Below are 247,504 nucleotides of genomic sequence, written 5' to 3'. Positions count from 1 at the left end.
GACTTGAGTGAAAACTATCTACAGTATTCTCCTGCTGGCCCAGGGTGAGAACTTGAGTACATAACAGAGCTATGGTATTTCCTGCAAAAATAAAGTAGGCTTCTAGTCCTTTGTGTCAGTAAAGGGCTGGTTTAAATAGGAGCATACGAATCTGCCTTATACAAAGTCAGACCACTGGTCCAGACAGCTCAGTATTTTCTACACTGACTGACAGCAGCTTCTCCAATATTTCAAGCAGGGAATATATTCTCAGCCTTAACAGGAGATGCTGGGGATTGAACCCAGGGCCTTCTGCAGTCAAAGCAAATGCTTTTAACTTTTTCCAGACACAGAAAAAGACATTTTTTTGTTCTGACAGCCTTTCCCAGCTGGGTAAAGGGCCTTTACCCAAAATGTTCACTTTTTAGTCTTGTTCTCAATGCATTTGTTGTTCTTAATTGTCATATGTAAAAATTGCCTTGAGACAGTGGTTTAGAAGGCAACTAATAAATCAATGAGAACAATAATATTGTCTGCACTGATAGGCAGCAGCTTTCCAGGGTTTCTGGAAAGGGTCTTTCTCAACCTTCCATGGAAATTGAACCGGGAACTTCCTCCTAGTCCTGATTAACTGCAATTGTAGACTGGGGAGTGAGCCGTGAGACTAGTTTCCCTCCTTTCTTGCAGAAGTGCCAAATGCTTTATTGCAAAAGTACCAATGAATGTTCAGAAGTAATGACCGTCCCTGGCAGTGTTTTGCCCCCAAAATGGTTGAAGTAGCAGAGCAGCTGTCTTCAACAGATGTGCCTCCTTTTTCCACAAGAGGGCAGAGTGGCTGAACATAATTGCAATGGTTCTCCCAAGTATTGAAACATCTTGCTGGAGAAAGGGATTTTTTAATACAGTATATATATAACAAAGGTAGATCTTAATTTAACCCTTGACTCATACAAAAGGGTGTGGGCCCTCCCAGTTCTCACCTGGGAGCTTCCCTTTCTTCTCCCAGCGCCCCCCCCCCCATACTGAGAAAGGAAGTTTTAAAAGAAGGTTGATGTTCTTGCAACAAACCTCTTCCCAGGTGCAGCCATGGTTTACCTGCTACAGTCAACAAAGCAGCTAAGTTTGTTTTGGACACACTGGGGCTGCAGCCACCTAAGTCCTACTCAGAATTGACCCATTGGCAGTACTGGACCTAGGTTAATTAAACTATGGAACTCGCTTGCACAGGAGGCAGTGGTGGCCACTAACTTGGATGCATTTAAAAGATAGACAAATTCATAGAGGGCATAGCTATCAGCCATGGTGACTATGTTCCACCTCATTGCAGGGAATTGCAAGTGGCCCCGTCATCAAGCTTACGAGCACATTTGGGTTTTCAAGCCAGAGCCTCTCTGGTCGCTTTTCTCCCCAAGACCATTCTCCTGAGCCACACTCTACATTTTCCCCATGGGGTGCGGGTAAAATTCAGATCCATTAGTATTAATCTGAGCCTTGAAAAGCCCATAGCTGTAAGAGGGGATATATGCATCACTCTTCCAACTTTCTATGTACTTTTCAAGGGAGAAAATTCTAACTATCCTCACCACACATGACCAAAAGGACATGGAATGACCCTTCCGATGTGAAGGAAATAAGCAGCTATCTTCTCTTTAAAAGACATCTGAAGGCAGCCCTGTTTAGGGAAGTTTGTAATATTTAATGCTGTGTTGTTTTTAACACTCGATTGGAAGCCGCCCAGAGTGGCTGGGGAAACTCAGCCAGATGGGTGGGGTATAAATAATAAATTATTATATTATTATTATATGGAGTAGGGGATCTCAACTCAAGAAGCTTCCATGGGCACCACCAAGGAGAGATGTCATGTGCCTCATTGCACCCACTGCATTTTTTTCATTTGCTGGAAAACACTACTAAAAGCTGCTTGGTAAATTCACTTGGTCCTAGATCTCTGGTCCTCATCAAGTGGGTTGCAACAGCACTATGATCATGCAAATGTATCATAACACATTAAGAAATTGGTCCCCAAAGGCATGTTTGGGTTAAATGTGGGTCCTGGGTCTGTGAAGGTTAAAGATACTGTTTCAGTCACAGGAATTTCTGCACATAGACCACCAGAGGGCACTAAGAATCCATCCAATTAACTTTTGCCTTAATTCACAGTGCCAGAGTTTCATCAGCTGTGTAACTATTTCTGTTTGCAATTTTATCTGCTGCAGCATTTAACTGACGGTATTGCTCAGGGGCTGTTGTTTTAATATTTAAATGTCATTTCTGTGTCAAATTTATATTTAATGCACCTTGGGAGCATAATGCTGCAAGGTGGTTCAGAAACCTAAATAAAATTGTTGGGAACAGCAGCTGTGTTTTGCTAGAGATGTACAGTACCAGCATTTAGCTTTGGGGTGGATGTCTGCAAGCCAGGGCTTGGAGGTGCAGGCACACAGAAAAGGTCTGGGTCAGTGACTCTTCATAAAGCCAGTGCATAAAGTGAGGGGCTGTTTTTGTTTTTTTTAAAAAAGATGCTAAAACTGCAAGCCTGGTAATAAGAGCCATCAAGATGCAATTTTTCACTCCCAGTGTGGGAATACCTAAAAAAAAGGGACTGCTATTCCTGCCCCCAACACATCTAAAGGTAAAGGTACCCCTGGCCGTTAGGTCCAGTCGCGGACTCTGGGAGGTCCAGTCGCGGACTCTGGGAGGTCCAGTCGCGGACTCTGGGGTTGCGGCTCTCATCTCGCTTTATTGGCCAAGGGGGCTGGCGTACAGCTTCCGGGTCATGTGGCCAGCATGACTAAGCCGCTTCTGGCGAACCAGAGCAGCGCATGGAAGCACCGTTTACCTTCCCGTCGGAGCGGTACCTATTTATCTACTTGCACTTTGACATGCTTTCGAACTGCTAGGTTGGCAGGAGCAGGGACCGAGCATCAGGAACTCACCCCATCACGGGGATTCGAACCGCCGACCTTCTGATCAGCAGGCCCTAGGCTCTGTGGTTTAGACCACAGCGCCACCCGCATCCAACACATCTAGTGGCTTCTAAATACCATATTTCTCAAGACTAGGGCAGAGAGTCAAGACAATGAGGTCCTGATGGCCAACTTGAACATGGTGGAACAAATCATCCTTTTTTGAGAGCAGATATTAATTGCAAGTTTAAGCCATCCAACTTTCACTTTCATCCCAATCATAATTTAATTGGATTGTATCAAACATACTACCCAGTGCATGCCAAGTGGCTGGAAGTTTTGTTGATGTATGAAATGTACTATAATTTTATTGCTGAACAGTGTGACCTGGAGACAGAAGGGCAGTTACTAATGTTTTAAACTTTGAGAAAATCAGTGTAGAAATGGGGAATTTGTGGGCTTCCAGACAATGGCCACTAGCTGTACTTGCTGGGAGCTGGAGCCCCTAAAACATACGGAAGGACAAATGGGTGCTACCTATGCCACCTTTTTGGAAGACGGGGGATAAAAACCAAGGATAATGAAGATAACTTCAAGTACAGTGGTACTTCGGGTTACGTACGCTTCAGGTTACAGACTCCGCTAACCCAGAAATAATGCTTCAGGTTAAGAACTTTGCTTCAGGATGAGAACAGAAATCGTGCTCTGGTGGCGCGGCAGCAGCAGGAGGCCCCATTAGCTAAAGTGGTGCTTCAGGTTAAGAACAGTTTCAGTTTAAGAACGGACCTCCGGAACGAATTAAGTACCTAACCCAAGGTACCACTGTATAATCTTCTCCACTTCCTCACACACTTTTGGGAGATGGCAAGACAAATGGTCAGAGTAGCTGATAGGGGTCAAAGCAGGTATGCCCCATAACAGCCCTGGGACCAGCTCAGCCTACAGGTTGTTAGTCAAGAAGTGGCAAATGGGCTGTTTGCTGAAGAATGAAGTGAGCTGTAGGCCACATTCACACCATGCACTATGCCACTTTGAACAGTCATGGCTTCCCCCAAAGGATTCTGGGAGCTGTGATTTGTTAGGGTGTCTCCTCATAACCCTGAACAATGACCGCTCCCAAAATTTGGGGGGGGGGGGAAGCCATGACTGTTTAAAGTGGTATCAATGTATGCGTGGTCCTAAACCACGTAAGAGGACAGCCACAATTTTGCGATTGCCAATAGCCACCATTTTCTCTTCTGATACTGCCAAGACTTCTCTCTCACATGCAAACACAGCCATCTCTCTCAAGGCTGCTCTCCCCACTATCTCACACCTCAAAATTATCTGGTCCCCAGACACTTTTCCATTAAGAACTCCACACCACACAGACGTTTCTCTGTTTTTATTTACCTCACATGAGAACTACTATTTTCTGTTTTGCAGGTACCTCAGGCTGCACTGCAAGTTACACAGCTTCCACACACTAAGAGGAGTGGGGTGGGGGGCTTTAGGGATGGGGTGGGGAGGGAAGCGGAGGAGAAAGAAACACTTGTTACCCTCCGTCATGAATAGGGCTACCCCCAAAAAATATGGCAGCAGCTTTAGAATTTTCATGCCAGCATCACCGGGACTCTTAAATCTTTCTCCTTAAGTTTCATTATGATGAATGAAACACTCTCTAGGGAAGATCGGGGTGGGGTGTTGGGAGTTGTCTGTTCACAAAAGCAGCCAAGAGCTTTAAGAAGCAACAGATCAGAGCTGGGGAAGCGAGAGGAGGAAGATGAAACGCACTAGATGAATTGTAGCCTAGGATGAGAGGACCTGCAAAAAGTTTGTCTTTCCCCCTACACATCAGCTGCCCTTAGTTTTTCTTTATTTTGTTTCTAAATTTAGGTGACTAGTGCTTTCAACTGCAACTGGGGGGGGGGGGTCGGGGAAAGAGGGGAGCCTCGTCGGAGCCAAAAGCGGGTTTAGTTGACGCGAGGGTTCCTGAAGTTTCTGCCGGCAAAGCGGGACTTGTTCCCCAGCTCCTCTTCAATCCTGAGGGGAAATGGCGGTGGGGGGAGTAAAAAAAAAAGGGGGGAAAGACAAGCGTGAGGAGCAATAATTTCCAGGAGAAAGGATGTGTCCATAATCTGCTTTTTTAAAAGAAAAGATCTGTACTGATCAAGTCAAAAGTCTTGTGGCACTTAGGCGACATTCACACCCTATATTTCAAGAACTATGTTATCACTTTAAAGCCAGGGGTGCCAACTTGAATAAAACATTGGGGGGGGAGGGGAGGCAAGCCCCATCCCGCATCATCGATCACAAGGTGTGGCGCACGAACATCAAATGAATGACAATATTCATCAACTTTGGGAGACCCCGACCCCTCAAATATTTTGGCGCCTAGGAGTTGCTCCAGTGCACTTTGCACTGTGATGGCTTCCCCCAAAGAATTCTGGGAGCTTCAGTTTGCGGAGTTCAGAGTGCTGAGAGGAACTGGGGAAAACCCCTGTCCCCCTGACAGAGCTACAATTGCCTGTGAAGAGGGATTGTGTGTTAAACCACTCTGGAAATTTGTAAATGTGAAGGGACATGAGGATCTCCTGAAGACTCTCAGCACCCTAAACAAACTGCAACTCTAACAAGCATGCTGTTAAGATATAACAGGTGGTGTTTTAAGTTATTTCCCTTCATAACATTTACATACTGCTTAATTGGAAACCACCACCCCAACCCTCTGTAAGTTTACAAACAATTCCGTTATCAATAAAAGTATCAATGATCAAAAATCCAGTTAAAAATCACAATTAAAACCTTCTTTAAAAACTAGCTGATTAAAAAACCTACAAACATTCTACATGTCTGAAGAGGCTTCCCTAAGCCAAAATATTTTTAGGAGCCATCAAAAACAACACAGTAAAAAGCCCCTGCCTGGTGTCAACAGGCAGGGAGTTCTGAAAGTGTGGGTGCTGCCACACTAAAAGTTTGATTTCTTCCAAGTTAACACTCCAGTATTTGTTCCAAATTTCATTGTTTCAACCACTGTCGATATTCCTGTATTTTTTTTTTGTATTTTCTGTTCTGTAAATCATTTCCAGACATGAAATTTCATGTGAACTGTATGAACACACAGTCTCCTGTGCAGCGCATGCCATAAAACAGGGTCAACAGATATGATCTACCTCCCTCAACACACTTCAATATACATCTAAACAAGCCCAAATTCCTCAACTTAATCCTTACCTCAGAAGCTGGTTATATTTGGCTAGACGTTCAGACCGACAGGGAGCACCAGTCTTGATCTGTGGAGACAGAAATTAAGCAAGAAACAATAAACACGAAGCATAATAGAATTATCCCTCCCCGCTTCCAATCCTATCCTCCTGCCTGCCTAATGAGCATACAAGGCAGCAAATGATTACCCCACCTGCTCCCTTCCAACACTACAATTCCACAATTTTACAAATGCTGTGTTTTCTGTGGGCTGGGATTTTACATTAAGCTGCCTAGAGTCAACTTATCTCAATACTGTTATGGTGGATAAAATTTGACACAATTTTGTTGAATTTATTCCGTGTATATATTTATGGGCTTTATCTATCCAAACCCTACCCAAAGTAGACACACTGAAATTAATGGATCTAAGTCAGTCATGCCCTTATTCAGCAGTTTAAAAATGGAAATGATGATACTAATACAGTCATACCTCGGGTTACAGACGCTTCAGTTTGCGTTTTTTCGGGTTACGGACCCGCCGAAACCCAGAAGTATCAGAACGGGTTACCTCTGGGTTTCAGCGGTCACACATGCGCAGAAGCACTGAATCGCAACCCACGTGTGTGCAGACTGTGAACGTGCATCCCGCACGGATCATGTTCGCAACCAGAGCATCCACTGTACTTAAAAACAGACTTCTAAGCCTATGTAAGCCTGCCTTCTCTACATGCCTAGACGTGTGGCCTCCCCAACTGTTGCTGAACTCCAATAATCCATGACCTTTAGCCAATGCCAGCTAGGACTCCATCCCATCATGTTCCAGAAGGGGTACAGGTTCCGCTTCCCACCTTGCCCTGAAACTGAAAAGCAAAAGCAGCCACCACAGCAAGGAAACACTCACCTGTCCAGTGCACAGCCCAACCACCAGGTCAGCAATGAAGGTGTCTTCAGTCTCTCCAGAGCGATGGCTCACCATCACACCCCAGCCATTGGACTGGGCGAGCTTGCAGCTGCAACAGGAAGACAAGAGATGCTAGAAATTGATTCATTTTACAAGCAGGCTACTGAGGCTACATACAAGAGCCAACTGAGTCGCTCCCCTCGCTTGGCACCAGCCATTTCAAGATTGCCTTATGTGCATCTGCACTTCTGCCTTTACAAGGGGACTGGGTGAATTCAGAGAAGACATGGAGCAGACAGGTAATAGCTTTACACCAGTCCAGACTATTAGCAGCAGTTGCCCTTGACCCCCAGCTGTTTGCAGATCTGCACATAGTCCCTTTCAACTAGATCTACTATGTCCTGTGTATGCACAAGCGTTCCAATATCTTCTTTCAGAGTGACTTAAGTTGTTTTCCTGGAGGTTCCATTGTGCGTAACAGAACCAGCAAGCACCTTGTGTTTTCAGTGTTCCTCAATGCTTAGCTTTGGAGCATACAGATCAACTCATCGGTGATCTTCCCATGCGTCTTCTCCAGTGACCCTAGCAGAGAGCCAATCCTTAGTGGATGATTCACCTTCCTTCAACTCCAATTGGCTCTAATCAGCACAAAGCATGAGAAGGCTCCTCCTCTCCGTGGCTAAAAAGCTCCCAGTTTTAAATGCTGATGGGGAGGGCTCTGGGACAAACCATTACACTGCTGAGCAAGCCTGTAAAGCAGGGGTAGGCAACCTAAGGCCCGTGGGCCGGATGCGGCCCAATCGCCTTCTCAATCCGGCCCGCGGACGGTCTGGGAATCAGTGTGTTTTTACTTGAGTAGAATGTATGCTTTTATTTAAAATGCATCTCTGGGTTATTTATGGGCCATAGGAATTCGTTCATATATATTTTCCAAAATATAGTCTGGCCCACCACATGGTCTGAGGGATGGTGGACCTGTCACGGGACTGCCAAGGAACACCTTTCGAGTCGGGGGGAGGAGAAGAGTCTGAGCAGGAACAATCAGAAGGAGACAGAGAGGAAGTGACGGAAGGGGAAGAGGGAGAGAGCTGGGAGGCTGGAAGGCTCTCCAATGTGGAAGCAGAGCCCCAGCACCACACAGGGAGTTCAGGAACAGACAGAGAGCCTATGCCTGTGCCTTTGGCACAGGGAAGGAGAGGGTTAAAGTGCAGGGATCAGAGACGTCCCATGAAGCTCCCCCGCCTTTTCTGTTGGAGGAGAAGCAGGAGAAGACCACTCCCCGAATCTGAACAGGACAATTCGGATGCATGATTGTACTGTGCTGCTTGTACGTATGTAAAATAAAGAACTGTAAATATCTCTCTGAGTGAGCAGAGGGTGCTTATTGCGAGGAGCATACACAAACCATCACAGGATCATCCCACGGATGAAAAAGGTTGCTGCCCCCTGCTGTAAAGTATCTGCCCGCTCCTGCTCTCCACTTATTCCACTTCCTGCTCAACCACCATTTCCTCCCCTGTGAAAAGCAAGGGAAAAACTTACGCCTGGAGCGACTCTGTGACAGAGCCAATCTGGTTGACTTTCAGCAGCAGGCAGTTGCAGGACTTCTCTTCCACGGCTTTGGCAATGCGCTTTGGGTTGGTAACCGTCAGGTCATCACCAACAACTTGGATTCCTGCGCTGGCGGTGAACTTCTTCCAAGCGGCCCAGTCGTCTTGGTCAAATGGGTCTTCAATGGAAACCACTGGCCATTGGGGTGGGGGCAAGAGAAGGACAATGTTACTCAGGCGGGTGGTTTACCAGTTAGGTAAAAGTAAAGGGACCCCTGACCATTAGATCCAGTCGTGACCGACTCTGGGGTTGCGGCGCTCATCTCGCTTTATTGGCCGAGGGAGCCAGTGTACAGCTCCCGGGTCATGTGGCCAGCCGCTTCTGGCGAACTAGAGCAGTGCATGGAAACGCCGTTTACCTTCCCACCGGAGCGGTACCTATTTATCTACTTGCACTTTGACGTGCTTTCAAACTGCTAGGTGGGCAGGAGCAGGGACCGAGCAACAGGAGCTCACTCCGTCGCGGGGATTTGAACCACAAGGCCTAGGCTCAGTGGTTTAACCCACAGCGCCACCTGCGTCCCTTGGTTTACCAGTTACATACCCAGCAAATGTGTGGCCTTTCTCATGTGCTTGGTGTCGCACAGTCCTCCCTGTCACTGCTCAAGGTGACAATGGTTCTCCACCTTCTTGTGCCTCCTACTCTGCCCACCAACAGCGTGTGGCCTTCAGAAGGAATATGGCCCTTGCACTCACATGGGTAATTCTTGACAAAGCCCTTATAGAGGTCAGCCAGCTGGTCAGGAGTGATGTATCTGCTGGGATCATCAGGGGACTTGAAGTCCAGGTCGTATTTCCCATCGCGATAGAATTCGGAAGCCGCCACGTCCATCCCAATGACAATCTTGTCAGTGTAGCCAGCCTTGCTGATGGCAGTCTTGAGCAGTTCCAGAGCTGAGGAGGAGGACAGCAACAGAATTGGGGGTTTTTGAACAGAAAGGATCATCATCCAAGGTTTGTATTCAGTTCATTTTATGATCCAAGCGCCGCCATTTTATCTCGTGCATTGCTTTGAGTAAAGGGTACCAAAAACAAGACATAAATTTACTTGTTCTGCACATACAGAAAAGACAACTTTTGAAATCGTAAGCATTTGCTCTAAAATGGGAAAGCTCTCATGAGTCGATATCTCCTTTCTCCACAAGTGTCATCAAAGAAGGGCCCCAATGGCCAGAACACGACACCCAGTTTAGCACATCCAAAACAGGGCCTGATGAAAGATCCTTTGGGATTAGAAAAGGGGGTACATTGGCCCTAAAGAGCATTTTGCTAGTGGCAAAGCAATCCCAAACTATGGAACTCATTCCCACAGGAGACAGTGATGGCCACCAACTTTTGATGGCTTGAAGACTGCTCTTGCAGGCTTCCAAAAGACATCTGGTTGGCCACTGTGAGGATAGGATGTTGGACTTGATGGACCAGTGGCCTGATTCAGCAGGTTCTTATGTCTCGGTGAGGCGGGGGAAAGAGAATGGGGGAATCCTTCCAAAACCCACTCAAGGTGGTTCCAGTTACACATCTCCCTGCTCTCCCCAGCAACAGCAAGTCTATTTCAGACAGGGAAGACCCAGCTACTGAGGCCCTCAGCTGCCAACTTGGCTGGGAGAAGCAGGAAGTGCTACTTGTAGCCCCCAAAGAGGCCCACAGCAGCCACCAGAGCCTGTCTTCCTGTACAGTAAATAGCCTGGAGTGACACAGCATGGCCGGGTGGTATTACAAATAAAACGTGTAAGCAGCCATCAGCGAGTTTTCCGCATTGCTCGAAAGCAATTCTCGCCTACCTCCTGGGGGGATTCACGCTGCCTCAGCAGCTGTGTGACACCGGAGAGACAGAGAGAGAAGGGTCACAGAGTTCCATTCCTCCTGGCTGCAGGGAGGTTCACTCACTGCCAGCTGCCCCACCAAGTATCAGGCCAAGAAAGGCCCACCTAATGCAGCACCCTGCTCTCAGAGTGGCTAACCAGATGCCCTTCTAACTCTACAGTTCTAGGATTCTATGCTCCAAAAGGAATACCATAAGGAGGGCCTGAGTGTGACAGCAACTCTCCCCACTTCCATTGGCCCCACTCGGTTCTAGTTATTATGAGGGAGGGGAAAAAATATTTATCTAATTTCTTCGGGCTATGTGTAATTTTATACAACTCTCTCATGCCACCTATTTCGCTTGCCTTTTCTCTAAACAGAAAAGCTCCAATGCTGGAACCTTTCCTTGTCCAGAAAGGTTTTGTGCATCCGATCCTTCGCAAAGCAGCTATGCCCAAACGCAGAAATCCAGATGGATTTAACGCTAAAGTGCTTAACAGTAGAGTGATCACTGCACATTGTGCTCTATGAGGGAGAAAAGCTTTCCTCTATCCACTTTCTGAACACTGCATAATTTTACAAACCACTACAGTGGTACCCCGTGTTACGTACTTAATCTGTTCCGGAGGTCCGTTTGTAAACCGAAACCGCTCGTAACATGAGGCACGCGTTCACTAATGGAGCCTCCTGCTGCTCCCGGCGCGCGACTTCCACTCGCTTCCCGGGGCAAAGGTCGCAACCGGGGGCATCTACTTCCAGGTTAGCGGACCTCATAACCCGAAGCATATGTAACACAAGGTACCACTGTATCATAAGTCTCCCCTTACTTGCCTTTTCTCCAGATTAAAAAGCCCCCAATGTTGTGGAACATTTCCTCGTAGGGAAAGACACACCTGTAGCCTGCACACTCTCCTTTTCTCTAACCAGTTGTGGGGGGGGGCACCTTTGGCCCCTCCAGATGTTTCTGAACTACAATTCTGAACTGGCCAATGGCCAGGGATGATGAGCGTTGCAGTTCAGCAACATCTGGAGGGACAAAGCTGCCCCACATCTGCTCTAAACCAAAAATGCCCCCCCCAACCTCCCACCCTAAATGGGATACTGTCTTTCTTACTGCACTGACACCTGCAACCTTGCCTTTTCTGTGAACTAGAAAGCCCCAGATGTTGTAACCATCCTTGCAGGGAAGGACATAGCTGTAGGTTGTCTGCATGGACTCTACACACCAACTCAATAAGGTAGCGAAGAGCCGATCAATCCATTACCTTCTTTGTTCTCCAAGATGTTGGGTGCAAAGCCACCCTCATCACCCACGTTGGTAGCATCTTTCCCATACTTCTCCTTAATGACGTTCTTCAGGTTGTGGTACACCTCGGCGCCAATGCGCATGGCTTCCTTGAAGCTCTCGGCCCCAACAGGGAGGATCATGAACTCCTGCATGGCCAGCTTGTTACCAGCGTGGGAACCGCCATTGATCACATTGAAGGCCTGGAAGGTGGGCAAGACGAAAGGGGGAAAGAAAACCCAAGAGGTTAATGCTCCAGAAATGCAATCTCTCCCAAAGAAAGCCCTATTTACATTGTTCGCTCATTATTATTATTATCATCATTATTTTTTATTTCTATCCTGCTTTTTCTCCTTGGATTCAAGGCAGCTTCCAACTTTTAAAAACATCATTATAAATTACAAAGTAAAAAACACAAACGAGTTAAAAAACCAATAATTAAAATACATCAAACATGCATTTAGAACCAGCAATTAAAACATAGTTTGCTTTGACAGCTGCCCAGTGATCAACATCATCTGCACCTTAGTTTTCAAGGGCCTGTCTGAACAGGAAGGTGCGAGATGGGCGGGGTGTGAATAATAAATTATTATACGATTATTATTATATTATCTCTCTTAGGAGGGAATTCACACAATACAGGAGCCATCACAGAAATGGCTCCCTCTTGGGTTGCCACCAACTGTGCTTTTGATGTTTACAGCATCATACCACTCATGGCTTTCCCCTATAATTATAATAATAAATTGGTATTTGTACCCTGCCCTCCCCGGCCAGAGCCGGGCTCAGACCAGCTAACATCATAAATACAATATGCATGAAAACAATCAATTGATTAACTTAAAGAATCCATGGAACTGTGGCTTGCTCAAGCTGCTGAGAGTCGTTTTCCTCCCGGAGTTACAATCCTCAGAGTGGTTCTACCACCAACCCCTATTCCCAAGGAACTCTTGGGAACTGTAGCTCAGCAAGAGGAGTAGGGTTTCCCTGAACAATTCTCAGTACCCTTAGGAAACCAGTTCCCTGGATTATTTCAGGGGAAAGCCATCTGGTTGGCCACTGTGAGAAACAGGATGTTGGATTAGATGGGCTGATCCAGCAGTCAGGTTCTTAACAAGAGGAGAGCCACTGAACTCTGAAAATCCAACATGTTTGCTGTTTTTCCACCCTTAATTCACAAAAGCCACTGCCCCTCCATATGGCTAGGTGGGAGGAAGAGAGCTGTTTTGTCTGCACCAGATCTTGCCTCCTTTGCAGAATGGCAACAAAGGAAAACTTACAGGGACTGGCAGAATGACGTCCTGGTTCCCAGCCAGATCAGCAATGTGGCGGTACAAGGGGACCCCCTTCTCAGCAGCACCAGCCTTGCAGACAGCCAGGGAGACGCCCAGAATTGCATTTGCACCAAACTTGGCTAAGATAGTAAGAAAAAGAGGTTACTTGAGAGACTGCATGGTTCCTTACATGTCCAGCAAGTCTCTGCAGTCTGCAGAAGAGAGTCTCCTGTAAGTTCCAAGATCTCAGAAGCCCACTCCACAATGACTTGGAGCAGGGCCTTCAGTGTGGCTACCCCATTCTGTGGAACAGCATTTCTTTCAAGATACACCCAGCACCCATGATAGCACCCACTCTCTGCACTTTCTAGAAACAACTGGAAACACTTTTGTTCCAAGACGCTTTCCAAGCTGCTGTGTCTACTTGGCATAGTCTAAAAGACTGCTTTCTGGACTGTTTTTATTGCACTGTATTTTATACATTGCCTTGAACTGCATATGTTGAGGGTGATTTAATAAATGCTATATTATTTAAAAAAAATTAATAAAAATAAAATGTTTAACAACAAAACTGCGAGAGAAAATGTATCATTTGTTTACAAAATTTAAAATCAAGTCAATTTGAAACACTGGTTTTATCTGCGGTATGAAATTGTGTTTGTTTTCATCCAGGTTTTAGGAAATTTTATTGAATGCTGCTCCTATTTTTTTTTTTTTTTTTGGTCGTTTTAATGTAAACCTCTTGCAGATTTTCAATCATAGGAAAGTGCAAATAAACAAACACCTGGCTCAGTCCACTATGTTTTCCTTTCCTTACATTTAGTAGGAGATGGATGATTATAGTAAAACAATGCAAGAGGAATATTTCCAAACCTAGACTCCTTTCTAGCAAAAGCGCTTTCTCTCCAATAAAATGTGCATAGGAATCTTAGGAAACAGTCTTGTGATGCATCAGACCATTAAGCGCATCCATCTCAGCCTCGCCTACCCTGATGGGCAGCAGCTCTCCAGAGTTCCCAGAAAGGGAACATTCCTAGCCCTACCTGGAGATGTTGGCAATTGAATCTGGGGTTCTGCATGCAAAGCAGCTGCTCCACCACTGAGCTCTGGTTGTTCTCAACTTGGGTGTGGTTAGCTGCAGCACTTATGAAGGAACTGTGACTTCTTTTATTGTGCTATAAATCTTTCAGGCAGCAGAGAGGCTGAGAAGCACCTGAAGAGCACCTCTCAGACTCACTAGCACAAGAGTTTACTTGCTCTTGGACCCAACCCAGAGCATTCATGGCTGCAAAATCACAAGCGTACACTTGTCCAACCATTCCACTTACATTTGTTCTCTGACCCGTCCATATCCAGCATCAGCTTGTCGATCTTCTCCTGCTCCACAACACTGATGTTCTGCAGGGAAGAGGAGAAAAGGTAAGGCAACCAAAACAACCCACTGGGAAGGAAACCTCATCCTGACTTAGTCATAACTAATCTCCCAGCGGACACTTGCCATTGGTTAGGGATAGATGATCCAAACAACACACCAAGGAGAGGCAACCCCTTCACTTCATTTTAGCACACTTCACCTCAATTAAGAATTGAAAATTGCCAGCTAAATAGAAAAACAGCCTAGGCGGGAGATGATATACAATGAGTTAAAGAAGATGTTAAAATATAGTTTTGTAAAAAAACCAGAAACTTTCCTTCTAGGAATAACGAGAAATGAAATTAACAAAAAGGACTGTAAACTCTTTCAGTACGCGATAACAGCAGCGAGAATATTAATAGCCCAAAAATGGAAGCAGGAAGAACTACCGACTCTGGAGGAATGGAGAATGAAGCTAACGGACTATGCAGAACTGGATAAGTTAACTGGGAAAATTAGATATCAACGAGATCACAAGTTCATTGAGGACTGGAAAAAAATTTCGGAGTATTTGAAGAGTGTATGTGATGAGCAACAATGCTAGTGGGTTTTAAAGAAGCTTTGTGAAAAAGTAAGGAATATTGCAAAAATGCAAATAAGGCTATTAAGATATTTTTTTTAAAAAAGGCAATACTAAATTTGAGGAATGCATAGACAAAATTTTAAATACGGATGATTGTCAGAGAAGTTGAGGGAAGTCCTAAAACTGAAAATATGTTAATTGGGAATTTGTATGATTGGAGATATTTGTGCAAAACTTAATAAAAATTTATTTTAAAAAAAGAAAAACAGCCTAGGCAGTTCATGTGTTTTTTTTTTTTTTTTAAAAAAAACAACAGCTTGATCGGTAATGTCTGAAGATCAAGCTGCTCTCAAAGGCAAAGGACCCAATTAACAAACAGGGCGGCAACACTGATTTAAACCAAGTAAAACCCCTTTTGACTAAATAGATCCACACAGGCCATCGGGGAAGACTGGGGTGGGGGCAGAGACGTTAAGCTCCCTTATGGACCACCAACCTGAACACCCCCCAAATTAGCTTGCCAGGAGGGAGAGCTACAAAATAAATCTGGTGCACTGGGAAACATTCTTAAGGCAGGACTCGGGAACTGCAAGCAGTTTTCCATCCGTAACATTATTTCATGCCGTTTTAGAATTCCCACAGCGCTTCTCAAACATGCTTTCGTGTTCATGCATCCAAAAGAGGGCCATTCGCTGTCGACGGTAAGGAGCTTAGTATTATGCTGGCTTTCTCACCCATAAAAAGAACGTTAAAGAGACTAGGAATGGCTACACTTGCACTAGAGGGGGTTAGTGAAATAAGGAAGGCTCCTACCTTGTTAACCAGTGCAGGGGCAATTGTTTTATTGACGTGCTCAACAGCTTTTGAGACACCTGGAAGGAACAAGCAAATCAATCACTAATCCAACCCACCAAAGGCAAAAGCAGGCATTAGTAGAGGATCACTTGCCGTTACAGCCCCAACCACCTAGCCCTCAAGACAAGATATATATTAAAGGGGTGCAGCACACTAGTCCTTTTTTAAAAAACAGACAAAATTATGTCACTGAGCCATCGTCTAGGAATGCCTGCCGGAAGGTTAGTCCCATAGACCATGCACAGAGGAGGAGCCTGCCTGGAGTCAGGCCAGGTTGCAAGCACACATCCTTTACCTGAGTACACAGTGCCGGCGCCAGGAATTCGTTAACATATTTAACTGCTCGGGAGACGCCTGGTGGGAACCGAGTGGACGAGGAGGGAAGAGAGAGACGGGAGAAAGGAGAAAGAAGGGAGAGAGAAAGATGAACGCCCACAAGAGACCACAAAAGCAGCAGCAGCAGCATGCAAGGGGGGGGGGCAGGGATTCACAGCAAAAATGACCAGAGGACCCATAATCAGGAGCGGGGAGCAGGAAAGAGGAAGAGGCTTTAAGGTCCATGCAAACCTGACAAAACCAGGAAGGCTTCGTTTAACAGTAGCTCATGTCAGGCATCACCATCCACCTGTGGTCTGCGCCAACTATAGATTAAGCAGCTCAAACCGTGGCCAAAAGAGCAGCAGCCAAAGCATGGCTTATGGATACTTCCCTGCTTTCTTTTCTTGTCCTTCCAGCTGAGGCTCTGGCTCCATGATGCAAACAGCCTCTGGAGACCGAGCAATGGCTGCAACCACAGGGTCTATGTGCCGGTTCAGACATTGAAATCAATGGACCCCTAAGCTACTCATGGCTACTAATTTTCAATGGTTCTACTCTGAATAAAAGTTAGTTGAATGCAACCCAGTAGTTTTAAATCAGTACTAGATTTATATATAATTACACCCACAGAATTATTATTTTTTAAATGTAACTTGCTTTTACTGGTGTATTTTTAAATAAATGTCTTGGATTATCTTTTGTGAACCACTTGGAAGTGTTTGAGAAAGTGGAATATAACTTTAGTTAGCAAACCCTCCTTAAGCCTTACGGGCTGTTGTATCAGATGTTAGTCCTGGTCAAAGCTGACATATTACGGGCACGAACTTAGGTTCATTTATTTAAATGGATCTACTCTGAGCAAAATGTAGCTGGATACAAACCCATTGCTTTTAAGTACATTTGCCAGCATTCATTCCACAGGCACCAGGCTGACCGCTCTGTGGAAACCTAGGGAGACTCTCTGCACGAGCCAGCAGGTGACATGTTAACTCCCTTTTCAACTTTCTTCCATTTCTCTATTTGTGTCCATTTTAGATTACAAATTCGTTTGGGGACAGGGACCGGCTTAATTGAAGGCTGTGTTGCTGGATTTAAGCCACTCCCCTCCTGCACCTGCTACCTTTTCCCACCAAGGACAGGTGAGTGAATGTGTGGGGGCTCCTCCCTCAAAGCCAAGAATGATGGGAACAGCAGTCCAAATAACCTGGAGAGTTTAGGCACAGCTGTATGGATTATAAACCAAGCCATTTCAGTCAGAACGTTGACACCTCTTTGCCACATCACCAAAACTATTTTTGCATGCAGGGAGGAAGGCAGCAAAGCTTGAATGCACCAACTTTGCAAAGCCGTGGGAAAGGGTCCCTTATGCATTGCCCTTTGCAGAATCTCGGCCGTAGCTGGGAGACACAAACCGGGAGCGGGGGGCGAAAAGAGCAGTAGAAGGAGCAACTGTGGAACAGCACCCAGAAGCACCAAGTTGGGAGAGCAAAAGAGAAAAAACAACTAGTGCATTCACCACACCAGGAAAGCTTTACCTTTCCCCAGGAAACGAGTCTTGTCATTGTCGCGCAGTTCCAGGGCTTCATAGATCCCAGTCGAAGCTCCGCTTGGAACAGCAGCTCTGAAGAGACCTGGAGAAGAAGGAAAAAACAGTATTGGTCCTGGCAAGCTCTGGGATGAAAGAGAAACATTTGCACAGAACCATCTCCCAGTGGAGACTGGCAAGGAACATAGAGATGAAAGAGGAAGTGGGGGAAAGCGTCACTCTGCCAACTTCCTCTTCCAGCTCCACTGTGACCACCTAAAACTGCGATGGGGCAGGGCGGCCGCTGGGGTTGCCTGCAGCCTAGTGGGGCCTGAGCTCCTGCCTGATAGCTCAGCAGCAGATTAAAGGCAGGAAGACCTCAAATCACGTGGGTGGAGGCTTTGTAGCTCGGCATTCCTTTCAACCTTCGCAGGCAGGTGGTGGTGTCCCCCTGCCCATGGTGGGAGGGGCATGAAGCAAAGTGGGCGGGGCAAAGGATGCCAGTTTTACCTTTGTACTGTAGGCTGGCTTCCACACACCCCTTCTCTATTCTCTTCAGGCAAGCAAGAGGCATCAAAGCTCAAGGACCTTTTCAGCCACGCAAAAACACTCAGGGAGCGTGAGAAGCAAGGCATGGCTTGGAGACAGTCTCGAGGGTCAGGCAGAGAGGACTGAAGGGCTGCATTTGGGCCTCTGGGGCTGAGATCCCCTGCCCCTGACATAGCTGTGCCTCAAAGGTTGGTTGCCACTTTAATGAACACTCAGATAAAGCTTTTTACAGACGGACAGTGTTCGTTCATTCAGAGCAGGCCAGATTAGTGCACACCTCGAGTCCCTGGGAGAGGGTGGGATTCAAAGGGCCGCTGTGTGTCTCCAGACCTGGCACCCGGCCACCTATTCTGTGCCTTCCTCTAGCGCAGGCTGTGCCCACCCAATTATGCGTCCTCCTTCTGTGTCCCTTTATTTACCTTCCCCTTTATTTAGACACAAGACACACACAATGCTTTGTGGCTAGGTCTGGTGTCCCAACAGGAAGCAGCAACTATTTCTCTGTCGCCCTCCAGATGCCTCCTTCCTGTGTAGCCTAATGATAGCTCCTGTTTTGGAAGGATCTCATTTGGAATCCCTGACAGGGCTCGCTTGCAATTCTGCTGTAATTGGGGTTGCCCTTTTTTAAAAAGAGAAAAGAAAGAAAAACTCCGCTCCGCCGCTTCTTGCGCTGAGAGGCCTCTGTCGGTTCACATCTCCCTCCCTTTCTCTCTGCTGGCCACTGTGCCTTTTGTTATTGCTGCTCCAAGGACACTTCCTTTGTGCAAAGCACAAACTGAGCACAGACAATAGCATTTGCAGGCTAGGCAGGGAGGGCGGCCTCCCTCTGGTCAAAATCAAGAGAGGGTCGCCCTAATGAGCCTCCGTTGGGCGGGGAGAGTTGGCATCTCAAGGCTGGAGAGCTCTGGCTTGTAAAAGAGGAAAATGGGCACTTGTCCAGCCAACATGGGGGCTTTATCCCCAAACAAGCACTAAGAAATGACATCTGCACTATAAATTTAAAGCAGTCATGGCATCTCCCATAGAATCCTGGAAAGTGGTGTTTGGTAAGGGTGCTGAGAGTTGTTAGGAGACCCCTATTCCCCTCGTGAGGGACGTGGGTGGCGCTGTGGGTTAAACCACAGAGCCTAGGACTTGCTGATCAGAAGGTCGGCGGTTCGAATCTCCACGACGGGGTGAGCTCCCGTCGTTTGGTCCCAGCTCCTGCCAACCTAGCAGTTTGAAAGCACGTCAAAGTGCAAGTAGATAAATAGGCACCACTCCGGCGGGAAGGTAAACGGCGTTTCCTTTACCTTTTATTCCTCTCATAGAGCTACAACTCTCAGTGTGTTTTTAAAATCTGTCCTTTTCAGGGAACTCTAGGAACTGTAGCTCTGTTGTGGCTGGTAGCCTTATCCTCTATGAATTTATTTACCGTATTTTTTGCTCTATAAGACTCACTTTTTCCCTCCTAAAAAGTAAGGGGAAATGTGTGTGCGTCTTATGGAGCGAATGCAGGCTGTGCAGCTATCCCAGAAGCCAGAACAGCAAGAGGAATTGCTACTTTCACTGCGCAGCGATCCCTCTTGCTGTTCTCGCTTCTGAGATTCAGAATATTTTTCTTGTTTTCCTTCTCCAAAAACTAGGTGCGTCTTGTGGTCTGGTGCATCTTATAGAGCGAAAAATACGGTAATCCTCTTTTAAAGCCATCTAAGGAGAGTAGATTTGGGGTCACCAACCATACAACATAAATAGAAAACTGCACACACATTTTACTTTTCCAAGGGATCTGGGAAAAGGTCAGGTGCAGAAAAATTAATCTGAGCTTTGAAAAGCACATAGGAGATGAACTGAGGAAGTTGGAAAGAGGCACTCTTCCAAATTAGTTCCATGCACTTTTCAAGGGAGAAAAAAATAAACCACCTTCACATCCTCCTGGACCAGAGGGGCAGTGAATGGGCTCAAAGGCTTTGTGGGCGCCAGGGAAAGACCTCAAGAACACCATGGCACCCACAGCTGTCCTGGATTCACTATGCTAGCTAACACTTGGAGAAGAAAACATTCCCCTAAATTTTAAGGCCCAATGGATGGAGGCAAAAATTCTGGGAAAGCCCCAATTCACACTGCCATCTCACTGCAAAATGGCAAAACAAAAGGCCATCTGCAAGGAGAAAAGTAGCAACTGTGCAAAGGGCTAGGTCTGAACATTTCGCCCTTGCTGTGCTCATTTTCTGCTTGCAGGGAGGTGTGGGAAATGGGAAACCTCAGCTGCAGGCCAAAATGGTACAGCCCTCTACCGCTTTGTTCCGCCACATGCCTAGACTCAGCCAATCAGAAAAGAGAACGCAAGTTATACCGGCCCACACTGCACTCAGCCAACCCTCCAACCTGGCTCAGAACATTTATCCTTGAGCCGTTTCGAGGGATCATTCTCCCCCCACTTCACATACACTCAACTGCCCTGCCTTCTCGGTTATCTTCAGTGTATCGGGTTGCCACAGAGGCCACCAAAATGCAAGGCCAGAAGCAGCTGGCTGCAGTCCACCAAGGACGGCTACAGTAAGATGTCATCCTACACTCATAGCAGCTGGAAGTTTTATTTTTATCTGCAAGCTTTAAAATGCTGTTTGCTGGGTGGTGGAGATTTTGACACATTCGACTGTCCCGCCCCTCACCCTCCCTCCACACACACCAAGTTTTCCTGTATGGGCTTCAAACTACACCACAAAACCTTGCTGTATAACAGATGGTGGGAGAGAGAATGAAGGGGAAGAATGATCAATGGCTTGACTCAGAAATAAGGCAGCTCCTTATGTTCTCCAGAATCAAACCTGAAATGGAGGCAGAGACTTTACCCCCATCCCTCTTCTATGTCCCCTGAATGAACCATGGAGGTCAACCACAAATAATGTGTTTAGAGGAAAACAAGAGGCTCATTTTTCCAGTTTGGTGGCTTCAATAATAATAATAATAATAATAATAATAATTTATTTATAGCCCGCCCTCTGCAGCCGAAGCTGGGCTCAGAACAGCTAACAGTAAAAGTAACACAGTTTACATAAAATCACAATCAATTAATTGAAATACATTCTAAAATCAATTCATTCTAAAATCAATTCAGAATCAAATTAATGGCAACCATTGGGGTAGAGTTCTATGAGGATTACCAAAGGAGGGGGTCAGACTGTGACTTGGCCAAAGGCCTGGTGGAACAGCTCTGTCTTGCAGGCCCTGCGAAAAGATGTCAAGTCCTGCAGGGCCCTAGTCTTTTGTGACAGAGCGTTCCACCAGATCGGGGCCACAGCTGGAAAAGCCCTGGCTCTGGTTGAAGCCAGCCTAACCTCCCTGTGGCCCGGGACCTCCAAGATGTTTTTGTTTGAAGACTGTAAGGTCTTCTGTGGGACATAGCAATCCAACATTTGTCAAGAACGGAAAGTGTATTCTTAAATAATCATACATAAAGGTACATAGGAATCTGCTTTACAGAGTAATGCCCATCGAGCTCAGTACTGTCTACACCAGGGTTTCCGCAAACTTGGGTCTCCAGCTGTTTTTGGACTACAGCTCTGATCATCCCTAGCTAGCAAGACCAGTGGTCAGGAATGATGGGAATTGTAGTCCAAAAACAGCTGGAGACCCAAGTTTGGGAAACCCTGGTTCTACACTGACCAGCAGCGGCTCTGAAGTTGTATCCCAGGCCTACCTGGAGATGCAAAGGATTGAACCTGGGACCTTCTGCGTGCAAAGCAGGTGTTCTCCACTGAGCTATCACTCTTCCCTGTAGAGAACCCACTTAGATCAGACCTAAAGTGCCATCTAACCAAGGACCCACTGCTAAGAGGTCTCAAGGGGGATAGCAGCCATTCAGAGTTAGCTTACCTTTGCTGGTGTGCAGGTCTACCTCAACAGTGGGGTTCCCACGGGAGTCAAAGATTTCGCGAGCATGGATCTTGAGAATGGACATTTTGTTTGTCTGAGGAGGAGGAAGAGGGAGAAAACAGTATTTTTAAACTTAAAAAAAAAACAAAAACCAAATACACAGCACAATGGCCACCAGTGTCCTTGGTGGTCCAAGATTCCCAAGCAACATAGGAAGCTGTCTTTAATAAATAAATAATAATAATAATAATAATTTATACCCCGCCCATCTGGCTGGGCTTCCCCAGCCACTCTTACACATAGTTAGACTATTGTTCCACCAAGGGCCACACCGGCACTATTTAAAGCACTATGAGGCCGGCTTAAACAGTTACTAAACATTCTTTAAACAACAAATTTTGGGAGCTGTAGTTTGTTCATGGGTGTTGAGTTGTTAGGAGGTGCCAGAGCTACAGTTTCCCAAATGGTTTGAGAATCAGTCCCTCTCACATAGGGAACTCTGGGAATTGTAGCGCTGTGAGGGGAATAACTCTCAGCACCCTTAACCTCCCAGAATTCCTCAGGGGAAGCAGTATCATAGTGCTTGAATGTATGGTGTGAATATGACCTAACGCATGTCTATACAAACATTATGTACTATCTCTTAACAGGTAAATAAAATAATTGATAGGTGTTTTTTTTTAAAAAAAGAGTATGACCTAACGCAAAACTTTCTGCACATGAAAAACCGCGGCCTGCCCCCAAACCAGTGTGGTGTCGCTGTTAAGAATGCTGGACTAACATTCAATTGGGCTATATGGTTGCCTGCCTACTGCCAGTGTTATTATTCATTAGAAGGTCAATTCCTTTCAGAGAAGAATGAGAACATGGGAAGACTTGAATTTTGTGGAAACTGGGGGTTTGTTTGTTTTTAATGGAGCATGCAAGTCTGGAATCAGTTGCAGAAGCTGTTCGGGGCAAAACAGCCTCTGCATCATCTACACTCCCTCTAAGACTAATGCTCTTTGCAAGAGAATTAGGTTGAGGACCATCACTGCAGCCTGTGGCAGTGAGTTCCAGAGTTTAACTCTGCACTGTTGTGAAGAAGTACTTTCTTCCATCTGCCCAGAGTCTCCCAACATTCAGCTTCACTGAACGACAATACTGGGCTCCAGTAGTATGAGCGAGGAGAAAACCATCTCTGTGTTAGATTTCTTCAGGCTGTGTGAGCTTTTAAACGCCTCTCCCACACTCACTCACCTTTTCTCTAAACTGAAAAAATCCCAAGCACTATAATAATCCTTTCATCGTATGGGAGTTGCACCAAATCCCTTGATCAGACAGCCTTGATATATTTGATCTTTTGCAAACCAGCTATTCCCCGAGGCAAAAAGCCAGATGGATCCTTGCAAAGTCTGTGTTTAATGGCTAAGCTGATACTCTCCACTTTCTCTTTTGAAAAGTATCTGGATTTTTTTTTTGCAGGAAGCCTCTTATATGCAAAAGCTACTGCCTAATAACTTGCCTCGTTGTTGTTTTTTAAAAAGAAGCAGAAGCAGCTAATGCAAAAGGTTGTTTAGTCTTCTGCCCAGCAGAGGATACTCACTGCATGCCGGCCCAGCTGCCTAACCAGGCTACGAAGATGAGGCGGCATTATTATTGCTCAGAAGTCCTTGAACAAGCGACCTCCCTCTAAGCCCCGCCCCTTCCTGCACAGCCTGGCGTAGATCATTGCAGCACTGCAGCTATTCAGAACTGCATCCAGCTAGTTCTCTGTTTAACCCTCTGTCTGCAGTCTTCCTGTTCTGCCTCTCTGGACCTGGGCTGGTGGGTATTTACAGACTGGAACGGAGAAAGTCGATGCACCCATTATCTACCAAGAAGTCTGGACCGTTTAAAAAAATCTTTTTTAAAAAAGATTAAAAAGTCACAACAGTTGCAGCACTAACTCTGCAAATATCCCACAATCGCTGGGTTGCGCTGTTAGGCATGGAATGCAGTGTCCTCCAGAGGACCTCAGCTTTCAAAGGGGATGGGGGATCAAGCGGCTAGTCCTCAAGAGCATAAGGACAGGTGGCGAAGCTTCTGCACTTTAGACAGGCGTGCAGAAGCTACTACTGCTGGAATTCCCTCATCTGTACACCTATTAAAGGGGCAGGAGCCCTAGATTTCCCTTTTCCCCACCTCACTACTCTTGCTGACTACAAAAACTCTGGAAACTGTGAAGAATGAAGGGGGAAGAGCCATAGCTCAGTGGTAGCGCATTTGCTTTGCATGTCAAAGAGAACCCTTATTTGAAATCCTAGAGAGCTGCTGCCAGCCCGTGTAGACAAACTTCAGCTAGGTGGACCAGTGGGTTGACTCAGTATAACGCTGCTCCCTGCGTTTCCAACAGGTAGGAGGCAAGCAGATTTGGGAAGCATCACAGCTCAAGTAACAGAACATGCAGAAGGGTCCTGGGTTCAATTTCCCAGGATCTCCAAGGGAGGCTGGAAGTGTCTGAAAACCTGGAGAGCCACTGAGCCGGTGGTCTGATTCAGTACAAGGCAGCTTCCTATAGTGTCCTTGCCACACCCAAAGGAAATACTTTTCAGACGAACATGCATCAACCTGCACAATTAACACAAGTCACACAAATCAGAGCTCTCTCCCCACCCCGCTGCCCCAAAGCACACACAACTCTGCCCTTAGCAAGAGGACAAATTGACCAAACTTAAAGTAGGTGGAAATTATTAAGCTCCAATTGATTCCAGCTAACACAGCCAATAATAGCCAGGTATGATCTACTCCAACATCACCTTGAGGGCAGCAGGTTCCCCATTCCTAACTGAGGCCCCTGATAAGTTTCATGGCACGTGGTTCAAGCCACATAAAACTGACTCTTCCATTTGTGTCTGAATCTGCGGGTTTGGAAGTCAGTGAGCATCATTTCCTGCCTGCCTGGAGATGTCTAATTCTGCCCTGTGACTCAGCATTTCATGTAACTGAATTAAAAAAAAAAAAAAGAGGAGGAGACTGAGCTCAGGAATGAGGATGGCTCAATGTCTGTCCTTCTCCACCCTATCCAGCCACATGTCCCTAGATTCCTCAAGGAAACCAGATTTGACCTCCACACAGTGTGCCCTTTGGAACAAACTATTGACCTTTTTTTGCCAAAGCTGCCGATTAGAATCCAGAGAGGAAGGAAAACTAAGCTTGGGTTTAATTAGTTTTTTTTAAAAAAAACCAAATGTTTTAAGGACTTCTTTCCACCTCTTCCTCTTCATCTGGCTCGCTTCCATGCTTCTCCCTCTACCTGGAACAGCCTTATTAATCCATTCAAGATGCCACCCTGAACTGAGGCCTTTTTTCATGTTCCCACTCCACAAGAGGTCTGGAGGGTGGCAACACAAGAACAGGCCTACTCTGTGGTGGCTCCCTGTTTGTGGAATGCTCTCCCTAGGAAGGCTCACCTGGCACCTTAGTTACATATTTAAGAGTCTGGATAGCAAAAAGGTATCTCTTCAGCCAGAGCTTTGGCTGATTAACATTCTATGGCCTTTTAAATGTGTTTGTGGGAGAGTGGTTATTGGTTTAAGTTTTATTATATATTTTGTGTTCTCATTTTGTACTTTTTTGTAGTGAACCGCCCTGTGATCTCCCAATGACGGGTGGCTTACACCATCATCATCATCATCATTATTATTAGAGTCCTCTGTGAGCTAAGAGCTTTTGGAAGCTTATTTGCAAAGCCTGCAAAGGAGCTCTGGGAAGGGCTGTGTTACTCTTCCATGTGGTTATAAAACAGTCACCACTTAGAAGAGCTAAGCAGTAAGGAACAGCATCCCCCAAACTCTGCTTTATTCGCTTTAGTTTTCAAAATGCAAGAGATGCACTTTTCTGGGAGATATTTAAGAATGGGCAAAAAGTCATGCTCGGGTATAGGAAGATTTTAAAAACGAAGGTGCTCTAGGCAGCTGATGTAAGAATCTAACATTCAATATTTGGGAAAGGAGAGATGAAGGACTGCTGCTTTTGCAAGAGAGGGTCAAAGCAGAGATGGGACTGTGCAACATCCACTATTAATCATTACTCAAACAGTACAGGTTTCGTCATTAGATAACAGAAGAGTCTTGCAGCAATCCTAGGCTGCAATGCTAACCATGTTCACTCAGAGGCAAGTGCAGTTAGGATTGCAGCCTAAGTTCAAGTTCACACAATACATTTAAAGCATATAATTTCCCCCAAAGAATTGTGGGAATTGTAGTTTGTTAAAGGGAACTGTAGCTCTGGTGGCTGACCTACAGCTCCCAGGATTCTTTTGAGGGAAGCAATGCACTCCAAATGCAGTTCTGTTAAGTTCTGCTCAGAGTAGACCCATATAAATGAAAGGAGCCATGTAGTCAGGTCCACCAACTTCAGTGGGTCTACTCTGAGTAGGACTAGCACCAGATGGGGCCTTAGAAGAAAATGTAATTGACCTCAGGCATGTCTTCCAGACACCACAAAGCTGTTGCACTTGCAGCAAAACCAAGACATTTCTCCCTCTGGAAATGGTTAAACAAGCTTCTTAGAAACTCAAAGGGCTGCTCCCAGGAGGAAGACTGCATCAAAAACCTATCCCTGCACCAAGCGAAAGTCCATCTGGTGCAATCGATCCATGACGCAGATCCTCCTACTCATTGTAGTTAAGGAGGAAGAGGAGGGGCAGTTAAGTTGGGTGTGAATCATGAGGCTTAAAAAAAAGAAAGAGAGTCTTCCTTCCTTCCTTCGGTTTTTAGCACATGGCTGCAACATTCTGTGTAACCCAGCAACTGCCACCCTCATAAATCAATGCTCAGCTTTGCACGGCGGAATGTGGCATGCAAGGCATGATAGCCTAGAGACATGAAGCCTCCTGCTGCCACACATGTCTCCTAACCCAGCTGCTAGACTGCTGCCTCCTCCCAATCTTGGAATTCTACAGGATGGTATTTTAGTTACGTTCACATTTTTATGTAACCAGGGAACTTCACAGACAGGGTTACAGAATTGGAGGGCCTCTGTTACGTGGCTGGTCCCTAGGAAGGCATCAAAGTTCTAAGAGCAGGAGGAGGAGGAAGTGTTTGGTAGTGTGTTAGGTAAGGCACTCCTTTTTCCTTCCTGCTCAAGAAAGGTTTAAAAAACACACACCAGTGGGCTGCTGAGTGCTCCTTGCGGTGTTTCACATAGGCCTGATTGAGTGAAAGCGAGGCCAGCAAGGTGGATAGGGAGGAGAGAGATAAGGAGCTGATCACAGCATGGTGCATGCTGTAGAATCATGCTCTGGCCATACATCTCTCACCCCCAGACCACGCAAAGCACTGCAGGTAACAGGTTTCCATCGTGGTTTGCCATAAAACTAGCCCCATCTTCAAATCAATATAACTTTTGGAGGGTGGCGGCTAGTTTTATGGGCCTCTAGAGTACTTAGAGAGGGTTTTCCTAGCTTCCTTTCCTTGGCAGGGTCAATCACGCCAGGATGAACCCTTTGTGGGAGGAAGTAGGAAGGTGAGGAAAAAGGATACCCAAGATCATCCCTTGCACAGCTACTCTGCGACTTATGCGTCTAGAGGTTGCATGCACACCATACATTTATAGCACCCCCCACAATAAATCCCAGCAACCTTAAACTACAGTTCCAATGTTTCTTTTTTTTTAGGGAGGGGGGGGTGTACTTGAAATGTATGGCCTCTCTTCCACATCCCATTTTCTCCAAGAGAATAACACCGTTTACCTCACTTTACAGACAGTTGCAGAATCCAGGCCCTTATGGGGCTAGTCCGTAGGAAGGCAGGCACCCACCTCACCCTGGACCTATACGAGCCAGCAACTTTTATCTGATCTTGAAACTGCTTTGATTTCAAGAGAGAGAGAGATGGGGGGCTGGTTTTAGAGGCCTATAATGGGATTTAACCGGAGGACCTAGGTAACCTTCCTAGTGAAATGATACTAACTTCGGACAATGATTTTATTTTGGGGGGGGGTGCCCGAGCTCGGTCCTTTGTTCGCCCTGCTAAAGGAAGTCCTGACTTCACAGAACCAGTTGGAACGGCCCCCCCCACCCCGTATATTTGCAATGGAGACTCCCTCACCTCTTTCCTTTTCTGCAAAAGCTTCCCCGTTGCAACATTTTTGCAAGCGTATCCTTTTTCCCTAAAGCAACAAGCTTTCTCCCTGCTAAGGAAGGAGAGATTTTAGGTCCCCCCCCGCCACTTACCTGTGACTAAGCTGGAGCGCTAACAGCACCTGCAAAATAATAATAACAATACTAGCAGTATATAATAATTTTCCTTACAAAAAAAGAACGACAACAGACGGGTAATTGGAACCAGCACCGCTTTCAGCTCGCGCTCCCGGGCAACTGGGGAAGATCCGCCCGGCTCGCGCTGAACTATAGTCCCGTCCATGCAGATTAGGGGCACCCTTCCCGGCTTCTCATTGGCTGGCCTGGCCCCTTTGCCTCTTCCTGATTTGTCGGGAGGGGCCTCTCGCCAGCTCAGCCTCCTGGCGCGTGCGCTACGTGCCCGAGCGGGCCCTTTTGCTGAGGCTGCTCGCCTCCATAGATGGCTCTTCTTTTTTTTTTTAAGTGATGGAAAATCCCCATTTTGCTAAGCGCGGAAAAAGGGGGGTGTTCTGAAGCAGAACCTCCTCGTGGTTCTTCTCCCCACCCTCCATGCAACAGTTGCAAAGCGGCACAATTCGCCGGTAGCCATAATAAAAGCTAGGTTTTATTATTTTCTCTCCAAAATTTTATGCTACATAAAGCAAATTTTGTATATACATATATACACATCAAAATTTAAAACCGGATAAATCATTTTTATCATTCAGAATGAAATATACTGAAATCAAACTTTTAAAGACAAAAATGTTAGCTTTTTTTTTTAATTACATAAACCACATTTTTGGATATCTGCATCAGTTAGAAAGCAAGGAATTCTTTAATTTCTTTAGGTCCAAACTTTGCAACATGCATCCCAACTGCCTAAAGTTTTTGTTTCTCACAGGTTTTTTGTGAGGAGAAAAAGGGGGGGGGGGAGCAGGGAAAGAACCTTTGAAAAAAAACAAAAATTATCACTAAAGTAATTTTTCGGGTTTCATGCATGTGGGCACAGATGCTCAAGCCTATTAACTGGATTACAAAAGGTGGCCATTATACAAGAATGTCACCATCAGTCTCAAGTCCTTTCATCGGTTGGTTCAAGTTTATCTGAGCACGTGTAGAGTTCCTTTGTTAAAAAAAGGAACATTCTCTGCATGTGCTCAGAGGTAAGCTTTAAACTACCTTAATCATATGGCCCACAACAATAAACAAGATCTGATTAATCTAATGATATACAGTGGTACGTCAGGTTACATACGCTTCAGGTTACTCTGCTAACCCAGAAATATTACCTCGGGTTAAGAACTTTGCTTCAGGATGAGAACAGAAATTGTGCTCCAGCAGCGTGGCGGTAGCAGGAGGTCCCATTAGCTAAAGTGGTGCTTCAGGTTAAGAACAGTTTCAGGTTAAGAACAGATAATAATAATACAGATAATAATAGGGTGGGGCAAATGGCTCTCTGGAATCGCCTCAGGCCTCACTCCCTGTCACAGGCCACATCTTCTTTGAGTGCTTTTGTCTGGATGGAAAGCTGGAAAGTGCCTCTTTGCTTTCCTAAAAACAGTATGGAAAGACATAGTGTTGTGGGAACATCTGACTTTTGCATGCTGGCTGGCTGCACAAAGGTAAGAATGATATCTTTTGCTGGTGGCCCCACCTTCCTGGCAATATTGCCCACAAGAGAATGTGACCCTGGAGCTGAGTATGGCTCCCCATGCCCTGAACTATGAGAACAATAATAAGAACCCTGCTGGATGGGGTCAAAGGACCATTGAGTTCAGAATCATGTTTCCCAGGCGCTGTGGTCTAAACCACAGAGCCTAGGGCTTGCCGATCAGAAGGTCGGCGGTTCGAATCCCCATGACGGGGTGAGTTCTCATTGCTCGGTCCCAGTTCCTGCCAACTTAGCAGTTCGAAAGGACGTCAAAGTGCAAGTAGATAAATAGGTACCACTCTGGCGGGAAGGCAAACGGCGTTTCCGTGCGCTGCGCTGCTTCGCCAGAAGTGGCTTAGTCATGCTGGCTACATGACCCGGAAAAACTGTGGACAAATGCCGGCTTCCTAGGCCAGTAAAGCGAGATGAGCACTACAACCTCAGAGTCGTTCACGACTGGACTTAACTGTCAGGGGTCCCTTACCTTTTTTTACCTTTACCTCCAGCAGACCCTTCAAGCAGGGCATGAGAAGCAACAGACCTCCCTTGTTTGTTCCCAGCATTCAGATGTACACTGCCTCTGAACATGGAGGCTCCATTTAGGCATATAGCTATGGACAGACCTGCCATCACGGTCACCACACCAAGTGGCAGTGAGTTCCATAAGACAACCCCTTTCTCTTTAACTGACTTGCCAGTCAAGTACATGGTTCTCCCCTCTCTCCATTTTGCCCTCACAACAGCCCTGTGGGGTAGGTTAGAGCCTGAGATTTGACGACTAGGCCAAGGTGAGCTTCATGGCTGAGCAGGGATTTGAACTCTGGTCTCCAGTGTCACAGCCCAACACTCCAACCACTAGGCCACCCAAATTGCAGATGAGATAGTGGGAGAGACTTCCTCTGTAGGCAGCAGTTGCAAACAGGTGGGTTCTGCATGTTTCACAGACATAGCTCTGTAACTTATACAGCCCATTCAGATAACTTTTGCATAAATTATCCCAGGAAACTTTACAACCGTGCTGTAGGGTAAGTTGCTATGATATGATATTTTATTACTCGCTCACTCGCTCCTTCCCTCCTAATATTGTGATTAAGTACAGAGATGAGGACTAAGGGACCGGTTGCTTACCACTTCCTGCCAACCTAACAGTTTGAAAGCACATCAAAGTGCAAGTAGATAAATAGGTACCACTCTGGCGGGAAGGTAAACGGGAAGCCTGATGTCCTCCAGATGTTGTTGGACTACAGCTCCCATCATCCCCGAGCCTTGCCCATGCTGTCTGGGGTCTGATTATATTGAGTATAACATCTGGAGCAACATCTGGAGGGCCACAGCTTCCCCATCCCCAAACTAGACAGTCATTTGCCTTTCCCCCCAACAGAGCTACGCTTCTCAGGGTTCCCGGATTGATTGCTAAAAGCACTTTGAGAATTGTAGCTCTATGAGGGGATCGGGGCCGCCTAACAACTCTCAGCACCCTTAACAAATTACAGATCCCAGAATTCTTTGGGGAAAGTCAAGACTGTTTAAAGTGGAATAAGAATGCTTTAGATGAATAGAGTGAATGGGGCCTTAGGATCATTCAAAGTGTTGGTGTTGACCTTTAAAGCCCTAAACGGCCTCGGCCCAGTATACCTGAAGGAGCGTCTCCACCCGCATCGTTCTGCCCAGACGCTGAGGTCCAGCACCGAGGGCCTTCTGGCAGTTCCCTCATTGTGAGAAGCAAAGCTACAGGGAACCAGGCAGAAGACCTTCTCAGTAGTGGCACCCGCCCTGTGGAATGCCCTCCCATCAGATGTCAAAGACATAAACAACTACCTGACATTCAGAAGACATCTTAAGGCAGCCCTGTTCAAGGAAGTTTTTAATGTATGACATATTAGTTTATTTTTGGTCTTTGTGGAGGCTGCCCAGAGTGGCTGGGGAGGCCCAGCTAGATAGACGGGGTACCCAAAAAAAATTATTATTATTATTATTATTAGGATCAGAGCTGGAATAGATTTTGGTGGTCCTCTACAAGCTCTACTCAGTACAAGAATTACAATGCGCATAACAACCATCTACACAGCAAATTTTAATTTTTACATGCCTTTCCCCCCTTCTTCTTATAAGACTTAAGAATTTCTGGATCACTCAATAAACCCCTTGCTTATCAAACTTTAAATAAATGCACACAGAGAGTTATTGTCTGGGATGCTGTTTCCCATTAAGGCGCACCTTTTCCGGTGGAGATGTTGACCCCAGCCCCTTCTAACACTGCGAAACCACACCAGCTCTTCCTTCTGCAAAAGCAGATCCCTGTGCTGTCTTTCTGTTCACTTAACGCCTCCTGTTCCCACCTCACCCCCATCGTGAGAAAGAATTCAGTTGTTTTCAAAACGAGCGTGCAAAGCGCCCGATTCCATCGACAGCACATCCAGATTCTCACGGAAAAGCAAACCGCATAGTTATCCCAGAGGTGGGAAGCAAAGAAATAATATTTTTTCAAATGCCTACAGAGCAGAAAATCAGTGAATGAGCAGTGATATCCCCCTCTCCCCGCCGTAGAAGCCTTATCTCCCTAGTCTATGGCTCCTGCCAAACTGTACAATACTATGTTATTAATTATCATTTTTTTAAAAAAAGAAATAAGCTGATGCAAGGAAAAATAATACCAACACCTGAATTATGCCAGGATTTTCAGCATGGATGCCTCCCTGATAGAGGCTCCAGCTACAGTATAGTACAGTACTGTAACTTTGTCCTGGGCACACAATCTGTTGAATGTAATAATTCCGAGCGAGTGAGTCCGGGGGATTGTTTGGTTCATTGCAGGAGCCATGAAACTTCTATCACTATAAATGTGTTTGTGTTTAAGATGTTACAAGATGGGGCTTGAGGGGAGGGGTTTGTATGGTTGACAGCTGCAGTGAACTACCTGCTGCACCTCTGGATTAATTAAAAGGGATCCCTGACCATTAGGTCCAGTCGTGACCGACTCTGGGGTTGCAGCGCTCATCTCGCTTTATTGGCCGAGGGAGCTGGCGGTCATGTGGCCAGCATGACTAAGCCGCTTCTGGCGAACCAGAGCAGCGCACAGAAACACTGTTTACCTTCCCACCGAAGTGGTACCTATTTATCTACTTGCACTTTGATGTGCTTTTGAACTGCTAGGTTGGCAAGAGCAGGGACCGAGCAACGGGAGCTCACCCCGTCGCAGGGATTTGAACCGCCAACCTTCTGATCGGCAAGTCCTAGGCTTGTGGTTTAACCCACAGCGCCACCCACGTCCCTCTGGATTAATTACCGTATTTTTCACACTATAAGACGCACCAGACCATAAGACGCACCTAGTTTTTGGAGGAGGAAAACAAGAAAAAAAATACTCTGAATCTCAGAAGCCAGAACAACAAGAGGGATCGCTGCGCAGTGAAAGCAGCGATCCCACTTGCTGTTCTGGCTTCTGGGATAGCTGTGCAGCCTGCATTTGCTCCATAAGCTGCACACACATTTCCCCTTACTTTTTAGGAGGGAAAAAGTGAGTCTTATAGAGCAAAAAATACGGTACTTCCTGTTTGTAAGTCTTCCCTTGAAAAACTGGGACTTTCTGTAGTTATTTGGTGGGTATATAAATGCACTCTGCACATGCTCAGGAACACTTCCGGAGGCTGAATGTGAGGAGTAGGGGAAATAAACTTGTGGAACTCAGGAATATGCCTGATTTGGAAGTAGCAATGGACAAACCCGGCAGGAATAGGTGCCTCCCAATTACTTTAATCACACTTAGCAAACTACAACTCCCAGAATTCTTTGGGGGAAGCCATAACTGTTCACCGCAGTATCATAGTGCTGTATGGCACAAATGCGGCTTAAGGAGGAGGAAACCGGCAAGCCTCCGTGATCTGGTTGTAGGTAAGAGGACAGGCAAGTGGGGCCTGACATTGGGCAGTGGTGGGGCAGTGCCCCACTTGCCCTGACGCACCACCCTCCACTGTTACTGCAACGTAATCTGGTAGTGTTGAATGAGCAAAGCTCATGGACTGGAATATAATGGTAAATAAGGAACAAAGAAAGGAGACGGGGAGGTTTAATAGTAGAACCCAACTGCCTCTTGTGATGTCACAAGCAGATCTACATATGGCGGAGAGAATTTTCACAGCGATCATGGATGGAATGGGGGCAAAGGTACCCAGATCTCTAAGGCCAGGACCATTTGCAGATCTCATAGCAATTACATCACTGCGCATTGGTCAGGTGAGTTAAACTGCATGTATGTGAAAGACTATGAACATAGCGACCGCTTTCCAATCCGTGTGGAACTGTGCATCATAATTAATTATTTCGCTGAATTTTCCATTCATGCGTAAGGACACAATTTTACAGATCTTTCCAATAAAGGAAGCATCTAGATGAGGGTTTCCCAAAGTTTTGACCCCTTTGTGGCGCGGGAGGGTGGTGTCAATGGGGCTGTGCAGGAGGTGAATACAGACCTAGAGATTCTTTTAGAGGGGAAGCCATGTGTTTTAAGTCCTTTAAATGTATTGAGTCGATGTGACTTAAAATCAGGCCTCATTGTCCTTTCTTCACAGGCAGAGGTCACCCTTTCCCCACACTTCTTCATAACTCTCCTTGCTTTCTCCTTGTGAGGACCCTGAGGGCCCATTCTATGACAGGAGCGTCCTATTTGAGTGTTCAGATGTGTGCCCCATTCATTTATAAAGTGGGAGGTTGAGTGGTCCAGGTCTATTTTACGCACCGAAAAGAAATGGGTGTGACATGAGGAGAGCTAAACTCTCCCTTTCTCCATATTCCAAGCACTTTTCTTCACAGTCTGCTTCATTTCCATCCAGGGTGGGTGTGGTGGGTATACCAGCAGTGATGATGAAATGTGATGAAGTAATGTAATTGTTTCACCTAAGCTCACCTCGGAAGTTTGTGGCGGGGAGGATTTGAACTCGCAACTTCCTGGTTCATCTTAGCCATAGTGTCGCACCAACTCTAACTGTAGACTGCCTTGTTTGATAATTATATTTCAAAATCAAGTCCGATCCACAGAGTGGGGAGAATATATTTCATTCAAGAGCCATGAAGCGTCTCTTCAGTATTGTCATTCAGGGCCTGGTTTTTTACAATTTTGAAGCTCTCCAATGCAGAAAGAATCCTGACACCCTTTCCTCACACTTCCTGACACCTCTCCTTGCTTTTTTCCTTCTGAGGAACTGGGCCCAAGAGCTACATACGAAAGGAATGCTCGTATCTGACTGTTCAGATGTGTCCCATTTATTTATGAAGTGGGGGGTTGGGCAGGCGGGGACGGGGGTCTATCCATTACTCCCAAAAGGTGTTAAAAAACCCCCAAAACCCTTCTTTAAGGGAAAGAATGGGCTTTAAAAGCATAGTGTCAAAGGGACCGATTCACACTGAGCTGTTCCCGAGGTACATCTTGATTGCACAACAATTCAATTTTTCAATGTGTTATTTTGCTGTCGTTAATTACTCTTTGGGCTTTTATAAGCTAAAGGAAGGAAGGCTATCGCAGAGGAAACCAATGCATAATAGAGTAGCTGCAATGTTTTGCTTGCAAACCGCACAGGTTATTGGGATCACCTGATGTCACTGATGTCAGGTGACTGAGGGGTGGGCAGCGCCGCTCGCCTGTAAAACTTGGCTTGTGGAAGTGGAGAGATAAGGCCCCAGCAGCCGCAGCAATAGGATGAGTGGACAGGGCAGTGATACTTGAGGTGAGGACTGGGGCCTGGCCACTTTGTCCCTATGCTCCTCTATGTTTTTAAATGGTGCCCCATTTAAAAAGAGGTGGTCCCCTCACTCTGCCTCATTTAAAATATATATATATATATTAAAATATTTCTAGGTTGCTTTTCTGGGCAAAAGCCCATCCCAAGTGACAGACTAGCTTAAAGCAAGTAAGCTGAAGGGTTGGTCCTGTATTGTCTACACAGTGGTGGCCAAACTTGGCCCTCTGGCTGTTTTGGGACTACAACTCTCATCATCCCTAGCTAACAGGACCAGTGGTCAGGGATGATGGGAATTGTAGTCCCAAAACAGCTGGAGGGCCAAGTTTGGCCGCCACTGGTCTACACAGACTGGCAGCAGCTCTCTGGGGTTTTAGACAGGGACATTCCCAGTCCTACCTGGAGATGCCAGGGATTGAACCTGGAACCTTCTACAGATGCTTTATCGCTGAGCTACGGACTTTCCTATACCCTACTCTTCCCCCCCCCCGCCCAGGCCACCACAAGTTAGCCTATCTGCAAATAAACAACTGCTAAGCCTCTACAAATTATTATTTATAATTCCTTGTTTGATTGCTGTTGGTGGCACAGAAGAACATCTGCTCTCCCACCTTCTCCTTCTCCTCGCATTGGTGTTGTAAAATTGTACTCTCTTCGTCATTCCCCTCAGCCAGACAAAAAAACCAAACAAACCCCAAAGTGTCTGGCTAGCATTTTGGAAGATGGAAAAATGCCCCATAAGGCCTATGTTATTGTGGGCATGCATGAAGAACTCTCTACCCAACGAAAGCAGCATTGTGTTTGACCACTGGATGTCACAACTCCTCAATGCACAATGCAGCTGAAAAGCCAGAGGAATCAAGCCGAGTGTGGGAGCGGTTCTACGCAAGCATTTCCAGAAAGAGAAGGGGGGGGGAATGTTGTTTTTTCTCCCTGCCATAGAATCGTGGAATTGGAAGGAACCCTGAGGGTCATCTAGTCCAACCCCCTGCAATGCAGGAATCTCAACTTCAGCGTCCATGACAGGTGGCCATCCAACCTCTGCTTACAAAAAAAGGAAGGAGAGTTCACCACCTATTGTGGGAGACAATTTCACTGACAAACTGCTGTTACTGTCAAAATGTTCTTCCTGATGTTTAGGCGGAATCCAGTGGCGTAGCGTGGGGGGTGTAGGGGGGGGCCGGCTGCACCGGGCGCAACATCTGGGGGCGCGCGCTCGCACTCGCAGCTCTCTGCCCCTACCTGGCTCACTCACTCTCTCTCACTGCAGTGCTGGCTGTGCAAATCCGATCCGAGCTGCCGGGTCGCCGCCCACTGTGGAGGGGAGGGTGCCAGGCGTGCGGTGCGGTGCGGTGCGGAGAGAGAGCGAGGGACTATCTGGGGGAGGGACAGTGCAGCGGGGGGGGGGGGGGCGCAAATTACTTGCCTTGCCCCGGGTGCTGACAACCCACGCTACGCCACTGGCGGAATCTCCTTTCTGGTAACTTGAATTCAGAGCAGGAGAAAAACAAGTGTGCTCCATCCTCTGTGTAACATTGGCATCCACCTGTCTTTCATCATCATCACTTTTAATTTGTATACCGTCTTTCCATCTTACAATACTCAAGGCGGTTTACAAGCTGAAGAAACAAAGAATGTACACCTTATAACGAACTAATGCAATACAAAAAATGTGATAATAAAACATAGCTTTAAAATAAGCAACCTACATCAAATAAAGTAACATTCAACATTCATTAGAATAATATAGAATAATAATATCGGCATATAAAAGTTAAACAGAAATCCACTCTTAACAATTACAATTACAAATGATTTCTAAACTATAATCAGTAAACAACAGCATGCCACTGTGCATAAAATAATACAATACAAATTGATAAGCAGAGACTGGAGGGTGGGGCAAGGCAGGTGGAAGGAGGCCTTGCCTGATGAAGCCTCTCCCGTCCCCCCTCTTTGGAGACAATGGAGGAGTGCACCTTTGGGGAGGAGGTCAAGCTGTTGGAAGGTTGCAGCGCCTGCTGTGGCTGTAGAGACCGATGTGGAAGAGACATGTTTTGTTGCAGCTGGGGCAGAGGAAGGCGCCCGGTTGTGCTGCTGCAGATGCACCATGGCATTCCTTCTCTCTGCACTCTTCCCAGTGGTCATTTCTCCTCTGGTCACTGCTATGGATACACAAATTGCCTGCCTGTCTCCAGGCACTGCGGTCAGCTGCAAGCGATTCCCATGTGGCAGGGTTGATGTTACCAGCATTCCTGTTCCTTCTGCAGACATATTTGTAGCACAGAGTTGGTCTGCCCACTGGCCTGGTGCCAGAAGCCAGCTCTCTATAGAGTATGTCCTTGGGAATCCTGGCACCTTCCATTCTGTGGACATGACCAAGACAGCACAGATGTTGCTGAGACAGGAGTGAGAACGTGCTGGGAATGTGGGCTTGGGAGAGCACCTCTTTGTTTGGAATTGTGTCCTGCCCTGTGGTACCACAAATCTTCCTGACCAACAGCACATGTGGAAGATGTTGGGGCATTGCTCCTAATGGCTGTAAGTTGCCTACGACTTACTTCCACAAAGCAATGTGCTAAACACAGGCCTGGTAGACCTTCGCCTTGGTATTGAACATTGGCATCACATTCTCCCACACCCTTTTGGAGAGGCAAGCCGTTGCCATAGCTACCTTGCCAATACGCTTGTCCAGCTCACCATTGATGGAGAGGTTGCTGGTTATGGTGGAACCCGGTAGACAAAATTGTCTACCACCCCAAGTGTGTGGTCACACTTTTTTTTTAAAAAAAGAAAGTAAATATTTTATTATTGGTCACAGAATGCACTGTTGAGTCTAGAAGGTAAGAGCCAATCTGCATTCAGTTGAAGCAAACTCACTACGAGTCGCAGTATGGCAGCTTGTATTCTTCTGGTCCATCAAGCTTCAGTGATACTTCCTCCAGGGATCATGCTTTGTACGGTCGAAGCTCCAGATGTAGCTGAAAGCCACATAAGCAGTTAGCATCACGGCCATGCCACCGATACCTGCTTTCTTCATATAACTGCCCCACTTCTACATCCAGCAGCCTCACATCTTTTACTGGAACGGGTCAGTTCGCCATCTTGAAGCTGCTGCAGTGTCTCCCTGCTCCTCCGCTCGCAAAGGCTGCCGGGAGAAGGTTGCGCGCGCGGGGGCTCCGTGGTCACGCTTTTTAAAATAAGTTAAGTTGGCAAGCCCAGTCGCAGCTGACCAAGGTGCAACAACAAACTAGACCTTAAGGGGAGGGACTCCATAGCACAATGATCTGCATGTGGAAGATCCCAGTTTGAAACACTTGCATCTAAATTTAAAAGGATTTGGTAGCTGGGGATGAGGAAGATATGTAACAGATACTCTGGCAATCCACCACCAGCCAAAATAGATGCAACTTGGCAAGATGGAGAAAGCCTTTGTTGTAAATGCCTGTGCAAGCCTGAGAGGTAAACAGAACTCTTGGCGCAGTGATAAGGTACCCAGCTGCCAAAGGATTCTGTGGGACCTGAAAGGCTGTACAGAGTCTTACACTTCATATTGGTCCAGTCCAGGGCCTGAGTTTGGATAGGACAGCTGGGCTAAGGCTAGCTTCTGAGTCAAGACTGAGACGAGATTTGAATTCAGGGTTTGAGGGCTCATCAACTTACAGTGTTAACTGATGCATTTTGAATAGGGCAGATGGAACTCAGGGAGGAGAGAAACAGATAATGCTTTACTAGTTAAACCAAATGCAAACAAGGAGAAATAAAAAGAGAGGTTTTGCCTTTCTGTGTGACCACTCCCATTCCCACCATGGCAGCATTACACAAAACCTGAAGCTTGCTTGGGAACTCACTGCCTGCAAATGCTTAATTTTTTTTAAAAAAAAGCTTCCCGCCATCTCATTCATTATTATTCCGCATGATGCATGCAAGATCAGATGGTGTTATTCCTTCCCGGCTTCCCCCACCTCCCCTTTCCTGGAGGAGTCATTGCTTTTGACATCTGCATTGGTCTGTGCAACGCAGAGCTAATCAAACATGGCCCACAGTGCCTTGCGTAATCCTTGTATATCCAGGGCTGGGTAAATAGTCATTGAGGGAGCGGGTGGCGCTGTGGTCTAAACCACTGAGCCTCTTGGGCTTGCTGATCAGAAGGTCAGCGGTTCAAACATAGCTGTCAGCTTTTCCCTTTTCTTGCGAGGAATCCTATTCGGAATAAGGGAATTTCCCTTTAAAAAGGGGAAACATTGACAGCTATAGGTTCAAATCTGTGCGACAGGGTGAGCTCCCATTGCTGTGTCCCAGCTTCTGCCAACCTAGCAGTTCTCATGCACACCAGTGCAAGTAGATAAATAGGTACCGCTGCGGCAGGAAGGTAAACGGCATTTCCATGCACTGCTCTGGTTCGCCAGAAGCGGCTTAGTCATGCTGGCCACATGACCCGGAAGCTGTCTGTGGACAAACGCCGGCTCTCTCGGCCAATAAAGCAAGATGAGCACGCAACCCCAGAGTCGGTCACGACTGGACCTAATGGTCAGGGGTCCCTTTACCTTTTCTTATTTCTCAGCACACGCAAAGTGTTTTCCTGTTGCGATGGGGTCCACAGCTTCTGTTTTAAACCAATAAAGGGACAGCTAGTGCAATCATTAGCACTGGGCTAAATTCAGGGAGAACTGGGTTTTGATCCCCACTCAGTTACAATGCTTACGGAGTGAACTTTGGCCAGGTGTCACCTCTCTCACGCTATCCCGCCTCGCAAGGTTGTTTTGAAGGTAAATGATGGGAACGAGGGTGCCTTGGCTAGTGCAGTCAACCTGGTGTCCTCCAGATGTAGAGTACAGCTTATGAAGGACAGGAGAAAAACAAGACCCAGCACCCAAACTAGACCCCTCTCCCCAAAAACTGAGAGGAAAATCTGACCCATTATGATCTGGAGCCAACCTGACCTGATCTGAACCTTGAACCAAACTTGCGCAGTCTCCTCCACCCTCCTTGCCACCAGATCTCCCCATCCTGCTTTGATAGATCCAGATACCTCAACTCACTCCAGCCAAATCCTGGGTCGACCTGAATCATCCGGATTCATTTTGGGGTCAGGGATTCGGATGGAGCCTGGGCACAGGCCTGGGCACTGCCTCCTCAGTAGCATATTATTCTGGGATGGTGTTCTTGCACTTCCAGGTCTGGGAGCCCAAGCTGGTACTACAAACTTGCTACATTCTGGTGCCGAGTCTGACGTTTTCTCCTTGGGGATCCATCTGTGTGCCTGAAGTCTTGCTTATGAAATTTGCATCGCACCTGAGGCCCTGAACGGCCACCCACCCGGATGCTGACCAAACACAAACCTGCTTTCCTTCAGTACGGTGGCTACACCACATGCCTTTATACCAGGGGTCAGCAAGGTTTACCGGCCATGGACCGGATCACTCCCACAGAGATTGTCCGTGGGCCAGACTGGTGCAGCACGACGCCGGAAATCGTGTCTGCACATGTCTGCAGCGTTGGCAATTACTTCTGCGCATGCCCAGACACTGAAAATCGCACCTGCACAGAAGCGATTTTTGGCATCTGGACATGCGCAGATGTGATTTCTGGTATCTGCACATGTGCAGACGTGATTTCTAGTGCCGCTCAGCGAGTCCTCACACCGTGCTACACCGGTTTAGTGCAGCGCACGGAGGACTCACCAAGTGGGCGGCTCGGTTCGGGGGTGGTTTGTGGGCCGGTAAAATGGTCTTCGTGGGCCGCATCCTGCCCATGGACCACACGTTGCCGACCCCTGCTTTATACTATAGACCCAGTGCATTAGTAGGGAGACTATTCCAGCTCGAGGGCCACATTCCCTTCTGTGAAAACTCCCAGGGTCCACATGCTAGGGGTGGGAGGGGCTGGATGCAAAGGTGGCCAGAGCAACAAATGTAAATGTAAACATTATTTTTGTACAGTAGACTATTTTCTACACCCACACCCACCCACCCACCCACACCCTCTGTCCTCCATTCAGGCTAATGAGGCATGGTCAGAGTTCAAGGGCACTTTGCAGCCAGGCAAAAACACTCAATCTTGGAGTGAATTGGACAATGTTGCATTTTTTTCGGGGTGGGGAAATACCTATGACTCCCTGTTTGAATGTTGATTCCTTAGTTTGGGGGTGGCGGTGTAAAACGTAGGGTTCACAGTACAAAAGGGTGCAAAAATGTTTCAAAACTTTGGCACCTGTTTGGAGTCATCGGGCAATGCTGGAGTTGGGGGTATGTGATACCTATGGCCCCAAATTACTCAGTTTTTTGGGGGTGCAAAACGTGGGGTTTTTGGTGCAAAATGGCTGCAAAGCTTTGGCACCAGTTTGGAGGGGATCCCACCCAGATTTCGGGGAATGAAGCCCAGAGCCGGGCCGGTGGAGGGTCTGGCTCTGGGAAGTGGGTGTGTTTTGTGTATCCTGAGGTTCAGGCAGAGAGACTTGGAGGGCTGCCTTTGGCCCCCGGGCTGGAGGTTCCCTACCCCCCTCCCTGCCCTAATGCATGCTGGGAAGCATTAAACATTAATGCTTCCAGGACGCTGCTGTACAGAAGGCCAATAACGGCGGCTCCCGAGAGGGGAGACCGCGAGCTTTGCAAAAGTACAGAACGTTACATTGCCGTGGTGCCATTGACCTTGTGCTCTTTGCTGTTTTGCCATCCCATTAGAGTGCCTGGCAGCTCTTCTCCCAGGTGGGTCAATAAGATATCATTAGGAGATGTAAGCTTGGGGCAGGTTGATATCTGTTATTGTTCTGGCAGGGAGCAGGGAAAGGTGGGGTGGGAGGGGGAAAGGCTGGCTTGAAAGTAAATTGTTATTTACTCTTTCCAGAATAAATAAGAGAAGAAGACGGGCTGGTTCCTCGCTGGCACCTGCTTTCAGACTTGGGAGAGCCATGAGGACTAGTGACTGGGTGTTCCCCTTCTTCCTTTTGCAGCTCAGCTCTTCTCACGTCCTGCACTGGACCTACAAAGGTAATAAGGAGACAGGATTGGGACGGGGTGCGAGGAGTAGGCGGTCGGCGTTGCGTTTAACATTCTCCCTTCTGTTGCTGGAAACCTGCAGGGTTGACACCCCGGTTGAAACGAAAGGCTTAGATTGAAACTGAGCTATAAGCTAGGCATATTTGCTCAGACATAAATCCAATTGGCTTCCAGCAAGATTTCCTTCTGAGCAAATAGGATCAGGATTGCAGCATCAGTGCCGTAGCGCTATGCATGTAGGCTTCAAAATAATGCCAAGTCTGTGCATGTGACGGAATGATGGGGTTGAAAGGCAGTGTGGCGTAGTGGCTAGTGCGTCAGACGAGTGATTGGGGAGATGCAAGCATATATTTAAAGCACATTCCCTCTCCCCCAAGAATCCCGGGAACTGTAGTTTATCCCTCACAGAGCTGCTGCTGTTAGCTCTCACAACAGACTACATATCCCAGAGTTCTTTGGTGTGCACATGGTTACAGATTCAAATCCCCCTTTTGAGCTCTGAAGTGGTGACTTGGAGAAGTTTACAACATCTCTGCTAGCTTGACTCACAGAGTTGTTGCGAGGATTTATTTATTTTTAAGTTCCCTGGGAGAAACATAGGGTATCAAAGGACTAAATATAAATTGAGGGGGTGGTGTGGGTTGTACCATTACAGTGGGAGATATACAAGTTATTGCTGTTTTTAATGTTGTTCTGTGTAAAGGGAATTTCATGCCTGCAGAAAAATATTTTTTGTTTGTGGGGAAGGGTAATAAAACGAAGCAAGAACTTAACACCTCTTATGCTATGTTAGGGTTGCCATATTTCAAAAAGTGAGAATCTGGACACAAGAGTTGTTGAGCTTTTTTGAACTATTTTTAAAGGAAATTTGCCCAAAAAACAACACTTCCAACCAGTGTTCAAAACTCCCATCGTTCTAGGCACATTTTGCAACAGGGAATTTCATTGGCGTGAGCATTTTCTGAGCTTTGGCCGCAGTGCTACGCCTATGATTTCAGATTAAAACCGCAGAGTGCAAGGAAAGGAGGACCTTTTTCTGCCTCCCCACTTCCAGCTACTCTCTGAAGACTGGAGAACAGACTCTCTTAAGAATATTAGGGGGATGGGCAGGGGAAGGACTAGACCCTGTGAAAAATGAACATAATATTTTAGCTGCAGTTCATTCATTTTCAGCTTTGTATTGTTATTTTAAAAAGTGTGCCTAGACATTCTGTTGTTGCGCCCATAACCTAGGTTTAAGGTGCCATTTAGCTCCTAGCTTTCATATCTCAGTTTCTAACACTGCTTCCGACATGGGTTGCCATACCCCTGGGTTTTCCCGGGCATGTTTACAGATTTTCAGAAATTCTGCCTAGACTCTATTTCCGATGGACGAATCCTGGATATGTCCTGGAAATTCCGGATGTATGGCAGCCCTAGCTATGTACATAATCTATATACAGTGGTACCTCGGGTTAAGTACTTAATTCGTTCCGGAGGTCTGTACTTAATCTGAAACTGTTCTTAACCTGAAGCACCACTTTAGCTAATGGGGCCTCCTGCTGCTGCCGCGCCACCGGAGCACGATTTCTGTTCTCATCCTGAAGCACAATTCTTAACCTGAAGCACTATTTCTGGGTTAGCGGAGTCTGTAACCTGAAGCGTATGTAACCTGAAGCGTATGTAGCCCGAGGTACCACTGTACTGTATATATATATAAAAGCAATTACAGTGGTACCTCGGGATGCGAACAGGATCCGTTCCGGAGCCCCGTTTGCATCCTGAACAGAACGCAAGCTGCAGCGGCACGTCTGCGTGTGCAGCGTTTCACTGCTTCCGCGCATGCGCGTGACATCATTTTGAGTGTCTGCGCATGCATGAGCGGCGAAACCCGGAAGTCACGCGCTCCGTTACTTCCAGGTTGCCGCGGAGCGCAACTCAAACGCGCTCAACCCGAAGCACATTCAACTCGAGGTATGACTGTATCAGCAATGCAGATATATTGTCAGAAAACAGTAGGGAGAATCTATCCCTGGATTACAGGCTGCTCCCCACAAAACAGGAACAGAGGAAGTGGAGTCAGACCAGACCACTGGTCTACCAAGCTCAGTAGCACCTACACAGACTGGCAGTAATGCTGCAAGACTGTGCACAAGGATCATAGAATAATAGAATAATAGAGTTGGAAGAGACCACAAGGGCTATCGAGTGCAACCCCCTGCCAAGCAGGAACCACCATCAGAGCACTCCTGACATATGGTTGTCAAGCCTCTGCTTAAAGACCTCCAAAGAAGGAGACTCCACCATACTCCTTGGCAGCAAATTCCACTGTCGAACAGCTCTTACTATCAGGAAGTTCTTCCTAATGTTTAGGTGGAATCTTCTTTCTTGTAGTTTAGATCCATTGCTCCGTGTCCACTTCTCTGGAGCAGCAGAAAACAACCTTTCTCCCTCCTCTATGTGACATCCTTTTATATATTTGAACATGGCTATCATATCACCCCTTAACCTCCTCTTCTCCAGGCTAAACATGCCCAGCTCCCTTAGCCGTTCCTCATAAGGCATCGTTTCCAGGCCTTTGACCATTTTGGTTGCCCTCCTCTGGACACGTTCCAGTTTGTCAGTATCCCTCTTGAACTGTGGTGCCCAGAACTGGACACAGTACTCCAGGTGAGGTCTGACCAGAGCAGAATACAGTGGCACTATTACTTCCCTTGATCTAGATGCTATACGCCTATTGATGCAGCCCAGAATTGCATTGGCTTTTTTAGCTGCCGCGTCACACTGTTGGCTCATGTCAAGTTTGTGGTCAACCAAGACTCCTAGATCCATTTCACATGTACTGCTCTCAAGCCAGGTGTCACCCATCTTGATCTTTCCCTTCCTGGAGATGCCAGCGGTTGAACCTGGAACCCGTCTGCAGGCAAAGCAGATTCTCTAACTGCTCAGCTCCAGACTCCAGTCCTCCATTCATATGACCAAATCGATCAAGGATTGGAATGAGCAGTTGGCTCAGGCTCAACTAGGGAGCATTATGGTTGACCTGGGCACTAACGGGAGCTCTCTTCACTGTGACTCTCAACTCAGGGATAGCCATCCTGGTGCCCTCTACATGTTGCAGACCACAACTCCCATCATCCTGACGTTTGGCCCTGGGGGCTAGGGGTTGAGGGGAGTTGCAGTAGAATGTCACCTGGAAAGCCTCAGGTTCCTGTCCCTGTTTTGAACAGTCTTAATAGCAGCCAGAACAGCCACTCATGCAGAGACACAGCAGGGAGTTTCCTTACTGGAAGGTGCTCCCAGGAGCCTTGAGTCCAGGCATGGGGAAGCTGTGTCTCTCTCCCCCCCCCCCCCATATTGCTGGACTACAGCCTCCACCATCCTTGTCCATTAGCCATTCTTTCGGAGGCTGCTGCAAAAAGGCCAATGCGTCTGTTTTCGTCTCTGCCGCACTTTCCTTTGGAAAGCGGTGAGTGTGGCGGAACGGATCAATGCCTCTGACCGCCAACAAGAGAACTGACAAAGATGAGAGGAAAGGTTTCCGTATCGATTGCAAACAAAGCAGAGAGGTTTCAGAGGCAACCTTGAGGCCCCTACCAGGCCGTAAGAGCTAAATATACTGATAAGAGAGACATAGGGAGAGAGAGAGAGGAAAGAGCCTTGTCTATTTGCATGAGCTGCTTTGAAGATTTGCACATTAAAAGAATATTGGAGCTTTTACAGGCAAGCCCCACCACACTACCTAAACAGTTGTTTACAAGCTGCGGTTGGCTGCCCTGCCTTGACTTGCTGTGATGTCATGGAATGTATTTTATTAATTAAACCACAGCAACAGCAACGTCTTTAGAGTGTTTATACACCAACTTCAGGGAATAGCACCCTAAGAAAGTGGCAGGCAGCAAGAAGAGATTCACTTAGATGCGTCTGAGTGGTCAGACCATAAGAGCAGAACTTCTTAGGGAAGCATTGCCCCACACCATAGATTTAAAGCACATTTAAACCACATGGCTCCCCCTCACAGAGCTACAATTCCCAGAACCCTTGGCAAACTATAGTTCCCATGTTGTTTTTGAAGAGGGGAAGCCATGTGCTTTAAATATACAGTATAGTGGTACCTTGGGTTACATACGCTTCAGGTTACAGACTCCACTAACCCAGAAATAGTACCTTGGGTTAAGAACTTTGCTCCAGGATGAGAACAGAAATCATGCTCCGGCGGTGCAGCAGCAGCGGGAGGCCCCATTAGCTAAAGTGGTGCTTCAGGTTAACAACAGTTTCAGGTTAAGAACGGACCTCCGGAACGAATTAAGTTCTTAACCTGAGGTACCACTGTATGGTGTACTTTCAGCCTAATATTTAACAGGAGGGAATTCCAAAAGGCTGGAGCCACCACACAGAAGGCCCTATTCCTGTATCATATGGACCTCCTGCAGGTGGCCCTCTCTTGTAGACTGCGAGTGATCAACTGGGTATATAAGAGGAGAGACATGATAGTTCAGGTATCCTGATCTCAAGCTGCCTAGGGCTGTGTGCCTCAGAAGCTGCACCTTGAACTTCTACCCAAGGCAATTTCTTCCTTGCGAGCTCAGTTTAACAGCCTCTCCTCTTTCTCTTCCTCTCTTCCCTCCTCTCTGATGTTGCTTCCGAAGGGGAACTGGATGAAGTGCACTGGGGAAATCACTTCCCAGACTGCCTCGGAAAGCGTCAGTCCCCTATTGATATTCGGAAGAGGTCTGTCCAATACTCTCCGGAACTGGAAGCGCTGGAGCTCCATGGCTATGCTGGGCCCCTGCAAGGAACCTTCACCATGACTAACAACGGGCATTCAGGTGAATATGAGCAACAGGTAAACAAGGTGGTGAATCTGTTGAATGGCTGTGGGGAAGGGAGGACCATGGCTCCGTGGATGAGCATTCAAGATGTCCCAGGTTCAATCCCCAATAGCAACTCCAGGTACAGCTGGGAATGTCCCCTGCCTGAAACCCTGGCCAGCTGCTGCCAGTCAGTGTAGACCATATTGAGCTAGATGGAGCAAGTGTCTGACTTGGTATAAGGCAGCTCCCTGTGTTCCTGGGAATGTGTTTACCTGCCATGTCAAGTCCCGATTCACTTCCCAAATGCAGAATAACAATTCAAGACAAGGGTTATTTTCTAGATAAGCAAGCCCTTAAGGCTGTTAAATCAACCCGTCGGTTGATAACAACAAGACATTTCAACAGTTCTTATTCTTTAACAAGGGACATTTATTATGAGAGTGTAAAGTAACTGAGCATCATTATTCTTTGTATTACTACTGTGGGGTTGTAGCTTGCCTAAGACCATGAAAACATAGCATTTCCCAATCTCCGTCTTAACCATGGTTATGAGATCAAGAGAACTCTGGAAGCATGTAGCCTCCCTCAGCCTCTTTCCCCTCTCCTCTGCCATGCAAATGCTACACTCCCTTCCCTAATCAGCATGAACCATGGTGTAGCTGGTTTCCCCAAATTTAAGGCAACCATGGTTAGCTTCAAACCCATTTGAAAACCAGATGACCCTGGAACCATGGTTATCTTTAATCCCATTTAAAACCAGGGTTAGCTTGAAACTAATCTGAAACCAAAGCTAGCTTTAAACCCACTTGAAACCAGGGCTTTAAATCTGTTTGCAACTAAGGTTAAAAGCCGGATATAAGTGCCAAATAGCCCGTTTTAAGCGTGGTGTGAATTTTGGTGTGATACATAACATCAACCCTGCAATGTCTTTCAGATACCTAGTGATGGTTGAAGTCAGAGTTGTTGTTTTTTTTACATTTTCAGCTGACTGTCATTCACAAAAGCTTCTTTTTTTAATTGAACAAGCTGCCTCTCCTGATCTCGTTTATTTCAACTTCTTGCTTTGTCATCTCTTTCTTTTTTCTTTTTTTTTTAATCTATTCTGCTAATTTTGTGCTGATTTTCTCAAACTGGAGGCGGGCGATCCAGTCAGCACCATGTACACAATCGAGAATGTAGGAGATGTTTGCATTTGTTCATGAGACATTAAAAAATAAAAGGACAAAAGAACAGCTTCCAAAGTTATATGCTGGCTAATCCTTCCCGTGCACTATGGGGATATTTCTAGAATTTATTTCTGACAATGCATAACATGATGAGCAGCGGAGCTGAAAGATAAAACTCACTGTGTGTGTGTTTTTTTATACCAGTATAATGTGAATTTGAAAAGCAGGGAGAATGTAGGAACACAGGAAGCTGCCTTATGCCATGTCAGACCATTGGTCAATCTTGCTCAATGTTGTCTACACTGACTGGCAGCAGCTCTTCAGGGTCTCACGCAGGGGACATTCCTAGTGCTACCTGGAGATTCTTGGGAATCCTGGGAACTGTAGTTTATTCCTTTGGGGTTATTCCTTCAAATGGCCATTGTAGTGGTTAGCAGCATACTACTCCTAAAAGCCTGGAGGTTCTATTTAGCTGTGGGCAATAGCTACCAAGACTGCATAGCCACCATACATTTAAAGCACATGGTTTATTCAAAGAATCGTGGGAATGGCGTTTCCGTGTGCTGCTCTGGTTCGCCAGAAGCGGCTTAGTCATGCTGGCACTTGACTCGGAAGCTGTCTGCGGACAAACGCTGGCTCCCTCGGCCTGTAGAGCAAGATGAGTACCGCAACCCCAGAGTTGTCTGCGACTGGACCTAACGGTCAGGGGTAAAAGGTAAAGGTAAAGGTACCCCTGCCCGTACGGGCCAGTCGTGTCCGACTCTAGGGTTGTGCGCTCATCTCACTTAAGAGGCCGGGAGCCAGCGCTGTCCGAAGATACTTCTGGGTCACGTGGCCAGCGTGACGAAGCTGCTCTGGCGAGCCAGCACCAGCGCACCACATGGAAACGCCGTTTACCTTCCCGCTATAAAGTGGTACCTATTTATCTACTTGCACTTAGGGGTGCTTTTGAACTGCTAGGTGGGCAGGAGCTGGGACCGGAAGACGGGAGCTCACCCCTCCGCGGGGATTCGAACCGCCGACCATACGATCGGCAAGTCCTAGGCACTGAGGTTTTACCCACAGCGCCACCATTCATACCATACCTTTAAAGCACTGTGATACCAATAATTCTGGGAGTTCTAGCTTGCTAAGGGTGCTGTTAGGAGGAGAGGACCCCTACTGACCTCTCAGAGCGACAATTCCCAGAGTTCCCTGGGAAGAGGGGGTCATTTGTTAACCCACTCTGGGAACTGTTGCTCTGTGAGTGGAATAGGGGGGTCTCAGGAGCCCTTAGCAAACTACAGTTCCCAGGGTTCTTTGAGGGAAGCCACAGCTATTTAAAGTGGTATTATCCTCCAATTCTCTCTATATCCCTTTTGTGTAGTGCTTTGGGTGTCAGACTAGGACCTGGGAAACCAGGGTTCAAATCTCCACTCTGTCATGAAACTTGAGTAAGTCATTGCCTCCCAGCCTAACCTACCTCACAGGGTTGTCGTGTGGATGAAATGAGGAGGAGGGGAGGACCTTGGAGAGAAAGGTGAGGCAGGAATGCAGTCAAAAGCAAAAACAAGAAACCATGGATGGCTGACAGATTTGGGGGGTGGGGGTGGGGAAGCAGTGGAGCATTGAGACAAACTGTCTCCGGGGAAAGGAATCTCTAATTGCATTGCCCCAAGAGATCATTGTTGAGGCTGCCTGCTTATTATACACGGCGGTGTATGACCAGCCTCTCATTAGGGGGTTTCAGCACCACAGTATTATCAGCCTTTGCTCTCTGAACATTAGTTGTTGCTTTTTTGTGAACGGCTGTTTTTGTCGAGTTCCCTTCCCCTGGACCCCTTCCGTCTCTTTAGCGCTCTGTATTTTGCATCCAGGCTCATTAACAGCACCATTGTTGCTGGTCAGCCTGAACCAATTTTTGTCAGGAGCGCATCGGCTGCCCAGGGCTTTGGCAAAACCTGGCGATTTCCTTCGGCGTGGAGGGAGAACAGCCTCTCAGTCACAGAACCATAGAACTGCTGAGTTGGTAGGAACCCAACGGGTCATCCAGTCCAAACCCTTTCGGTTTATTTTTGGGGGTATTTATCCTTTACTCTGTGCATGCACAGGGGGAATGAAGACACTGCTTCTCATGCCGGCCTCTGCAATCTCCCTGCCATCCTTCTCTGCTTTGTTGTTGTTTAGTCGTTTAGTTGTGTCCGACTCTTCGTGACCCCATGGACCAGAGCACGCCAGGCACTCCTGTCTTCCACTGCCTCCCAACATCAGGGTCTTTTCCAGGGAGTCTTCTCTTCTCATGAGGTGGCCAAAGTATTGGAGACTGTCCTTCCAGTGAGCACTCAGGGCTGATTTCCTTCAGAATGGATAGGTCTGATCTTCTTGCAGTCCATGGGACTCTCAAGAGTCTCCTCCAGCACCATAATTCAAAAGCATCAATTCTTCGGTGATCAGCCTTCTTTATGGTCCATACATCACTGCTGGGAAAACCATAGCTTTAACTATATGGACCTTTGTTGGCAAAGTGATGTCTCTGCTTTTTAAGATGCTGTCCAGGTTTGCACTCTAGCCACTTTTGAGTCCCAGGAACTGGTCTTACTGCCTGCAACAGAGCAGACAGAACATTGCCATCATGACTAGCACCTTATGCCCTAATCCCCCTAATCCCCCTCTTAAGCCATTGAAGGAGAGCAAGTTGATTTAGATTAGAACATGGGTAGGCAAACTAAGGCCTGGGGGCCAGATCCGGCCCAATTGCCTTCCAAATCCAGCCCACGGACGGTCCGGGAATCAGCGCGTTTTTACATGAGTAGAATGTTTCCTTTTATTTAAAGTGCATCTCTGGGTTATTTTGGGGGCCTGCCAGGTGTTTTTACTTGAGTAGAATGTGTGCTTTTATTTAAAATGCATCTCTGGGTTATTTGTGGGGCACAGGAATTCGTTCATTATTTTTTTTCAAAATATAGTCCGGCCCCCCACGAGGTCTGAGGGACAGTGGACCGGCCCCCTGCTGAAAAAGTTGGCTGACCTGACCCCTGACTTAGAACATAAGAAGAACCCTGCTGGGTCAGGTCGAAGGCTCATCTAGTCCGGCATCCTGTTCTGACAGAGCCAGCCAGGCCAAAATTGTTCTTTGCCAGCCACTGGTACACAGAGACACCTGCCTCTGACAGTGGAGGGAGGCTGTGCAGTCTTCCCTTATTCGTTTGTTTGCATTCCTAACCACGAAAAGAAGTCAGGTTTGCTCTTTCCAAAGTGTATTTGCTGGGGTGTAAAAAAACAAAAACGCGGTCCTGGTTGTCAGTGGACCTTCCTCCCAGTTTGGCCCAATGACCTTCTTTGCAATTCTGTTTTGCTTTCCCCCCACGTTCCCCTCCCCATGTCAACCAGGGTGCTCAGAAAAAGTAAACAGGGAACAACCCCAATTATGAAACTACGGTTCAATGCATGATTACACAATTAAACCATTTTTTTGGGTTTGTATATCATTATGGCACTTGCTGCAGGCTGTGTTTGTGGGTGTATTTTTTACTTTAACTTCGGTTTTTGTTTTGATCCCATCCCTCACAAAGGGTATAATCTGCAGAAAGAAACATGTTTTCGGTTGGCTTGCCCTCCGGAGAGCTCCTGAACAAAAGCACTCATCTCCTTCTGAATTCCAAAGCAGGATGGGAATCAGATCCGCTAATGTTCCTTGCAAAGGAATGAAATGTTCTATTCACAGTTTGGCAGGGGGTTTTGTAGAGAGGAGGAAGAGTCAATTGTTTCCTGCTTTCTCCCCCCCCCCCTCTCATTCATTCCGGATTAGACTAAAGTAACGACCAAGTTGGGACGTGGGTGTCGCTGTGGGTAAAACCTCAGTGCCTAGGGCTTGCCGATCGCATGGTCGGCGGTTCGAATCCCCACGGCGGGGTGCGCTCCCATCGTTTCGTCCCAGCGCCTGCCAACCTAGCAGTTCGAAAGCACCTCCGGGTGCAAGTAGATAAATAGGACCGCTTACCAGCGGGAAGGTAAACGGCGTTCCGTGTGCTGCGCTGGCTCGCCAGATGCAGCTTGTCACGCTGGCCACGTGACCTGGAAGTGTCTGCGGACAGCGCTGGCCCCCGGCCTATAGAGTGAGATGAGCGCACAACCCTAGAGTCTGTCAAGACTGGCCCGTACGGGCAGGGGTACCTTTACCTTTAACGACCAAGTTAATATTGTTCTAAATAACAATATTTGTGTTTGTTAGTTGTTTGGGACCAGTTTACCTGTGAGATATTGCCATAGATGTCAACTTTTCCCTTTTCTTGCGAGGAATCCTATTCGGAATAAGGGGATTTCCCTTTAAAAAAAGGGAAACGTTGACTGTGGATATTACCTGACCCCATGTATGCACTCTTGACATCTTCCATCTACAGAAATGGCACTGCTCCAGGTGCCACAGAATATTCATTCCACATTTGTGAAAAATTGATCTTTTAGTGTCTCAGCACTTACACTTTGGAACTCCCTGCCTCTTTTTTTTAAAAAATTTATTAAAGATTTTCTTGTTTTACAGAAGTGTAATGTCTCTCATATTTTTTCCATGTAACATTTTTACAAATCTGTTTCATTTGTTGAGACATTAGGGGGAGAAAAAAAAAAGAAGGGGTGGAAGGAGGGAAGATGGGTGGGGGTGGGGTCGGGTGGAACGTGTCCAGAGGAGGGCAACCAGAATGGTCAAAGGCCTGGAAACGATGCCTTATGAGGATCGGCTAAGGGAGCTGGGCATGTTTAGCCTGGAGAAGAGGAGGTTAAGGGGTGATATGATAGCCATGTTCAAATATATGAAGGGATGTCACATAGAGGAGGGAGAAAGGTTGTTTTCTGCTGCTCCAGAGAAGCGGACACGGAGCAATGGATCCAAACTACAAGAAAGAAGATTCCACCTAAACATTAGGAAGAACTTCCTGACAGTAAGAGCTGTTCGACAGTGGAATTTGCTGCCAAGGAGTGTGGTGGAGTCTCCTTCTTTGGAGGTCTTTAAGCAGAGGCTTGACAACCATATGTCAGGAGTGCTCTGATGGTGTTTCCTGCTTGGCAGGGGGTTGGACTCGATGGCCCTTGTGGTCTCTTCCAACTCTATGATTCTATGATTCTATGTAGGGTTTGGTGTCAGCGTTGATTGTGCTGTTGACTTGTGTTCCTTTGCTGGTGAGAGAGGTTGGGGTTGGCTTAGACTCCCTTCCTCTTGATATCAGGCAGGCCCCTTCACTGTGCTCTTTTAATTGCCTGCTGAACATTTTTTTTTTTTTTTTAGAGAAACCTGCCCAGAAATGTTGAACATTCACGGGTGTCTTAATCATGTTTTCAGCTCGTTCTTTGTTTTAATTCTTTTTGAAATGTTTTAAATAGTTGCTTTTGACTGTTTTATTTACTGATCACTTGACTGTTTTATTCTTTTTGTTAACCCTGTTGAAGTTGCTTTTTACAATATATAAATTTTATGAGATAAATAAGTAAGAAAAAGAAATGTCCCAAAGCAGCTGAATTAAAAAATAAGATACAAGCAAATCAAAAGCCAAATGTAAAAGGGTATACATTATAAAATTCCTAAAATAAGAAAGAGAAGCTGAAAGATGAGCCACCTTAACCACTAAAAGCCTGGGTAAATGAAAATTCCTTAGGCTGGCATCTAAAAACCGAGGATGATGTTTCCAAACCTGTTTCTATCCTGTATTACAGACATGCAAATGCAGCCATCACTTGTTGTAAACAAAAATCTGCCCTTCACCCTCAAAACCAGAAAGGAAAATTATTACTCCTAGGTGGTGGTTGTTGTGTGTGTGTTTTTTAAAATACCAATGTATCTTGGATTCATCAAGGAGGCATGTTTTAAAATCTAAGAGGCTCAAAGCAGGCTGTTTTCTGGCTCTCCTTCTGCTTCTGCCATTGCCTAAGCAGCTGTGATGCCATGGAACATTCATAAACATTCCAACAGTTCTGGGGAGAACTGGCCAGCAAGGGAACCTTCACAAGTGCAACTTTTTAAAAGGAAAAGAAAAGTTACCAAGGGCTGTGTTTATATATGTTACTACAACATTCTTTTACGTTGCTCTTGCATGTTGCGAACGAGGAACAAAATCAAAGTGGATCAATCAATCAATCAATCAATACTCATGCGGTTATTGCAGCCTTGCTGTAACAGAGTTGTTCTCCACCTGACCTCACTTCCTGCTTTCACTCTGCCCCCCAGTCCAGATAGACCTTCCTCCAACCATGACCATCACCAAAGGGCTACCTGGGACCTTCACGGCTGTCCAGTTCCATTTCCATTGGGGAGGAATGGATCTTGAGACCAGTGGCTCGGAACACACAGTGGATGGGATGAGGTACATTGCCGAGGTACATTTAATTGCTTGTTTGGTTATAAACACCCCTTTATATCCCAGCTTTCCTTTCAGGGAGCTCAAGTGTGGTGTAGTGGTTAAGAGCGGTAGACTCGTAATCTGGTGAACTGGGTCCGCGTCTCCGCTTCTCCACATGCAGCTGCTGGGTGACCTTGGGCCAGTCACACTTCTCTGAAGTCTCTCAGCCTCACTCACCTCACAGAGTGTTTGTTGTGGGGGAGGAAGGGAAAGGAGATTGTTAGCCGCTTTCAGACTCCCTAGGGTAGTGATAAAGCGGGATATCAAATCCAAACTCTTCTTCTTCTTCTTCAAGGTGGTGTGCTAGGTTCTCCAGTGGGCTTTAAGTCTGAGCCGAGGCTTGAATCCTCGTCTCCCAAGTCGTGGTCTGACGCTCTTAACCACAACACTGAGCTGGCAGAAGCTCTCCTAGCTTTGGAAAGACACCTCGCTGGGCAGCTTTTAGAGGGCTACATGCTGGCGTTGGGCATAGCCGGAGGCGAAAATGGGCAGACAAGCTTTTCCTCTATCTGAGCTGTGTTCTGGTCATAGGTGGGGATTGCCTATTCTGACACATGCCTGTTTGAGCACTCGGTTCGAAGGCACGAGATCGAATCCTAGCATTGTAATGTCTTTAGCTTCCTCAGGAAAAATGTTGAGGGGTTGTTTTCCTTTGCCTCCATGCAGAGGAAAAAGGGAAAAAACCAAACACCTGTACTCACAAACCCATAGGAAAAGCAGAAGGTACTTTATACCAGGTCAAGACTATTTCCGGTTGAGCCTGGTATTGCCGACTGATTGGTAGCAACTCTCTAGCAGTGTGGGATTTGAGCACATGGTCAGTAAGCCAGAGCATAGGGCCTCAGATCACGAGGGGCCTCCGAATACAAAAATAAAAATCACCAAATGTTATGGTTCTGCTGCAGACCGCAAACCAGCGATCCAAGGCCACACCCATGCATACATTTAAAGCACACTTATGCCACATGCAACAATCATGGTTTCCCCCAAATAATTATGGGAACTGTAATGTTTTGAGAATTGTAGCTCTGTGAGGGGCCATTATTATTATTATTATTATTATTATTATTATTATTATTATTATTATTATTAGTTCTATGGGCCCTTTTAGATTTGACTTATGTTAGGGCCTCAACATGTCTTCACCTGGCCTGCTCTTCAAGTGTCAGGAACAGAAAGTTTCAACATCACTTCCTATTACTGGAATAAATTGAAGGGAAACCTGCAGCCTCTGAATTAACACCCTCTGAATTAACAATTCTTCAAGAGGTTTAGCACCATCACCTTTGGTTTTAATCAGGAGAATAGGCTGCTTTGTTTTGCTTGTTAATCGCTCTGCAAATGCGAATTCACTTACCAACGCCAAGATGTCTGTGTTATCAGGGCAACCTTTTGTGGGTGTGAATGGCCTGTTAAGAGTGCAATTAGCACAGACTCGCCTTCTCTGCAATTCTTTTCCTTCTAACCCCCATTGATTACAATTGCCACCAGCCATGGATCAGGCATCCAACAGAGTGGATTATTATCCGGGAAACCTCATGCTATCATAAATTGGTCATTCTGTGAAGAGGCAGGAAAAAGCTTTGCTTTTCCTGCAGGAGAATAACACAGCTACCCCCCCTTTTTTATGTAATTGTTGCTTAAAAACAAAATCAAATTAGAGAGACACAAAGGTATCATGATTTTGGTTTCACAGACAAACTATAGGATTGAAGAATGGCTTGGGACAACTTTATTTCTCCATAGACTATCAGGATCAAATGTAGAAATATATTTTTAAAAGTAAAAAAAATTGTCCAGTAGCACCTCGTGCGTGCACACGAAACTCATACCAAGAACAAACTTAGTTGGTCTCTAAGGTGTTACTGGACATTTTAAATATATTTTTATATTTTATATATTTATATATTTTAATATATTTTAAATATATTTTTAAATATATTTCTACTGCGTCAGACCAACACGGCTACTTACCTGAATCTAGGATCAAATGTGTATGTGCAAGGCATGTGCTCTACCACTCAGCTAAAGGCCTTGCCTGGCTTTTTAACCACTGACATCCTCATCCTTTCCCCAGCTGCATATCGTCCATTACAACTCAGCCAAGTACGCAAGCATCGAGCAAGCGAAGCTTCAACCGGATGGCTTGGCAGTTCTGGCGTTTCTCTTCTCGGTAGGTGGCTAATCCAGGTGGAATCTATTTAAATTGAAGATGCATTTGGGGAAAGTTTCAGATTCCTGAAAGTCAGTTGCCCCAGTTTCTGAGATCTAGAATTGGCGGAAAGTTTGTTTGTTTTTCTTCTTCTGGCGAGAATGCTTTGCATGCTGTTGCAAACAATTTGGATTTTAAAAAGAGAGAAACCACGAGGGGGCGCCAAACAAAAAGAAATGCGAAAGAATGTTATCTCTGTGGCTTTTCCCTGTGTCAAAATGTAGGTAAAGCAAGCACCCCCAACCTGCGGCCCTCCAGATGTTTTGACCTACAACTCCCATGATCCCTAGCTAACAGGACCAGTGGTCAGGGATGATGGGAATTGTAGTCCAAAACATCTGGAGGGCCAAAGGTTGGGGATGCTTGTGGTAAAGCATATTATCAATGGGTGGAGAGAGAAAACATAGAAAGCTGCCCTATGTTGATCCATCTAGCTGAATATTGCCCTCTCAGACTGTCAGTGGTTCTCCATGATTTAAGGGAGGTGATATTCCCAGTCATATCTGGAGATGTCAAGTATTGAATTTAGGGTCTTCTGCATGCAAAGCAGTTGCTATAACCACTGAGCTATAATAATAATAATATAATATAATATAATATAATATAATATAATATAATAATATATTTATACCCTGCCCTCCCTGGCCAAGACTGGGCTCAGGGCAGCTAACGCTGAATATAAATACAGTAAAAACATTAAAAAACCAAACCAAAGCCATAAGGGGGGGAAACGTCAAATATTCACCAGGGCCAACTATCCATGCTGGTCCTACATGGGCCAGCAGAAAGAGCCAAGGGAAAATTTATATACAAATCCCTTATAAGGGGTTCCATCAGAAAAATATAAACATTCCCCACATTCATTTCCCATTTGAACATGCCCCATTTTAAATACAGTGGTACCTCGGGTTAAGAACTTAATTCGTTCTGGAGGTCCGTTCTTAAGCTGAAACTGTTCTTAACCTGAGTACCACTTTAGGTAATGGGGCCTCCCGCTGCCGCCGCACCACCACTATACAATTTCTGTTCTCAACCTGAAGCAAAGTTCTTAACCCGAGGTACTATTTCTGGGTTAGCGGAGTCTGTAACCTGAAGTGTCTGTACCTGAGGTAGCACTGTACTACCCTTCTTTCTTGCAGGATGGCAACCTAGAAAACACTTACTATAGCGACTTCATTGCCAACTTGGCCAAAATCAAGTTTGCAGGTATGTTTCCCTTTAAACCTTGGCATGGTATTTCTTCGTCAGGCAAGATGAAGGTGGTTGATTTCGATTCTTTACCACCCTGGTTTTGAGCAGTGGGATATTGCTGCAGTGCTAGCTAGCTGCTGAAAGCTGTCACCCAGTATTTGATCTGCTTTGGATGTTGTATAAAATTGCTAAGCTTTTATGTGTGTGTATTATTTTTTTTTAGGGCAGTCAACTACACTCAACACTCTGGATCTCCTGTCCATGCTTCCAGAAAACCTTGCCAATTTCTATAGATACCAGGGCTCTCTGACCACACCTCCCTGCACAGAGAACGTGATTTGGACTATATTTGATTCACCCATCAAGCTGTCTCACACGCAGGTAAGAAAGCACTGGTCTGCGTTGTTCTGTCTGTTCCTTTTTTTTATTGTTGAATTTATCAGTCACTTTTCAGAATTAAACCCCTGAAGTGATTTACAGCAAGGTTTTAATAAAGGTAAAGGTAGGTAAAGGTACCCCTGCCCGTACGGGGCAGTCTTGCCAGACTCTAGGGTTGTGCGCTCATCTCACTCTAAAGGCTGGGGGCCAGCGCTGTCAGCAGACACTTCCGGGTCACGTGGCCAGCATGACGAAGCTGCTCCAGCGAGCCAGCACCAGCGCAGCACACGGAAACGCCGTTTACCTTCCCGCTGGTAAGCGGTCCCTATTTATCTACTTGCACCTGAGGGTGCTTTTGATCTGCTACGTTATAATACAGTAATATAAATGTATAAAACATATTAAAACCATAGGCTATGTAAACAGCATACATTTGAAAAACATTTATGCCACATTGTGCACTCCAAAGGATTTTGGGAACTATAGGTGGTTAAAGATGCTGAGGATTTTATCACTGAGAGGGAGCAAACTACAGTGGTACCTCGGGTTAAGTACTTAATTTGTTCTGGAGGTCCGTTCTTAACCTGAAACTGTTCTTAACCTGAAGCACCACTTTAGCTAATGGGGCCTCCCACTGCCGCTGCGCTGCCGGAGCACAATTTCTGTTCTCATCCTGAAGCAAAGTTCTTAACCCGAGGTACTATTTCTGGGTTAGCGGAGTCTGTAACCTGAAGCGTATGTAACCCGAGGTACCACTGTAAATGGTCCGAGCCCCATGTTGGGCAAAATATTATTGCATTGCAGGGGGTTGGACTCGATGACCCTTAGGGTCCCTTCCAGCTCTATGATTCCACATTTCCCAAGATTCTTTGGGGGGAGCCACATGCTTCAAAAGCTAAAACATCAATTCACTGGGGCAACCAAAACACCTGGGAAATCAAGAATGTACCTTATTTTCCCGTGTATAACACACCCTTGTGTATAAGGAACTCCAAATTTGGGCTGCTCCAAATTAAGAAAATAGGGGGAGATTGCCCAGAACTGCTGAGCTTTTTTTTTGGTGGGGGAGGCAGAGTTGTTGAGATTTTTTAAACGGGGGAATGCTAAAATCGCTCACCCAAATGACCTACCACGCCACTTGCGCGTGTCGCAAAAGCCAGCATTAGTCTGTCCCCTCGCCGGCAGAAGCTGCCAATTGCCCGCCCAATTCATGCAGCGACAGCCAATCAACACCAGCCCTTGACGTAGCCACCAATAACACGCCCAATAGCCGCCGACAATCTCTGGCTCGCGGCAGCAACCAATCCCATGTCCCCCCATGCATTATCTGTATATAAGATGACCCCAAATTTTTAACATAACTTTTTAATAAGAAACATCGTCTTATACACGGAAAAGTATGGTATTTGCCTGGCACGGGAATGCTGTCAAAACAGTTGGTGTCAGGAGCTTGTCCTACTCAAGAGTAGGACCCTGGCAGAGACACATGCCCGACTGGCATGTTCCCTCGCTCCTGGTCGATTGTTCGGGAGTTTCATAAGTTTTCTTCTGCCTGAACATCACAGTGACCGATGCCAACAGACATTGGCACACTTAGGGTCTTCGCAGCTTGCATTACAGACCTCAGCAACTGCGCATTTTGGCTAATCTACTTTATTTACCTATAAACACACACAGAGCACTGCAACATGGCTCTCTCTCTCTCTCTAGCATCAGACAGCAAAGAGAATGAACAAAGGACAATAGTCCCACTTCACGGAACACAGTAACACAAACATCCTGTTTCCATCACGTTCCACTCTGTGGAGTCAAAACATACACCGTCATGTGATAGACAAAAATCCCATGACTGCAATCATGGAGCAGGAATTCTAACAGTCGGGTGGGCCTTCCTGGGATAACCATCCCACAGGGAGCTATTCCACCCTCTGGAGTTAATGCACAAGGCCCAGATTATCTCAAGGCCCAGGCAAGTTCATATGAGGAAAGATGTTCCTTTAGGTAAAGGGGTCCCAATTATTATTTATTACTCTATATGAGTAGATTAGTGAGCCCCAGCAAACAGCTTGCTCCATCTCCTACTTCAAAACCAAGCAATGTTAAAGACAAACCAGCAAAGATGCTGCAGCAGAATGTTAAACTATACCACACAAGGAGCCAGTGTGGTCTAGTGGTTAAGAGCGGTGGACTCGTAATCTGGTGAATCGGGTTCAGTTCCCTGCTCCTCTACATGCAGCTGCTGGGTGACCTTGGGCCAGTCACACTTCTTTGAAGTCTCTCAGCCCCACTCACCCCACAGAGTGTTTGTTGTGGGGGAGGAAGGGAAAGGAGAATGTTAGCCGCTTTGAGACTCCTTCGGGTAGTGATAAAGCGGGATATCAAATCCAAACACTTAAATGTTGCAGCCTGTCTACCTCCTGTTCCCAAGAGGAATGGCTCTAGGTCAGGTCTGCAGCAAGCCTTGGAATGGGAAGCAGCCTTGCAGTTCTGTTTCCAAAGGTAGGACAGAGGTGGAATGTCAAGGAAGAGGAGATTCCTGTTTTTCTTGAACATATTGCTTGGCTTTTTTGGTAGGTTAAGCTGCTGGAGAATGCCTTATTGGACTGGGAGAACAATACCCTGAGGAACGATTACCGCCACGTCCAGCCCCTCAATGACCGGATAGTCCAATCGTCTTTCCAAGCCAAGGTTACCAAAGGTACAAGTGGGTAGCTTAAGGCCAGCAGGGAGGCAGGCGATAGGAGTGGAGGACCCTAGGCCTTAAAAGCATGAGAAGAGCCTGCTGGATCAGGCCAAAGGCTCATATAGCAGCACCCTGTTCTCACAGTGGCCAACCACATGCCCCAGTGGCAAGCACCCAAGCAAGACCCGAGCACAAGAGCCTTCTCCCCTAGCATAAGCCTTGTTAAGTTGTGGGTGAACATATCAGACGACACAGCGATTCTTCAAACAGCTCTTGTTTATTCACAGGCCAGAACAGAACTGAACTGAAGGGTTCAGCCAGCCTGCTTATATAGAGCTCCACTAGAACGCAACAGTAACCATTTTCTGTAACTATCCAATCACTGAACATCACTTTCAATCCCTTATTTACATATGTGGACCTGAGTGAAAACTATCTACAGTATCCCCCTGCTGGCCCAGGGTGAGAACTTCAGTACATAACAAGCCTGCCTTATGTTAATGCAGAAAGCACCACTGAGACAACAGCCGTACCTTGGAAGTCGAACAGAATCCGTTCCGGAAGTCCGTTGGACTTCCAAAACCTTCGGAAAGCAAAGTGTGGCTTCCGATTGGCTGCAGGAAGATCCCCGTCTGATGTTTGGCTTCCAAAAATAGTGCGCAAACCGGAACAGTCACTTCCGGGTTTACGGCGCCTGGGAGCCAAAAACGTCTGAGAACTAAGCTGTTCATATAATAATTTAAAAAATTATTTATACCCTGCCCTCCCCAGCCAAGACGGCTAACAACTAAGGTACGACTGTATATCAAAATAAGAAGAGGATTAAGCCTAACTATCATTATCCTTCCATCGCTCCAGAAATGTGTCACCCGTCAACTGTCTCTTCCACCCTTGATGAAATACGGACTCAGCTGCAGGCGATGAAGAAGCATGTTCTGGCTATCATGGGGAAACCTGGTAAGAGAATAAGACTTCTTTCCCTCCCCACGCCCTGATTATTTATGGCACGTTTTCTGTTCTTAAATTTTGCAAGTTGCTAGGAGACTTCTTATTTATTGGATTTAGGCCCTAACCTTCCTCTCCAAGGAGCCCAGGGTGCCAAACAGATTTACAAACAAAACCATAGCAAACACATTCTAAAACAGGTTAAAACACTTAAAAATGATTGAAACAATTGAAAACATCTTTTAAAAAACCCCAGTTGCGATTAAAAACATTATTCTATCCAGTGATCTTTGGGTCGCCGGGAATTGCATCCCTCAGCTACTAAATGCCTGGGTGGACAGGAATGTTTTCTTTAAAAAAAAAAAATTATTCAGTATTACAATATACACTTGAATTTAAACATTAATAATTATAAGCATATAGGATTGCCTGAACCCTTAGATTTCCCTCCACCCCTCCATGGTTTCCATTGTCAAACTTTTTCTACTGCATCTTATAGTTTGTCCATTTATCTTAAAAATCCATTTTTAAGAGAGGTTCTGATTGGTTCTTCCAGGTCACATCCCAGTCCACGCCCAAGCCCTTTACTTCTCCCGCGACAACACGGCCAGCTACGCCGAGGTGCGCCCCCTGCAGGCCATGATGCTCAAAACCTTCACGCTTTGCTTCTGGGCCCAGAACTTGAACGAAGGGCGGCAAACGGTCTTCTTCTACTCCACCCCGGAGAGGGACAACGAGCTGGTGGTCACCGTGGGCATCGGCGTGGGTGTGTCCATTGGGGGCACCTCGGTGCAGTTTGACTTGCACCGCAAGTCTGAGGAGTGGGTCCACCACTGCATCACCTGGGCTTCCGACTCGGGCACCGTCAACCTGTGGGTCAACGGAGCCAAGGGCACGGTCAAGGACGTCCAGAGAGGCTACGTGATCCAGAGCGGCGGGAAGGCACTCCTTGGGAAGTACAAGAACCCTGTGATGGACATCTTTGCCAACCCGTTTTCTGGTTGGATGAGCCACGTCAACCTCTGGAGCAGCCTCTTAGACAACGACGACGTCCAGGAGCTCACCCTGTGCAAACATGACAACCAGAAGGGGGATATCATATCTTGGGGGGAAACACCTATGACCTTGTGGGGGGGAGTGGTGGTGGATGCTGATACCAGCTGCGGGTGATTCCTGCTGATCAGGCATGAATCCATGCTGAGAGGTAAAAAAAAAAACCCTGATTGGTTGGGACGCAAATGTAGTATTTACTCCCCACCTTTCCTTCAAGATATTCAGATTATAGACTGATTCTCCTTCCATACCGAGAGCTTCTCTAGGTCTTCTAAGGACTGGGCCAGATCCATGGGGGGAGAGGAGGGGATATTCTCATTGCAGGAAAATCTCGCCTTGCGATGAGGAGAATGCCCCATATTTCTTTCATGTTTATTACCGATTATGTCAGCATGGAATGGAAACGAACACAAACCGCAGGAGAGGGCGAGAGGCGGATAGAAAAAGAAAACCTCATTCTGGTTGTACTCGATTTTTTGTTGTTGTTTGTGAGATCATGTAGAATTGTCTGCGTTTCGGATGCTTCTCCCTGCATAGCATGATAATCCCTGTAGAGAGGAACCCTGGGAGGAGTGAAAGCAAATCACCTGTTTGTGCCACACAGAGTCCTCCTTATCAAGGCAGTGATGAGAGATAGACAAAGCCTTAGATTAGCTGGCAGGTTTAGCCCTGTGTGGCTAATGTGAGGGGTGGGAAGGAGACCCCCACCCTCTTTCCATCCCCATCAAGTCTGGGTCACATCCTCACCATTCACTGAAAGCTGCCCTTACGCCACTCTCTTCCCCCAGAGAATCTTTGGAGCTGTAGTTTAAGGGTGCTGGGAACAATAGCTCTGCAAGGGGTTTCCTAACCACTCTCGGCACCCTTAACAAACTACTGTTCCCAGGATTACTTTGGGGGAAGCCATGCCTTGTTAAAAAGCGGTGTAAGAGTGCGTTAAATGTATAGTGTGTGATGATGACTATCTGCCTAAACATTTTGCATGATTCAGAGCCATCCTAGATCCCTGCTTGGGTGTTCTCTTAAGTCCTGAAAACATATCCTCCAGGAGACAGGCTTTCATATCTGCATGGGTGTCATTGATGCCACATCTGTACTTCATAGGATCCTGGGGTGGGTGTGTGTGTGTGTGTTGGTGACATTGTTTGTTCCAGCTTTCAAAATACGCAACTGAATCTTATTTCATGCATGGATAGACGTATATACTTCCTGATATATGGTTACTGCCATTTTGTTTCGGAAGGGAAGATTAGCCTGCAGGCGTGATCCTGAGGAAAACCACATTTGAATTTAAATCAGAGGGGTTTACAGACCTCCAAGCATTGATTGGATAAATCATCTGGGTATGATCAGAGTACTGATCTTAGGTTTATGATAACAGGAGGACACAGGCCTCTCTTTGAAGCAGAATTATTTGCAAAACCCCTTAGGGCTTAACCTCAATCAACTCCACCTGGGAAACTGGAGTGGGGATTAAACCACTGCTGTGTGCATTTCATGGCAAAACAAACATGTTTGGGGTTTTTTGTTTTCTTCTTTGGCTCGTAGAGGCAGTACAACCATGTTATAATGATAATAAAGTATGTACCAGTTAAACCTGGCTTGTCATTCCTGAGTTTTAGCAACACTAAACATCCTTGTGTTTTTTTTTCAGGCTTTATAAGATGGCTTTTATTTTATATTTTTTGCTCTATTTACAAAAATAGACAATGATCTTTTGTACAAAATGTATCCCCCTTCCAGGGAGATGCGAAATAACAATCAATCAGCAAACAACACACACGATATCCACTCCTTTTACAAAATTGTCTTTTTAAACACTCTTCCCCTTTGTTCATAGACAAATACTGTTTTGTTGTTTTCTGGGGCAGGTGAGAAACTCATCATACACCTTGAAACCAAGGACGCTTCCAGACTGTCTCTATTTTCAAGAGGGATTCAATCATATCCTGGCAAATTCAGGTTGCACCATTATAGTTGCTTGGGAGTGTCTGTAGAACAAATCCACTTCTCTTTTTGTAGTAAGGAAAGTGATGGAGGAAATGATCTGGAACACTTTGGATTAATACTTGCTGTGATGCAAATTCATTTAACCTCTTACAAACGTATTAAAATGGATGCTTAACAATAGGCAATCTGGAGGCACTTGAAGATCAATCATATATTGTGATTAAACTTGTGTGTCTTGTTATATGAAGTCCAAACAAGCAACAATTAAAAATGGATGGGAGGGGGCAGACAGTGAGTAAACAGAAACCCATAATAAAACTGGGAGATTTAGGTTGAAGCTCAAAACTTACTGGGCAGCAAGATCAACTGAACGTGCTGGGACTCAAAATTCTTGAAAAAACAAGCAATTGATTGCATTGCCTATTCCTTAGGACAGCTCGGGTCAATTATGAGAGCCCACCTTGATCGTTGAGACCAGCTGAGCATCCCAATAAATGGAGTGTGCAGCTGAGATCATAGCTGCATCTAGAGAGCCGCAGATTTTATCCCAGGCAGCTTCAGATAAGGCTGGGAAAGAGCCTTCTATGGAACCCCAGAGAGCCATAGCTCAGTGGTAAAGCATCTGCCTTGCACACAGAAGGTCCCAGGTTCAATCCCCCAGCATCTCCTAGTAAAGCTGAGAATATATCCCCTGCCTGAAAGCCGAGAGTCACTGCCAGTCAGTGTAGGGAGCACTGAGCTACATGGACCAACAATCTGCCTTGTTTTAAAGCAATTAATCCTTTGTTCTGGGTTTTTTTTTTAAGTCTTTAGTACTGGGCCAGGAAAAGGGACCCACTCAGGCAGGCCTAATTCACACACAGATGGTTAACCTGGCTCTGCCACTTCAGGTTGCATGTGGAAAGCTAGCATGTCAAGGGCAAGGCTAGGTTAACACTATTCTAATAATCTGAGTTTTCTATGTGAAAGGGGTTATGGTTTGTTTCCATATATACACACCACCCAGGAGAATCAAGCCTGTTCGGTGTGAGAGAAATTGTTAGTTCTGTTGATAGAAAAACCTGTGTTTATCAGTTCTCTCCCATTTCCTTCCTTGGCCCAGAGGTGGCTGGTTCCCGTTGGAACTGGTAGGGTGTAAGACAGGGAGCTCACCAGCAGATGGAGCCAGAGTAAATGACAGACCGAGCCGTCTGACTAGTTTTGTCCCCATCTTCCTCCATTCGGTTCTATAAGGGCAATACTGAAACTAAAGGGAAAGGAGCTACACTTTCTGTTGAGTAATAAAGCAGGCAGGTGGATTGTGGCTTAGGGCAAACGAATGCTTGTGGGGCAGTGCCCCATTTGCCCTTAATGAACCAGCCTCCACTGACTTGGCCAGTATCCCTTGGCTGAGATAACCCACTGCCCGGCGTAGAGCAGCAAAACACAGATTTAAACCAGAATGTGTGCTAAAGGTAAAGGGCCCCTGACAGTTAAGTCCAGTCACGAACGACTCTGGGGTTGCGGAGCTCATCTCACTTTACAGGCCGAGGGAGCTAGCATTTCTCCAATCCGCAGACAGTTTTTCCGGGTTGTGTGGCCAGCATGACTAAGCCGCTTCTGGCGCAACCAGAGCAGCGCATGGAAACACTGTTTACCTTACCTTACCTATTTATCTACTTGCACTTTGATGTGCCTTCGAATTGCTAGCTTGGCAGGAGCTGGGACCGAGCAACAGGAGCTCACCCCATCGCGGGGATTCGAACCGCCAACCTTCTGATCGGCAAGCCCTAGGCTCAGTGGTTTAGACCACAGCGCCACCCGCGTCCCTTAGAATGTGTGTTATACATCCCTTAATCCTAAAAACCTGCTTTCCCCTCTAAAATAACCCCAGTTCAATACTAAAATAACCCTAATTTAAAAATTCAAATGTGTATTATTATATTCCTCACTTCATTCAAGGGATACTGCCTTGTAGACTTATTTGCCTGTTCAGCTAAGGCTGAATCAAAATTAGAGCTCCATTAGTGCTTTAATGAGAATCAAAATGATTAAAATTAGTGTTTTAGTTATAACCATTATAGCCTGGCAATTGATACCAATGCAGCAGGGGAAGAGCTGAGGTTAAAAACTGTGTTGTAACAGACTCCTTTCACTTCCTTAACGAGCAGAGATAGGTGCCAAAACATCTTGACCCCGCTGCAAACACACACACACACACTCTCCAGCAAGGAATTCAGAATTATTCTGGGTCCCCTGTGTCATTTGAGACCTCGTTAGGAACCCCATCAAGTTGGGCGTGGGGGCTTTTTAAGGCTAGAAATGCCAGTGCAGGCATTGGACAGATAGAGTTTCACTTTTTTCCATTGGCAGGGCTTCCTGCAATGAAACAGGGACTCTGTCACATGCCCACCCCCATGCAGAGTTAAAATAAGGGCTGCAGCAGATGAAAGGACTCTGGGTTTGTGTTGCACTAGGGCTGATTGGGGGGTGGGTAGGTTTGGTGAAGCCCTTTTTGGCTGGGTCTTTTACCTGCCTGCACCTGATGTCCTACAAGATCTCAGGATTGTATCCAACCGAATTATGCTCAATGCAGACCCACTGGAATGCATGAATCTAAGGTAATCATGTTCATTCTCTTTGATGGGTCCAGTAAGGCAGCTTGGCTGAAATGGTCTTGTGGGTCAATGGCGGAGGGGCTGGGGAGCACAATTAGGTCCCCCACTGCTGTGATAGGGGGTGTCAAAGCCTCAGCCAAAGTCCCTGATTTCCACATAACATGGAAAATTGTTAAACACAGTTGGATGCTCTTGAGGCCCCTTCCAGCTCTGTGAGACTTTCCCGTGCAGCCTCACTTGATTATTCTTCATATCTTTTACAAGGCGCTGAATTTTGGCACGTCCTCCGCCTTTGGCAAAGAGGAATTGCATGCTAGGTGTCTAAAATCAGATTATCTTGAGTCACCTCGGAGTACATCCCCAGGTCTGTGCTTCAGTTTGTGGGATGTGAAGGCAGAAGAATTGTCTGTTCACCTTACCCCAGCGTAAGCAGCATGGCTTCGTGAGGAGAAAATGCTTCCCACCGCGCTGAAATGCAGAGAGGAAACGCTACATTTTTAAGAGGATTTTGGGTCCAGCCATACAGTGAATCTCAGGTCAGACGGATTCACAGCAGCCTAACAACCAAACACACATCTGCCTGCAGATCACTTTGCCAACATCCTCCAAACTCAGTTGCCGTCTTTAGAAACGCTTCCGAATTGGCAAGAAGTTCCCCATCTTGGTTCTTCAGAAATATGTCTTGAACAGGTGAATTGGCAAAGTCTTTGATGCTAGAGAAAGGGCAGTATCTTTTTGGGTGGGCAGGTGCTGGTGGGAGTTTTTGTCCATGTGAGAAGGATGTAGCAAGGAGGGTACTGGAGGGCACAGCTACACGGGGTTATTTACACCTCGCCCACAACAATGCGGGGAGGGGAAGGAAATTCGAAGCATGGCATGTGCCACCAAGACGGCTGGAGGAGAGTTGGGCTTCAGCCACTCCTGGGCGAGGGACCAGAGGCGTCTTAAAGGGCGCTGTTCCTCTGCGCCTCGGCTTTCTTGCTGTAAGGCTGTGAGACAGCGGCGAAATCCTTCAGCTCCTCTTTGTCCGCCTCCTCTTCCGTGCCGTTCCTCTTCGCCATGATCTGGTTGATTTCCATGAAAGTTTTGTTCTTGGTTTCGGGGACTACCAGGAAGATGTAAATGACGGTGAGCAGGCAGATGCCGCAGAAAATGAGGAAGGAATAGGCCCCGAGCCCTTGCTATATATAGGAAAAATAAGTGAGAACAGGAGAGGGAGAGAGAGATGAGATGACAATGATGAGTTACTGGAAACTGATTTTGTTTTTCATACTCTTTACGCCTGAAGAACCATCACCAGGTTCAAAATGCATTGGGATGTTGGCTCGATTTAGGACCACGCTGAGTTGTATGCAGTGCTTGTCTTGCTCAGAGTAGTCCCATTCAGATTAATGGACACAACAAACTTGGGTCTGTTCATTTCAGTGGGTCTACATTGAGTTGACAACCCTCTATTGAAGAGAAGCAAATCTCTGTCGTGTAACCCCTCCCAGCAGTGGCCCCTGGCAGTGGCGTAGCGTGGGTTGTCAGCACCCGGGGCAAGGCAAGTAATTTGCGCCCCCTAACCCGTGGATTTGCGCCCCCTAACCCGTGGATTTGTGCCCCCTAACCCCCAGACGTTGCTCCCGGTGCGGCCGGCCCCCCCTGCACCCCCCACGCTACGCCACTGGCCCCTGCAAAGTTGCACCAAAAGGAACATGGCCCCCGAGCTGCAAAATATTCCCTTCCCCTCTTGTAACCCAAAGCAGAAAAACTTTACCGTTTGATTCTGCTAGGGTGGGCCTTGGCGAATGTCTACCATTGTCAAAGGCTAGCACTCGCCATGAGCTACCCGACAGGAAGCATTTAGGGACTTGGAGTAGGGAATTTCGGCAGCATGGCTGGAGTGCCTAGAGCGGCAACCTCAGGGCAATTTGCATAGAAAAGAGTTGGCCTGCACTGCAGCGCCACCACACTAGATGGCCAAAGGGCGGTATTACAGCTTCCAAGCCATCAGGGATCCAGTGATAACAAGGAGCCAGGAGGGTCCCAATCTGATCCTGACAAAAGTGGAGGCCTCTGGGCTGGCTAAATCAGAGTAATGCTCTGAAGGCTGTCCCAAAGAAAAACATATTCGCTGCCCCTATATAAAACTGAATCGCCTTAAGCAGAATTGTTACGAATCCGCAGCTTCCTTACATCCATGTATTGGAAGACCAGACCCACTGTGAAGTTTGAAAGCCAGTGAACAGAGCCTCCAACCATGAATGCAGCTGGGCGAGACGACTGGAGGAACATCTCAATTATCATCACACTCGGAATCGGGCCTGGGAGAAGGAAGAAAGGGATAATTATTTATTATCATGTGTAAGGACGTAAGAAAGGCCTGCTGGATCAAGCCAGTGGCCCAGGTGGTCCAGCATCCTGTTCTCACAGTGGCCAACCTGTGGGAAACCCGCAAGCAGGATTCAAACACAAGAGACCTCTCCCCTCCCATGGTCTCCAGCAGCTGGTATTTAGAAACTTGACTGCCTCCAACTGTAGAGGCAGGGCATAGTCATCATGGCTAGTAGCCATCAATAGCTATCTCCTCCAGGAATTTGTCTCAAAGCCATCCAAGTTGGTGGCTATCACTGCCTCCTTTGGAAGGGAGCTCCATAGTTCAACAATGTGAAGAAGGACTTCCTTTTATCTGTCTTGAATCGTCCAAAATTCAGTTCCCTTAATTGTCTTGGTGACCCTTTTCTGAACCTTTTCCAACTCTACAATATCCTTTTTGAGGCGAGGTTGCACCATAGATTTGTACAAGGGCGTTACGATATTGCTTTACATTCGTGAATTGCTTCCAATGAAGCACTTCAAAGCAATTTCACAATAAACAGGAAGCTGCCTTTTACTGAATCGGAACATTGGTCCACCTAGCTCTGAACTGTCTACACCAAACTTTTGTCAAAGAGGGCCAGATCTGATGAAGTGAAGGGCCATGAGGGCTGACCAAAGGACCAACCAAAGTTGTTGACTTTTTTTTAGTTTTGAAGTTGTTGAGCATTCACCCCAGGAAATAAACTGCCACAGGGGCAGGATTAAACTGACCGGTGGGCAGGATTAGGCCCCCAAAACGGACTTTGGACATACAACAACAACAACAACAACAACAATTTATTTGTACCCCGCCCATCTGGCTGGGTTTTCTCAGCCACTCTGGGCGGCTTCCAACAAAGATGAAAAATGCACTAAAATGTCACATATTAAAAACTTCCCTGAACAGGGCTGCCTTCAGATGTCTTCTGAATGTCATACCTGGGCTACACTGACTGGCAGCGGCTCTCCAGGGCTTCAGGCAGAGGTGATGATGACGACTCTGCTGGGGATTGAACCTGGGACCTTCTGCATGCAAAGCAGATGCTCTACCACGAAGCTACAGCCCTTCCCTTAAGATACAGGGACACAGGAAGCTGCCTTATACCGAGTCAGACCATTGGTGCATCTAGCTCAGTGTTATCTACACTGCCTGGCAGGAGCTCCAGACAGGAGTTTCCCCCAGCCTGAGGTGCAAAGGATTGAGTGAGCAAGGGAAATGATTATTAAAGAGAATGATTCACACCAGCAATGATACCATAGAGATGTAAGGAAACCATTCATTTTTCTGAGCATACTTACTGGCTCCGATAGCGTGTCCGATGACATAGGCGATAACGCAGGCTATACTCAAGTAGGGCATCCCGTTGATGTGCTGTTGAGGAATTGAGTTGCTGTTTAGAGCCATTAGAGGCGTCAACAGGGAAACAAGAAGGGCGATCAAACACCAGTGGAGGTTGGTGCCTGTTGGCCGGAAGGCAGGGAGCCCAACAGTAGGGGGAGCCAGAGCTCAACGACTGGCTGACCCAGAAGCAGTAACAGGCAGAGCTAACTACCGTATTTTTCGCTCTATAAGGCACACCAGACCACAAGACGCACCTAGTTTTTGGAGGAGGAAAACAAGAAAAAAAATATTCTGAATCTCAGAAGCCAGAACAGCAAGAGGGATCGCTACACAGTGAAAACAGCAATCCCTCTTGCTGTTCTGGCTTCTGGGATAGCTGTGCAGCCTGCATTTGCTCCATATGACGCACACACATTTCCCCTTACTTTTTAGGAGGAAAAAAGTGAGTCTTATAGAGCAAAAAATACGGTACTTGTCCCCACATCCTCCTCTTTCCTACTGATTTCTAGAAGGGCAATGCTGGGACTAGGGGGCAGGAAGGTGACAGGCAGGGCCAACCTTTTTGGCTGATGAGTGGAGTACAAACGCTCTAGATAATAATACACAGGACCTCAATATCTTAAGGCTTGCCTCTCTGCATACAAACTGACCCGGATCCTGTGTTTGTCATTTGAGGCCCTTCTCTATGTCCCCCATCCCATAGAGGTTCGAAGGCTGGCAACAAGAGAACGGGCCTTTTCTGTGGTGGCCCCCAACTCTGGAATGCTCTCCTCATACAGGCTTGCCTGGTGTCATCATTGCATGTCTTTAGGCGCCCGGCAAAAACATTCCTCTTTACCCAGGTCTATGGCTATTAAATAATCTATGCCTGTGAAAGGGTGGAGGAGGGGACTGTTATTATGCTTCACGGTGGTTGGTACTTGCATGTTTTAGATGCAGAAAATCTTGATGAGCATAGCTGCCCCTCGCCCCAGGCAAAGATGCTCACTAAACGCACCTTGAGGTTCAGAGCCACCGTTAGCACAGCACAGGCAACACAGCAGATCCCAAAACCGGCCAGAAGCAGAATTCTCCGCCCCAGGGACTCGACGATAAGGACCTAGAAGATAGGGAGGAAGAGAGCAGCCTGTAAATTGGTGTGCAAGGGATTCATTCGGGGGCCTTTCGGTGGTGGCACCACAGCTATGGAATTCTTACACCAGGAGATTAAAGACAAGCTCCCTACATTCTCATTTTTTGAGTCCAACGGGGCTTTTCGTGTTGGATCGCTACAGTTTTCACACACTGCTATTTTACAAACTACTTTATGCAGCTGTAGGGAGTATTGATCCTCTTAACTGCTGCTAGCAGTGAACACTATTAGTTCATATGTACATATTTTACTGCTTTAAATGGGTTTATTTTTATTTATTTATTCCTAAAAGTGAATTTGAAATGAAATGATTTATTTCATAAAATTCTGACTGTAAAAATCCTCCAAGCAGGACAAAACAATAAAATTATTGGTAAGAACGATGAAAACAACTATTTAAAATGTTCAAAAAATCAAAACCAGCAAAAAACCTAAAAAACACACCAGCGTTCTAAATATCTGGGTAAGCTTGACGAAACAAAAATGTTTTTAATAGGTGCGAAAAAGAGCACATGCATAATTATCAATAGCCGGGGTGTTCCAGTGTGAGGTGCTAATAAACAAGTTTTCACTACTTGTTTTTCAACCTGTTCTTTAAGTGATCATTTTAGTAGCATGAATATAACAAAAGCAGCTTAATCCCCACTGCAGGAATATTTACTATTTTGCTTAGATAAAAGGAGAGTATTAAAATTTTAAAAGCATTCATGCATGCATGCATGAATTAATTAATTAGTAAGGTTTAATTAAAAGCTTATCAGAGGAGCAGTTTGAAGGAGCTGCCACCTTGAAACCCCTTTCTTGATAATGTTAATATTTCTTGCTTCCAGGTTGTTTCCATCAATATAAACTTTGTTAAATAAAAAAATAAAATAATAATAATAATAATAATAATAATAATAATAATAATAATAATAATAAATCAATATGGTAAGCTGTACCGCTAACACCGTCATCACGACGTTGACGGCCCCTGTCCCCACGGTCACGAACTGCACGTCTTTTTCCTCCACACCTGAGCTCCTATAGATACTGTCAGCGTAGTAGTAGACCTGGAGTTGGATGAAAGACAAACAAGCAACCGAAATTCAGTCATGGCCACAAAAAGGAAAGCGTTGAACGCCAGAAGAGTGCCGAGATGGATCGGCCCAATGGAATCACAGAATGGTAAGAGTCGGAATGGGACCCCCAGGGGTCATCCAGTCCAACCCCCTGCAATGCAGGAATAGTCCAGCGTCCTGTTCTCACCGTAGCTGAACACGTGGCTGTGGAAAACCTGCAAGCAGGACTTGAGCAGAAGAAGAGCTCTCTGCTCCCCTCCAGTTTTCAGCAACTGCTATTCAGAGGCATCACTGCTAGCCTTAACCTCTGTAAATTTGTCCGATTCTCTTGCAAGAAGCGAATGGTGAGTAAGAACATAGGTAGAGCCCTCCTGGATCAAACCATGAGTCTAGTCCAGCACCCTGGGGCCAATTGGATGCCCCTATGGGAATAATAATAATAATAATAATAATAATAATAATAATATAATAATAAATTTTATTTATACCCTGCCCTTCCCCTGTTCAAAAACCGGGCTCAGGGCGGCTAACAACAAATTTAAAACACTTAATTGTAAAAGCAGCATAACACACAGTATAAAATACAGGCTGTGCCTGATCCAACAGGCTCCTTATGTTCTTAAGCATCCATCGTTAGGCATGATGGGAATCCGGATGCTAGGCTTAGATAGGCCTCTTTGGTCTGTTCTGGTAAGGTACCGTATTTTTCGCTCTATAGGACGCACCAGATGATAGGATGCACCTAGTTTGGCGGGGAGGAAACAAGAAAAGAAAAATACTGAATCCCAGAAGCCAGAACAGCAAGAGGGATCTGGCTTCTGGGATAGCCACTTGCTGTTCTGGCTTCTGGGATAGCCGCTTCGCGAGGCTATCCAAAAGCCAGAATAGCTAGAGGGAGCGCTGCGCAGCTCTCCCGGCTTCAGCAAAAGGAACCCGAAGCCTTTGGAGTGCAGTGCGAGGTCCCGCTGCGCTCCAAAGGCTTCAGTCAGCTATCCCTGAAGACTGGAGAGTGAGAGGGGTCGGTGCGCACCAACCCCTCTCGCTCTCCAGGCTTCAGCGAAAGCAACGCAAAGCCTCTGGAGTGCAGAGAGAGCACTTCCTCTGCGCTTTGGTGGCTTCGCGTTGCTTTCGCTGAAGCCAAGGAGCCCGCATTCGCTCCATAGGACGCACAAACATTTCCCCTTAATTTTTGGAGGGGGAAAAGTGCGTCCTATAGAGCGAAAAATACGGTACCTCTGCAAAGGAAGAAGCGTGATGCATAGCCCAGAGTCAGGAGACATGGCGAAGTTGCTCTTAGATCCCCTTCTAGTGAGGCCCATCACACCCAATGATGGTCAAGTGTTACTTGGGATGCTGGTTTACTTACTGCGTTAATCCCGGAGAGCTGCTGCCCCGCCATCATCACGATGATGGAGATGAGCTGCCAGCGGAGGCCTCGGTAGGTGAAGAGGGTCAGCACGGACATCCGCCCCTCGGCTTTCTCCGCCTGGTCCTCCAGGCGCATCTCCTCCATCTCCTCCTCTACGTCATCCCAGCCCCTCAGCTTCTTCAGGGCTGGATGGGAAGAAGGAAGGAAGGTCACCAAGGTGGCAGGAACCTGGCAGAAAAGACTGGAGGTGCTTTGCCTGCAGCCCACGCCACTCACAAGGTTGTTCATTCATGAACAGCAGCGGTTCCTAAACCTTCATGGGTCCTTGGTTCCATAGACCCAACCCCAGTGCCATCCTGCCCAGCTGCTCTATAAAAGGCATTACAGTGGTACCTCGGGTTACATACGCTTCAGGTTACAGACTCCGCTAACCCAGAAAAATTACCTTGGGTTAAGAACTTTGCTTCAGGATGAGAACAGAAATCGTGCTCTGGCGGCGCGGCAGCAGCAGGAGGCCCCATTAGCTAAAGTGATGCTTTAGGTTAAGAACAGTTTCAGGTTAAGAACGGACCTCCAGAACAAATTAAGTACTTAACCCGAGGTACCACTGTATTCAGAATAGCGGTCTGCACAACCCACTAAGGAAGACAGTAACACAATAACATTTAAAACAGTAACGATCAATAAAACAGTAACGATCGATAAAATATTTGAGGGAGTCGGGCACCCCCGAAGTTGACAGGCGTTGACATTCAAATGATGTGCGTGAACCACGTCTTGTGATTATGTAGGGCAGGGCTTACCTGCCCCCCTCTCCAATATTTTATCCAAGTTGGCACCCCTGGTAATGATTAATCGCACATTTATTCACAATCCAATTAAAACTAGTTCAATTAATTCAACAAAAATAGATGGACTTGATCCAGCAATTCAAAGACTGTTGGTAAGTTACACCGCCAGCACCCTCCGGGCAATCCCACTTCTCCCCTGGGGGGGGTAATGCCCCCTTTGGAAAACCACTGTCAATCCATTCTCTAGACGTTTTGGGCTACAACTCCCATCAGCCCCTGCAGGCATTGACAGGAGCTGGAGTTCAGCGTCATTGGGAGGGACCACAGGTATTCAGAGGCTGTGTCACACCTGAGCTCAGGCCACAGGAGATAGCTTTGGTTTGACCAGCAAGAAGCTGCCCCTTAAGTTATGAGTTTGGACTTTTTACAGATATCCTACCACTCTCGGAGACAGGATAACCGAGCAAGGAGTTGTTTGTATGCCTCCATAGCAGTTTGCAGGTAGTAAAATACACACTTGTTAGATGTAGTTTCATATTGCTCTCCTCTACCCAGCCTCCCTCCCAGTGGTGGATTTTTGTTGTTGTTTAGTCGTGTCCGACTCTTCATGACCCCATGGACCAGAGCACGCCAGGCACGCCTGTCTTCCACTGCCTCCCGCAGTTTGGTCACACTCATGTTTGTAGCTTCAAGAACACTGTCCAACCATCTCGTCCTTTGTCGTCCCCTTCTCCTTGTGCCCTCTATCTTTCCCAACATCAGGGTCTTTTCCAGGGAGTCTTCTCTTCTCATGAGGTGGCCAAAGTATTGGAGCCTCAGCTTCATGATCTGTCCTTCCAGTGAGCACTCAGGGCTGATTTCCTTCAGAATGATCTTTTTGCCATCCATGGGACTCTCAAGAGTCTCCTCCAGCACCATAATTCAAAAGCATCAATTCTTCGGCAATCAGCCTTCTTTATGGGCCAGCTCTCACTTCCATCACTACTGGGAAAACCATATCTTTAACTATATAGACCTTTGTTGGCAAGGTGATGTCTCTGCTTTTTAAGATGCTCTCGAGGTTTGTCATTGCTTTTCTCCCAAGAAGCAGGCGTCCTTTACTTTCACGACTGCTTTATGTATAAGCTAAACAAGCTATAGCTTAGGGCCCCACTCTCTTGGGGGCGCCAAAAAAAAATTAAAGGAAAAAAACAACTGGATGTGCATTTCCAAAATATAAGACAAAAAACAAATAAAATAAAACCTACATACAGCAACAGTGCTTTGTAGGCTCCTATGATGTAAGTAATGGGCCCCGCCTGCTAGCCTGCTCCCTAGAATATCACTGGTTTGCTCATTTCTCTATATAGGGTGCCTACATTCTGCATGGACTGGTTGCATGGCAGCATGCGCAAATGGCTTTAGATATCTATTAGGTCCATAAATTACCATATAGCACATATCCAACACAAAAAACAGTGGCAATTTTTTTGTTGGCAAAGGACAGCTGGAAATATAAAGGTCCCCATTTACTTTCAGTAGCTTAAGACCTCCCTCCATTTTAGATTGCATCTTATAAGTAGGTGTTTTACCTGCTTTGGCACTCGCTTCATCTCCCTTCTGGATCAGCAGGTACCTGGGACTTTCAGGGAAAAAGGGAAGCAGGAAAAGCTGCAGTACTGCAGGGATCCCAGTTAGACCCAACAGAATTGGCCAGCCTGCAACATGAGAAAAAAGAGAAATGTTGCTATGCCTGCAACAGAATAAGACACATGAGGAGAGCTTGCTGGATCAGGCCAAAGGTAAAAAGGTAAAAAAACAAGCAAACAAAGGACCCCCGGACAGTTAAGTCCAGTCAAAGGTGACTATGAGGTTGTGGCACTCATCTCGCTTTCAGGCTGAGGGAACCAGCGTTTGTCCACAGACAGCTTTCCGGGTCCTGTGGCCAGCAGGACTAAACCGCTTCTGGCTCAATGGGACACCGTGACAGAAACCAGAGTGCACGGAAACGCCGTTTACCTTCCCGCTGCAGCGGTACCTATTTATCTACTTGCACTGGTGTGCTTTTGAACTGCTAGGTTGGCAGGAGCTGGGAAAGAGCAACGGCAGCTCATCCCATCGCGTGGATTCGAACCGCCGACCTTCTGATCGGCAAGCCCAAGAGGCTCAGTGGTTTAGACCACAGCACCACCCGCATCATCCTGTCCTCACAGCGGCCAAACCAGATGCCCATTATGGGAAGCCCTTTGCGATTCCCAGCAACTGGGATTCAGAAGCATTACTGCTTTGGGCAAATGGAGGAAGAACATAACCATTGTGGCTATTAGCAGTCTAGAGACTTGACCTCCTGGCATGTGTCTAATCCTCTCTCAAAGCCATTCCGATTGGTGGTCACTGCTGCCTCCTGCAGAAGCCAATTCCACAGTTTAACTACGTGCTGCGTAAGTCAGTCATCTATTTTTATTCCCATTTATTTATTAGACTTCTATACCACCCTTCGTCATAATATCTCAGGGTAGTTCACAAGATAATAATAGCAGCCTGTTGGACACAGGAAGCTCTCTTACACTGAGTCAGGTCATAGGTCCATTGAGGTCAGTATTGCCTACACTGACAGGCAGTAACTGCAGGGCTTTGGGCATTTAGAGGCATGCTGCTTGTGTTGGTGGAAGCAGAACGCAAGTCATTGTGTCTAGTAGCTGTTTGCAGCTTTGCCCTCCACAAATTTATTCATTCCCCCCACATTCTGCAACTATTTTCACTCTGCTTTTCCTCCGCCCTCCCTATCCCTTTCCTCTTTTGTGTCATGTCTTTTAGATTGCAATTCTGGGAACTAGGTAGCTTGTCTTGTTCTTGTTTTTTTTAATGCAAGCAGTTCTGGGAGCCTCTTTGGCTGAAGAGCAGGAGGTTTTTTTATTTTAAAAAAGCCTCTCTAAACAGATACCGTATTTTTCACTCTATAAGATGCACCAGACCACAAGACGCACCTAGTTTTTGGAGGAGGAAAACAAGAAAAAATATATTTTGAATCTCAGAAGCCAGAACAGCAAAAGGGATGGCTGCGCAGTGAGAGCAGCAATCCCTCTTGCTGTTCTGGCTTCTGGGATAGCTGTGCAGCCTGCATTCGCTCCATAAGACGCACACACATTTCGCCTTTTTAGGAGGGGAAAAGTGAGTCTTATAGAGCAAAAAATACGGTAAATAAAATGTTATCGGAGCAGGAAACTCGACGCATTCCTCATTTACCTTCTGTGCTTCCGAGGATCATCCGCATGCCCAGAATCTGAGCAGCGAGGATCCCGATGGTGATGAAGAGCTGCGGGACCACTCCCACGGCCCCCCTTAGGTTTTTGGGAGACAGCTCTCCCAGGTACATGGGGACAACGTTGGAAGACAAGCCTGGTGGAAAAGACAGCAAGACAAATGCAGATGAATCTGGGAACGACAAGAAAAGGGTGCAGCGTATCCGAACCCACCCCAGAGGAAAGGTCTGATTAGAGGTCCCAGAAAGGCAGGCCTTCTTAAGAAGGTAACTTGAGACAGGTGCTCAGGTGCTCTGCTGCGCTCACCTGCACAGATGCCAATGATGATCCGACAGACGATGATCACTTCGAAAGTCTTGGCCACCTTGGAGGCTCCCATGAGAATTGCAGGGATGATGGAGAAGATATTGTTGATCAGTAAGGTGCCCTTTCTGGGGAGGGAGGGAGGGAAGTGTGGGTTAACCAGTCTCATATAACCAACATGCTTAAGTTAATGGTTAATGCCATAGTAGAGCAAGCTGTCCTGCCAGGCTTAGCCTAGTCACTTCCCCTCACCTGGAGAGGAAATACCGTATTTCTCGCTCTATAAGACGCACTTTTCCCCTCCTAAAAAGTAAGGGGAAATGTATGTGCGTCTTATGGAGCGAATGCAGGCTGCGCAGCTATCGCTGAAGCCAGGAGAGCTAGAGGGATCGGTACGCACCAATCTCTCTTGCTCTCCTGGCTTCAGGGATAGCTGCGCGAAGCCTCTTCAGGGCAATGGGAGGAACACTCCCCCTGCCCCAAAGAGGCTTGGCACGGCTATCCCAGAAGCCAGAACAGCAAGAGGGATCGCTGCTTTCACTGCGCAGCAATCCCTCTTGCTGGAGAAGCGCTGCACAGCTTTCCCTCTCTGTGCAGCGCCTCTTTAGTGCTGAAGAGGTGCTGCGCAGAGAGGGAGAGCTGTGCAGCGCCCCTTCAGCGAAGCGGGAGGAGAAACGGAGCCCCTTCCATTTCTCCTCCAGCTTTGCTGGAGAAGCGCTGCGCAGAAAGGGAGAGAATCTTTTTTTTCTTGTTCTCCTCCTCTAAAACTAGGTGCGTCTTATGGTCAGGTACATCTTATAGCGCGAAAAATACAGTAGGTGAGCAAGCCTTGGGTGGCCCTGCTCATAGCTTCTTCGAGTTATTCAAGCCCCTTCGCCACGGCAAAGCAGCTTTGGCCACCTCGTGAGAAGAGAAGACTCCGTGGAAAAGACCCTGATGTTGGGAAAAATTGAGGGCACAAGGAGAAGGGGACGACAGAGGACGAGATGGTTGGACAGTGTTGTCAAAGCTGCGAACATGAGTCTGACCAAGCTGCGGGAGGCAGTGGAAGACAGGAGTGCCTGGCATGCTCTGGTCCATGAGGTCATGAAGAGTCAGACACAACTAAATGACTAAACAATAGCAAGCAAGCCTTTGTTCTTCCCCAGTCTACCTAAGAAGGTCAGCTTGGGAAGAGGTTTGAGCTGGTTGCTCCAGCTCAACCACATGGCTCTCACAAGCCACTCTTGAATTCCTATACCAATATTTGGAACTTTTGCAGCAGAGTCCGACAACAAGAATCTGGTGTGGTCACCAGCTCCCCATACCTGTTTCAATCAGTCATAATAAAAAGTCAGAGACGGCACTCATGCAGAGACAGGAGCAGAAGAGAGACTCCTTTCTGGCTGGTGCTCCCAGGAGCCACGGGAAGTTGTAAACCCTTTAGGGCAACAACATCTAGAAGGCCCTATCCTGGCTGCTCTTGCTTTGCACCCCCTCTGCATCACACCACAACCAGCAATGTGAGCCAGAATCACGCTTTGCTTACCTGCCGCATTTGTTCACCATGGGGCCAACCAAAAGCGACCCAAAGAACCCTCCAAGTGGGAAGAAAGACACTGTGATCGACCAGAGGGCTGTTATCATGTCCTTGCTCATGTATTCCCCATTCCTTTCATAGTAGGTTTCGTTGTAAAAAGCTTTCATGAACTGGAAGAAGAGAGGTATCACAGGTTCATTAACAATGCCCTCTTCTAAGTAAGCCAAGAACAGGGAACCTGCGGATTTCCGGATGTTGTGGGACTACAGAACCCATCGTCCATGAGGACTGGTCGCTCTGGACGATGGGTATTGGAGTACAACAACCTCTGGGAGGCCACAGCTTCCCCTTTACCTGATGTAAACCATGTCAACGTTCACCATTTCTGGTTGATGGTGCTCAAAGTTCTATCAACAAAGAAAGTCTTTATATTATTATTAATACTTTCCAGTCCTAAGGCCACAGGGTGGGTGGGTTGCAACATTGTAAAATGCAGCATTAAATCAGCAAGTTTATTGCGCTGGCCTATCTGCATGAGGAGAAAGGGATCTCTGGGCTCCGGTGATGCAAAGTGGAAAAGGTGTGAGCGAGCACAGAGACTCTACCTACCAGTTCTGGAGAGTTTATCACGGAGACGTTGTAGCCGTACTGGAAAGATGAACCAAAGGCAGCCACGAAGGTCACCAAGCTGAGGACGAGGGTCATTCTCTGCAGGCAAGAAGAGGTGAGAGTGGTTGGAGGGTGAACCAGCTTCCTAAAATCAGCCCAGGAAGTGTCCTTCCTTATCCCAAACGTGCAAAGAGCAAGGAACCACATGTGGCCCTCCTCACCTCTCTTATCCGGCCCTCGGAACTCTTCCCAAGCCACACCCCCTTTGCCGGCTCTAATTCGCACCCCAAGACCACACCCCCAGGTGGAAATGTGTCCTTGAACTCTGATCATGCCTCTTGCTGGGATGAAGGACAGTATTTGCAGGAACTAGCCTTGTACACAAAAGGTTTAAAAAAAGGTCATTCGTTGCCCCACCCACTTTTGTCTCTGGCCACACCCACCACTGGCTTTTGGCGCTCGGAAGGTTGCCCAGAAGGGAATGTGGCCCTCAGTCCAGGAAAGTTTCTGTCCTACTTTGAAGGCAAACCTTCTGTATTAATTAATCATTTACCCTGCAAGAACCTATTTAATCCTGTTTGAAAAACCAGGAAAGTATGGCTTAGGCTAGGAAAAAGCTAGAGGAACACCGTTGCCCTGACATCTGTTACCAACTGTTCAAAACAGCACAGTGCTGTGATGAGAAATGGCAGCTTAACTTTTCATGTACGGGTCCAGAAGGATGGATCTGCAGTCCCATGCGGAGTTAATAGAACTATAGAGTTGGAAGGGACCCAAAGGCTCAACTAGCCTAACTACACATCCATACTCAGCCATGACACTCACTCAGTGACCTTGGGCCAGGCATGATCTCTTAGCCTGGCTTACCTTACAAGACCGGCTCCCTTTTTCTTTGAGCCATTACAGTGGTACCTCAGGTTACATACGCTTCAGGTTACATACGCTTCAGGTTACAGACTCCGCTAACCCAGAAATAGTGCTTCAGGTTAAGAACTTTGCTTCAGGATGAGAACAGAAATCGTGCTCCGGCGGCGTGGCAGCAGCAGGAGGCCCCATTAGCCAAAGTGGTGCTTCAGGTTAAGAACAGTTTCAGGTTAAGAACGGACCTCCGGAACGAATTAAGTACTTAACCTGAGGTACCACTGTATTAGGATTATTCATTTCATTCATTCATTGCTTTCTCTTTTTAAGAAGCCCCAGAGCGACGTGCAGATCCAAACTCACCAACATTTAAAAAGCAAAGACATGGAGAAAATATTGGATGGGTTTTTCCATCACTCCCTCCCACCCCCCACCCCCGGAAAAAAGTCCTGTATTTCTAGCTGAACAATTTAGGAAGGATGGATGACCTTTCCACGCACGTTCCGAAAGATCCTTCCACATCACAAGGTACCAGCCTATAAACAACGTGGCACTTCTGGCCAAGGTTGCAGCTGGGGGCTTTTTAAAACACTGCCAGGGCATAAAGAGTTTCGTTCCCCGTCTTCCAGGAAGGTGGATCATATTTTCCATTGAGGACCCAGGCCTTCCCAATGACCACAGTTGACCTTTTTGCTCTCTCTCCTCCTCCCACCTCCCTGCCCCCCCCTTGACATATTCTGGCGCCCACCCAAGCACCCCGGAGGCAGATTTATTGCTGGCGCATCGCCTCCCTAACTGCAACAGTTAGATGGTTGCAGCATTTGGGATTTTTTTCAGTTCAGGGAAAGTTTTTTTCTCCCTCTGTCAACACTAGAATTCGTGGGGCTCCAATGAAGCTGAATGTTGGAAGATTCAAGACACATAAAATAAAAGTGCTTCTTTGTGCAGCACAAAGTTTGTTACGGAAATTACGGGGAGCGGGGCACATGTTTAAAGTTGTTGAATGTTGCAAATATTATGCATAAATGTATCATTTCGACTTGACAGCTCAGGGAAGTTACCTAGCTTTAAAAATCATATAAAATCAACTCCTTTGCCAGTTTCCTTCATTCCACCGCTTTTACCCACAGCGCCACCGGCTTCCCTCAATCATGTATAACCCTCCCCTTTTCTGATGTAGCAATGATGTAGTGATGATGCTTAATTAACTGTATGCTGGGATAAGATAGAAGCTTTTAAAAGTCCTTGTCACCCATCCTCGGGATTCAAAATTCCTCTTTGAACCTGTTACACAATAAACTTTGGTCTACAGCTATTTGCTCCAGTTGGTGGCTGGACTCCTTCCTTTATTCCACAGGAACCCGCAGGCTCTGCCTGACGAGCTGGGTGACTGAGCAGCCTTGCACCTAGATTTTTCTGTAACATGTTAATCTATGGAACTCCCTCCCACAGAAGGCGATGATAGCTATCAACTTGGGACAGCCCTCAAGTGCTCAGGCCTGCTTGAGGGTTCCCCAAAGACAACTGGCAAGAGCAGGATGTTGGACTATATGGGCTCTTGGCCTGATCCTGCAGGGCTCCTCTTATATTCTTAAGTGAGACCCAACACCAATTCCTAGGTACTGTAACTGGTTCCACTGTTGAATGGCTCTCACCAAAAAGAGGCAATCAGTCTTCCTCCACTTAAGTCCTTCTGATCGATTTGCTCTCAGGAGAGAACATACATGGGCACACCACACATTTAAAGTACATGATTCCCCCCCCCCAAAAAAAACCAATCCTGGGATCTGTAGTTTGTTAAGGGTGCTGAGAATTATAGTTCCAAGGGGTGAACTACAGTTCCCAGCATTCTTAAGGGGGAACAATGTGCTTTAAAAATTCAGTGTATGCACAGCATTCACACTGTACATTTAAAGCAGTATCATACCACTTTAAATGGGGAATAGGGAGTCTCCTAACAACTCTCAGCACCTTGAACAAACTGCAGCCCCCAGGTTTCTATGGGGGAAGCCACGACTGTTTAAATGGTTCCGTAGCATTATAAATGAATGGTGCGAACGTGGTTTTACTCTCTTGAATTATGGAGTCTTTCAGTCATTCTGGTTCAGCTGATGTTAAAGTCCTTTGAACTTCTAGCTTTCAGCGACTTCCAGGGACTGGTCTACTGTCCATGGAGCAATTATCTTCAATTGCAACTCGCGTCCTTCCTGACCATTGGCTATGCTGGTTGGGGCAGTAGTTTGTTAAGGGCGCTGTGAGCTACGGTTCCCAGGATACTCTGTGAGGAAGCCATGCTCTTTTAAATGTACAGTGTGAAGGCAGCCTTGCAAGTCTTTGTCATCTTCTACGCAAGAGACCTCCAGGTATTTTGAAAAGGTATGGGGCTGATGCCAACTTTAGTGCACAGCTGGCTTGCCATTTCTGCTTCTCTCATGGGGAAATTGCATACCACAGCATGCAAAAGTGCAACATTTATTCTTGGTAGAATGGGACACTTCCCCCATGCTATGACTCTGAGCATGTGCAGAATGCATTACCAAATTGGCACATCCAACCTCTACAGGCTTGGGTTGGGTTGAGCATCCAGGCCAGAAAGCGTAACTGCCTAAAATCAGGCTCTGGAAAGTCTCCCTTTGAGAACTAAACACTAGGAACTCAGTACACGCTCAGAGGCACTCACTTCACTACTAATTCATATGTTTTAGGCTGGGCATTTTGTCATTGACAAACGGCTCCTGGGTCTCACGCTCACATTTATGGGTCTGTAGGGTTGGCTCAAATGGGACGCAGGTGGCGCTGTGGATTAAACCACAGAGCCTACGGCTTGCCGATCAGAAGGTCGGCAGTTCGAATCCCCGTGATGGGGTGAGCTCTCATTGCTCGGTCCCTGCTCCTGCCAACCTAGCAGTTCGAAAGCATGCCAAAGTGCAAGTAGATAAATAGGTACCACTCCGGTGGGAAGGTAAACGGCGTTTCTGTGTGCTTCTCTGGTTTGACAGAAGCGGCTTAGTCATGCTGGCCACATGACCTGGAAGCTGTATGCCGGCTCCCCCGGCCAATATAGCAAGATGAGTGCTGCAACCCCAGAGTCGTCAGCGACTGGACCTAATGGTCAGGGGTCCCTTTACCTTTACCTAGGGTTGGCTCAAGATGTCTCTGCCTTCTCCGCGGACCTACAATGCATTCTCTGAGGGCTGTGACCCAAACCATGCATCACCAGTCAGCAGTGAAGAGATTCAAAGTGCACCTGTGGAACTGCCTGCTGCTTCATGGATGCGTGCCTGCAGTAATAAAAACCCTGCCAGCCCAGGGTTGGGTTGTTTGCAAGTCACGCCACCCCTGCACCTTTGGCAATTAGCAGGGCAGATTATCTCCCCTTGTTTCCCTGCAGTGCTGTTGGGCATGCACAGGCTCCTTGCTTGGAACAAAAAAAGAATGTTGCAGACCAAGGAAAAACTGCACGGTGCTTAAAAGACTACAGAAAACGGAATCTCAGACATCGGATGCTGATTGCCAGCATGCCAAAATGTTGCCCAATCAATATTGTGCAAAGATGTCTGTAAGGTTGGAACCCGGGTGCCTCAAATTCTCAACATCATAACTCCATTGCCTCTTTTTCTAAAAAATAAAATAAAAATAAAATGCCAATATTTTTCAGTGCACAACCACCTGCTCTTCTGACAACGTGTCTTTTTGGACCTTTATGTCATGGGGTTTTGTGACCAGGGGAACTTCGCCAAACCCTCAGCCTTTTCTGTCTTGCAGTGACCCTGCCACCCCCACCCCCCCACCAACACACCCTGAAAAAAAATCCTTAGAAACAGGCCTGTTTCCAAGATCCAGCAGCAAACAGACTGTGGTCTGAGTCCACACCCTCCAACATTCCGCATTAAAATTGGGATATGCTGTTGTAAAACAAGAGGTTCTGTGTTGCAATTGGCAAAATTCTACTGTATTTTTCCCGTTTACCCCTCGACCCACATGCCCACAGAAAAAGACAAGGAAACAGCGTCGTCTGCCTGCCAGACACTCACCCCCTTCCTGCCTTCGCATGGCACGCCGCCCGTGTATTGATTTTCAGTCTTCATTTTAAACGCTCCTGCTGTCAGTTCTCTGAGTTGCTGCTCTGTTTGCAGCGAATGCCCCAAATGGAAAGAAGGCAGATATATATATATAGAGAGAGATCTTCAGTATATGCACATACATGCACCTTGAGTGGAGCAGGGAACACCCAGCAATATTCTTTATAGCCCAACAGTGGGTGAAGTTTGCCCTCTGAACTTCCTCGAGATGGGCATGGCTGTCTCGTGCTGTCCTTGTGGATCGGCTTCTCTTTGCTCCTTTCAAGGTTCTGGGTTTGCAAACAGTCTTAAGGAGGGCGTGCGCTGCGAGCCAGGATCAGTGGCAGAGCACATGCTCCCGCAGGCAGGCGTTCCCACGTCCCATTATACAAAGCAGCCCCGAGTTGGCAGGAGTTGTGGAAGGGGCGTGGAAGAGGCGCATGCACACGCTGCCTGATCGGCTCAGAGAGAGCCGCTGCCTGTCAGAGTTGAGGGTGCTGGCTGTGAGTCTGCAGAATCTTGCCCTCTCCCGATCTGCGCTCTCCTCTTGGAAAGCGTTGCTTTGCTGCTGCTGCTGGAAAGCAGAGGAGGCTGCCAAGACCGTCTCTCCTTGCAAAGGGGCGGATTGAGCAATAACGAACGAAATTCATTCCAGCAGCGCATTGGAGCTCCGTCACACCACTAGTGTGGTCAGAGAGAAACATTTTGCTGGAGACAAATGCTTGGTTTCTACACACCGACCAAGCCTGTTTGGGACTGATCTGTCTCTGGTGAATCACTGTCTGCAATTTTGTCTTTTTTGGGGAGATGTTGTGGATGTCGCTTAAAAGAAAACTTTTTCAAGCATGCACATAAACGCCCCCGAGTTTCAGGGTTCTTTCCCCAGGGCTCTAGAAGTTATAATGGGAAAACCCCATGTGGAAAAGTTAAAAATCACCCTTTAAGGCTTTCAAAGTGGATTAGAGAAATTCAAGGATGGGAGATCTATTAGGCTGCACACACTTCTTTGGCGATCACTCGTAGCCGAGTAAGATTGTCTTCCATAAACACGGTTTCAACAATGAGTCCATAAGTGACTGTGGAGGCCAATTCTGGACCCACACATCCTTCCACAGTGGGGACATTGGTTCCCGGGCGGGAGTTGATCACGGTGTGGATTTGCCAAGCGTGCCTTCCTCTTAGCACGTTTCTCCCTTGCGTTCCGAGTTCGAGTGTCTTCAAAGTCCATGACACCTTTGGTAAAGGTTGTTCTCCAATTGGAATGCTTGCAGGCCAGTGTTTTCCAGTTGTCAGTGTTTATACTACATTTTTTTAGATTTGCCTTTAAACCTCTTTTGTTGACCACCAGCATTACGCATTCCATTTTTAAGTTCGGAATAGAGTAGTTGCTTTGTTGAAAGCACATGGCTTCCCCTCAAAGAATCCTGAGAACTGTAGTCTGTCAAGGGTGATGGAAATTGTAGCTCTGTGATGAGTAAATTATAGTTCCCAGGATTCTTTGAGGAAAGTCTATGCTTTAAATGTGCTTTCAACATATGGTGTGTATTGTTTGTATAAAAAGTTAAAGCCATGGTTTTCCCAGTAGTCATGTATGGAAGTGAGAGCTGGACCACAAAGAAAGCTGATAGCCGAAGAATAGATGCTTTTGAATTGTGGTGCTGGAGGAGACTCTTGAGAGTCCCATGGACTGCAAGAAGAACAAACCTCTCCATTCTGAAGGAAATCAGCCCCGAGTGCTCACTGGAAGGACAAATCCTGAAGCTGAGACTCCAATACTTTGGCCACCTCATGAGAAGAGAAGACTCCCTGGAAAAGACCCTGATGTTGGGAAAGATGGAGGGCACAAGGAGAAGGGGACGACAGAGGATGAGATGGTTGGACACGAGTTTGACCAAACTGCGGGAGGCAGTGGAAGACAGGAGTGCCTGGCGTGCTCTGGTCCATGGGGTCACAAAGAGTCAGACACGACTAAACAACTAAACAACAACAGCTATAGTCCACAGCTAAGTAGAACCTCCTGGCTCAGGAGAAGTATGCTGCAAAACACTAGGCTGGCTGTTTGAAGGGCATTTGAGTCCTCACTTTGAAGGAGCCCTATTTGAAAGCCTCTGTGGTTAGAAGATACATAACTCTAAGTAGGGTTATTTCTTCTTACACTGGTGAAAGTCCATAACTTGGTGGCAGAGCATCTGCTTTGCATGCAAAAGGTCCCAGGTTCAATTCCTGGCATCTCCAGGCAGGACTGGGAGAGAACCCTGCCTGAATCCCTAGAGTGCTGCTGCTAGTCAGTGTAGACAATACTGAGCCAATGATCTAAGTCAGTATAAGGCAGCATTCTAGGTGTGTGTGTGTGGTGAGTTTCGCTCAGTAGTTGGCACATGGACTGAGCAGACACACAGATCATTTGGTGACACTCTCCGCCCTGCTCTGGTGAGATGCGTTATATTTCTATTTAAATTGTAGCAATTCTTTCCAAATGTGCAGCTACACATATAGACAAGCATGCGCAAATTTTATGGACACGTGTGTCTTCTTTTGCAACGTTCTCCCCACCACCACCACCTGAAGACCAGTTGTAGTTGTTGGAGAGCAACGTGGGAGACTCTCTGTCGCATTCTGCTTCTGGCTGACATCTGACTCTCCACTGCTGGAAACAGGAGGCTGGGACAGATGGGCCCAACAGGATTCCTTCTTACACATTCACTGAGGAATGCCTGATGCTGCTTTCAAAGGAACTCCAGTGTTCCCTGGAACACACTTCTAAATCTTGGGCTCAGAGAAGCCTCCATCAACCCGACGCCCTCCAAACCTTTTTGGATTTCCAAGTATCATCTACTGGGTTGGGGTCCATGGCATTTGTAGTCTAAAACATCTCCGAAGGCTGCCGGGTCAGGGAAGGATGGCTTAGAGCCAGGATGCAGAGCTTGTGGTCCTCCCAACTACAACTCCCATCAGATCCAGCCAGCATGGCAAAGGATATGGGAATGATGGGAGTTGTAGTCCAGTTGCATCTGCAAGGCAATGTTCATCCACTCCAAGGGGTCTGCTCGGCATAGATCTAACATTGGCTATAACCCTCCGAACATACTAAAGGTTGCATGCAACTAAATTTTACTCAGGTTAGACCCACTGGAATCAATAGACCTAAATTAGTTGCAACCATCAATTTCAATGGGCCTGCTCTTGAGTAGGACATGCATTGGATACAACCCTAAGCCCATGTTTATACTTGTTATAAGAATTTTTAGGTCATATATATATATATATATATTGTTCAGTTTCTGTTAATTGATTCTCATGAAAACTTACAGATTCTGGCTTCACACAATTAACTCAAGGCAGTGTCAATTTACTCTTGGCAGAAAGCCAAGGTCTGCTTGACCTAGAAACTACTTACTCTGATTGGTTAACGACCAGCACTCAACTCTGTTATCTAGGAATGCTTGCTCAGTTTGGTGTTAGGTGTGTTAGGAGTAGGAGTGCTGTGTATGGTTAAGAGAGAGAGAGAGAAAGAAAGGATTTATTTTGCTTTGTTTTGTATGCAGAAACTCTGCTGGTTTCTTTTCCCTTTTAATAAATCCTGTAAATAGTTATTCTGAGTCTAGCTGACTAGTCATTTCCACCTCAACTAGCTTCTTCGCTGTGCAGGAAAACTCTGCTACGTTTGGGCTAAAGCCATTAGAGCTATGCCTGACACTTCAAAGTTCCATGAGGTTATGGGTATTGTGCTGCCAGCCTGAGTTGTGGTGGTGTCAGCATCAACGGTGTTGGTTCCAGTAGTTCCAGAAGTTGTTGTTCCTGTTGGTGCATCAGATGGACACTGGTTGGTTCCTGACTGTTGTGAGCTGGTGACGCAGTGGACACAAGGACAACAGACGCAGCGTGTGAATGCTGGTTGCTGTGGTTCCTGTTTTCTCTCTCGGTGGTCGTGAGTAGCTGGTTCCGGGTTCCAGGGACATCGCTCTCAAGATGGCCTCACAACCAGTTCAGATGGCTTTTGAGCGTCTGAATGACTCCAATTACTTGCTGTGGTCAGAACGCATGCAGGCAGTGCTGCAGAGGGATCGTCTCTGGCAAGTGGTGAGTAAGTTTCCTGCGAAGCCTGATGATGAAGACCTCGATAAAGACCAAAGAGCAAGGGCCACAATTGTCTTGGGGCTGGAAGATTCCCAGTTGCCGTATGTGAGGGGAATCAAGACAGCTAGAGGTGTGTGGCAAGCACTTAAAGAACTCCATGTGCGTGAGACAGCGGTTTCCAAGCTGTTCATTCGCAAGGCATTGTACAAGGCAATGTTACAGCCTGGGGTTACAATGCAGGAACACCTACATAGTTTACAGTTAAAGTTTACTGCGCTACAGGAAAGAGACTGTGCGTTAGACCAGCAGGAGAAGGTGGCTATTATTTTGAGTTCTCTCCCGGAAAGCTGGGATAATTTAGTTTTGTCTCTAGAAGGTTTACAGGAGCGTGATTTATCAGTCAGTTATGTCACTGGGCGTTTGATTGAAGAATGGCAGAAGAGACAAGAAAGGTCGTTTGCTGCAGAGGCTTCTACAGGCGGGCGGTTTGGAAGGAGTTCTCATGCCGTGCCAGAGGTGACGCAAAAGCAGCGTACCGGTGAGGAGTCAGCGTTTGCTGTTAGGCGTTGTTTCCGATGTGGGTCTTCAGCGCATCTAAAACGACAATGTCCGGAGTTGGTCAAGTCTCAGTGGCCGGTGCAGGAGCAGAGACGAGATGAGCAGCAGCAGCAGCAGCAGCAGCAGCAGCGTAAAAAGAAATTCTTCAAACGAAAACAGTCGGCTCAGCTGGTGACCGCAGAGGTCAAGATTGCTGATGAGAAACAAGCTGTCTGGGTGGTCGATTCGGGAGCGTCTCGGCACATCGTAAATTCAGATGAATTGTTTGTTTCCAAGAACTCAGCACAGCGCAGCCAGGTGGCTCTAGCAGACGGAAGTACTTCCGAAGTGATTTCGGGGGGTGCAGTTTTTGTTCCTTGTCTTCGTGAATGCCTGCAAAATGTACTTTGTGTACCTTCATTAAGGAGCAATCTGATGTCTGTAGATTGTTTGCTAAAAGCTGGGTTTAAAGTGTATTTTGAAGGAGACAGTTGCATTATTAAGAAGGCTGGTGAGATTTTAGGCACTGCTAAGTCAGAGGGAGGCTTGTTTTGGCTTAAAGCAGGATCTCAAGTTGCAGCAGTAGTCAGTAAATCTCAGCCTGCAGTGAATAACAAAGCTATACATGACAACTGTGTGCACTTATTGCATAGGAAAATGGGGCATGCTGGCTGGAAAAGTATATTAAAAATGTCTAAATTGGCTGATGGGGGTGATTTAAAGAGCTGTAACAAGTACCTTGATTGTAATGTTTGTAAAAAGGTTAAAACCCACAGAATCTCTTACCCCAGAAGTGACAGAGTTAGTGAGTCACCGCTACAGCTGGTTCACATGGACGTAATTGGTCCATTTCCTGTAAGCAGGGGTGGATCGCGTTTTTCATTAACAATTGTGGATGACGCCACGCGTTACTCTTGGGTTTTCCCCATGAAGAATAAGGGTGATGTGTTCACTAAGTTTAAAGGCTGGGTGGCATCTGTGGAAAGATTTCTGTCCATTAAACTCAGAAGGATTCAGACGGACAGAGGAGGCGAATTTATGTCAAATGCTTTTAGAGATTGGTTACAAAAGCGTGGCATTGGGCATAGAAAAACGAACGCTTTTTCCCCAGAGGAGAATGGCGTTGCAGAGCGAAAACATAGATCTTTACAAGATATGATGTTTGCCATGCTTGATGATGCTGATTTGCCCATGTCTTATTGGGGGGAGAGCATGCTCACCGCGTGTTATCTCCAAAATAGGCTCTTTCATCAAACAATAGGTACAACTCCGTACTTTAAATTGTTTCACAAAAAACCCAAAATTGACCATTTGCATGTGTTTGGATCAAAGGCCTGGGTATTAATTCCAAAACAAATGAGAAAGAAGGGAGACCCTAAGACTAAACAGTTAGTGTTTGTGGGTTACCAGGAGCTGGGAAAAGGTTTCCGCTTTGCTGAAGGGACAAATGGCATTGTGATCTCCAGGAATGCCAGTTTTTGTGAACATAGTGGCTGGGAGAGACTACATGCCAATACCGAGGTTTGGTTTGAACCTTCTCAGGAGCTTCATGACTCTGAAGGTAAACATAGAGAATCAGAGTCTGAGGGGGAGGAAAGTTCAGATAAGAGCTCTCAAGAAAGTGGAATTAGCCAGAGACCAGTTGCTAAGCAACAAAAGAGAGGTCGTAGTTCTGAGGAGGAAAGTGGGTCAGAAGAAAAATTTTCTCCCAGAAGATCTAAAAGACAAAACAAAGGAGTGCCTCCGGTGCGTTTTTCTCCGGATACTGCAAATGTGTTTAGTGTAGTTGCAGAGCCCAAGAGTTTCCAGGAGGTGTTAAAGTTGCCAAAAAAGGAGGCAGAGCTCTGGAAACAGGCAATGGAGGAAGAGATGTCCTCTCTGAATGAGCACAAGGTCTTTACACCAGTAGCAGCGCCTGAGGGGGCAAAGATTGTAGGCTGCAGGTGGGTGTACAAACTTAAACCTCTGGTGACAGGAAAGTACAAATACAAAGCTCGTTTAGTGGCTCAAGGATACTCTCAGAGGCCTGGAAAAGATTATGACGAGACTTTTTCCCCTACTGCTAAGGCAGAAAGTGTAAGGCTGATTCTAGCGCTTGGAGCAAAGAGAAAACTCCTGTTAAACCATTTTGATATCCAGACTGCATATTTACATGCATCAATATCAGAAGACCTGTATCTAGCCGAACCGCCTGGTTATGAGACAGGTTCCAATAGAGTGTTGAAATTAAACAAAGCTCTATATGGTCTCAAACAGGCTGCAAGATCTTGGAACAAATGTTTCCATGAGGCCTTAGTGTCATTTGGTTTCAAGCAGAGTACAGCTGACAATTGCGTTTATGTACGTGGTACAGGCAGTGATCAAGAGTTTTGTCTGATTTATGTAGATGATGTATTGTATGCTTGCAAAACTGATAAACAAACTAAAAGGTTTGCCAAGCAATTGTCCAGTAAGTTCAAAATGAAAGACTTAGGCCCGGTTAGGACATATCTAGGGTTGGAAGTGTGCTGGGCCCAAGATGGCAGCTGCCTAATTAGTCAGCAGAACAAAGTTAAACAACTACTGACTACATACAGGATGCAGGATTGCAAAGGGGCAGTGGTGCCTATGGATCCAGGTTTCATAAAAACACTTCATATAGATGAGAGTCCTGAATTTGAACATCCTGATGTATATCATTCTGTAATTGGAAGTTTATTGTATCTAGCACAGTGGTCCAGACCTGATATTAGCTATGCAGTAGGCATATTAAGTAGATTGGTCTCAAAACCCACACTAAATGCCTGGAAAGGGGTAAAACAAGTTCTGAGATACCTCAAACAGACAATTGGCTATATGTTACAATTAAATTCTTCAGAGGATGAAATGTTGACCTGCTATTGTGATAGTGACTGGGGAAATTTGCCAGATAGAAAATCTGTCACAGGACTAGTCATAATGGTCGGTGGAGCTTTAATCAGCTGGCGGTCACGCAAGCAAGACATTGTAAGTGTGTCCTCAACGGAATCCGAGTACGCCGCATTGAGTGAATTGTGCAACGAGGTGATTTATTTCAAGCATTTGTTAGCAGATTTAAATGTAAATTGTGGAGAACCAGTACGGGTTTACATTGATAATCAGGCTTGTATAACCTTAAGTAAAACAGAGGGTTTCAAATCACGTTCCAAACATATCTCTGTAAAATACCAAAATGTACGTTGCTGTGTACAGGACAATATAATCACATGTACTTATGTATCAAGTGAAGAAAATGTAGCAGATGTATTAACTAAACCATTGGCAAAGATAAAGAACAAGCAAATGTGCAAGAGTTTAGGTTTGCTGGAAAAATAATCTCCTACATAGGTGTTATTTGATGTTAATTGTCCAGCAGAATCTGTGAGGGGGTGTTCAGTTTCTGTTAATTGATTCTCATGAAAACTTACAGATTCTGGCTTCACACAATTAACTCAAGGCAGTGTCAATTTACTCTTGGCAGAAAGCCAAGGTCTGCTTGACCTAGAAACTACTTACTCTGATTGGTTAACGACCAGCACTCAACTCTGTTATCTAGGAATGCTTGCTCAGTTTGGTGTTAGGTGTGTTAGGAGTAGGAGTGCTGTGTATGGTTAAGAGAGAGAGAGAGAAAGAAAGGATTTATTTTGCTTTGTTTTGTATGCAGAAACTCTGCTGGTTTCTTTTCCCTTTTAATAAATCCTGTAAATAGTTATTCTGAGTCTAGCTGACTAGTCATTTCCACCTCAACTAGCTTCTTCGCTGTGCAGGAAAACTCTGCTACGTTTGGGCTAAAGCCATTAGAGCTATGCCTGACACTTCAAAGTTCCATGATATATATATATATATATATATATATATATATATATATATATACCAAGCAAACCCACATATAAATATATAAACCACATGTCTGAAACCCATAGGAAAAGTCCTAAAGCCTTTTTGACTCTTTCAGTCACCTCAAATATTTCTCTACAGGTCAAATTTAAGGTGTGAATAGGGTGAGCCTGTGACCTGCCTCAGGAATTAAGTATTATCATTACAAAAGAATGGCCAGGCTCCCCAGGTAATTCAATCAAGTGACCATTAACAGGTAACCTGGCAGACAGGGTAAAAACAAAGCACTCAGATTTCTGTTGTAGACCGCCTTTTCTGTGATGTAGGTACGATGTATCTGGTCTTGGGCTACACCCCTTCTGTGATACATGTATGATGTTTCTGGGGGTGGTCTTGGACTCCAGTGCGGGCAATTTAAAATGTCTATAGTAGGGCTTGCATGCATGGCTCTGCGTCCTCCTCCTCTCTCCTGCGTGTGGGGGAGCACCCTGTTGCAACAGTTAATAAAAGACCAGGCTTACTAGCTGCTTTGCTTCTCAATATTCTCTGGTTGGTCTGTTATTTTCTCCTACCGATAGAGAACCTACAAAAGGACTATATATGGGCTCTTAGGTACCCCATAAGGGAAAAGGAGCAGTTTTTTTTACTTATATCAGTTGCATGCAACTAAATTTTACTCAGACGCGCTGGAATCAATAGACCTAAATTAGTCATGGCCATCAATTTCAATGGGCCTGCTCTTGAGTAGGACATGCATTGGATACAACCCTAAGCCCATGTTTATACTAAAGCTACAAATCAAGCCAAGCATATTTTACAAGCCCATCAGTGCACCCTGGCGAACACACAGTCTTCCGATGGCATGAGTGTCATGACAACCTGCAGGTTCTTATCTGCTGCAGCCATCATCCGCCTTCACAGCCGTTGTAACATACCGCTTGTTATCTTCTGCCCGATCTGCCGTTGAGGACTTCTTCCATCTTTCTTTGTCTGTCTCCTATCTCCCCCCCTTTGACCTTACCGCCTTGGGTGACCCTGCTGGGAGTACCAGACTCCTGACGGCTTCGCTCGCAAGGGTCATAGGAACGTGCAAGCCCACTCACCATGACAAGGTGATGATCCAGCGAGTGGTTTCCAGAAACTGCTACTCACAAGCATTTCTTCCTTTGATTATGGAGACAGAGTATAGCCATTATGGCTAGTACCTCAGAAGAGAGCAGGGGGAAAAAGCCATTCACATTAGGGGCCATCACTGCCTCTTGTGGCAGTGAGTTCCACAGTTGAACTGTGCTCCGCATAAAAAAGCAACAGCTTTTATTTGCCCTGAATCTTCCAGCTGGAACAACAGGATCAGGATGCTAGACCTAATGAGCCGCTGGCCTGAGGCAGTAGGCTTTTTAATGTTCTTAGCTTGGTGATAAGAGCCGAGATTATCTTTTAATCCGTGCAGAGGGGAAGTGAACCATTCACAAGGAAGAGTGAGAGACAGCACAGATATTCTGGCATTAGAGGCTGCTAATTGACACCTATATTCCGATCAACATCCTTAGTCTGATTTAAACCCACAAGTGGCTGTGCTGCACTTCCTGGTGGATTGTAATTTGACTGCTTCATAGAATCCTGTTATCTTATTCCTTTGAACTTCCTCCTTTAAAAACTAGGCTTGTGTGATCAATGTGATGATGGGGATGAAAAAGGAAAAAAGAAAAAGAAGAAGAAAGCACAGAATAATATTGCCATCTCTTCTCACATTTGCTTCTTTTTTGCCTCAAAGCCAGGAAGTGTGATAGGGAGGGAAAACCTACCCTATTAGCACAAAGGATTACAAGAAGCCAATAAATTCTTTTGCTTTATAGCCAGCTTCTTTCTCTCCTCTGAACTTAATTACTTTATAATACATTCCAGGCTGGTATATGACTTTCCAGCTCTGAATCATGGAACCACCACTAATTCTTATGGGGTTGTGTTGCAGCTGAAATCTGCCCTGTATCACCAGTTATGGCTTTTTTTATTTTCTTTTTTCTTTGCTCTGGAAAAAGATTTCCAACACTTAACTAAACAGTTCATCTATCAAAAGTAGTATGATGACAGGCAGGAATTACCTTATTTTTTGCTCTATAAGACTCACTTTTTCCCTCCTAAAAAGTAAGGGGAAATGTGTGTGCGTCTTATGGAGCGAATGCAGGCTGCGCAGCTATCCCAGAAGCCAGAACAGCAAGAGGGATTGCTGCTTTCACTGCGCAGCGATCCCTCTTGCTGTTCTGGCTTCTGAGATTCAGAATATTTTTTGTTTTTGTTTTCCTCCTCCAAAAACTAGGTGCGTCTTGTGGTCTGGTGCGTCTTACAGAGCGAAAAATACGGTAAATTGTAGTTCTGTTTCCCAGCAATGGAAAAAGCTGCATCGGTTGGGCAAGCCACCTGGTGGATTTGCAATTCCCCTGAAGGAGCAGATTCATAGCTGGGAGGTATACCTTGATCTATATTTGTCGCTGGCGCCTCAGGTAGCCTTTGTGGTCCAAAGCGCCTTTTACCAGTTTCAGCAGGTGAACCAGCTACCCCCTTTCCTGGATGGAGGCATCTTGGCTACATGGACCCAGGCATTAGGAACCTGCAAACTGGACTGAGCAACAGCTGCAGCTTCCTCCTTCACTGGGAAATAGCCCTGCTGTTGAATTTCCCCCTGTCATATCACACCTGTGCTAAAGCACCTGTATGAGCTGCCTATCGCTACAGAATGTACTTGAAACCCATCACTGATTCTATGATTCTTCTGGCTAAGATTCTTAAATAAAGGGCCAAAACTCCGAGTGAAAAGTTGCACATGTGAAAAGGTAAACGTATATTGGGAAATGATTTATAATTAATTGAAAAAAATAATGTTTAAAACTACTTTCTCCTCAAAAAACCAGGATTCTTTTTCCAGACAGAAATTCCTAGGTGTCAGAAAAGGTCATTTATGTATGCAACAACCATGGCCTGTGTTTTGTTAGCTCAAAAATTGAAAGTGAGCGACGTCCCAACTAAAGAGGATTGGCAGCTTAAGTCGACGGAATATGCAGAACTTGCAGATTTAACACACAGAATAAGAGAGCAAGAAGAACATATATTTAAAGAAGAGTGGAAAACATTTATTGAATATATGGAAAATAACGATACAGCTGAAAACGCTGGCAGCACTAAGATAAATTCAACAGAGTAAATAATTTTTGATGGGTGTAAAAGTGGAAAACTGATTTGAATGGTTTAGTAAAATATGCAGGAAAGCATGATATGTAAAATGAACCATGGGAGGAGAAGGAGGGAAGTCAATGGATATCTTAAAGTTTGTAAAATGTTTATTTTAAAATGTAAAATTGAAAACTTAATAAAAATTATTATTTAAATAAATTAGAGTGGAAATAAAATATGTTTGCCTGGCACCTAAAAGTAGATAAAGATGGTGCCAGGAGTGCCTTCCTGGGGAGAGCTTTACATAATTAGGTAGCCCACCGTGAAAAGGCTTGTTCTGGTGTTGCCACCCACCGGGAGAGGGAGAACACAAAAAATAATGTCTTAAGGACCCACCCTGTTCCTGAGATTGTAATTTGTTTCAGACTATTGTTAAAGTTGTATTTTAAACGGTTGCAACCCAGGACCTCAGAGTGAAAGATAGATAGATATCTGCTAGACCTACTCCTAATATCTCCTCCAGTCTCAGCATCATGATAAACATCAGGGCTGGAGAAACTCAGGGGGCCAAACAGAGCCCTTTGCACATCTCTCTGGGGCTCTCGGGACCCTTCCCAGGCCACGCCCCCTCCCAGGCCACACCCTCCATTGTCAGGCCACACCCCTCAGTGGCTTTACTCCATGCCCCCTTTGAGAGATTTCCTCTGGCTGGAAGGCATCACTGAACTGTGATGAAGCCTTTTTGCATGCCTGGATGGATGGAGGGCGCTGTGTGTTAAAACCTCAGAGTCACATCTGTAGCTTCATCCACTTTTGCCTCTGGCCCTGCTTACCACTGACATGTGGCCCCCCAGCCTGAAAAAAACAACGTTCCTCATCCCTGATAGAGACCATTCCTGATCTCTGGGGCATTGACCCCCTATAGTTGTAAAGGGGAGGAAATAAGAAACGACAGGTATTGGGCGATTAAAATTAGCAAACAATATCACAGTCTATTATTGCTCATTCAGTGCATAGCTGCCAATTGTCCCTTATTTGGTGGGAAACACCCTTATCCCACTGCTGTGTCCCGCTGCTGTCCCTTACTGATGATATCCCTTAAATTTCCCGGGTTTCAAAGGAAGCAGCTCCTCTCCCTCCCTCCCTGCCAGTCAGGGAGGAGGGAGGATCCAACTGTGTTGCTTGGCTGCCCAGCCCGCCCCCCTCCGGCCTCCTCTCACCAGCCTCGGCCCCCGGGAGCCCCTCCCCGCCGGGACTGACGGGAGCCTCAGGCCCTTCCGCCACCATCCTCCTCGCGGCCACCGAACTGAGTGTCTCCGCCTGGGGCCTCCCCTCTGCCCATCACCGCCGCTCCCGCTAGGCCGTACTGCGGCTGTGCTGCCGAAGGACCCGGATGAGATGGGCAGCCTGGCGCGGCCTATGAATTGCTGAGGAGCCTTGAGAGGAGAGCGAGGGCAACCATAGAGAAAGCAGTTCAGAGAGAGGAGGCGGAGGCACGGGCAGGTGTTCCAAGGGCTAACCATAGAGGGGGAAAGCGGAGGAAAGACCGCAAGTTCTTCCCCCATAGATTTGTAGTGGTAGACTAGCATAGCTGGTCTGATCTGCGGGTTTACTTCGGGCGCTATTCCCTCCCCCCTTCCTCCCGCCCCACCTGATGAAATTGAGAGCTGCAGATGGAGCACGAGAGAAAAGATACAGAACTGCAGCAGCATCTTCGTAGCTTGGACTTCGTTTTGCGCGAAAAGTGGTTGCTGCTTGTAGTTATTTAATTGCAGTGTTTCATCAGGTGGCTTGAGCAGCAACCTCTGGAAACGAAGGGCTAAAAACTGGCGCTGCTCTCCCAAATTATCTGGTCCCTTTTAACTTCGTATTTCAGCCGGTTGTCTAAAATCCCTTATTTTGGTTGCTGATCCCTTATTTTCGAGGCTGCTGGTCCCTTATTTTCAAATCTGTAAATTGACAGCTATGATTCAGTGCTACTGCTACACTGCTCCAGGACTGAGGGCATTTAACTTGTTTCAGTAGCAAACATCTAAACATAGCTAAGCCAGCCCTGAGATAGTGAATGCCACCTTTTCTTTCTCTTTTGTAAAATACTGGAGGAAAAGACCTCTTGTGTTTCCCCAGCGCCCTGCCATATTTATTTTACAGTATCTCCAAAAGGCTCAAGAAAGCAGCGACCCTATGTGTTAAAACAACCGTAATGCTAACATAATATTTAGATAGGGTTGCCTTTCATTCTTTTGTGTTCTTCCGTGTTTGCCGAAGGCAATGGATTTTCTTTTTCTTTTTTAATTTTCCACCATCAACACATAGTACCTGGCATAATGTTTGCTCAGCTACTTTCTGGAGCCAAGTCAAGCCAAGTTCTTATGTAAAAAGGTCATGTGATCCATTCAGAGAGCGGTAGAATGCATCCCTCTCTCCCCACTTTCAAAGGTGCTATGTAAATATCTGCAGAATAATCACCAGGGTAGGGCCTTGTGTATTTCTCAGCTGCATCCAGCAAGGTTCGACAAAGAAATCAATACCTTTTGAATTTTAATTACACACACACACACACACACACACACACACACACCAATAGGGACAAATGTAAGTTTCTGCACTTAGGCAGGAAGAACCAGCTGCACCAATATAAGATGGGGGATAACTGGCTTGCCAGTAGCACATGTGAAATGGATTTAGGGGTCTTAGTAGACCGCAAACTTAACACGAGTCAGCAGTGTGATGCAGCAGCAAAAAAGCCTAATGCTATTCTAGGCTGAATCAATAAAAGTGTACTGTCTCGAACAATGAAAGTTATAAGGTAAAGATACCCCTGACCATTAGGTCCAGTTGCAGACGACTCTGGGGTTGCATGTTCATCTCGCTCTATAGGCCAAGGGAGCTGGCGTTTGTCCACAGAAAGCTTCCGGGTCATGTGGCCAGCATGCCTAAGCTGCCTCTGATGAACCAGAGCAGCGCACGGAAACACTGTTTACCTTCCCGCCAGAGCGATGCCTATTTATCTACTTGCACTGGTGTGCTTTCAAACTGCTAGGTGGGCAGGAGCTGGGACCAAACAACAGGAGCTCACCCAATCGCGGGGATTCGAACCACCGACCTTCCGATCGGCAAGCCCTAGGCTCATAGTCTATTCTATTCTGCCTTGGCCAGACCACACCTGAAGTACTTTGTCCAGTTCTGGGTGCCACAATTTAAGAAGGATATTGAAAAGCTGGAATGTGTGCATAGGAGGGCGAACCAGGATGATGGAAGGGTTGGGAAACCAAGCCTTATGTGGAATGGTTGGGGGTGTTGGGTATGTTTAGCCCGGGAAAGAGGGGACTGAGCAGAGATATGATAGCCATCTTCAGATACCTGAAGGGCTGTCACACGTAAGATGAAGCAAGCATGTTTTCTGCTGCTCTGGAGTGTAGGACTTCAAGTTACAAGAAAGGAGATTGCGACTAAACACCAGAAAGAACTTTCTGACAGCAAGTGCTGTTTGACTGTGGAACAGTCTACCCGGAAGGTGGTGGAGACTCTTTCCTTGGAGGTTTTTAAGCAGAAGTTGGATGGCCATCTGTCATGGATGCTTGAGTTGAGATTCCTGCATTGCAGGGGGTTGGACTAGATGACCCTCGGGTCCCTTCCAATTCTGCAGTTCTATGATTCTGTGAATGAAGTTCCAGACGTCCCCAGATTTGCAAATCTGTTCCCGGGAAACATGGCAGCGACAGCCTCAGCAGCTTGGAGCCAGCCTGGTAGCACAGTTGGCTCTGGCCGGCTTCAGGAGCTGCTGGCTGCCGTGGTGCCCGCCATTTTTCCTTGCCGGAAGTTCCCATATGATGTGTCTTGTGCGCATATGATGTGTCTTGTGTGATCTCCTGTCCCCTTCCCAGTCTTAGAGCAGGAAGAAAGAAAGAAAGAAAGAAAGAAAGAAAGAAAGAAAGAAAGAAAGAAAGAAGAGGGTTTATTTGGACTACGTATAAACTCACCGTTAAAACACTATTATGAGGGCTGGTGATACACAAGATTAGATACACACAGGATCACGAGTTCTTCTAAAGAAAACATGAAATAGTTGGCTGAGAGAGCAAGATCAGATGGGCTTTGAAGGGCTTCCTATCACTACACAACTCCAGTAATAACACTGGAGGGCAGCAATCAGAGGGAGACTTTACACTGTCGCTTTGATATGGGTTGCTCCCTGTGGACTGCGTGGCAAAGATCATGCAGGGAAAGCCAGTCTTTTCTGGATGAAGCCTGCAATATAGCTGCCAAAGACGCTTTCGTTTTTGCACAATCTCCCCTGCGACAATTTAACGGGCAGGCAATTGTATATTGCAGCGATGGCCACTCGCTGGGCTGACTTCCAACGAGGAAGCCTAGACCAATTCAAGGAGGTTCAGGCTGTCCATGGCTACTAGCCATGATGGCTGCTTCCCTGCCTCCAATGTCGGAGGCAGTATTGCTCTGCTATCCTTTGGACCACATTGGCGAGGCTGAGAGGGAGATCTTGCTGTCTGAGCAGGCCAGGGCCTCCGTACACACTGCCCAGACTTGCGCCTCAGGGAAGTTCCTTCAACACTGCTGACACAGTGGTTTAACTCAGTGTTTCCCAACCTTTTTCCGACCGTGGCCGCCTTCCGACCTGGTTTCCTTCCTGTGCCCCCCCCATGGGCGTAGCCAAATAAGTAAAAATTAATACAGTGGTACCGCAGGTTAGAGGGTTAAATCACAGAGCCTAGGACTTGCTGATCAGTAGGTCAGCGGTTCGAATCCCAGCAACGGGGTGAGCTCCCGTTGCTCCTGCCAACCTAGCAGTTCGAAAGCACATCAAAGTGCAAGTAGATAAATAGGTACCACTCTGGCGGGGAAATGAACGAATTCCTATGCCCCACAAATAACCCAGAGATGCATTTTAAATAAAAGCACACAATGTACTCATGTAAAACACCAGGCAGGTCCCACAAATAACCCAGAGATGCATTTTAAATAAAAGGACACATTCTACTCATGTAAAAACACGCTGATTCCTGGACCATCCGTGGGCTGGATTGAGAAGGCGATTGGGCCGCATCCGGCCCACGGGCCTTAGTTTGCCTACCCCTGGGAACATTTGAGCTCAGGGTGCACAGCGGGGTTATATAGCAACTCTTCTTATCTTTCAAACCTATATATCACAACAGCTACCAGTTCCCTTCCGCTCCACTTGAGCCATAAATCTCTGAACTTCAGATCTGCCTGCTTGTAAATCTCACAGCCTTGCCCCTGAGCAGCGCTCCTCAGGCCGCCAGCGCAATTAGAAATCAATTGCCGGTTGTAAATTGGGAGCTAATGGAAACGCAGGCAGGTACCCAGGGAAAAACATGACAGGTAATCAGAGTCCCTAATTAACTCGGTATCTCCAGGACAACGAGTTCTTATTTCACACTAATCATGGGCTTCGCTTGTTTTTTCTTCTTGGGTCCACTCAGGTGAATGTGCAGCCACTGAATGAAGCACAGGTGAGGAGTCTTAGGCCCCGGGGGCCAAATAGGCCACACACCCCTCAGTTCCTGGACCAGGAAAATGTGACCGTAGTACAGTGGTGCCTCGTAAGACGAAATTAATTCATTCTGCGAGTTTTTTCGTTCTACGAGTTTTTTCGTCTTGTGAAGCACCACTGTGTATTGACGGTTTCCTGTAGGAATGCATTGGCGGTTTAAAAAAAAGGCGCAAGACGTTTCGTCTTGCGAAGCAAGCCCATAGGGAAATCCGTCTTGCGAAGCAACTCAGAAAACGAAAAACTCTTTCGTCTTGCGAGTTTTTCGTCTTCCGAGGCATTCGTCTTGCGAGGTACCACTGTAGTTCATGCATTGGTTACCTTCAGGATTGGATTACTGCAATATGCTCTGTGTGGGGCTTCTGCTGTGCTTAGACCCAGGAGCTGAACTTAGTGCAAAATGCTGCAGCGCAGTTGCTGGCAAGAGCAAGGCCTCCCTTCTAGCTTAATATTTTAGCTCAGTGAAGTTTCCCTTAAACTGAAAATAAGTGTGTGTGTGTGTGTGTGTGTGTGTGTGGTTCAGCTTCACCTCTTGTGACCCTAGCTGCTTCCCGTTCCTGCTCTTCAGCTGCTTTCTCCTTCACTGTTGACATTTCCATTGCAATTTCTTGGGCCTGCGACTTTGCTTATGCAATCCTGCAAAGCACTAGAGGCATAAGGATAGGAGTCCAGAGACAACAGGAATCATGACAATGCTTTGCCAAGGAAACCGAGCAGAAAACAGCATATAATTTGAGATGAAAAGGACCAGAGGTTTTGTCTTTCTTACACCAGGCCTTGTACACAGCAGGGAGACATTCAAACAAACACACAGAGGAAAGAAACTCCCTCAGAACAACACAGCCAATCAGGATTCATGCTACCTCAGCAAACATTGTGCCAGTCTGGCGAATTGCTAAGCTACACCTCAAGCACCTTTCTTGACGGATAATAACAGGATTAACCTTTAAGTAACACATTGAATTATTTCTGCTGTTGTCCTTCCAAAAACAACAAAAACAACCATGTGAGGTAAGTCAGTCAAACTGACTGAGTGGGGATTTGAACCCTGGTCTCCCATGTTATAGTCTAACACTCTAACCACTGCACCACACTGAAAAAACAATGAAAATGTAGCTACCTAGATTTTTTTTTTTTTTTTGCAAATTAGGTTTAAAATCCAGGTGCCAGTTCTGGAAAGAGTGGAAAAGATTTTCTGGGTTCGCCCTTCCTTTACAGGGTTTATTTATACAATAAGGATTTTTATTTTTATATAATATAACATTTCTGTGGCATCAAAAAGTGATATAAGAACGCTAAAAATAATTGTTGGAAGGATGCCCAGGCTTTGTTTAAAGAATAAGCGCCTGACATGTGCTAGGTTGCTTGCACTCTTAGGACTCCCTGGGTGTGGGGCAGGATTATGCCCTCCTTCCTGCTCTTAATTAGGGTGGGTAGGGGGGCACCACAGGAGTACAGCTGCGAATGGAAACAGGAGACAAAATATTTATTCATTCATGTCTTTTTAAGCTTTTTTTATAATGCCCATCTACCAAGTCTTCAGGGCAGCTAAAAAAAAAAAAAAGCTAATAGACACAGGTTTCTAATGGTCAGCTATGTAGTGCTGGCATTTGAAACCAAGACTCCTTGGCACTTAATAATGTTGAAGTATGGGGAGCATGGGGACACGAAGGCGCCAGTTGTGGGTGGCGTTGTGGAAAGGGAAGAGCTTTAATGATGCCCAAATGCATTGCATTTCAGAATACAGTGGTACCTCGGGTTAAGTACTTAATTCGTTCTGGAGGTCCGTTCTTAACCTGAAACTGTTCTTAACCTGAAGTACCACTTTAGCTAATGGGGCCTCCTGTTGCTGCTGCACCGCCGCTGCACGATTTCTGTTCTCATCCTGAAGCAAAGTTCTTAACCCGAGGTAATATTTCTGGGTTAGCGGAATCTGTAACCTGAAGCGTATGTAACCCGAGGTACCACTGTAAACCCTTTTGCAAGGACAGCTCGCAGCCTGGTATAAAACAAAAGATTCTCTACCAGGTTGGGGAGGAGCTGTAGCTCAGTGCTTAGAACTTCTGCTTTGCACGCACAAAGCCTTGGGTTCAATCCCTGGTGTCTTCAGGAAGGGCTGGGAAAGACCCATGCCTGAAATCATTGCGAGTAGGCTGAGACAACCCTGAGCTAGAATGGAGCAAGGGTCTGACTCAGTACAGTCGTACCTTGGATCCCGAATGCCTTGCAAGTCGAATGTTTTGGCTCCTGAACGCCACAAACCCGGAAGTGAGTGTTCCGGTTTGCGAACGTTCTTTGGAACCCGAACGTCCAATGTGGCTTCCACGGCTTCCGATTGGCTGCAGGAGCTTCCTACAGCCAATCGGAAGCCATGCCTTGGTTTCTGAACATTTTGGAAGTCGAACGGACTTCCGGAATGGATTCCGTTTGACTTCCGAGGTACCACTGTATAAGGGAAAGGATGTTTTTCAAAGTTATATTGTGTGCACAGCCATAGTCGTGACCATTATTTTCAGGCCACCTGGCGGGAATTCTTTAGCTGCGATTCCTGCATTGCAGGGGCTTCATAAAGGTAAAGGTAAAGGTAAAGGGACCCCTGACCATTAGGTCCAGTCGTGACCGACTCTGGGGTTGTGGCACTCATTTTGCTTTATTGGCCGAGGGAGTTGGCGTACAGCTTCCGGGTCATGTGGCCAGCAGGACTAAGCCGCTTCTGACGAACCCGAGCAGCACATGTAAACGCCGTTTACCTTCCCACCGGAGCAGTACCTATTTATCTACTTGCACTTTGACGTGCTTTCAAACTGCTAGGTGGGCAGGAGCTGGGACCGAGCAACGGGAGCTCACCCTGTCGCGGGGATTCGAACCGCCAACCTTCTGATCGGCAAGTCATAGGCTTTGTGGTTTAACCCACAGCGCCACCCACGTCCCACCGCAGGGGCTTCATAGCTGTCAACTTTTCCCTTTTCTTGAGAGGAATCCTATTCGAAATAAGGGAATTTCCCTTAAAAAAGGGGAAAAGTTGACAGCCATGAGGGGCTTGGACTAAATGACCCTTGGGGTCACTTTCTAACTCTACAATTCAAAGAAAACTCGTAAACAACTGAGCGATGCTGATCTAGCCAAGGGCAAATCCTGCTCTCCATATTGCCCCTAGCACTTCCCTAGCTAATAAAAAGCATTTCTAAGATTCAGTCTTAGCGGTGAGCATTCCATTCCAGTGTAATCTCACTGTATACAAGTTGCACAAGTGACAATAAAGTATTTCAATTCCTGGGAAACTTCTGATTCCATCTCAGCCTGGGGACTTTTGCCTGGAGGGAGGAGATCCAGCCTGTCTTTCAGAGGCTTTGATGATGCAGACTCTGACTCTGGCAACTCTCCCACCTGGCCAACAGAAATCTGTCTTCAGAAGAGCAATGCGTTTTTAGACCGCCTTCCCCAGGCAGACGCTGCATTAGTGAGCACTGGAGGTCAGATGTTTTACCTACATTTCAGTTTCTAACGGCCTTTGCGACACTCAAGTGCAACTGGCGAGACAGGACTCTTCTGGTGCTGATGAAACCAAGGCAAAGGAAGCCCACACCCAGAAGGACTCAGAAATACTAAGGCCTCGGGCTTCAATCCACTGGTTTTTGCATAGTGGGGCTAACCTATTTGCACCACACCTCAATCCGGAACCATTGGGGTTCGTTCTCAACATGCTGCTTTCAATCTAGGCTGAGTCTAGGTCCTGGCTCTGCAGATCTACAGTGCCTGATCCCCTTTCAAGGCTGCACCCCATTTTAAAATCAACCCAGACCCTCCAACATTTATCTGATGGAAATAGAGGCGTTCCAAAATGACCATTTTACTATTTATACCCCACACATCTTACTGGGTTGCCCCGGCCACTCTGGGCAGCTTCCAACATAAAATCATAATAAAGCATTAAATATTAAAAAAACAACCCATTTACCTATACAGGATTGCCTTCAGACAGCTCGGCGGGTCAGATAATTCCATCGAACATTTCTCCAATGAAAATAGGGAGACCTTACCGTACCCTCAAACCTTTCTCCAATCAAAATAGGGACATCCTAAGGAAAAGTGGGACATTCCGGGATCAAATCAGAAACTGAGACGGCTTCTCTAAATCAGGGGTGTCCCTGGAAAATAGGGGCACTTTGAGGGTCTGTCAACCTTGTCCAGAAATTATCTTTCTCCTTAAAATTCGAACTACACAACTGAATCTGAACCGTTTCTCGCACCAGCCCTTAGCAGCAGGTTATCACCCTCTCTAGGCTGTGATGCATACAGTGGTACCTCGGGTTAAGTACTTAATTCGTTCCGGAGGTCCGTACTTAACCTGAAACTGTTCTTAACCTGAAGCACCACTTTAGCTAATGGGGCCTCCTGCTGCTGCCACACCGCCAGAGCACGATTTCTGTTCTCATCCTGAAGCAAAGTTCTTAACCTGAAGCACTATTTCTGGGTTAGCAGAGTCTGTAACCTGAAGCGTATGTAACCCGAGGTACCACTGTATTGCACTCCAAAGGCTGGAGAGTTATTCCCAGCTATCAAGGAACAATGAGATTTCTTTGTAAATCTTGCCCCTCATCTAGCAGCACTTTATGGGCAAAACCGTAGTGACAGACCCATTTAAAATAATTCTGATGGTCCAGACTTTTATGATAGTTTTTTAATATGGTGGGTGGGATACAAATCTCTCCTTCAGCGCAGGTTTTTAAACAGAGGTTGGGTGGTCATCTGTTGAGGATTTGTTAGCTGTCATCGCACTGCAGGAGGTTGGAGTACATGACCCTTGCGGGTCCCTTCCAATTCTAGAATTCTATGATTTTACGAAACCACCGCAACTTACCCCTTCCTTGCCTGTGAGCGTTGCCTCGGAGCCTTTCTCCATTTTCGCGCTCGAGGAACAGAGAACCGCAACGGGCCTGAGAGGTTTTGCGTTCGGGATGAGAAAGAAAATGCTAAAACGAAGGGTTGTGCTATGTCTCTTTCTTGCACTTTGACTCTGTCCAAGACCCCAATTGCTTAACAGGCTTGTTCTGCCCTCTTGGACCTTAGAGTTGCCTGTTCTTCAGCCTCCAGGAGGAAGATCTTTTGCCAGCTTGATCCTCCACGGTTTCTCAGCTCTTGGAAAATAAAGAGCGAGGGCTGGACTTGGCAGCTCGAATAGCTTCGCTTCCACGGCTCCTTGTCAAGGCTGTTGTGGAGGTTTCGATGTTGCACAACAGAGGAGGATCATGACCTTAACACACCCCACGCAGCAGGGAGATGTTCCTGAGATACATGAGCAGCAAAGGAGGGCTGGCAATTATTACCTGGCTTAATTTCTGCTTCCCTAGTTCTTTTTGTCTGGTGCCAGCAAGAAGGAGAATGTGGAAGAAAATGAGCAGATGGGTGGATATCAAAACATGGATGCAGATGACTGGAGGTTCTGCTGCTTTTTCCTCTCTGGGGGGGGGGGGGGTCTGGGCTGAGGTTAGATGTCTTTTTAATGATCCGACGTCACAAGACGACCATCTTCACAGACGCCAAGGAGTCCAGTACGGTGTATGAGCTGAAAAGAATTGTTGAGGGGATACTTAAGAGACCCCCAGAAGAACAAAGGCTATACAAGGATGACCAGCTGTTGGATGACAGCAAAACCCTCAGAGACTGTGGCTTCACCAGCCAGACAGCACAACCTCAGGCCCCAGCAACAGTTGACTTGGCCTTCAGAGCCAGTGAAGATGCCTTTGAGCCCCTCCACATTGATCCCTTCTCCAGCCCCCCAGAGCTCCCAGACGTGATGAAGCCCCAGGACTCTGGCAGCAGCGCCAACGAGCAAGCAGTGCAGTGAGAGGCCAGAGGGAGACGGAGCAAGCTGCAAAATCCATGGCACCCCCTTCCCCACCAACCACTCCCTCCCTCAACCCTCCAGCGTGGAGAGAGACATGGCACTGTCCCACTACTCCAATCCAGATCCCCCTTTTACTCCACCCCTCTCTATACAAGACCACACCTCCTTCCAAGCCCCTCCCAACTCATCAAACAGAGCAATGTTTTCATTTTTGGTTTTGGAAACAATAAAAGTTCAGCTGGTAAAAAAAATAAATGGATGCAGATAAGCTAGGCTGTGGGTAACATCTCAACCTCCTGAGCCGCCGCTGCTGCTCTGTGTGTGTGTGTGTGTGTGTGTGTGTGTTTCAGGCCAGAGTTGCATCATCTGTCTTTTTTAGGGGTTGGCAGCTGGGCACTGTTGAGCCAAATCTGGCTGAAGGCAGACTCCCAGCTGGCTGACTACCTACAAAAAAACCAAAACCAGACCAACCCCAGAAGAGAAGTATCTGAAGAAGAAGAAGAAGAGTTTGGATTTGATATCCCACCTTTCACTCCCTTTAAGGAGTCTCAAAGCGGCTAACATTCTCCTTTCCCTTCCTCCCCCACAACAAACACTCTGTGAGGTGAGTGGGGCTGAGAGACTTCACAGACGTGTGACTAGCCCAAGGTCACCCAGCAGCTGCATGTGGAGGAGCGGAGACGCGAACCCGGTTCCCCTGATTACGAGACTACCGCTCTTAACCACTACACCACACTGGCTCTCATCTGCAGCACCAGTTTTCCATTTGTGTGTAATGGGAGATGGGTGTGTTTTGTACCTGGTATTAAAAGAGGACTTGAGAAATTCATAGAGTGCCTAGTAGGTCATCGGTGCCTAGTAGTCACAATGGCTATGTCCTGCCTTCACAGTTCGAGGCAGCAATGCTTCTGAATAATGTTGGAAAGGGGAGAGTGCTCTTGTGCTCTGGTTTTGCTTGAGGGTTTCCCATGAGCACCTGAGTCGGCACTGTGAGCATAGCATGCTAGATGGGCCATTGGCCTGATCCAGGAAGCTCTTCTTATGTTCTTATATGGAAGCTAAGCTGCTAACGGCCTCAGCCCAGTATACCTGAAGGAGCGTCTCTACCCCCATCGTTCTGCCCGGACACTGAGGTCCAGAGCTGAGGGCCTTTGGGCAGTTTCCTCACTGTGAGAAGCAAAGCTACAGGGAACCAGGCAGAGGGCCTTCTCAGTAGTGGTGCCCGCCCTGTGGAACACCCTCCCACCAGATGTCAAAGAGATAAACAACTACCTCACATTTAGAAGACATCTGAAGGCTTCAGGGAAGTTTTTAATGTGTGACATTTTAATGTATTTTTAATCTTTGTTGGAAGCCGCCCAGAGTTGTTAACAACAACAACAACAACAACAACAACAACAACAACAACAACAGCAACAACTGTACTTACTCGATCCATGTTTTCTTGATCATGCAATTTCCCATGGATCATGTTTTCGATGGATCATGCAAGCATGTCTACAGAGGGTTACTCAAGAGCATGTGGTGATGATTATTGTATGATAGGGACTTAGCTGTGGACCACAAAACCACCGTTTCAAAGTAGACCCGTTGAAGTTCATGAACCCATGGTCGTTTATGTTGATGGATCTGCTTAGATTATGACTAATATTGAGAGGGAATGTGGTACAGTGGTTAGAGTCTTGGACGAGGATCTGGGAGACCAGAGTTCAAATCCCCACTTGGTCATGAGGTCTTGGGCCAGCCACGACCTCTCTCCCTGATCAGCCCTCATGGGGATGTTGTGGGGACTAAACAAGAGGGGGACACACCACGTATGCCACCTTGAGCTCTTTGGAGGAAAAGGTTATATATATATATATATATATATATATATATAATCACAGATAAAGTTGGGTACAAACACATTTTATGATATAAAGTAACAACAAGGAAGAGCTCGCCTCCGAGAAAGTGCAAAATTATTTATTTTGTGATTGGGTAGCCTGACACACACATCTGGGGTTAACATCAAGAACTTAAACCAGGTCGCATCTAGCGACCACTTATGACAACTGTACCTTGTTTTATATTACTAATAATGCAGCCAAAGGGTTAATTCCACAGAGATGCCATTGCCCCTCTTGCACTTAAGACTTTTGATTGGCTGCCCTCTTCTCTGGTCCTCTGGCTCCCTCTTTAGGCACGTCAGTGCAATACCTGATGTAGAATGGAAAACCCCCACCAAATCATTGCCTTCATTGCTACTAATACTAATACTAATAATTTATTGCTTATACCTTGCCCATCTGACTGGGTTACCCCAGCCACTCCAAGCGGCTTCCTTGTCAGCATGGGTAGAATGTCTGATGGTGTGGACATTTTTAAGTTTGACTACAGTGGTAGTTAGTGCCTATTATTTTCAGTCATACCTTGGTTGCCGAACGCCTTGGAATTCGTACGTTTCGGCTCCCAAACGATGAAAACCGGAAGTGAGTGTTCTGGTTTTCGAACAATTTTTGGAAGCCGAATGTCTGGCGCGGCTTCTGTGGCTTCTGATTGGCTGCGGGATGCTCCTGCAGCCAATCGGAAGCCGTGCCTTGGTTTTCGAACAGTTCCGGGAGTCGAACGGACTCCCAGAACGCATTCTGTTTGAGAACCAAGGTACGACTGTATTGAGAGCATTTTACCCAGCTCTTCGCCCAAAAAGACTCCCAGGGTGGCATACATGGAATCAATTAAAACGAGACAGCCCCTGCCCACAGATGTACAATCTAAAAAAGTAAATAAAAAAAATGACTTAAACCAGGTAGCATCTATCAACCACTTATTTTTAAAAATATAATTTTTATTAAAGATTTCCTTAGGTTACAAAAGTACGTGCATTGTCTCTTTTTTTAAGGTTGTGTTTTCTACAATCAGTTACATTTGTTGTGAGACATTAGTGTTATATGCAGTATTAAGGTTGGGAAGAAAGAGGGGGGGTGCTGGTGGTAAAACATGTATTATTTTCCTTAGTGTATGTTTGGGGTTTAGTGTCAGCATCACTTGAGTAGGTTCTCTTTCTATTTGCCTGTTACTTTTCCTTGGTAGTGAGAGAGGTTGACAACCGTAGCTCAAAGGGTTAATTCCACAGAGATGCTTTGCTGCTCTTGCCCTGTTCTCTGGTCCTCTGGCTCCCTCTTGAAGCCACAGAGCTCAAGAGGTGGCTTTCAAAAGTCACCTTTTCCTTTAACTGGTATAGGCTATTTGAGGATGAGAGAGAATTTCGTAAAGCAAGCCTGCACCCTAAAAAGCACTAAAAGAGGACTGATCAGCAATAAATGATGATAATGATAATAATATTGCTCACCCTTCACCAGCAGGTCCCAGGGCAGGCTACAACAATTTAAAATTAGATTTTTAGCATTAGACTTGTGGACATCCAGTGATGATGAATGTTGGAAGATGGGCAGGGTATAAACAACAAATTATTACTATTACTTTACTATTACTTTACTATTACTTTACTATTACTTTACTATTACTTTACTATTACTTTACTATTACTTTACTATTACTTTACTATTACTTTACTATTACTTTACTATTACTATTATTCAGTGACAGATAAAAAAAAAGGACTTCTTCATGCAGCACATAGTTAAACTCCCACAGTGATGGCCACCAACGTGGATGACTTTAAAAGAAGATTAGACAAATTCATGGTGCAGAAGGCTGTCAATGGCTAACAGCCACAATGTCTGTGTAATGTAATGTTTCTGAGCACCAGTTGCTGGAAGCTGCAGGAGGGCAGAGTTTTCTTGTGCTTGAATTTCCCACAAGCATTCGGTTCCCCCCAGTGAGAACAGGATGCGGGACTTAAATGGACCATTGGACTGATCCACTCCCCACCCCACCCCCGTTTCTCTCCAACTATAGACAGTGTCTGCCAAAAGCAATGGATAACTGGACTTTTCATTCTGAAATCCAGGCTTAATTATGTGGGTTGTGAATTGGATTATACGCTTGATTAAGGTTTGGCAGCTTAGACGGCTTTTGAAAACAATTCATGGAGAATAAGTCTTATCAGTGTGTATGAGCCATATAGAAAGGCAAAATAACCCAATAGCACTAAAGGCTGTTGGCGACAGAGAGCGGGGAATGTTGGTCTCCATGCTAGGGGTTCGGAGGCTGTCTACTACCAGAGACAGACTGTGAAATGAAATGGGTAGGTGAATTTCCCCAACGTATAAATGCCTTTTCATATGCTACCTTCTATAATAGGTACATTTTTATGCACACTTTATATGCATTTTTGCACAATGCGCAACTGCATTGCAGAAATCGCCAATATCAAAGGGTGGCTGTGCTCCGTTTGTGAATTGTTTCTGAAAGTTGGGCATTTCGTCTTTAAATGTGAACAGAATCAAATTTCTCCCCTTCATCCCTAGCCTTGGGGCAAATTATTCTGTTCTTATTTGACTCCTGCATTGCAGTTCACACTTTGCAAACCACTTCAACGAGCAATGCTTTAACGTGACCTTTTTTTGGATAATGTTTGCCAAGACACTTTGAAAGACGGGCGCTCAGGGTAATAACAAACAGGCCCCACGCTTAACTGTGAACCTACAAAGAAGTTGCTGCTCAGAGGCCACAGCTCACGGGTAGAGCTCATAGTTCTCATGGGGACAATCTGTGGGTGGAAGAGGAATCTGCAGACCTCAGCTTCCTGAGCAGACTCACGGGATCTACCGTATTTTTTGCTCTATAAGACTCACTTTTTCCCTCCTAAAAAGTAAGGGGAAATGTGTGCGCGTCTTATGGAGAGAATGCAGGCTGTGCAGCTATCCCAGAAGCCAGAACAGCAAGAGGGATTGCTGCTTTCACTGTGCAGCGATCCCTCTTGCTGTTCTGGCTTCTGAGATTCAGAATATTTTTCTTCTTGTTTTCCTCCTCCAAAAACTTGTGGTCTGGTGCGTCTTATAGAGCGAAAAATATGGTAATCTGGAGCCACTTCAAGGCACTCAAGTGAATGTTTAAAGCCCTAAATGACTTCGGCCCCAAATATCTGAAAGACCACCTCCATCCTCTTAGTGGTTTCTCTGCCCTCGGATGCTCATGTACAGGGCTGTCTTTACCTGGGGGTGCAAGGGGTGCGGGGCACCTGGGCACCGAATTCTGGGGGGTGCCAGGTGCCCGCCACTGAAGCCGCCTAAGCTTTTAACCATCTACCTGTTATGAAATAATAAATAATTTTGATCAAGCTAGAAAAACAAAATACATATACAGTGGTGCCCCGCAAGACGAATGCCTCGCAAGACGGAAAACCCGCTAGACGAAAGGGTTTTCCGTTTTTCAATGCGCTTCGCAGGACGAATTTCCCTATGGGCTTGCTTCGCAAGATGAAAATGTCTTGCGATTCTTGCGATTTTTTTTTGCTCCCCAACCCCTTTTTCTAAGCCGTTAAGCCGCTAATAGCCTTTTAGCAGCTAATCCGCTAATCCCTTAAGCCTTTAATAGCCGCTAATAGCCTCTAAACCACTAATAGCGCTAATCCGCTAAGCCGCTAATAGGGTTGCTTCGCAAGACGAAAAAACCGCTAGACGAAGAGACTCGCGGAACGAATTAATTTCGTCTTGCGCGGCACCACTGTATACCTAGGTATTACTGAAATGTATACCTGCTATTTCACTAAAGGACTTTCGACTTTGTGCACTCATTTACCAAAGATGCGCCACGCTAGCAGCGGTGCCTGTCATTCACTACGGCGGCACTTGTCATTCTCAGCAGCGCCATGCACATGAAATTAACTCTTACATCAAAATATTATGTTACGTATCGTATTGAGCTGCTATGCGACAGCGGGGTCAGCAGCACCTTTGACACGACTGATGTTTCTCCTAAGTAGATGCCTAAACAATACTTATAAGTTTAAGTGTGGTGGTGTTGTATACACCTCGGGTTAAGTACTTAATTCGTTCCGGAGGTCCGTTCTTAACCTGAAACTGTTCTTAACCTGACGCACCACTTTAGCTAATGGGGCCTCCCGCTGCCACTGCGCGATTTCTGTTCTCATCCTGAAGCAAAGTTCTTAACCTGAAGCACTATTTCTGGGTTAGCGGAGTCTGTAACCTGAAGCATATGTAACCTGAAGTGTATGTAACCCGAGGTATGACTGTACTGAAGTATAAGCGTATTGTAAATAAATGAGCACATTAAAAAGTTTGTTTCTTTTTCCTACTTTCTTTTGTAAACAAGAGATAAGGCGTAAGTGTGGTGTCTGACATAAACATAATAAAAGTTAATTTGGGGGCTAAACTAAATTTGGGGGCGCTGGGCGGATCTTTGCACCTCGGTGGCACACATAGCTGTCAACTTACAGATTTTAAAATAAGGGACCAGCAGCCAAAATAAGGGACCTGCAGCCTCACCTGTTCCAGGCACTCCAGTCTTCCTGCAGTCTGGTCAAACTCATGCTGGTAGCTTCGAGAACACTGTCCAACCAACTTTGTAACCAGAGGTTCAACTGAATAGAATCTGAATCACATGCACCATTAGGCCTATGCAGCCTCAACTTAAGATGGCTCCCCGGCCTGGCTTTGCACTGCAAAGTTTGCAGCAGCATGTGCAACAAAAATGGCGTCCAGCATTCAAAAACCTCCTCAGCTTGCATTAACTAGCCACACACAAGGCATGCAAGCTCCACCCCCCAGTTGTTCTTAGACTTCTTATTGGGTGAGCAACACAGCCAAGCAACACAGTTGGAGTCTCCCTCCTCCCTGGCCACCAGGGAGGGAGGGAGAGGAGCTGCTTCCTTTGAAAATTAAGGGACATCATTTAAGGGACATCATTTAAGGGACATTTAAGGGACATCCATCAATAAGGGACATGGCGCTGGAATAAGGGACTGTCCCTTCAAATAAGGGACACTTGACAGCTATGGCGGCGCATATGCTAAAGACTTGCCTGCTCATGTAAGGTAGGGTGACAGCCTTGTGTCCAGTGGCGTATCGTAGGTTGACAGCACCCAGGTGGGTGTAGGCAGGCCGAGGTGCATGGGAGCATGGTGGGGGGTGGGGCATGCTGGGATGGGGCACGGAGGCTAGGGCGGTTCATAAATTATTATTATTTTTTTAAAAAAATGCCTGCCCCAAAGGTCTTATCTTACTACACTAGGGATTATACAGCTATATCTGAAATTTCATGCATGTCAGTTAATATCTTGACCCTGCTCCACTGAATTGAAATTTCAGCCTTCACGACATAGGAAAACGGCCAAGTAAATAGCTATTTTCGTGGAAGAGGGTCAAGATGTTAACTGATATGCATGAAATTTCAGCTACAGTGGTGCCCCGCAAGACGAATGCCTCACAAGACGGAAAACCCGATAGACGAAAGGGTTTTCCGTTTTGGAGGTGCTTCGCAAAACGAATTTGCTATGGGCTTGCTTCGCAAGACGAAAATGTCTTGCGAGTTCCTGCAGGGTTTTTTCCCTACCCCCCTTTTTCCCAAGCCGCTAAGCCGCTTAACAGCTGATCCGCTAAGCCACTTATCAGCTGAGCCGCTAAGCCCGCGAAGCCACTAATAGTGCTAATCCGCTAAGCCGCTAATGGGCTTGCTTCGCAAGACGAAAAAACCGCAAGACGAAGAGACTCGCGGAACAGATTCTTTTCGTCTTGCGAGGCACCACTGTATAGCTATATAATCCATAATGTAGTAAGATAAGACCTTTGGAGCAGGCATTTTAAAAAAAATATTTAATGAACCGCCCTAATGGAGGCTGAACAGAACCTGCTGCACCATCCCACCCCTCACCGCTGACGCCACCGGAGCGACTGAGCCGCAATGGTCTGACCGGAGAACGTGACTGCTCTTTTCCCGCCCTCCCCGTCCAGGTGGAGCCTCTCACCTCTTTTCAGTGGGCAACGGCAGCAAGGCCCGCACTCCCTCCCTCTCAGCCAGCCCAGGGGTGGGGTGGGGGGTACGTGGGCGTTCCTTCGCTGGTCACAAGAAGAAAGAAGCACCACTACCACCCCAGCCCTGAAGGCCAAGCCCGGGTGCACCTTGCCTTGCCTCCCTGTGGCTCTGGCCTTGATGAAGGAGCCTGTTGTGGGCGCACCTGGTTGCCTCACCTCATGTCCCCCCAGAAATCTGTGCCCGGAGCCATGGCCTCCCACCCACCCCACGCTACCCCCCTTTTTCTGTCATCCGCTAAGATGTCGAATTCCCTCCCCACAGCGATGTGCCTGGCATTATGCAGTTTCTATCAAATGCGGAAGATGCACCTGTCTACCTGGGCTTTTGACCCTTTAGATGTGTATTTTTCGGACCCCACACTTTAGGGTGGAGGGTGGGCAATGAATTAACCGAGGCAAAACCTCAATACTGGCGTGTCAACGGTGCTGAGACAGCTGATGGACAACCGTAGAGATTCCCTTGGGATCATGGCTCAATTATAAATGTTTATAATCAAATTCTACACGGGGTTTTGCCCCTCCCCCAACGCCCTCCTGGTGTTTCTCCTCGGCATTCGTTCCATCTTGGTGATCTGCCTTTGGGCCACGTAGATGGGCAGCTGCTTCCTGATTTCCAGAAAAGTCTGGTGTGCGGTTTCTGGGATCATCTTTAAGATGAAAAAGAAGGTGGCAGCACATATCGGACAGCAGATGAGGAAGCTGAAGAATCCGATGTATTTCTGGAAAGGAACAGGAGCAGCAACACACACAGAGAGAAACAGGGCTCAGCAACATGAGTAAAAAAACTGAGTTTTAAATGTGTTATAAACATGCAACACCAGATGGCGCTGTAGAGCAGGAAACTTTTCTATGAGATTTTACATACAGGTTTTTTTTTCTTTTGTTATAAAGATTTAATTTTTATGACTTATCTATAGTGGGGTTTTTTTCCCTGTGTGTAGATCTACCCACAGAAAGGCATAAGCGTATTAATTTAGCACATTATATTTCCCAGTGCTTTTTTCCTTCAAGGAACTCAAGGCCAGGTTATCTCGTAGAATCATAGAATTGTAAAGCTGGAAGAGACCCCCTGGCAAGGTTGTTCTGGTCTCATCCCCTGCTACAATGCAGAAGTCACAGCCAGAGAATCCTCTGAGATAGTTGGTTCCACTGTCGACAGTTCTGCCTGATGTTTACCTGGGATATTCTTTCTTGCCATTTGAATGCATTGGTTTGGGCCCTGCCCTCTGGAGCAACGGGGGGGGGGGGAGCTTGCTCTGTATTCTATGTGGCAGCCCTTCAGATATTTGAAGACACTTGAGTTCAACTTTACAATTCTCTATCACTGCTCTGTCTTCTCTTATCCAGGCTAAACATACCCAACTCCTTCAACTGTTCCTCATAAGGCTTGGTTTCTCTCTCTCTCTCTCTCTCTCTCTCTCTCTCTCTCTCTCTCTCTCTCGTAACACCCCAAAAGGGAAGTATTGGGACCGGGTGAGGATAGGCATGGAATGTGCATTATCCATCCTACTTAAGGTGGGGAAAGTCTGTGGCCATGGGCGCAGCCAGGATTTATTTGGAGTGGGGCAGAACATCTACCAGTCATCATCCTCTGTCTGGCTCTGTCTAGCAGATTGTTTTAAATTCCTTTCTTTTGACCCCAAGTCCTCGGGGAAAAAAATCTGCCAATATCTTTCTACAATTTATACTTTTACTTAAGTATTTTTATTTAATTACTTGATTTTGGGGGGAGGGGAGGAGAGCTGCCCCCCCAGGCTACGCCCATGGCTGTGGCTCGGGGGTAAAGGTAAAGGGACCCCTAACCATTAGGTCCAGTCGTGGCCGACTCCGGGGTTGCAGCGCTCATCTCGCTTTATTGGCTGAGGGTGCCGGAGTACAGCTTCCGGGTCATGTGGCCAGCATGACTAAGCCGCTTCTGGCGAACCAGAGCAGTGCACGGAAACGCCATTTACCTTTGCGCCAGAGCGGTACCTATTTATCTAATTGCACTTGACGTGCTTTCAAACTGCTAGGTTGGCAGGACCAGGGACCAAGCAACGGGAGCTCACCCCGTCGTGGGGATTCGAACTGCTAACCTTCTGATCAGCAAGTCCTAGGCTCTGTGGTTTAACCCACAGCGCCACCCTCATTCAATCCCTGGCAAGTTCAGGTAAAACTGGGAGCGGCCCCTTCTCTGAAACCTTGGAGAGCCACTGCCAGTCCGTGTAGACACTACTGAGCTAGCTAGACCAAAGATCTGGCTTGATATGAGGCAGCTTCTTATGTTCTTATTCAACCCTTTACCTAGAATTAGGAGGACTAGAATCTTACGTTTTGTTTTTGTTTTTTTTACAGGAAATACCATAGCTCAGTGTCAGAGCATCTCTGCCTTGCATGTAGAAGTTGCTCAGTTCAACCCCCGACGACTCCAAGTAGGACTGAGAAGGACTCCCTATCTGAAACTCTAGAGAGCCTCTGGCAGTCAGTGTAGACAGTCCTTAGCTAGCTGGACTAGCGAGGAACAAGGCAGCTTCCTAGGTCCTCAACATCCTTCTGCATGCCAAGAAGATGCTCTACTGCTGAGCTACAGCCCTTCGCTGTAGAAGGTTCAGAACACCCATGGACCACCAGAATCACTCACCTGTATATTGAGGAAGGTCACAATGCTGAAGAAGTTTAGGAACCAATGCACAAATCCCCCAACAACATAAGCTGAGGACCGCGAGGACTGAAGGAAAATCTCTGCTATTATCAGGTTGGGAAGAGCACCTGCATACAGAAAAGGGTTCACTGCTCGTTGGGAGGAGATTTTGTTTTTTTTAAAAACGAGAACTATTTTTTTAAAGTGCTTTAATCTTGCCTCTGTCTTTACTGTGTTTTTTAGTAACTGCTTAACTGTTTATCTGTTTTATTTTCTCGTTGTTGTTGTCATCGTTATTTATTGGCTTTATATATTGCCCTTCATGACAAGATCTCAGGGTGGTTCGCAGGATAAAATACAGGGTAAAAACGCAAGTAAATAGTGAAAACGAAAACAACAAAACAAGAACCCCCCCCCCCATACATTGAGGTATTTTGTTGGGGTCATTTGTTGTTATATATATTTTAACCACAAAGTGGATTTTTTAAAAGTTTTAAAGTTGGGCCATACTTTGATGCTTATTGTCTACACCACTTTGTGAAGCCCCCCCCCCCCGAAAAGCAGATTAGAAATCTTTCAAACAATCATTAATAATATAAAACCATTGGCCTCAAAATGGCATTCCATTTTTTTAATGGGTTTTTCATGTAAAGTGCTACAAACTACTTTTATTCAGAGATCTTCTGAACATACCATTAACAAACATCAACAGAAAACAGGATCGTGGCACTTCTGCAGTTCAATACGAAGCCCAGTAGATTCTTCTGTCTTGGAAACCCATCTACTATTATTTTCATTATTAATTTGCACCCTGCTCTTTCCACAGAACCTGAGAGTCAAGGGATCTTACGAAACTGTAATCTCATATTTAATCCCATTACGTTAAACCATGGGTAGGCAAACTAAGGCTCGGGCGCTGGATCTGGCCCAATCGTTTTCTAAATCTGGCCCGCGGACGGTCCGCGAATCAGCATGTTTTTACATGAGTAGAATGTGTGCTTTTATTTAAAATGCATCTCTGGGTTATTTGTGGGGTATAGGAATTAGTTCATACATATTTTTCAAAATATAGTCCGGCCCCACACTAGGTCTGAGGGACAGTGGATCGGCCCCCTGCTGAAAAAGTTTGCTGACTTCTGCATTAAACTGTAACGGGATTAAAACAATGAAAAAACAAACAAGCCCAAAATCTGTTAAAATGCAGATAATAAAAACACTAAAAACACCAAGGCCCTTTCCTTAAAAACAACAACAAAACGCTCAGTTCCCAAAGGCCTGCCAGAATAAAACAGTCTTCACCTGCCAGTGGAAGGACAAGGAGAGAGTCGGCCTAACCTCACTGGAAAGGGAAGAGTTGCTGGGATCATTAGGGCTGCGCTATTTTGTAAGAGTTTTTGCTGGCACTGTGTTTTTTTTATTGCTGATCTACACCTGACTCTGGCTCCTGACACACTGTGGTGGAAGGGGCTGAGGATAAATACAGTGGTACCTCGCAAGACGAATGCCTCGCAAGACGAAAAACTCGCAAGACGAAAGAGTTTTTTGTTTTTTGAGTTGCTTCGCAAGATGAATTTCCCTATGGGCTTGCTTCGCAAGACGAAAACGTCTTGCGCCTTTTTCTTAAAACCGTCAATGCATTCCTATGGGAAACCGTCAATGCATTTCCTCTGGGAAACCGTGCTTCGCAAGACGAAAAATTCACAAGACGAAAAAACTCGCAGAACGAATTAATTTCGTCTTGCAAGGCACCACTGTAAAGGCTTTGGATGCCTGACCACCCTCGATCCTTGAAACCTTTTGCTCTTCACATCCTGCGCCTCCTCCAAGGAACTCTGCGTATCACCTGAGCACTTACTAGGTCCGACGGCATGTCCCATGAGGAAAATATTGATGAGAATCGCATTGACGTAAGACATCCACAAGGCATCTCCCTGTTGGAGAGAGTTGTGGGAGCATGTCAAGCTTGCTAGGTTTGGACAAAGCGCTTTTGATGTAATCGCTGATACTACTGGTCAATCAGATGCTGTTTACTCAGGAGAGATCACTTCCCACTGGGAAGGCTCCAGAGGACAGCGGAACTGAGTTGCGCCCAAAATGGGGGGGGGGCACCACATGTGCGTGATGTCACACGCATGACACCCCCACCCCCAACCTGGCCAGGTCGACTTGGCCGGCGAACATGCTTCACCCTGCCCATACCTCTCAACTTACAGATTTGAAAATAAGGGACCAGCAGCCTCGAAAATAAGGGATCAGCAGCCAAAATAAGGGATTTTCAGAGCACAGGTATGTTCGACTTCTGAGCCCCTCCAAGCCAAAGGCAGAAAGCCCAGCCAGCAGCCAAATGAAGCCTCAAGCGGTGGTTCCCACAGTGCAGCAACCCGGCAAAGGGAATGCAGCAAGGAAAACCACGGTCACCTCTCCGCTGGGAAGCGCTGAGCAAAGGCGAGTCCCCAGGCAACACGGCCAATTTGATCGGCACAAGGCATACAAGCTCCACCCCCCAGTCGTTCTTAGACTCCTTATTGGGTGAGCAACGCAGCCAAGCAACACAGTTGGAGCCTCCTTCTCCCTGGCCGGCAGGGAGGGAGGGAGAGGAGCTGCTTCCTTTGAAACCCAGGAAATTTAAGGGACATCATCAATAAGGGACACCAGCGGGACACAGCGCTGGGATAAGGGATGGTTGACAGCTATGACCCTGCCACGTCCCTGGCAATTCTCAAAAGGACACGGCAGAGCCAAGCATCTTCACCCTGGCACGTCCTCTTGAGGATTGCCGCAGGGTTTGGGGGAGGCCTGGCCCCCTTCTTGAAAATGTGCCAGTGCCAGAGGAGCATCTCTGATGGGATAGCAAAGTCCTTTTTTAAGCACCTTGGGCTGCACAGAAGGGTTGTTAGAAGCCAGACCAAATATGACTATTTTGATAAGGTATGGTCCCCGCGTATCAACTGTGTAAATAGGAGCGATGCTAATGCGAGGCCTCGATCACTCACACTCATTTATAGAGAGCTGCAACCTATTCCAAGGCCATATCAGCATTGCTCCACACACCTTCCTTCAGTGTGTTTTTGCCCAGCTGGAAATGTGCTCTTTGAACTCTGATCATGCCTCTTGAATGCCTGGATGGATGCGAGAGAGGGGTTTGGGAAGGTGTGTGCAGAAACCAGCCTACTCTACAAAGGCAAATGATGTGAGTTCATTGCTCAGCATACTTTTGCTTCTAGCCCCACCCACCACTGGCATGCAGTTCTTGGTCTGCAAAAGGTCCTAGACTTAGCTCAACTGTTTAGGTGACATGTAGAATGCCAGCACATGTTTTAATTTTTTAAATAAAGGTTTAAAGATACAGTCGTACCTTGGAAGTCAAAAACCAAAGTGCAGCTTCTGATTGGCTGCAGGAATCTCCTGCAGCTAATCAGAAGCCGTGGAAGCCCCGTCAGACATTCAGGTTCCAAAAGAACGTTCGCAGACCGGAACACTCACTTCCGGGTTTGCGGCATTCAGGAGCCAAAACGTTCGAGTTCCAGGGTGTCCGGGATTCAAGGTATGACTGTAGTGGTTATAAACTGTTTAAATAATTTCATTGTTTTATTCCTATTGTGAAACTCTGAGGGCTTTTGTAATTTAATGAACAAGTGGTATATAAATTTTGTGAAAGAAATATGCAGTTGACAGCTTCATCTGTCTGGGGGCAGGTGGACTGCAGAGGTGGGGAAACCCAACATGCAATATGCACCAGGTGCCTCCTCTCTGGTGTGCACAGCAATGTGAAAACACAACTTGAAATGCAGCAGAAGAGAAGCGACGTCGCTGCATTTCAAAGTGTCAATGCGTACACAGCGAAAGAGCCATCAAAAGGAGTGCTCTTTCAGTTGCTAACTGCTCTTTCAGTTGCTAGCGTGCACATAGCCAAGGCGCAATCGACGGAGTAACGCTTGGCTTTCAAGGACATCGGTGCTTGAAGAGTTCAGAACAAACCAACCAACCTGAAGTTCAAGGTTCATGGTTAATACGATGCAGAGGATGGTGCACATGCCAAAACCAAGGAGCAGCAGGAACTTTCGCCCCATTGAGTCGATGTAAAATATCTAGAGAATGTAACAGCAAGGGGAAGAAAGCATGTGAAAAAGGAAGGACGCAGCACTCAGTCTCAGCTTAACCAACCTTGCAGGGTTCTTAGTAAGTTTAAAATGGGGGTGAGAGAGAGGGCTCAGAAACAAACGGGTGGGTCTTTTACCACCTCACCTTGATAGAGAACAGAGAGCCAAGTGGGGCTGTGTGTCGTGAGAGTATGTATGAACTTTGGCTGATGCTAGAAGCTGGACATACAGAAGAACATACTGCTCTATACTAGCCTTGGTGATCTCCCCGGGAACCTCACGAGGAGGCAAGATCTGTTGCAGTGTCAATGCTGTGAGCCCCTCCCTCCAAGGCTCAGGCCAGGTAGGGCCAGGAAAGGCTGAAAGCCTGGAGAGCTGCTGCCCGTCAGTGTGGACCACACAGAGTTAGATGCACCAAGGGTCTGACTTGGAATAAGGTGCCTTCTTGTATTCCTAAGTGCCAGCACAAAACCGCTGCTAATGTTTGCAGCGCAGGAACATCTTTTGGAGCAGACTGAGCTTTGAGACTTTAAAGGGCAGAAAAAAAGGCGAAAGTAAGGCAGGCTTACCCCGACAAAGACTGCAATGATGATGGCAACGCTTGACGCTACACGGATGTATGGGATATTATTTAGCTCAGTTCCTGTAGACAGGTAGATTCTCTCTGTATAAAAGTATACCTGAAATGAGACCAAAACAACTGAGACTTTTAGCTTACTGGGCGATGGTCCCGTTGCCGACTCAGGGTTTGGAGGCACTGTCTACAAAATGAAGCCTAAGATCTTTTCTCTCCAACTCCAAACTAGGGATGGGAAAATTGGTCCGTTTTTGTTTCTTTTCCAGCCTTAAATCCAGCTCTTCACATTTCTTCTGCACAGACAAGAACTGTTTGCAGTTGCCAACATACATAGGCAGGCAACCCTCTGAATCTCTGAGTATATGGGAATCAGAGGTCACTGCAGTCGTGCCCACAAGGGGCAGGTGTACCTACCAGTACCCCTTGTGGTGCCTGTGAACGCTCTTGGTAAATATCCTCTCAAAAATCTACAATCTGCTTGAGATTGTTTGCTCTTTGTGCTCAGTTCCTGAAGACTCATGCATTGAACATGCCCCCTTAAACATGCCCCAAAGGCACTGGAAGCCAGGACTGAACACTCACCCTTCCTTCTCATTCTGAAAACGGGGAAGGAGCATGAGAACATAAAAATACCCACAGTGGCCACCCAGATGCCTACAGGAAACCCGCAAGCCAAGCACAAGCATCAAAGAGCTTCTGTCCCGGTTGAGAGTTGCTGATGTAGGTACCTTCCTCCCCGCCTCCGTTGGTGGGGCAGCGGTTGTAACAGCATCCACACACCATCTGGGGGATTATGCCCCCTTTTCTGCTCTTTTGGATGTGGCAGCCATTTTGTTTCATGTCTCCTTCCTGCCCAGCAGCCATTTTGTGACTGGTGCCCACGGCACTCCCCTCAACATTCCAAACATGGCCACTGGGCCCCCAAAAGGCTGACAGAGCTTGGGTGCAAAACAAGCTCCACCTATACTGCTTGTGACCCTAAATGCGGCGCTGCCTGTGCCACGAATTTGCCCAATCCTCTTTTAAAGCCACCCGAGCTGGTGGCCATCGCGACCTCCTGTGTGGGGCCATAGTTCCATAGTTTATCTATGAAGAAGTCCTTCTTTCCCTCCGCCCTGAATCTTCCAAAGCTCAGCTTCATTGGAAGTGCCCTGGAATGCCAACTCTCAACACCCGCAGCCATTGGCTGTCCTTGCTGGGGTTGATGGGAGTTGTAGTCCAGCCGCACCTGGACGGCCAAAGGTCCCACTTCCCCTCCCTTGTTCTAACCGCTTGTGGATATCGCCTTCCTTACTGCGTTGACTCCAGAGAGCTGTTGGCCACACATCAAGATAATGACTGAGAGGACTTGCCACCGCAGGCTTGGGAAGCACAGCAGCTTAAGTGAGTTCATGCTCTTCTCCGTCTTCTCAGCCATCTTCTCCTGCTGCAGCTCTTCTATCTCCTCCTGCACGTCCTCATTGTGCCTCAGCTTCTGCAAGGCTGGAAAGAAGCAGCAATGGAAAAAGCCTTTGAATGGCGGGGGACGGAGGCTGGTGGGGAGAGTTTCTTGCAGTACCAAACACAAGAGGTGTAGTGGAGGCAGGGCAAAGACCAGTTACAAATTCTGCAGCGGGTTCCCGGTCTCCAGCATCCCAGAGACACCCAGCCAGCTTTTTGGCCGCTGAGAAGATGTTCCACCTCACCCGTTGTGATGCTTGGAGCCGATCTGAGTGAAGACAGGTGAGTCGGCCACTGAGGACTGGCTCCTAGGGTCACTCTGGAGAAAGACACCAATTCTGTATGCGCCAAAGCTAAGCGTTTGGGAGGACTGCAAACATAAGCTGCCTCCATTTCAAGAGAATGGTGTTCTAGTTCTATTACCTCTCAATCGATCAATCGATTGATGGGTGTTCTGCTACATTCAATGGAGCTTCACGGAAAACACTGTGGGAATGTTAAAGATAGCAGGAAAGGATATATTGAATAAGCATTATCCTTCCTTCGCTCAGGCTAGTGAAGTGATGTAGCAGAGCAAATTCCCCTCAATATAGCTGGAAGCTGGTTTGTAGATTCATTTGAATCTCTTAGTTTATTCCCGCTTAAAAGAATAAAGACACAAGAGTCTTTCTGAGTAAAGTAACAAAAAGTTTACTCACATTTCAGTTCACAATTTGATCCCAGAAAGGCAGACTTTACTTAGTGGTTACACAACAAACTGCGAGTTCATCTCATATGAAGACTGAACTCATGTGCTGCTGGTTGAGAGCTTACTTTTGAGTGATAGCTGATCCACGGCCATTTGATGTACCTTTGGGGATTATTAATTTGTTGGTGAAGATCCATCATTGAAACAGTTCATTATCCTGGAAGAACTGTTCTGGCTGGTGCTGTGCTCGGAGCACCCTATTGTGACATTTGGAGCACCCATCATCTCACGTTTGTAGCACCACCGTGCTCCAACTCACTTCCAACTATATTTTGGATAGGATATTGACTGTGGAAAGGCATTCTGCCTCTATTTCAGTGATCCTTGACAGTGACTTACCAATCCTACCATTCCTGGTTATGGAACATTTATCCGATTCTTATTAGTTTGTGACTCCATGCACATATTATATGTCTTCTGTTTATAGTGTTATAAAAAATGTTGTCAGTATATTATTAGCCAACGTGTTGCTTGTTGTTGTTCAGAGCTGGCTGAGTGACAGTAGACAGCAAAAATTACCGTATTTTTCCATGTATAAGACAGGTTTCTTCCCTAAAAAATAATGTCCAAAATTTGGGGGTGTCTTATACATGGATAGATCTTTCCCATTTTCTTAAATCAGAGTCCCCCCACATCTTATACATGGGGGCGTCTTATAGACGGAAAAATACGGTACATTAATAAGAGAACAAAATGGCTGCAGAGCAGCATGGCAGCAAGAGAGCAAGTGAAGCAAGTAATTAAGACTGAGAAAATAGCTGCATGACTCGGCTCTTTTATGGAGTCAGCCAGAGCCACGCCCATCTCCCAGGTCACATGCAGGGGGAGGATGCTCCAGAGCAGTGGAACAGGAAGTTACACTGGATGTCCCCCTGCCTGTGCCCACTCTAGGGAAACAAGGAATGTTGCATTTGACTGCACCAATGGATTACATCCCACAAACACAATTGAGGTCACCTCGAAAGAAGAAACTGGAGCCCTCCACAAGAGGGGAGCCACCACTGAAAAGGTTCGCCAGGAAGGGTTAGGTGAGATCCCTGCCTGAAACCCCAGAGAGCTGCTGCCAGTCCACGTAAGCAATACTGAGCTAGATGGACCAATGGTATCATTCAGTATAATGATTTCAGCTGTTCTCTCTCTGAGAACCAAGAATGACAGATTTGGAGTGTTGCCGAAGAGGCCATCCAGACTCACCCCACCAAACATACAACGCCATGTTTCATCCAGAAAAAGCACTAGGCGCTATCAGTTGTATTCTCAGATTGTCTTCTCAGGTAAACACTAATAAGACTTTGAATGTTATTATCCCTCACCCTCCAATATGTAAGTGGTTCATGTATGTGGTTACCTAGCATGGCCTTTTCTTCATCATTTTTCTGAATCAGTAGATACCTGGGGCTTTCGGGGAAGGAAGGAACGACAATGGTCTGAAATAATGCCAGTATTCCAGGGACACTTGTCAGTATTGGCCAATCTGCGCAAGAAGGAGCAATTAATTTTATTTATTACATTTACACCCCACCTTTCCTCGAAGGAGTTCAAGGTGGCGTACGTGGTTCTCTTCCTCCCCATTTTATCCTCACAACAACCCTGTGAGCGGTGTTAGGCTGAGAGACCTGGAATGGCCCAAAGGCTGAGCCAGGATTTGAACCCTGGCCTCCCAGGTCCTAGCCCTGCACTCTAACTACCACGCCACCCTGGCTCTTGAAAGGTATCAGCTCAGATGGCACATCAGAATTGCCCAATGCTAAGGGAGGGAAACAATGGCCTTCCTGGGTCCGTGAGCACCTTTGGGGAAGTGCCATCGGTGCTAGCCATTGGCTGTCATGAGGGAAAGCATGGCATGACACAAAATGGCTGCCATGGGGGTATAATACAAAATGGCTGCCGTGGGGATATGGGGAAATGGCTGTTGTGGGGGCATGGTGTTATGGTGGCCACGTGTAAAAGGGGGGGGGGGGAAGCAAAGAAAAGAGACATAACCATGGGTGTGCCCCACATCAACAGGCAGGGGGAGGCACCTATATCAGCCATCGCTATGCTTGCTCACAGAGAGAAGGTCTCTGTACAGTGGTACCTTGATTCTCAAACGCCTTGGTACTCAAAACAACTTAGAACCCAAACACTGCAAACCCAGAAGTAAGTGTTCCAGTTTGCGAACTTTTTTCGGAAGCCGAATGTCCTCTGTTTTAAGTGTTACACTGGTTTGAGTGCCACACTTCCGTTTTGAGTGGTACGCTGAGGTCTGTTTATTTTGCTATTTATTTTGCGTTTTTGTTTTTGCGGCTTTTTTTTGTTTTTGTGACTGTGTGGAACCCAGTTCAGCTACTGATTGATTGTGTGCCTATGGTACATTGTTTATTGCTTTCATTTTATGGATCAATGGTCTCGTTAGAGAGTAAAATTCATGTTAAATTGCTGTTTTAGGGGTTGTTTTTAAAAGTCTGGAACGGATCAATTCGTTTTGCATTACTTTCTATGGGAAAGCACGCCTTGGTTTTGGAATGCTTTGGTTTTGGAACGCACTTCCGGAATAGATTAAGCTTGAGAACCAAGCTACCACTGTACTTCTCCTCTGTTCAGAACTGATGGGTCGCTGGCTGTCCGATCCTGGGATCCAAGTGGGCACATGTAAGACTTTTTGTGGGCACCATAGGTGGTACTGGTGGGGGTTCACTGGTGCTTGTGAGCACTACATGGAACTGGAGGGGTCGTGGAACTGTCTCCCTCAGAAGGTGGCGAGCTCTTCTTCATTGGGAGTTGAGTCATCTGTTGGAGACTCTTTCCAGCATTGCAGCATGTTGGACTAAATGACCCCTGGCAATACCTTCCATCTCTACAATTCTACCATGACCTTTGGGCTAAGAGGTGCTCTTCTCTGATTTACCTTCTTCGTTCCCCAGCATTTCAGGAAAAGAGAGTAACTGAGCCAGGAGGACACCTACAGCTAGAAAGAAGTGAGGCAGCATGCCAAGGGCTCCCCTCATGTTCAGTGGGGAGATCTCTATGAGGTACAATGGGACCACGATGGAGAAGATGCCTGGTTAGGGGATAAATCAAGGCATTATTCACAGTAGACACGTGACAGCCATAGAAGCATACAAACATCTCCCACTTACCCAACCCAACCAGTCATTGTGTTCTGCAAGAGAGGGCATCCTGCAGATGCCATCCTACCAGGAGGTCCATTCCACATGATGGCCAGAATCATGCCTTTAGTTTGGCAGCACGTAGCCTCTGGAACTCCCTCCCACTGCGTATCAGGCAGGCGCCTTCTCTATTGCCTTTTTGGCACCTGCTATTTCAGCAGCTGGTATCTGTCTTGGATCCAAATCTGGCCGATGTGTGTGCTGTTGCTCTTTCTAAACGGTCTTTTAAAAAATATTTATTATTGCTATCATTATTGTTAGCTACATCCCTGCTGGTGGGCCAGGTTTGGCCAGAGGCCAGCAGATGCTAGAGGCTCCCCAAAGCAGTGTATACCTGAAGAAGTGTCTCCACTCTCATTGTTCAGCCTGGACACTGAGATCCAGCGCCGAGGGCCTTCTGGCGGTTCCCTCATTGCGAGAAGTGAAGTTACAGGGAACCAGACAGAGGGCCTTCTCGGTAGTGGTGCCCACCCTGTGGAACACCCTCCCTTCAGATGTGAAGGAAATAAGCAGCTATCCTATCTTTAAAAGACATCTGAAGGCAGCCCTGTTCAGGGAAGTTTTTAATATTTAACGCTGTATTGTTTTTAACACTTGATTGGGAGCCGCCCAAAGTGGCTGGGGAAACTCAGCCAGATGGACGGGGTATAAATAATAAATGATGATGATGATGATGATGATGATGATGATGGAGGTGGTGGTGGTGGAGAGGTTCTTCTTTTGATATGGGCACAGGACGTCTTTGAATTGCAAGCACTGGTTCCTTCCCAACTCAGATTTTTCTCTTAACCCCACACCCTTACTAAATCCAGGAAGTAGCCCGACTCACCTATGGTTATTCCAACGATGAAGCGTGAAACCATTGTGAACAGGAAGGCTTGCACCACAGTGGCGCAAACCATAAACATAGAGGACACCATGGAGCAGAAGCAATTGATCAGCAAGGCACCTTTCCTGGAAAGAGCGGGGAAAGGAAGGGAATGACTGGGCCAATGAACATGTGGAATGATTGGAAGAGTTCCCCGCATCCTTTGGGGGAAGCAAGATCTGCCAGGAGGAGCAGTTTAGGAGGTTGTGCATCTCAGCGGGCTGACTCCTGGCTCTGCTGGCGTTAAATTTCTAATCCCGGCTCAGTCAAAGATACACCTGCGTACCTTGTTCATCCCAGAAGAATCATCCAAGGACATGGTGGGTGCAGGACCAGAGAGGGGAGGGGAATTAGTTGGGATCATAAAGCCGTATAACCTGGCAACCCGGCTACTTATTTTCAAGACTTATTTAATTCTGATCATATGTTTAGCTTAATTTTATACCAAAAGGGATCCCAGGGAGGCTTAGTAAAACCAAAGCAAGGCAGGCTTACAATCTAAAAAGACCCCTCTCACAACAACAACAAAAGTCACAGAATGAAAAGGGATATGGAGGGAATAGGAAAATCAAAATAAAAACTTGGGCACTTTCTAAACAGTAGTTCCTGTAATCTAAATAATCCTGGGAATGGTAGCTTGTTAAGGGTGCCAGGAAGTGTAGCTCTGTGAAAGGTACACTGCAGTCTTCGGGTTTCTTTGGGGAAAGCTTTGTGCTTCGAATACATGGTATGTACGCAGCCCTATTAGCATGGAGAAAGTCCACAGAATGAGGGAAACCATTAAGCTGGTACTTCTTTCCTTTTCTTTGATGCGGTGTCTGAGCCACACCAGCCATCTCAATGGCAATACAGTACGTCTTTTGCAAGATTCCTTGCATTTCCGCTTAAAATCTAAGGGCAGTCATTGGCTGAGTTTTGCTCAGAGATGACCCACTGAAATCAGGGGGGCTCACTCAGTCTGGCTCATTCATTTGAATGGGTCTGCTCTGAGTAAAAGCTTTGTCGAATGCCACCCAAATGATGGCATTATTTCAGCTGGCTGAATATCTTTTGTTAAAATGTGGGATGCCTTTTTACAGGGTCAGCCTCCTCAGCCAGAAGTTAAATCGAGCCTCGGCTGGGGAGACAGGGCTCAACAGAAGCCCCACTCCCCTGCCCACCTGCCCCACGTCCAAAGTTAGGACTGGAAGTCCACTAATCACCAGGTCATCTATATATACCTTCCATATTCATCCACCATGACTCCTGCGATGAGTGCTCCAGTAAGGCCTCCAATAGGGAACAAACTGATGGCAAGGCCTAGCATGAAGAGCAGATACTGCTGCTCTCCTGGATTCTTCGCAGCATTACCCATGTCTTCCATGAGCTAAGAGAGGAAATCATATCATGGGCAGGGTTAGTGTATCCACAACACATCCTAATCAGAAGGAACTGGCACCCTTGCAGGTGCCACATAATACTCATATGTAGAACTTCTCTCTATTAGAGTGGCAGCATTTGCACTTTGGAACTCCCTGCCTCTTGATATCAAGCAAGCGCCTTCAATGTATTCTTTTCGGCGACTGCTAAAAACGTTTTCTTTTGAGAAAGCCTATACAGACACATAGAGCGTTGGTGTCTGTTTGAATCCAGTTTTCGGCTTACCATTGATTTTAATTTTCATTTTTTAAAAAGGTTTTAAATACAGTGGTGCCCCGCAAGACGAATGCCTCGCAAGACGGAAAACCCGCTAGACGAAAGGGTTTTCCGTTTAGAGGTGCTTCGCAGGACGAATTTCTCTATGGGCTTGCTTCGCAAGACGAAAATGTCTTGCGATTCCTGGGGTTTTTTCCCCCGCTCCCCACCCCCTTTTTCTAAGGCACTAAGCTGCTAATAGCCTTTTAGCAGCTAATCCGCTAATCCCTTAAGCTTTTAATAGCCGCTAATAGCCGCTAATAGCGCTAATCTGCTAATCCGCTAATGGGCTTGCTTCGCAAGACGAAAAAACCGCTAGACGAAGAGACTCACGGAACGGATTCTTTTCGTCTTGCGAGGCACCACTGTAGTTGATTTCAACTTTGTAAAATAAAACCCTAAGCATTTCATTGTTTTCTTCTTTCTGTAAATGGTTCTTCCTCCAGCCTTGTCCACCAACGGCATCCACCAACGGTCGCTCAGAAGGGAATGTGAGCCTTGGGCTGAAGAAAGATCCTCCACACCTGTTTTAAAGTCCCACTAGACACTTTCGAGTTTTTGCTGCAAGAGACCAAGGCTCCATTGTCACCAAATGATTTTATTTGTTAAGGATGCTGAGAGTTGTTAGGAGACCGCTATGGCACTACGCTGAGTAAAACTTGGTGGGAAGCCTATCTTATTTTAACTATTATATATGCATTTATCTGCACTAATAATATACACATTTTATTTTTTGTATACACTAGCTGAAACACTGCACCACAAAATTCTGAGAAGTGTGAATTTTGGCAACTTGTTTTGGAAAGTGTATTCTAGGTACCGTATTTTTTGCTCTATAAGACTCACTTTTTCCCTCCTAAAAAGTAGGGGGAAATGTGTGTGCGTCTTATGGAGTGAATGCAGGCTGTGCAGCTATCCCAGAAGCCAGAACAGCAAGAAGGATTGCTGCTTTCACTGCGCAGCGATCCCTCTTGCTGTTCTGGCTTCTGAGATTCAGAATATTTTTTTTTTTTTGTTTTCCTCCTCCAAAAACTAGGTGCATCTTGTGGTCTGGTGCGTCTTATAGAGCGAAAAATACGGTAGTTGTGCCCTTAAAACACAAACTATTTCAAATTTCTCTCCACCCCTAGATACAACCTGAAAATATCTCTGATGACTTTAGCTGTGATTCCTGGATCGCAAGGGGTTCAACTAGATGACCGCTGGGGGTCTCTTCCTACTCTACTGTTCCATGATTTGCTAACTCCCAGAAGCTTAGTCAGAAGCCCCTGTTGTAAGAAACCGCCTGTGCCGCAGGGTCCTCTTACCAGCACTGGGGAATAGACTACCCAGATGATGTAACCATATTGGATAGATCCCAAGCTGGTGACCAGCACTGTTCGGAGAAGCGAATTTGTCACCTCCTACAGGAAATCAAAACAGCAGACAAGAGCAGCTGTCAAGCAAAGTGTTCATCAATGCATAAGGTAAAGGTAAAGGGACCCCTGACCATTAGGTCCAGTTGTGACCGACTCTGGGGTTGCGACGCTCAGCTCGTTTTATTGGCCGAGGGAGCCGGCGTACAGCTTCCGGGTCATGTGGCCAGCATGACTAAGCTGCTTCTGGCGAACAAGAGCAGTGCACGGAAATGCTGTTTAGCTTCCCGCCGGAGTGGTACCTATTTATCTACTTGGACTTTGACGTGCTTTCAAACTGCTAGGTTGGCAGGAGCAGGGACCGAGCAACGGGAGCTCACCCCGTCACGGGGATTCGAACCGTCAACCTTCTGATTGGCAAGCCCTAGGCTCTGTGGTTTAACCCACAGCACCACCCGTGTCCCCATCAATGCATAGGACATAGTTAATGAAACACAAATGGCTTGGATCTTAAGGCAGTGTGGGCAGAGTTCTGCTCATAGGAGGAGTGTTTATGGTGCAAGGTGATATAACCTGTGGCCCTCCAGGTATTGCTGGACTCCATTTCCCATCAGCCCCAAGCCAGCATGGTCAGTAGTCAGGGCTAGTGGGAGCTGCGGTTCAGCAGTATCTAGAAGGCCCACAGTTCCCCCTATTGCTGGACCAAAGGCTTCTGGGAGCCGGCAGCATCATTTAGAAAAGAACGTAGCAGGACCTGAGTGCAACAGCAGAACGCTCCCCAGTATTCTGGTTGTGTGATGTCACTTGTTTGATGTGGGAGAGTTAAATTTTAAAAATGGCCTCTTAGGTCAAATTGGACGGTTAGAGCATGGTGGGGATAATGCCAAGGCTGCAAGTTCAATCCCCATGTGGGACAGCTGCATATTCATGCATTGCAGGGAGTTGGCCAAGTCCAAACTCACCCATTTGCGGACTACGGGCTTTGGTTCCGGCACTGCCTTGCTATCAATGCTTCTTCCGGTAGTTTTCATAATTGAGTCTCAGCTGTGGGGGAAAGAAGAGGGACATTTTGTCAGGCGGTTATTATCTCTTGCAACTTCTTTAAGAACATAAGAATAGCTAAACCTGCCATAGGCAAACTCCGGCCCTCCAGATGTTTTGAGACTACAATTCCCATCATCCCTGACCACTGGTCCTGTTAGCTAGGGATGATGGGAATTGTAGTTACAAGACATCTGGAGGGCCGGAGTTTGCCTATGCTTGACTAAATGGTCCATGGACAGCTCCTCCTGACAGCCTGTTTACTGGGCATCCCTCCTGATTTGTTTTTGCAGGGGTTTGATTATGGCTATGTACACACCACGCATTTAAACCCTATGGCTTCCGCCAAAGGATAATGTGAACTATAGTTTGCCCCTTACTGACCTACAGTTCCCCAAACCCTTTACAAGCTACAGTCCCCTTTAAATGTATGCCAATCGCCAGTCTTTGCTGAGAGTTCACTTTGATTTATCGATTTTTTTATTGCATTTATATACCACCTTTCTCCTATATATATTTGTGTGTGTGTGTGTTTGTGTGTGATCATTTTCCATTTCCCATCAAACAAAAAAGATATTGTTTTACATCAAATTTCAAAACTTCATTTCTGCCTCCCTCCTCCCTTTCTGCGGTTTCTTATATTTATAGTATCTTTACAGCAACTCCCTGTTTAAGCCTAATTATTAGTTTATTAGTTTGGAAATTAGTTTTATCACACTGCATGTCTTTACGTAAACCTGCTAATGATTGTATCTGTTTGCAATAGTTTATAAAATATTCAATAAACAATTTCCACACTAAATCAAATACTTTGTTGTATTGATTTCTTATTCTTCCGGTGAGTTTTGCCATTTCTACATATTCCAATAATTTTTTATTGCCATTCTTCTTTGGTTGGGACATTGTCTTCTTTCCATCTTTGGACAAATATCATACGAGCAGCTGTGGTCACATATATAAACAAGTTTTTATATTGTTTAGGTATCTCTAATCTCTAAAAGAAAAGCCTCTGGTTTCTTATAAAAAATTACCTTAAACATTTTTTTCAGCTCAATGTATATCATTTCCCAGTAGGCTTTTCCTTCTTACAAGTCCACCACATATGGAAAAAGGTATCTTCTTTTTCTTTGCAGTTCCAGCAAATATTTGATTCAGATTTATTCCTTTTTTCTATCCACTGCCCAGTATATCATAGAAGATTTCACTTGCTCATCTTTTGTTTGCTTATCTTATACGTTTCTGAAATTACCTTAATATTACTATCTAGCAGGTCTTTTTCCAATTGGAATGATTGGTTCCCAAAACCTAACTTTTTATCTGTTTTAAACAATTCATTTAGTTGATAATATTGCAACCAGTTTATTAACATACTTGGCAATTCTTCAAACTTTATAAACTTAATTTCACTACCCTCCTCACTTATTATTTTTTAAATAAGTTATCCAGTCTACATCCCACCTTTATCTCCAAGAAGCTCAAAGTGACATACCGGTATATGTTTCTCCACCTCCTCATGACAGCCCTGGGAGACAGGTTAGGCTGAGAGGGCAGTGACCAGCCCAAGGTCACCTAGTGAGCTTCATAGCCGAGTAGGCATTTGAATCCTGGCCATCTGGGCCTTAGTCTGACACTCTAACCACTATACCACATTGTTCGCAGGGTGATTATATGATGGTGAGCTCAGCACTCAGCCTGATTTGCTTGTCAGGCATTCCTTCCTTCTACACTTTTCTAGGCATTTCCACATCATATTCCAAGCTGCAAAAAGTCTGTTCCTTTTTTCTTTTCAAAAATGTGTTTATTGCACTGGGGTGATATTGCCTTTTAATCCACTTCAATTGCACAAACCTAAATTTCTCCTGTGTGCTGGAAACCCTCCTGCAAAATGCATTTACTTACTTACTTACTTACTTACTTACTTACTTACTTAATAGCCCACTTTTCACTGAATATTTTCAGTCCCAGGGTGGGAAACAAAAAAAAGTCTAAAAAGCTAAAGGTATGTCTTGTGGTAGTGAATGCTCGTGGCAGGGACATGCTTAAAGCCCGTGACTTGTCTCCTGAATGTTTTAAGAAATCACAAACACAGAGAGGCAGACTTCTGGGAGCTGGGAGCACCACCCAGACAAGGAGGCTTCCTGCTCAGTCTCTGCATGAGTGCCTGTTCTGGCTTTTTAATACAACTGATTAAGGCAGGGATAGGGAGCCTGTGGGCTCCATCTGTTCTTGGACTTCAACTCCCATCAGGCCCAGCCAGCATGGCCAACAGGAAGCAGGGGTGGGAGTCGTGGTCCAACCACACCTGGGGGGGGGGGGGGACAAGTTTCCAACTCCCAGATTTAAACCAAGTCAGAAACGATGGAGGGAAAACCGAAGCAGTTGTCCTCCAAGGTAATCGATTGGGTCAACAGTCCCAGAAGGGGGTAGCGGTGAAGTCTGTCTGTCGGGAGCCAACCCACCCCCTCAAGGCACCATAGCTGTCAACTTTCAAATTTGAAAATAAGGGATCAGCAGCCTCGAAAATAAGGGATCAGCAGCCTCACCTGTCCCGGGGACAGTCTATGGGATATCTAACAATCCGAGATAGCAGCGGGAAGCAGCGGGAAACGGAGCTGGAATAAGGGAATTTCCCGCCAAAAAAGGGAAGGTTGACAGCTATGCAAGGCACAGCAACTTACCACAGCTTTCTGTTCTTGGAAGTAGAGGGGTGAAATCAGCCCCGCCCTGTTTTCTCTTGAAAGAAAGACATCAAAGGGCAGGCAGTATTGCAAGAGCCAATCAGAGGAAGGATGCTGAAAGATTCCATTTGGGGGAGCTGTTGGCAGTTGGAAGGCCAGGTGATTGAATTAGGTATACCAGGATCCCATCGTGGCTGAGCAGTGAGCATGCCAGGCGGCCTTAACTCAGCCACATGCAAGATTGTTATTATTGGGTTGTCGCTAGCCGAGCCCTACTCAGAGTAGACCCATCGAAAGAGCCAGCATGGTGTAGTGGTTGGGAAGTTGGACTAGGACATAGGTGACCAGGGTTCGGATCCCCTGAGATTGACCACATGAAGCTCATTGGGCCTGACTTTGGACCAGCCTAACCTACCTCACAGGGTTGTTGTGGGGATTAAACCGGTTTCTGATTTTTAAAGATTCATCAGGGCTTTGGGGCAAATTTCCCCCGACAGACACGTTTTTTGTAGGCAGTCACAGGAAATCTCAAAACACTGCAAACAAGAAGCTAAGAGCCCCTAATACAGGACTGCTCAGTAGTGTGCTGATTGGGGCAAAATAATGATGATGCATGGCCCAATTCTGGAAAAACTAAAATCTTCCAGCTACAGTAGATTGGGTGGGTGGGAAGTGGGAAATTACGTAAATGACAAAGCTTACTGTTGTGTGCCCCTCAGTCCTGTAAGGATTTGATAAGGCCGGCGCAACCATGAGGCAAGTTGAGGCAACCACCTTAGGAGGCAGGATTCATAGGGACAGCAGATTCGGCCTCCAATGAATGCATTGGCTGCTGCCACTGCCATGGTGAGAGCAACAGCCCCAGCATGCTCCTTGGAAGCCAGCAGCCCCCCAATGCCACCTCTATTTATGGGACCACCTCTCCTGGTATGCCCCACAGAGGACCTAAGGTCCATGAATAACCATAGTTTAGAGGTCCCGGGCCCTAAGGAAGTCAGACTATCCTCTACCAGGGCCAGGGCCTTTTCAGTGATGGCTCCGACCTGGTGGAATGCTCTGTTCCATGAGACTAGGGCCCTTCAGGATTTAACTCCTTCCATTGGACCTGTAAGACAGAGCTATTCCGCCTGGCCTTTAATTTGAATTCAGCCTGATATTTTATTTCCCTTCTCTTCCCTCACCTCCTCTTTTATAAAGATTACCCGCTCTGAGACCCCACAGCTAATTCTCCCCTGGCCTCCTTGCTGGCCCAAGTAGGACCAATTCAGCCAGCTAGCCCTGGGGATTATCTAATGCTTATTTCCCCTAAATTGATTTCTGAATTTTGAATTTTATTGTTATTCATGCTTTTATGCTGTAATTTAAGCTGCTTTTACAATTGTTTTAAATTTGTTGTTAGCCGCCCTGAGCCCCGTTTTTGAACCGGGAAGGGCAGGGCATAAATAATAATAATAATAATAATAATAATTATTATTATTATTACAGAGGCATCTTGGCAAATAGGAGGCACTGCTCATCTCTTCCCACCCTTGCTTTTGATACAGATCGTTATTTTTTCCTTGTTCCTGATATTAGATCTTCCCTCACCCCTTTTGCCCTTTAGGAGGTGCCCCCCACCATTTTGTGGTTTGCCTCAGGTGTCAAAATATCCTTGGCAGGCCCTGGAATCTGGCCTGGTTTGGCAGCCCAAGATGGGAGGAAGAAGGAGGAGCAGGTGGCGGTGGGCTGTAAGACTGGTACCTAGGGATGGCAGAGGAAGGTCCCTGTGTCAGGTACAAGGCGGGGGGGGGGGGCAGAACTGCTGGCTCTCTCCCTTGCCCCTCTTGACCAGCAAGGGGAAGGGGCTGAACAGGTAGGGGTAGAGGCAGAGTTGGAGACTGATGACCAGAGAGCCATGGTGGTGTAACGGTTAGAGTGCTGGACTAGAACTTGGCAGACGTGGGTTCAAACCCGCAACTGACCACGAAGCTAATTAGGTGACATTGGGTCAGTCACCATCTCTCAGCCTGACCTACCTCATGGGGTTGTTGTGAAGAGAGGTAGAATTGTGTACACCACCTTGGGCTCATTGGAGGAAAGGTGGGCTATAAAGGTAATAATAGGTAAAGGGTAAAGGGACCCCTGACCATTAGGTCCAGTCGCAGACGACTCTGGGGTTGCAGCGCTCATTTCGCTTTATTGGCCGAGGGAGCCGGCGTACAGCTTCCGGGTCATGTGGCCAGCATGACTAAGCCACTTCTGGCGAACCAGAGCAGCACACAGAAACGCCGTTTACCTTCCTGCTGGAGCGGTACCTATTTATCTACTTGCACTTTAACGTGCTTTTGAACTGCTAGGTTGGCAGGAGCAGGGACTGAGCAATGGGAGCTCACCCCGTCGCGGGGATTCGAACCGCCGACCTTCTGATCAGCAAGTCCTAGGCTCTGTGGTTTAACCCACAGCGCCACCCACGTCCCAAAGGTAATAATAATGACTGTCTAATCTTCAAGAGCCTGGGGACAGCTTTGTAGGTGGGATCAGACTCACCCACCCAGAGCATTGGGCAAGAGAGTCTTGTGCATGAGCCTTGTCTTTAAGAGCTTGGCGGGAAGAGCACATCAACTGTAGGGACATCTTTGTAGTGTCTGTGCTGTTATGAACCTCTTGCCATGCCCACTCACCTTGGGATCTTGACTACCTCAGAATCCTGACTTCCAGACCCAGTGCTTGGCTGCTGAGTCAATACTGCTGTTATCCTATATAAAGACCTCCCCTTTACTCTCAAGTAAAAGACGTCGTGTTTTGGGATGGGAACCTGACACTGACTTAGAACAAAAAGGCAATGAGTAATACTTGGCGTGTGAGAATATACCTCCTTATAATTGTTCTTTAATACCTTTTAATCCTTGAGTGAGATAGAACAATAGAACTGTAGGAGAAGTGGATATGGGAAAGAGTAACTGCTCATTTTGCATGTGAATTCAATCCTGGGAGGCTGAAATTGCACAAGTCAAGTCCCAAGCAGGGTGAAGAGTTTAAAAGCTCTGTTTGTGCCAGGTCGGTTCGGGGCTACCTGGTGTGAAAAGTGCTTTTAAGCTTGCTGGTCAAGACCCACTGGGCACACCAACTCTGGAAAGCTCTGGGATGTTTTCACGAGATCTTGAGGAGCAATGTGAGTTCCCCGCATGGTCTCATGCGAGCATTCGTAGCTTCCAGAGCCAGCGTACTGAGAGGGCCTTACCCCGCAAGGAAGTCAAAGAGCTTAAAAGCTCTTTTTGTGCCAGGTAACCCTGAGAGGACCTGGTACAAAATGACCTTTTAAGCTCTCTGCCTTGCTGGAGGAGTGGAGCAGCTCCAAGGATTTGCTTTGATTTTCATGTGAACATGAAACCCTTGGAACCGAACTCCTGAGTAAAGTGAGGGACTGCTGCATAAAGTATTGCACTGTGGTGTTTGCGAATGATTGTCCTTTCTTTGTTGCCTGTTTCTAATGTGATCTTATATATAGATATATAATTGACTCTACAATTAGGTGTGTATTTGGTAATAATATTAATAGAAGTAATTCATGGTAGGAGAGTAGAAAAGTCTGAACAGAAAAAGAGTAGGCTTTGGATAGGAAGAGAAGCAACCGGCATTCGTAGCATTAAGTAACGACGGACGGTCTTTGTTTTTTTTTGAGGCTTTCTTTGCGTTTCATGCTATCCCGTTTGGCGCCGCTATCCCGTTTGGGGCCGCTATCCCGTTTGGCGTAGCTATCCCGTTTGGGGCCGCTATCCCGTTTGGCGTAGCTATCCCGTTTGGCACTGCTATCCCGTTTGCCGCCGCTATCCCGTCTGCCGCCGCTTTCCCGTCTGCCGCTATCCCGTCTGCCGCTATCGGGTCTGATGCTATCCTGTCTGCCGCTATCGGGTCTGATGCTATCCTGTCTGACGCTGTCGCTTCTGACGCTGTGGCGTGTTGACCGCCTTCTGTCCTTGTCCTGTAGTAATAATAATAATAATAATAATAATAATAATGATAATAATGATAATAACAATAATAATAATTTATTATTTATACCTCATCCATCTGGCTGGGTTTCCTCAACCACTCTGAGCGGCTTCCAACAAAAGATTAAAAATACCTGTGACGGCCGCCGGAACTGGACCTCGACCTTCACCTTCTTGGCCATTGACGACATGTACTTCTTGTTTTCCAGAAAGGTCTTGCCGTTGGTTTCTGGGATAACCTTGAAGATGTAAACGAAGCTGAACACGCAGAGAGGCCAGAAGAGGAGGAAGGTGTAGGAACCAATCCGTGTCTAGAAAGGAACATTGAAATAAGAAAATGAGAGGGGTGGGAAGGGAGATGGGCATAACTGCAATATATAACAGGCATCTGGTTGGCCACTGTGAGATGAGGATGCTAGACTAGATGGGCCATTGGCCTGATCCAACAGAGGTCTTCTTATAATCTTATGTTTACGTGATGATGATGATTATGATGATGATAATCAGGGGAACCCATTTGGGCTCCTGATTATGGGTGCCCAGCATGCATGAAGTCATGATGTCAGGTCGTAACGTGACGTCATGACGTCATGCAGCCTCGCTGCCCGCCCTCGGAAACTGATTTGCGGTGGTAATCGGGTTCCAAGACCTTGGAAAGCCCCCTGAGTCCAACTTCCGGTGAGGAGCGGATAGGACTCGCCAACCTGGGAAGGCAACCCATCTAGGAGAAGGGAAACTGTTATCCTAAACCAGGGGTAGGCAACCTAAGGCCCGGGGGCCAGATCCAGCCCAATTGCCTTCTCAATCTGGCCCATGGACGAACCAGGAATCAGCACGTTTTTACATGAGTAGAATGTGTCCTTTTATTTAAAGTGCATCTCTGGTTTATTTGTGGGGCCCGCCTGGTGTTTTTACATGAGTAGAATGTGTGCTTTTATTTAAAATGCATCTCTGGGTTATTTGTGGGGCATAGGAATTCGTTCATTCCCCCCCCCCCAAAAAAAATATAGTCCTGCTCCTCACAAGGTCTGAGGGATGGTGGACCAACCCACGGCTGAAAAAGGTTGCTGGCCCCTGTCCTAAACCTCTTGTGGGATATCTTCAGGAGAAGTGGAGTCCCTAAGACGGTTGGATGGTGCCTTGTATGCCTTCTTCTGGCAACTCCTGCAGCCAAGCTGGTGCCCGGCGTATTACTTTGCTTTCCTTTGGACTATCATCGAGGCTGATGATGTCAAGTGTCTTGACTTCTTGGCAGCTCAGGAGCTCCATACACTCTACCCAGGCTTACACCCCAGAGAGGTCACTTTGGTGCTACTAATGCAGCGGTTTGACTTCACCCCCCACTCCATTGTCTCTCGAGATGCCAGCAACAACACATAAACAGATAGTCCTACTCGAAGTAGACCCATTGAGGTGAATGGACATGGCTAACTACTAAAGTCCATTAATTTCAGCAGCTCTCCCTGGAGTAGGACTTATTTCATCAACATCTTGCAGGCCAGTATTCCCCACCTCTAGTACACAGCCAGTGAGGTGGAGTGATTATAGTGTCGAACCGGGAGCTGGGAGAGACCAGGGTTCAAATCTCCACTGCTCCATGGGGCTCACTGGGCGACTTTAGGCCAGTCATGAACCCTCAGCCTAAGTACCTTGCAGGGTTTTTGTGAGGATGAAATGGAAAGGGGTGGGGGAGACCCAGGCAAGCCGCCTGGAGCTTCTGGTAGGATAAAGGTAAAGGTAAAGGCACCCCTGCTCATACGGGCCAGTCTTGACAGACTCTAGGGTTGTGCGCCCATCTCACTTAAGAGGCCAGGGGCCAGCGCTGTCTGGAGACACTTCCGGGTCACGTGGCCAGCGTGACATCACTGCTCTGGCGAGCCAGAGCCGCACACGGAAACGCCATTTACCTTCCCGCTAGTAAGCGGTCCCTATTTATCTACTTGCACCCGGGAGTGCTTTCAAACTGCTAGGTTGGCAGGCGCTGGGACCGAGCAATGGGAGCGCACCCCGCCACGGGGATTCGAACCGCCAACCTTTCGATCGGCAAGCCCTAGGCGCTGAGGCTTTTACCCACAGCGCCACCCGCTGGTAGGATAGGTGGGATATAAATGCAACATATTGGTAAGAAATATTATGCCCACCTCCAGGTAGTTTCATTAAAAAAAATCTACACCATTTGTAGTTTCTGGAAGATGTGCAGACTCTGGTTTGACGAGGCTACAAGGGAAGACCTTCAGCAACACCTGGGAGGCCAAAAGCTCCTCACCTGGGTGAGTTAGATGGACCAATGGTCTGACTCAGTGGAAGGCGTCTTCCTGTGCTCCCGAACCAGTTCAGACCACCCCCTCTTCTCACCCAAACAACTCACCTCTATCTGAATGAATATCATCCCCATAATGAAGTGCAGGAACCAGTGCACAAAGCCCCCGAGCATGAAGGCTACGGAGCGGGATGGCTGGAGGAACAGCTCCAGTATGATCACGTTGGGTAAGGGACCTGGACGGGGAAGAAAGGATTCGAGGCTGTTTTTCATGGACTTGCTCATTCATCCATAGCGATTCGAAAGGAACTGGTGCAGTTATGAGCTCTCACGTGCCTAGTTCAAACCTTGGCTGGATCTACACTGACGTTTTAAACACTATTAGAACGATACATAGTTCTAAAACGTCACAGGGGATACCGGTAAATTAAAAACGTCGTTTCCTTTTAACAATGCAGTGTTCCTATTGCCGGATCCTGGTTGCTCTGCAGTGTCCTCAGGTATCACATTTTAATAACACATTATTCACGTTACAAGGAAAACATAAGTGTCCATTACGTTATGAAAATCGTTCCTTAACCCTTCCTTAAGGTTATAAACCATGAGTGTAGATCACTGGGTGGGAAATAGTAGCAAAGTTCCCTGGAAAACTCCCACCATAGTTTGCTAAGTATGGTAGCTCACTGAGGGCGCAGTTCCCAGGATCCTTTTTGCAGGGGAGCCATTGCCATTATTATTATTATTATTATTATTATTATTATTATTATTATTATTATTATTTCTGATTGGGTTGTCCCAGCCACTCAGGGCAGCTCTCAACAAAATATTAAAAACAGAACAAAACATCAACCATTAAAAACTTCCCTAAACAGGGCTGCCTTCAGATGTCTTCTAAAAATCAAATACCGTATATACTTGAGTATAAGCCGACCCAAATATAAGCCAAGGCACCTAATTTTAGCACAAAAAACTGGGGAAACTTATTGACTCGAGTATAAGCCGGTTCACCACACCACAAACCTGGTGGTGGCGGCAGCTCCTGCAGCCAATCAGAAGCCGTGGAAGTCCCGTTGGACATTAGGCTTCCAAAAGAATGTTCGAAAACCGGAACACTCACGGTTTTCGATTGTCGGGAGCCAAAACGTACGAGTTCTGGGGGGTTCAAGAACCAAGGTACAACTCTACTGTACAGTGGTATCTCTGGGTATGAACTTAATTCGTTCCGGAGGTCTGTTCTTAACCTGAAACGGTTCTTAACCTGAGGTACCACTTTAGCTAATGGGGCCTCCTGCTGCCGCTGCACCGCCACCATGCGATTTATGTTCTCATCCTGAGGTAAAGTTCTTAACCTGAGGTACCACTTCCAGGTTAGCAGAGTCTGTAACCCAAAGTGTTTGTAACCCGAGGTGTTTGTAACCCGAGGTACCACTGTATTAGGTTATGATCTGGTTAACTACAATAACAATTTTCTTTATCTTTTTCTCTTCTGTAATATATAGAATTATTATTGTTGTTATTGTTGTTGTTGTTTTCTACATGGGTACCATTTTTTCTTCTTTTTATGTCTAATCTTACTCTGTGCACTTGTAATTATGTACTCTTTGTTTTTCAAAAAATATATTTTTTTTAAAAAAAAACTTAACCAGAAATAAAACAAGCGGCCCACCCTGTTTGCCCCTTTGAAGGAACTCTCTAGGTCACCTGAGTCCTTACCTGGCCCAAGGATGTGCCCAAAGAGCAAGATGAGGAAAAAGACTGAAGTGACGTATGTCATCCACGGCATGGTTTCCTGTGGGAGAAAGTTGAGCGTTCTTCAGACATGTATGAATGAGAGTGTCTGGCACACCTTAAATTAAAGCAGGAGGGAGGAGCACTTCTCAGATTGAGGGCCTTCCGAACCACAAATCAGTGGCGGGTGGGACAGAGGCAAAAGTGGGTGGACAAGGGGTTATAGAGTTGGACAGGTCCTCCCCAGGTCATCTAGTCCAACCCCTTGCAATGCAGGAATCACAGCTAAAGAAGCCTTGACTGGTGGCCATCCAACATTAAAAAGCCTCCTGGGAAGGAGAGCCCATTGGAATCTCCCTTCCCAGTAGGCTGGTTTCACTCACATTCACACATGTCTCCATCAAGACAAGCGAGAGGCGTGATCAGGGTTCAAGGACATGTTCTGGACAGGCAAAAAACCCTCCTGATTAAAGCACAGCCAGAGAGCGGTGTGGCCTGGTGAGAGGGGGTGTGGCCTAGCGAACGTTCTGAGGGCCAGGCAAAGAGAGCCAGAGGGCCACATTTGCGCCCCTTCCCCAGCCTGAGGGACCCCACCCTGGATTAAGATACAGGCAACTCGGCATTTATATGGGGGTTACGTTCCAACGCACTTACAGCAGACCATCAAGGGCTGGGAATGCATTGGGAATGCAAGAGCCAGATACATTTTTGCAGGAAAGACCCGCCAACAACATTCCTTCCAGCTCTTCCACCTGACACCAAATCTGAGTGGATTTTCAGCTGCCTTATCCTGAAGGAGACCAATGCTCCATTTGGCTCAGTTTGGTCCACACCAGGCTTTTGCCAAACTTGGGTCTCCAGCTCTTTTTGGACTACAACTCCCATCATCCCTAGCTAGCAGGACCAGTGGTCAGGGGATGATGGGAACTGTAGTCCAAAAACAGCTGGAGATCCAAGCTGGGGAAACCCTGGTCTACACTGACCAGCAGTGGTTCTTCAGGGTTTCAGATGCTGCAGTGGACTGAACCTGGGACCTTCTGCATGCCAAGCAGCTGCTCTGTGATGGAGCTACAGCCCTTCCCTTGCTGGTGACACTGGCTAAATCACACCAGGTTTTGATCAGCAAACCTGAAGTTCGAGGGTCATGGTTAACAGAATGCAGAGGATGCTGCATATCGCAAATCCAGTGAGGAGGAGGATCCTTCGCCCCACTAAATCCACTGTATAAACCTAGAGGGTATAAGAACAGAGAAGAAAGAGAGTTTGCGTACAGAAATGAGAAACAGAATAAAACGAGGCCACCAGGAATCAACAGAGGTAACTTCCATATACAGGGCTGCCTTCGTATGGCTCAGGGGTCCCATAACTCCATATACCCTCCAACGTGGTTGGCGCTGTGGTCTAAACCACTGAGCCTCTTGGGCTTGTTGATCAGAAGGTTGGCGGTTCGAATCTGTGCGACGGGGTGAGCTCCTGTTGCTCTGTCCCAGCTCCTGCCAACCTAGCAATTTGAAAGCACTCCAGGTCAAGTAGATAAATAGGTAGTGCTGCGACGGGAAGGTAAAGGGCGTTTCCGTGCGCTCTGGTTTGCGTCACGGTGTCCCGTTGCACCAGAAGCGGTTTAGTCATGCTGGCCACATGACCCGGAAAGCTGTCTGGGGACAAACGCCGGCTCCCTGGGCCTGAAAAGCGAGATGAGCTCCACACCCCATAGTCACCTTTGATGGGGCTTAACTGTCCAGGGGTCCTTTACCTTTACTTTAGCCTCCAATATTTCTCTGATGAAAATAGGGACATCCTAGGGAAAACCAGGACAGCTTCTGTGAATCCAGGACTGTCCCTGGAAAATAGGGACACTTGGAGCATCTCCACATGCCCTATAAGGGTTCCCCCAGGGATACTTTGAAGTGACAACAGCGCAATTTTAACACCATTTGAAACAGAACTTTTGATTTTAGGAAGAGAGAGAGAGAAAGAGAGAGAGAGGCTTACCACGATCATCAGCGAGATTGCGATGAAAATACTTGCCAACACAGTGATATACCGGGCTTCCTGCTTCTTGACCCTCAAAGTTGCATAGATTCTCTCTGAGTAATAGAACACCTGGAAGCAAACCACAACTATGGAATGCCCTCCAACCAGAGGAAGGGATGGCAGAAGATTGGACAAAATCATGGCTTTCAATGGCTGCTTGCCATGATGGCTACCAGGTGCTGCGGACCACAAGAAAAGAGAGGGCTCTTGGGCATGGGACCTGCTTGCGGGTTTCCCAGAGGGATCTGGTTGGCCGCTGTGAGAACAGGATGCTAGACTGGGTGGGCCATTGGCCTGATCCAGTAGGCTCTTCTCATGTTCTGATGCTCTTAACTCCCAGACTGCCAGCATTTTGTGGGAGCGAATGAAATGCATCCTGGGATATATATACAGCGTTTGTATTCTGCAACATATCATTAACCCATGTGTCTGCAAACCCCAGAGCAGTTGTGGAACCTGTGGCCCTCCAGATGTTGCTAGACTACAGCTCCCATCAGCCCCAGCCAGCATGGCCCAAGAATCAGGGAGGATTGTGGGAGCTGTAGTCAAAATCCCACCAGCACTTGTGGTTAGGGATGGCTGAATCTGTCCATTTTGGTTTCTCCCGGTTTCTCATTTTTCCAAGTTGGAGTTCCAGTTCTACACATGTATTCTTCACCAGCATGCTTTCTTTCTTTCTTTTTGCTAAGTCCTCCTAAAAATTAATCAGCATTTTAGTGCATTTTTCTCCCAATTAAACATATTTTTGGATAGTTTCCCCTAATATGCACATACCTGCAAGGCAATTTAATATAATACATATTTTTGTGTTATTTTCACCAATAGATGCACCTTAATGCACACTTTAATCCTACTGCATGCACTTTTGGATATGTTAGTTAGTAAGACAGAGAACTGCATTGCAAAATTCAAAGGAGTGCAGATTTTGATGGAGGGCTGTCTTTTGGTTCTGATATTGCTTTGGAAAGTATGAATCAGGCAAGTCTGCAATGAAATGAAGGCCAAATCAAATTTATCCTCCATCTGTAGCTGAGAGGTGGACAAAAACTTCTCTCTACTTTTTGCACACCTTGCATAATTTTATCAACTCTGTTGAGCCACCTATCCCTCGCCTTTTCTCCGAGCCAAAGCAGACACTCATACAGTGACACAGCAGGGAACCTCTTTTTTCCTGGGTGATGTTCTCAGCTTCCAGGGGAACCCTCAGGATGTTGCTCAGCTGTAGCTCCCATCAGCCCCTGCAATCCTGGCCAATAGCTAGAGATTATGGGAGCTGTAGCTCAGCAACCACTGGGAGTCCACAAGTGCCTTAGACCTGGAGTAGAGTCTTCTGGGAGCTGGGATCACCACGCAGAGAAGGAGGTTCCCTGCTGCATCTCTGCATGAGTGGTCATTCGGATGAATATTAACACTCGCTCAGCCTTCTAGCCCAACTGTGAAGCTGCCTCTCTTACCGCATTGACACCTGTGAGCTGCTGGCCACTCATGAGGATGACCACGGAGATGATTTGCCAACGCATGGCTTGGTTGCACAGCAGCTTCATCGTATTCATCTCCTTCTCCACCCTTACCGAGACGTTCTCCTGTTGGAGCTCCTCGAGCTCACTCTCCACATCATCATGGCATCTCAGCCTCTGCAAGACTGGAAGGGAGCAGGGAATGGAGCCACCAGGGCAGGAAGAAATGAAGAAACAACAATGTGGAAGAATAGTGGTAGAGCTTTGTATGTCCCAGGTTCAGTCTCTGGCATCTCCAGGTAAGGATTGGCCGGGGGGGGGGCGACCCCTGCCTTACACCTTGGAGAGCTGCTGCCAGTCAGTGTGGACAATGCCTCCTCTTACTGAGCCAGATGGGCCAATGGTCAGACTCAGTATAAGGCAGCTTCCTATGTTCCTATGTGTTGCCACCCTGCCCTGCTACTGCCGCTGCCCCCACTTGCTCTGCCAACTCCATGTACCCTGCCACCTCTGCCACCGGCAGAGAACCACCAGCACCAGCGCTGATTTCAAGGAAGATTGCAATGATTGGGGGGGGGGGGAGCTTTCACTCCAAATCGTGTGAGATCTTTCCTGAAATCAGTGCCAATGGCAGAGACGGCCGGGCAGGCAGGGTGCCCATAGGGGTGCTACCTGGTAGGGCTTCTGTTTTTTTCTTCTTCTTCTTTTTTTAAAAAGATATTTATTAGAAGTTTAGAAATTACAGAAAAAAGAAAAAAGAAGAAGAAAAAACAATGAAAAGTTTAACAAAACATACATTACAATTACAATAAAAAGGCAATACAACAATCCAGAAAAAAAGAAGAAAAACAACACACTAAACACACACACCCAATACTCCATATCTTTACCTTTCATTAGCTTGTTTCATCGACCTCCTCACACCTCCCTTTTTTGTATTCTATTTCAGTTAACTATTTCAGCAAATTCTTTCCATCTTTCTCAATTTTTGTTCTGTAATTTATCTTAATGGTCTAACCTTAAATTTTTCATTTTGTCCCGTTATCAATCCGCTTTTACTTAATTCTTTATTACATTTCTGCTAAGACCATATGACTTCATTCCAGCATCCTTCTAACATTCATTAATTGCTACCTGGTAGGGCTTCTGTTCCCTGAGGCAATGGCCTCACCCTGCCCAATGGCTGGGCCAGCTCTGGCCACAGTTTCAGTCCCCAGCATCTCTTGGTGGGACTGGGAGAAGCTTCCCATCTTCCTCGCCCCCCTTGTGTCTCCTGGGTAGGTCTGAGGATGCTCCCAGTGCTGTATATGGGAGAGCGGGAGCTGCCAGCCTTTGCCCAGAGACTCCCACAGGCCTCTATGTAGGGTCCCCATGCCGTAATGTTCCTGTGCACTCAAGGCGATTGTACCTTGCCTGGCTTTCACCTCATCATTCCTCTGAATCAGGAGAAACCTTGGGCTTTCGGGGAAGCTGGGCAAGACGATGACTTGAAACACCGCCAGGATTCCAGTGAAGCACAGCAATAGCGGCCAACCTGTACAAGAAGATGCAGTTACGACTGGGGGTGAGAGAAGGCTTTCCTTTCCGCCCTCTTTCCAACTCAAGCTGCACTGAATCATAGAATCATAGAGTTGGAAGAGACCACAAGGGCCATCGAGTCCAACCCCCTGCCAAGCAGGAAACACCATCAGAGCACTCCTGACATATGGTTGTCAAGCCTCTGCTTAAAGACCTCCAAAGAAGGAGACTCCACCACACTCCTTGGCAGCAAATTCCACTGTCGAACAGCTCTTACTGTCAGGAAGTTCTTCCTAATGTTTAGGTGGAATCTTCTTTCTTGTAGTTTGGATCCATTGCTCCGTGTCCGCTTCTCTGAAGCAGCAGAAAACAACCTTTCTCCCTCCTCTATGTGACATCCTTTTATATATTTGAACATGGCTATCATATCACCCCTTAACCTCCTCTTCTCCAGGCTAAACATGCCCAGCTCCCTTAGCCGTTCCTCATAAGGCATCGTTTCCAGGCCTTTGACCATTTTGGTTGCCCTCCTCTGGACACGTTCCAGTTTGTCAGTGTCCTTCTTGAACTGTGGTGCCCAGAACTGGACACAGTACTCCAGGTGGGGTCTGACCAGAGCAGAATACAGTGGCACTATAACTTCCCTTGATCTAGATGCTATACTCCTATTGATGCAGCCCAGAATTGCATTGGCTTTTTTAGCTGCCGCGTCACACTGTTGGCTCATGTCAAGTTTCTGGTCAACCAAGACTCCTAGATCCTTTTCACATGTACTGCTCTCAAGCCAGGTGTCACCCATCTTGTATTTGTGCCTCTCTTTTTTTTTGCCCTTTTTTTTGTTTGTTTGTTTCCTTTCCTCTGCGGTTTGCCTTCTGCCAAAAACAGCATTTTCCCTCTCACTGTCCACTGTGTGGGAATTATGTAACCCACGGCATTTGTGCAATTAACGACGGAAATTATGTTGCCAGTACGCTGCTACATTTTGTTCGTAGTAGCGTAACTCGATGCAAATTGCGGAATGGACTGGGCAGAGAAGGAATGGTGGTGACCGCCTCCCCAGCCTGACCCTTCCAGAGAAGAGGAAGAGAGTTTAGATTTACAGCAGGGGTTTGAGGCAGATGAAGGGGGAAGTTGGGAAATAATGGGAGCGAAGGAGGATGAGGAGGAAGCAGCAGCAGATGGGGCAACAGCTGACAGACACAGAGACCTACCCTCTCCCAGAACCCGGCGAGCCTTGAAAGTAGGAGAGCAAAGAGCTCAAAGACAGAGGGCACATAGCAGCACCCGCAGAAGTGACGAATGAGGAAGTGAGAGAGACAGGTGGTGGAGATTCACTCGGGACAACGCCATTATCCAAGAGGCTGGGTTCTATAGCCTATCTCTGTAAATACTGAATAAAAATAGGACTGTAAAAAACATTCCCTTGTCTTTGTACATTCCTGGACAACCAGCTGCTTGACATGGATGGACCATAATCCATGATGTATCATTTGCAAATAGAAAGCCACGGCAACAATGATTAAGTTTGCCAGATTGATTGATTTCCATTCCAGTCATGGGATGGATAAGCAAACATCATTGATGTTTTAGTGTGCTTAAATACTTTGTTGGGAGCCGCCCAGAGTGGCTGGGGCAACCCAGTCAGATGGGTGGCATATAAATAATAAAATTATCACCATCAGGGGTGCCAAATATGGGGAGCTCTGGATGCCTGAGCACCCACACCACAGGGCCTCCCCCCACAACTTCTGAGGTCTTGCAAGGCCTCAGACAGCATCTCCAAGGCCTCGGAGATGCTTTCTGAGAACTTCTGAGACCTTGGAACCCAACTTCCAGTGGCAACAGAAATTGGGGCGCTTTCTGAGGTGTTGCGAGGTCCTGGAACCTGACTTCTGGTACCACCACAAATCATGTTCTGAGGCCAGGGGGCGAGCGTGACATCATGACATCACATTACAACCTGACATCATGACTTCACGCACACTGGGCACCCATAATTGGGGGCCCAATTTGGCTCCCCTGATCCTCCTCCTCCTCATCATCATCACATAAACATAAGATTATAAGAAGACCTCTGCTGGATCAGGCCAATGGCTCATTTAGTCTAGCATCCTCATCTCACAGTGGCCAGCCAGATTCCTGTGGGAAACCCACAAGCAGGATTTGACCCTTCTCCCCTCCAGTGGCTTACAGCAACAGGTATTTGGAACTGTGGAGGCCGAGCATCGCCATCCTGACCAGCAGCACCCGCAAGTCCTGCTTCCTTTTCCATTTCTGCTGAAACTCTCCAACATCCCTTGTGATGATCTGCCAAGGTTACCTTTCTCAGTCCCGAGAAGCTCTTGAAGACTAAGGATCTGTGAGACGATGACGCCAATGGTGACAAAGATCATAGGGACCGTCATAATGGACCCCCTCATGTTTCTAGGGGATATCTCTCCAAGGTATAGTGGGACGATGCAGGAGAACATGCCTGGTTAGATGGTAGACAAAGGGACGGTTAACAGCATGGATGGGACACGGCAACATTTTCAAGGAACATGGGAGGTTCTTCCGCTGGGTGGAGGTGGCCAATTGATCTTCGCCCCAGCTTTGGGTGGCATTCTTCAGAGTGGCATTCTGTGCCCCTGCATGTTGGGTAGTGGAGATTGGTTCATGGGGTAACAGGCATTTAAATTGCTACTTTGGGGGGGGGAGGAAATAGACATTGCAATAATCAATAAATACGGTATTTGATGGCAGGGGCAAGGAATCTTTGGGCTGGGGACCAAATGCAGCACCCCAAGCCTCTCTATCTGGCCTTCAGGACTCTCCCCAAGATGCACACCTCTCCCCAGGGCACACCCTTCACCATCCCAGCTTTAAACCCTCCTCCAGTGCTTCCTGCCTGGCTGGACTTGCACCCTGATAATGCCCCTTGCATTATTTAAGTGGCTTTGCTAAAACCACTAAGCCCAGGGCCCTCTCTCACCTGAGCACATTCCAGTGACCAAGCGTGAAAATATGGTGTATTCATAGGCATGTATCACAGCAGAACATCCCATGAAGCCAGCGGAGAATATGGACATAATGTTATTTATTACCAAGGCCCCTTTCCTGAAAAGACAGGGAAAAGGGGTAGGAGAGGTAGAGGGAGCCAATACATGTACAGTAGCGTCAAACAAGCAGGAGAGGAGCTGTTGAATTGCAGTAAGGTCTTTTGGTGGGCAATTTGGTCTATTTTCAATAGTTATGGGAAGGACAAGGAGCTATGCAAGGCAGGAGAGCTCCTGGAAACCCCCAACTACTGTAAACCCCATTCAACCCCCTCCTTTGACGTCTGAGACTTCAGCTGCCAACTTCACATGGACTAGCAACTTGCTTTTTCATCCCCCCCCCTAATTTTTTTTATTGATTTTCCAAATTTATGAACAAATAAACAAACATAAATCCTAACTTCAATAATTCCACTTTTGTTAACATTATTAAGTGACTTCCTCGAATCCCCCTGGCTGAGTTTCAATGTGTATCATTGTAACGGTTTACCAAAACTAATTCCTCATAAAATTTACTTAGTCAAGTAACATCTTTCTTTCTTTTCATATTAACTTTAAACATATTATTCTATAACATCACATATTTAAATCCTAAGCCAATCTGATACTTGCAAGTATTTCTATTTAAGTTGCTTTTGCATCTTGGCTAGAGATGGGCAAATCTGTTTATTTCCATTTCTTATTTTTTCAGCTCTCCACATTTTCACATCTGTTTGCATTCCCCCCCACCATGTCCCCTAATAAACACCTCCTACCCCACTACACAGGGGCGGGGAATCTCCAGCCCACAAGCCAGAGTTGGCCTATGAGACTGTTTCCATCAAACCACACCCACTTGTCCTTGCTTGACCTCATATGTAACATCAGGTGTGGGGCAAATAGAGGCATAGCTGCCAACGCACGGGGAGGCGCCTTAAAGTGGCATTGGCAAGGGAAATCAGACATAGGTTCTACCACCTGTCAGCTTGGTTAAAACGGAAGCCTTGGGCACTTCAGAGCACCACCATGGGCTCCTGTGTGATGCTTTGAAGTCCTGACATTGGGACTTCAAAGCACCCAATCACCTAATGCCATTGTGACATTTGGCGACCTACAGGCAAGCAGCTCCAAGGCTAGAACCAGAGAAGCATCTTGCCTGCAAACCTAAAAGGACCCACCCCCGTGCCATAGCCCCATAAACATATTCCCTCTTTACCTGCCGTATTTGTCCACCATGAAGCTGACCAGAAGGGACCCAATCAGGCCTCCAAGGGAATAGATTGCAATGGTGAAAGTGTAGAGGAAATCAATAAAGTCTTCTTCATCTACGGTAGCCTGCTTCCTCTGTTGATACGTGCCATTGTAAAAGTTTGCTATGAGCTAGGAAAGGGAGGAATAAATAAGAATGGTTGCACTGGGGAAGCAGAGCCCTTTAATGGACTTGATTTGCCCACAAATAAAGTTCTGGTATGCACTCAACTCCTTCGTGCAATAGTGTCAGGGACCCTGCTGAGGAGGAATGGTGGGAGACTCCCCCTGCTCCTGCTCCTGCTCCAGATCCTGAAACTTCAAAACAGGAGGACAGTATAGATTTGGAACAGGTCGTGCAGCTTCCCGAACCTCCTCCCCTGCTTCCTCCTGCTGTGAAGCATAATCTCATGGGACATGGGACACATGGTGTGGGCATTTTGGGTGCTGCCCATTCGACTGGAGGATTTTCGTTGTCTGGGTTTTAAATTTGAGGGCAAATTGGCACTGTAGCGGAAATGCGGAAGATAGAATTTCTACTGACGAGGTGTAGGTGGCCTTGCACAATTGACCCTTCATATCACCCTAAGCAGCGGCGTTTCTGATGCTGACTCCTGCTGACTTGATTGCGGAGAGAAGTCTGGAATCAGAGGCAGAAGCTGAAATCAGTAAGTGGGGGGGGGGGGAGGCCGAGAGCCAGGTTGGTGAAGAATCGTGTGTGTCTCTCCCTCCTGCTACGACAAGCTCCCCTCCCTGCTTGTCTCCCAGAACCAGAAGAGGGCTGAAACGGGTGGAGCAGTGGCAGGTTGCGTGCAGGAGTAGTCTCTGATTGCTTAGGGAAAGCCCTGGAGAGGATGGTACTTGGAGAGGCAGGGATTTGATGGGATAAGGCCTAACAGAGATGAGCTGCTGTGCTCACTAGGCCTGACACTCAGCCAATACTGTGCAAATTGTGTTTTTGCTAATAAAGAGTTTGCTGCTGGTTCGTTCTTTGACAGGTGGCTAAAAAGCTCCTGTTTCATGCTATTTCAGATGACATGGGGTCCCTGCTGCAGAAATAGTAACAGATCTTTGACCCTCTGCAATCCCAGACCATTACATGTCTGATCTTACCGTAGATGGATGGCTGGCCACCCAGAGGTTGTAACCATATTGTAGAGATGAGCCAGAGGAAGTCAGCAATGTAACTAGCAGAAGCTGCCTTGTCAGCGCCTATGGGAAGGAGCAGAAGCAGATACTGAGGCCTTTGAGTGTAGAGGGCGAAGCATCCTTTTAAATTGATGGTTTATTCAATACATCTAGAACTTCAGAAAAAGAAACTTAAACACATAGTAAAAGAGAGGTCTGATGCTGTCCTGGTTTGGTCTAGCAGAGAAATCCAAAAAGCAAGGATCTGGGCCAGACATTTCAGCAGCACAAACATCTCTAAGTGGCAAAGGCCAGACTTTTAGAAGACATCTGAAGGCAGCCCTGTTTAGGGAAGCTTTTAATGTTTGATGTATTACAGTATTTTAATATTTTTTTGGAAGCCGCCCAGAGTGGCTGGGGAGGCCCAGCCAGATGGGCGGGGTGTAAAAAATAAATTTATTATTATTATTATTATTATTATTATTATTATGGTTCTTCCTGCAAGGAAACATTCCCATAAACTAAGGAATTCACATACAAATGAAGGAATGAAAAGTCGACATCATTGTTTCCCTTGCTTCCCAACTGCTAGTACCCCAACAGAAATTTAAGGACAAAGAATATATGTCAACATAAAAATACTTTCACAACATCCACACCTTGGGATAAACAGGAAGCATCATACAATCATGGGTGTCTTCATTTGTAAATAAAATAAAGGCGTGCTATATTGCAAAAACACTGGTTTCTTGCAATATGTTTTCCTGTTCTTTTCTTTTGTTTGCATGCAAATTCCCCCCCCCCTTCTTGTTCTTATTTACAGACATTAATAAGTACTTTAAAAAGGGAGGAAAAAGCAAACTAATAATTAGAATCAATTAAGAATATGGGACTAGATGTGTCATTGGCTTGATTCAGGAGGCTCTTATGTTCTTACATTTTTACCATTAATTTCTGGTGTTTCTGGTGGATTAGAGGATCCATGGGCAGTTTGTACCCAGTAGTACCTTCAAATCTTTAAATCACCAATTACCAGTGCTTTCCCCCTAGAAAAATAGGTGCCGGTACTTGCCATGAAGTTGTTAAAAAGTGTGGCACTTACTGTAACAACAACAACAAAAAGAGGTGCCTTGAGTATCCCGTGAAAAAAGGCACTGCCTATTATAATATTGCAGAAAGCATTAAGTGCTAACATTGCAAGCTTTTATGAACACTCTGCTTGAAGGTTGTAAGAGGACTGCTTACAAATAAATGTTACCAGGTTCCAACACGGGTGCCCTATGATATTTACACGTGGTGTAGAGAAAGTGTGCAGGGAAAAGAATACAGGGGGGCTCCTCACTTGTGCAGCTCTGGGAAATAATTAAGTAATTTAATTCATACCAGGAAATGGAGTGTGAGAGCTGGAGAGTCACAAGGAGACCCTCCCCAGAGCCTGAGGGGGACTTCAGTGAGGGTGGAGAAGAGACTGGAGATGTAGCAGGGCTCTGTTTAGACTGCTCAGCCTCCCCGCCCAACAGCTGATGCATGTGGTGGCCCAGCAGCAGCTGCTTCTCCACACATCCTCCAGCATCAATAGCTGTCAACTTACAGATTTGAAAATAAGGGACCAGCAGCTTCGAAAATAAGGGATCAGCAGCCCAAATAAGGGATTTTCCAAGTACAGGTATGTTCAACTTCTGAGCCCCTCCAAGCCAAAGGCAGAAAGCCCAGCCAGCAGCCAAACGAAGCCTCAAGCGGTGGTTCCCACAGCACAGCAACCCGGCAAAGGGGATGCAGCAAGGAAAACCACTGTCACCTCTCCGCTAAGAAGCGCTGAGCAAAGGCGAGTCCCCAAATAAGGGACAATTGACAGCTATGCCCACAGCTCCAATTCCAGTTGTGGATATATTGTGGTACAGTATTTTTTAAAAAATTGGATTGGATAGAGAGTGTCCTAGAGGGCATTTAAAGGGTGTTTGGAGGGTGCTCCCCACTTATGCGATTTTCAGTTATGTGCATGGGGCACCGCAATGCAACTGCTGCAAAAGTGGGGAGTCGCTTACATATGCATCTGATCTGAGATGCATGTACAGTCACACCTCGGAAGTCGAACAGAATCCGTTCCGGAAGTCCGTCCGACTTCCAAAATGTTCAGAAACCAAAGTGCGGCTTCTGATTAGCTGCACGAAGCTCCTGTAGCCAATCAGAAGCCACGGAAGCCCCATCGGACATTCAGCTTCCAAAAGAATGTTCGAAAACTGGAACACTCACTTCCAAGTTTTCGATCATTCTGGAGCCAGAACATTCAACTCCCAAGGCGTTCAGGAGCCGAGGTACGACTGTATTTGAAAAATGTCCTGCTGGTCTCAGTGAAAGAAACCCAGAAGCATTTTGTCCTCTTACACCCTGCTCTGCTACTTTATTTCCTCAATTATTCTCCTTTGTTTCTAAGAAGTTTTAGCAATAATATTGTATGAGGCAAGCACCCTCGCTATATCATTTTAGACAGCAGCCTGACCCAGACAAAAGGATTTATGCATATTTGGTTTGAAACATTTTGCTCATTTTAACTGCATTTTACTATGTAACCCATTTAGCCTTAAAAGAGTTTCCGCATTAACACATTCCCGCCCCGCCCCCCCAATAAATAAAATAAATACATTTGATGGGATTTCCTGCCAGACCTGCTTGCATTCTGGAAACAAACAGACATCAGTTTGTTTAACAAAACCTCACTGGGTGAACAAACCCTCTGAACTTACCCATTTGCGGGATCCTACGGACTTTATTCTCCTTGTTGAAATGCTTGCCGTGGATTTTCGATGCTGAGTATCAGATGACTGGCTTACCTGGGGAAAAGGAAAAAGTTATCGACTGCTGCAAATTACTTTAGAACATAGCATTAGCCTTCTGTTGCCTTCTTGGTAGTTGTGCCTGACCTGTGGAATGACCTCCTGTCAGATGTCAAGGAAATAAACAACTACCAAACTTTTAGAAGACATCTGAAGGCAGCCCTGTTCAGGGAAGTTTTTAATGTATGATGTCATATTGTGTTTTAAGTTGTTGGAAGCCACCCAGAGTGGTGGTTGGGTAGCATATAAACAAACAAACAAACAAACAAACAAATGTTGTTGTTGCCATTATTTAATATATCATAAGGTAAAATATTATAAGGTATAAATATATTATATCCTGCCTTTCTCCCAAGTAGGGATTCAAAGCAGCTTACAACATTTTAAAAGTTCAGTTATAAGGTACAGAGTTAAGAAATACACACTGGTTAAAATAAATTAAAGGGTGCCACAACACAATTAAAACCAGCAATTAAAATACCTGTCAGGCTTCAGGGAATCCGATCCCTCCCCCGATGGCAGCCAAAAAGCAGATAAACAAGAAGAGTTCTTACCACGTCATTTATTCAGTATTCACAGAGAGAGAGAGATGAAGGAATGCAGTCTCTATTAAATAATGGCATCTCTCCGAGTAAAGTCCAACCCCCTCCGTCATCCCTGCGATGGCTGAACTGAGCTTTCTGCCTCTGAGTTTTCTGTTCTACTACTCTCAATGCCCGCCTAGTCCTGGAAGAGGGGGGCTCAGGAAGGCTTTCCAAAGACACTGAGTCTGTCAGCTGTTTCTCCCCCAGCGCTTCTTCTTCCTGCTGTTCTTCTCCCAATTTCCCTTCTGCAGCCTCTGAATTATGGCCTTCTGCAAACCACTGTTCTAAATCTATACTGTCCTCCTGTTCTTGGGAAGGTTCAGGAGAAGGGAGGTCGGCCCTTCAGTTCCTCCTCAGTCCAGTCCCTGACAATACCTGGACACCATCAAGGCCAAAAAACCACTGATAGCCTTAAGTAAAGGTAAAGGGACCTCTGACCACTAGGTCCAGTCGTGGCCGACTCTGGGGTTGCGGCGCTCATCTCGCTTTATTGGCTGAGGGAGCCGACGTGCAGCTTCTGGGTCATGTGGCCAGCATGCCTAAGCCGCTTCTGACGAACCAGAGCAGCACACGAAAACGCCGTTTACCTTCCCGCCGGAGCGGTACCTATTTATCTACTTGCACTTTGACGTGCTTTCGAACTGCTAGGTTGGCAGGAGCAGGGACCAAGCAACGGGAGCTCACCCCGTCGCAGGGATTCGACCCGCCGACCTTCTGATCGGCAAGTCCTAAGCTCTGTGGTTTAACCCACAGCGCCACCCACGTCCCACGACTGATAGCCTTATCCCCCATCAATTTGCCATTGGAGTGTAAAGCATCCAAGTTGGTGACCATTGTACAGCTTGTGACAGTGAATTCCGGAGTTTAACAATGGCTACTAACCACAATGGCTATGTTCTATCTCCTCTGTTGGAGGCAGTATGCCTGGGAGTGCCTGGGAACCACAAGTAGGGTGAGTTGCTGCTGCACTCAGGTCCTGCTTATGGGCTTCCCATTGGGGCAACTGGTTGGCTATGGCGAGAACAGGATGCTGGACTAGATGGTCCTTTGACCCGATCCAGCGGACTCTTCTTATGGGATGTCACTTACAGTACATCCTTCCCTGTCCTTCCTGTTGAGTTTGTATGCAGAGATAACCTTGTCCCGCTGAATATCTCATTGGCGTACATCTCCCATCATACCTTATCCTCTGTCAGGCTGGCAGTCGAGGGTTCGAGTCCAGCATTTGGAGCGTCCAACTGGTTCTCCAGTTCTAGGTTGTTGGCAGTCATCCTTCCTTCTTAGGCTGGGTAGGGGACGGAGAGGCAAAGGACACGCAGACTAGCCCAAGCTTTCGGAACTGGGGAATGGCGGAACAGGCAGCCAGGCTCTATTTCCCATTGAAACAAGTCATTCGGAAGGTTCACAGCGTTGCAAGAGCCAATCAGAGGATGGTGGCTGGAACATTCCAGGGGAAGCTGTTGACAGTTGGAAGGCCCAATAAAGGACGCCCATGTCGGAGCGCATCAGATCTGAATGATTTGCAACCTGAGTAATACAGCTGGTGTAGGGGACGCGGGTGGCGCTGTGGGTTAAAGCCTCAGTGCCTAGGGCTTGCCGATCGAAAGGTCGGCGGTTCGAATCCCTGCGGTGGGGTGCGCTCCCGCTGTTCGGTCCCAGCGCCTGCCAACCTAGCAGTTCGAAAGCACCCCTGGGTGCAAGTAGATAAATAGGGACCGCTTACTAGCGGGAAGGTAAACGGCGTTTCCGTGTGCGGCTCTGGCTTGCCAGAGCAGCGATGTCACGCTGGCCACGTGACCCGGAAGTGTCTTCGGACAGCGCTGGCCCTTGGCCTCTTTGAGTGAGATGGGCGCACAACCCTAGAGTCTGTCAAGACTGGCCCGTATGGGCAGGGGTACCTTTACCTTTACCTTTTTAATACAGCTGGTGTAGCATAGCTACTCAGAGGTTGCCTGCAGAGTATTAACAGGATTATGTATCCTCTCTGCAAGAAGCCAGGCTAAGGAACCATCAGCAAATCCTGACTTAAAACCACCTTTAACACAAGCACACGAAATGGCCTTAGGAAAGCCACACACTCTGAGTTTAGCCCTTCCCTCCAAATTGCAAAGCAGGCGCTTGAAATGTTTATATAACAACAACAACAACAACAACATGACCTTCGCCCCACAACAATTAAATACAATATTAAATATATTGATCTACTTTACATGATGGCTGAAGATATAAGAAGTTCATCCTGGCAGGGATGGAACGGCGCTGCTTTCATTGCCTGGAGCTACTCTTCTTTTGCTAGAATTTCCCATTAAATCCCGGAGGATTTTAAAGGGTAATATAATAATTAGTACGGGGCTTTCAAGTGTTCAGCATTCGTGTAGCGCTTATGGGAGGAAACATTACATTTGTGGGTTTGTTACTTTAGAGAATAAAAAAGAGGTTAGAAGAATATTGTTGAATGTTAGAATATTGTTGAATGTTAGAAGAATATTGGAATGAAGTTATATGGTTTTAGCAGAAGTGTTATTAAGAATTATATGAATATTAATTGTTAATGTGTTAAAGTGGAAAATTTAAAGTTAAATTGTGTTAGGATAAATTATAGAACAAAAATTGAAGAAGAGGGAAAGGATTTGTTGAATTAGCAAATTTGAACTAGAGTACAAAAAAGGGAGGTGCGAGGAAGTCGAGGAAATAAGCAAATGAAAGATACAGATATGAAATTTGGATGTGTGTTTAAATGTTTTTGTTTTCTTTATGTCGTATTGTTGTACTGAATTCTTTTTTATTGTTGACGTATTGTTTGTTGAATCTATGTATTGTTTTTCTTTTTTGTCTTTCTTTTCATAACTATAAAATATTTAATAAATATTAATTTTTTAAAAAAAGAGGTGACCCGACAAGAGATGTATAGAATTACGCATTGTGATATGGAGAAAGCATATAGGAAAGGGGTTTTTTCCCCCTCCCCCTCACATAACACTAGAACCCAGGTCCACCCAACGAAGCTGAGTGTTGGAAGATTTGGGACAGAGAAAAGAAAGGACTGCTTCATGCAGTGTGCATTTAACTTGTGGAACTCCCTCCCACTAAAGGCAGTAATGGCCACGAAACTGGATGGCTTTATAAGAGGTCTAGACAAATTCATGGAGGACAAGGCTATCAATGGCTACTAGCCAAGATGGCTGTAGTGTGCTTCCATAGTTGGAGGCTGTGATGCTTCAGAAGTCCAGTTGTTGGGAGCCACAGAAGGGTGCTCTTGCGCTCGGGTCCTACTTGCCAGTTTCTCACAGGAATTTTGGGGAACAGGACGCTGAACTAGGCCTGATCCAGCAGGTTGCTGTTAGCAAGGTAAAAAGGTAAAGGACCCCTGGACAGTTAAGCCCAGCCAAAGGCGACTATGGGATTGCAGCGCTCATCTTGCTCTATAGGCCGAGGGAGCCGGCGTTTGTCCACAAACAGCTTTCCGGGTTATGTGGCCAGCATGACTAAACCGCTTCTGGTGCAACATAACACCGTGACAGAAACCAGAGCGCATGGAAACGCCGTTTACCATCCCACCACAGTGATGCCTATTTATCTACTTGCACTGGCGTGCTTTCAAACTGCTAGGTTGGCAGGAGCTGCGACACTGTTGCGGGGATTCGAACTGCCAACCTTCTCATCGGCAAGCCCACTGACAACCCACCAGAACCTTCCCCAGAATCCGGCTCCTGAGCCTTTTGATCCCTGGTCACTTCTGCAAGCTCCAACATTCCCTGGTGGCCCAATTCCGCCTCCCTCACCTCCCACAGGCCTTCTTCTGGGCCATCTAACTCCACCTCCGTCTTTGCTGGCCCCACCATCTCTTTGGAATCCCCCCGTCGCCTCCATGGCATCTCCTCCACATGCCTCATGACTGAATTTAAGAAACCTTTGGGACACTTTTATCACAGGCCTTCGAGGCAAAGGCGTCAATTGTGGCTTCTCGCAGCAAAGAGTATCTGGGAGCTCATTGGGGTGGCCTTGGGACCATCTCCCAGCCTAACCTATTTCACAGGGTTGTCGTGAGGGCAAAATGGAGGAGAGAACCATGGAAGCTGCCTTCAGCTCCTTGGAGAAACAGGCAGGATTGTAATTTTGTGGTTGTTAGAGCCTGGATAGCTCACTTGGTTAGCATGTGGTGCTGATAACACCAAGGTTGTGAGTTTGATCCCTGTCTGCGACAGCTGCATATTCCTGCATTGCAGGGGGTTGGACTGGATGACCCTCAGGGTCCTTTCCAACTCTATGATTCTATGAAAAGAAACACACAGACTTCCTGGAAACAGGGATATACATCACACATGGATTTATTATTATTATTATACTTCAGTTTATACAGCATGTGCTATTATCAACAAAAATGTAATAATGATAATGAAGGCTGAGCAATAAGCACCAATAGAAAAATAGCCTGAGGTTAGACAGTTTTTTCTTTTAAAAAAAGATATTGAGGAAGCCGAGTTCATTAGTTTCAATGGGCCTACTCTGAGCAGGATGGCCATTGGGCATAACTCTATATCTGTTAGAGGAGGGATGGGGGACTCCTGATGTGGGAGTCCAACTCCCATCAGCCCCAGCCAGCATGGCCAGTGGTCAGGGGTGATGGGAGTCACAGTTCAGCAACATCTGGAGACATCTGGTCCCCCATATGTGGATTACAGGTGCCTGAGAGCTGGACGCATCATCCAGAAATGAGGTTCCCTGCTGTGTCTCTGCATGAGTGGCTGATCCAGCTTTTATTAAGACTGATTAAAACACGGATGGGTAGCCTATGACCCGTCAGGTAGGTGTATAAGCCAATAGTGAGAGGTGGTGGCAGTCGGAGTCCAGTGTAGGAAAAAAAAGGAATAAAGTCCAGGCTGTTCAGTCAGACCAGAAGGGAAACTGCTGCAATCACCAATGGGCCAACCGAACAGAATATCTCTTAATCGCTGTATGGACTGTCTCCCAAGTTTCTAGTCCTCTGAGATTTGCATGAGCAGGAGGGTCCTGGTCATTCGGATTGCCTCGGTCCTCCTGATATCCAGGAAGTTCTGGCCGCTGGTTTCCGGGATCTGCTTGAAGGCATAAATTAAGATGGCTACGCAGAGAGGCCAAAAGAGGAGAAAGCTGTAAGGCTCAATGTGTATCTGGAGAGAAAAAAGAGAGAAAAAGATAGAGAGATATAGGACTTGGGCACGATATGGAATGTGTGTAAGAGAAAAAGATAGTAGCAGCCACACCAACTCAAGCAAAATGGCAGGCAGGCAAGCAAGCAGCATGGGTGGCAGGCAGCCCATGCAAGCTGTTTAACGGGGCAGAGATTGGAGGCACTTCTCAGAGGAGTTTGGCAAACTGCTCTCTGAAGCACCCTTTGTTATGTACTGAAGTTCTCAACCTGGGCCAGCAGGGGGATACTGTAGATAGTTTTCACTCAGGTCCACATATGCAAATAAGGGATTGAAAGTGACGTTCAGTGATTGGATAGTTACAGAAAATGGTTACTGTTTCGTTCTAGTGGAGCTCTATATAAGCAGGCTGGCTGAACCCTTCAGTTCAGTTCTGTTCTGGCCTGTGAATAAACAAGAGCTGTTTGCAGAACCGCTGTGCCGTCTGATATGTTCACAGACAACTTAACACCCTTGTTCAACACAGCTAAAGCAAGGTTTAATGGAGGGGGCAGGTGCTTCAGCAAACCAGTCTCTGAAGGAGGAATGGCTTCTGAAAGTAACAGACTATGCAGAAATGGCAAAGCTGACAGCAAAACCAAGAGATCGAAATGACAAACTTTTTAATAGATGAGTGGAGGCCATTTGGGGACTATTTGAAAAAGGACTATTTGGGGACTATTTGAAAATTGCGGGCAGGTTTCGAGATACGAGGAGCGGACAAAAAAAGATAAAATAATTGTACTGGAGAGATTTTTTTTTTGTAACAGATAAGAGTTTGTTATATAACGCAGCAGAAAAGGGTTTGAATAAAAACACAGGGGGTGGGTGGGAGGGAAGCCAATCTATGAAACATAGTCGTTATGTAATTATCTAATTTGAGAAATTTTGGAAATCTGTATCTTAATTGCAAAGGAGGCCAGCTACAGAATGCACATTTAATGCAGCAAAGTCAACACACAAAAAAGCATTATCTTAAACATTTCAAAAGAAAACATTGCTAAAGGAAGTCAAGTATCAAATGCACATTTAAAACAGCACAATTATCCGGAGAATAAAATATTATCATAAGCATAGAACATTGCCGCTGCCGCTGCCAATGGTGCCTCATGACGGGTAAAGTCTGTGGAAGCTCAGATTCGATGACCTGGGACTCCTCTAAGAGAACCTTGGATGTATTAGCAGTGGCGTAGCGTGGGGGGTGCAGGGGGGGCCGTCCGCACCGGGCGCAACATCTGGGCGGGGGGCGCGCTCACACTCGCAGCTCTCTGCCCCTACCTGGCTCACTCTCTCTCTCTCACTGCAGTGCTGGCTGTGTGAATCCGATCCGAGCCGCCGGGTCGCTGCCCACTGTGGAGGGGAGGGTGCCAGGCGTGCGGTGCGGTGCAGAGAGAGAACGAGGGACTATCTGGGGGAGGGACAGTGCAGCGGGGGGGGGGGCGCAAATTACTTGCCTTGCCCCGGGTGCTGACAACCCACGCTACGCCACTGTGTATTAGCCAAACCCACTTACCTCCATCTGAAGGAACACGACTCCGATAACGAATTTGCAGAACCAGTGAACACAGCCCCCAGCCATGAAGGCAGTGGACCGGGATGACTGAAGGAACAGCTCTGCTACAATCACCACTGGAACCGGATCTGGGCCAGGAGAGAGAGAATGCCCCATTTTCATTTTCGCTAATAACAAGACAACAATACTTTTTTATTTATACCCCGACCATCTGGCTGGGTTTCCCCAGCCACTCCGGTCAGCTTCTAACAAAATATTAAAAGTACAGTCATACCTCGGGTTGAAGTTGCTTCAGGTTGAGCGTTTTCGGGTTGCATGTTACTTCCAGGTTTCGCTGCTCATGCATGCGCAGATGCTCAAAATGATGTCACGTGCATGCGCAGAAGCGGCGAATCGCAACCCGCGCACGCGCAGACGTGGGTTGCATTTGCTTCAGGATGCGAACGGGGCTCCAGAATGGATCCCGTTCACATCCAGAGGTACCGCTGTACATTAAAACATCAGTCATTTAAAAAAATCCTAAACAGGGAAGTTTATCTATGCTCCTCATCTCTTGTGCTTCCTCAAGGAGCCCTGAACATCCTGGCCATATATTTAAAGCGCTACGATGCCACTTTGAATGGTCGTGGCTTCCTACAGAGAATTATGGGAGCTGCCATTTGTTAGAGGTGCAGAGAGTGGCTAGGAGGCCCCTATCCCCCCCCACCCCAGCTGAAATTCTCAGACTGGTTTAACAACCAAGTCTTCTTCTCAGAGAACTCTGTGAGGGGAGTAGAGCAGGCGTAGGCGAACTCTTCCCTTCATATGTTTTGGGACTACAATTCCCATCATCCCTGACCACTGGTCCTGTTAGCTAGGGATCATGGGAGTTGTAGTCCCAAAACATCTGGAGGGCCGAGTTTGCCTATGCCTGGAGTAGAGGATTCTCCCAATAACTCTCAGCACCCATAACAAACTACAGCTCCCAGAATTCCTTGGGGGAAGCCATGACTGCTTGACGTGCTATGATTCTGCTTTAAATGTATGGTTGGGAATGTGGCCCAGGTAAAGACTTAGGGTTGTAGCCAGTGAAATTCTACTCAGAAAAGACCTACTGAAATTAGCGAACTGAAGTTAGCCATGTTTGCTAGCTTCAATGGATCTACTCTGGGCAGCACGAATGTTGGATTCCCCTTCAGACTTATGATGTTTGGCAAGCACCCTTACACAGCTGTTTGGGGTGTGTCTGTGTGGCATTGCACATATTTTTATGGACTGAGCATGTCTTTGTCCAACTATGTCAGTACAGTGGTACCTTGGTTTAAGAACAGCTTAGTTTATGAACAACTTGGATTAAGAATGCTCCAAACCTAGAAGTAGGTGTTTTGGTTTGTGAACTTTGCCTAGGAAGCAGAACATGTTCTGCTTCCTGTTGAGTGAGTCCCCCCCCCCCCGCTATGGGGGCCTTGGTTTAAGAATGCTTTGGTTTAAGAATGGACTTCCGGAACGGATTAAGTTCGTAAACCAAGGTACCACTGTACTGGAGAGCTCAGTGTAATGAGAGATGGACAAGTCTCATAAATCATCTTCATCAGAGAGCTTACCTGGCCCGATGGACTGTCCAATGAGGAAAAGGGTAACGAAAGATGAGCTGACGTATGACATCCACCAGATGGTCTTCTGTTGGAGAAAAGGACTCACAGTTCAAGCAGAGACTGTGTTGTGGTTGCAAATGACATAGATACTCCACTACTGCAGTCATTATCATCAGAAAACCCTATTTAATAGGACCGTGACTGTGTTCCTATGCCTGGGCATAAGCTCCATTGAACTCAGGGGTGCTTTCTTCTCCCCAGTATCAACCATCTTAGGCCCTACGATCAGCAGGTGAAGCCCTGTTGGTGGTGGTGCCACTGGAGACTGCCCGGTTGGTGTTGACACATAACAGGGCCTTTTCAGTGGTGGCTCCTTGCCTGTGGAATGTCCTCCCTGGTGTGGTGCGTTTCTCACCCTCTCCTTTCATTACTTACTTTCAGGAATTTAATAACACTCTTGTTTAACCTAGGCATTTGATAGCTGAAAGACACTGCTCCTGGCAACCCTATGATCACCAGCTAAGAGTGTTTTTAACTGTTCTTTTAATACATAAAAAGGGTTTTAACTGGAATTAGAGTGTTTTAAAACTGCTTTGAATTGCGTTGGTTTTTGCAGTTGCAGTTGTTGCATGTTTTACCCTGGGCTCCTTTGGGAGGCAGGGAGGAAGAAAAATCAAAACAACAACAAAACAACAACATGGTTTAATTAACAGCCTATCTGCTCTGTCCTGCAAAATTCCTCAGTTTTATACCAGTTCAATTGTTGTCACCTCCTGCAAGCAATTCTTAGAAGTGCAGTTTGGTGCCAGAAATCCCTGAGCTTCCCCCATAGAGCTCCCATTTTGTCAATGTGTAAATGTTCATGTTCCATGACTGTAGAAATAAATGAACAAATAAATAAAATTATAGGGTTTTATCCAACTCAGAGCAGACTCACTGAAGTTAATGGACTTTAGCTCATCTTGGCTGGTATGCAGCACTGAAGTTAATGGATTTCTTCATTTATTATTTAATTATCTATTGCATTTCTATCCCACCTTTTCCTCCAAGGATGTCCAGGTGGCATATACATGATTCTCCCTCTCCTCATTTAACCCCCCCCCACAATAACCCGGTGAGGTACGGTAGACTGAGAGGCTGGCCTCAAAGTCACACCCTGTGAGCTTTGTGACCCAAATGGGGATTCGAACCCTGTTCTTCCCACACCCCAATCTGACAATCTAATCCATGGGTAGGCAAACTAAGGCCCGGGGGCCAGATCCAGCCCAATCACCTTCTAAATCTGTCCCGTGGACGGTCCGAGAATCAGCGTGTTTTTACATGAGTAGAATGTGTCCTTTTATTTAAAATGCATCTCTGGGTTATTTGTGGGGCACAGGAATTTGTTCATTTCCACCCCAAAAAAATATATAGTCCAGCCCCCCACAAGGTCTGAGGGACAGTGGACCGGCCTCCTGCTGAAAAAGTTTGCTGACCCCTGACTAATCACTGCACTACACCAGCTCCCCACCACACCACATAATTATAATGGGTTTCCTCTGAGTAGGATTCAGTTGACTGCAACCCATAATTTCCATTAAAGCAGCATCCACTACACAAAATCAGCATCATTCATCATTTGATGTTCTCCTCCATGTGCCATCTCCATAGAGTGGCAACTGGAGAACGGTCTTTTCAGTGGTGGCACCTGCTTATGAAATGCTCTCTTCCCAGGGAGGTTCACCATCACTAAGTACTTGGGGGCACCAGGCAAATGTGTTTCTTTTCAGCCAGGCTCGGGGAGTTTGGGATACTGTCATGTATACCTGAAGGAGCGTCTCCACCCCTATCGTTCAGCCCGGACACTGAGATCCAGCGCCGAGGGCCTTCTGGTGGTTCCCTCATTGCGAGAAGTGAGGTTACAGGGAACCAGACAGAGGGCCTTCTCGGTAGTGGCGCCCGCCCTGTGGAACGCCCTCCCATCAGATATCAAAGAGATAAACAACTACCTGACATTCAGAAGACATCTGAAGGCAGCCCTGTTCAGGGAAGTTTTTAATATTTAACGCTGTATTGTTTTTATTACTTGATTGGGAGCCGCCCAGAGTGGCTGGGGAAACCCAGCCAGATGGGCAGGGTATAAATAATAAATTGTTGTTGTTGTTGTTGTTGTTGTTGTTATGGCCTCCTTTGTTTCATGCATAAGAGTGCTTTTAGCTTTTATTTTATTTCAGTTTTGGTTTTCATTCTTGTCTTACATTGCAAGTCCCTTTGGGACTTTACTTTCTGCAAACAAAAAGGACTAACAAATGCAACAGATAAATTATTATCATCATTATCCTAAGAAGTGAGGGCACTGCATTGGTGGGTGCTTAGCGTCAGACATCAAGAGTCTGTAGACTTGCAATACAGACCTGTAATTCAATCGCCATGGCTAAGAGGACACAGGTGATGCTGCAAATCCCCAAGCCACTGAGTAGCAGATTTCTGTGCCCCGAAGAATCAGCAAAACGTATCTAAAGGATACAAAAAAGCAGAAAAGTTAGAAAGAGAGAGGAAGCGTGCTTCAAGATGGCCTGTCTATTGATCATACATTCTGATTTATTTGCAGGGAGATGTCAGCTATTTAATGGGTGGCCATATTTATTATCTTACAGGGAGATTAGATAATTCCAGTGCATTTCCTTGTCGCTTCCTGCATTTTTGGGAAGAGGGTTTGTTGCGCTAAACCTCCCAATCAGCTCTCGCTGCTCGACGTGAATTGGCTAGTATGTGATTAGGAACCTGAGAAGCTCCCTTGTGCCAAGTCAGACCATTGCATCCCTCTAGCTCAGCAATGTCTGCACTGACTGGCAGTAGTTTTGCAGGGTTTCAGCCAGGGTGTCTTCCCTAGCCTTGAGATACTGGGGATTGAACCTAGGACCTTCTGCCTGCAAAGCAGATACTCTACCATTGAACTATAGCCCTAAAGACGTAGGAATATAAAAAACTATCTTATATTGAGTGAAGCCCATTAGCCGATCGAACTCAGTATTGTCTACACTGGCTGGCAGCAGCTCTCCAGAGTTTCTGGCAGAGTACATTCCCATCCCAACCTGGAGATGCAACTGGGGATTGAGCCCATCTGAATCCCACCCAAAATGAGCAACAGCCTGGATGGGCCCAGAGGCGGAAGCTCTGTTTTTACTTAACCCTAAGCCAAACTAGGCACTCAGCTATACAGCTGCAAATAAAATGTTTAAACTGTGTTGTAAAGTGCATTATACAAATGTGACACTAGATGGCGATGGTGAGCTATGGCAAATCCAATAAATTTTTCAAAACTTTTTTTCAAAAGCATTTCCACAGCGTTTTTTATATGTGTCTAGATTCCACCCAGGTCTCTGGAGAGGCGATGGCATCTGTTTTGCCCCTCCTCTGATCCTCCTGCTGTGAGCTAAGCCACGGTTTGTCTTTGCATGCCATCCGAACCCGGACTTGTAGTTTGTCTGTAGGAAACTGGAACAACTCAGCCAGCTTAACACAGACACACACTATAAAAGTGCTGGCCTTTGGAGTAGGCCAAGGGTAGAAGCATTACAAGGAGGAGCTAAACATTCATATCAGGGGAGACCAACATGGTGCCTTCTAGACATTTTGGACTACAATTCCCATCAGCCCCAGCCTGTGTGACCAATGCTTAGGGATTATGGAGTTGTAGGCCACAACATGTGGAGCTCATCACGTTGGCGTTGATGTAGAAATGCGAGAGAATCTTACCACCAGGAGAGTTATGAACATAAGCACAATGTATATCGTTATGCTGATATACCCGACAATTTTCTTTTCTAACCCCATAGCCATGTAGAGTATCTCCATATAATAGCTGGCCTGAAAGGAGAAACAGACATTCTTAGCTGAATGATGACCCCCTATCAAGATACAGACAAATCTGTCCATTTCAGCTTCTGTCGTTTTTTCAGTCTTAATTTCGGTTCTCCACAGACAGCCAGTGAGGAGGGGGATTTTTCACTGCTCAATATCCCACCCACTGGAGGAGGCCACAATATCTACAGTTCCCCAGGCTAAAGGCCAAACGCCTGGCTGAAAACTTTTTTTGCCTGGCACCTCAAAGCAGCCAGCGATGGCACCAGGCAGGCTTCCCTGGGGAAAGCATCCCACACTCAGGAGCCACCACCCAAAAGGCCCATTCTCCTCGGGGAGATTGCCCTACCGCGTTAATGCCAGTGAGCTGCTGCCCGCCCATCAAGACGACGGCAGAGATGAGGTGGCTCCATATGTCGTCGAAGTGATACATCGTAAAGATGTCCATATCCTTTTCCAATTCCTCGGAGAGGTCCTCCTCGTGGAGCTCTTCGATTTCGTCCTCCACGTTGTCGCAGCCCCTTAGCTTCACCAAGGCTGTGTGGAAGGAGACGACTGGCTTACTAGTGCCACCGACCACCCATGTCGGCTCAGCAGCATTTGGAGGGTTCTTAGCACCCCCACCCCCAGTCTGTACACACTGCCTCTTCCAGCAGTGGAGGCTGGTGCCCGCTGGAACTGATATGGCAGAGCTCAGGGAGGCCAACAGTAGGGGGCGCCAGAGCAGACGGCTGAGGGCGCTAGAGCCAATGGTAGGTAAAGCCAATGAATTCTAACCCATCTTCATCCTCCCCCTGATGAGTTCAACATTGAGCCTAAGGAGAACATAGCCAGTGTATGCAAAGATTAGACTATAGTATATAATCAGTCTATATTTAACATTCTTTCAGGTATCTTTACAGGGTGGTTATATGACTAGGAGCATTCTCTGGTTTGCTTTTGGGTTGTTTTTACAATTTCCCTTTAACCCTTCATTCATTCCATACTTTCCCCCATCACTTTCCAAACTGCCAAAAGTTGATTTATTTTTATTTTTTACAAAAAGGTAGTAGATTTGTTGTCCTAGGGCAAAAGAGCATTTTAAAATCACTTTCAATGTGCAAAACTATTCAAGGATGCACAGGAATCCCTCTTGCAAAGTAGCAGGAGTTCGGAAGACACCGTGCAAATGATCTCGTGCTACAACTACGTGCGGCATGGAGAAAGTGGATGGAGGGAAGCTTCTCTCCATCTCTCTCTAGAATTCACCAACATCCTAGGAAGGAGAATGATGGAAGATTCAAGACAGACTCTCTCTTGCAAACTCTCTCTTGCAAGAGGCAGCTACGGCCACCAACTTGGGTGGCTTTAAAAGAGGATTGGGCAAATTGATGGAGAGGAAGGCTATAGTATCAAAGCTTGCTAGTTTTGATGGTTGTGTTCTGCCTCCACTGTTGGAGGCAGGAATGCTTCTGAATCTCAGTTGCTGGAAACCACAGGACGGGAAAGAGCTCGTGCTCAGGTCCTGAATTAAAATTGAAATACTTTATTGTCACTTGTACAACTTGTATACAGTGAGATTACACGAGCACCCCCCACTCAGCTCTCTTAGTCTTAATTCCCCTTGTTTACTGACGCACGCCCACCAAACCCGAAAGTCAGTTGCCCTGTTGTTATCTTTTCATTCAGCAGCCTAACAGCCCATGGATAGAAGCTGTTCTTTACCCTGTTGGTGTGACTAATCATGCTTCTATATCTTCTGCTTGTTCCTTCTCATTGAGGCATCTTGTTAGCCACCGTGAGAACAGGATGCTGAACTAGATGGGTCATTGGCCTGATCATAGCTGTCAACTTACAGATTTGAAAATAAGGGACCAGCAGCCTTGAAAATAAGGGACCAGCAGCCCAAATAAGGGATTTTCCCAACAGAGGTAGGTTCAACTTCTGAGCCCCTCCGAGCCAAAGGCAGAAAGCCCAGCCAGCAGCCAAACAAAGCCTCAAGCGGTGGTTCCCACAGCGCAGCAACCCGGCAAAGGGATGCAGCAAGGAAAACCACTGTCACCTCTCCGCTGGGAAGCGCTGAGCAAAGGCGAGTCCCCAGGCAACGCGGCCGATTTGATCAGCACAAGGCATGCAAGCTCCACCCCCTGTCGTTCTTAGACTCCTTATTGGGTGAGCAACACAGCCAAGCAACACAGTTGGAGCCTCCCTCCTCCCTGGCCAGCAGTGAGGAAGGAAGGGAGAGGAGCTGCTTCCTTTGAAACCTGGGAAATTTAAGGGACATCATCAATAAGGGACAGCAGCGGGACATGGTGCTGGGATAAGGGAGTTTCCCGCCAAATAAGGGACGGTTGACAGCTATGGGCCTGATCCAGCGGGCTCTTATTAGGCTACCTCACACGGAAAGTGAAAACAGCAGCGCTTTTGGTGCTCCCTCACTTTGGTGGGTCTACTCTAATTAGTGGCGTACAACCCTGGGCTTAAAGGTTTGGGGCATGAAGACTGATGATAATAACCACATCCACATGTTTTTCCATTCAGTTTCTACCTTCTCTGGCTGCTTCTTCGTCATGCCTCTGAATCAGGAGGTACCGAGGACTTTCGGGGAAGAATGGCAGGAAGATGAGCTGAAATAATGCCGGAACCCCAGTGAGGCTCAGCAGGAACGGCCAACCTGCACACAGATGGTAAGAGACATGAAATGTGATAGCACAACTAGGTGGCTAATCCATAGAGCAGAGACAGTATCTGGTCCCCGCCTCCTCAATGTGAATTTTTTTTAAAAAAAAATCATTTTTATGGTGGTTTAGTTATAAACAATAACAAAGAAAAAGCAAACAATGACTGGATAGGAATAACCAAACAATATAAACCAAGCATTACAGGAGCAAGGCATAAACCTGAAGACCATTGTTATAAGAATTTTAAGGTCTCAAATATAGAATAAATATTCATAAAAGCACACATATCTAAATATATGAACCATGTGTCTGAAATAGTACGGGAGAGCAATCCTGAAGCCATTTTGACTCTCCCAATGACCTCAAATATTCCTCTGCAGTCAGGGAGCCAAATGGGGAAAGCCTTCCCATTGTCTTTTGCTTACAAATCCTATCTCAAGGGTGCATTTGTATATGAATAGGATGAGCTTGTGACCTGGATTCAGGAACTAAAGTATTAATCATCACAAAAGAATGGCTGGACTGCCCAGGTAATGCAACCAGAGACCATTATCAGGTATCCTGGCAGACAGGATTTCTGCTGTAGACCACCTCCTGTGATGTATTTCTGCTGTAGACCGCCTCCTTCTGTGATGTATGATTTTTATGGGGGTGGTTGGGCTACAGGGTGGGCAATTTCAAAAGTCTACATAAGGGCTTGCGCACCATTGTTCAGGGTTCTCCTCCCTCCTGCGGGTGGTGAGTGGGGACCTTGTTGCAACCGTTCCTTGAATAAAGATCAGGCTTACTAGCCGCTTTGCTTCTCAATATACTCTGGTTGGCCTCTGTTACTTTCTCCTACCAATAGGGAACCCGCTTAAGGACTCTATATGGGAATACTGCATAAGGAAAAAGGAGCAGTTTTTTCATATAATACCATGTTGCACGCAGGATCCAAATTCACATCATACATTTAAAGAGCTATGATACCGCTTTAAACCCTCATGGCTTCCCCCCAAAGAATTCTGGGAGCTGTAGTTTGCAAAAGGGGGCCGAGAGTTGCTCAGAGGCCCCTATTCCCCCTCACAGAGCTACTGTTCCCAGAGTTCCCTATGGAGACAGATTGGTTGTTAAACCACATGTCAATAACTACATGTCTGGACAGGATGCCAGGTGTGCGTGAGTGGGTGGGTTTAAAAATTAAATGGGCCGGCCACGCTCACATTCAAACTTTGTGGGTGTGGCCAGAGGGTAGAAGTGGGCGTGGCTAGAGGGTTGACCCTTGAAGCAATGTGAGCCACCTCTGGGTCAAGAGGCCAAATGGGGCATCTCTTAGACTTACCTTCTTGCGTCCCTAGGAGTTTGTCAAGGCCAAATATGCGAGCCGTCAGGCTACCAAAGATGATAAAGAAATGGCCAGTGATGGCTATGGCTCCTCGCAGGTTTTCGGGGGCAATCTCTGTGAGGTACATGGGAACCACGCTGAAGGAGATTCCTGTTGACAAGGTAAAAAGCAAAAGATAATTGAATGTGCATAGGCTACGCGCAGAAGCATCTGAACATATTTCTGGGCTGGCAGACTGTTATGTACTGAGCTGAATAGGATCCAAAATACAGCAGTCTGGTTGGTCCTAGAACAATAGGATCCAAAATGCAGCAGTCAGATTGGTCCTAGAAAAATAGGATCCAAAATGCAGCAGTCTGATTGGTCCTAGAACAATGCAGCACTATGATTGGTCAGCAGGAGCCACCCAATCCAGCTCCAGGTGGAAGTGAATCCGCAACCTGATTGGCCCACGGGAGGATCCCGGAATTAGCCAATCACGTGTGGCCCATTGTGTAAATAATGTATATAAAGCAGATATTTTGGGGGAACATTCATTCCTCACTACTATGAGCTGAATAAAGAGCATGAAATCCACTCTCGACTCCGAGTATATTTCACAGACAATGCAAAGTCCTACTCAGAGCAGACTGTTTAAAAAGCTGGGTGCCTGCCCCTCCCTCTGCCAAGTGGTGGCAAAAGCCCATGGGGTCCCAGGCACACACGCAGGGTCTGTGTCCCTTTGGAGAACAGAAGATATGGCTGGGGAAACCCAGCCAGATGGGCAGGGTATAAATAATAAATTATTATTATTATTATTATATGGCGGAGACTGTCGTGCTTCAAGAAATATGGTTCATTCACCTATTTACACCTTCCGTCTGCATGGAGGAAGTCCGGATCTTACAACATGGCCCACAGCTGTGCAGGGAACTTTTCGCCTCCCTCTCCAAGATAGGTCTCAGCTTTTTTTGCCCCTTCTTCCTCCCAGAAAACCCCTTGCTTTCCCCCAGAGCAGTTACCCTGGCAACCTTCCAAAGCCCCAGTGTCTGTTCACACCTGGGGGAGAGAGGGGAGTGCCATTGTCTTGTTAATGGCCTCTGTTGTAGTCTGGTTTACATAAGCCAGCCCAGGATTTCCCCATCTGGCCCAGCTCTGCAGTTGGTGTCTTAGTCCAGATCCCAACTGAAATAAAAAAATGTAAGGTATATATATATATATATATATATATATAATGTTCATGGATGTGCCAGGCAAACACATACATAAATGTATGGGCCACATGTCTGAGGCAGCACAGGAGGGCAGCCCTGGAGCCATTTTGGCTCCCCAACTGACCAAATGTTTTATCTGCAAGGTCAAAGGAAAATAGAAATGCCTCCCCATTGTCTTTTCAATCACAAAACCTGTCTTAAGGGTATATCTGTGTATGAATAGGGTGAGCCCGTGACCTGGCTCAGGAACTAAGTATTTGTCATTACAAAAGACTGGCCAGGCTCCCCAGAGTATCCAATCAAATGAGCGTTAACAGGTATTCTGTCAGACGAGATAAACAATGCACTCAGATTTCTGTTGTAGACCGCCCCTTGTGTGATGTAGGTCTGGGGGGTGGTCTTGGGCTACACCCCTTCTGTGATGAATGTATGATGTTTCTGGGGGTGGTCTTGGACTCCAGGGTGGGCAATTTAAAATGTCTATATAAGGGCGGGCACACCTGGGTTCTGGGTCCTCCTCCTTCTCCTGCGTGTGAAGGGGGCACCCTGTTGTAACAGTTCAATAAAGATCAGGCTTACGAGCTGCTTTGCTTCTCAATATTCTCTGGTTGGCCTCTGTTATTTTCTCTGGCCGACAGAGAACCTACAAGGGACTCTATAAGTGCTCTTGTGTTCCCCATAAGGGAATAAGGGCAGATTTCCGTTTATTACACAATTAATCAAAATCCAAGTATTTCCTTCCTTCCTAGGGCTTAGGAGGTTCCCGCCCCCCACGCCTCCAGATCTATAACAAGACTCATTGGACTGTTGCCAAGCAGGTGTTGAATTTTTTTCCCCATTTCTGAAAATATTTAGGGCATTTATAACAAAAATACAGAGTGGTTTTTTTTCCCTTTAAAAATATTTAGGGGTACTCTCATTTTCCTACTCATATTGAAATACTGCCCCTCAATGAGGCCAAACTTAGATTCACAAAATGTTTAGGGGTAAGCGCCACCCTGCGTCCGCCCAGAAGAAAAGCACTGAAAATACATAAAAACATACAATACAAACCGTGTACAAAAAGGTTAAAAGAAACTTAGTGTAGCTCAAAGTAGACCTGTTGGAAATTATTTAATTATTTCACAAAAAGTATACTTTTTAAAAAAACAAACCTTAAAACAGTCTTATAACAGCAGTTTACAAAAAGAATAGAACAATGAAATTATGGGTTAAAATCAACTATTTATAACCTTCAAAAAAAAAGAAAAGGATTTAAATCAACGATAAGCTAAAAGTCACATTGAAACACACATGCCAAAAAGTGTCTGCTTGATATCAATCGGCGGTGAGTTCCAAAGTGTAGGTAAAAAATCAATTTCTTGGCAAACGCAGAATAAAACCTGCAACAGTGCCAGTTCTGCAGATCAAAGTGATCAAGTGGGCATATATGGTATAATATGAACTCATAGGTACTAATAAAGCTACAGTAAGTGAGCCACGGGTGGCGCTGTGGGTTAAACCACAGAGCCTAGGACTTGCTGATCAGAAGGTCTGCGGTTCGAATCCCCGAGACGGGGTGATCTCCCGTTGCTCGGTCCCTGCTCCTGCCAACCTAGCAGTTCGAAAGCATGTCAAAGTGCAAGTAGATAAATAGGTACCTCTTTGGCGGGAAGGTAAACGGCGTTTCCGTGCGCTGCTCTGGTTTTCCAGAAGCGGCTTAGTCATGCTGGGCACATGACCTGGAAGCTGTACACTGGCTCCCTCGGCCAATAAAGCGAGATGAGCGCCACAACCCCAGAGTCGGTCCTTTACCTTTACCTTTAAGTGAGCCATGCCCATTATCTTCAATAGGTCTACTCTGAGTAGGACTAGTCTTGGACTAACAACTCATTGAAGTGAATGGACATGGCTCACTGAAATTTATTAATTTCAATGGGTCTCCTATGAGTATAACTTAGCTGGGAAAACCTATGCAAATATACACTTGGGAAGTTGTGGGCTCTCCTTGGAGGTTTTGAAAGCAGAGGTTGAATGCTCATCTGTTACGAATGCTTTAGCTGAGATTCCTGCCTTGCAGGGGGTTGGACTAGATGACCCCCTGGGGGCCCTTTCCAACTCTATGATTCTTTTCCCGCCCCTATGACCACGGACCACTATACAGCTGCCTGTTGGAAGCAAAGCAGCCACCCGCAAAACATTTGCAGGCGCAAAACAGTATTGTAAACAAGCCAATACCACCCCAATACCATCACGATCACAATAATTGTGAATGCACAATATACAGGATGTCTAGAGAGGCCCAGGTCAAAGGAAATGCATGCCCAGCATATATATACATTTAAACAACACCTCCTGTCTCCGACTCACCTGCACATATTCCAATAACCAAACGTGAAAAGATGATGAACTCAAAGGAGTGCACTGCTCTGGAGCAGCCCATGAGGACAGCAGAGATTATGGCCAAAATATTATTCACCTGCAAAGTACGTTTTCTGAAAAGGCAAGGGGGAAAAGGGCAGGGTGGATACTGATGGATGTATAAAGGCAGAGATGGAAAAGCATCAGGGAGAGGAAATTGCAACTGCTATGCTACTGTTACTGCTGCTACAATTACTGGTACTTTGTCCTGGTTTCGTTAATTGGTGGAAAGGGCAAGCAGGTTTGCTCCCTAGCATCTCCACCTAGGACTAGGAGGACCCCTGTTCTGATTCTCTCAGAGAGCTGCTGCCAGTCAGTGTAGGTTAGTATTCTTTGACTTTAGGTGTTGCTGAACTGCTGCACCCACCATCGCTGACCATTGGTTAAGCTGCCTTGGGAATGATGGGAGTTGTAGTCCAACGATTTTGGGGGACCCAAGGTCAAAGAACACTGGCGTAAACCACACTGAGCTGGGGAGCTGCTGCCAGTCAGTGTAGACAATACTGAGCTAGGTGGACCATTTGTCTTAAAGGAGGGGTAATAGCTCAGCAGTATGAGCGCCTGCTAGGCAAGCAGAAGATCCTATGTTCAATCCCTGGCATCTCCAGGTAGGGCTAGGAATCTCCCCTGTTTGAAAGCCTGCAGAGCTTCTGCCAGTCAGTGTTGGCAATACTAGATAGGCCAATGGCCTCATTGAGCATAAGACAGCTTCCTATGCTTTGATGTAGATTCTTTTCCTGTAAAAGGGAGATTTGGGTCAGGAGAAGCCGCACAGCCTTTCCCCTCCAACACCCTCCCCACAGTGCTTTCATAGGCCCCGGGATAAGAAGGTCAGTCACTAGGACTGCCAGATCTCCAGGTTCGCCCGTCCCCCTCCAGGTAATAGAGGGAAAGTTTGAATCTCCAAGTGGCAAGAAAGCAAGCAAAACAGAGGACTAAGAAGACTATGGGTGTCGCTTGCACACTTCAGTTTTTGCAAGACTGCCAGTTATTGCACAGATTCTCATGGTGGGGTATCTGCCCTACTTCACGCCTTCCTTTTCTCTCCCAATTAACCTCCATCTCCAGGGTTATCACTGTACCTGCCACAATTATCTGCCAGACGAGCCCCCAAAAGAGACCCAACCATGCCTCCGACTGGGAAGAATGAAACCGTCAGACCCCACTGGAACAGGAGCAAGCTGTGGTCTATGCTGATGTGATTCCTCCATCGGTAGGTCTCGTTGTAAAAGCTTTTAATGAACTAGGAGAGAAGAGCGTGCAACAGTCAGCATCAGGGTCTTCTTCCTGTACATTAAGCCACAGTAAACCATGGTTTGGGGGCCAGGCAGATCTGAGCAGGAGGGGCAAGGCAGCCTTGACTACCGTGTTTGTGGTTCTCGTTCAACATCCTTGTTTGCAAACGCACATTCTCTCAACCCCCATTTGAAGCACACAGCTTTCCCCAAAGCATCCTTGAAACTGTAGTTAAGGGTTCTGGAAACTGTAGCTCTGCAAAACGGGAGAACAACAGTTCCCAAGATTCTTTGGGGGAAGTCATGTCCTTTAAATGTGCAGTAAATATATAGTGTGGATCTTTCCACCATGAAGGGAGAAAACATGTTTAGGTGTGGATTAGCGTATCGATGGGACATGGGTGGTGCTGTGGGTTAAATCACAGAGCCTAGGACTTGCTGATCAGAAGGCTGGCGGTTCGAATCCCCGTGACGGGGTGAGCTCCCGTTGCTTGGTCCCACCTCCTGCCAACCTAGCAGTTCAAAAGCACGTCAAAGTGCAAGTAAATAAATAGGTACCACTCCAGCGGGAAGGTAAACGGCGTTTCCGTGCGCTGCTCTGGTTCGCCAGAAGCGGCTTAGTCATGCTGGCTTCTCAGTGACTGCAATCTCCTGGTTGATGCAGACACCGTTAGGCATAGCTGTCAACTTACAGATTTGAAAATAAGGGATCAGCAGCCAAAATAAGGGATTTTCCTAGCACAGGTATGTTCAACTTCTGAGCCCCTCCAAGCCAAAGGCCAGCCAGCAGCCAAACGAAGCCTCAAGCTGTGGTTCCCACGGCGCAGCAACCCGGCAAAGGGGATGCAGAAAGGAAAACCACTGTCACCTCTCCGCTGGGAAGCGCTGAGCAAAGTCAAGTCTCCAGGCAACGCGGCCGATTTGATCGGCACAAGACATGCAAGCTCCACCCCCCAGTCGTTCTTAGACTCCTTATTGGGTGAGCAACGCAGCCAAGCAACACAGTTGGAGCCTCCCTCCTCCCTGGCCGGCAGGGAGGGAGGGAGAGGAGCTGTTTCCTTTGAAACCCGGGAAATTTAAGGGACATCATCAATAAGGGACAGCAGCGGGACACGGCACTGGGATAAGGGAGTTTCCCGCCAAATAAGGGACGGTTGACAGCTATGCCGTTAGGCTGTTGAATGTGCATGCCATTTCCCTCCCTCCCTTTCCCACATGGCCCCGGACACTGGCAGCCCATGCTACACCACTGCTGTGCCTGCTGGTCATTAGATGAACTCCAATTGAAAAATTGGTGCTTGAATTTTATTTCCCCATGCCCTTCCCTCCCTGTCCTTTTTCCTTGCATGTTGTGAATTTATATTGTAAACCTGCAGGCAGGGATTGTTTCGTTCTAATCAACTGCATGTAAGCCACTGTGGGAGTACTGTTGGCTAAAGAATAGAAACATCATAACCAGACACTGGAGAGACCTGTCAGGAGTAAGCATAGATCAATGGTACCAAATAGTATGGGAAACAGCCTTACTAGAAAAACTAACCAATAAGCTGAAACTGACACTGGCATAAACAGAAGAAGACGCCTTCACCCCGGTATGGCTCCCCTATATCACATACACAGCCCAACAAGACAATGACAAAAATCCACCAACAGCATACAAATCAATGTGGCTGACCTGATCCAAAACACCCACCCACCCCACTCACACATGAAAACAAAGACCACCACAGCCAACCACAAATGAACAACCACACCCTAGGCCAACCCCAGCCTCTCTCACCACCAAAGGAACACAAGTGAACAGAAAAAAACCTGCACAAGCAACGCTGACACCAAACCCTACATATAGTAAGAATAGTGTGTGAATGCTCTGAATAAATAATAACAGACCATACCTCTGCTGCGTAGTTGATCACAAAGACGTTGTAGCCATATTGGAAAGACGATCCAAAACCAGCAGTCATTGCAGCTAGCACCAGGATGCTTGTCAGTTTCTATTGGAACAGAGCAGCAGAAAACATGAATTTTAGTGTACGGGGTCCACTCTCCATAAATATTTGTTAGATCCTGATGCATGACACGTTTGCTTGAAAAACAGGTCTTGCAGGTCTCAATGATAATGAAAATTCGATCTTGCTAGAATTCAGGGTTGCCATACATCCAGAATTTCCCTGGCATAGCAGGGATTCGGCCATCTGTAACAGCGGCCAGGCGTAAAAATGTCTGAGAAAATCCGGACATATGGCAACTCATGTTGGAATTGTCGTTTTTGGTGAATTTCCTAAAAAATAGCTCAAAAACATCATTTTTTGTTTTGAGATTTTGGAAAGAAAGCTCCACAACTTTACCAAAAAAAAAAAAAGCTCCACAACTTTTATGTCCGGATTTTTGCTTTTTGAAATATGGTGTCAGGCTTCAGGGGATCGGCTTCCTCCCTCTCCCCCCCCCCCCCGGCAGTAGATAAGTAGAACAAAGGAAATGAGTATTCTTACCAGTTAGAAACTTTAATGATCACAGCAAGAGAACAAAGAATCCTAGACATAGCGGTGCTCCCAGTTAAGGGCTCCACCCACTTCATCCCTAGTCACCCACATCACTACTGTGTCTTGTAACCTGATCTCATAACCACCGTGGTTTCTGTGCTGCCACCTTATCAGCTCTTCTTGACCTTGGGCTGAGCAGATTAATGCTTTCCAGAGACAGTGAATCTGTTAACCCTCTCTCTTCCAGTGTTTCTTCTCCTAGCTCAGGGGTCAGCAAACTTTTTCAGCAGGGGGCCAGTCCACTGTCCCTCAGACCTTGTGGGGGGCCGGACTATGTTTTTTAAAAAAATATGAACAAATTCCTATGCCCCACAAATAACCCAGAGATGCATTTTAAATAAAAGCACACATTCTACTCATGTAAAAACACCAGGCAGGCCCCACAAATAACCCAGAGATGCATTTGAAATAAAAGGACACATTCTACACGCCGATTCCCAGACCGTCCGCAGGCCGGATTGAGAAGGCGATTCCCGGGCCTTAGGTTGCCTAGCCATGTCCTAGCTGTTCCCCATTTCCCAGCTTCTGCCTTCTGAACCATGTCCATCTGCAAACCACTATTCCAAATCTATACTGTCCTCCAGCTCCTGGGAAGATTCAGGATCCGGATCAGGGGGAGGGGGAGGGGAAGGCTCCCACCATTCCTCCTCTATGCAGCCCTCCTCAGCACGGTCCCTGACATATGGCAACTCAATTTCTAAGCCTCAGTAGATACATAGAATCACAGGCCTGCAAGGGACCCCATGGAAATTATCCAGACTGAGCCCCTCAAGCCTGCAACATTATTATAGGCTTACATCTCATCGCCATCCTGGAAAACGGTTGTACATCAGATTGATCAGGGCTGGGTACCATGTGGCCTTTTAGATATTGCTGAACGCCAGCTCCCATAATTTCTTGCCACACCAATTGGGGCTGATGGAGTCCAACAACATCTAAAGGCAGCCTTGTATCAGGAGGTTTTTAACATTTGATGTTTTGTTATGGTTTTTTATATGTGTTGGAAGCCGCCCAGAGTGGCTGCGGCAACTGAATCATATTTGCAGGGTATTTATCATCATCATCATCATCATCATCATCATCTAGAGTTTGGCAGATGTTCCCCTTCTCTGCTTTAGGTAGAGTTGCCATATTTCAAGAAATACAAATCCGGACACAAAAAGTTGTTGAGGTTTGGGAAAGTTTCAAAAACCCAGACATTTTGCTGATTACCCAACACACCCACACACCCACCCACACACCCCGGACACTGATTCTGTCATTGGAATCCCGGATGTATGGCAACCCTACTTTAGATGGCCAATGATTTATAAATACAACTGGACAGAGCACTCCCCCAACTCACCCTTTCAGTGGGTTTGTCTTCCTCTTCACTTTTCATTCTCTCTGAAGCAGGGCTCACAAACCAGGGCTCATCTGTGGAAGAGGAATTAACAGTCGACGAGCAATATTCAGAAAAGAAACTGTGCAAATGTATAAAACAATGCCAAACCAAACAGAAGGGCACAGCAATAAAATTACTAATAACTGTTCCGTGATTTAGAATGCCAGGCATAGAAAACAAAACTATAAGTTTATGTAAAATTTAAAAACAAAAACAAAACAAAAAACCAGTCCCTGGCAAGTTTTACATGCTGCAGTAAATACAATATTTAGCCCCTCTGGAAGAACTGGGTGCATTCTGATCTGAAATGAGTGAAGAAGCATAAAACACATCCACCCTGGCAATTTCCATAACAAGAGTTTGATTTTTAAAAAATATTGAGTACATCACAATAAAAAGTGTAATACACAAGAGCAGGGGTAGGCAACCTAAGGCCCATGGGCCAAAAGTGGCCCACGGGGGCCGTTTAACTGGCCTGCGAGCCAACCCTGAACTGAGCCACCCGCTTGGCAAGTCCCCAGGTGCTGCACTAAATTGGCGCAGCGGGGCACGGGGACTTGCTTCTGCGGTGCCGAAAATCACATCTGTTCAGATGCTGAAAATCGTGGCTGCACGTGTGTGATCCGGCCCACGGAGGGATCTCCACTGGAGCGAACCCAGTCGAGGTAAACCTTGCCGACCCATGCACAAGAGCATGCCATGCAGGGGGCTGGGCTAGATGATCTTTGGGAATCCCTTCCTAGTCTATAGAATTGCTCTATGTGTTATTGATACTCACTCTGCAGATTCACAGGGTCATTTTGTTGGACCTGTTCCATATCTGCTATTGGGCCCCCGGAGCACAGATTCACACAAAGTGGCAATCAACCTTGCAGGATTCAAAAGGAATTATTTGAAATGCATATGCAGGACAAAGGTACAGAGCAATGAGCTCGCAATCTGCACACCCCAGTCAGGGTGCGCCCACTTTTTATAGACTATACAAAAAAACAGAGAGCAAGAATTTACATTCTTATCCAATCAGGCTCTAACATTCCATGTCTCTCCTTTTGAAGGTTAACACTTCTTAATTTACTCATTTTTCGTTTGTCTGCCTGCTACGGCCTTCCCTGTCTTATAACAGTTGCTTTGTTTGTCTGCCTGGTTATGGCCTTGCCCGTCTTATAACAGTGGCTTTGATAACAGCATGCTGGAATTTCTATTTCTGAGGCCCTTCAATTTGTGTTGACAATAAGGTTTGCTTGTTTAACCTCCCCTTCAGTGCTCCAGAGTGAAGGCTCTGCAATGCTTTTGAACAGAGAATGGTTTATAGCAGGGGAAGGCAACCTAAGGCCCGGGGGCCGGATGCAGCCCAATCGCCTTCTCAATCCGGCCCGCGGATGGTCCGGGAATCAGCGTGTTTTTCCATGAGTAGAATGTGTGCTTTTATTTAAAATGCATCTCTGGGTTATTTGTGAGGCATAGGAATTTGTTCATATTTTTTTTTCAAAATATAGTCTGGCCCACCACAAGGTCTGAGGGACAGTGGACCGGCCCATGGCTGAAAAAGGTTGCTGACCCCTGGTTTATAGGATGGAGAGGCAGGGGGATATTATTAGGAGGCTGTTGAGTAAAAGAATAAAAGTGTGAAAACAAAGGTCCATCTGGACCAGCATCCACTAGCAAGCCACCTCCAGGAAGCTCATAAGGAGGGAATGGATATTAAATTGGTCCTCTTGTTTGACCACCAGCATCTTAGTCCAGTGGCCATCACACATATGTGGCGACAAATCTCAAATTCACACTTGGAAGATTTAAGCAAAGCCAGAAGCTTTGCCAAGCAGTCAAAGTGGGGTGGCTGAAGCCCATTTGGACTGGTAGGGCTGAAGACAGGGAGGCCAATACATGAATTAATGGATTGCATGGATAGTTGCAAAACCTGCCTACAGGGCTGTAGCTCCGTAGTATAGCATCTGACTCCCACCCAGAAGGTCCCAGGTTCAATTCCCAGCATCTGCAGACCTGGCTGGGAGGGACCCCTGCCTGAAGCTCTGGAGAGGTGCTGCCAGATGGTGTTGACAACACAGATCTAGATGGCCCAGTGGTGTGATTCAGTAGAAAGCAGCTTCCTATGTTCCTGTCCAGAGCGCTTCCCAGCTAAGGAATGCACACGGCCGAGAGTTAAATTTTTATTGTCTCTCAGAGTTGCTTCTGCAACTCTGCAGAACTATGCACACTAGTCTAGGCAGCCATTCCCAGGTCTATGATCTATAGAGCAGTTGCAGCAACTGGGGACCGCTCCCCCTCCACTAGTTTATGTACCTTCTCCCAACGAGCTGTGTGCACGCAGCCAGAGACTATGCCTGTGTGGAAGCTGCCTCTGCTCTTCTCACTTCAGTCCACTCCTGGTTCTGGGAGACAGTGATGCAGAGGAGGGTGGGGAAGCACCCAGCCCTTCGCTTACCTCTTCTTCCCACTCTGAAGCTTCCCCAGCCTTTGATTCTTGCTTCCTGGCTAGTACATGTCCCCACGAATTACTGCCCCGCTCTCCTGAGCCAGATTCCAGCCCCTCTTCCCCCAGTGTACCCTTGTCAGCATCCTGCCAGTCCCTGCCATTTCCTATATCTGGGGGGGAGGGATTCAACACAATGGTCACCTTCCCTTCTGGGTAACTGCTTGGGCTGCCCAGTGGTGGTGGGCGGGGCCAGAGGCAAAAGTGGGTGGAGCAATTAATGTGAACTTGACCTTTGCCAAGTAGCCTAGTTTCTACACCCCTCTCTCTCCTCTATCCAGGTGAGCAAGAGTTCAAGGATACATTCCAAGCAGGCAAAATTACTAAGGGAGTGAAGCAAGGCCAGGGTGGGTGGTGGCTTGAGGAGAATTCTGAGGGCCAGATACAGAGGCTTGGAGGGCCAGATTTGGCCCAGGGGGTGAGCTATTTCATCCCTATCTTAAGGGATTAGCTTACAGATGGTCCCAGGTGGAATCGCAGGGCATATCCTTGTAGGGCTGGGAATGTCACCTGCCTGAAACCTGGAGCTAAATGGACCATTGGTCTGATTCTGTGTAAGGCATCTTCTTATGTTCCTATGAAGCCGATGGAGAGTAAAGCAGTACCTCGGGTTAAGTACTTAATTCGTTCCGGAGGTCCGTTCTTAACCTAAAACTGTTCTTAACCTGAGGTACCACTTTAGCTAATAGGGCCTCCTGCTGCTGCTGCACCACCGGAGCACGGTTTCTGTTCTCATCCTGAAGCAAAGTTCTTAACCCGAGGTACTATTTCTGGGTTAGCGGAGTCTGTAACCTGAAGCGTATGTAACCCGAGGTACCACTGTAATTCCCACAGGGGCGTTCGGGGGTAAATAGGCAGAGAGGACGCAGACTGACCATAGCTTTTCTGTACAGGTGAGTAGAGAATGACGTCAGCCAGTCCCTATTTTCCCTTGAAAACAGGCGCCAGGAAACCAAACACCATTGCGAGATCCAATCAGGAGAATGGCGCCAGGAAGTTCCATGGGAAGCTGTTGGCAGTTGGCAGCGGAGGTGAGAACCAATCATGGCAGGAGGGAGGCGGGGATAGAACAGTGCTGTTCCGAGTAATGGCCCCCAGTGGTACAAAAGGAAGGTTGAAGGCTTCAGTGGTACCCTGGACAGAGAGCTCTGTGCACAACAGATTCCAACCACATCCGACAGCCTTACCACGTGGTCAGACAGTGTTGGAAGGTGGAGTGGAAGGCAGGGAGCCCAAATGGTAACTGGAGTCAGAGCCAATGAAAGGTAATGTAAAGGTAAAGGGACCCCTGACTGTAAGGTCCAGTCGTGACCGACTGTGGGGTTGCGGCGCTCATCTCGCTTTATTGGCCGAGGGAGCCGGCGTACAGCTTCCAGGTCATGTGGCCAGAATGACTAAGCCGCTTCTGGCAAACCAGAGCAGCACACGGAAACGCCGTTTACCTTCCTGCCAGAGTGGTACCTATTAATCTACTTGCACTTTGACGTGCTTTCAAACTGCTAGGTTGGCAGGAGCAGGGACCGAGCAATGGGAGCTCACCCCATCGCGGGATTCGAACCGCCGACCTTCTGATTAGCAAGTCCTAGGCTCTGTGGTTTAACCCACAGCGCCAAACGCGTCCCAAAGAAAGTTAGAGCCAACCAATTCTAGAGTTGTCCCCACTTTCCTCCTCCTCCTCCCTGCTGAATTCTACAAGGAGCTGACAGGCAGGGGCCCCCCACAGTTGTAGTGATCTGGGACTGTAGAGGTCAAAGACCCTTTACTATTTCTGCAGCAGGGGCCTTCCCTCCAGAGTCCTACAGCTGCCCAAGCCTGCTAGCCATTGAAAAGAAGTCTTCTCTCCCTTTGTGATCTTTGGAGACAATCTGAGTGAAGTCGAGTTGGCCACTGAGGATTGGCTCCTAGGGTCACTCTGCAGTTAGTTCTGCGCCAAAGCTGAGCATTTAGGAGAACACAAGGCGCTTTGGTTCCGAGAGAACAATGCATTGCAAGTGCCGTTATGCACAACGGAACCTCAAGGAAAACAAAACTGAAGTCACTTTGGAAAAAAGGCATCGGAGCGCTCCAAATTTCTGTGCACAGAAAATAGTGTATGTAGCTGAACGGCAAGACACAAAGATCTGCATTGATTGCTGCAATGCATCCATTATTATTATTATTGTGCAACTATAAAATTACTGTACAGTATAATATTAGGAAGCTGTATAATCTTAGAAGGGGCGAGGCTGTGACGATTAAGAAGGGGCCCTGCACTTCTCAGTTTGCCACTACGCTACTGGTGCCAATACCCCTCAAGTAGCAAGAAAGAAATCAGGCAGGTGGGGGCTGGCTGAGCGCAGACTGAAATTGTTGGGACAGTGCCCCACCCTCACTGTAACTGGGCTGCCACCACTGTGGTCAATGTCCATCTCAGTAATCAGGAACAGAGGCTAAGGGGTGTGTGGCCACACTTGACAAATCTAGATTTCAGTTGGGGATTTGAACCCAGGACCACCTTTTGTTCTTCTCTGCTACCCAGGCTTTTGATGCCCTAAGTTCAAACCCAGATCTCCTGCAGACCAAATTTCAGTGATGCTTGTTCCCATGGTGCAACTCCAGCCTTGCAAATCAGCTTACTAAAAGGTGAAGGTGACCACACAAACCTTTTAGCTAGCAAGCCTGCCCATAAATGCTAATCATTTTAAGGTATCTGGTTCACCCGAAGCGTGGGAGAAAAGAAGGAATCCCATTTATATTGGATCAGGTCTGGTCACCTGGAGTCGAACCTTTGTTACCAGAGATGAGTGGGTATGTACATATTGAGTTCCATCCGTCCTGGCAATATGATGAATCAGTGGGGTGCTGGAGATGCTGGGAGCACTGGTGGAACCAATCCGGTACTCATGAGACCAGGGCCCTGCGGGATCTGATTTCTTTCCGCAGGGCCTGTAAGACAGAGTTGTTCCGTCTGGCCTTTGGCTTAGAATCAGTTTGATTCCCTCCCTTTCTTTCTTTTTCCTTTCTCCTCCTATGAAGAGACTGCAGCCTAATGTAGTTTTAATGTTGTATCTTTATCTTTTAAATTGTATTTTAATCAACTTGTTTTTATTATTGGTTATTAGCCGCCCTGAGCCCGGTCTTGGATGGGGAGGGCGGAGTATAAATAAAAAATATATTATTATTATTATTATTATTATTATTATTACTCCCACCCATTGCGTTGCCACAGCCCCATGCCCACCTCTGTCCAGGCAACCCACAACAATGGCAGGGACAGGCAGGCAGCTCCGACCCACCATGCTGTGTTGGAAAACATAGTGACATAACACACTGAAGACATAGACAGAAAAAGGAGGAGGGTGCAGGATGTTGTAAAAGACCTGAGATCATAAAACTGTAGAGTTGGGCAGGACCACAAGGCTCATCTAGTTCAATGTTTCCCAAACTTGGGTCTCCAACTGTTTTGGGACTACACTTCCCATTATCCCTGACCACTGGTCCTGCTAGCTAAGGATGATGGGAGTTGTAGTCCCAAAACAGCTAGAGACCCAAGTTTGGGAAGCCCTGATCTAGTCCAACCAATACGCAGCTGTCCCATATGGGGATCGATCCTGCAACCTTGGCATTAGCAGCACTATGCTCTAACCAACTGAGCTATCCAGGCTGATGTCCATGGAGAAGTGCAAAGGAATTTGCAGGCACCAATAGATTATGGTTACCAGATGTCCCCATTTCCCGGGGACAGCCCCCCCAATTTACAAATCTGTCCCCAGACAAAATCCATCCCTGGAATGTCCCCGGATTTCATTTAATGTCCCCGGATTTATATTTTAAGTGTTATAGATTTATTAGTAGGGAATGAATGTTGTGTGATTGGTTCAACGGCACAAGACACATCATATGGGGACTTCCGGCAAGGCAAAATGGCGGGCGCCATGGCAGTGAGCAGCTCCTGAAGCCAGCCAGAGCCAACTGTGCTACCAGGCTGGCTCCAGGCTGCTGAGACAGAGGAGACCACAGAAGAGATTACTTCTTTTTAAAAAATAATAACTTTTTTTAAAATAACCTTTTTTCTCTTTTTTTAAAGTGTCCCTGGATTCTTTGAAAAAAATCTGGTAACTTTACAATAGATGAATCTGCAGCCTTCTTCTTCCTCAAGCACCTGCCTGGGATGTTACCCTTGCTCTCCAGATAAGGCCCCTGCCTGGTTATGTGGGGGATTCCCTAGTCCAAAATGGGGTAACTGTGCCCCTGAAGGACCAGGTACGCAGCCTGGGAGTCATTTTGGACTCACAGCTGTCCATGGAGGCGCAGGTCAATTCTGTGTCCAGGGCAGCTGTCCACCAGCTCCACCTGGTATGCAGGCTAAGACCCTACCTGCCAGCAAACTGTCTCGCCAGAGTGGTGCATGCTCTAGTTATCTCCCGCTTGGACTACTGCAATGCACTCTATGTGGGGCTACCTTTGAAGGTGACCCAGAAACTGCAATTAATCCAGAATGCGGCAGCTAGACTGGTGACTGGGAGTGGCCGCCGGGACCACATAACACTGGTTCTGAGAAATCTGCATTGGCTCCCAGTACGTTTCCGAGCACGATTCAAAGTGTTGGTGCTGACCTTTAAAGCCCTAAACGGCCTCGGTCCTGTATACCTGAAGGAGCGTCTCCACCCCCATCATTCAGCCCAGACACTGAGGTCCAGTGCCGAGGGCCTTCTGGCGGTCCCTTCATTGCGAGAAGTGAGGCTACAGGGAACCAGACAGAGGGCCTTCTCGGTAGTGGCGCCCGCCCTGTGGAACGCCCTCCCATCAGATGTCAAAGAGATAAACAACTACCTGACATTCAGAAGACATCTTAAGGCAGCCCTGTTCAGGGAAGTTTTTAATATGTAACGCTGTACTGTTTTTAACACTTGATTGGGAGCCGCCCAGAGTGGCTGGGGAAACTCAGCCAGATGGGCGGGGTATAAATAATAAATAATAAATTAGTATTGTTGTTGTTGTTGTTGTTGTTGTTGTTGTTGTTGTTATTGTTATTGTTATATATCTAACTGCAATCTCTGCTTGTGAACGTCACTTGATTTCTTTGTGTGTGTGCAAATGCCTCTGTGTGATTTATAGGCCTGGGGACTCCACTTTTGTGGGTTCCTCAGAGGCTGCGGCTGTTCTGAGCAAGGAAAGCTGTGGTGAATGCAGGCCCATTGCCGGCGGTCATGATTTTGTGGGCTCGAGAGTCATTTCACACATTTGGCTCTGGACTGATTGTGCTCGCCCTTCGTAATTTAATAAAGAAACAACATTTGTGGTAGAACAATAGAAAAGTGCACACAGGGAAGGGGGAAACAGCTTGGGTTGCTATTCTGGACTGAAAGGAAAATGGCCGTACGTGTTAACAGAGCTGAGGCGACTGAAGGGCAGCATGAAGGGGATCGTTGTATCTTAAAAAATAACAATTAAGCACAGCATCGACGCCTTCTGAGTTTCTAACTATCTGGGTTTCTATCTATCTGTTCCTTATCCTCCTTGGCTTGGAGATCCATGGACTTGCGGATTTCAAGAAAGGTCATGCCTCTGGTTTCCGGAACCAACACGGAAATATAAATAAAGGTCACCATGCAGAGAGGCCAAAGGATGAGGAGGCTGTAAGGCCCAGTGAGCGGCTGGAGTTGGAAAGACAAAAGGGGGAGGGAACAGGGGGAGGTAAGCAGGGGTTGACCAATGTGTCCCGGCGGGCTCCTTGTTTTCCCAGTCTCCATTTCAGGTCTGGGCATTTCCGCCACAGTTTGTGAGTTGCAACCGAACGTGCAAAGAGGAAATCTGCATGTGTTGCGGTGATGGCCTGGGATTCGGACTTGGAGGCTGAACCTGAGGAATCCCAGCCTGCATAGGAGTCCCCACCTCCAGAACCAGCTGAGCCGGGGCTGGGGCTTGAGCCTGAAGGGTCCTCACCTGTGCTGGATCCTCAGGTGCAGGCACCAGCTGAGTCTGCTCTGAAGGTGATGGAGGACCCATTGCCTGCAGGTGCTCCACTCTCAGCCCCGTCAGGAGAAGCTGAGGTTGCCTCTGGGTCCGGTAATCCTCCAGCCTCTCCTGAGCTGCAGAGGCTCAGGGCAGAGAGGTGGAAGGAATTAAGTTCTCGCAGGAGGAATGCTCGCCTCCAGGCCAGGAGAGGCGAGTCACCTGTGGACCGGGGCCACCCTATGCCTTGGGGCAGATAAAAGCCAGCCAGCCCAGTCCCAGGTTGCAGGAGCAACATTGTTGGTAGCCTGTTCCTGCCTGAACCTGTCCTGCTCTTCTGCCAGAGTTCCTGACCTCACCGGACTCCCTGCCTTGGACCCCGCTTCAGCTTCGACGGACAGCCTCCATACTGCACCCTTGACCTCGGACTGGACTCGAACCTCGCTGCACGGTTAGCCCTTGGGACCAGCACAGTTGCTCAACACACCCTCCTTGTGCCGCTGGCCCTGCTCATCTCATGTGGCCCCCAGAAGGAAATGTGGCCCTCGGGACGGGAAAGGCTGCTGACCTCCGCTTTCACGGGGGTGCCACTCCACCCAGAACAGACATGTGGACCTGACACCTGGACTTTGGAAAAGCCCACCCATAGGGATCCTGTCCTTCCAGGGTTCGGTTTCCATTTAATGACGCCTGCACGGTGTCTGGATGCCGATCCAGGACCTCCAGGAAAGGTCGTTTTGTCGAGCACGCAAAAGTGGAACGGCCAGAGTCCTCAGTTCAGGAACTTCACCTGGCCTACCAATTGCAGGGGCTTGTTGTCCTGTCCTGCAGGGGGTAGGGAAAGGTGAGGTTCAAGCCAGGCAGAAGGCAAGGTGGGACCAGGTTCCAGCCACCTGCAAACATGAAGGCTGTGCTCTGGGGAGCAGCTGAGCTCAGAAGCTGCTCGAGTAAGGAACAAGCTGGAGCTGAGCTCTTTTAAACAGCAACAGATGCAAACTAGTTCCCTGCATTCTCCCGGCATTCCCACGTCATTTCCTACCGTTGGGGCAGAGCTGTTGTGTTTGCGGGAAATATCTAGATACCGTTTGTGGCTCGGCGAAATGTGATTTTTATTGCTGTTTTATTTATTTATTTCCCGCTAAAAGGGACCTGGCAGAACCACTCACCTCTAGCTTAAGGAAGATCCCCACAGCAGAACAGCGGGTGACCCAGTTCACTACTCCACCCAACGTGAAAGCTGTGGCCCGCGATGATTGAAGGAAGATCTCGAGAGTGACCACGTAGGTGATTATAGCTGGGAAGACAGAACGAAGCTGGGTGTTGAATTTGGCTCCCTCCTCCCAGAGTGATTTAACAGTCACACCCTCTTCCCAGGGAACTCTGGGAATTGTGGCTCTGCGAAGGGAACAGGAGGGGTCTCCTAACCACTCCACAGTTCCCAGAATTCTTTGGGGGGGAAGCCATGACCGTTTAAAGTGATACGAAACATCTTTCAACGTACAGTACAGACAGGGCCCTGCAGATATTTGGAGCTATAACTCCCTTCCAGTGCTGGATCTATGTCTTTTCCATCTTAATTAATTAAATTTGCACATCGCAAAAATACAACATGAGAACGCAAAACACATAATAAAACAAAATCTAACCGATAACTCCCCTCCCACCCAAAAAAACATATTGTAAAGGCCATTGGTTGTTTAATCAGCCAAAGGCATAGTCGAAGAGAAACGTTTTTGCTTGGCACCTAAAGATATGTAACGAAGGCGCCAGGCGAGTCTCCCCGGGGAAAGCATTCCACAAATAGGGAGCCGCCGCAGAAAAGGCCCGTGTTCTTCACCCACCTCAAATAATTTTTGTGTGTCGCCTGAGCCCTTACCTGGCCCAAGCATGTATCCAGTGAGCAGGGCAATGACTAAAACAGAGCTCAAGTAAATCATCCATGGCTGCATGGGCTGTTGGAGAAAGAGAGTTGTGAATGAGCAAGGTTGCCTCTCGTTTTGAGGCAGGGGTGGGGAATGACCACACCCTTTGACTTGAACGATTATAGGCATCTTTGTACACACACTCCCCCATATACATGTCTCTGAGTACATTCCTTGAACTTCCTTGCAACAGCCAGAACAGGGTGAATTTTGCCTCCATTTGCAAATTGCTATGGAAAGCACAGATTGGTTAGATTTCCCCTTGAAAGCAAACTGAATGGAGTTTTCTTCCTCATCCATAGCTAGAGCCTGCCCTGGGACCTTATTATTTATTTAATTTATATCCTGCCCTTCCTCTCGGAGGATCCCAGGGCAGCCAACACAGCCAAGATTTTATTAAAATGCCAAATCAGAGCGCCAGTGTGGTTTAGTGGTTAGAGTGTCATCCTGGGGACCTGGGAGACCAGGGTTCAAACCCCCCAATCGACCATGAAGCTTGCTGGGTGAAATTGGACGAAGTCACTGCCTCTCAAGCCTAGTCTATGAGGAGGGGGCGGGGAGAAGCAGGTACCCCACCTGGAGAAAAAAGGAGGCATATAAATGCAATAATGAAAATAAAATCAAGCTAAGTACAAAATCATCATGGAAAACAGGCATGAAATCTCAAAGGAGAGATAAAGAGAGATGCCAGAGACATCAGTTACACAGTCCACACTTAGGGTATAACAGGAATTATATAACAAGTTTATGAAAGTAAAAATGGGATCAACATCGGTATCTCTTATTTTCTATTGGGACCAGCTGTATTTCCAGCAAACCTTACTGCCCACCCGGAAACCTATGTCCCCATTTGTGGAAGGACGTGCGGACCCAGAACTGGCCTCCATAGTCACTTAACAGACACTCTGTTAAAACCGTGTTCATAGAAGACAATCTTATTCGGCTGTGAGTGATCGCCAAAGAAGAAGAAGAAGCATGTATTCCCATTTTACTGTATTATCCACAGCATTTATAGCTGGGAGAGTGGATATGTTCTACGTTTTTGACATGGAAAATAAAATCATGCCAAATGGAATGAAATCTGCCCTTACTTTTTTGACCTCAGTCTATGCTGGTTTTTCTAGTAGGACTGATTCTCACAAAGCAGTCTAAAAACAGCTGGAACTGTCATAAAAGTTAATCTAAAAACAGTTTTGGTTAGAAACATCTATTTCAAGAATCGTGGGGTTGTTGTCATTGATTGATTTATATTACCCTAAGGTCCCAGGGCAGGTTAAAACACAATATTAAAAACAGTTTAAAACAGCTTGCAATCTCAAAAAATTAGCTGCGTCCTAAAAATACACACAAGGGTCAAAAGTGAAGGCAAAGAGGTATGTCTTCAGCAGTTGCCAGAAGCTTTATAAGGAAGGTATCAAACACAGTTCTGTGGGGAGTTCCATAACTTAGGGGCCACCGTAGATGTTAAGTTGTGGGTGAACATATCAGACGACACAGCGATTCTTCAAACAGCTCTTGTTTATTCACAGGCCAGATCAGAACTGAACTGAAGGGTTCAGTCAGCCTGCTTATATAGAGCTCCACTACAACGCAACTGTAACAACTTTCTAAAACTATCCAATCACTGAACGTCACTTTCAATCCCTTATTTGCATAACTATCTACAGTATCCCCCTGCTGGCCCAGGGTGAGAACTTCAGTACATAACAGTAGAGAAAGCTCTCTTCTCGGCCGCCGCTACCACCACCCTGCGGCTCTGCCAGTGGAGGAGCTACCAAGAGCACCCGCTTCTGAAATCTCAGAATCCAAGAGGATTCTGGGAAGGAGGGGGTTCCTCAGGTATTGAGGACTTGAGTTGTTTATGGTGAAGGCCAGGTTAGAATGCCTATTATTATTATTAAGAATTATTATATAGAATTATAATAATGGCCTAAACAAAGCAGAATAGTCGAGATTTTAATGAGCGACATTCAGCTCTGCATTCTGCCGGTCCCGATTTACTCACCTGAAGTTCGAGGGTCAAGGTTAGCAAGACGCAGGCAACGCTACAGATCAGAAATCCCAGAAGTAGGAGAAACCTCCGCCCCACAGAGTCAATGACAGACATCTAGGGAATATAAAGGCAGGGGGGTGAGAGAGAAAGGAAGCCTTTGATCACAGCCAACAGCTTCAGGCTGCAGAGTTAGAGCTGATTTATTTATTTTACATGCAGGTCCCGCTTACCGGACATAAGGCATTCCCAGGAAATTGTTCGTTAGGCTAGTGTTCACATAACGAGCTGACAATTTCCATTATTTCCTATGGGAACATTTTAAATCCAAGATCTTCCCACTCCCTCCCTCCATGGTTTCTGCCTGAAAATAGCTGCTGCCGACCAGCAAACCAAGTAAGGAACTGGGCAGTCTTCCTCAAGACAAACTTCCTAAATGCATGCAAATACCTGCGTGTATTTATTTAACAAAAGATATAACCTACTTGATTGTCATGAAGCCTCTTAGTTCTCAGGAAATATGAAAAATTATCAATAAAAACATGTATTTTTTAAAAATATCCAAAATATTATTAAAACCAACGGGAGAAAAATAAATAAAATGAAACTAACTGTGGCCTAAACCAATTTTGTTTTAAGCGGGTGCTAAAAAGAAGACAGCAAAGGTATCTATCTGCCTGATGTCAATAGCATAGGTGCTGCCATGCTAAGAGATCGATTTCTTACAAGTGTTTATACAGTGGTACCTCAGGTTAAGTCCTTAATTCGTTCTGCAGGTCCGTTCTTAACCTGAAACTGTTCTTAACCTGAAGCACCACTTTAGCTAATGGGGCCTCCTGCTGCTGCCGCACCACTGGAGCACGATTTCTGTTCTTATCCTGAAGCAAAGTTCTTAACCCAAGGTCCTATTTCTAGCAGAGTGTGTAACCTGAAGCGTATGTAACCTGAACCGTATGTAACCCGAGGTACCACTGTAGTTTATTTATGAAAATTTACATAATGCTTGACTGTAGGAAAGCTAAGCAGCTTACAAGGAATATAAAAATATAAAGTTTTTTAAACAATTGATTGGATGTCTTGCCCAACAAAACTGCTCCCCCCCAAAAAACAAAAATCCCCCAAAAGAACAAGCTTTTTGCAATAAGGAAAGTTCTGGAGGAACGTAAAAAAAAGTTGCTTTGATGTGGCCTTATCTAAACCCTCCTTGCCAACAAGCCAAAGTGAATCGATAAATAGCCAACATCATGTAACTTTCCTCTCTTTAATTGGTAGGGTGGGAAAACTATAGGCCAAATGCAGGTCTCTCTGGGATTGAGCAGTGGCGTAGCGTGGGTTGTCAGCACCCGGGGCAAGGCAAGTAATTTGCACCCCCTAACCTGTAGATTTGCGCCCCCTAACCCGTGGATTTGCGCCCCCTAACCCTAACCCCCAGATGTTGCGCCCGGTGCGGCCGGCCCCCCCTGCACCCCCCACGCTACGCCACTGGGATTGAGTTTGGAGATTTGAAAGGGAAGGAGAGAGGGGATGGCTCACCATTGTGGAGGCCACAAACAAGAGCCAACACGTCACACACAAATTCATATAAAAGATATGGCTCTCTTTGCTAAGAATCGACCTGTAGATTTTCTCCGCGTAGAAGTAGCCCTGCAAGCAGATCACAGCATACAAAGACATCAGCTGCGGAAGAAGATGCCGGCTACCGGGACTTTTCAGGAAAGAGGAAAAAGCAAAATGAAATAAAATAGAATCCACCCCAAACAACCCTTCAATGATGAGAGTTGCCTTTAATGTATTTTAGAATGATAAAGCCAAAGAATTGGCCCAAGGGTCATCTCCTGCGATGAAGGAATCACAGCTAACAAACCCACGGCAAGGGGCCATTCAAGCTCTGTTTCAATGCCTCCAATGAAGGAGGATAATTTTTCTAGGCAATACACCCACATTTAATTTCATCCTTCCCTCAGAGCTGTACACGGTAACAAAATAAAAATTAGTTAAAATGACAAAACCGGAATTCAGTTAAAATGCCTGGCTAAAAACAGCAACACAGAGTTGCCTCATGTGACATGAGGCAATCACCCCTGTCAAACTTGGCCTGCAAGAGCTGGGGGGGTCAAAATTGCTCCTCCAGCTGGATTCAGTTCCCCACCTGCTTCACCTGGGAGAATGTTCTGGAATCGCTTGTCTGGGGGGGGGGTCACACACACACACACACACGCACACACGTATGTGTGCACACACACGAATCAGCAACCTGGTGTTACAGCCTCTGAATGCTGATTGTAGAGCAAAACTTCTCAGAGGATGTTTTTCTGGCAAACATAAGTGAAATTCTTCAATGGTTTGAGAGGAGCTTGAAGAAATATATTCCTGAACCATTAAAGAATATCAGTTCTTCCCTGGGGATTATCTGGCTTCCCTGAAATTTGCCAATTTTGGCCACAACTGTGGGTCCAGCTTTCACTGCGGAAGGATGTAAAAGCCTCAGTCCGCTTTCCTTCTGGCCTTCCTTTCCTTAGCCCTTTCTTTCCTTCATTCACCAGTTGAAAAAATAGGGGGTCTCCCCCATTATTACAGGAGCCAAAGAGTTCCACCAACGTCATGTGACCCTCAGGCACTTTCTGGGAAGGGAACATGCCCCCTCTCGGCAGAGAAAGGTTCCTCATCCCTTCTCCCACAGCTCCAGAGCCACTTGGAACATTGGCTTCCTCACCCCAATTATGCCAGAAAATTGCTGGCCCCCCAACAAGATGGCGACGGTGATGACTTGGCGACGGAGACTATGGCTTTTCAGAAGCGAAAGTATCGTCATGTCCTTTTCTCGTATCTCATACTTCTCCTCCTTTCGGAGCTCCTCGATCTCATTTTCCATGTCAACCTTGTTCCTGAGCATTTTCAAGGCTGGGTGGTGGGAGAGAGAGAGAGAATCTGAGGAAGAATATTCAAGCACTACGCACAGTCCAGACTAGAGCATAAATATCACATACCCTCCAACATTTCTCCAATGAAAATAGAGACATCCTTTTCCATAATACTTTTATTATGTATACCCCACCCATCTGACTGGGTTGAACCCAGCCGTTCTGGGAAACTTCCAACATAGATAAAAACATAATACAGTGGCACCTCAGGTTAAGTACTTAATTCATTCCAGAGGTCTGTTCTTAACCTGAAACTGTTCTTAACCTGAAGCACAACTTTAGCTAATGGAGTCTCCTGCTGCCGCCAGGCTGCCGGAGCCCGATTTCTGTTCTTATCCTGAAGCAAAGTTCTTAACCTGAAGCACTATTTCTGGGTTAGCGGAGTCTGTAACCTGAAGCGTATGTAACCCGAGGTACCACTGTAAATAAAACTGCCTTCAGATGCCTTCTAAAGGTTGTATAGTTAATTATCTCCTTCGCTGCGTGACTCCATAACCCTCCAACATTTCTCCGATGAAAATAGGGGCACCCTAACATATCCTCCAATATTTATCTGACGATAAATAGGAACATCCTATGGGAAAGTGGGACATTCCAGGATCAAATCAGAAACTGGGACTGTAATCCCGGGACTGGAACATAGGGACACTTGGAGGGTCTGACATCGGTCACAGCCCAAGCAAACTTTGACGGGCGGGAGGGGCAAATGCCTCCCAGTCAATCCCAATATCACTTCCCACCTCCTCGCAGCCTTACCTGGAGACACCAGGGATTGGGCCTGGGGGCCTTCTGCATACAAAGAGTTAAGTTGTGGGTGAACATATCAGACGACACAGTGATTCTTCAAACAGCTCTTGTTTATTCACAGGCCAGAACAGAACTGAACTGAAGGGTTCAGCCAGCCTGCTTACATAGAGCTCCACTAGAACGCAACAGTAACAACTTTCTGTAACTATCCAATCACTGAACGTCACTTTCAATCCCTTATTTGCATATGTGGACCTGAGTGAAAACTATCTACAGTATCCCCCTGCTGGCCCAGGGTGAGAACTTCAGTACATAACACAAAGCTACAAAGCCAGCCTACCTTTCCTCGCTTTTGCTTCGTTCTTCATCTGAATAAATAGGTAGCGAGGACTTTCAGGGCACAGGAGCAGGAGCGGGATGTTGAAGAAAGCAACTATCCCGGTCAGGCCCAGCATCATTGGCAGACCTAAGAAAACGAGACAAGCGAATAAGTCGTGACAAGGTATGTTTACAAAGTGAAGCATGGAGTGGAGGCAGTGGAGAGGGGAGCACTTTTCTCCCCCTCTCCTAACGCTAGGACCAGGACACATCCTGCAAAACTGAATGCAGGGCAGAGAAAAGAAGGGGCCAACCACAGGAAGAGCAGAACTGTGGAACTCACTCACTCCCACAAGAGGCCAGGGTGGCCACCAACTTGTTGTTGTTGTTTAGTCGTTCAGTCGTGTCCGACTCTTCGTGACCCCATGGACCAGAGCACGCCAGGCACTTCTGTCTTCCACTGCCTCCCGCAGTTTGGTCAGGTTCATGTTTGTAGCTTCGAGAACACTGTCTAACCATCTCATCCTCTGTCGTCCCCTTCTCCTTGTGCCCTCCATCTTTCCCAACATCAGGGTCTTTTCCAGTGAGTCTTCTCTTCTCATGAGGTAGCCAAAGTACTGGAGCCTCAGCTTCACGATCTGTCCTTCCAGTGAGCACTCAGGGCTGATTTCCTTAAGAATGGATGCATTTGATCTTCTTGCAGTCCATGGGACTCTCAAGAGTCTTCTCCAGCACCATAATTCAAAAGTGTCAATTCTTCGGCGATCAGCCTTCTTTATGGTCCAGCTCTCACTTCCATACATCACTACTGGGAAAACCATAGCTTTTACTATACGGACCTTTGTTGGCAAGGTGATGTCTCTACTTTTTAAAATGCTGTCTAGGTTTGTCATTGCTTTCCTCCCAAGAAGCAGGCGTCTCTTAATTTCGTGGCTGCTGTCACCATCTGCAGTGATCATGGAGCCCAAGAAAGTAAAATCTCTCACTGCCTCCATTTCCTCCCCTTCTATTTGCCAGGAGGTGATGGGACCAGTGGCCATGATCTTCGTTTTTTTGATGTTGAGCTTCAGACCATATTTTGCACTCTCCTCTTTCACCCTCAATAAAAGGTTTTTTAATTCCTCCTCACTTTCTGCCATCAAGGTTGTGTCATCTGCATATCTGAGGTTGTTGATATTTCTTCCAGCAATCTTAATTCCGGCTAGGGATTCATCCAGCCCAGCCTTTCGCGTGATGAATTCTGCATATAAGTTAAATATGCAGGGAGACAAAATACAGCCTTGTCGTACTCCTTTCCCAATTTTGAACCAATCAGTTGTTCCATATCCAGTTCTAACTGTAGCTTCTTGTCCCACATAGAGATTTCTCAGGAGACAGATGAGGTGATCAGGCACTCCCATTTCTTTAAGAACTTGCCATAGTTTGCTGTGGTTGACACAGTCAAAGGCTTTTGCATAGTCAATGAAGCAGAAGTAGATGTCTTTCTGGAACTCTCTAGCTTTCTCCATAATCCAGCGCATGTTTGCAATTTGGTCTCTGGTTCCTCTGCCTCTTCTAAATCCAGCTTGCACTTCTGGGAGTTCTCGGTCCACATACTGCTTGAGCCTTCCTTGTAGAATTTTAAGCATAACCTTGCTAGCGTGTGAAATGAGTGCAATTGTGCGGTAGTTGGAGCATTCTTTAGCACTGCCCTTCTTTGGGATTGGGATGTAGACTGACCTTCTCCAATCCTCTGCGCACTGCTGAGTTTTCCAAACTTGCTGGCATATTGAGTGTAGCACCTTAACAGCATCATCTTTTAAAATTTTAAATAGTTCAGCTGGAATACCATCACTTCCAATGGCCTTGTTATTTGCAATGCTTTCTAAGGCCCATTTGACTTCACTCTCCAGGATGTCTGGCTCAAGGTCAGCAACCACACTACCTGGGATGGTTTTAAAAGAGGATGGGACAAACTCGTGGAGGACAGGGCTATTGATGGCAACTGGCCTGCTCCGGAAGGCTCTTGTTATGTTTTTTCTTTTCTTTTCAATTATGTTTTATTAAGTTTCAACATTTTAAACATATGCAATCAAAACACAATTTCATCTTTTCTCTTATTTTTTTGACCTCCCAACGCATTTTCCATGGAGTTGTGGTTTCTCCGCTTCTGCTTCACCCTATCTTCTATATTATAATCTAATTACTTCAGTTGCTCGTTGCTCGCATCTCGCTCGTGAGTTCATCATTCTATAATATTTCTCTAAGCAGTCCAAAAAAGACATCCATTCTTCCATAAAACGATCATCGTGAGATTCTCTTAATTTTGCCAGTTCTGCATAGTCCATTATCTCACTTAGTCATTCTTCTTTGGTGGGAACTTCTTCCGTCCTTCCATTTCTGCACATAAAGCTGTTGTTGTTACCTACATAAACAACTTTAACATTTGGGATTTATGCCTATAATCCCTCGCAAAAAAAAATGCTTCTGGCTTCTTTTTTGGTACACTCATTTAAACAAATTATCTAAAATGTATAAGAAGGTTCCTAACAATTGCTGAAAGTTTAAAGAAGGTAGATGGAGTGTATATACAGTGGTACCTCGGGTTACATACGCTTCAGGTTACATGTTTTTGGGTTGTGCACCGCGCCGAACCCAGAAGTACTGGAACAGCTTACTTCTAGATTTCGGCGCTCACACATGTGCAGAAGCACCAAATCGTCACCCGCGCATGCGCAGACGCGGCGCTATGGGTTGTGAACGCTGCAGGTTGCAAACGTGTCTCCCGCACGGATGACATTTGCAGCCCAAGGTTCCACTGTATCTATATGTGGTGGGCTTGCAAGAAAGCATTTGGGGAAATGATACATGATGAGATTAAAAGGATATTTAAAATTGGCTCTTCTTAATTATGAAGTAGGATGCCACGCCTAGTCTGCCTACATATCTTTTTTTATATATATAATATTTTTATTGGGATTTTTACATAGAAAAAAGGAAAAAAGAAAAGAAAAATACAAAAATACAAAAACAACAAGAAAAAGCAAATAAAAACAATTCCATTTTCATAATATTCTTTGCATTTACTTATTTCCCAGACTTCCCCACACCTCCCCTCACTGTATTCCAGTTCAAATATTTAATCAGCAAATCCCTTCCCTCTATCTTATCTTAATCTTTATCTTAGTATCTTAACATATCTTGATATTTTCTTGATACCTTAATATATTAAACCTTTAAATTTACACCTTTTAACCTTCGAATTTTCCATACTCCTTCACCACCTTATTGCTAATAACCTTTTAACCTCAATCCGATGTCATTCTAACATTCATTAATCTTATAATATTTCTGTAAGTAGTCTTTAAATTTCTTCCAATCTTCTTCCACCGTCTCTTCTCCCTGGTCTCTGATTCTGCCAGTCATTTTTGCCAATTCCATGTAGTCCATCACCTTCATCTGCCGTTCTTCCAGAGTGGGTATAGTCTGCCTACATATCATAGGATGTAAAAGGCAAAGGACCCCTGGACGGTTAAGCCCAGTCAAAGGTGACTATGGGCTTGTGGCACTCATCTCACTTTCAGGCTGAGGGAGCCGCCGTTTGTCCACAGCCTTCCGGGTCATGTGGCCAGCATGACTAAACTGCTTCTGGCGCAGCGGAACACCGTGACGAAAACCAGAGCGCACGGAAATGCCGTTTACCTTCCCGTCACAGTGGTACCTATTTATCTACTTGCACTGGCATACTTTCGAACTGCCAGGTTGGCAGGAGCTGGGACAGAGCAACGGGAGCTCACCCCGTCGCACGGATTCGAACAGCCAACCTTCTGATTGGCAAGTCCAAGAGGCTCAGTGGTTTAGACCACAGCGCCACCCCCACATCCCTGACCCCGCCCTCTTTTCTCCCACTTACGTTTCTTGTTCCCAAGGATGTTGGGGCTGCTGATGGCCTGAGCCAAGAGGACGCCCACGGTGAAGAACAGTATGGACATCATCGTGAAGGCCCCCCTCATGCTTACGGGGGCGAGCTCTCCAACATATAACGGGACCATAGTGGAAAACAAGCCTGGTTAAAGAGAATCAAAGGGTCACAGGCACAACTGGCAGAGGGACCTCATCCATGGCGTTATTTCATCATTTGTGGCATAGGACTGCAACCACTATTAATCCTGCTCTGAACAGACTTGTGCACACAGCTAACTCTGTTAATTTCAGTGGGCTTGCTGTGAGTAGAACTTTGCTGGTCCCAGCCGCTCTGCCTCCCACCACTTGAACTCAGAGCCCAGCCACACTTTCTCTTAAGTCCATACCTCTTTGCCACATTTTCTATTTGGTCTGGGGCTGCATGTTCCCACCTGGGATTTTTGCCTCTAATTTTACTTGGGGAAAGACCCCAGAAACCCTACGTTATCCCATTCATTCTTCCTATAATCAATATAACTGGGATAGCCTGGTCAGTAGAGCACAAGACTCTTAATCTCAGGGTCGTTGGTTTGAACCCCACATTGGGCTTGGACTTGCAGGGGGTTGGACTAGATGACCCTGGGGTCCTTTCCAACTCTACAATTCTATGACTCCATGACTGTATAGCCTGCTTCTCATGTTGTCTCCACCTTCAGCTTCTTACTCCCATGGCAGGGAGTAAGAGAACCAGGAAACCAGATGAATCAGACAATCATTTGACATACGTAAAAGGAAATGGGATCTTTCCAATATATATTATTGAATACTTATTATTAAAGACAGAAAATAAAGTTGTGATTGGAGCCATCACAAACGAGCGGAAACACACACAAATTTAGCACCTATATCACTTGATCACCTTTTTTTTTTTAAGGAGCGCTAAACAGGGGGAAAGTAAAATAAATAAATAAAAAATGATGCATGGCAAGAAAACGAGAAGTGCGCTGGTCAAAGCTGGAGAGACAAATGGAAAAAAATTACCCTGCAGGGAACCAGGCAGAGGGCCTTCTTGGTGGTGGCACCCGCCCTGTGGAATGCCCTCCCATCAGATATCAAAGAAATAAACAACTGTCTGACTTTTAGAAGGCATCTGAAGGCAACCCTGTTTAGGGAAGTTTTAAATGTATGATGTTTTATCAGGTTTTTAACATTCTATTATTATTATTATTATTATTATTATTATTATTATTATTATTATATAGGAAGGGAAAGAAGGAAAGGAGGTGGGAGCAGACCGCCCTCAACACAGCTCCCAGGAAAGCTTAAAAGCTCCTTTTGCACCCGATTCTCCCAGTGCAGAAAGAGCTTTTCAGCTCTCCGTCTTGTTTACCAGGCTCTGGGGTGCCCTTGCAAGATTTTATCGGACCTGGCCCCACGAGATCTGATGACAGCATCCCAGAGCCCAAGAGAGAGACCAGTAAGCAAGGCGGGGAGTTCAAAAGCTCTCTGCCCTGCTTGGAAAGTAAGGATGGCTGCATGGGGCTGGTTCCAAGGGGGTGGTTTGAGTATATGCGTTTTTGTGCATATGTGTCACTCCCAGAACATCACCCCTGTGCAAGATGCAATCGTACTGTATAACAACAACACCTAAAAACTTTAAAGTCTGAGACCGTCAACTAACTATTATGGAAAGATATATTCTTAATTGCCTGCCTAAGTCTGGGGAAATAGAAAAATTCTCAGCGGGCGTTTAAAAGTTGAAACAGAATCCCCTATTGGAGAAGTATTTAGAGTGGTATGATACTGCTTTAAACGTACATTGCAAATGGGAGCCAACTCAGCCCTAAGTTAGTCACGCCTATTATTTTCAACGGGTCTACTCTGAGTAGGATTAACATTGTGCACAGCTCCTTAACTTTTTAATGCTGATAAGCAGCCTAGGCATCTGGGTTCAGGAGTCAAAGCGTCAAACCACAGACACGGGTTCAAGGCAGCTTTCTGCTTTTGTTTGTGCTTGGATTTGTTAAAAGGCAATTCAAAGACTACATGCGGGCTGCTTTTTTTTCACCTGAAGATATCCCGACGAGGAAGCGAGCAAAAATGCCAAAGTCGTGGAATTTCCCTGCATCGGAAGCACCCATTAATCCACAGGCAACGGCGGCTGCAGCATTATTGAGCATCAAGGAGCGTCTCCTGAAAAGACAGCAAAAAGGGGGTGAGGAGGAGATGAGCAGGCTGCAAGCAGTGAAAAGAGTAGAGGAGGGAGGGCAGCTGCGGAGTTGCCAGAAGGCCCTGAAGTGCTGCTGCCAGTCAGTGTAGACAATACTGATTGGCTACTGCATGGATAGGCAAACTAAGGCCCGGGGGCTGGATCTGGCCCAATCGCCTTCTAAATCCGGCCCGTGGATGGTCCAGGAATCAGAGTGTTTTTACATGAGTAGAATGTGTGTTTTTGTTTAAAATGCATCTCTGGGTTATTTGTGGGGCATAGGAATTCGTTCATTTTTTATTTTTTATTATTACAGTAGTACCTCGGGTTACATACGCTTCAGGTTACATATGCTTCAGGTTACAGACTCCGCTAACCCAGAAATAGTGCTTCAGGTTAAGAACTTTGCTTCAGGATGAAAACAGAAATCGTGATCCAGCAGCGCAGAGGCAGCAGGAGGCCCCATTAGCTAAAGTGGCGCTTCAGGTTAAGAACAGTTCCAGGTTAAGTACGGACCTCCGGAACGAATTAAGGACTTAACCTGAGGTACCACTGTATAGTCCGGCCCCCCACAAGGCCGGAGGGCAGTGGACTGGCTCCCTGCTGAAAAAGTTTGCTGACCCCTGGTCTACTGATTCAGATGAACCAACAGTCTGAAACAGCCCAAAGACAAAACGTAAAAAATTAGACGTGTATTCCACCATGTGCAATCAGCCCTTATAAAATGAGCAAGTGTATGCAGCCGACTTATCTCCTTGAGCAGGAGTTTTGCCGTCTTCAGTCCATTCCAGGCCGACCACAGGAAGATATTTGAAACAGATTTTTTCACCCAGTGCTTTTGTTGTCTTCTGAGTTCCACACGGGATTTCACACAGCTGGGGCACTACTACTGCGGTTTGAGCGATCGAGAACAGAAGACTCCTGCTTGCAAAGCAGATGCTCTGCTGCTGAGCTACAACTTTCCCAAGCAAATGCATTGACCTAGGACTTGCCGATCAGAAGGTCGGCGGTTCGAATTCCCGCGACGTGGTGAGCTCCCGTTGCTCGGTCCCTGCTCCTGCCAACCTAGCAGTCCAAAAGCACGCCGAAGTGCAAGTAGATAAATAGGTACCACTCCGGCGGGAAGGTAAACGGCTTTTCCATGCGCTGCTCTGGTTTGCCAGAAGCGGCTTAGTCATGCTGGCCACATGACCCGGAAGCTGTACGCCGGCTCCCTCGGCGAGATGAGTGCCGCAACCCCAGAGTCGGTCACAACTGGACCTAATGGTCAGGGGTCCCTTTACCTTTTTACCCCTGCTCTATGTAGATTCCTGCATTACAGGAGGCTGGACTAGATAACTCTTTGGGTCCCTTCCAGCTCTACAGTTTTATGACTCTATCCTGTTTGTGGATTATCCTTTAGCAATAAGTATATTTGCAGAGATTCTTTTCTCTGTATTGAATGAAGGAACATTTGGACGGAAATTTGGTTTTGAGTCGTCCCATATTGAGCATCTTTTTGGTATTGTATATATTATGTAAAGGTAAAGGGACCCCTGACCATTCAGTCCAGTCATGACTGACTCTGGGGTTGTGGCGCTTATCTCGCTTTATTGGCCAAGGGAGCCGGCGTACAGCTTCCGGGTCATATGGCCAGCATGACTGAGGCGCTTCTGACGAACCAGAGCAGCCCACGGAAACGCCGTTTACTTTCCTGCCGGAGTGGTACCTATTTATCTACTTGCACTTTGACATGCTTTTGAACTGCTAGGTAGGAAGGAGCAGGGAGCAAGCAACAGGAGCTCACCCCGTCGCGGGGATTCGAACCGCTGACTTTCTGATTGGCAAGTCCTGGGTTCTGTGGTTTAACCCACAGCGCCACCCGTGTATTATGTAAAGGCTATATTTAAAGAAATGGATGCTTGGTGGAATATAAATGTCTTATTTTTACATGTTGTCTTTTATATAAGTTCTATATAGCTGCATACAGAGTCATGTGAGCCACGTTTCTTTATTTATCTGTATTCCTTTGTGTTGTGTTTTCCTATGTTTCTAAGGCAATGACCCAACACATAGCTTAACTAGAGATCAGTGGGGGGTATGGGTCAGTGATAGTCATATTCCCCACCCCCCAACACTTTTTGCTGTGCCTACTGTTCTCCATCCCCCTATTATCTCTGTACCTGCCACAGTTATCCACCAAGGTGCCAAGCATCAGCGACCCAATGATGCCTCCAACTGGGAAGACCAAAGCGTTAAAGGCCATCCGGCCAGTCTGAGACTCTTCGATTCTGATGTCCATCCTTTCGGTCTCTTCTGTTATGTTGGAATATATATGTGAGACCTAAGGTGGAAAAGAGACATCAGATGAAAGAGAGTGGGACGAGCACACAGAATCTGAGACACAGGAAACTAACTTATAGCATCCAGCGCAGTTTCACCTACAGCGGTACCCTGGTTCTCAAACGCCTTGGTACTCAAACAACTTGGAACCCAAACACTGCAAAACCAGAAGTAAGTGTTCCAGTTTGCAAACTTTTTTCAGAAGCCAAACATGCTCTGCTTTGAGTGTTACGCTTCCAGTTTGAGTGCCACACTTCCATTTTGAACATTACGCTGAGGTCTGTTTGTTTTTGCTATTTATTTTGCGTTTTTGTTTTTGCGGCTCTTTTTGCTTTGTTTCTGTGTTTGTGTGGAACCCAGTTCAGCTACTGATTGATTGTGTGACTGCAGTACATTGTTTATTGCTTTCATTTTATGGGTCAAGGGTCTCATGAGATAGTAAAATTCATGTTAAATTGCTGTTTTAGGGGTTGTTTTTAAAAGTCTGGAACCGATTAATCCATTTTGCATTACTTTCTATGGGAAAGCGCGCCTTGGTTTTGGAACGGACTTCCAGAACGGATTAAGTTTGGGAACCAAGGTACCACTGTACTCTGAATGGCAGCAGTTACCCAGAGTCTCAAGCAGAGCTCTTTACCATCACCTGCTGCCCTCAGCAAAAACAGTAACTAGAAATGCTTTGGGTTGCCCCACATGCAACATTTGCCCTCTAAAACTGAGCTATGGCCCACAGACTCCCCCTGCTCACTCAACCCTGCTACCTCTTCAGCTCTGACACCTCATTTCCCCAGTCTTCTGCCTCTGAGCATTCTTTGTCACCCCACCACTTTCTTCCATTGGGGGCTCCCCAGTTGGTGCCCTCCACCAATCCCCTGTGTCCAAACAGCCCATGACACCACCTACGTCCCTGGTAGAACCAGTAGAAACATCCCCCCCCTCAATCTAACGTAGTAGTGTCTGCACTGACTGGCAGCTGCTCTTTGAGGTTTCAGATTCTGATCTTTCCCAGCCCTGCTCGGGGATGTTACGGGTTTTGAACCAGGAGACTCCTGCATGCAAAGCAGATGCTCTGCTGCTGAGCTACGGCTTTTCCAAGCGAATGCATTGACCCACCCCTGCCCTATGTAGATTCCTGCATTGCAGGGGGTTGGACTAGATGACTCTTGGAGTTCCCTTCCAACTCTTACAGTTCTAGGATTCTAAGTAGTCCCACAGATGATAGGGCTGGCTTACCGTCTCTGGATTGAGGACAACCCAGTAGATGTATCCCAGTTGCAAGGAACCAATGGAGGGAATCATTGTAGCAATTAGAAGTCCGGATGTCAGTTCCTATAGGAAAGAGCAGTAGACAGTGTTGCTGGTTGTACACTGTCCAGGTGTGGTAGAGACACCTACTAGTGAAAACCCAGCCCTACCCATAAAACAAAGCATGGCCAGACACTCCAGAGATAGTGCAGTGTAGTGGTTAGCGTATCAGTCTGGGTCTTGGGATACCAGGGTTTGAATCCCCTGCTCAGCCATGGCATTTACTGGGGTGAACTTGGGCCAATCACTGCCTCTCTCAGCCAGTGGCCAAATGTGGTCTGCCACAATCCCCAGGCTACATTAGGAGGCAAAAATTGCAGACACGGTTGTCCTGATTCAGTGAGCAGGATCTACAGTCTGGGCAGGCTGAGAGGCAGCAATTTGCATGCAAAGTAGGACGGGTGGGTGTGGGTGTTTCAGGTGAGTGGTACATCCCACGGCACCAGAAACCCTGAGCACGACTTCACAAGCCATTGGGGTGACTCCAGCACCTGCCCTATCGGTGAAGAGCCCACCCCTTCTTGGGAAACATTTCTGAGCAATTCAAAGAGTTGGTGCTGACCTTTAAAGCTCTGAATGGCTTTGGCCCTGCATACCTGAAGGAGAGTCTCCACCCCCAACATTCAGCCCGGATGCTGAGGTCCAGCTCCGAGGGCCTTCTGGAGGTTCCCTCACTGAGAAAAGTCAGGTTACAATGGAACCAGACAGAGGGCCTTCCCAGTAGTCATGCCTCCCATCAGATGTCAAGGAAACAACTATCTGACTTTTAGAAGACACCTGAAGGCTGTCCTTCATAGGGAAGTTTTGAATGTTTGATGTCTCACTAGTTAATTTGTTTGAAGACACCCAGAGTGGCCGTCCAGTTAGATGGGCAGTAACTAATTAATTACAGTGGTACCTCAGGTTACAAACACCTCAGGTTACAAACACTTCGGGTTACAGACTCCGCTAACCCAGAAATAGTACCTCGGGATAAGAACTTTACCTCAGGATGAGAACAGAAATCGTATAGTGGCGGCACGGCAGCAGCGGGAGGCCCCATTAGCTAAAGTGGAACCTCAGGTTAAGAATGGTTTCAGGTTAAGAATGGAGCTCCAGAATGAATTAAGTTCATAACCAGAGGTACCACTGTACTACTACTACTATTAGGGATAAATCCAACTGCAAGGAAGCAGAGGCGACAGCAAAGGCAGAAACAAACTTTGCCTCCAGCTCTCCAGATTTGGCTGGATTTCAACTTCCATCTGCCCCCAAACAGCCCAGCCAACAGTCAGGTCAGGGAGGCTGGGAGTTGTAGTCCAACAACATATGGAAATCCACAGGCTGCCCATCCCTGGACTAAATGTGCCTGGGAGCTGGGACATCATCAAGGTAGGAGGCTGCCTGCTGCATCTCTGCATGAGTGGCCCCTTCTTCTTCTTCTTCTTCTTCTTCTTCTTCTTCTTCTCTTCATGGCCAAGTGGGGATTTGGTCTCCCAGGTCTTCATTGGACACCCTCACCACCATACCACACTAGCTAAGATGGCGGTCTTCAATTGTTGCTGGACTCGAACTCGCATCAGTCCCAGCCAGCATGGCCAATGAGGAGGGACAGTGGGGAGTTGTAGTACCCATTTGCTTTGCCCAGCTTTAGAACTTCGAACCATTGTGGCTGATTTCTCACCAGGGGGAGCCAGGATGCATCTGAACTCACCTTTTTCTTGCGTTTGGGAATTGAAGTATTCGAAGTTTCCATAGTTCCCTGGGTATGGGTGGAAAATAGGCAAGGAGCTGTAGGGAGAAAGAAGAATTTGGGCGTTCCAAGAGGAGTCGGAGGAGGAGAGGACAGAGGGTGAAGAAAGAGCTGTGAGTGGAAGGGGCCCCTTCCCCATCCTCTAGACCCCCTGGGGAAATCAACAAACCTGTTGTACCTGGACCTGAGTGTGGAGAAGGCAGCTGAATCGGACACAGCTGTAGCAGCCTAGGGAGGTAACATCCACCTTGGGCCTGCTCATAAAAAGCAAGCCTACAATGAGAGGCTAAGGCGACATTTGCTGTTTCCAGGAACTCTTTTGGTTATGAGACTTTTGTGGGTGAGCTGAGAGTTTGTTTGGACCCTGGGGTGAAAACCCAGAGTCTGAGAGGGAGGGTGTGTCGGAAGGAAAATTAACCGATATTGATTTCTATATATTGGTAACTTTGTATTAATGTAACATTTTTACATGCAACCATGTATTTTTGCAATTTTTACACTGTTTATTGTTTGTTTTTATTGACATCGCAAGAGATTAAGGGCTCCAGAGCTTGGTTGGTTTGCGTTCATGATTGCAGTGCAGCTTCTTTGTAACAAAGGATATACCTGTGTGATGCTGACACAAATCCCTACACTAACACTATGCAACAGAACAAAACAACCTTGGCCCAGTATACCTGAAGGAGCGTCTCCATCCCCATCATTCAGCCCAGACACTGAGGTCCAGCTCCAAGGGCCTTCTGGTGGTTCCCTCACTGCGAGGTTACAGGGAACCAGGCACAGGGCCTTCTTGGTAGTGGTGCCCTGTGAAACACCCTCCCATCAGATGTCAAGGAAACAAACAACTATCTGACTTTTAGGCAGCCCTGTTTAGGGAAGTTTTTAATGTTTGATATTTTATCGCTTTTTTATTATTATATTCTGTTGGGAACCGCCCAGAGTGGCTGGGGTATAAATAATAAATTATATTATTATTATTATTATAAGAACAAAAACCCCATCTCTCTCCCTCCCTTCTCTCCCCCCCCCCCAACTGCAAGATGTCTACGACAAAAGTGTCTCCCACCACATATAAAAGAACTGTGAAAAGGACTCTATGAATTGGTAGTGGGGGCACAGACATGCTTCCCCCTGTTTATTTGTTTTGTAACACAAGAAAGTATTTAATAAAAACCTTTTTAAAAAAAGTTTTCTGAAATCAACAATTCCAAAAAATAATTTGTTGTTGTCCTGGGTGCTGCAGTGTGGTAAGGGTGCTGAGAGGTGTTAGGAGACCTCCCAGATCTACAATCCCCCAAACACTTTGATTAGGGATCAGGGATGGTGAGATATGTAATCCAGCAATATCTGAAAAGCCCGCAGGAGCACCATTCGGAAAGGAGACTCCCTGCCATGTCTCTGCATGAGTGGCTGCTCTGGCCGTTACTAAGACAGATTAAAAAGGGGACGAGGGAACCTCCAAACATTGTTGGACTCCCAATTCCCATCCATCCCAGCCGCTGGCAGAGACGGTAGTTGTCGTAGTCCCACAACATCTGGAGGGGGGGCTGGTTCCCCCACTCCCAGATTGAAGCAAAGTCGAAAGCTGGAACTTCAGCCGTTCTCTCTCAGGGCAGTCAATTGGATCAAGAATCCCAGAAGTGGGTAGCGGTGAAGCCCCTCCATTATGGAGCCACCCCACACACCTGGTGCATTCCTGCAGAGGCACGGAAACTTACCACAAGGAGAGCGGGGGGGGGATCAGCCAAGCTCTGTTTTCCCTTGAAAGGAAGCCATCAAAAGGCAGACGGTATGGCAAGAGCCAATCAGAGGAAGGAAGCTGGAAGATTCCGGGGAAAGCAGCTGTTGACAGTTGGAAGGCCCAATAGAGAAGGCCAATGTAGGAGCATATCAGAATTGTTGCCAGCACAACAGAACTGGTATAACCTGCAGCATGAAGCCAATGGCCCACCTAGACCAGCACTCGGTCTTCACAGTGGCCAACCAGATGCCTATTATGGGATGCCCACAAACAGGTTATGGGTGCAAGAGTACTCTCCCTGCAAGAGCAATTCCCAGCATTCAGACTCATGCCAGCTGTAGCTAAATATGTTTCTGCTAAATATTCCCTCTTTCAAAGAGCCTTCTAAATCTTTATCCCAGTGGATAAAGATCCTGTCTTGGAGTTGAAATCTGATTTTATATATGGGCTTTTGTTGCTTTAAACTTTTTTTTTAAAAAAAAATTATAATTATATAAATGTTTTTACATATGTTCTCCTATCGCAAATCACTCTGGGATACCTCATGGGAAGGGACGCAGGAATCGAAATTAAAACAACAGTAACGATAGATAGATAGACAGAGGACTCGTAGTTCTTAAAGGTTGTTCACCAAAATGGTAGCTACTTTATTTATTCATTTCTTTTTAAAAAAATCGAAAGAAAGAAAAACCAGAAAACTTAAGGTAGCAGCTCAAAGTTAGTCTCTGTCTACTTGTTTTATAAAAAAAATAATAATTAAAAAAACCACACACAAAACTCCAGTGTATAATTATGACGATTCCAACAGGAAACACGGTCTTTTTAAACAGTGTTCAGTCCACAGTCCTCTGGAAAGATACAAGTCCAGGGAGTCTCACGGGTTATATCTATTTGCACAGTAAAGCTCTGTAGCGAATCACAGACTCTTCCTCTCTTCTTTCATCCTGTAGAAATTTCTGAATTGAGCACACTTTGAAAGAAAAACCCACCTCCCTGCGTGGAGACCCAATGTTCTGGCAAGCTGGTTTGGGCTGATGGGAGTTGTAGTCAGTTGAAAACACCTGGAGGGTGCTTGGAACGCACCAGCCGCTGTAAATCAACCAACCATGCAAAACCTAAAATCTGGAGCACTTCCTCTCTTTGGAGTGAATCTGCAACAGTCAAATCCCTTACAGGGTTTTCTCCCTCGCCTTCTTCCCCGCCTGAAAAGAAGCCCTTGCTAAAGCTTTGAGAATTCCCCAAGTCTCTTAAAAAGAAAACTACAGCACTAAAACAAGCCTTAGAGGATGAGAATTAAAAGTGGAAGCTGGGAAGTATCTTTACAACACCCCCATGATAAAAGAGAGATAGAGAGAGAAGTGAAAAGTCAGTCGAGGAACTGGATTCCAGAAAGGGGCACGTTCATCGTAAGAGCCCCCTCACCGCAGACCCGTGAAAACTTTGGCTACTTTTTTCTCAGGCAAGTAGCTCCCTCTGTAGGCACTTGAAGGCATTTCTGTGACCTGCCCAGACAGCAAAACAAAGAGTGAGTCAGTGAGAGGAGAGCTAGTTGTGCTCAAAACATAGCTGTCAACTTACAGATTTGAAAATAAGGGATCAGCAGCCAAAATAAGGGATTTTCCAGACACATGTATGTTCAACTTCTGAGCCCCTCCAAGCCAAAGGCAGAAAGCCCAGCCAGCAGCCAAACAAAGCCTCAAGCAGTGGTTCCCACAGCGCAGCAACCCAGCAAAGGGGATGCAGCAAGGAAAACCACCATCACCTCTCCGCTGGGAAGCGCTGAGCAAAGGCGAGTCCCCAGGCAACACGGCCGATTTGATAGGCACAAGGCATGCAAACTCCACCCCCCCCAGTTGTTCTTAGACTCCTTTTTGGGTGAGCAACGCAGCCAAGCAACACAGTTGGAGCCTCCCTCCTCCCTGGCCATCAGGGAGGGAGAGGAGCTGCTTCCTTTGAAACCCGGGAAATTTAAGGGACATCATCAATAAGGGACAGCAGCAGGACACGGCGCTGGGATAAGGGAGTTTACCGCCAAATAAGGGACGGTTGACAGCTATGGCTCAGAAACATCCCTTCCATTTCCACCTCCCCCCTGAGGGGCATAGGAAGGAAGACACCTTCTACAGAGTCTTCAGGCAAGGGACATTCTCAGCCTCCCTGGAGATGCTAGGGATTAATTCCTAGGGAGGAGAGGCAGACCATAGAGAAGGAAGTGGCTAGAGGGCACAACCTCGAAAACGGCTCCAGCAATGTAACTGGCCAGAATAGCAGCACCATCTGCATTCTGCGTCGGGGGAAATTCCACTGCATTTTTAAAAAGTTGGGTTTCTGTTGCCGGGGGGGGGGGGGGGAGCCAAAAAAAGGAAACAGGATACGTTTTGCTAACGACACTGTGCAGACGCCGCACAAAATGTGAGTGAACAGAGCGCGGCTAGTCCACAGTAAATTCTCAGTGTGGAGGCAGCCTCGATTCCACGTTTTGTGAAATACCTGGCCGAGGGTTTTAGGTTTGACTCAAGAGTAGACTCACTGTCACAAATGAGCATGGCTGAGGTACATTCATTTCAGTGGGTCCGCTTCAAGTTGGGGGCAGCCCCAAATCTTTGCCAGAAGCCCTCAAAAGCTGAAAACACTCACAGATAAAATCCTGACCGGATAAGGCCCCGTCTTCCATTGAAACAGGGGCGTTCATTGGAGGATCAGGTGCTTGAGAATTCCGCTCTCGCTCGGTCGCCTTCTCGCGCATCCCCCCAGTCCTTGGTGGCCGAATCAGGGCCCTGGGAGCGGCTCTCTGGGCTCGCCAGGGAATGCTCTGGGCTACTGGATCTCCAGCAGCACAGAGAGGAGAGAAGCTTGTTCCGGACGACCCGCGTGCAAAGGACGAACATAATGCAGTTGGCGCCACCTTGGAATGTGTTACCAATGCCCTGGGGAGGGAGAGAAGGAAGCGGTTCATGGAAAAGCTCAGTATACAATTCATAAATTGTATGCACCACTTGACTGCAAAAATACAACCTCAAAATGTTGAATGGCCTCTTTAAATGTGAAGGTTCATTATTGTTCCACCAGATGTGTATGTCTTTAAGGGCCAGAGCAAATATCGAGACCCAGTTTTACAGCTGTGAAACAGCATAGCAGGTGCTGCTAAGTTGTGTTAATTAAGCTGTGTCAGCAATTGGGTATAGTATATAAAGAGCAGCACCTAGCTCTCTCAGTAACCCTGGGGGATGGGTTGGGTTTTTGTTTTTGTTATTAAAACCTTGTTAAAGTTATTTTTGAGTTCCTTGTAATGCGTGGTCTCCCCAGCAAGCTTTCTGCAGCGCAACTAAACTGCAAATAGCCAACAGTATACACCACTTGACTGTAAAAATACAACCTCAAAATGGTTTACACCAGGCACGGCCAACAGGTAGATCGTGATCTACCGGTAGATCACTGGACGTCTGTGGTAGATCACTAGTAGATCACTGGCTCCCCCCAAAGAAGCCCAAGAACTTTGGCTCCCCTAAAAAAAGCTAAACATTTTAGCCCTGCAGCCCATAAAAAGAAGCTCAAAAACTTTGACCTAAACCCCTAAAGAACAGGCCTTCTTCTTCCCTAAAAAAAGCCAGTTTTTAAATCCGTGAGTAGATCACAGTCTCTTGGGAGTTGGCCACCCCTGGTTTACACAAACACAAAAAAAGATAAAACGATAAAATTATCACCAAGCAATAATTTAAGGCATTTGGAAGCTTAGTAAAGGTAAAGGGACCCCTGACCATTAGGTCCAGTTGTGGCCGACTCTGGGGTTGCGGCACTCATCTCGCTTTATTGGCCGAGGGAGCCGGCGTACAGCTTCCGGGTCATGTGGCCAGCAGGACTAAGCCGCTTCTGGTGAACCAGAGCAGTGCACAGAAACGCCATTTACCTTCCCGTCGGAGCGGTACCTATTTATCTACTTGCACTTTTGATGTGCTTTCGAACTGCTAGGTTGGCAGGAGCAGGGACCGAGCAACGGGAGCTCACCCCATCGCAGGGATTCAAACCGCTGACCTTCCGATCAGCAAGCTCTAGGCTCTGTGGTTTAACCCACAGCGCCACCCGTGTCCCATTTGGAAGCTTAAAACAAATTAAAAACAGATTAAGACTCACAGTGACCTTCTAAGCATCTGTGTAGGCCTGTCTAAACCAAACTGTTTTTAGCAGGCACCAAAAAAGAGTACTGTGAAGGCAGCCAGCCTGATATCAATAGGCAGGGAGTTCCAAAGTGCAGATGATGCCACACTAAAATATTGGAGTTCTTACAAAGGTAGAATGTGGCTTATGGCCTCCCAGTGGTGCAGCAATAAAACTGCTAGCACAATTGCAAAACTAAGCAGGGTCCAATATGGTTTCAAATTGGATGGGGGACCTTGTGTTGAGGTTCCTGCATTGGAGGGTTGGACTAGATGAACCTTGAGGTCCTTTCCAACTCTATGATTCTATGCAGCCAATTCTGCTATGCCATACAAGATACAAGCCGACACAAAAAGACTACAAACCAAATATTGTGAACACCAAATAAAGGCATATTCCATCAGAACTTGCCATCTCTATGATTGACTAATCATATAAGTAACCAATGGAGATTTAGCTGCACTCCAAGTAAGTTTCGTAAGTCAGTTTCTCAGAAGTGAGAATAAACATTACTTTATGGACATAAATCATCAAACAAACGAACAAACAAACCCCAACAACTCCTCCCAGTCCTGTGATTTGGTCAAATGAGCAGCTATTAATAGAAAAAGTAGTTTACATATTACATAGGCTCCTTTTCCTTTATATCTCCTCCTGTAAGGGGTAAACTACAGTTCTTACTGCAGATTCTTGGAGAGGAGAAGGGGACATGCTTTAAATATATGGTGTGTACGCAGCCCCAAATAGTGTGCTGAAGAGCTCCTTTGGTCTAAACACACCGGGCTCTTTTTATCTTCTTATTCACTGCATTCTCCCTGGATGCCTTTGAAAGGGGATTAGATAAGGGTAGCAATGACTACTGGTTCAAATGGTTTTATATATTGGCTGTTTCTTTGCCCAAGGTTTATCAACGCAGCTGGCACCACTTTCCAGCTACTTCTGTTGATGCAGCCTAAAATTGCATTAGCATTTTTTTAATTTTAATTTTAATTTTTCTCTTGCTGGCTTAGTAGTTTACACATGTTTGCATTTTGCAAACTCAAGTTGCAGAGACCAGTGGCTGATGCAAATGAAAATCAAGCTGTGCCTTTATTTATCCATCAGATGTTAAGGAGATGAGTAATTATATAACATTTAGGAAACATCTGAAGGCAGCCCTGTATAGGGAAGCTTTTTAAGGTTTAAGGTTTTACTATGTTTTTATATATGCTGGAAGCCACCCAAAGTGGCTGGGGCAACCCATCAGATGGGTAGAGTACAAATAAATTATTATTACTATTGCTATTACTATTATTATCCATTACACAATGCTTTCCAAAATATTGAAAGGTGTGTGCTGCAGGGGAGAAAAAGACAGAGGTCCAAGGGAACAGGGTTCAAATCTTCACAACTAATCCAGAATGTGGCAGCTAGACTGGTGACTGGGAGTGGCCGCCGAGACCATATAACACCGGTCTTGAAAGACCTACATTGGCTCCCAGTACGTTTCCGAGCACAATCAAAGTGTTGGTGCTGACCTTTAAAGTCCTAAACAGCCTCGGCCCAGTATACCTGAAGGAGCGTCTCCACCCCCATCGTTTTGCCCGAACACTGAGGTCCAGCGTCGAGGGCCTTCTGGCGGTTCCCTCATTGTGAGAAGTGAAGCTACAGGGAACCAGGCAGAGGGCCTTTTCGGTGGTGGCACCCGCCCCGTGAACGCCCTCCCATCAGATGTCAAGGAAACAAACAACTATCTGACTTTTAGAAGACACCTGAAGGCAGCCCTGATTAGGGAAGTTTTTAATGTTTGGTGTTTTATCACATTTTTTATATTTTGTTGGGAGCTGCCCAGAGTGGCTGAGGAAACTCAGCCAAATGGGTGGGGTATAAATATGATGATGATTCTCACTCAGCCCTGAAGCTGAACAGGAGCCCTTTGGCTACTAAATAACCTCTCAGCCTGACCCACCTCACAGGGTTGTTGTGAGGATAAAATTAGGCACTGCAGGGGAAGAACCACAAACATTGCCTTGAGGTCCTTGGAAGAAAAGTTTTAATGTCACAATAAAAATAAATATTCATGTCACAATAAAAATAAATAAGTGAAAGTATGCCTCATAGACCTTTTGGGAACCTCTAGGATGAAGTGAGCAGATTCCAGGACCTCCCACCCGCCTTATAGCTAAGATAATAATAATAATAATAATAATAATAATAATAATAATAATAATAATAATAAATTTTATTTATATCCCGCCCTCCCCAGCCGAAGCCGGGCTCAGGGCGGCTAACAACAATCAAATAATCGAACAATCAAATAAGTTACTCACGTGAAGTACCACCAGCAGCGGGTTTTGAACAGCAGGGGAGCTGCACAGCGTCAAGACGAACCGGATGGTGCTCCAGATTCGGAGGAAAATGAATATCACTGGAATCAGGATCAGCTTCTTATCCGCTACGGAAGTCCTCAGGTGTAAAGCCGGGGTCCTCGACAGGATAGGACGGTACTCTGACAGCGCAGCATGCTTTGGGGAAAGGAAGACCACCATGAGGAGCGAGGGGAAAGCGTGGGTGGGGGCAGGATCAATTTAGCATCTGTCTCAAGGGTGGGGAACCTCAAAGTCCAGAGGCTGACTGCGGCCCCCCGAGTCCCCCTGCCAGGCCCTCACCACACACCTCACCAACCCCGATTCAGGGATGTGCTGTTGAACTCTGATCGTGCCTCTTGTTCACTTGGATAGAGAGAGGGGCGTGCAAGAAGAGCGTGTAAAAAAAAAAGTTAAGGGTCCCCTGACCATTAGGTTCAGTCATGGCCGACTCTGGGGTTGCGGCGCTCATCTCGCTTTATTGGCCGAGGGAGCCGGCATACAGCTTCCGGGTCATGTTCCCAGCATGACTAAGCCGCTTCTGGTGAACCAGAGCAGCGCACGGAAACGCCGTTTACCTTCCCGCCAGAGCGGTACCTATTTATCTACTTGCACTTTGACGTTCAGGATTCAAACCCTGCTCTCCCAGGTCCTAGCCACTACACCCCCCCTGGCTCTCTTAGGTCCCTTAATGTCAATGGGTCAGATCTGAGCAGGACTTAGTGAGGAACACACACACACCCAGCAGCTTTGGAGGTGGCTCAGGGATATCTAAGGTGGAGTCAGGTAAAGGTAAAGGTACCCCTGCCCGTACGGGCCAGTCTTGACAGACTCTAGGGTTGTGCGCCCATCTCACTCAAAGAGGCCGAGGGCCAGCGCTGTCCGAAGACACTTCCGGGTCACGTGGCCAGCGTGACATCGCTGCTCTGGCGAGCCAGAGCCGCACACGGAAACGCCGTTTACCTTCCCGCTAGTAAGCGGTCCCTATTTATCTACTTGCACCCGGGAGTGCTTTCGAACTGCTAGGTTGGCAGGCGCTGGGACCGAACAACGGGAGCGCACCCCGCCGCGGGGATTCGAACCGCCGACCTTTCAATCGGCAAGCCCTAGGCACTGAGGCTTTTACCCACAGCACCACCCGCGTCCCTATCTAAGGTGGAGTCATTCGTGCTCAAATACAGATAAGCAAAGGGAAAGAAGCTGGCTTGGAACGCCCGGCGTGGAATGCGGCAGCCTGGGTCAGATCCGGTTACAGGACCGTCCCGCTGCCAACACCTGTTCCAACACACAAATCGTGACTTGTTTTTAGCCAGACGACTAGGGCAGCTGTCTGGCCCCCTGCAGAGGAGGATGGAACGGCATGAGAATCTGGAATTGTTTCTGTTGCCAGAAAATTACTCTCCACCACCAGGAAAAGCCAGAAAGAAACAAACAAAACGCACCCACCAACGGGGGACAGACACTTATTGCAAAATGAGCATAACAACACGGGCATTCTAACTGCAAAACTATTTTCGTAGGTTGACACAACGCAGTGGAAAAGAACGCATCTACAGGTGAAGTCACGTGCTTCAGTTCTGCTCCCCTATAAGCCTAATAAATGAAATGAAATGAATGTTGGGAGGCCTGGTTTTTCAGGAGAATGTGAGGGGTCCAGGTTCTGGGCCTATAGGCCCTGTTGGTCTGGGATGTTCCTCTGGGAGTTCTAGTTTCAGGCGCAAAGCTCCTCCTGCAATCAGTTCCAAGCCTGACCCATCCCTGACTTCCCACAGTCTCCTGCAGCCTCCAATTTTGTGTCAACATCCCTGCTGGATGAGGCAATGATGACAACAAGAAAGCATAGCCCTTAGGCCCCAAATGGCCACTTGCATCCCTGAATCCTGGAGGAAATTCATGCTCACCCTAGACAATTAGTCTTCCCCTACCTGGAAAAAAAGAAATACCTACCGCTCGGTTGATGTGCTTCTTTATGAGGATGTAGAAGACCGGGAGAGTCACGTAGGCCAGGATCTCCCACAGCTTCCCTGCAAGGAGCATCCACAGGATCCGATCCTCCGCCTCAATGTCGATCCAGCACCAGCCCACAGAGACATCGGAGGCGTCGTAACCGATCTTCTTCAGAATCACGGCCAACACAGTGATGACGAGCGGCACTCCCCAGCTGCAGGCAGAGAGGGGGAATAGTTAGGCATGTTTTGGTTCCAGTTCAGGAACTGTGTCAAAAAATTCATGGATAGTGACTTGATTTTGAAGGATAGCCATGTGTTGGTTTGTACAGCAATCCACGGAGCCCAAATTAGGAAGGTTGATATTCAATTTCTCCTCATTGCAAGAAAAGCAAGTGGGAAGAATCCCCTCTCCAACACGCACCCTTGTCCTCTGCCCTACCACTCTCAAGGAGCACCAGGTGCCACGGTCTTCACCCTCCAAATCTTTAGAGATGACAAGCCACAACCTGAGCTGCCTGCAGAAGATCTCAAGGAGCCAGTCTGGGCGGTGAAGATACCCATTCCAGGTGGTGCTCTAAGCAGACACAATTGCATCTCAATCCTTGGCGCCTGCAACTCCAGAAATCACTCTCAAGGGTTAAGGAAATTACCTCTTAATTTCCTGCCTCCCCTTTCCTTATCATCTGGATATTCTGCCCTCCCATCCCAGAACTAGAACAGAGTTTATGAGAGGACAAGCCTGTTTGCTCCATTGTGCAAAGGCGTTATGCTGCAACCTTAGCAAGACACAAACATTGACTTCAGCAAGACGGACTTCAGCCAGTTGACCCGAGATGTGACTGACCAACTGATGAGAAGGCATTTGATCCCAAAGCATGGGAAAGAAGGGTGTGTGTGTGTGGTCTATTCTAAATCTGTTGGCTAACGCTGCACGTTTAGGTTCCATCTAGCTCAGTAGTGTCTACACTGACTAGCAGCAGCACATCAGGGTTTCAAACAGGGGTATCTCCCAGCCCTGCCGGGAACGGAACCCAGAACCTTCTGCATGCAAGGCAGCTGCTCTACCACTGAGCTAAAGCCCTTCCCTTAAGAGGGAGGAAGCTGCCTTTTACTAATTTGTACCACTGGTCCATCTGGCTCAGCATTGTCTGCACTGACCGGCAGCAACACTCCAGGCTTTCATTGGAGATGCTGGGAGTGGAACCTGGGACCTTCTGCACGCAAAGCAGATGCTCTAATACAGCCTTTTTCTTAAGACATAGAATCTGCCATATACTAGAATAACCATAGCTGTAATAATTCTGCCCATCTGACTGGGTTGCCCCAGCCACTAAGTTAGCTCACTATTGTTGATACTGACTGGCAACAGCTGTCTGGGATTTCAGCTTCCGATGTTCGTAATCCCTCATCAACCTGCAATTCCCACCAGGCCTTGGTCTGGCATCAAAACTGTTAAACAGATTGCAAGACTGGTTTACATCTATAATGCATGCTAGGTAAAGGGACCCGTGACCATTAGGTCCAGTAGTGGCCGACTCTGGGGTTGCGGCGCTCATCTCACTTTACTGGCCAAGGAAGCCGGCGTACAGTTTCCGGGTCATGTGGCCAGCATGACTAAGCCGCTTCTGGCGTACCAGAGCAGCGCACGGAAACGCCGTTTACCTTCCCGCCAGAGCGGTACCTATTTATCTACTAGCCCTTTGACGTGCTTTTGAACTGCTAGGTTGGCAGGAGAAGGGACCGAGCAACGGGAGCTCACCCTGTCGCGGGGATTCGAACCGCCGACCTTCTGATTGGCATGCCCTAGGCTCTGTGGTTTAACCCACAGCGCCACCTGCGTCCCAGCAGCCAAATCAAGTGACTGTGAGGTGGCCAATTCCCAGACAAACAAGCTAGGTGGATAATACTATCACTTTCCACTCAGTGTTCCCAAGATGCTTAAACACTCCAGATTTGCTATCAAGATCAAGGCTGTTGTGTCAATTCAGAAAGCCTTAAATGCCTTGCCTCCAAAGTAACCTGAGGACCCCTTGATCCCTTATACTCCACCTTGATCACTGGTATATCCTCTGATGGGGTATTTCTGGTGGTTCCTCACACACCTGTGAGATTAGGTTGGCCTTCACCGGAGACTGAGTCTTTCATGTGGCAGGCCCTGCCCTGTGGAACTCCCTGCTACTTGAGGTTTGGCAGCAACCACCCCTGCCTTCTCTTGGGATGACTTTGTCAAACTCTACTTTTTAGACAGGTGTTTACAGTATGAATTTTTCTTTTTGACCTATTTGATCTTATCCATGTTTTTAAATTTACATTTTACAGATACTGATTGATTTTATTGTATTATTGATATCAGGCAGGCGCCATCAATGTACTGTTTTCAGCACCTGCTAAACACATTTTTGTTTAGAAAAACCTACCTAGATGTTTAGAAAGTTGATGCGAGTTAACTTTTCAAAAGCCTTAAACTATTGTTCTTAATTTTTCTTGGTGATGATTCTATTTTTTTGTATTTTTACAAGCAAGCAGTGTATAAACTCCATGAAACAAACAAATTTATTTATTATATCCCGCCTTTCCCCCCCAAGACTGGGGGCTCAAAGTTGCTTACACAAATTAAAACACAGATAAAAGCATTTCAGTCACATAAGCCACCTTTGGCATAGGTTATGAAAGTGTGGGTCATGAATATGCAAATAAATAATGAATATAAGTTGTGCCTGGCTGCCTAAGAATCAGCTGGCTTTCTGAAAGGCCTCCCCTTTCTCCAGTGATCTATAAATATGCCCTAGTCACAAGCTAAGTGGCTGACTGCTTGTTGATGTCCCTTTGCAGGTGACCAGCCCGTCTAGTCTTTCATTCCAAATCTCACTGCCAGTCCTAAAGAGTTTCAAAACAAAAAAGCCTCTTACGCACTTGAGAAACATCATTGATGGGCAAGGCGCTCCAATACTGGCACCCAAGCACTTTGAGAGTTTCCAACAGTCAAAGGCAACCCCCCAGGTACAAGAGTTGGGGCAGCAACACTACATTGCATTGGCTCATATCCCCCCCTTTTCTCCTCCAAATAGCTCGTCCTGCCAGGAAGTTTAAAGACTATTTACAGAAACACTATAAGATAATGAATGTTTGATGACACCAGATTGAGTGTAAAAGGTTATTAGTAAAAAGTTTAAAGTTTATTAGTTTATTATTAGTAAAAAGTTTAAAGATTAAGAAAGATTAAATATTTCAAGATATAAGGAAATGCAATTATATTAAGATATTAAAATTATGACAAAATTAAATTAAGACAGAGGGAAGGAATTTGCTGATAGAATATAAGATCTGGAATACAGAGAAGGAAGGTCTGGGGAGGTCGGAGACACAAGTTAATGCTAAGAATATAATGAGGATAAAAATTGGGGTTTTTTTTCTCTTTCATATTTTTCTGCTGTTTTGTGTTTATATGTTATGTTATTGTATTCTTCTGTTTTTTGTAGTGTTGTGTTTTGTTTTTTGTTGTTTTATACTTATTGTAAAACCCAATAAAATATTTATTAAAAAAAAACAAAAACAAATAGCTCGTCCTGCCAAAAACCCTGTTTTCACCTTTAGCCTCCTCCCCAAACATTCCATATTAAGGAAACCTTATCTCCAAGGAGTCTACCTGTCGTGTTTCTGCATGAGTCACCGTTCTGGGACTGCTGTTCTGCTCAGCACCCAGCGGCCACAACAGGAGCAATGCACCTCCCAGAGACACACCAGACTTTATTGCCCACCTTTTCCTCCAAGGCGCTCAAGGTGATGGACATGGTTCTCCACCCCCTCCTTTAATCCCAACAACTACCCTGCGAGGTAGGCAAGGCTGAGAGGCAGCGACTGGCCCAAGGTCACCCAGTGAGCTTCATGTCCGTGGGGATTCGAACCCGTGTCTCCCAGGTACTTGTCTGACACTAACTACGACACCATGCTGGCTCTCATTGTAATGGCTCTCATTACAGATTCCTGAGTTTAATTCATGGCAGAGTAGGGATTCGAACCCTCATCTCCTGGGCTCTAATCCGACACTCTAACCACCACACCACACGGGCTATCCTATTCCCAGAGTTCTTTGGGTGGGGAAACGTGCTTCAAATGATTGGTATGTATGGAGTCTGGCTGGGCCAAAAGCCAGTGTAACCACCTGTTAAGCTTGTTATAGGTTCCTACCAATGGATCTCGACTGTAGAGTGCAAAAAGCATGTGCAGAGGGCATGTGGAGCTTGCTATTTTGCACTGCAGTCCCAAAGACAAAATCTGAGCCACCCAGAATGCTATCGAACTTGCCAGACCTTTGATCCATCCAGGATAAGAATCATGAAAATCCATCTTGCTTGCTAGGATGAGTAGAGAGAGGGATATGCCAAGAAACCTGTACCTCAGGTTAAGTACTTAATTCGTTCCAGAGGTCCGTTCTTAACCTGAAACTGTTCTTAACCTGAAGCACCACTTTAGCTAATGGGGCCTCCTACTGCTGCCGCAGGAGCCCGATTTCTGTTCTTATCCTGAAGCATTATTTCTGGGTTAGCGGAGTGTGTAACCTGAAGCGTATGTAACCTGAGGTACCACTCTATTGCACAACGGGAGGAGCCGCAGTCGTGACCCCACCCACTTTTGCCTCTGACCCCGCCTACCACTTGCATGGGCCCCCTAGAAGATCACCCATAAGGGAGCGCAACCCTTGGGCTGGAAAAAGGTCCCCTTTTTGACTCCTGCTTGGAGATGCCAGGGATTGAACCTGCAGGTGCTCCACCAGAGCTATGATCCTCTCTCCAGGTCAATGGGCATGAGACTGCAGCTCTAGGAACCAGTCCACCTTGCTTCCGTGATTCTTCATCTAACAGTTTGTGCATCTCTCCTAGGTTTGTGCATCTCTCCTAGGATAATATCCTGTGCTGCGGTTTTAGTGCAGCACTGTTTATTCGATTAATTGCTTATTATTTCATTTTAAGGTTTTGCATTGTAAGCTGCCTTGAGAAGTCCCCCCCCCCACCGCCCCAATAAAGGGGAAGCTGGAGCTCTACAAAAGCAGCCTTGTAAATAAGCCCACAAAAATTACTAGCCCGCAAAATGCTTTACTAGCTCGCTGGGGGCTCAGGGAGCAGGGAAGTGCTCTCTGTCTGCTGTATTTTTGTGCCTCTGTGGAATGCCGTCGCCTATGGCGAGCGGGCGGCTGCTGAAATGCATGAAACCAGCCTTCACCAATCTGCTGCCCTCCAGATGTTTAAGACTGGAGCTCCCATCAGGGCCGTCATAATCCAAAACATCTGGAGGGGACCAGATTAACAAAGTTGGCATTAAATTAATTGAAAAGGTACCGGGGGGGGGGGAGCAAATAAAAAGAAGATAAGTAACCTATTAAACAAATACCCCCTTGCTGAACTCGATGACTTCTAATATAATTCAGACCGAACAGCTGGCAGGCCTAGGCGTCAAAGGGTCACTCCTCGCAGCTTGGAGGCTGGCATGTGACCACTGCCCATCTCACATGGCATAATAAAGGCTTTTCTTCGACTTGGCAAATCGGCTCACAGAGGGAGGCAGGGGAAGCCCCAGCAAGTGAATTAAAGCTGCTGTTTCTTTCGCTGGTCCCTCCCCCCCAAGCTCTCTTGTTAGGTCACCTATTGATCGCATTCTCACCCCACCCTGTTTCAAGGAACTGACAATCTAGGTTCCATCAGTAGGCAAGATAAGAGAGTAGGGGGAAGGGATGGATCCTAGCTCTGTGTACAGAAGGTCCCAGGTTCAATCCTCAGCATCTCCAGGTAAGGCTGAGAATCTCTGCCTGGAACCCTGGAGAGGTGCTGCCAGGTCAGTGTATACAATACTGAGCTGGATGAACCATTGGTCTATCTCAGTATGTGAAGGGCGATGGAGAGTGCTAGAGGGGAGCAGACTACAGGCTTGTGGTTGTGGAAACTGCTTTTTTCTTATTTTAGCAAGAACCTTGAGGTCTACCAGCTGAAGCCAAGCAGCCTGAGAGCAAGCCTGAGAGTGAGCTTCATGGCAGAGCAAGGATTTGAACCTTGGTATCAGCTGGTTAGAGCGTGGTGCTGACAATGCTAATTTTGTAGGTTCGATCCCCTTACAGGCAAATTCCTGCACTGAAGGGGGTTGGACGAGATGATCCTAGGCAGTGGCGTAGCGTGGGTTGTCAGCACCCGGGTCAAGGCAAGAAATTTGCGCCCCCTAACCTGTGGATTTGCGCCCCCTAACCCTAATCCCCAGATGTTGCGCCCGGTGCGGCCGGTCCCCCCCTGCACCCCCCATGCTACGCCACTGATCCTAGGGAACCCTTCCAACTCTACAATTCTATGATTCCCCCAAAGTCCAAGTCTGTCACTCTAACCACAACACCACACTGTGGAGGGACACCCCATGAGCTACATAAAGAGGCGAGTTTCTGCCCAGAGAAGCTTGGATATTTCTCCTTTGGACACCAGGACTGGGCAGCGATGTGTTGGGGGGTAGGAAAGTCCCGTGCTGTATTTTTCTGCAAAAATGATGTTCGTATCAATGAATTGGTTTGCCAGTCGCAATTACAATTATTAGGCAAGGGGAGTAGTTTACTAAATACACGGAAGATAAACTATGCCAGATTAGATAATGCAATTTGGCTCCCAACAGTGGCGTAGCGTGGGTTGTCAGCACCCGGGGCAAGGCAAGTAATTTGCGCCCCCTAACCCGTGGATTTGCGCCCCCTAACCCTAACCCCCAGATGTTGCGCCCGGTGCGGCCGGCCCCCCCTGCACCCCCCACGCTACGCCACTGGCTCCCAAATTTATTTGCTTCACCCCGGGGGAAGGTCCCCTAAAACAAGCTTCCTTAATTCGCACCAGAAAGTTTCCTGGGAAAATTCCCCAGGAAAGTTTGCTCAGTTCAAAACTTCCAGGAAAACCTTTGTTTTCCTTGCTTGGTTTTTGTTTTGCAGTGGCCCGTAAGGGGAGTCCCCGAGGTCAGGGAAGATGGAGAGACGGGGAAGACCACGAACCTCACCACGTGGAAGAAGCAGAGGAGGCTGGTCCCCGTCGGCGATCCCTGCACGATGCTGATGTAGAGGTACAAGGCGATGGCCATCGTCCAGAAGAAGGAGCTGGTGTTGGAGAAGGTGGACACGGCGCCCTGGGCCACGCATTCCCACGTGGACGAGCCGAAGTCCTTCAGGGCCCCGTAGAAGTAGGAGGCGGCCGAGAGGAGGTCGGCCAAGGAGAGGTAGAGCAGGAGCTGCCGGGGCCGCGTCCGCAGCTCGGGCCACAGCGCGTGGGTAGCCACCAAGAGGCTGGACCCTAGGAAGGAGAGGGCGCACGAGACCAGCACCGTCACCCTCTCGAAGGGGTACAGCTCCGTCTGCAGAGCGCCGTGGGGCATGGCGGAAGGAGAGGCTGGCCTGGCCGCAGAGGCAAGGGGTCGGAGTGGAGCGGTGGGTGGGTGTTTGGGGGGGGGGGGAGAAATCTCAGCAGGGCAAATCAGGGAAGGAGTTAAGAGAAAGGAAGGGCGCGCGGCGGGAGGCGAGGAAGGAAGGGGCGCAACGGAGGGAGAAAGTTAAGGAAAGTGAGGAGGGGAGGGGTGTCTTTGCAGGGAAGACGGAAAGAGAGCGAAAGCGAGCGAGGGGGACCCGGGAAAGTGAAAGGAGAAGAACGCGGGGGAGAGCCCGGGAGTTCAAAGGAAAGGGAAACAAAGCGCGGAGGGAGGAGCCGGCTGCGGACTCCGGCTGAGGCGCCCAGAGGCAGAAGGCAGAGCAGGCTCCGGCTCCGGGTCTCGGCTACGTCCCGCCCTGCCGCTCCTCAAACCCCGGGCGGAGGCCTCGACGCCGCGTCCCCTCCCACCCAGGCCGGGGGCTGCTGGCTGGCTCCTCCTTTCGCGTCCCTTCCTTCTTCGGAGCGCCGTAGTCAGCGGACTGGATGAAGGAGGCTGTGCCGGCAGATGCCTCCCTCTTGAAGTGGTCCAGCCCCTTCCTCCCAGAAGCTGAGTTTCTGAGCATGCACAGAGCGCCCTCCTCTAAGACAGCAGCACCAGCACCGTCCTATCTTTACCATGTGGACTATATGTTTTCTTAATTTGTTTGTATTAATACAGTCATTATTTACTTAATTTCACTGTCTGTTTTATTATTCGTTGGATTATTTATTATTTCGTTATTTCAATAATATCTACGGGTTATCCCTGGCTGCAATCCTATTATACCTACTTCCGCGGGAGTAAGCCTCAGTGGAAATCAGTGGTACTGACTCGCGCATTGTCTCGGCTTTTATTTCAGAGCATGCATTCTCCACTTCGACCTCTAGATGTCAGCATTGTCCCAGATCAAGCTCTCAGGATGCAAACATGTGCCAGAGCAATCGTCATTATATTATGCTGCACCTTACAACAAACCTGTAAGGATGGCCAGTGTTACTGTTGTGCTAAGATTCCTGCCTGCCTGCTTCTTACAGGCATTTGATTCTCCAGTGTGAGAAGAGAATTCTGGAAAAGATGGGCCATTGCCCTGTGCCAGAAGAGCTTTTTTTGTGCATTTAAATTCTCTGCAGATTGTAGTTTGGAGTGGCGGGGAGCAGATAGAGAGTAGTCTATTTAAGGCAATTCAGTGAGTTCCTGGGATAATTGAGATCCCAACCAGGACAGATACTTACAGTAGAATCATAATAATTTCCCTGGACATTGCAGGGTTAACTCTTCCCTCCCCAGCTGCGACTCCCTCCCCTGAAAACTGCCACCTCTGTGTCACAATTCCGATCGAAAGTAGCCTTTTAGCAGATGAATTCTTTTCATCGAGAGAAGCAAGGCGTGGAGGAGGTAAGATATTATTGGCAAGATGCATCCGGACTGCAGGCTGGTTGCTCCCCACCCCTCATTTAGAGATAAGTGACAGATTACCAGTACTAAAATCTAATCAGTATTGATTTGTTTTAGTTTCTTCAAACAAAAGGGGGAGTGAGATGCGTGGATAGTTTTTATGCTGCAGTCCCATTGGGGGGAACCTTTCCCTCCCTAGGGCCGCATTCTATTCTGCGTGAGCTTCTGGGGGCCACAAGGCAATGATGGGGGGGGGGAGGCAGACTTTTTGGCCAGGGCAAAAATACCAATGAATGCTAATTTTACCTTTACAAGATAGTCTGTCTTCACACACATTTACACACCACTCTGTCCTCCCCTCGGGCCAGAAAAGGGCATAGTGGGAGAGCTTCATTAACTATGAACCCCCAAATTTTGGGGGGATACCTAGGACCCCTCGCTCTCCAGGCTTCAGGAACACATCTGCAGCGTAGGGAGCCCTGCGGGAGTTCCCGCAGGGCTGTCTAGGCTGCGGATAGCAGCCTGCTTCCCGGATCGCCAGGCGCACTGAAAGCAGAGCACCCAGTGCTTCGGGAACACATCCGCAGCCTAGGCAGCCCTGCAGGAGTTCCCGCAGGGCTCTCTACGCTGCAGATAGCAGCCTGCCGCCCGGCGCAAGTGGCGCCCTGAAGCAGAGCGCCCCGCCCGCCGGACAGACATCGGCCAGCCCCACAAGCTCGGGGGACAGCAAGGAGGCGCAGCACCGCCATCCCGCTGTTCCTCGACCTGGTTCAGTTTCCCCGACCTGGTTTTGGGGGGGAAATAAAGGGGGGGAAAATTCCCCTTTATTCCCCCCCCCAAAAAAAACTAGGTGCGTCCTATGGGACGGAGCGTCCTATGCGACGAAAAATACGGTAACTGACAGGTAATGTGGCGCTGTGGGTTAAACCACAGAGCCTAGGACTTGCCGATCAGAAGGTCGGCGGTTCGAATCCCCGCGACGGGGTGAGCTCCCGTTGCTCGGTCCCTGCTCCTGCCAACCTAGCAGGTCAAAAGCACATCAAAGTGCAATTAGATAAATAGGAACCACTCCGGCGGGAAGGTAAATGGCGTTTCCGTGCGCTGCTCTGGTTCGCCAGAAGCGGCTTAGTCATGCTGGCCACATGACCCGGAAGCTGTACGCCGGCTCCCTTGGCCAATAAAGTGAGATGAGCGTCGCAACCTCAGAGTTGGCCAGGACTGGACCTAGTGGTCAGGGGTTCCTTTACCTTTACCTTAAAAGCAGTTGAGGAAGGTGCAAAAAAGGTGCAAAAAAAAAAAGGTGCAAAAAGGGCCTAGGGAAGTGAGTCCTATGGTCAGAAAGGTCTGGAGAGCTGCATTTTGAGTCTGACGTTCCCCACTGCTGATCTAGTTGCTCGGTGGCACTGAATTTAGTCGTAATTGGGTGGAATCAGGAGTTTCTACCATTGTTTAAGAGATAACAAAGTTCTCATCTAGCTTCCTGACTGGTGCGTCTTCTGACACCCGTCCACAATGAGAAATGTTTGCCTTGCCTGCTCTCCTGTCCCTGACATTTAATCTGATCAGTCCCATTGGCTCCAAGAGACATTTCTTTCCAGACAGTCAGAACGCTTAGGTAAGTCAGATATCAAGTAGTGGAGAATTATTTTCCTCAATCTTTTTTTTTTAAAGTGAGGGAGTTATCTTTGGGAGTACGGTTGCCAACTTTTCAATCAGCCTCTGTTGCTCTGCCTTTAACAGCAGCTTGATCTGCAGATATATGCTTAATTTTATACCTTGAGACTAGCTTATCTGCTGGGTTTTTACAGAACAGGTTACTATAAATTACGAATGGGGAGGAATTTCTTCAGTCCACTTTTTGCAGGAAATTTTTTTCCCCAGGGGGCCGGAATCAGTGTCTACATTGCCTGTAGATCAGAATGCAACTCCCATGCAGTTTAATCACCCCTCTGAATTTTTCAAGTCAGTTTCGGTGCATTACAAAAATATGCATCTCACGTAAAAAATGTGTGTAATGCATGTTTTACCGATGAATGAACTGAAAATGCATATTTTCTATTTTCAAAGGGTTTGTACAAGAGGAATGCAATTTAAATACAGGGGTTTTTTTTTCCTTTCAAAACAGGACAAAAGACAAAAGAGCAGCACCAGGGAAGATCAAGAATGAGGGCAGACCTGAATACAGTGGTACCTCGGGTTAAGTACTTAATTCATTCCAGAGGTCCGTTCTTAACCTGAAACTGTTCTTAACCTGAAGCACCACTTTAGTTAATGGGGCCTCCTGCTGCCGCTGCACTGCCGGAGCATGATTTCTGTTCTCATCCTGAAGCAAAGTTCTTAACCCTAGGTACTATTAGTGGGTTAGTGGAGTCTGTAACCCGAAGCGTATGTAACCTGAGGTACCACTGTAATCCTTAGACCAGTGGTTTTCAACCAGTGTGCCATGGCAACCTGGGGTGCCTTGACTGGTGGTCAGGGGTGCCATGGGCAACACTGGCTTCTGAACCTCTTTTGTTCCCTCCCTCCTCTGATGCCCTCTCACATTTCTGCCACCCCAAGGCTTGCACAGCTGTTCGTTGCAGCAGCCCTGGCTATAAGCTCCGCAGGTGAATGATACCTCTGGGAGGCACCTCTCTTTGGGGCGGGGCAGGGGCTTTACTCAGAGACCAGGGATGGCCGCAGCAGATGCCCAGATGTCTCCCAAGGAGACGGGAGAGGATAGGAGGCTGAGGGAACCCTCCACAAGGGAGGGTGTCCGAAAAAGGGTGAGAGGCTGCCAGCTCGGCAGGCAAGGGGTGACATAACTGGGCTCCTGAGCCCCACAGGGGTGCCACAGAAAGAATGTAGTTGGTCAAGGGAGCTGTGGACTCGAAAAGGTTGAAAACCTCTGCCTTAGACCATAAGGCTGCCATATGAACTGGGGCCTGGTGGGTCTGGTGGGATGGAAGTCAGGGAGCCCAACAGTAGGTGGCGCCAGAGCCCATGAGAGGCAGAGCTGATTCTAGCATTGTGTCCATCCTCCTCCCTAGGAGGGAAGAGGGAGGCAGCAGGCATTGCTGCCCCCTGGGCTGGTTGTAAGTAAGAAGGCCTTACTACCTTGGTAGGTCACTGCCCCACCCATTTGTCCTTAATTTATGCCTTGCCTCAGACATCCCAGGTAGATCATCTGAGGGAGCACTACTAATGGTCCACTAGTTGAGAAGCACACCTCATGTCAATGAGGAGACATGTCTTCAGTGTAGGGGGCCCATCTCTGTGGAACTCCCTCCCACTAGAACCCAGGCAGGCACTAACTTTGCTGAGTTTCAGCTGCCAGGTTACTTATTTCAGGAGGCTTCTTTGCACCACAAATGCTGTTCTGGCATTTCATTCTTTGGCCTTTTAATTTAGGCTATAAAATGTTGTTTGCTGCTTCAAGACCCAGGTGCATTGAAAAGGAATACATAATTTTGAATGATAATGTTTTTGAATGATACAGCAAATTTTGGTAAACTGCTTTGAGAACATCTCTAGGTAATCAAGTGGAAGAGAAATCGTCTAAATAGATAGCTAGACAGATAGGTAGAAGTGAACCTCCATGCACAGGACCAGTATACCACCGAAAACCAGACATGGGGTGAGGGAAAACAATGGGTTAAAACAAGTACATTCATGTAGTTCAGCATCAGCATCCGACTGTCCTCTGTTGGAAACACAGCACTGGGATTGTAGAGTGGGCAGGCGGAAACAGAGTTTACAGGTTTAGAATGAGCCCCTAAAAAAAGAAAATAAAACCAGAGTCTCACCCTTAGGCTGGCGCCAGCATTACTTTCAGTCCGGTGGATTTACTCTCGGTGGAATGTAGAAGGACTCTCTTGTCGTGGAGATATGTGAAGCATTCTTGCTTTTTAATCTTGGCTAGTCAAGATCTCTCAGGCTTGGAGCCCAAGTGTTGGGAGGTGCAGGAGTGAAATGACTTCGAGAAAGAGCACACAAGGGTGACATACAAGTGTCACCCGTGTGTCTAGAGACTGGCAGATCTGTCTGTTTTGGTTCCTCTAGGCGTCTCCTTTCCTCAGTCTTCAGTTCTCCACATATCAGTTTATGGTGTGTGTGTTTTTTAAAGTCCTCATGAAAACTCTTCAAAGCAAATTTCTCCCAAGATACGCATTCTTAAGATGCAAATTTGCCCAGTATGCACATTTTCCCCAATATCTGCAACCAGAAGTTGTTTAAAACCATTGTTAATATTGTGTTTTAATGTTATAACCTGCCTTGGAATCTTAATGAAATAATAACCCATCTTTGTACATTTCTCAAACATATGCATTTTTATGTACCCTGAGTTTTTGTAGACACGAAAAAGTGTGAATTTTGAAGGAGGACTGTTTCTCAGGTCGCAGGTTGTTTTGGAAACGGCACATTAGGTGGGTTCGCCTTTTAAATGTGGACTGGGTCATATTTCTCACCCACCCATCCCTAGGTCTTTCAACTTAAGCATCAAAAGTAGCAAAAGCAAGAAGAGAAGCATGTACTTTCTTTTTATTGTATTTTATTAAATAAAATTTCACTTTGTGATCATACATAACCAACTTCTAAAGCCCAACTTTTAGTGCAGGGGTAGGGGGCCTTTTTCAGTGGGCCACATTCTTTCATGGGTAAGCTTCAAGGGGCCACATTTCAGGAGTGGGTGTGGTCCAAGTCAAGCTGTGCGTAGGGCAATACATGAAACTTAGCTTTGTACAGGAGCCATATAGCCCATCTGTGCAATAGAGGTTTATAACATCCAGGCAAAGGAGATCAGGTGCAGATCAGGTGTGGCCTGTAGAGGGGTATGGGGGTGGAGCCATGATTTAGGACAGGGGCCGGCAAAGTTTTTGTGGCTTGGACCGGTTCATGGTCCTGCAGACACTGCAGTGGGCTGGAGTGCATGTGCACATGCGCAAACACTATTTCTGGCGCGGAGGAGGCATGCACAGCTTCCTATTGGCTGCAGGAGCTTCCTGCAGCCAATGGGAAGCCGGCCAGCGTCATGGAAGGCGGTCCCCGCTCTGCTCCACGCACAGCGGGCGGTGGTGGTCCATGGGCCAGTTAAACGACCCCCATGGGCCACTTGTGGCCCACGGGCCTTAGGTTGCCGACCCCTGATTTAGGATGAGTCCTGAAAGCCAGATAGAGAGGGATGGAGGGCCATACATAATCCTCAGGCTTCAGGTTTCCAACACTTTTTAACTGCAGGTGGGTTTCTGCAGCTGTTAAAACTATCGCTACCCTCCCTCCCCAAAGCAGAACTCTTTTGACTTATAAAAAGAAAGTGGAACAGGAATGCAGCAGCAGAGATCAGTCTTATCAAGCCAAGACTCTGGTCACAGCCACACATTTAATGCACATGGCCTCCCGCAAAGAATCATGGGAACCGTAGTTTGTGGTGGGTGCTTGGAATTGTAACTCGGTGAGGGGTAAATGACCATTCCAAGGATTCTTTGGTGGAAGCCCATGTGCTTTCAATGTTTGCTGCGGATGTGATCTCTGCTGTCTTTTGCCTCCACCTGTGTTAGGCATGGCTTGTTCCTATTTCGTAGGTATATCAGAAAACCTGCAAAATGTGGTTTTTGACCCAGGATACAGCTCCCTGCAATTCTGTTTCCTTTTTTAAAACAACAACAACAACAAAGTAAGTTTCTAGACCTCATTATACTTGTTGAAAGTCTGTGGGGGGTGGCTGCTGAACTCTCAGGGATTTGGGTATTTCCCTCCCCTCTTTCCTTGCCCATTAAAGGTAAAGGTACCCCTGCCCGTACGGGCCAGTCTTGACAGACTCTAGGGTTGTGCGCTCATCTCACTCTATAGGCCGGGAGCCAGCGCTGTCCGCAGACACTTCCAGGTCACGTGGCCAGCGTGACAAGCTGCATCTGGTGAGCCAGCGCAGCACATGGAACGCCGTTTACCTTCCCGCTATAAAGTGGTACCTATTTATCTACTTAAACTTAAGGGTGCTTTCGAACTGCTAGGTTGGCAGGCGCTGGGACCGAACGACAGGAGCGCACCCCGCCGCGGGGATTCGAACCGCCGACCATGCAATCGGCAAGTCCTAGGTGCTGAGGTTTTACCCACAGTGCCACCCGCATCCCTTTAGACACAGCCAATCCTTTGCTCCCTGAAAACATTATTGTACTGAAGACACGCTTGTCAACATATTCTTGTGCACCAACTCTGCTGCAACCACACATTGCAATTTTGGCCAGACATTCTTGGAAAAACCCTAGTCAAGCACTCACCGGAGCTGCCTTTTGCAGATGACTAAGCCCTGAGGGCAATTTTGATGCATGGGCTCAGCTTTGCAGGATTATTGTACTGGACCAATTCCTGGAGGAGAGAGCTATCAATGGCTACTAGCCAGGATGGCTGCACTCTGTCTCTGCAGTTAAGAGGTAGCAAGGCTTCTGAATACCACTTGCTGGAAACCACTGGAGAGGAGAGAGAGCACTCTTGTGCTTGAATCCTGTTTGCGTGTTTCCCACAGGCCCCTGGTTGGCCAATGTGAGAACAGGATGCTGGGCTAGGTGGGCCTGATCCAACACACTCTTCTTATGTTCTTATGGTTAGGGTTCCTTTATAAGTCATTGAATGCTGTGATTTCCCAGGAGGGCAATCAATTTCATAGAACTGATACGAATTAATTTTATAATGAATGATTTTAGAGTGTTGTTTGTGCTGTACTTTTGTACTGTTTTATTGTTGTTAGCTGCCCTGAGCCCGGCTTTGGCTGGGGAGGGCGGGATATAAATAAAATTTATTTATTTATTATTATTATTATTGGAAGGGACCTCAGGAGTCATCTAGTTCAACCCCCTGCAATGCAGGAATCTTTTGCCAAGTGTGAGGCTTGAACCCACGACCCTGAGATTAAAAGTCTCATGCTGTAGCAGGTGAAATCTCCCACAAATTCTTGGCCTCAACAGAGAACATGTCACTCTTTGTCAGAAGTAATGGAGCCTCCAGGGTGAAGTTGTCCCACCCTCTTTTAGTTGGATGGCCTTCACTGGCTCCCGTGGGAGTGAGTTCCACAGATTAACTTTGCACTGCGTGAAGAAGTCCTTTCTTTTATCTGTCCTGAATATTTCAACATTCACTGGATGTCTGTGAGTTCTGGTGCTATGAGAGAGGGGGAGGAACTTTTCTCTATTCACTTTCTCCATGCCAGGCATAATTTTTATAAACTTCTATCCTGTCACCTTTTCTCCAAACCAAAAAGTCCATAATGCTGCAACGTGGTATCAATGGAGAACACACCATTAATTGGCCTTGGGGGGGGGGGGGCGGAGATCTCGGATGGCCCCATTTTGAGTTCTTACTGCATAACTGGTTATACCATTTCTTGTTACAGCTCCCCATGATTCGCTTCCGAAGTTTAGTCGAGAGAGACTCTCTCTTATCTTCTTTAAATATGCTCGAGATATTGCTGGTATTGACCCACTGCTACTATGAGGCTTTTAATTAGTTCAGTCAATCAGTTTCGCCGCTTGATTAGGCTGTTGCTGCTTTCTATCGAGTTACACCCCAAAGAGTAAATATATAGCACACACACCCCCAAACTGCAAAAGCTTAACCTGTCAAAATTGTAGTGTTGTATCCAATTAAGTGCTAATCACCTACTGAAATTAATGGCCCAAAGTTAGTTATCTCCATTAATTTTAATGGGTTTGCTCTGAGTAGAACTAGTTCCTCTCACCCAGAAACATGGCTTTGGTTGCCAACTCCACCCCACCACCCCGCTCCTGTGCATTTAGCATCAGCTTGATTGCTATGCTAAAGCTTGCTAACTTTTTTTTTTTTACTGACACAAACAGAAGTGGTGGGCAAGGGTCCCCCTAGCTTAATTTCTTTGTGTTCAGGTTGCTGTTGAAAGGCACAGGAGCTGGGACAAAAGAAAAGGTGGCAACCCTATTGAGCAGGGGGGTCATAACTCAGTGGCAAGGCACCTGCCTTGCATGCAGAAGATCCCAGGTTTTATCCAGGACACTTCTAGGGAGGAATGGGCAAAGGCCCACTGCTGGAAATTCTGGAGAGCTGCTGCGAGTCAGTGTTGGCAGTACTGAGCTAGGTAGATCAATTGTCTGACTTGGTATAAGGCAGCTTCTGAAGTCCCTATGTTGAATGTTAACCCCACCTACATGCCCACAGCCTCTTCTGTCCTTAGATTCTGTAGAAGGCTGCCAGCTTTTTTTCCAAGCAGGCCTTTGTGCTACTTCCGAATGAGCAGCTGAAGCATGGCAATAATGTCTAATGGCAGAGAAATCAGCCAGCCTCAACACAGCTCAGTCGGCAGAGCATGGGACTCTAAATCTCAGGGTTGTGTGTCCAAGCCCCACATTGGGCAAAATTCTATGATTCTATGATTCCCCTCTGCTAGGGTTGTCAGACCTCCAGATGTGAAGGTCTCTAGGCTTGCCTGGCCGCTCCAAGTGGCAGTCAGAGTGCTTGAATCTCCAGGTGGGCGAGAGTGCCTTTAATTATAAAATTAAAATGAAAATTAACAAAATTATTCAGAAGAGTGCACATGCAGCTTGCAAGCTTCAGCTTGGCAGGAGTTGGCCTTGAATTATAGCGCAGAAATTTGGAGTGGGGTCTGCCCTCCTCTGTTTCCCTCTCCCAATTAACCCCCACCACCAGGGGGGAAGCCCCTAGGTCTCAGGTTTGGATCCTAAATCCTCAGGGTCTGGGGTGCTCCTGACAACCTTACCCTCCTCTCCCTGAACCTGGGTGCTTTCTGTAGCTCCTGAAGCAGCTCCTGGTTTCCTAGAAGCTGTCCAGAGTAGGTGTGGGATGAACAGAGGCCCATCCCGTTTCCAGGAATAGGAGTCCTTTCACTTTGGCTCTGCAGGAGGAAACGCTCAGCAGGGATGAAAGTGTGCAGCACTTCTGCAGCAGTATTCTTGCTGATTGCTTCCTCCATCATTGCACACAACAACCAGCTAAGACACTGCCAGAGAAGCACTCACAGAGAGCTGGCCGGTGAGGCAGACACAGGGAAGGACACCAGCCTCTCCACCTCACCTTCGTTCTTGAGGTTAAAAGCCCTGGGAAGAAAAGAAGAAGAGGGGAAAAAAAGGTTTACTCAAAGAGGACTAGAAGCTTGATGCCACAACCAGCACCTAGATTTTGGCAGGGCCTCGGCCAAGGACATCCTTTTGACTTAGCTATGTTACAGGCTTAATACGGCTTGAATCAGGTTGCGTACACACCATATGTTTAAAGCACACACCCCACAAAGAATCCTGGGAACTGTAGTTTGTTCGGTTTGTGATAAACTACAGTTCCCAGGATTCTTTTTTTGTTTATTTGGGGGGAGGGAGGGAAATATGCTTCAAAGGGATGGTGCATGCATAGCCATCATAATAATACTGTTTCTGCCAGAGGCAATGTGCATCGAACTTACAGTTGCTGGGGATATCAAGCAGGGAGGGTTCCTACTGCACTCAGGTCCTGCTTGTGGGCTTCATACTGGGGCATCTGGTTGGCCACTGTGATAACTGGATGCTAGGCTAGGTGGTCCTTTTGACCCAATCCAGCAGGGCTCTTCTGCTGTCCTTAGGATATTCTGTTTCTCTCTAGCCAGGCCGGCTCTACCATTAGGGATGGGGAACCTGTGGCCCTCAAGATCTTGTGGGACTCCAACTCCCATCAGACCCAACCCGCATGACTTTCCAGGAGGGAATCCCCTAATCTCCCCACTACTTCCTCTCTTAAGGTAGCCAAACACCTCCTACTTTGGTTTGACCCCCCCCCCAAGATTGTTTTATGTTATTATGTATTGTATATATTCTTATGTTGCTTTCCAATCTTAGATTGGTTTGACTGAAGGGCAGGCTCTAAGTCACCTAAGTAAATACCGGTAAATAAAAAGTTAAGCTCAGGTACGCTCTCTCGATAAGCTGTTGTGATATTGTTTTTTTCCTCCTGTTTTGCTTTCAGTTTCGTGGTTTGTTTTATAATACAGATTATTGTCATTTTTATTATTTGGCTGGCTATTCTGTGTTCTGCATCTGCACTGATGAAGGGCAAGTTATAAATATTTTACAGAAACTAATCAATAGAATCCTGTTAAAAGGGAAGTCGGTTGTCAATTCTTTAGTTTGGATGGTATTCCACATTAGTCATTCTCAGAGCTGACCCATGAGTCCATTGATCTTCATTGGGTCATGGCTGGCCCCACCTGAGCTATGTACATCCCAGAATCCCTTGCACCAACAAAAAGGATTCTGGGTCAAGCTTAGGTGTGGACCAGTCTGTCAATTTCCATTCATCTCAGTTTCTCATTTTTCCAATCTTGCATTTAGTTCGTCACACTTCTGTTAACAAAATGTACGACTAAAGTATATCTCCCACTGTATGCAAATGGCTTGGAAAAGTCAGATCTATAGCAACAATGATTAAGTCAAGTTAACCTATTAGAAAAGAACACACATAAATCAACCTAGTAGGTTTTTGGAAAAATGGGTGGGATTTTTGGAATAAGTTTAATTATATTCTTCAACTTTATGCTGCTTTCAACCTGTTGTAATAGTGCAAGTATATGGAAATTTTGGTTTACTTCATTGAGTCTAAACAAAATAAAATACAGTATTAAATAAATAGAAATGGCTAAAAATCCATCCCCATTTTAAAGCACGTTTCTCCAAATATACAAATTTCTGCCAGCAATTTCCTCTATTATAATGCATTTTTGTGTATTATTTTCACTACTCTGCATGTTTCCATGCACCAATATATGCATTTTTGTATGGTTTGTTCAGAAAACCGCATCCCAAAATTTGGGAAGGCATGAGTTTCGAAGGAGAGCTGCATTTCAGTTTGAAAATGTTTTCAAGATGTGCGAATTAGGTAGGACTCATGTTAAAATGCTTACTATACCTAGATTTCTCCCTCTGCCCCAGCCAATATTTTGACCTTCAAAGCGAAGCAAAGAAAGATGTAAGACTTTAGCAACCTGGTGTTCTTCAGCTGGGAGTTGTAGTCCAAAACACCTGGAGGGCGCCAGGTTAGCGCAGTCTGTCCTAATGTCAAGGAGCACAGGAAGCTGCCTTCTTCCGAGTCAGACAATTGGTCCACCTAGTAAGCATTGCCTACTCTGACTGGCAGCAGCCCTCCAGGATTTTCAGGCAGGGGTCATTTCCACTCCTACCTGGGCCTGCTGCCAACCTTAAAGGTAAAGGTAAAGGGACCCCTGACCATTAGGTCCAGTCATGGCCAACTCTGGGTTGCGGCGCTCATCTCGCTTTATTGGCTGAGGGAGCTGGTGTACAGCTTCCGGGTCATGTGGCCAGCATGACTAAGCCGCTTCTGGTGAACCGTTTAGCTTCCCACTGGAGTGGTACCTATTTTTCTACTTGCACTTTGACATGCTTTCGAACTGCTAGGTTGGCAGGAGCAGGGCCCAAGCAATGAGAGCTCACCCCGTCGCAGGGATTTGAACCGCTGACCTTCTGATCAACAGGTCCTAGGCTCTGTGGTTTAACCCACAGCGCCACCCGTGTCCCTATACCTTACCTGCATGCCAACCTTACCTGGGGCCTTCTGCACGAAATGTGGATGCTCTGCCGCTGTAAAGGAAAGCCACTGTGATATTAAGGCCTAGAAACTTGCATTTTGCATGGGAACGCACAGATCTACAAGACAGTGGGAGATGTCCGCACTTAGGCGTGATTGCAGAGCAGCCCTTCGCCAACCTGGTGCCCTCCAGCTCCCGTCAACTGTGCTGGCAGAGACTCATGGGAGCTGTAGTCTGGAGGTCATGAGGTTGGCGAAGGCTGCTCTAGGAAGTGCTCTCTATTGCAGGGGGTTGGACTAGATGACCATTTGGGTTCGCTCCTAACTCTGCAGTTCTATGATTCCATGATGCCACTGAGCCACGTTCCTGTCCTCACTCATTTAGACTGCTGTAGGGTTTCCCAGCTCCACCCTGTTTCTCCCCAAACAGAGCGCTCTGGAAGAAAGCACAGTGGGGTTACAGAGGGTGCACCCATGAATCATCGGAGACTCACAGGATTCGTCTTGACGCAGGCGAGCAGCCACGCCAGCAGGAAAAGGGGGAACTCGGCTGGTGCAGAAGGCTGGCAGGAAAACGCCAATCTGGGGCTTTGAAAAGAAACACGCAAGGGCACTCTGGGGCAGTGTTTGGGGGCCAGGCTGCTGAGCACAGGAAAGGGGGGAAATGCCCCTGCTAACATCTGATCCCTCCTCGCCCTAGGGCAAAACCATCATGCCATCCCATAATGGAAACTCAGCTCTCTATTTAGAAACAGGAGGACTAGAATATTTTTACAGAGCATCTGCCCTGCATGCAGAAGTTCCCAGGTTCAACCCCCCAGCATCTCCCAGTAAGGCTGAGAATATAGTCCCTGCCTGAAACCTCAGGAAAGCTGTTGCCAGTCAGTGCAGACAGTACTGAGCTACCTGGACCAATGGTCTTGACTTGGCACAAGGCAGCTTCCTTTGTTCTTATTTAAATCAGCCTTTAATTTTGAATCATGAGGACTAGAATCTTACGTTACGTTTACAGGAAATACCATAGCTCAGTGGCCAAGCATCTGCTTTGCACGCAGGAAGTCCCAAGTTCAATTCCTGGTATCTCCCGGTAGGGCTGGGAGAGACTCCTGCCTGAAACCCTGGAGAACTGCTTCCAGTCAGTGTAGACAATACTGAGCTTGATGGACCAATGCATCTGGCTCAGTATAAGACAGATTCCAATGCTCCTGCGTCTTAAGTGAAGGCAGAACGGCAGAAAGTCTTGGGTTCAATCCCTGGCATCTCCATGTAGGGCTGGAAGAGGCTCCTGGAGAGCTGCTGCCAGTCAGTGTAGGTAAAGCCAAGCTAGAAGGCAGCTTCCAGTGTTGGAATAGACTTGGAATAGGACACAGTTTTTCCCCCACCATAGAATTAAAGCTGCCCAGATGTGGTATAAGAGACGTAAGGTCGAAAGAAACAGAAAAGTAGTCAATTTACCTGTTCCATGAAGGTCTTCAGGACTAGCATCCTGTTCAGTCGTCAGCAGGACGACTGCTGAGGATATCAGCCAGGCAGCAGAAGGAGCCAGTCTCCTCCCCGCCGAAGGGTGGAGCCCCCCCGCCCCACAGTCAGCACTTTAACCTAGTGTTGAAATACACAGAGACACACTCACACATTGTTCCAAAAAGCCACCCTTCCTTGTGCGAGGACAGGGAACTCCGAAGTTTCATTGACCCACTGACCTCACCTGCCCATTGCCATCCCTGCACCTGGATGGACGAGGGAGAGTCGAAGGAGGAAACGCGAGACGTCTTGGCCAGGCTGTGGCGTTCTGAAAAGCAAAACCAGAGGGGGAAAAGGAAACGGAGAGAAAGAGAAAGAGTTTCTGGATGAGTCATCCATAAGGCTGAATGCAGAAAGTTTTGAAGCAAACAGAGTGACGCTTCACCCCTTTGCCCTCCATGGTTGCCCTTCCAGCCCATTCTTATGATATATATATATATATATATATATATATATATATATATATATATATATATCTCCCCCCTTGGACCTGCCTATCTTGGGACATTCCAAGAACTGAGACACCCAGTCCAGGGCTCAGAGCAAGAGCACGATAAGTGCAACCAAGTGTTGAATCTCACTTCCTGGGGAATCTCAATTTTAAAAAACAAACAAACCCAAGTTGCTAGTCCTTATGACTCTCTTCCAAGTGCTGTTTTTATGTCATTTTAGTTTCTGGTTTGTTTTTAAATGTTTACACCCCACCTTTCCCCCAAGGAACTCAAGGTGGCGTATAGAGTTCTTCCCCACTCCATTTTATCCTCACAACAGCCCTGGGAGGTAGGTTAGGCTGAGAGGCAGTGGCTGTCCCAACATCACCCACTGAGCTTCGTGGATGAATGGTAATCAGAACCTGCTGGTATAGCTCTTAGACCTATACTGTAACCATTACACTACACTGGCTCCCTAAAATTATTATTTTAAGAGTATCCCTATTGGTTGGCATCCGTCTGCCTCAGGAGACAATGGAGGAATGAACCTTTGGGGGTGAAATCAAACTGTTGGAAGGTTACAGCACCAGCTGTGCTATGTTTTGAAAAAGAAAGGTGTGTGTCTAATGTCCAACTCTGTGTAGGGCCACTGAAGTCAATGTGCATTACTAACTTGAGTTCATTAGTTGATTGTATCCAAAGCTGGTCCAATTCAGAGTAGACCCACTGAAGTTATTGAACATGCCTACCAGGGGGTTGTATCCAACTAAGTTTTTCTCAGAGAAGACCCACTGAAATGAACAGGCCCAATTTATTCATGATCATTGGGTTGTCTCCAGTGCTAGACCTACTCAGAGTAGACAATGTGAGGTTAATGACCATGACCAACTTAGGTCCATTAATTTCAATGGGTCTGCTCTGAATGGGGCTCAGATTGCAAATAATAAATCGCTCTAGGGGAGGCTGCCCACTGCATCTCTGCGTGAGTCCCCATTCTGGCTTTGGTGCAAATTGGGTGAAAATTGAGTCTACCCTGAGCAGAACCTATTCAGACACAACCCTTTAATTCTGTAAATCACCTTAGAATGACAGAATCACAGAATGGTAGATTTGGAAGGGACCCCAAGGGTCATCTAGTCCAACCCCCTGCAATGCAGGAATCTCAACTAAAGCATCCAAAACAGATGGCCATCCAACCTCTGCTCACTTTGTGTGAGCCTTTTGTTGAAACAAGGCAAAAATACTAACCCAAAACTAACCAGTGGGCAAATACACACTCCCTCAACAAAAGAGAAGGGGGAAGGAAAGAAAGGCATCTGAAAGAGATCAAAACTTCTTGGCTGTAATAGCCACCCATCTGTCACTCAGGCCCTGCCCCTGTTTTTTTAAGAGCTGTAATCCTTGCACTGGCTTAACCATGTGGGTTGACTTGTATTCACAGCGAAGGGCAGGGTGTGGGGAAGGACGACAGAGGCTAAGAGATGGGATCGAGCAAAGGGCAACTCACACACCCTTAAAACACACACAGCTTCAGTTCTGAGTCACAGGCCCCGGGAACAAACAGCAGGCTGAACGACCCAGTTTGACAAGGGCCTATAAAAGCCACAGTAATTATGCAACTCTCTCAAAAAGGTAAAGGCTACCTAACTAGCTTAGTCATTCTTAAACCTTGTGCTAGGGCAAATTTGCATGAGTACCTTGTGAGACATGAACTAACAACATTTCAGGCTTCTGTGTGAGGCCACCCAACTAAAGGGGCTTCCCGTTGCCTCTCTGTGAGAGTGCCTGCTCTGGCTCTCCTTCTAGTCACCCAGAGAAAGCAGGTGATTTTGCCACATCTCATCATCAGCAGTATTCAGATGACTCGCCCACTTCCAAGGTTATTTCAGAACGCTGCAGCAAAGTGTTGTTGCCAGGACCATGTCAAAAGAGGCATTCTCATCTCCCTGTCGCCAATTCTCTTCCACACAGAAGGGAATACCTCTTCTAAAACGATGCTTGTCATCTGCAGGGTTTGTACGTACCTGTATTAAATTTCACATATGCATTTTTGAAAAAATGTGTCTGCCACCTAATTAATCAGGGGATTTTTTTTCAGGCAATCAAAGCTCTGGGAATTGTAGGTCTGTTAGAGGAATTGGGTCCTCCTAGCAATTCTCAGCACTCTTAACAAACCACAACTCCCAGGATTCTTTGGGAGTTTAAAAAGTGGTATAATACTGCTTTAAAGGCATAGTGCTTTGGGTTGCAATCCCATAGACACTTACCTAGGAGCAAGTGTCACTGAGCTCAATGGGACTTTGTGTAGGAATACACTGTCTACATACACACACACACACACACACACACACACACACACCTATCTATATCAATCTATCTATCTATCATCTATCTATCTATCATCTATCTATCTATCATCTATCATCTATCTATATGTATCAAGACGTTGCTTCACTTTACGTAGTTCCTTTGAATTCAGGACAAACGTTGATCTCATTCTGTGTGGCTTAAAAAATAGCAATAAAAAGGTAAAGGTAAAGGGACCCCTGACCATTAGGGTCCAGTTGTGACTGACTCTGGGGTTGCGGCACTCATCTCGCTTTATTGGCCAAGGGAGCCGGCGTTTGTCCGCAGACAGCTTCCGAGTCATGTGGCCAGCATGACCAAGCTGCCTCTGGCGAACCAGAGCAGCACATGGAAACGCCATTTACCTTCCTGCCGGAGCGGTACCTATTTATCTACTTGGACTTTGATGTGCTTTCAAACTGCTAGGTTGGCAGGAGCAGGGACCGAGCAACTTGAGCTCACCCCGTCACGGGGATTCGAACCGCCGACCTTTTGATCGGCAAGTCCTAGGCTCTGTGGTTTAACCCACACCGCTACCCGCGTCCCTCTAAAATAGCAATAGTCAGGTTTTATTTATCAAATCTTCTACATATAGGGACACAGGAGCAATTCAGTGCAGTTCACAATTTTAATTGAAAATTACCTAATTTGTTCCCAAAACAATGTGTGAATTGCAATGAAGCCACCC

At 46.8% G+C, this 247,504-nt stretch overlaps 8 protein-coding genes and 1 long non-coding RNA gene across 21 annotated transcripts in view; 2 read left to right on the top strand and 7 right to left on the bottom strand.

Moving 5' to 3' along the window:
- Window positions 1-4,254: 4,254 nt before the first annotated feature.
- Window positions 4,255-28,406, bottom strand: ENO1 (enolase 1). Of its 5 annotated transcripts, none has more exons than XM_083454095.1 (12): window positions 28,261-28,406; window positions 21,987-22,080; window positions 17,590-17,685; window positions 16,032-16,090; window positions 14,273-14,342; window positions 12,951-13,084; window positions 11,651-11,873; window positions 9,279-9,476; window positions 8,515-8,716; window positions 6,973-7,081; window positions 6,099-6,157; window positions 4,255-4,907 (listed from the first exon to the last, which is right to left on the bottom strand). In XM_083454095.1, exons 2-12 carry the CDS (start codon window positions 22,069-22,071, stop codon window positions 4,838-4,840), a joined length of 1,305 nt encoding a protein of 434 aa, XP_083310221.1. In that variant the 5' UTR covers window positions 22,072-22,080; window positions 28,261-28,406; the 3' UTR covers window positions 4,255-4,837. The 5 variants fall into 5 exon arrangements, with proteins under 5 accessions (XP_083310221.1, XP_083310219.1, XP_083310218.1 ...); XM_083454093.1 differs by lacking the exon at window positions 16,032-16,090 and adding an exon at window positions 15,695-15,753; XM_083454092.1 differs by lacking the exon at window positions 16,032-16,090 and adding an exon at window positions 15,695-15,753 and having other exon boundaries at window positions 28,183-28,369.
- A 5,433-nt stretch (window positions 28,407-33,839) lies between these two features.
- CA6 (carbonic anhydrase 6) lies at window positions 33,840-64,837 on the top strand. Of its 3 annotated transcripts, none has more exons than XM_083454037.1 (10): window positions 33,840-33,955; window positions 42,301-42,443; window positions 47,081-47,260; window positions 54,608-54,756; window positions 56,857-56,952; window positions 58,131-58,197; window positions 58,406-58,563; window positions 61,135-61,258; window positions 62,102-62,200; window positions 62,745-64,837. In XM_083454037.1, the coding sequence occupies exons 2-10, from the start codon at window positions 42,365-42,367 to the stop codon at window positions 63,356-63,358; spliced, it is 1,566 nt and encodes a 521-aa protein (XP_083310163.1). In that variant the 5' UTR covers window positions 33,840-33,955; window positions 42,301-42,364; the 3' UTR covers window positions 63,359-64,837. The 3 variants fall into 3 exon arrangements, with proteins under 3 accessions (XP_083310163.1, XP_083310162.1, XP_083310164.1); XM_083454036.1 differs by lacking the exon at window positions 33,840-33,955 and adding an exon at window positions 40,659-40,809; XM_083454038.1 differs by lacking the exon at window positions 33,840-33,955 and adding an exon at window positions 42,025-42,161.
- A 46-nt stretch (window positions 64,838-64,883) lies between these two features.
- On the bottom strand, window positions 64,884-108,686 carry LOC310683726 (solute carrier family 2, facilitated glucose transporter member 5-like). Of its 3 annotated transcripts, XR_014514508.1 has the most exons (13): window positions 86,392-87,028; window positions 81,497-81,595; window positions 80,897-81,057; window positions 79,372-79,496; window positions 79,049-79,201; window positions 77,395-77,520; window positions 75,030-75,217; window positions 73,544-73,654; window positions 72,468-72,569; window positions 71,428-71,500; window positions 69,967-70,094; window positions 67,123-68,969; window positions 64,884-66,960 (listed from the first exon to the last, which is right to left on the bottom strand). XR_014514508.1 is itself a non-coding variant. In XM_083454049.1 (12 exons), the coding sequence occupies exons 1-12, from the start codon at window positions 108,468-108,470 to the stop codon at window positions 68,733-68,735; spliced, it is 1,545 nt and encodes a 514-aa protein (XP_083310175.1). In that variant the 5' UTR covers window positions 108,471-108,686; the 3' UTR covers window positions 64,884-68,732. The 3 variants fall into 3 exon arrangements, 2 of the variants coding, with proteins under 2 accessions (XP_083310175.1, XP_083310174.1); XM_083454049.1 differs by lacking the exon at window positions 86,392-87,028 and adding an exon at window positions 108,429-108,686 and having other exon boundaries at window positions 64,884-68,969; XM_083454048.1 differs by having other exon boundaries at window positions 64,884-68,969.
- A 161-nt stretch (window positions 108,687-108,847) lies between these two features.
- On the top strand, window positions 108,848-109,670 carry LOC310683517 (elongin-B-like; the record flags this gene model as incomplete). Its single annotated transcript, XM_083453450.1, has 2 exons — window positions 108,848-108,883; window positions 109,008-109,670. The coding sequence occupies 2 exons, from the start codon at window positions 108,848-108,850 to the stop codon at window positions 109,413-109,415; spliced, it is 444 nt and encodes a 147-aa protein (XP_083309576.1). The 3' UTR covers window positions 109,416-109,670.
- Window positions 109,671-117,818: 8,148 nt separating this feature from the next.
- Window positions 117,819-160,649, bottom strand: LOC310683516 (uncharacterized protein; the record flags this gene model as incomplete). Its single annotated transcript, XM_083453449.1, has 26 exons — window positions 117,819-118,071; window positions 119,973-120,100; window positions 121,828-121,903; window positions 123,959-124,060; window positions 124,642-124,752; window positions 125,944-126,131; window positions 128,186-128,311; window positions 129,725-129,877; window positions 130,816-130,940; window positions 132,075-132,220; window positions 133,836-133,931; window positions 134,846-134,923; window positions 141,231-141,563; window positions 141,708-141,884; window positions 143,942-144,069; window positions 145,547-145,622; window positions 146,690-146,791; window positions 147,554-147,664; window positions 149,050-149,237; window positions 150,461-150,586; window positions 152,891-153,043; window positions 153,542-153,666; window positions 154,801-154,964; window positions 155,946-156,044; window positions 158,705-158,791; window positions 160,560-160,649. The coding sequence occupies 26 exons, from the start codon at window positions 160,647-160,649 to the stop codon at window positions 117,853-117,855; spliced, it is 3,507 nt and encodes a 1,168-aa protein (XP_083309575.1). The 3' UTR covers window positions 117,819-117,852.
- Window positions 160,650-163,680: 3,031 nt separating this feature from the next.
- Window positions 163,681-190,876, bottom strand: LOC310683727 (solute carrier family 2, facilitated glucose transporter member 5-like). Of its 4 annotated transcripts, XM_083454050.1 has the most exons (14): window positions 187,582-187,698; window positions 184,994-185,083; window positions 184,177-184,247; window positions 182,184-182,282; window positions 180,136-180,296; window positions 179,003-179,127; window positions 175,458-175,610; window positions 174,004-174,129; window positions 171,826-172,013; window positions 171,372-171,482; window positions 170,027-170,128; window positions 167,643-167,718; window positions 166,060-166,187; window positions 163,681-164,528 (listed from the first exon to the last, which is right to left on the bottom strand). In XM_083454050.1, the coding sequence occupies exons 2-14, from the start codon at window positions 185,031-185,033 to the stop codon at window positions 164,355-164,357; spliced, it is 1,554 nt and encodes a 517-aa protein (XP_083310176.1). In that variant the 5' UTR covers window positions 185,034-185,083; window positions 187,582-187,698; the 3' UTR covers window positions 163,681-164,354. The 4 variants fall into 4 exon arrangements, with proteins under 4 accessions (XP_083310176.1, XP_083310178.1, XP_083310177.1 ...); XM_083454052.1 differs by lacking the exons at window positions 184,994-185,083; window positions 187,582-187,698 and adding an exon at window positions 190,811-190,876; XM_083454051.1 differs by lacking the exon at window positions 184,994-185,083 and having other exon boundaries at window positions 187,582-187,715.
- A 1,065-nt stretch (window positions 190,877-191,941) lies between these two features.
- On the bottom strand, window positions 191,942-213,771 carry LOC310683734 (solute carrier family 2, facilitated glucose transporter member 5-like). Its single transcript, XM_083454065.1, has 13 exons — window positions 213,697-213,771; window positions 211,950-212,026; window positions 210,185-210,280; window positions 208,792-208,952; window positions 206,489-206,613; window positions 204,431-204,583; window positions 200,561-200,686; window positions 199,266-199,453; window positions 198,086-198,196; window positions 196,568-196,669; window positions 194,517-194,592; window positions 193,807-193,934; window positions 191,942-192,342 (listed from the first exon to the last, which is right to left on the bottom strand). Exons 2-13 carry the CDS (start codon window positions 211,989-211,991, stop codon window positions 192,166-192,168), a joined length of 1,485 nt encoding a protein of 494 aa, XP_083310191.1. The 5' UTR covers window positions 211,992-212,026; window positions 213,697-213,771; the 3' UTR covers window positions 191,942-192,165.
- A 571-nt stretch (window positions 213,772-214,342) lies between these two features.
- Window positions 214,343-230,214, bottom strand: GPR157 (G protein-coupled receptor 157). The gene is made up of 5 exons (XM_083454219.1): window positions 229,188-230,214; window positions 222,177-222,390; window positions 220,194-220,388; window positions 216,367-216,656; window positions 214,343-215,231 (listed from the first exon to the last, which is right to left on the bottom strand). The coding sequence occupies exons 1-4, from the start codon at window positions 229,562-229,564 to the stop codon at window positions 216,429-216,431; spliced, it is 1,014 nt and encodes a 337-aa protein (XP_083310345.1). The 5' UTR covers window positions 229,565-230,214; the 3' UTR covers window positions 214,343-215,231; window positions 216,367-216,428.
- Window positions 230,215-237,790: 7,576 nt separating this feature from the next.
- The window catches only part of LOC310683984, an 11,296-nt gene continuing 1,582 nt past the window's right edge, over window positions 237,791-247,504 (bottom strand). The window contains exons 1-4 of one of the 2 annotated variants that reach the window (XR_014514622.1): window positions 246,168-246,800; window positions 244,224-244,307; window positions 243,974-244,117; window positions 237,791-240,048 (exon numbers count right to left, since the gene is read on the bottom strand). This is a non-coding gene — a long non-coding RNA (uncharacterized lncRNA). Of the gene's footprint in view, window positions 240,049-243,973; window positions 244,118-244,223; window positions 244,308-246,167; window positions 246,801-247,504 lie in introns of those variants that run through there. The other variant, XR_014514621.1, reaches the window with a different exon arrangement.

Source organism: Podarcis tiliguerta (assembly GCF_965153285.1).
Source record: "Podarcis tiliguerta genome assembly, chromosome: 8".
Classification (NCBI taxonomy): Eukaryota; Metazoa; Chordata; class Lepidosauria; order Squamata; family Lacertidae; genus Podarcis; species Podarcis tiliguerta.
The sequence above is the reverse complement of the archived record's forward strand: the minus strand, read 5'-3'. Positions and strand labels throughout refer to the sequence as shown.

Excerpts from the sequence above, each read along its gene's own strand:
- ENO1 (XM_083454091.1), bottom strand. The coding sequence starts at position 23,619 with ATGCCGCCTCATCTTCGTAGCCTGGTTAGGCAGCTGGGCCGGCATGCA. Across the intron at positions 22,081-23,571 it reads GGCAGCTGGGCCGGCATGCA|ACAAACAAAATGTCCATTCT; the intron begins GTGAGTATCCTC and ends CCTCCTCCTCAG. Across the intron at positions 9,477-11,650 it reads CATCTTGGAGAACAAAGAAG|CTCTGGAACTGCTCAAGACT; the intron begins GTAATGGATTGA and ends CCTCCTCCTCAG.
- CA6 (XM_083454036.1), top strand. The coding sequence starts at position 40,778 with ATGCTGACCAAACACAAACCTGCTTTCCTTCA. Across the intron at positions 54,757-56,856 it reads GGATGAGGTACATTGCCGAG|CTGCATATCGTCCATTACAA; the intron begins GTACATTTAATT and ends TCCTTTCCCCAG. Across the intron at positions 62,201-62,744 it reads GGCTATCATGGGGAAACCTG|GTCACATCCCAGTCCACGCC; the intron begins GTAAGAGAATAA and ends TGGTTCTTCCAG.
- LOC310683726 (XM_083454048.1), bottom strand. The coding sequence starts at position 86,445 with ATGAAGACTGAAAATCAATACACGGGCGGCGTGCCATGCGAAGGCAGG. Across the intron at positions 79,497-80,896 it reads ATGGTGAACAAATGCGGCAG|AAAGGGCACCTTACTGATCA; the intron begins GTAAGCAAAGCG and ends CTCCCTCCCCAG. Across the intron at positions 72,570-73,543 it reads TCGTGATGACGGTGTTAGCG|GTCCTTATCGTCGAGTCCCT; the intron begins GTACAGCTTACC and ends CCTATCTTCTAG.
- LOC310683727 (XM_083454050.1), bottom strand. The coding sequence starts at position 185,033 with ATGGAACAGGTCCAACAAAATGACCCTGTGAATCTGCAGA. Across the intron at positions 171,483-171,825 it reads AGCTCACTGGCATTAACGCG|GCCAGCTATTATATGGAGAT; the intron begins GTAGGGCAATCT and ends TTCTCCTTTCAG. Across the intron at positions 167,719-170,026 it reads CCATGGCGATTGAATTACAG|AAGACCATCTGGTGGATGTC; the intron begins GTCTGTATTGCA and ends TTTCTCCAACAG.
- LOC310683734 (XM_083454065.1), bottom strand. The coding sequence starts at position 211,991 with ATGGAAACTTCGAATACTTCAATTCCCAAACGCAAGAAAAAG. Across the intron at positions 200,687-204,430 it reads CATCCTTGGGAACAAGAAAC|GTCTGCCAATGATGCTGGGC; the intron begins GTAAGTGGGAGA and ends TCGTTTTCTTAG. Across the intron at positions 198,197-199,265 it reads AATTTTCTGGCATAATTGGG|GGCTACTTCTACGCGGAGAA; the intron begins GTGAGGAAGCCA and ends ATCTGCTTGCAG.
- GPR157 (XM_083454219.1), bottom strand. The coding sequence starts at position 229,564 with ATGCCCCACGGCGCTCTGCAGACGGAGCTGTACCCCTTCGAGAGGGTG. Across the intron at positions 220,389-222,176 it reads AGAAGCACATCAACCGAGCG|CATGCTGCGCTGTCAGAGTA; the intron begins GTAGGTATTTCT and ends CTTTCCCCAAAG. Across the intron at positions 216,657-220,193 it reads CGCTGCTGGTGGTACTTCAC|GGCATTGGTAACACATTCCA; the intron begins GTGAGTAACTTA and ends CTCCCTCCCCAG.